The 202,149-nt window shown below is 44.3% G+C and overlaps 7 protein-coding genes and 4 long non-coding RNA genes across 15 annotated transcripts; 8 read left to right on the top strand and 3 right to left on the bottom strand.

Annotated features, from left to right (window-relative positions):
* Window positions 1-855: 855 nt before the first annotated feature.
* On the top strand, window positions 856-6,674 carry cfap90 (cilia and flagella associated protein 90). The gene is made up of 3 exons (XM_056418952.1): window positions 856-1,073; window positions 2,063-2,179; window positions 6,114-6,674. The coding sequence occupies exons 1-3, from the start codon at window positions 957-959 to the stop codon at window positions 6,291-6,293; spliced, it is 414 nt and encodes a 137-aa protein (XP_056274927.1). The 5' UTR covers window positions 856-956; the 3' UTR covers window positions 6,294-6,674.
* A 3,040-nt stretch (window positions 6,675-9,714) lies between these two features.
* LOC130194309 (adenylate cyclase type 2-like) lies at window positions 9,715-62,549 on the bottom strand. Of its 4 annotated transcripts, none has more exons than XM_056415264.1 (25): window positions 61,753-62,541; window positions 49,817-50,014; window positions 44,166-44,327; window positions 43,522-43,671; window positions 38,997-39,145; window positions 36,682-36,793; window positions 35,266-35,393; window positions 34,225-34,383; window positions 33,227-33,359; window positions 30,441-30,617; window positions 30,328-30,368; window positions 30,157-30,237; window positions 28,149-28,218; window positions 27,222-27,319; window positions 26,477-26,561; window positions 22,903-23,043; window positions 19,764-19,892; window positions 17,981-18,165; window positions 16,576-16,660; window positions 13,911-14,069; window positions 11,795-11,941; window positions 11,523-11,630; window positions 10,303-10,417; window positions 10,079-10,203; window positions 9,715-9,997 (listed from the first exon to the last, which is right to left on the bottom strand). In XM_056415264.1, the coding sequence occupies exons 1-25, from the start codon at window positions 62,023-62,025 to the stop codon at window positions 9,845-9,847; spliced, it is 3,363 nt and encodes a 1,120-aa protein (XP_056271239.1). In that variant the 5' UTR covers window positions 62,026-62,541; the 3' UTR covers window positions 9,715-9,844. The 4 variants fall into 4 exon arrangements, with proteins under 4 accessions (XP_056271239.1, XP_056271246.1, XP_056271254.1 ...); XM_056415271.1 differs by having other exon boundaries at window positions 22,903-23,040; XM_056415279.1 differs by lacking the exons at window positions 9,715-9,997; window positions 10,079-10,203; window positions 10,303-10,417; window positions 11,523-11,630 and having other exon boundaries at window positions 11,821-11,941; window positions 13,911-14,052; window positions 16,576-16,655; window positions 61,753-62,549.
* LOC130194331 (uncharacterized) lies at window positions 61,899-67,035 on the top strand. 2 transcript variants are annotated; one of them, XR_008831820.1, is made up of 3 exons: window positions 61,899-61,989; window positions 65,172-65,282; window positions 66,831-67,035. It is a non-coding gene; the product is annotated as an uncharacterized LOC130194331 (long non-coding RNA). The 2 variants fall into 2 exon arrangements; XR_008831818.1 differs by lacking the exon at window positions 61,899-61,989 and adding an exon at window positions 63,127-63,357.
* A 15,704-nt stretch (window positions 67,036-82,739) lies between these two features.
* On the bottom strand, window positions 82,740-88,127 carry LOC130194848 (uncharacterized). Its single transcript, XR_008831982.1, has 4 exons — window positions 87,798-88,127; window positions 84,509-84,623; window positions 84,235-84,408; window positions 82,740-84,121 (listed from the first exon to the last, which is right to left on the bottom strand). It is a non-coding gene; the product is annotated as an uncharacterized LOC130194848 (long non-coding RNA).
* A 10,033-nt stretch (window positions 88,128-98,160) lies between these two features.
* Window positions 98,161-102,981, top strand: rpl14 (ribosomal protein L14). Its single transcript, XM_056412925.1, has 6 exons — window positions 98,161-98,230; window positions 99,338-99,439; window positions 99,528-99,622; window positions 100,616-100,715; window positions 102,318-102,371; window positions 102,888-102,981. Exons 1-6 carry the CDS (start codon window positions 98,228-98,230, stop codon window positions 102,945-102,947), a joined length of 414 nt encoding a protein of 137 aa, XP_056268900.1. The 5' UTR covers window positions 98,161-98,227; the 3' UTR covers window positions 102,948-102,981.
* Window positions 102,982-103,839: 858 nt separating this feature from the next.
* Window positions 103,840-104,602, top strand: LOC130196364 (uncharacterized). The gene is made up of 2 exons (XR_008832235.1): window positions 103,840-104,164; window positions 104,255-104,602. It is a non-coding gene; the product is annotated as an uncharacterized LOC130196364 (long non-coding RNA).
* A 3,128-nt stretch (window positions 104,603-107,730) lies between these two features.
* Window positions 107,731-128,617, top strand: LOC130197213 (SNF-related serine/threonine-protein kinase-like). The gene is made up of 8 exons (XM_056419782.1): window positions 107,731-107,922; window positions 110,151-110,450; window positions 111,649-111,867; window positions 113,368-113,614; window positions 117,263-117,404; window positions 118,855-119,067; window positions 119,357-119,491; window positions 126,014-128,617. The coding sequence occupies exons 2-8, from the start codon at window positions 110,328-110,330 to the stop codon at window positions 127,311-127,313; spliced, it is 2,379 nt and encodes a 792-aa protein (XP_056275757.1). The 5' UTR covers window positions 107,731-107,922; window positions 110,151-110,327; the 3' UTR covers window positions 127,314-128,617.
* A 5,636-nt stretch (window positions 128,618-134,253) lies between these two features.
* On the bottom strand, window positions 134,254-138,349 carry LOC130192752 (1-acylglycerol-3-phosphate O-acyltransferase ABHD5-like). Its single transcript, XM_056412889.1, has 7 exons — window positions 138,267-138,349; window positions 137,573-137,655; window positions 136,986-137,382; window positions 136,450-136,601; window positions 136,041-136,152; window positions 135,308-135,488; window positions 134,254-134,609 (listed from the first exon to the last, which is right to left on the bottom strand). Exons 1-7 carry the CDS (start codon window positions 138,335-138,337, stop codon window positions 134,490-134,492), a joined length of 1,116 nt encoding a protein of 371 aa, XP_056268864.1. The 5' UTR covers window positions 138,338-138,349; the 3' UTR covers window positions 134,254-134,489.
* Window positions 138,350-152,973: 14,624 nt separating this feature from the next.
* LOC130196496 (uncharacterized) lies at window positions 152,974-158,798 on the top strand. Its single transcript, XR_008832260.1, has 3 exons — window positions 152,974-153,127; window positions 154,751-154,824; window positions 157,882-158,798. It is a non-coding gene; the product is annotated as an uncharacterized LOC130196496 (long non-coding RNA).
* A 9,237-nt stretch (window positions 158,799-168,035) lies between these two features.
* topaz1 (testis and ovary specific TOPAZ 1) lies at window positions 168,036-168,968 on the top strand. Its single transcript, XM_056421273.1, has 4 exons — window positions 168,036-168,051; window positions 168,113-168,319; window positions 168,427-168,613; window positions 168,714-168,968. Exons 1-4 carry the CDS (start codon window positions 168,036-168,038, stop codon window positions 168,910-168,912), a joined length of 609 nt encoding a protein of 202 aa, XP_056277248.1. The 3' UTR covers window positions 168,913-168,968.
* A 1,796-nt stretch (window positions 168,969-170,764) lies between these two features.
* Window positions 170,765-199,794, top strand: trim71 (tripartite motif containing 71, E3 ubiquitin protein ligase). Its single transcript, XM_056417368.1, has 7 exons — window positions 170,765-172,569; window positions 184,208-184,375; window positions 189,068-189,202; window positions 191,816-192,058; window positions 192,144-192,641; window positions 194,036-194,176; window positions 194,415-199,794. The coding sequence occupies exons 1-7, from the start codon at window positions 171,790-171,792 to the stop codon at window positions 194,985-194,987; spliced, it is 2,538 nt and encodes an 845-aa protein (XP_056273343.1). The 5' UTR covers window positions 170,765-171,789; the 3' UTR covers window positions 194,988-199,794.
* Window positions 199,795-202,149: the final 2,355 nt, after the last annotated feature.

The raw sequence follows: 202,149 nt of genomic DNA, 5'->3' as shown, positions 1-202,149 counted from the left end.
TTTGACCCGATTCAATATTTAACCCCATTTGACCCGATTCAATGTTTAATGTCGGTGTTCTTTCGGGAGTCAACAAACAAACATAAAGTACCTCACACTTAAACTTGGAAAACAATATTAATTCTAATAATTTTCTGGAGATTTTAATAGCTGGGGTCATATTGACCTCAAGGGTAAAATATGTTAGTAAATATAAAGGTAACAGGAGGGTTAAACATTGAATCGGGTCATATTGACCCGAAGGCGACAGGAGGGTGAAACATTGAATCGGGTCAAATTGACCCGAAGGCAACACAAGGGTTAATACATGCCCCCCCCCCCCCCGAATGCCAAACTGTCTAAAGTTATATTATTCACTATTACTGTACTGTAAAACTGTCTTTTAAAGAAATGTAGGAATCATCTTAGAAAGTGAAAAAAACAATGGTAGCATCATTAAATATTTATATTAAAATGCAGGCAGTTGCTTAATAAACTTAATAATCCCCACTGTGGCCTTTCTCCTGGTTATTTTCTACTATTTAACTCTCATTATTAACAAAGATAGCCCTGTGCCTCTACACAAAGGGGGCACAGCTTTCATTTCCCACCAGGTCTGCGGCCTCCAGCTCAATTAATTAAAAAAAGAGTGAGAAAAAAAACTCCAGAAATGCTAAATGTGGTTTAATGTCGCCTCATATATTATAGTTGTACGTAAACGTGTCACTGACGTGATGAAACGTGTTGCTATCTCCGACGTTCCTCCCCCACGCAGCCTGAGACAACTTCGTTTCACTTTGTTCACGTTAAGCAGGGCGAAGCTCTAAAATACAGACAAACAAAGAGGCCGTGAAGGCAGCACGTCAAACGGTCACCTCGCAACCGGACAACAGCGTCATCGAGCTGAGGATTCGGGTTTTCAGGTCGTTTTTATTTAGTATTTTTCTATTTGTTTGACTTTTTTTTAGCCGAAGACGATGGACGTGTCGCTCGAGGCTCAAACCAAACCGCTCGCGACCTTGTCGGCCTTCAGTTACATCCCGCCGCGACGGACGGACCCGAAGGAAAGCTCGTACTTTAACAAAGAATCCACGGTAAACTTCCGGCATTTCACTTTGTTGTCGCTTTTTAAATAAAAAGGGTAATTAACAGAGACTATACATAGTTAGCTGATTGTCATATAGCGAATGCACATATTAATTTAAGTTAGCATATCTAATTTATAAGGAAATAAATGCAAATATTTCACACATTTTGATTGTGAACTAATATATTCCACATTAAGATTTAACTAAATGTGTTAATTCAAAAACATTGGACACCATACATATAAATAATATATTAATAACGACTATTATCTCTACTATTAATAAAGGTTCACTAGCACAATATATCGCCTGAGCCACGTGGGCTGGACGATCACGTGATCTGGAAGCGACAGAGGTTGCAAGATGTTCACTGTGTGAAGCTCACTGCATAGCATCTTGATTACTCATAAGAAATAGGGGACTAAAAAATGGAGCAACACATATTTACAGTTTTGAATAAACCACAAGCTGATGCCTGGTTGCATTATTAAAAGTTAACTTTTAAACACTGATGAGGGGATATTATTGAAAAGTAGCTGAGATGCAACATCCCCACAACACACAAGTAGAGTAGAGCAGATTGTAACCCGTTGACTTTTCACTTCACTTGCATTAAATCCACAGAACCCATCCAAAAGGATCTTTTATGAGTTTAAGAAATAGGAAATGCCCTGGAAGCAATAACTGGGAATAGTCATAGAAAGACACGATGGGAAAACCCCACAACGTGTCCAACAATGATTTAACACGAATACCATGTGACGGTATGTAAAAGATCACTTTAAATACCCCTGGGGACCGATCCCCCGCGGTGACGTTGGTTTTCTTGAACCATGAAACCTTTTTTTTTTTTCAGGGGTTGTTGTGATTATTGTCCTCAGACCACCGCTATACTTCCTTGTTCTTTACCCCCAAAGTGGCATAACATGGTGTCCCCCACCCCTCTGTTTGAGCACCCGCTTTGAATGACACCCATTCGCTGTCCCCCCCCTCAGGCCCCAGAGGTCTCCACGTACGACCTCGTGTTCCACCAGGCGGAGGGCTACGACCCGAGGCTGCACCGAGACGACAGGAAACACCACAAAGGAATCGGCCTGGACATCGGGGGGGAGGTGAGGAAAGTTGTGGACCTGACATTACTTGTAGAAATGATGCCCCCGTCACTACGGCAACATCTTAAACCTACAAACAATCTTGATCACAGCTAAAGTTTATGAGGAATCAACTTCGCTGCACGGCATCACTATTAGAGAATATCTCCTCGTGATATCGGGGGCAACATTATATTTCTTAGGGGCAGTCTTGCCCTTCGCCCTCGTGTGTTTCCGCCGCTTACTGTTAACGTACGTATGACAGATAACCTGAAAGGGATGAGGTCATAGTCCCAGGTCAGGTAGGCCGCTCACTTACTTCGGTAATGGCTCCCAGGTGTTTATAAAAAACCTCTTAATGGCGCTTTTTGAGAGTGCATCTGATTTCCTCCAGTGCCACGTCTCTTACTCGCCGATTATGTGACGCGGAGGTTAAATCCTGCCATTTGAATAAAATGAGGTGTCTGGCTAATAGAGAGAAGAAGAAAAAAGGCAATTACATCGGAGTCGTCTTGAACTGAAAATACACTAAAGATATACGCCGTGAGAGCGTCATGCGACAGCCGCGAGTCTCGGGAATGATGAGGCGAGAGGAAGACGAGGAAGGGACAAGGTACGGGGCCAATGCTCGACGCACGGGAGCCGCTCTGTTTGCGCGGGTCACATGACGGGTCACATGACGGGTCACATGAAGGGTCACATGACGGGTCACATGAAGGGTCACATGATGGGTCACATGAAGGGTCACATGACGGGTCACATGATGGGTCACATGACGGGTCACATGAAGGGTCACATGACGGGTCACATGAAGGGTCACATGAAGGGTCACATGACGGGTCACATGAAGGGTCACATGACGGGTCACATGACGGGTCACATGATGGGTCACATGACGGGTCACATGAAGGGTCACATTACGGTCACATGAAGGGTCACATGACGGGTCACATGACGGGTCACATGAAGGGTCACATGAAGGGTCACATGACGGGTCACATGAAGGGTCACATGACGGGTCACATGACGGGTCACATGATGGTCACATGACGGGTCACATGGCGGGTCACATGGCAGGTCACATGACGGGTCACATGAAGGGTCACATGACGGGTCACATGACGGGTCACATGAAGGGTCACATGACGGGTCACATGACGGGTCACATGATGGGTCACATGATGGGTCACATGATGGGTCACATGACGGGTCACATGAAGGGTCACATGGCAGGTCACGTGACGGGTCACATGGCGGGTCACATGAAGGGTCACATGACGGGTCACATGAAGGGTCACATGATGGGTCACATGACGGGTCACATGACGGGTCACATGGCAGGTCACGTGATGGTCACATGACAGGTCACTTGACGGGTCACATGGCAGGTCACATGGCGGGTCACATGAAGGGTCACATGACGCGTCACATGATGGGTCACATGACGGGTCACATGATGGGTCACATGAAGGGTCACATGAAGGGTCACATGACGGGTCACATGACGGGTCACACGACGGGTCACATGCCGTGTCACATGATGGGTCACATAAAGGGTCACATGACGGGTCACATGACGGGTCACATGACGGGTCACATGAAGGGTCACATGAAGGGTCACATGACGGGTCACATGAAGGGTCACATTACGGTCACATGATGGGTCACATGACGGGTCACATGATGGGTCACATGACGGGTCACATTACGGTCACATGAAGGGTCACATGACGGGTCACATGATCACATGAAGGGTCACATGACGGGTCACATGACGGGCCGGAGGTGGAGAGATTATTTTAGAGTCCGAGGATTCAATCAAGTTTTAAACTGGTGAATTACAGTCCCGTGATGACGTCGGAGAACATCGCCTTGCAGCACCGGCCGCCGACGCACCTGGAACACAGATGAAGCATCAGCGCTCAGCCAGTGACGCCGGTGCTTCTCACTTTGATTTGATGCCTCGGTAAACGTTGTAAATGTTGTAAACGTTGTTAATGTTGTAAACATGACTTTATGGTTCTCCGTCACTGGCTTTACTTTGACTTCAATCAAAGCATCGTGTTCATTTAGTAGATGATGGACCCACGGAGACTGAGACAGACCATCGAGCAGGAACGGCTTCCTTGGGACACACACACACACAGACACGCACGCACACAGACACACACAGAGACACACACACACAAGCATGCACACACAGACACACAGACACCGACACACACACTGGCAGACATGCACACACACGCACACAGGCATGCACACACAAACACACACACACAGAGACACACACACAGGCATGCACACACACACACACACACACACACAGGCACGCACGCATACGCACACACAGAGAGACACACAGACACACATGCACGCACAGGCACCGGCACGCACACTCAGACACACACTGGCACAAACATGCACACGCACGCACGCACACACACACACACACACACACTAACAGACACACACACACGCACACACAGAGACACACACGGAGACGGACAGACACACACACACACACACACAGACACACGCACACAGACACACACAGAGAGACACACACACTTTAAGACTTTAAGAACTTGGATGTCTGTGTTGTTTGTAAAAGTTTCACATTATTAGTTCTACATTTATAAATGTTCCATCTACACACGACTAGCTATTATTTTTATGCGGCGACTGACAGGACATCTGAGTGGCATGACGCTGGTTTGTGGAACAAAGCCACACACACACACACACACTCTTGTAATTACAGGGAGTCGAGCGGCGGCTCTCAGCGCTGCTAAATTGGGACGTTTCCGTTCCGTGATTCTCACTTTGTGAATGCGAATCCCCAAAATTAAAACGTATTGTCTAAACCATTCAGACGCTAATGGCGGCGCGGTCGTCTCCTCCGCTCTCCGGCAGCCGATCTGCAGAGTCACTCCGACCCGACGCTCGCGGTCAGGCCCACCGGGTCACACCGTGCATCCGTTTTTCACGAGAGAACGTGATGGCGGCACAGGTGATGCTTTCAGGTGTCGGGGTCAATTCTCACTGCAGCCCATATGGAAGCTAAGAGGCACTAAAGAGGCTAAAAGAAGGTTAGGGGAGGAGTAATCATTCCCCCGACTCGGCACGAGTACGTCTGCACCGGTCGTGGCTTTATGAAATCACGTCTTAGGACATTTCTCCATGGCAACGCATCAGAGCAGGAGCCAGGTCAGTGAACGCACCACCTGAGCGCCATGCCACACGTCCCACCAAAGAACTTCAGCGTGTTTTTTGTGTGTTTTGTTGTTGTTATTTTGGCCCAAAGCACAGAATCACATGTAAACACCTCTTCGCAACACAAAGCGTGGCTATCATGACGACGTTGGGGCCTTCCCGAGCGGGAAGACGGGAAGAGGAGAAGGTTTTAACGTCTCAGTGCATGACTGTTACAGATGAAAATGTAAATGTATTTAATTGAAAGAGAAACCCAGTTTAAACCCCCCCCCCCATGTTTTTGCAAAGCAGCGTGTATCGGCATTTTTGATGGCTTATTGATCACGGGGCTAAGTACAAGTTAACCCCCCTCCCCCCTCATCTTAATTACCTTCGCATTGAAAATGCGGAAGGTTATGTTTTGAGCGCCGTGTATTTATTTATTTATTTGTATGCGTGTTACTCGCATAACTCAAAAAGTATTAAACCGAATCGCATGAAATTTGGTGGGATGATTGGTTATTATCCGGGGACCATTTGATGAGATTTTGGGATCGATCGGGTCAAAGGTCAAGGTCATGAAAAGGTCAACATCTTCTTTTTACCATCAATTATTATCCAATTGGCATGCAACTAATGCCAACATGTTCATAATTCAATGCCCAATCTTGTGATATGCGAAGGTATGCGCTCTACCGAGTGCCCATTCTAGTTACTATTTGTAATGTGTGTTCTGCCTTGTGGTCCCGCTCAACAACAGGAGGAGTCCAGAGTCGTACCGCTGCGCTCCTCTGCACAGTACGGCCATCGACCCGTTCCCGCCGTCTGCCGGGCGGGGGGGCGGCACGCCCGCGTGGCTTGCATAAACGCCGAGTTCTTCAGGAAGAACGGGATCATCTGGAACGTGGCGGAGGGATTCGGATCGGTGACCCCGTCCTGAGGGGATCACACAGGGGTCGGTCCCCCCGGAGAGAAACAATAAAGCAGTGTTCAGTTGATGGGTCCATTCACGTCAGATGTGTTCACGATGGATCGCTGAGCCGTTTCCTCGTCGTGAGCAATAGGAGTTTCAGATGAATAACTTTAAGATGTGAACATCTGCAGGAAGCTTGTGCTGCACTTTTGTAGTTTGAGGCTGAAATAACTTCCTTCAGTATGGGCGTGATTTAGAAGTTCAGATGGTGCAGACAGAAATACAGAAATGTCTTCCAGTTATTGCATTTTGATATTGCGCCTGATGTCAGAGATCAGCGCCGCTCCAGTACAATAGAGGCTGGGATTAAAAAGACTGAATGTTCTCGGTGACGAGAATATAAAGAATAATGTGAAATTCTTAAACAGACTCTTTTGAAACTGAGACTCACAAAAACTTCAACCAACACACAATCAGACATGTGCGTATATTTATATGTATATATCTGTCCGTTGTTCATAATCTGCCCGACAACACTCATATATATATATTTGTAAATGTATACATATATATACTATTTGTATATATATACTGTATATGTATGTATATATTTATATGTATGTATATATATATTTATATAAATTAGGGCTGTCAATCGATTTAAAAAAATTAACTAATTAATCGCACATTTTGAAATTCATTAATCGCGATTAAAAGGGTTTTTTCTTCTTTTTAAAGACCAAACTTCACAGAGCTGTGTTTTCAAAGAGGCTCCTACCTATAAAGTGCCAGCGAGGTATTTAATATCGTGGCTGATAAATTGTTTCTTCAGTGAAACATCCAGATTAGTAAAAAAAAAGAAGTATATTGAGACCCCATTGGTCCTGTCATCTTTAACATTGAACAGCAGAACCAGTGGCCTTGGTAACTGACTGACATTCACATATGTCACGTTAACCCTCTGGAGGCTGGGGGCATTTTATACATTTTACAAAAAAATTAAATTCACCTTTTAAAGGCGTTTTAATGTGACACATACCCACGTGTTCTACATCAAACATTCCAGAACAATCTCAGCTCTATTCAATGAGGCTCATTGTCCTCGCGCCGTGTTCTCTGCTCTCTGACTGACAGGCTGCTAATGAGCCTCACCTGTGAGGTGGGAGGTCCTTTGTGATTTACTGAGTGTTCATTGGTTGTTTTTCCCCCAAAATGTTGACAGACAAACGGATTGACAAATCACGTTGAAGGTTTCGTGTGACGAGTTCTTTCCGCGCCGCGTCCCCCGACACGTCGCCCCTCCGTTCCTCTGTGTGTCAGAGGGGGAGACGGGAGGAAGGAGGAGCAGGAGGAAACCCGACTGATTCATCCACGAGTTAAACTGATTTCTGCTTCTTATTTTCGCGGAGAAATATTTTTTAAAATAACGGAAACAGTGTTAAACCGTACTGCCGCGGTTTGAAACTCAGAGGAGTGTAAAAACTTCAAGGCACACCGGAAGTAAACAAAGTTGCGTTAAAATATTTTAATGCGTTAACGTGGCCAAATTAATCGCATAGATTAACGCGTTCACGCTGACAGCCCTAATATAAATACATATATAAATATATATATATATAAATATATACACACAAATATACACATAAATATATATATACATACATATACACATAAATATATATATTAATATACATATACAGTATATATATACAAATAGTATATATATGTATACATATGTATGTATATATATACACAGTATATACATATGTATATATATATATATACACAGTATATACATATGTATATACACATATGTATATATATATATATACACACATATATACACAGTATGTATGTATACAAATATATATACAAATATATACATGTTTATATATATGCACACTGTATATACATACATACACATATATATATACATACATATGTGTATGTATATATATATATACACACACATATATATAGATATATATATATACACATATATATGTTTGCATTTCTTTGCACTCCTCTCGGTTCTCTCGGTTCCTTCTCTCTTGCTCTCAGTACTCAGTTCTTTCTCTCCATCACTGGCGTTCTCGGGTTCTTTGCGTCCGTTAATCCGGAGCCCACGCGACCGAGGCCTCCTACAGAGGAGAAACCAGACAGCTCTCATTGGCTTCAGCCTTCGTGCTCTGGCAGGAATATACCATTTATTCTTAGAAATGATACAGTGTTCGAATCCGATTGGTGTTAGAACTGCAGTGTTTATTTAGGAGGATTTGGAGCTAATACACAAGGTGTTGTTTTCAGGAGGAGGAAGAAGAGGGAAAAATAACCGAGTAGAAATGTAAATGTGCATTAATTGGCGTGCGGTCACAAAATAAAACAATGGTTTCGCACCTCGATCGGCGTTCGTCCTCGGAGACTTCTGCGTCGTGAATGCTCATCGCGTCACGGACAGACTTCGATCGCAACTCCACGAATCGGCAGCACAATTCATTTCATACTTTATATCTCACAAGAAAAAAAGAGAGTTATCTACAACAAAGTGCCAACAAACAGTGACGACTGGCATCTGTGATATTGATGAATGTGAGTTACACAGAACATCACGATGTATCTAAAAGAACACTTTGACATCTTGAGAAATGTTCTTCATGGTGGAGAGTGAAGACGAGATGATCGTTCCATTTACTGTGGAGCTGCAGACTGCAGTAGATTAGTTTATTTTAGCGCCAAGACAGGAAACAGCTCTGTCCGTTGTTCGTAATCTGCCCGACAACACTCATTCATAACATGTTATATTGCGTTAGTTAAATCTTAAAAAACAAAAAAGGTAATATACAATTTTAGGCCAGCTATTTCAATGTTACAAATCTCTGTGCTCAGCTAACCGGCTCGTGGTCTCAATATAATATAATATAAATATAATAAAGCTGCCAAATGAAAACATAACCGTTCAAACCAACGATCTCACAAGCAGTTCGTCTCGCAAGCACAAACAAATCCACAAAATCGATTTATATACAAATGTTTAATGAATACCAAAAGATAGCCGTAGACATTTACACACATTGCTGTTTGTTTTGGTTCCAGATGGATGATATAAAATAAAAGCTATAAATACAGTTCACAGGTTTTTGGCAAACTACCCACCACGCCTGCTCTATATGACGAGAAGCTACTGTAACATCAACTCGGAATTAAATGGAACAAACCGGTTCACAGTGCCAACCGGGCAGATATACATACCATATATTATATATATATATAAATCCAGGGCTCAAGTATAAGGCTGTATAGCAGTGCAGAACACTGACATGGGTATTTACCTCCGCTCCTCGACTACTGTACGGACCGCAGTCCCTGAGACTCTCTCTCTCTCTCTCTCTCTCTCTCTCTCTCTCTCTCTCTCTCTCTCTCTCTCTCTCTCTCTCTCGTGTGTGTGTGTGTCTCTGTGTGTGTGTCTCTGTCTCTCTCTCTCTGTGTGTGTGTGTGTGTGTGTGTGTGTGTGTGTGTGTGTGTGTGTGTGTGTGTGTGCGACCGCGAGTCCCGTGTCCGTTGCGGTTGTTGCGGCGCCTTCAAGGCACCACGGTCCCCTGCGACAGAGAGCGAGTCATCTCCGTGTGGACAAAGTAGGTCTTCAGCTCCCCTTTGCCCTTCACGTTGATGATGCCGCGGCACGAACACACGTAGCCGAGCGCCGTCAGGATGCGACTCGTCTCCTCCGTCACCTGGGAGGAAAGACGACTCGGTGAGGGAGTTCACGTGCGCACGACACGACTGACGCACCTGTATTCGGTGAGGCGTCCCACCTGGATTTTCCCCAGCACCCCGGTGGTCTCCATCCTACTGGCCACGTTCACACTGTTTCCCCAGATGTCGTACTGTGGTTTCTGGGCCCCGATAACTCCTGCAATCACCGGCCCGTGGTTTATCCCTATCAACAACAACAAAATCACACGCGGCACGGCACATTTTTCAGATTGACCGCGCGTCGTCGTCGTCGACACTGAATTTATCGTGATTTTGTTCTCACCGATCCGGAGTCTGAAGTCGTTGAAGGAGTGCTTGTTGATGACGTCGAGCTTCCCCACGAGAGCGAAGGCGAACTCCACCATGGTGCCGATGTGCATGTACTGGCGGTCATGTTCCTGAGGGGGCGGGAACAAGTTAACGCCGTCATTGTCAAGGCGGTAACCAATGTGTTATTGATTTCTTTAGCGAGTAGCGATGTGATGAACGGGATAATATATCGGGAGCCGCTCATTATTACATAACAAACCCTCTTCCGAGTGATTTAACCCTCCTGTTACCTTCACATTTACTAACATTTTACCCTCGGGGTCAATTTGACCCCAGCAATTAAAACCTCCAGAAAATTATGAGAATTAATATTGTTTCCCAAGTTTAAGTGTGAGGTACTTTATGTTTGTTTGTTGACTCCCTAAATAGCCCTTTAAATAAATAAAAAAGTTGATATTTCTTATATGTTTGACACAGTGAAAAACAGCCTGGGGTCAAATTGACCCCAAAGAACACCGACATTAAACATTGAATGGGGTCAAATTGACCCTAAAGGTAACAGGAGGGTTAAGACCCCCTCCGCCGTGCCTTCATTAGAAAGATATGTGAGTAAAATATGAGCTCAAATTAAGTCTGGATAGAAGATGTTTTGGGTCTAACAACCTGCGTCACTCTTTAACAGTCACCTAAAAAGTTGTTTATTCATCTATTATTTGCCTTAAAAGGGTAACTTTGGTACTTTTAAAACTGGACTCCCAATTATTTTCTCAAGTGAAAGTAATGGGCACAATCATTTGTAAATTGGTCCAGTATTGAGCGCGGGCGCGTCACACAGCAGCCGTTACGTCCTCTGAATGTGCTTTTTGCCACCGACGGGCTCATATTGTTATTCTGAGTGTCTGTCGACAATATGAAAGGACCCTACTTGACACACTCTCAAATTACCCATTACGACGTTATCCAGGAGAATGGTGAGGGAGGCCGCCGGGGGATAGAGCAACGTTAACCTCAGGAGTTAAGATGGATGCTACTGTGGGATCGCTGTGTGGTTCCTCTCACACAAACAAGTCAAATATCAGCTAACCATAAAGAAACATTCACTTGAACGTGAGGCTTTGACACAAACGAGAACCGTGGAAGTTAGCAAATTCAATTCTAACTGGGTAGTGCAAATTCAAAATAATAATCAACGTGTGTGTGTGTGTGTGTGTGTGTGTGTGTGTAGAGGCGTGCCTGTGCGCACTCCGGTCCCGGCGTCACATTGAGTCCAGTTGCAGCCATGTAGGTGCTCCCGATGGTCTTTATCTTCTCCACTCCGCTGAACTTCGGCTTGGACAGCAGCTGAGGACCCACGAAGTACAAAGAACACAACATGAAATGCACAGGCGGAGGAAATGACACCAGCTCCCCTCAGAGCGTAATCAGCCAGGGTGACTGCTTCTCCAAATAATATATATAGATATATATTAATATGTACGATAATCAGCGTAAGAGAAAGAGTTTACCTCATCAAAGTCGGCTATGATCTCGTTGAGGAGACGGAGGCACTCCAGTCCTTCCTTATTGACGTCAGACTCGGTGTAGAACTCTTTGAAGTCTGGGATGGAGGCGAACATCATACACACCGACTCGTACGACTGATGATAAAGGTCCTGATAACGAGCGAGAAGAAGAGAACAGCTAGACGCGTTGTAACGACCGAGCCCGGGCGTGAGACAGTTGGAGGCGAGCGCAGAGAGAAGAGAGAAGGTCGGTGAGCTGAATGAATAAATGAGGTGAAGTTTTAATCATCTCAAGGCAGGGCGAGTTTATTTGCAGAGCACATTTCAACAACAAGGCATTTCAAAGTGCTTCACATAAAACCATTAAAAACAACAAAACATGATGCAAAAGAAAGGATTTTAAAACAGTAAAAATGTAATATAAGATGCCGTGCCGTTTAAGAAATAAAGTACAGCAGTGAAATGCAAAAAAATGTGTAATATCCTCGAGTCTGGTTCTCTTAACCCTCCTGTTACCTTAACATTTACTAACATATTTTACCCTCGGGGTCAATTTGACCCCGAGGGTAAAACCTCCAGAAAATTATTAGAATTAATATTGTTTCCCAAGTTTAAGTGTGAGGTACTTTAAGTTTGTTTGTTAACTACCTAAATAGCTCTTTAAATATATAAAAAGTTGATATTTCTTATATGTTTGACACAGTGAAAAACAGCCTGGGGTCAAATTGACCCCAAAGAACACCGACGTTAAACATTGAAGGGGTCAAATTGACCCGAAAGGTAACAGGAGGGTTAAAAAGACAAAATCAAACAGAAAAGTCTTAAATTTAGATTTAAAGGGTCTCAGAGGGTCTCCGAGGGTCTCTGCAGACCTGCAGCTTTCAGGGACCTTGTTCCAGATATGTGGACCAGAGGACCTGAACGCTGCTTCTCCACGTTGAGTTCTGGCTCTTGGACCAGGAAGTAGACCCGTCCCAGACGACCTGAGGGGTCGCGGTGGTTCATAAGGAAGCAAAAGATCACAAGTGTATGTTGGGCCCTAAACTATTCAGGGCTTTATAAACCAGCAGCAGGTTTTTAAAGTCGATTCTTTGTTGGACAGGAAGTCAGGACACCGGGTCCACACACCACTCAGAGGAAAGACAGAAGAACAGAGTACCGAGTGAAAGAAATGTGGGAATTTAAGTGTGTCAGGTAGGAAGGCCACATCCATGACAGCAGCAGAGCACCAAGAGAGGAACAAAGGGAACGAGAAGAAAACACGCAGATTCAATGATTCTGTGAATATGAAGGATGCAAACAACATGGAGGTGTTGAGAAAACAAAAGAATAAGCCGATAAACCACGTGAATCAATAGCTCTCGCTGATAATGGAGACGTATTCTCTCATGTTCAAATGAACAGTTTGAGAAATACACCGTTTTGCTTTCTTATAGATTGTGAAATGAGACGTTAAATGAGACGATGAATATACAGGCAGCAACGGCGGGGAAACAAAAGTAACACGATGGACCTGCCAGCACCTCTACAGTTTACAAAGGAAATCATTAAATCATGCAGAATACTTAAACTAAAGTGGAACAAACACAACTTAATTGCGATGTCGCCGGGGTCATGTGCTGCACCGACTTTATTTCAGTAGCTAACCGGCTTCTGGCATAACCTTGAGACTTCACAAAAAGGCTTTGTTTCCTGCAGTCGGATGAGGTTTAAAGAATGGAAATAACAACATAATAAGCACTGCGGCAGCATTTTTATGTTGATTGCTATTTACATTTATTCAGTATTTTCCTCCTGAGAATTGAAAGAACACAGATAATTCACCCATATGCCATGAATCTCTGGCTTAAATTATTCATCTGTTTTCATTTATTTTTAGGAGTCGTACGCCGTGCACAGAAACGGGTCGTGGGAACGAAAAAGGGGGTAAAAAAGGGGGAAAATCCGCCGTAAATCTCGAGATGCGGGAGAATTGTGCCGCAGAGGAAAATGAAAAACAGTCTGGGGAGAAAAGACGTGGACAGACTCGACCACCGTGGATTATTCCCCAAATCAAACTGCTTCTTCGAGTAAAGATATCAATAAAACATGAATGATTACTACAAAGACTCCTTTTCACCTCATTTTTCCAGTTGCGTCCCAGGAAGTGTTCGGCGACGTGGGCGGGCAGCACGTTCTCCAGCAGAACCCGGTTGAGGTTCTCCATGGTCTCGATCTCTTCGCACTCCCTCTTGAACTTGTCCCTCCACAGGAAGTCCAACCTACAGTAATATTCATTCTGTTACAGGAGGACACAGAGTAAAGAGACACTTGTGTCATTCACACCCAGCACGCGGCTGCAAAGCCACACACAGGAAATCAAGACAAGAACATGGAACATGGCATTTCCCCTGAGGTTGGTTCTGGTCCTCCATACTGAAGTCCTCCAGCCTCAGGTGAGCGAGCGCTTCTTAAAGACAGCCTGCCTGCATTAATCTCTAATAACGTCCTCAGAAATGGAAAGTGTAAAAGGATTTCAAAGAAAACCTGACCAACTGAAACTAAAGCGCTCGCTTTGTATTCATAGAAAATGAATGTCCCGATAAAGACGATCACTGTTTTGCATAAAAGGTAGCGGTCGCTTTCTCTTCTTCTTCTTCTTCTCGTGTTGTGTGTTTGGGGTTATTCATGCCTCAGGGAGTTTCCCATCTATTGGGTTTTAAAACATCCGAGGAGAGCACGGGCTTGTGGATCAGATGGGGTGCCCTGAACACACCATCAATATGAGCTGCAGGCTACCTGTGGACACAGTGTGTGTGTGTGGGGGGGGGGGGGAGATATATTTCATGTCTGTAGTTAGCAGTCTGGATGATGTATGTGTCCACAGAATATTTCTGAAAGCGGTGCCCAATTAAAAAGCTCCAATAGGTGGGGGGGGGGGGGGGGACCATTTGTGTAGGTTTGTAGAGTTTTAACACATCAGTGCCTCACGGAGTTGAGAAACACGGCCGTTTAGAAACCAGCGACTGAGCTTTTCGCCCCATCGTGCATCTGTTCTTCAGCGGTGAATTACCGACGCCTCCGTTCCCCTGGCCGGCTCCTCCCTCTCACGCCGCGCTACAGATGAGCTCATTAGGGTCGACGGTGATAATTTTACACGGCAAATTTGTGAACAGCGGGATAAAAAAAAAAGCATTCGGGACGGATGCGCCCTCGTATCCGGGAACCAATTGACATACTTCTGCGTCGAGGGCGTTGGATGACGGCGCTTCCGACACCTTCTGACCCGCTTCCAGAATTATTTCGAGGATAATTGATAAAGCATTTTACCGCACTAATTTATACCCAAACAGCACGAGGAAGGACAAAACCAATTAACCCCCGAAAGACCTCGATAAGATACGACGGCGACAGAGAGTTCCCCACAGTGAAGACGTGATGGAAGATGAATACTCTCCCTCTCTTCCGGCGCCGTGACCCAGAACAACGCACGGAGCGGGTTGGACTCAGCGGAGCTGCAGTTTTGGGAACAGAAGCTCCGGGGAGAGTCTTTCTGTCCAGAGCGTCTGTTTTGAGGTCAGAGACGACGGATGGTATCCCCGGGGGAAAAAAAAAAAATGCACACCAAATCTGTGTCAGCTGAGTTTAGCTCTCGTTTTAAGCGAGGACGGTGGGCACAGAGGAGATGGAGGCCGGGGGGGCCGGGCCACGGAAATAACCATCCGAACAAGTATTTTGATCCTCGAGCATCTTGAGCCGAATCCTCGAAGGCGAGGTTTACTTGGAGTGAAAATCATTTAAATTTCCTCTGGTTGAAAGTTTCTCCTCGTGCAGAAAAAGTTACGAATTTAACGTTTTGCGGCGGCGACGAATGGCCTCATAAGATCCACTCGGCTGTAGTAGAAACCTGTGCTGTGGACACGAGCGAGAGGCATCAACAGCACATCGTTCACACGTTGCATCGATCGTGCGACCGCGTAGTTCGGTGAGAAGTTGCCTTCTAAGTCGCCTGTAAACTGAGAAGCAGACGACTTCCCTTGGCTTTCCACCCGTGTGTCCGATGGGCCTATGAGACGTCATAGATCCTGTCTGCCTGATGGATCATCGAGGTCTGGATCGTGGAATATGCCGACTACCAACTATCCATACACTCTGTCATATTCATTGATTGTGTTGTTACAGTGTTTTAATTTGTGTGTAATGATTCCTTCTGTACACATGACATCTATTGCACCTGTCCATCCTGGAGAGGGATCCTCCCCTGAAGGTTTCTTTCCTTTTTCCCCCCGTGAAGGGTTGTTTGGGAGTTTTTCCTGATCCGATGTGAGGTCAAAGGTCAGGGATGTCTCTATGTACAGGTTGTAAAGCCCTCTGAGACAAATTAGTAATTTGTGAAAATGGGCTATACAAATAAACTGAATTGAATTGAATTGTGAAAAGGGGGAAATGCAATGTGTTGAAGCTCGACGCTGACCGCCATCTACGAAACGACAAGAAAAAAACGTAATTTTCAGCTTTTCTTTTGTGACAGCGCCTCATTTTTGAAGAACGAAGGGAGTCGTGGAAAAGGGAGCTGTGAGAGGAAGAGCTGCCAGCGGAGGCAACGAGCTGCTTTCTCTTTGGCTGACTCCTGTGCAGCGTGACATCATATCACGCTGAAAGGGACAATTATTATCCAACTTCCTTCTCACAAAGACACGAGTTTACGTGTGCTGCCGCCTGAAGTATTAAAGCACATTTGCTGTTAACGCCAGTGAAGATGACTCGAGATCTCGAGGCTTGTGCACTTGAAGAAGACGACTGACCTGCCTGGCCAACACCAGCAGGGTGACGAAGAAGATGAAAAGCGACACGGAGCCCATCGTCTTCAGATCCTTCAGAACTCCTGGTCTAGACAAAGAGAGAGAGGGAGAGAATATAATGATCAATTAATGCAATGTTGATCGTCTGGAGTCAAAAGTCTCGTAATATTTATATATATATATATATATATATATATTTTAAAAAAAAGTGCATTCAGACATGATTTCACCAGGACGGATGGTTGAACTGCGACGTTTCCCCAGATTTGAGGAAAACAATAATAAAAATCAATGGCACGGTGTGATGTTTTTAATTCTTTTGGAAGCAACCTGCGTCTGTTTATTGATGTGGATGGAAAATAAATGGAGCATTAAAAAACGATAAAGCATGCTCGAATTCAACAGGAAGTAATTGTCATCCTTTGTTTGTGTTAGTATTGCACTGTTTGAGTGACTGATTGCAGTTTATTACTCCTGCGCTTTGGCGCGACCTTCTCCTCGAGGCCTGTGCATCCGGGCAGGGGGACAGACAATGGAAATCAACCTGTGCATTTACATTTTAATTTAAAGTGTTCATCAATGTACATTGTCCCTCTCGAAGCCCAGTGGTCGTCACATATGCAATGAGCAACGTTAAGTACTTCACACGAGAGAGATGCCATGCGGTGCCAGCGTGTCTTCTGCACGTGTAAACTGCTGCTCGTTAAGACGCAGCATTGATTTATTAGGCCGTCCGGGTATTTGCGTTTTATTTAGCACTTCCTAACCAATCTAATTATAAGCCCCAGTGCTTTGGCAACAGCAGAACACTCTTCGTGCTTGTTAAGTCAAGGCGAGAAAGAGAGTTGGAATAAATAAATAAAAAAGAAAAGTATTTCTTCCCCATCCTTCCTGCTGCTGTGAAAAAAACTTTTTGCATAATGTGATTTCTTCAGCAGTGCGACTCCAGCTGGCAGTCAGATGAGAGGAATTAATTCAGCTCTCCATAAACAGCAACTCCTCCTCCTCCTCTGGAATATGTGCACCCGAGTGGTGCTTCGGCCCTCACGACCAGGGTCCAGCCTCATTAGTCGGTTTAATAGGATTCGCTCAATTGATATTCGCAGCCTGCAGGGTCAGAGCAGGGGGGTGGGGGGGGCACTGTATTTTTGGCATTTCTGGGCAAAATACCAAAATAACCTTTCAGCATAATGTAATTCAAGTGCTACCTCAGGACAGGCAGTTTTCTTGGAAAACCTCAAAATAGATACGATAGAATTTGAATGCGCCCTTTCTCCCACCTCTTCGTTTAAGCCCCTCCCACCAGACAAACCTGCAGGCCATAGGTATTTAATTATTACCTAGATTAGACAGTTTGTGTGTGTGTGTGTGTGTGTGTGTGTGTGTGTGTGTGTGTGTGTGCGGGTACCTATCGAGTGTGTCGGTTGTATACAGCGCTTTACTATATCCATCCAGCAGGGAGGCGTGTGTTTGAAGGATGATGATGTTGTAGATCACCACGGCAACCAGCATAACCACCATCTTCAGCTCGTAGTTGATCCTCAGGAACACCGAGCACGACACCAGGCCCAGTATACAGCAGTAGATGAAGTACTAGGCATAATAATAACACTCATTTCATTCATATAGCAGCTTTAAGAACGAGTTTAAAACAAAGCAAAGGCAATAAAACAGGAAGTCCAAAGCGAGCCAAATGTAACCGACTAACATTTAACATAAAACAAAACTAAATACTAAAAGAAATCTCATCTTGAAGCCCTTTAGTGTTGAGCCTGGACTCTGGAGCAGCCAGAAGGGCCACCGGAGGCTCAGCTGGCTCATGAGGGGTCGCCGTTTATTCTATATCTTTTGGTGCCTGACCCAGATGGGCTTTCAAAGTGATCAATACAATCTTGAAACCAATGGAAAGCCAACAGAAGTGGAGAGAGCGAAGCCCGGATTGGGGCGACGTCGTCCGCGTGAACAACGTGTGCACGTTTGATTACGGCTGCCGCACGACGTCATCAGGCTGGACACCCGGTGACTTCAACAGCCGCAACCTCACATTTGTTGATTGTGCAATACTGTTCTGATAATACTGTTCTGATTACGCAATACTCATTTTGATTGTGCAATACTGTTCTCACATTTCCGTGTCTTATTGTTTTTTTCTGATATTTTCTTACAGTAGTACCATTTTACCTCTTTTTGTATTTTTCACCGGGCTTTCAAGTTTCGCCAATGGAAACCCAACCTCGTGATTATAGTGAGAGCATGACAGACGTACTTATGTGAACAAGTCTTCGTGGGTGGCTGAGTATTTCACCATTTTGTGAATATGTGTGTATTTTCCATACCTGTGCGTATTTCAACTCGTAGTTACTATAGGACTCGTTCATTCATGTTCCGGAACCCCTCCTCGGTTATCCTTCCTACCCGTTCTACTCACACCCAGCACCTGGTCACAGGAGGCCTCTGGAACTGTCAGTCAGCCAACCGCAAGGCTGGTTTCATCTCTGGCTTTGCCATGGAGCAGTCGCTTGACTTCCTGGCTCTCACTGAGACCTGGATCACAGCAGACAACACGTCTACCCCGGCTGCTCTCTCCTCGGCCTTCTCCTTCAGCCACACACCCAGACCCTCTGGTCGGGGTGGAGGTACAGGTTTACTCATCTCACCCAAATGGTGTTTCTCTCCCTACCCGCTTCCACTCTTTATCCCACTGACTTTTGAGTTCCATGCTGTGACGGTTACTCATCCGGTTCAACTACACATTGTTGTTCTCTACCGTCCCCCTGGTTCTTTGGGAGATTTCTTGGAAGAGCTAGACGTCCTCCTGTCGAACTTCTCGGAACACGGCCCCCCGCTCCTCCTCCTGGGCGACTTCAACATCCAGACAGAGAAGTCATGTGATCTAGGAGGGTAAATGGACCTGTGCTTGTGTAGCACTTTTTTACTCTTGCGACCACTCGTAGCGCTTTAACACGACATGACATCATCATGGACCCGTTCACACGCCGATGGGAGGAGCTAAGGGTCCACCTGCACATCGGCAGTAACTACCAGCCACACGGGAGACATTTTGAGTTTATCGGAGCCGGGGATCGAACCAGCGGTCCTCTGACAAATGTTTTAGATGACCGTCAAGTCGCGTAAGTCGTCTCTTCGGCTGCCGGTTGACACGTTGCTGACGTCTCCCTCTAAGAACTCACCGGCAGGTAGAACTTGTTTTCTCCCGTGTTTTTTTCCAGGTAGTCCGGCAGGCTGTCGTTGGTTCGGTTGACAGGGGGAGACGTCGTCAGGACGTCCTCAACGGATCCTCCGGGCTCCTCCACGAAGAACTGGCCCAACAAAACAAATCAGTGACATCGGCACAGCAGCGAGAACTGATTTACTTTGCGTTTGCGACGGCTTCGCTCCAAACATATCGTCATCCTGGAAGTGCTTTTTCTCAATTCGGACCTGACATGTTTTTTTTGTTCTGTGTGCCATCTTTATTTACTCTTACCCAGTAACATATAGACTGATACGTACACATCTGAACAAAAGATTTTTTTTAAAAAAAGGTACACATTTTAAAATGATTAAAGTAGCCCTAGTGGTTGCAGAGATACAGCCTTTTTAGTTTGGGGATGCCATTTTTGGAGCAGAGGCCTACAAAAAGCTTGGTGCTTAACCCTCCTGTTGCCTTCGGGTCAATTTGATCCCATTCAATGTTTAACCCTCCTGGTACCTTTATATTTACTGACATATTTTACCCTTGGGGTCAATTTGACCCCAGCAATTAAAACCTCCAGAAAATTATTAGAATTAATATTGTTTTCCAAGTTTAAGTGTGAGGTACTTTATGTTTGTTTGTTGACTACCTAAATATCCCTTTAAATATATAAAAAAGTTGATATTTCTTATATGTTTGACAGTGAAAAACAGCCTGGGCTCAAATTGACCCCAAAGAACACCGACATTAAACATTGAATGGGGTCAAATTGACCCTAAATGTAACAGGAGGGTTAAAAGGTTAAAGGCTAAAACAAATTAATTATCTTTTGATTGTGTGGAGAGTGCAGGAACACTTTGCATGCATTAAGTCTGGACCTAGTCAAATGCATCATATGTATCCTTGTATGTTTTAATAATAAATACACTGTGTGAGCTGAGGGAATTAATTGTACTTTTGATAAAGTATAAAACTTGCAATAAAATGCCTGAACTGGTCCTGTATGAATGAAGTATGAACTGGTCCTGTATGAATGAAGTATGAACTGGTCCTGTATTAATGAAGTATGAACTGGTCCTGTATGAATGAAGTATGAACTGGTCCTGTATGAATGAAGTATGAACTGGTCCTGTATGAATGAAGTATGAACTGGTCCTGTATTAATGAAATATGAACTGGTCCTGTATGAATGAAGTATGAACTGGTCCTGTATGAATGAAGTATGAACTGGTCCTGTATTAATGAAGTATGAACTGGTCCTGTATGAATGAAGTATGAACTGGTCCTGTATGAATGAAGTATGAACTGGTCCTGTATTAATGAAGTGTGAACTGGTCCTGTATGAATGAAGAATGAACTGGTCCTGTATGAATGAAGTATGAACTGGTCCTGTATTAATGAAGTATGAACTGGTCCTGTGTGAATGAAGTATGAACTGGTCCTGTATGAATGAAGTATGAACTGGTCCTGTATTAATGAAGTATGAACTGGTCCTGTATTAATGAAGTATGAACTGGTCCTGTATGAATGAAGTATGAACTGGTCCTGTATTAATGAAGTATGAACTGGTCCTGTATTAATGAAGTATGAACTGGTCCTGTATGAATGAAGTATGAACTGGTCCTGTATTAATGAAGTATGAACTGGTCCTGTATGAATGAAGTATGAACTGGTCCTGTGTGAATGAAGTATGAACTGGTCCTGTATTAATGAACTATGAACTGGTCCTGTATGAATGAAGTATGAACTGGTCCTGTATGAATGAAGTATGAACTGGTCCTGTATTAATGAAGTATGAACTGGTCCTGTATTAATGAAGTATGAACTGGTCCTGTATGAATGAAGTATGAACTGGTCCTGTATTAATGAAGTATGAACTGGTCCTGTATTAATGAAGTATGAACTGGTCCTGTATTAATGAAGTATGAACTGGTCCTGTGTGAATGAAGTATGAACTGGTCCTGTATGAATGAAGTATGAACTGGTCCTGTATTAATGAAGTATGAACTGGTCCTGTATGAATGAAGTATGAACTGGTCCTGTATTAATGAAGTATGAACTGGTCCTGTATGAATGAAGTATGAACTGGTCCTGTATTAATGAACTATGAACTGGTCCTGTATGAATGAAGTATGAACTGGTCCTGTATGAATGAAGTATGAACTGGTCCTGTATGAATGAAGTATGAACTGGTCCTGTATGAATGAAGTATGAACTGGTCCTGTATGAATGAAGTATGAACTGGTCCTGTATGAATGAAGTATGAACTGGTCCTGTATTAATGAAGTATGAACTGGTCCTGTATGAATGAAGTATGAACTGGTCCTGTATTAATGAAGTATGAACTGGTCCTGTATTAATGAAGTATGAACTGGTCCTGTGTGAATGAAGTATGAACTGGTCCTGTATGAATGAAGTATGAACTGGTCCTGTATGAATGAAGTATGAACTGGTCCTGTGAATGAAGTATGAACTGGTCCTGTATTAATGAACTATGAACTGGTCCTGTATGAATGAAGTATGAACTGGTCCTGTATGAATGAAGTATGAACTGGTCCTGTATTAATGAAGTATGAACTGGTCCTGTATGAATGAAGTATGAACTGGTCCTGTATGAATGAAGTATGAACTGGTCCTGTATGAATGAAGTATGAACTGGTCCTGTATGAATGAAGTATGAACTGGTCCTGTATTAATGAAGTATGAACTGGTCCTGTATGAATGAAATATGAACTGGTCCTGTATTAATGAAGTATGAACTGGTCCTGTATGAATGAAGTATGAACTGGTCCTGTATGAATGAAGTATGAACTGGTCCTGTATTAATGAAGTATGAACTGGTCCTGTATGAATGAATTATGAACTGGTCCTGTATGAAGAAGTATGAACTGGTCCTGTATGAATGAAGTATGAACTGGTCCTGTATTAATGAAGTATGAACTGGTCCTGTATTAATGAAGTATGAACTGGTCCTGTATGAATGAATTATGAACTGGTCCTGTATGAAGAAGTATGAACTGGTCCTGTATGAATGAAGTATGAACTGGTCCTGTATTAATGAACTATGAAGGAGCGCCGTGACCCCAGAGGGTTGACGCACACGCAACATCTCCACCTGCGAACTCGCTTCTCACCATGTTGAAGACGGCCATCACGAGGATGAGAGCGGTGGTCATCATGGTGAGGACCAATCGCAGCCAGGGGTTATTGGTGACGATGATGCGGGAGGACTTGGGGAACCAGCTCAGGGAGCAGAAGGACCCCTTCCTCCCCTGCTGAGGGCGCAAAGAAACGGGGGGAAAAGGAACGGATGAGAGCGGGAAGGAAAGAGCTAACATACAAATCATGGTGAAACCATTTATTGTCCCTCATACTTGGAGCTGGTCATTTTCCTGTGTGGTCCGTCATGTGACTCCAATGAAGATAAAGACAGTAATAACTCCATTTATTATCGTTATTCTCGTAGCTCAGGGCAGTGCCGTCGATCTCACTACACGTTTCTGAAAGTGTTTTCTTTTTGACGAGTGTTTATTTTCCTATATATAAACTTAGTGTATTTGTGTCTGTATAGTCCTCAGAAACTCATCAAGAATTAGCATTAGATAATGACTAATTTGCACATATAATTATAAAACTGGTGATATATTTGAGCTGTGTTTGTTTACGCTATTCAAAATGTGTATTATCTTACAATACATATCTTTAAAGTCTGTTTTCTCGAAATGAGTTTGTTTCTCAATGAGCCAGAAGCCTCCACCTCACTCAAAACCTCCCCGTTTCATTCCCATCTATATCCTGAAGGCTTCCACCGAGGGGCTTCTTCAAACATCTTTCATAGCACGATTTATAAAACATTGTATTCCTAAACTTCTGGGGTTGTTAACAGTATTTCTGTTACAAAAATATATCAACATTCTCACTGTGACCCCTCCGGGATGGACTTTGCTGTGCCAGATTAAAAACACTGTAACCGATGCTAACTTGATTTGATGATGTAACCTTAAACATGTACTAAATTAGACTGGTGACGTGCGAATGTGTGATTTGCTGTGGTTTTTCTAATTATTTTAATCTATTTTTTGGTCTGTTTTTTGTTGTTCTTCACCCTTTTATTTCTCCTTTCTCATTGTATTGTATCCTTAAAGTCCTGTCTTGTTAATTTGTAAAATCAAAATAAATATATATAAAATTCTCTCTGTAAAAACCATGAATAATGAGAAGAAAAAAAGGGATTTTAATTCAACGTAAAGATTTCTGTTCTGGAAATGTTTGCAAACTAAAAACACAATTAACACATTATTGTTTACTTTTCATATTCAAACATACAATTTCAGAAGACTTGATTTTCTTAATGTGATTGGAACATTTTTATGCTGATATCTCGTAGTTATTGTTAGTTTCACTTTTCACCTGCAGTGTTGAAATAATGATTAGTTAGAAACATCTTCTGCTCTTACTCAAATCTTCCAACCCTGTTTCTATTACAAATAAACTTTAAAATATAACAATAAACCAGTGTGAACGTTTTCTCTCAAAACCTTTTTAAGACCAGATGTTGAATTGCGTTCTTGTGTTTGTGACTCGGATGTTGAATTTGATCCAGACGGGTTTTAATCACACGTCTGGATCAAATTAACACTTGTTTGACGAATTGATTCACAGAGACAATAAATTAAGTTTAATCACAATCGCTGAGTACTGCACTCTGTCACAGATACACAGAACACACACTTTCACGATGACATGTCCCATCAAAATTGGCGTCTCCTCATTCTGTTGGGGGGCTACAATCCTCCAATTAAACACAAGTTAAACCGCTGCCAATTTAGACAAATTTGAATTAATTAAGAGTCGTTCTACTGGCACACTTTGTTATTAACATGCTATGAAAACTATGAATGAAAACATTACGACAAACGGAAAATTCCTTTGTTCATAGTTATAAATATGAATATTATCTGCTTTCTTGCACTGTAGGTCACATACAATTGTGAATTAACCCATTTTAAGTAACTAATTGAACAAGAATCCTTACTTTAAGCTGATATCTCGCTGCTATTGATAACCCTCCACTGATTAGGGAGACACTACTCTCTTGAGAAGAACGATGGGAGGGAAATAGGCCGTTAGGGGAGAAGGTATGTATTGATTGTCCATGAAACACTCGTGACAGGTAGTCGCAGCAGCTTGTTAATAACAGCCATCTTGAGCTGGATGACGAGCAGTAGCAGCGTCCTGATGGATGAACTGTTGTGGAGTTATTTTAGTAGATACTGTCTTCTGATTATTTTGTTCATCGATTAATTCGCATGAGAAGCACTTTTCAAGTCGCCGGACGCCATTAGATTTGAAGGCTGCTGAATGGTGGACTTTACAAATGTTTGGATCGCAAACAACGCCACGCCCCATGCAGCTTGATGCACGGGCCGACGAGGAAGAGGTGGATATTGAAAGCTTAAAGGGCAACAAATATGGATTGAAGCGACATTTAGATACAAATATTTCTTTAGGAAACAATCCTACACAGCCACTGGAATCTAACTACAACAAGTATAATACGAAGAATATTAGTGTTCCTTTTTCGTTAGTTAGAAACGTCGTTCTACCCAAAAACAGACACAACTACAAATGTCTCTTCCAAGGAAAAGAGGAGAGAAGTTGTGTGGAGAAGACAGTTTGATAATCTTTGAACATTTTTTTTGAAAAAAAACTAGAAGTGACATCAAGAATGTTGAACGTATGACAAACTATGTCGCCATAAATGTTTTGTCCAATGAAAATAGCAAAAAGGAACGACAAAGACGAGCCGACCAATGAAGCTTAGGGGATTCAACCCTTCCTTCTTTTGCAAAGGAGCTTTAAAGTTTAAAGTAAATCTGGATCACGTACTGAACACCAGCGTAGTTGACTCTGTTCCTTACATCGGTCCCATCACAGCCATTAGAGCGTCTGCATGTTTTATTAAGATATTTACATTTGGCCTGATGATTACGTATCACAAGAAGAAGGAATGGACATTGACACACTATCGACACTTTTGCACTCGTCACTTACATACACTGTCACTTTCAAATCACTGCTTGTACTTACACTTACATACTGTCTCTTACACGACAAATACATATTTATCAGAATTATTGCACTACCTGCTACTCCCATTTGTCTGTAGATTAGTTTATTATATGTTACTATATGTGTATTATGTTATATGTATATATGTTAGTATTATATGTATAGGTTGGTATATGTTTTAGCATATTGTATTGTATATTTATCTTGGATATTTAGTAAGGTTATTATATGTTATTACATGTAAATTATGTTCAGAGTACTTGTACAGAGTGTATGTCATGTTATGTTATGTTATATTATGTTTGCTATGTTATGCTATGGTAGTTGTTGTGTGGTGCCTTGTCCTAAGAATTTCAGTGCCCAGTCTGATCCTGTGCCATTCTGTGCATCTGACAATAAAAGACTTGTAACTTGTAACGTAATATATTACTGTCTCAATATTTCACGCCACCCTTAATAAGCAATCTAATATATCGACCTGTTGGGGGATGATTCTGGCGTCAACGTATAGACAATTAGACTAATACGCTTAAATAGCATTTAAGCAAGTAAAATATCCTTTCCAAATTCATGATCTCAGGTGTGTGTGAGTATGTGTGTGTGTGTGTGTTGCAAGATGAATCCATGCAAACCCACCAGGATGTGACCGGCGAAGCAAAGGAGCAGAATCAAAGCCAGCAGCAGGAACGCGAGGCCAAAGGAGATCCCCAGCACAGCAGTTCTGCAACAACACAACAACACACATTACTCTCTCAACCCTCTTGGCTCGTCCCTACAGGACCATCCCACGTTACAAATGTATTGGAGGCTCTGATGTATTCTACCCCCAGACCAGCAATCCATTAGCGCTGAGTAAGCAGAACCGAGGGCGGTACAGTACAGCAAACTGTACGTGCTTCTTGATGCCGTTACGCTCAGGCCTCACGGCGTTCTACGGAGGCCGATTTAAGGATCCTCGTCGTAAAAACGGATGATGTCACGTCTGAACGTGAGGGCCCAAGGGGAAGAGAGCGAGAGGGTGGGAGGCGAATCACACAATCAATAGCCTCTCAGATGCCGAATTACACCTTTGGCACCCAGAGTCAGTAAATGAGCATGACCGTGAATTTCTCCCCTCGCCGTAAAAGACGACGCACTTTGATCCTCGTCTATAATCACCACCAGACACGGTGCACTTTCATCTCGATCGAATTTTAAACATTCGGCCTCTTGCTCCCCTGCCTCCTTTCATTTCAGCGAGGTCCTGTTGATGAGACAGCTGGCATCAAATTACTTTTTCATTCCTCCCCCCCTCCCCACTCCCGCTGCCACAGCTGGACTTTGCCGATGCTCCGGGGGACTGGGCATTGATTGTACATCCTGTGAGAGGGTGCAGACTTACTTGGGCAAGACGAGGATCTGCACTATGAATATACAGCTGAATATGAGGCAGGCGCAGGTGACGTAATACTTGAAGGCCGGTAGTGTTGTAGATCTGTACTGTTGAGAGAAGCGGAAAAAAATACTGAATTGGGTAGAACGTTGAGAAAGGTTGTGCGTCATAGCAGCAGTGACTCACGCTCAAGTAAAATAAACAACGGACCAGACTTGTGTGTGGAATTAAGTAAAAAAGGATAAATAGAATACGCAGCGTCGGAAATACACGAGGGCAAAGGGCAAAACTGCCCTTAAGAAATATAATGTTGCCCCTGATATCACGAGGAGAGGCAAAAGACGCCCACATATTTGATAAATTAATAGCGTTTTCTTTTTGTTCTTTGTTGTGTCTTATCTGTATTGCCTTTACTCGGTAGATACACACAGAACAAATCTATAAATATAATTTTTTATTTAAAAAACAAAGAAAAGAGTTATAATTGTTAATAGATGTTTCGAAAAATGTAATAACAATAAATAACCACACAAAAATAAGGATGAAATTGAATAGGATTGTCTGATTTATGTTTTCTGTTTGTTTTTTGTTAAATAAATCTAAGAAATCACTTTTAATCCGTAGACTTCTGCCTAACAGTCTTATTATTGCCATTTTTATAACAATTGCTCATATACTGTATGCCTAATTAACTGTATTTATTAGTTGGTACACAAGTTTGAGAAAGTGTGAAATAATTCCCCTTGATTTCAGTTATTCCATTACCTATCCTGATAATACAAGAATACAGGGATTTGAGGTCAAAGTGTCGACGGTATAGCAGACCATCTGTGTTCTATGTGCTTGTTCTCTCTGCCTCACTGACAACTACACAATTCCATCGATTGGTGTCCCTGGAGAACAATGCTGGCAGGTGTTTCGTATGCATTCGCTTACCTCTTTCTCCAGAGCTTTGTTGTGGAAGAACAATGAGATCCTCTGGATGTCCTCAGACTTCAGCCACTGTCTGCAGAGACAATCCAAACAGACGGATTCAGGCCGAACAGAAGCACCAGGCTGTGGGTTGTTATGTGGGAGCTGCACACTATTCTTCATGCTGCTGCAATGAGCCTAATACTAAGGTTTCCATTAAATATTTGTGAGCTTATTTCAATTTTAAAATAGCCACGATTTCATGACAAACACATCAGTGAAAAAGGCCAGAAATACTTCTTTTTTTTAATCCATGAATACAAAATAAATGGTAATATATTCATCGCAATTGTTTTGGGGTAAAAAAATGTTTAAAGAAACACTGCGTACAAAAATAAATCACAGTAGTTAGAAACTGTAATTTACAAACTAATTTAGTAGATAAGACATAACGTAGTCAAAGTTATTACATCGTGATTTCATGATGACGAATGTTGAGATGCCGGTCATGTTCTCTGCCCAGAGAATTTTTTTGCTGCTCATGTTTATATATTTCTTCTTGATGCAATAAAAATAAATAACAAAAAGACTCCAGGAATTCACGATGTTTTTGTTCCATTTAATTTGCCGCCTTGTTTATCTTAGCAAATGAGTTACAACTGCATCCCCGGTGCATCGCTGTGTTGCATAATGCCGATAAAAGATCATTGAAATGTACCCAGAGGGACATTTTGTTCGGGCGATAGCGGCTGCACAGCAGCTGCAATCAGCTTAAAATAATACGCAGCCAACGAGACAGTAGACTGGCACACCGAGACGCGGTAGAAAATAGATGTAAAAATATTGCACATGCCCCGAGAGATACACATTTAAATACATATTGTTATGGAAGAAACATAATGACTAAATTAGCAAAAAGACACAAGCAGGCAGTCTGTTGAAATCCATGTCTGATATCAGACAGAGCTGTTCCCACTCAAACGCAGTGTGTGTGTGTCTTTCCCAGTGGGAGGTTTTATTTTCAACAACCCACTTTACACACCATTAAGTTTACATTGCTTTGATGTGGAATATAACTTGTTATTACCTTTTATTGTCAATATCGCTCCCATAATATTATCAATTTAACTTTTGAATTTGATTTTCTATTCGGCACTGGTGTTACAATTACTTTAGACGCTTTTTATATTATTACTCTCTTTGTGTTCCATCATTTGTTCTCATCCCTCAGTTGTAAACTTTCAACACATTTTGGCAAGAGGATTTCCTTCGGAATTAATAAAGTTTGTATTATTGTATTTTTGCTCTGTTATATTTGCCAACTCCCTCCTCCTTGGCTCTATTCCCAATCACAGTTATTTTAGTCATATTGCTGCACTTTTATGAGCAGCCTTCCAAAAATAAACATCGTGTGGGTCACTTCTGGGGCAGAGACACTGACAGACCAAGATAACCACCTTCAGACCCTCACCGGAAAAACAACAATAAACAAATGAGGTTTAGGTGCAGGTACTTCCACCCTGAAAACACACTTTGAACAACAATACATTATTTCCTTGATTGACTGAGTTTTTTGTCAACAATAAGTTTCAGTACCAACATATACTCATACAATCTTTTTCTTAGTGCATTCTCCTACGTAAAGCCAGCAACACGGGTCAATTTCATAAACTCAGTAGTTTCAAAATAAACCTCGGTCTTCACTGGAAACTAATGTTTCTGAAGTACTCATTTATTCCCGTCTTCTATTGCTCATTTATAATACTTGTTTATTCTCTCGTGTGCGCTCTACCCTCTGCCGCCGTAACCCTGTAAATGTCCCCACTGTGGGGCCAATAACGGATTACCTCATCTTATCTGGGAAGTAAATCAATGAGGACTTCTCGCTCCACAGGGGGCCCCTCGTGAACAGGCTTCACCTGTGAGCGTCCACGCTGACTCGATGCTTCTACTACCGAGCACCGGGAGGATCTTTATCCGACGTGTCCTTTGACCGCGAGAGAGTGATGCAGAAAAAGGACGCGCGGCTTACTTCTGCGAGTTGATGCCGTCGATGGTGCGGATCATCCGCTCGTTGAGTTCCTCCTCAAACCTCCTCCTTTGAGATTTGGACCTGGGATTCGAAGGAAGGACACGTTCAAACACGGTGGCAGAGGAATGGAGTTTTGAGTGATGAGAGGCGATAAAAGACGGAGTGAGTCACCTTTCTCGTCTCTGGAAGTGGTACTGCCCCATCGGAACGTCCTGAAACCGGAATCGGACCTATTAATGACCGATATCTGCCTTTGAGAGTGCGCTGCATTGGCGCCCACTTACAGTTGTGTTGATCTTGCCATTGTCGGTGGTCATGCTGTCTCGATGGTGGAGGTTGGCGAAGGGTTTGGCTGCGCCCCAGGACTCCAGGTACCGGGTCATTCGGACAGACGCCCTCATCTTGCCGCCGTCCATCGAGGGACGAGAGCGCACGTCCAACAGAGGGCTGTGCCTCTCAGTCTGGGTACAGAAAGACACGGCTGGGTGTTGACATTTTGGATTTGTGTAGCTTGTTGACTGACCCAACAGAGTCAGAGCACGTCACATCTGCTTGAACGGTGGTCACTGTGCTCATGATGGACGATTACGAGTTGGCGAATTGACCCTGAGAAGTTTGCAATACCTAAATCTAAGAGCAAAACCCAGGAATATATTGAACGATTTTATTAGTTGTGAAATCCAATTTTCACTTCACAAAAGACGTTGCTATTTTTCAATCAACAGATGTATAACCTCCCTTTAACACTTCCATGTTGATGCCTGAACAATCTGAGTTTCAAAAGGTCCATTTCATGTCTTTTTTTATCATAAAGCAGAAATCTTTGACCTGTCTGTTAGCGTTTTGAGCTTCATGAAACAATTTAAGAGAACGATGCCGCTCGCCTTTTATTTAGGTCTGCTCTGGGTGCCGAGTGCTTCTGTCTGGCCAGCGCCACGCCACGTCAACGCTGGCGGAAACGTCGCAGTGAAAGACGGCGTTTTTTTGTTGCAAGAAGGTGGGTAGGGCCTAAACTGATGCTTTACCCGACTACTGTTGGGCTGCGATGGAGCGAGAGAATCCAGACCAACCAGAGGCCAGACAAACTTTTATATTTCAGCTCTAGAATACTTTGATACAGAGTTGGGAATCTGATCCCGGTGTTTAAAGTCATGTGATGACTTTAAGGGGGAAGCTACTGATTATTGGTCAAGCTCTCCGGAGAAGAGTCAGAGGACGGGAAAGGAGGAAACCAGATTCGGAGGAATCAATGCTGATAGGAAGCTGCAGCTTTCTGAGTCAGTTGATGCACAGGAAAGCATAAAGCTTAATTCTTCAGAGAGGAAATGCGGCTCAGAACCCCAGAGGCCTGTGGAAGCAACGCAGGATGCCCGAAGGAGAGGAAACGAGGCCCGAGTGGAGATATGTAAGGGGGTGGTTGCATCTCCGCCAAGTTGTGAAGGGATTAGAAAGGCAGAGGACTGTCGAGCACGATTTGCGTAAACACATTGAGCACAGCCTGGGTTGCCAGCACCAAGGTCTACACAGAGATCAGAGTTCACAGAGGAGGCAGATCTCTCAGATGTTCTCACGCAGCCCCGTTTTGTCCCGATTCGACTGCACGACGCCTCAAGCAGCGGAAAGAGACTTCACTTCAAACGTAATCTTCTCTCTCAGAGCGACTGACTACCTGCAGAGATGTTATTCATCCGATAACATACCTTCATCGTGTCACTGCGCTCTCCTTTTATTTCCCCACACTTGACAATGTCATATTGTTTAGCTGCTCGCTGCGTATTCGGCAGGACGAGGCGGTGGCGTGGGGACGTTGGTAAAGCAGTGTTGTGGAAGTTGAACCTCCTGTTTTTGCATTCTAGCTCATTATATCTACTATAAATTACATGAAAGCCCAAGTATTGTCTCAAAACACACACTTATTATAAAAAGGAGTGATTGCTGAGGCGAACTGACTGCAAACTGTACTAGATCATATATAAACTAGAACGGGCACTCGGTAGAGCGCATACCTTCGCATATCACAAGATTGGGCATTGGATTATGAACATTTTGGCATTAGTTGCATGCCAATTGGATAAAAATATACCGTGCTATGGTAAAAAGAAGATGTTGACCTTGTCATGACCTTGACCTTTGACCCGATCAATCCCAAAATCTAATCAAATGGTCCCCGGATAATAACCAATCATCCCACCAAATTTCATGCGATTCAAGAAGATGTTGACCTTGTCATGACCTTGACCATGACCTTTGACCCGATCAATCCCAAAATCTAATCAAATGGTCCCCGTATAATAACCAATCATCCCACCAAATTTCATGAGATTCGGTTTAATACTTTTTGAGTTATGCGAGTAACACGCATACAAATAAATAAATACACGCCGTTCAAAACATAACCTCCCGCATTTTCAATGCGAAGGTAAAAATGTGTATAAAATAATCTGGGAGTGAAGAGAATATCTTTGCTTCCCTACAGAAAACATAAACTTCTTTATGAGCGGAGAACAATATTCTTGATTACAGATTTCACCCCACTGGGGTTTTATAATCTTGGCCGAGGAGGTTCTGTTTTCAGACGTGCACGGGCCGAGGAGGAACCAGTAACTTTTTGGATCAGATCCGAATCACAGGGTGGACACACACATTATTTATTTATTACATCACTTACGTAAACAGCCTTGGCGGAGGTCTGTGCTCTCTGAGTGCCTGAGCTTAAAAAGTTGGGGGAATATTATCAATCGTCAAAAATAGTTTCATGAAAATCAAAATGTTCAACCACAGTTCCTGCATGAAACGGTGCGTTATCCGGAGTAAACGAGGTCTTGATTTACAAACCTTCGATAGAGCAAGTTAATTTAGTAAATCATAGTCCCATTTAGAGTAGGAGCTAAATATGGCGTCTCTACGTTACTCCCTTTCAATGGTTGCAAAAAAGAAAGATGGCGACAGACAAAATCCAAGACGGCAACGGCCGAAATGTTGAACTCGAGGCTTGAAAACCCGAGTCCCAAACCAATGGGTGATTATTCTGACTTCACGTGAAGGTTCCGCGTCGGTGATGGTGTCTGACCTTGGGGTTGATGACCAGGAAGGTGACCACTCCGTGTTCTTTCAGGTAGGAGTCTCGGCTCGGCCCGTCTCCGGGCTCCACCTCATACGAGCCCTTCAAGTGCTCCAACGTCACGGAAGAGATGTGGACCCTCCTGAGGTTGGGACGAGAAGGGACGAGAGGACGGGGGATGAGAGCGGCTGAGAGCGCGAGCCATTAAAAGAGCTTTCAGAGAACCTCGACTCGGCCTCTTCGGCTTTGTTTGTTGCCCTTGCAAACAGAGCGGGATGGACGTTTCAGCGTGAGAGGAGAGACGACCTTTAGACACCGTGGTGGTGGCACCGGAGAGAGCTCATTTTCTGTGGAGCTTACACATAACCACCGGCCAATTTGCCCATGCTAGTTATGGAGCTCGGAAGGCAGACAGTGGAGCCGACTTGTCAGAACGCGTTCCACGTCAGCCCTGAAACCTGCATCTCCTGATGTAAAGTTCATATAAATGCGTCCAGCTGATTGCTGATTGTGTCTTTTCTTCTGCTATGTTCTCTCCTCAGGTGTGCATTCATATCATGGGGGTGGTTTACTGGGGTTCAGGCAAAAGGAACGCTTCTTTTTTAAGGATGGCCTGACCGGACTTTAATATTTCATAACGATTCCTGATACATCCGAGTGAGTACCTTGTCCCTTTAAGGGAGAAACGGCCTCTTCGAGACACTCACACTCCACTGAAACTCAAGATAATGACACTATGACGCTGGGAGCCACTGGGAGAAGCTCACAAAGACTTAACGCCCCATGCGACCGCAGCTCAGCAGATGGGAATTCGCCGACTTGCTAAGTGCAACGCAGCGTTTATCACCGAGGGAGCGGGACGTGTCCGGCAAGTCCCAAAGCAAAAGCTTCCCGCCTGCATCACGGACAAATACTCGCGACTCTTTGCCAACCTCACAACAACGACAAGGATTTGAAAAAGCGGCAGATTGTTTGTGACATTATCTGAAGGGTGGGTTTCGTCTTACCCGGGCACACCTCCTGCCTCCATGTGATTGGCTAGCGTCACGTCGTGTGACCACACGTCGTATTGCCACTTGCGCAGGCCGATCACGCCGCACAGGACGTTCCCAGAATGAACCCCGACGCGCATGTTGATGTCGACTCCGGTGGCATCCCGGACCTTCCTGTAGGGTGCGGAGGAGAATTTAAAGGAGAGGTTGAGATGAGGACATGTACACCGATCGACGGCGCCGCGGTTAGCCTAGCTTAGCGTTACGACTGGGAGTAGCAGGAAACCACTAGCCTGGCTCTCTCTGAAGTTTAAAAGCGTCTACCTCTGAAGCTCAAATGTATTTCATCAGCATAAAACCCACGAGACGGAGCATCTCGTGTTCAAGAGGATCACATTCCAACTAAAGCACTCCAACGCATTGACGGAAACAGAGAGCGGCGCCACTTCAGAGCTTCAAAGCTTCGTTTGTCTCGTTGACACTTGGATACTTTTGGGTTTGAATGCTGCTCAGCTTTTCTTTTTTTTTGCCAGTCTATTCATTCTATTTGAACCCAGTCTTGCTGCACAGTTGCAGATAAATATTAGGCGACAACAACATCAGAATTATACCATTTGTGAAATTAAATTCCAGAGGTGGCTGTGTAGGATGCGTGGGTTTTTAAATGATATGACTAAAGACATTCAAAGCTCTATTTACCTCAATATACATATTACAGGCCTGGATGAAAGACAATTATATGTGCTGGAACTGTTTATTCACCCAAATGTTGAGCATTTGAGTCAGCTGCTCAAAGAGAATGACTTCATTTGTTTGTTTAGTGGGGGGGGGGGGGTTATCATATGAGTTCACATTGTGTTTACTGTGGAGTTCAAACAGAGATGAAATCAAGTCTGGCATTCCTTCTGCTCAATCTGTTTGACAGGCGTGTTTGTGTTTTCGCAAGCGTGTGTTTGTTTATTTGTGTGTCTGTGTGTGTGTGTGTGTGTGTGTGAGAGAAAGAGGGAGAGAAGCAGAGAGAGCGAGAGAGAAAAAGAGAAATATCTGGTATTTTACTTGATGGCCTCACACATATCCAAGCCCATCTTCACGCAGTTCCTGGCGTGGTGAGGCAGCGACTCAGGCAGACCAGACACACAGTAGTAGCAGTCTCCCAGGATCTTGATTCGCATGCACTCGTTTTCCTAAAAGAGAGAGAGAGAGAGAGAGAAATGAGGTAATGAGAGAATAATTGTACATTCATCATTAATCTCCATAATCTTTCTAAAATTACCAGATCACTATTTAATTTAGAAAATTACATTTTTCATGCTCCCTCTCACTTCTCTCCACACACACACACACACACACACAAAGACCAAAAGGCATACACCCACACACATGAGCTCTCCCTCCACATGTGGGATGTGGACAGCTCGTCTTAGGACCGGGTTTATATAACGGACGAGCTGCCGGACACAAAGCCGAGGGCGCGTGACTCAACTGTCGAGACCCGAATAAGGAGAGCGCCCGTGAGACCGCGAGATGCACTCGGACCAGCCCACACTGCTGCAACCGGCGGCGGGTAACACGCACGGCGCTCCGCTGAGGTACGGCGTGGTGGCCGACGCCGGCCGCAGGGAAAGAGAAAACATCTATTTCAAGGCTGCGCTCCGTCTGACGGCAGCAGACGGACGCCGCTCTCTCTTCTGGGTTGTTTTGTCAATTTGTGCACAAAGGAGTTTGGCTGCTATGGACGCCATGTTACATTAGCTAAAAGCACCATGTGTGAACCAAATCACATCAATCTAAACATCCTCAGTTTCTCCATTAAAGCTACAATGAGGAACTTTAATTGTGCGTCGATTTCTGACAAAGAAGGTGGTGTACCCGAGCACCCGGGCCCATTTAGAAAACCTCTAATTCAACTGCAGCAGAGTCTGACTGTCTCTTTCAGTCAGTCCTGGTTCTGGTTCTTCTGTGCCTCTCTTCTCTCCGGTGGGCACAGCAATACGACCAGAGCCTCCAGCAGCGTAGTGTCGGTGTTGGCCCGGTGGGGCAGAAAGACGGTCGCCCCACTTGAGTCTGAGCTGAAGGAGTTTCTGGGGAACCTGCATGATTTCGTCTGATTTTGCCAGAATTGGACCAGGTGGCAAGAATTAAGATGAACTATGAGTAAATAGTTGTCTTCGAGCTGACGGTCTTGTTTACTCATGAAGGTCATAAAGAGCAATCGGTGTTGCATTGAGACTGATTTATAACTTGTTAAATCCAAATAATGTATTGATTAAAAAAAGTAAGAGCGGATGGATATTGGCTTTGGATTCTTGAGAAGAACTATGAGTGGAATTAGTGGTTCACTGAATGGGAATGCAACAGATCCTTCTCCTTTCTTACGTCTCATCCATTTCTGCTGTTAATGTTTTCACACACACACACACACACACACACGAAGAATAATATATAAATGAAGAACGGTTTGTCTCGAGTTACCTTTGCAATCTGGTCAAACTTGCCAAAAAGTTCATTCAGCATATGCACAAGTTCCCCTGGGGAGCAGTCGCTGGCCAGCCTGGTGAAACCCACGATGTCGGCGTAAAGAATGCTGCACGGAATGAGAAGAGACACATCGCACACTTCATATCGCATTACACAACCATCAAATATCACTATTCATCTCATAGCTAGTACTTTGAATTACGGCGCCACGATTTTCTTCCTCGGGGGCCATTTTATTATGAAGAGCAACGAGGATACGGAGAACTTCAGCACAATCTGAGCTCTTCAACATTTTTAGAGGCAACAGATGAAACATTTTACTGCGGAAGACTCGTGACGAACTAGAAATGATGGACGACACAATCGTGTGTTCGGGTTTCAAATGTGCTAAAAAAATAAATAATGCAAAACAACTTTCTTTATGCTGGTTCCTAAATCCAGAGTGCCGCTAACTTATGTGGATCGTGCATTGAAAGCTCTGTGGTCTTTCAACCATGTTGGTACTGTGCACTGTATTACCTATTAAAATAAAGAAATGCATTTCCTACATTATGTCTCCAGCTCATTATAAATCTCACTCATCAGCACACATTAAACAAAAATATTTTATCAGCATCAAGATTTAAGTAGTTTTGTTAAGGAAGTCGTGGCCAAGAAGTCATCACAAACATTTCACATTAAAGCAGAAAGAACCGACTTAAAACTAAAAGTTATAAATAAAAAACTAAATGCATCTTCAAATTAATGATTCTTCTTGTTCATGCAAGAATACAAAGCAAACAAAGCAACACTCACACACACGCACATACACACATGTACACATGCATTTCTATTTATTTATTTATTCTTTTTCTCAATACTCTGACTTTATGTTGTTTTGTCGTCCGCACTGTTTCGTCGTCCTCTAAGTGTTATGTCTATGTATTGTCTTTTGTCTTATAAGACACTACCGTTCAAAAGTTTGGGGTCATCCAGACAATTTCGTGTCTTCCATGAAAACTCACTTTTATTTATCAAATGAATTGAAAATTGAATAGAAAATATAGTCAAGACATTGACAAGGTTAGAAATAATGATTAATATTTGAAGTATTAATTTTGTTCTTCAAACTTCAAGCTCAAAGGAAGGCCAGTTGTATAGCTTATATCACCAGCATAACTGTTTTCAGCTGTGCTAACATAATTGCACAAGGGTTTTCTAATCAGACATTAGTCTTCTAAGGCGATTAGCAAATACAATGTACCATTAGAACACTGGAGTGATAGTTGATGGAAATGGGCCTCTATACACCTATGGAGATATTTCATTAGAAACCAGACGTTTCCACCTAGAATAGTCATTTACCACATTAACAATGTATAGTGTGTATTTCTGATTAATGTTATCTTTATTGAAAAAACAGTGCTTTTCTTTGAAAAATAAAGACATTTCTAAGTGACCCCAAACTTTTGAACGGTAGTGTATATATATTTTGTTAAAGACAAAAAAAGAATACAAAGCAACACTCAATGGTTGTTTGAATGCCGTTTTTAAAAGCGTCCATACATATAAGAAATATTCTAGTTCAGAGTGAACGTACCTCACGCCCCGATGAGGCTGCAAATATTCTAAAAAGCACGTTCACCAAAGACAAGGACCGGTCTTTGGAAACACACGACCTAACCAACGAGCGAGTATCACGAGGCAGCCGCTCTCCACTAACTCGTGTGGGAGGGTCCTAGCAGAGCCTTGTGTCCTTGAGTGAGAGTTCTTTGTTCGGGGGAGATTGCCCTCTTGCCTGTGAGCCGGACCACGCAAGGATCTGTTATTACTGGAGGGATAATAGCCAGATGAACATGAGCGCACACACTCACCCACACAAACACACGGCCGAGGCCTACTTCAGAGGGACACGGTGATATTGGTTCCAGCTCGACAGAAAGCATCTCTGGGGGACATTCCACAGAGAGGCTCTTGTGGTTATCCCGGATTTGTTTCGAAGGACTTCCGCAATAGAGAGGAAGGTGTTGCCGAGAACAGAGTGACCTCAAGAGTGCGATGGAGGTGGATTAACTCCGAATTGAATTTGGCCATAGAAATGAGAGAAAAAATGATGGCGAGAAATGGAAAAGGAAGCGGGGGGGAATTTAAGTGGGACGAGAGGAGGAGCGCGGAGCGTGAGAGCGGTCCAAACGCGAGGGCGGCGAGAGAGACAAAAGTCAACGAGGGGGAGGACAGGAGGTGGGACGCCATCAAGCTCCGGGACGAGGACGCGCAAATGATGAGCGTCGATATGTCGGAGGCTCAGACGAAGGAGAAGGAGTCCTCACCTGACGTTGGTGTGCCGCTGCACGTAGAGGTTGTGGAAGTTGTTGGTGCTCTCCGTTCGACCGAAGTTGGGTCCCTGCAGCCTCTGGATGATCTCGTCCTTCATCACCCTGGCGATGTGAGCCGGCAGTAAGGATAACAGTAAGCGCTCCTGAGGACGGGGGGGGGGGGGGAGGTTCAGATGAAAGCCACGTGAGTCAAACAGCGACGGCGAAGCGAACTACGTTGAGAACATGTGGAAAATGAATTATTATTTGGCTTTAGATGCTTATATGACACCATGGCTATAGTGAGGGAATACACTTGTTAGATTTACACTCCGACTCTGATGAACCTGGATTTCGGGGCTGATGGCTGGAAATATTCATCTGCATTTTAGTTTTGGATTTCTAACTCACAGCAGGACTCGTCTAGTGTGAGTCAAAGAAGAAGACATGGGTGATAATTATATATAATGAAGATCTTGCTCATTCAGTTTATTGAATTACGTAGATGCAGGAGTCGTACAGGTGCTAAGCAAGAGGCTATTAAGGTGGCATGTCAAACAAAACAAATAAAAAAGGCGAAAAAAGGTGATTGTTGTGTTATTTTCTCTGAAATACAGTAAAACGGAACACAATAGAAATGAAAACATTAAAGTAGAACAAATAAAAATACCCCCCAGCACCTCATCCTCCACATTTAAACATAGAAATCTGTGTTTTTGTTTCTAGTGAGGCATAAATATTATACATCTGCTGTTTCTTTTCTAACCCTGTTGAATGAGAATCTTGAACCATGAAAGTAAAAACTGAGTGAAAAAACCACAACAGGAAGCAATAGAATGAAATTCAACGCATTGCCTAAACTCCCACAATGCAATGTGGTAATAACGGCAATGTTCATAACCGCGTTGCAATGTCAACTACGCTTTAATTGAAGTGCAACCATAAGATTAACCTTTGCTAAGCGCAATTCGTTTTTCTTTTCCTATTAATTAGTTCAGAAAACACAAATAATCTTTTAGTCCCCATGAGGTTGACTCCGGTTGCCATGGTTATCTGTATCCAACGAGGAGAGCGAGGACAGTTCAGTACGTCAGAAAACTTTTCCATTATGTTCTTTTCTCTCATACTGCACAAAGAAAATAACCCTCGTCGTCCACAGCTAATATTTAACCTCCTAAATAGATTTTCTCCGGGGGTAATCGTCAGCCGAGCGCAGACTGAGGCCGAGACGTGATCTCCAATAGACCAATAGATTCACTTTGATCCTCCAATAAACCAATAGATTCACTTTGATCCTCCAATAGACCAATAGATTCACTTTGATCCTACAATAGACCAATAGATTCACTTTGATCCTCCAATAGACCAATAGATTCACTTTGATCCTCCAATAAACCAATAGATTCACTTTGATCCTCCAATAGACCAATAGATTCACTTTGATCCTACAATAAACCAATAGATTCACTTTGATCCTCCAATAGACCAATAGATTCACTTTGATCCTCCAATAGACCAATAGATTCACTTTGATCCTCCAATAGACCAATAGATTCACTTTGATCCTACAATAGACCAATAGATTCACTTTGATCCTCCAATAGACCAATAGATTCACTTTGATCCTACAATAGACCAATAGATTCACTTTGATCCTCCAATAGACCAATAGATTCACTTTGATCCTCCAATAGACCAATAGATTCACTTTGATCCTACAATAGACCAATAGATTCACTTTGATCATCCAATAGACCAATAGATTCACTTTGATCCTACAATAGACCAATAGATTCACTTTGATCCTACAATAGACCAATAGATTCACTTTGATCCTACAATAGACCAATAGATTCACTTTGATCCTACAATAGACCAATAGATTCACTTTGATCCTCCAATAGACCAATAGATTCACTTTGATCCTACAATAGACCAATAGATTCACTTTGATCCTCCAATAGACCAATAGATTCACTTTGATCCTCCATAAGACCAATAGATTCACTTTGATGCTGCAGGTGAAATAATCCATTTATGACGTTGAGCACCTCTTAGTGCAGCGCATTTCCTCTTCGACACCGGTTCATATACTTCTATTGACTGTTGATGTTCTAGAAAATTGAAGTATTCTTAACTGCGAAGTTCAAGTTCTGAAGCACCAGCCACATCGGATGGACGGCTGTTTGAGGGAGATTTTGAGAATTTGCGTGTGTGCGTGTGCATAATAGAGAGAGCGAATAGCTGAGGGGGTGTGACTCATGAATGCGGCTCAAAACTGAGAGAGGGTCATTACATTGTTCACACACCACAGGCTCATTTCCTAAAACACAGCAGCAAATTAAGTGGAGAGAGGGGTTGGAGGGGGAGGGGAGGGGAGAGGGGGAGGGGAGAGGGGGGGGGTGAGCTAAAAATAGAAATCCACACCACCCGCACTTATTTACTTATGCAGCACTGAAGCAATATGAACCCTCGACTGTGAGCATGCTGAAAGGGTATAACAGCCGGAAGAGAAGGAGCTTTATTAATGATGTGTTTGATTAAAGAACCAAAGGGATCAGTGTTCAGCTATTGAACCAGATTAGTTTAGTTTTGCACTGGCATGCACACACACACACACACACACACACACACGTAAACAAAAACAAAATGAAGATAGTTTGCAAAAGCCAAATATTTCCTGTTATTCAAATACAATATATAAGCAAAACATGTGTAACTGAACAGTGGTAATACATCTTTTACTACTGAATTCAAATGAAAAATTCAAATAAAATATAGACATAATCAGAATCAGAAACAGTTTTATTGCCAGGAATGTTTATAATAATACGATAATAATAATATCATAATGATATAATAATACATTTCACATAAGATTTCTGCCCATAAATTGCTTATGTAACATGACATAAATAATATAAATGAGAAATGTCACATATAGTTGCACATGATGAGGTATTTGTAATATTTAGAGAGGTGCCTCTCCTCTTACTTCTATTTAAAATGCATATATTTATGATACATTTTGCATTTCTCCATTAGTAAGAAAATACTTAAAAATATAACTTTAGCTAGTCCCTGCCGAGTGGACCGGCACTTATTAATGTAGCATTTCATATGTCATTTCCCTGGTCGGAGAGGACGGATAATGTCAGGGCGAAGACGCTAAAGCAAATGTCACCGCATATTGCCTCTTTAGACACGACCGACTCACCAACTCCTCTTCCATGAAAAAACTCTGCAGTATTTTGGCGATAAACAAAATTAATTTGGGCTCTTATGCGTTTGTGTGGCTCCGAGAAAGAGACGAGAAGAACGAGGGGTCTACAGCTACGTGTGAGTCAGTATGCTGACAATAACAACCTGATGTTTAGCAGGTTTATAATGTTCCCTATATTAGTTTAAATCTTTTTTTAACCAGAGTGGGTCTCGTGAGATTATAAAACTCTTTGCTCAAAGTATAATAGAGACGTTAATAAGTTAAAGTTACTACAAGGAGGTTGTAAATGTCTCCAGTTAAAACTGATGCCTCGGTACGAGCTATAACACAAGGCCCCCGGGGAGAAGATTGTCTGCTTCTATATAGATATTAAAGGAGCAATAAACAATACTCATATTATTAATATAGCAGCAAACTACAATTAAGAACATAAAGATGTAGAGCAGTGACGTCGCTCTCCTGTCGGTGTCGTTACCCGAGCTTCTCCTTGTTTCGTTGACATAGTCGAGCGTGTGCTTATAGATGCGAGTGCATATTAATGTGCACCACCGGTTAGCGCACTGCACCGCTCTCATATGGCAAATATAGCTCGCAGAAAAGCACCCCCCCCCCCGCCTCAAGTAAACACCGTCACGAAAGGTGCAGTCGTTTGTGCCGTTAGCGCCCGTTAGCTACGAGCTGCTGGCTCAGGTGTCGCCGTGTCCAGAAGCAATAGAAATGCTCCCGATCTCGTTCACTGCACTTTTAATGCTCGGCATTTGCGGAAAATCAGACAAACGCTATTTAATTAAACATTAAAACATCTTCTTTTTTTTCACCATCCTGTTACCTTTCGGGTCAATTTGACCCCAGGCTGTTTTTCACTGTGTCAAACAAATAAGAAATATCAACTTTTTTATAAATTTAAAGGGCTATTTAGGTTGTCAACAAACAAACATAAAGTACCTCACACTTAAACTTGGGAAACAATATTAATTCTAATAATTTTCTGGAGGTTTTAATTGCTGGGGTCAAATTGACCCCGAGGGTAAAATATGTTAGTAAATGTAAAGGTAACAGGAGGGTTAAGGGGACTTTTAGTACTCGAAAACTGCTTTTGACCACAGGGACCGCCGAATGAACACAATGTAAAGTTCCTCGTCGTAGCTTCAACGTTTCCGTATAGTCGTCACTATTAGATTGTTATTCGTACAGTTTAGTAATCTTGAGTTAAAACATTTTATTCAACAGTGAAAGGTATAAAACCAACAGCGCCATCTTTAATGAATCGCATGCATACCCAGAAACACACACGTTAAATTCAAAGTGATTGTGTACCTGTTGGTGCTTCTCAAACTCCAGTTTAATGGGGGACTTGATGCAGTTGCAGGTGTCCTGGTAGGTCTGTTTGAGAGCCAGGTCCATCAGGTGTTTGTGGTACGCCCCGGCCAAGTTACCGCAGGTAAAGATGATCACATTGGCTAAGATCTGCCACAAACACCACATACACACACAAAGAATAAGGCATTAAAATATTGCTAGGAGGTGACGCACGTCCCAGATATGCCTGTAGGTGTAATTTCCCCATTATCTAACTCCTTCCACTTAAGTCCACATGATGACCTCGTAAAACCAGGCCAGATCACACACACTTTAACTGTGTCAACCTCAAGCTCTTTCAAATGTGGCCTTGCATATCAATATGTTGTCCTTGGTGCTGTATCCAGGGGAAATGAGCGTCTCTGAGCAGGTTTTATTGTTAGTGTGCTTTTCCACTCTGTGTGTGTGTGTGTGTGTGACCCGATCAATTCTGTTTTCAGAAACTAACCCTGCTGCTTCGCTGCAAACGTGAAGCAATAATTTGTAGGCTAACCAGAACAGGAAGCTCAAAGCAGAGACATATGGGCCACGTTGACCGCAGTAGCAGGAAGGTGTGCAGATTTCAAACGGTTGGGTTTAACATGAGCAATTATCTGTGTTACCTGCCAGACCAGCGGCTCCAGTTCAGTGGCGGTGGAGGCCAGACAGACGCTGAGGGTGACGGTGTGCGACAAGCAGGTGATGGCGCTGGCGATAATGGCCCCTCTCATGGAGAAGGGCAGCATGGTGTAGACAACGAACACGATGAACAGGAAGAAGGACACCTGGAAACAAGGAGAGGGGAAAGACTCGACTCAGTTGAGAGCTCTTTGACGTGTTTTTCGGACATTTTTTTTCCCAGCTTTGTAGCTTTTCCTTCTTTTTTTCCCCTAGAGCGTTAAATAATTCAGCCAGTGCTGGAGCGGAATGCACAGGGAGCAAACAACTTCCAACGCCATCATGCTTCAGCTTGGCTTTGTCTGATTTACTCTGTAAGCACAGTGGATCATGAACGCATTCACTGATATTATATATACCTACAAATATATTTATATATATAAACAAATATATATATATATATATTTAAATAAATAAATATATAAATAAATAAATAAAATAAAAATATATATAAATAAATATATATATAAATATATATATATATCCACACAGTGGGTACGGAGAGAATTCATATTATTTTCTTTGTTGTTAGATGATCCCCCCCCCTCCCCTTTACTTTAATTCATCAGGAATGTTTCGATGACAAAAACAAGAATACAAGGTAACATATAATTTATATTTTTGGGGCTGAAGTATTCCTTACTGAATCCCCAAAAAACTGTATTTTACAATATCTCAAATATTTCCTTCAAGATGGGAATTAATATAAGACTTACCTTTTGATAGAGCTTAATGCTTGTTTCCTTTATTTTGCTACTCTTCCACCTGTGTGCATGTTCCTGTTAGTGTTCGTACCATGACATGTGTGTTTCCTATTGTGCCATTCATTGATACCTTGTGCCCTTATGCATCTGCCCTGTCCCAGCCCACTTCCCCTGCCCCCCCCCCCCCCAGCCCCTCCCTTCCTGTTATGGCGACGACCAGCACAAACCAGCCTCACTTTTGACTGGGACACCAGATGAACTCCGACCTTCCTGCCTGTCTGTTTAATTCCTGTGTCTTTGAGGTTCAGAGAGTCAGTCTGCGAACAGGAAGTTAATGAGACGGTCAGCTTGGAGGGAATCGGACTCGTTAAAAAAAACAATAACTGACAGAAATTGATCTGGCTGGACCCCTCGAGGGCAAAAAAAACATCGTGCCGGTGCTACTTTTAGTATATTTTTGGAGGAAATAATCCACAGATGAATCCATAATGATTAGTTGCAGTCGGATAGAAAATAGATTAAAATGAGCTCCACCTCAACAAGAGTAACATCCTGCATCAATAATGTATGAGAAGTAATAATCTGAGGATGAAATATAGAGCAACACAAGAGACATTCAGTTACTTGGAACTGAATATTCTAGAGTGTAATATTAGTACTGTTGCCTAAATAAAAGATATGAATACTCCCTCTGCCACTGAGTGTTATGATACGTATACACAGTATTCATTTTCAAATGTGCCAACTGAGATACATTCGTCTCTCAGTCCTTTAAGCTCTCAATTCTCCTCACAGTGTTAACAGTGACCGGTGACCGAGTTCCTCACAAAAGAGGACCCGAAGTTCCCGAACTCGGAGCTGCGAGGGAAGCGTTTTGAGGCGTTCTGTTGCCACGGGTAACCAAGATGACGGGGCGCTGCCGTCGCGTTTCGAAAAGGCGTCGCCGTAACCTTCAACTCCTCAGCCTGACCTCCCACCTCTTGAAAAACAACGGAGGACAGAGGGCGGGTGGAGAGAGTCGTGCACTGCAGCCTGAATCCAAACACACCTCTGAAGATGTGAGCCGCAGACATCATCTCACTTCAGATGTCCCCCTCCCACACACACACACACACACACCTCCGAACACACAGCCCCCCTCTGTGGTTCACACCAGGGCAGCACATGCTCCTTTGCCTCCACACACACACGCTTGAATACTCATCCAAACAAATGTTTGCCCTTTGCTCACTTTGGCATTTATGAGCGTATTAACGCTCTGCGGCATTTGTTTTGGGGGAAGCAAGCGCCCACGTCTTTTGCGAGTCATCGTGCCAACACAGACACCCCCGCGGGTCAGTGAGAGTTGATTATCGGGCGCCAGTTGTGAACCGCCACGTTCAATCATGCCGCCAAGGTCTTTAGAAATGAAATAGAAGCAGAGACCGACCGGGCGGCGCAGCGAGACGGTGGAAGACGCCGCGGCGTGCGACAAGATGTCTATTCTAGAGTACAGCGAGAAGGTGAGCATGTTTGAGGTGGAGGGGTTGAAAGTGAATGACAGAGTCTCTCCCTCTCTCCCTCTCTCTCCCTCTCTCTCCCTCTCTCTCTCCCTTTCTCTCTCTCCCTCTCTCTCCCTCCCTCTCTCTCCCTCTCTCTCTCTCCCTTTCTCTCTCCCCCTCTCTCTCCCTCTCTCTCTCCTCTCTCTCCCTCTCTCTCTCTCTCTCTCTCTCTCTCCCTCTCTCTCCCTCCCTCTCCCTCTCTCCCTCTCTCCATCTCTCCCTCTCAATTGGCTTTATTGGCATGCATGTTGCAATAACAGTATTGCCAAAGCATCAAGATAAATTAAAATAAAAAAATACAATTCATATGGATAACACAAATAATAAAACACAATAACAATAATACAGAAACATCTCTCTCTCTCCCTCCCTCCCTCTCTCTCCCTCCCTCCCTCTCTCCCTCCCTCTCTATTTCAGGCCTGTTATGAGCTCCGTGTGTTCGGTAATCACAATCACTGCAACCCGCGGAGAGCAGGCAGCCAATACAGCTGTTCCCTTTTCACCGGAGTTCGGCGCTGCTTTGTGTCTTTATTTAATTATTTCTTCACATGAACTGAAACTGCAAGAGGGATGGAAGAATAGAAATAGAGGGGGAGAAAGATAAATTGCTGGAAAGAAAGAGAGCGAGAAACATTCAGAGAGACAGGTATAGAGATAGAGCAAGATATAGATGGAGAGAGAGATGATAGAAATAGAAATAAAGACATAAATAATGATTAGTGAATATGACATTTTGACATCAATTACTAAACAGAATATTTCAGGCTAATAAATTAATAAACTAAAATGTGTAATATGATTATCAACCATTTTACTTTGTCATTTGTCATCTTTAGAGGTGATTTCTTGTTCACAGTGTGGCGTTACCATCATAAAGTCAGCGACTAGAAGGCATTCATGTGGATCCACAGATTGTACATGTTTACTGAATCAAATATAATAAAATAATTCCCACTATGATGGTGAAACTGTGTAAATAATCCAAGGTCCACATGACTCCCGTGTCATTTTACATATTAAAAATGCTCCCTCGCTGCCACTTTAAGGCACTTTCTTGGCGGATATAAGTCAAAAGTGACATTTCTTTACATCTTTTCTTCTCAACGCTTCAGTCGAGTGGCACGACTCTCACTCGCAGAAAACAAACCGGCAATAACACGCGTCGCAAGACTTGAATAAGAGAAGATCGACCGCACACACACACACACACACACACACACACACACACGTCTCACAGGGAAACGATGCAGGAATCACAACACCGTGGATATCGCAACTTCTTCTTATCCCGACATCTCTCATAGATGAAGGTGTAGAGGACGGACTGACAGATGGATAACCGGATTGATGTGGATATAAGAGTCAGGGGAGCAGAAGAGAGTGATTAATAATGCAGAATGATGATGATCCCACAGGTGGCTGAAGATAAAAATATCTCCACCTGAGAGGAGAGAGGGAGGGAAACGGAGGAGAGAGGAAATGTGGGCATAGCGGGGTGGGTGGAGGAGGAGGGGGATGAGGGGGGGGTAGGGGGGGTCTTGACAGTAGAAGAGGAAGCAGGTGTAGAGGGAAGAAAAATGGGCTCTGATGAATACGGGGGGACAGGGAGCGAGATGAGAAAATAGGATTCGTGAGATGGAGAGAGGAGGAGTCTGGCGCTGAAAGCTAATGTGTCCGTCTGATGACCTCCTGACCTCCAGCTCTCATCAGGCTTTGTTAGCGCGTGACACACAAGGAATTAATTCCTCACTGCCGACACACACACACACACACATATACAATCATGCAATGCATGAATATAGATTACATTACATGACATTTAGCAGAAAGGTGCACAAAGGTGCGCCTGTACAAAAATAAATAATCTAATATATCATATGGATAACCGCTCATGAGCACATATGCGTGAGTCAAAATGCCAGACTTGACTTATTAAGTGTGATTATTCTTAGTCGTTACCCAATTATTTGCATCAATGGGTCAGTTCACCAAGCAGGGAGAGTTGAGAGTCTGAACATGTTTCTTCTCTGTTCATTTAAACCAATCATGTTTTATTCTCCCACTTCATGAGCGTGTAATGATAAATAGCTAAAGTGTGCATTTAAGTCAGTTGCCAACTGAGGTGAGTTGTCTTGGCTTTTCTTTGCAATTTGGTTGGTTTGCTATTTTTTTTCTTGCCTGTATTTTATTTGTCGTTTCCCTCGGCCCTACTGGTCATAACTTTTTTATTTTTGCTATTTCTTGACCATTTGCAGAATCCCTCCCTGAACAGTGAAGGTCGGATCAAAGCTTTCCAAACTTAAATCAGGAACTGATGCCTGTCAAGCATTAAATATCTCTAAAGAATATCTTTGGGGTCGTAGTAGAGTTTACATGGCGACATTTTTGTCGTCTTTAAAACCAAAAACACACGTAAACTATGGATTAAATATTGTGTTTGTTTCCATGTAAGCTGCAAACCAATCGCATGTCCAACTAACTATTTTACAACAGTAGATTAACTTACAGATATTCCTTTAGTATTATTTTTTATTTATTTATCGTTTTGTGGTTTTAAAGATTACACATAAAAAGCTGGGCTCAAGGCGAACATGTACCGGGTGGCGTTTCTCTGATCCTGATATATAACCACCTGGTCGTCTTCCTGTCATGTTGAAATGCTGCTATTTTTTTTGTCATATACATTTCTTCCATTTAAAATATTCAATTCAAGTTAGAATTCTTATTATTAGTTGATCACGTTGTAAATTGTGCATCTCCTAAGACTTGTGTTCATCTAGTCGGACCTGCTTTTGGTTCCTTTAAGTGCAGTGAAGGTTTTTAACCAGCTGCCACTACACTCGGGCTAACAAGCTCTAAAACGCACGCTGTACAGCGCCGTGTCCTGATGTACATGTTTTCTAAATGGACCGTCCACTGATGAGGATGCTGACTTTTCAGCTGAGCCTCGGCCCTTTAAAATATCATGTTATTATGTATATAGCCGTCGAGAGATTATTCACGAGCCCTTTACAGAGTCCTCATTTCAAAAAGCGACAGCCCTCAGAGACCAGCTCAAAAATTTATTATTGTTATTATAAAATGTGTTTCAGCCGGCGAAATAAACTATCAGCTAGAAATGAGAAGTCTGCCTCCGTGTTTCTGAATTACGAGTGGTAAAACTTGAAAGGTGTGGCAAAAGAAGGAGGGGGGTGGAGCTTAGCATACAGTCAATTAAATTAATTGCACCCCCAAATAAGTGCAACCAGAAATGCAGCTGTACTACAGACAGTAGGTAGAGCCAATGCTCGCAGATTCATCCGCATCCCGATACACAGACGTAAAAAAAAACACACAGATGCATTTATCTACCTGGTCCCAGGGGCTGAGAATCCCTCCGGTGAACATGAACAGGTAACCCATGGTGACCAGACAGGCCCATATAAGGAGAGAGAAGAGCCGGAGCATCCGCTTGAAGACCGACTCGATGCAGACCAGGATGAAGATGGACAGGAAGAGGAAGAGGGCAGCGGGAACCGTGATCAGGAAGGTCAAGTGGTCTTCTGTATTCTAGAGAGAGAGAGAAATAAATGTTTGTTCATACAGTTTCAGGTTTAGGGACTTTGTTGGGGTGGAACACACTGACTTGCATATTCAGTAGGCCACTCCCGAATATAAATGTTTAATTGATATACTACTGAAGACCCTCACCAGAAATAAATGATGTAGCCATTGTACGTTTCTGCAAACCAACGCATGCGGTGAATGTCGACATTTCTGAACCAAAGATCCCCATAACACACTTGCAGAAAGGCCCAATTATATGTAGAACTAGAACGGGCACTCGGTAGAGCGCATACCTTCGCATATCACAAGATTGGGCATTGGATTATGAACATTTTGGCATTAGTTGCATGCCAATTGGATAAAAATTGACCGTGCTATGGTAAAAAGAAGATGTTGACCTTTTCATGACCTTGACCTTTGACCCGATTGATCCCAAAATGTAATCAAATGGTCCCCGGATAATAAACAATCATCCCACCAAATTTCATGCGATTCGGTTTAAAACTTTTTTTGTTATGCGAATAACATGCATACAAATAAATAAATAAATACACGGCGATCAAAACATAACCTTCCGCATTTTCAATGCGAAGGTAATTAATATTAGGTTTAGGAAGCAAAACCTCTCGGTTAATATTGAAGAAAAAATAATCATGGTTGGTGTTGAAATAATAACTCAATGTGATGAAACTTGCAGAATTGATGTGACGTAACAGAGCGTCACTTTCTTTGTGCTTCGCGTCACTTTCTTTGCACCGATGCAAAAACATAACTCCGATCAGGTTTACCTTAAGACTTAGATGTAACCGTAAACCTAACAAACAAAGTCAAACTAAAACAAACTGTGCTTCCTTCAGGAGCAATTCTCCCTCGTTTAGAGTCCTAGCGAGGACAGAGTCCTTGTAAGAGTCGAGGTTCAACATGACACAGACATGCATGAACAGACTGCACATGTATGAGCAGACTGCACATGTATGAACAGACTGCACATGTATGAGCAGACTGCACATGTATGAACAGACTGCACATGCATGAACAGACTGCACATGTATGAACAAACTGCACATGTATGAACAGACTGCACATGTATGAGCAGACTGCACATGTATGAACAGACTGCACATGCATGAACAGACCGCACATGTATGAACAGACTGCACATGCATGAACAGACTGCACATGCATGAACAGACTGCACATGTATGAGCAGACTGCACATGTATGAGCAGACTGCCCACAGTTGGGCAGACTGACTGAGCCCAGAGAATGTGCTACAGCGTCACTTCTGCACTCAGTCAAAGTCAGCGCGCACACACACACACACACACACACACGCAAAAGCACACACACACTTTCTCTCTCTCTTTGACTCCGACCAGACCTTCCTCACCCGCCTCCTCGACAGCCTCCTTCTCATATTCCCTTCGTCGTACAGTTCAGTAGGATGTACACCAGAGACATTGTCCATCCAGCTGTGTGAAAAGAGGCACATCTGGCTGAAGGCACTTTCTGATGTCTTGGTGCCATAATCTGCTTTACTCTGTGATTGTTGCTATAAGAACACCTCCAAACAATCACATATCTGTCAGAGACATGTCATCAGACCCGCCATGACACTTTCCTCGTATATGTAAATATACATGGCAATAAAATGTTTCTGATTCTGATTCCTTTGTTTCAAGAAAAGATACTTCATATGACTAAATGTAACTTTAAAGTGCATTTCCTCAACCACTGTCACATATATTAACCAAACTGTCATGGTTGTTATGTTCTCAATACGTAGACCATTCAAAACTATAATAATCTCTTTTCCCACTTGGCAAAAAAGAAAACAAAATACCAACTAACATCTGGCTTTTGTCTTAAAAACAATCGGCGTTCATTCCCGGGACAGCGATCATATCCAGCTTCCGTCGACAGTAATAGAAACATGACGCTCGGCGGGATGCAAGGCGACGAATTAATAATACAAAACATGAAAATATATTAATATGCTCTTCTCAAAACTATCATTTTGACCTTGCTGATCTTTGTAAAAACACACTAAGACTCACTAAATCCGTCTCTGATAGTCTCTCATCGTCAACTCTGGTTTGAGAGTTGGAAAGAGAGACTGAATATGTAACGGATATTTTGAAGCAGAAACATTCGTGACTCACTATTTAATAACCGTTTCCCAGTGTGCTCGTGGGGATGAACATGAAACAGAAGAAAACCCCAAAACAGAAAAGCACAAAGGAGTCCATCGTCTATTTCCAGGGAGTTGTTCTGCGTTTGAAACACCAGCATACAAGTGTTAATTAAGGCGGAAAGAGGGGATCAGATTCATATGATTCATGTGATTAGTCGCGTTAACAGGAAGAGACTTCAGCAATTTTCAGTTCCCTTTCATACCAGAGGACTTTCATCCTTTTGACCGGGCCCTAACCACCCTGTGTGTGTGTGTGTGTGTGTGTGTGTGTGTGTGTGTGTGTGTGTGTGTGTGTGTCTGAAACATAATTGTACACTCTGTTGGGGAAGTACCTCTTCTGATTTTGATTTTAAATGACTTTACAGTCCAAAAAAATCCCCTTGCACCCAAATGCGGTCACTCGGGGTAAGAATAAAACACTCAGAGTCCTTTTGTCCTCTTCGGGTGGTGTGAGTTACAAAACAGCGGCAACACAATTTGCTCCAAAAGAGGAAAGAGCTTCCAAACACTCACTCATCCTTGCCGACACCCATGCAAACCATTTAAAGTTATTCCGCAGTCATGACGGCCCCGAGCGGTGCACGTTGCACGAGATTAGACGTCACCGCTTTCGCGGTAAAAAAAATTAACATCGGCGAGGCGACAGAAATGTGCTCGAGTCACGTAACGTGCAAATCCCTAGAGCGGCCTTTTATGCAACGGCACGAAGAAGATGTCACGGAGTCGACCTGGAGTTCAGGGCCGAGTCGACGGCTTATCGACGGCGGCCGCTTGCCGGAAATGGCAGGCGCTGTTTTGCCAGAACAAATGCAGGAAGAGAGCGTTCCGCTGAGGATTAGAGCGGCGAGGCGACGGCGGAGGTCGCGTGGGTCAGGGTCTGGCGAAGGGGATCCGACCGCCGGCTATACGGTCGAATCCCAACGAGGACGTGAGCGAGGACTCGAACGCCTGCGGTCCGACAAACCGACCGCAGGTTAGGAAGCGGGGTCAGCCGTCGTCTCGCCGCTTCAGTATTTTCACTTTGCACATTTTAGATTGTGGGACGTCTAATCCTGTTAAAGCCCCTTTGAAACCATTTAAAGCCATTTCCCTCGACACGGCATAGAGGGGGGGGGGGGATTGTGCCGGCCTGCCACAATATACTGCATTGTCATCCAGAACAATTGTTTCCTTTTTTTAGCCCAGTCTGGTTTATCCACTTATTATACTGGGAGGGGGGGGGGAAGGGGAGCTGGGGAGGCATTGCAGCAGCAGCCGAAAAAGAGAAATGCAGTAATCTAATTATTCTGCGGTGGAAGCACTCAAACACACCACATAATATTATGCCGGAGAGGCATATGGGAAGCTTGTGTTCCTTGAGATCAGGATGGCGTGCTATGCACTTTCCATGTATTGGTGCCTGTTGAGGAAGACTCCTTCAAGCTGCTCTCTGCGTGGTTATTAAAATCATCAATAATCAACAAACCTTTACTTTGAGTGCTCCGTGTGCAGAGAGGTCAAAGGTTGCAGAGCATCAAGCATTTGACCCAAATTATTAAACTAGTCTGGAGCATATGTAGCATTTATGGAGTCCTGATCATATTTATATATTTAAACGAAACTATCCCAAAAATATCCAATGTTTTTGTGTGTTTTTGTGTGCTTTGTGGTGTTGCTGCTCTAACATCTGCATCCCTGTCGCCGTTCATTCGCCTTCCTGCCCCTAAAGAACAGACCGTTGATCCATCACGACACATCACTGCCCCGCTCGACCAGAATATCGCTGAGACGGAACAAAATCAAATAACCATAAACTGAACTGGGCGCTGCAGACCAGTTTCTTCTTTACCATTGACAGATTCCCTTTGCTCCAGTCCCAGATACTATTGATCTCTATTAAACTGTCAAATGATGTCATTAATTTAAAATACTGTCTGGGTGTGCAAGCGTGTGGGCGTGAGAGGAAGCGCACACACACACACACACACGCGCATACTTGTACACATTCCAAGTTAATACAACAAGAAAGATAATGACTTTCTACCCCCCAAAAAACTAAAATAAATACAGATAAGCAACCAACAAGGAAATGAGATACTTCCTGAGAAACACACCCAAAACAACACAAAGAGAGTCTCTCCCTCCCTCCCTCTCTCTTTCTCTCTCCCTTCCTCTCTCCCTCTCTCTTTCTCTCTCCCTCCCTCTCTCTCCTCCCTCCCTCCCTCTCTCTCCTCTCTCTCCCTCTCTCTCCCTCCTCTCTCTCTCTCTCTCTCTCCCTCCCTCTCTCTCTCTCTCTCTCTCTCTCTCTCCCTCTCTCTCTCCCTCTCTCTCTCCCTCTCTCTCTCCCTCTCTCTCTCCCTCCACATTAAGGGTGGAGGAGTCTCACGAACACCACATTCACTCCAGTTTCTTCCGACTCGCTGATAAAGCCAGAACACTGACAACAACATCCTCCCCTCCCTCTAAACCTGCCCTCTCTATTTATTCCTGCCATTCTTTGTCCATCGCTAAACAACTACTCCATAACGACAGACTGTCTGTTACTTAACAGGAACTAATTGGAAAGGAGAAAAAAAAATGTTTTTGATTGACACCGTCGGATGACGGGGAAATTATGAGGGGACATCGTAAACCCCGAGACACACGGCGGCCCCAGAGGAAGAGAACGGGGAATCAAATCGACCAGCTGGGGGCAATAACCTCTATTGATTTGTCTTTAATAGAGGCGAAGGAATCGATTTGGGTGGAGGTCCGTCCGGAACGACCCTGTAACACAGAGTTCAATTGAATGTTAACAGGACTTTAGTGACGGCCTCGAGGGTCATCAAATGCCTCCAACGACTGCAAGAAAGCAGATTTTCTCCCCTCGCTATTCAGCGTTATCTCCAGAACACGCCCGCCGTGCACGCGCGGTGCGAGCGCGTGCCGAAGATGTTCGCCATTCTGGATCTTGAACGCACCGTGCGGCGCGTGGATCCCCCACAGGGCGAGCGCGCAGCTTTAACCCAGTCCGGTTATACCACAGCACCCGCCCATGTTAAATATAAACCAGGGTGCTACTAGGTGTTTGTTATTGTTACTGAAAGTATGATCTGGGTTTTACTCCGATGTATTTCGGAGGCTGCCACCTACTCCCGACCAGTGGCGGTGCGTCCATAGAGGGCGCTAGGTCGCCGCCCCTCTTAAAATTTTGAGATGAAAAAAAAAAGAAGAAAAAAACATTATATATCCTGTCAAAAAACATTATATACCAAATCATTTAAATAGTAAATATACCGTGTTGACGCGCTAAATGTGTGTGGGAGACCGTCAGCCTGTCAACAACCACTTCAGTTAAATGTGACATAAATAACATATCGCCACTCATCCTCACGGAGAGAAGCCCCTCCCCATTTTCGGGGCTCCGGCCCAACGTGTGTGCGCGGCAGCGAGCAAACATTTCACAGTCGTTTCGGCAAGGAAGGCTTCTCATTGGCGGATGAAACGTGACTTTAAAGAGAGGAGGTCTACTTGTCTTTACAGTAGTGGGTCTACTCTGTCAAACACCCAATGTAACATGTGATCTCTCTCTGACTCTATTCTGCTCTGAACCTCTTTCATGTGAGGGTGAAACTCTTATTCTGTAAACCTCTGAAACCCAACCCAATGTTCCTTAAAGCTGCTCTGAACCTCTCATGCCCAAAGTTACAGTGTGTTGATAGTTGTTATTGGACCGTGTTGAGCACGCTGTGTTCATGAAATAAAGCTTTGTTTTTTACAATATTCTACTCAAAACCTCTTTTCTTCTCATTGTTGAGTGCTATTTAAACCACGTCGCCCAACTGTGCCCCCCCCCCAAAAAAAATTTCACCAGCCGCCACTGCTCCCGACCCGGTCGGTCGATCCCCCCTCGGCCGCCGGGCGCTACTCAGAGAGCGCGTGACGCACGCGGAAGAGAAAAGACGACGTCTACGGATCACCTTGAACGTATAGAAGCAAAACACTCCTTTGGAAACAAACGTCGGCAGTCAAAGCATCGAGTGGGATTGCTTTTGTGCGGCGATTTCATCAAAACACCAAAAGCAGGACTCGAGAAACAATAGCTCGCGTTCGTGGTTTGTTGTTTGTGTCCAACGCAACACTTTTCACTCGACAAAAGGCACCACCACCTACACAGCTGCGGACTCAACTCTCATCCCGCTCTCGAGCCACTCTGCGAAACCGGCGTTGCAATTTAAAGTGCCGCTTGACACAAACATTCACACACACACACACACATGCATGCACTTAGGCCTCCCCGTCTCGTGCAACCCAAAACTCTTCTTTCATTCCGAGGGATCCGAACAGGAGGGCCTCTATCTGCTGCACGGCGATCGCATGTATAGCTTTCAGAATCGGTTATGCATTTAAAAACACCCACAGTGGCCTATATTCTGAACGTGTTTTAATGCATCCCATTCTTCTTTTTTTTAATCTGGTTAAAAAGAAATGTCACCGTCTTGCTCTCTGCCACTAACTGGTTATCACTACTACCGTCGTGCTGAGAGACGGATGTCGGTACAATAAACACAAATCATGGGGCAGCATCCAGATGGCGGAGCGAGGTGACTGTGCAGAAGGGAAACAGCTGGCCTGGAGGAGAAAAAAAACCTCTGGCACATAACGCCCCCGTGAAACGCCGTATTGACATTTTTACATTTCTCTGTGGTTTCAGCGCCGATTGAACAAAAGTGCATTTGCATAATGTGTGGCGGCGCGGCGCGATAATAGCGGCGCAGAGTCAAAGCACGCTTTCCCCTTGAGAGCACGCTCGTCTGTGATCCTCTTCAGCGCGGAAGTATTTTAGACAAGAGACCCAACCAATTGGGCGGGGGGGTGGGGATCTGTGAGCGCTGCAAATTGGAAATGGCGTATTGCAGCAGTGCACAAACACTTAGAAGAAAAGCATCCTGGAGGCAGCGGCCGCGGCGGGATGAACTGCATGGCCGGGTGGTCAACACGTGGAGTGCGCTTCTGGTCGGAGTCGTATGTTAAAATGGATTTTCTTCATGTTTCTTTCATCTTCGCTGCTGCTGTTTCGGTCGCGTGACACCATCAGTTGTGTTTCAGACGTTTCACATTCTCCGTTTCCTGTAATAGCAGAACGAGCACCATGTGAAGGGGAGGCTGATGAGCAGGTGCTGTGATTAACACCATGACTCAGTGGCACCGTGAGACACCGGACGAGTGCGAGACAATCTCAACTGCATATTACTCCAATGAAGAAATTAATCATCATTTTAAGTTTAAAGTAAAGAACAAACAAAAAATACACTAATTATTCAGTTCAGGAAAAAGGTAATTATAAGCGTTTCAATAAATCCTTTTGAATTTGAGGTCTAGTTTTTTTTTTTCAAATAGGGTCCATCATCTTATTACAATCGTTTGTTTTGAAGACAACATGATAGAATCAATTATTTAAGTATTAATTAGGGCTGTGAAACGATTAAAAATTTTAATCGGATTAATCACAGGTTTTTGTGGATTAATCATGATTAATCACATATTACCGATATTCTCGGTATATTTTGTGAGAACATAGAGATTTATGACAAAAGACGGATATATACATTTATACATTCTTCTATACAATGGTGCTGCAACTCAGCAGTTATTTAGCAGTTTTCTTCCATATGGAACATTAATACATCTTCATCCTAAACAGAATGTTTAACCCTCCTGTTACCTTTCGGGTCAATTTGACCCCATTCAATGTTTAATGTCGGTGTTCTTTGGGGTCAATTTGACCCCAGGCTGTTTTTCACTGTGTCAAACATATCAGAAATATCAACTTTTTTATTTATTTAAAGGGCTATTTAGGTAGTCAACAAACAAACATAAAGTACCTCACACTTAAACTTGGGAAGCAATATTAATTCTAATAATATTCTGGAGGTTTTAATTGCTGGGGTCAAATTAACCCCGAGGGTAAAATATGTTCGTAAATGTAAAGGTAACAGGAGGGTTAAACAGAACATTTTTCTCTTGTTTGTCAACCATTAACTCCACCATGATATAATCTAAAGGTGGACAGATTGACAAGTGACTTTTTTTTTGCTCGGTCCCGATGCGCGCGCACGGAGCTCTGTGGCGCGCCAGACGGAGATCGATAAATGAGACAGAAATGACATGCTGCTGTGGAGATACGATCAACAACAGACGTTTAGTTTAATAAAAGAACAAAGACGTGCTCTAGAGAACATGTCAGGGGGCGGGCCAATCTCTTTAATGTCATGCGATCTACCGACACTACGCCGCGATCGACTGGCAGGTCGCGATCGACGTGTTGAGACCCTGATCTACAGGAAGTAAAAGTCGTAACAAGGTTTCCGGAGGTGAACCTGCGGAAGGATCATTACCGATGAACAGACCGTCTGCATGAGAGCGGACAGAGTTCAGATTGAAGTGGTGTATTGGAAGCTCATTTTGCAAGTGACTTTTTTTTCGTCCCGACGACCAACAACAGACGGATTGGAAGCTCATTCTGCGCATGCGTTAAATGCGTTAAAAAAACAAAACTAGTTAAACCTGTAATTGGATTAACTGAGTTAACGCGTTATTTTTCACAGCACTAGTATTAATTAGACAAGTTTATTCAGATGATTTATTTTAACCAACCAGATGTTACATGTTCATGTGTGAGCTCTAGAAGTGCTTAGCTGAGCCGGGCTAGCTGTTTCCCTTTGTTTCCAGACTCTATGCTAAGCTAACTATCAGCCGGCTCTAGCTCCATAGATTGGTGTCCATCCTCTTATCCAATTCTCAAATTTCCCAAAAAGTTGAATTATTCCTTTAATTCTTAAGTTATTTTTTAAAACTCTGAAGAAGAAAAACATATTATGTCCATAAACCGGACATTGGTATGCATTGGGCTATTTCATCCTCATGTTAGACTTGTTTGATTTCCTAAAGATTGCTTTATAAATATAGTCAAGACATTGACAAGGTTAGAAATAATGATTTGTATTTGAAGTATTAATTTTTTTCTTCAAACTTTGCTTTCGTCAAAGAATGCTCCTTTTGCAGCAATTACAGCATTGCAGACCTTTGGCATTCTAGCTGTTAATTTGTTGAGGTAATCTGTTGAAATGTCACCCCACGCTTCCTGAAGCACCACAAGTTGGATTGGCTTGATGGGCACTTCTTGCGGACCATACGGTCAAGCTGCTCCCACAACAGCTCAATGGGGTTGAGATCTGGTGACTGTGCTGGCCACTCCATTACAGACAGCAGACCAGCTGCCTGCTTCTTCCCTCAATAGTTCTTGCACAATGTGGAGGTGTGCTTTGGGTCATTGTTCTGTTGGAGGAGGACATTGGCTCCAATCAAGCGCTGCCCACAGGGTATGGCATGGCGTTGCAAAATGGAGTGATAGCCTTCCTTATTTAAAATCCCTTTTACCTGGTACAAATCTCCCACTTTACCAGCACAAAGCAGCCCCAGACCATCACATTACCTCCACCATGCTTGACAGATGGTGTCAGGCACTCTTCCAGCATCTTTTCACCTGCTCTGCGTCTCACAAATGTTCTTCTGTGTGATCCAAACACCTCAAACTTGGATTCATCTGTCCAGAACACCTTTTTCCAATCTTCCTCTGTCCAATGCCTGTGTTCTTTTGCCCATACCAATCTTTTCTTTTATTGGCCAGTCTCAGATATGGCTTTTTCTTTGCCACTCTGCCTAGAAGGCCAGCATCCCGGAGTCGCCTCTTCACTGTCGACGTTGACACTGGCATTTTGCGGGTACCATTTAAAGAAGCTGCCAGTTGAGGACCTGTGAGGCGTCTATTTCTCAAACTAGAGACTCTAATGTACTTGTCTTCTTGCTGAGTTGTGCACCGGGGCCTCCCACTTCTCTTTCTGCTCTGGTTAGAGCCCGTTTGTGCTGTTCTCTTAAGGGAGTAGTACACACCGCTGTAGGAAATTTTCAGTTTCTTTGCAATTTCTCGCATGGAATAGCCTTCATTTCTAAGAACAAGAATAGACTGGCGAATTTCACATGAAAGTTCTTTTTTTCTGGCCATTTTGAGAGTCTTATCGAACCCACAAATGTGATGCTCCAGATAATCAACTAGCTCAAAGGAAGGCCAGTTGTATAGCTTCTCTCATCAGCAAAACAGTTTTCAGCTGTGCTAACATAATTGCACAAGGGTTTTCAAGGGTTTTCTAATCAGACATTAGTCTTCTAAGGCGATTAGCAAACACAATGTACCATTAGAACACTGGAGTGATCGTTGATGGAAATGGGCCTCTATACACCTATGGAGATATTTCATTAGGAACCAGACGTTTCCACCTAGAATAGTCATTTACCACATTAACAATGTATAGAGTGTATTTCTGATTGATTTAATGTTATCTGTGGCAGTGGGGGGTGTTTAGGCTCGGCTGCTGAGTGGGTGGAGCGGGGGTGTGGTTCAGGGAACGGTGTCTGATTGTCATCAGCTGGACTGATTGCTAAACAGAGTGGTAATCAGCCCAGCTGATGATATGTGTTTGTGTATCTGAGGCTGTCTCCATAAAGGAGCTGGCTGGACAGCAGATCGAGAGTCAGCGTGGAGAGCAGAGACACAGTCTGCGGTCGCAATAAAAGTGATTACCAAATATCCCTCGGGCTGCTCAGTCCTTATTGGTGCTGAGGGGGAACCTACTGGTGACGGCAACACGCCTGTCACAATCTTCATTGAAAAAAACAATGCTTTTCTTTGAAAAATAAGGACATTTCTAAGTGATCCCAAACTTTTGAACGGTAGTGTATACACACAAAATAATATATAAATTATATAATTGCGCTTTGCAGCTAAAGTTACCGGTGACCGATCGCATTTTTATGGTGATATGAGGCTAACACAACCGTGTAGAGTGAAGTGATCGGCGCTTCCTTGATGGAAAAACAACAACAACAAATGTTTGTTTTTTTTGTAATATAATAATCTTAGATTATCGGAAATTCTGAGTTTTAAATTGGACTATAACCCCCCCCCTCGCCTGGCTTGTCAGATATATTTCTCTTAACCCTCCTGTTACCTTTCGGGTCAATTTGACCCCATTCAATGTTTAATGTCGGTGTTCTTTGGGGTCAATTTGACCCCAGGCTGTTTTTCACTGTGTCAAACATATAAGAAATATCAACTTTTTTATATATTTAAAGGGCTATTTAGGTAGTCAACAAACAAACATAAAGTACCTCACACTTAAACTTGGAAAACAATATTAATTCTAATAATTTTCTGGAGGTTTTAATTGCTGGGGTCAAATTGACCCCAAGGGTAAAAAATGTCAGTAAATATAAAGGTAACAGGAGGGTTAAACATTGAATGGGGTCAAATTGACCCTAAGGCAACAGGAGGGTTAAAAAGCAAAACATGTAAATATGACCAAATTTAACAAGTCACAGATTAGGCTGTTTGTAACTATTGTTGTGAAATACAGAAATACCATTTCCTGTTTATTGCCCCTGATGCATTTATGTTCAACATAAACTAACCTTTATTTTCTGTCTGGATAGACTTACTCATACACCAAAACACACACACACACACACTTACCAATCCTGACGCGAAGAACACCGCCAGCAGCGCGAGGCAGGTTCCCATGACGATCAGCAACAGGAACACGATCAGCGGATGCTGCTGGCTCATTCTGTAGTAGGACTCGTACAGCCAGTCCTGGGGCTTCTCGACCTCCACGCACACCTCCCCCTGGAACCCCGGGCCCCCGTCTGCCAGGCTCTCGGGCCCCTCGCCGCCCTCGCCGCCCTCGCCGCCATCGCTCTTCTCCAGCAGGTAGCGTCCGCGGGTCCACAGAGCCTCCTGCCACATGGGTAGCTGCCTCTGGAAGGAGGGTCCTGCTCTCTTTTGCACGTGCACGCAAGAGTGAGCGGGGTGAGGGATGCTTTCGCTCCCCTTCGCCCCTCGCCTTCTCCTCCCGGGCGGTTAAAAAACAAAGTTTGGTCAGCTGCGAGGGGACGGACGGACAAGCGCAGGGAAATGGAGACAACTTTTCAGCTCCTCGGCTCTTGCTTGCATCCTCTGCTGCTCCTTCTGCTCGAGGAGACGAACTGAGTCAGGAAAGTGTGAAAACAGATCTTTCTCCTCCTCCTCCTCCTCTCAGAGAAGGTAGTCGGACATCGACGGCGAGAGATGAGACTCACGGTTCCCTTCCTCTTGCTTGCCCTTCTTGTTTGCTCTTTATGTTTGGTCAGTACGATGGGGAGGAGGCATCCTCTGCTCACGGCGCAGCGGAGGAGCTCAGACGAGGCAACATGTTACTCAGCTGAGGTACAGATGAGGAATGAGAGAGAGGGAGAGAGAGAGAGATACAGAGAGAGAGAGAATGTGTCTAACTGGGAGGGAGGAAAAGAGCGAGAGGAGAGAGGGTGTGTACCAATATGTGTGGTGGGAGAGCTAGTGGGTAAAAGTGTGTGTGTGTGTGTGTGTGTAAAAATGTGAGAATGGTGATGTGTGAGATTATGTGGAGAGAACTGGAATATGACTCAAGACTGCGGTGTGTGTGTTTGTAAGGTACAGAATAAAAAGAAGAGACTTTACATAAGAGAGGAAGGAGAAGCGCTGTGTGTGTGTGTGTGTGTGTGTGTCGGCAAAAAGTGAGCGAGCGAGGACGGTTGTAACAGCTTTGCTAAACCAAGAAGAGCAGCAGAGTGTCATCCAGCAGCCGGCGACGAGATGAAAAGACGGGCAAGAAAAGCACACACGGAAGGGGGGGGGAAGGTCGGGGAGGAAGAGGAAGAGGAAGAAGAAACAAAGTCAGGAAGGAAAAGCCTCACGAGACAGAGAGAGTGTGGGAGGAAGAGAGACTGGTGCTTGAAACAAAGGGGAAGGAGAGAGAGAGAGAGAGCTGGTAATGAGCGAAAGTTTGAAAGCGACAGCGACGGAGTGCGTTTGTTGACGGTGGGAGTGAAATAAGATTCGACGGAACCGAATTTCATCTCGCTTTTCACTCGTCTCTCTTTCCTTCCCACCCCTGTTCTGCCACGGCGAGCTTCCTCTGTCCCCGACATCACCGATGTGTCATGGGATTTGGGATTTGGTTGCAGATTCTCATGGGACTGAACAGACGCCATCTTGGAGTCCAAGCGGGGTCTCATCATGCAGCATTCGTAGCTCCTACGAATAAATGCTGAGCCACAGTTGGTATGATTTTGAAATATAAAGACTGAAAAAAAGACAGACAGGAATAAAGGGGGAGGAGTCAAAAAAAGAACAATAATTCAGCAAGAGGACGATGTTCGCTCCTCATGTGAAACAAGTCAACGTAGATTTATTCGTTGCGTAATTTGCGACACTTGTGTGGTTGATTTAACCCGAACAAAGAGCGTTTCCCTTAACTTAACTAAGCAGTTTTTCTACTGAGTAGTTTCCTGTGAAGAAGGATGTTTATTTTGAAAAGACAATATTCATGAAACGAGTGGAAATGGACATGCGTTGTTGGCTTTTCTTATGAAAATGCACGAAAATTAAGGAGTAACTTTTCGTGAGATGTTAAATGCAGTGCGAGGATACGCTGTGCGGGTTCAGGTATCCGGTTCTTATCATACATTCATGCAGGTGATGCTCTGTGAGGTGTGAAATTTGCTGTTGTGACACTTTCGTGCTTCTCCATCATGTCAATGTTTGCCTAAACGCAAAGAACGGTTGAGGATGGCGTCGTTAGTTTTGCAGCCATTTGGTCGTAAACTATCAATTTAAAAAAAATGGAAGATAAAAATGTCGGGGAACAAATTAAAGTTATACAACGTACCCTGAGGAGAACATAAATGTCTGTACTAAATTTCGTGAAAACTGAACCACAGCCTCCAACGAACTAAAAAGAAAAAGATGTTGACAACATCATCCCGCCAGAATAAGAAGTCAGGAGATCACTAAAGCGTTTGGATCCATCATCATTAGAGGATCTGTACCAACTTTCATGGCAATCTATCCAACACTGTCAGCTATGTAACACAGATGTAATTATGTCAGTCTATTTATAGTGTGTGTGTGTTTGTGTTGTCCTGTTGTGATTTATTGCACACATGATGCAGCCGGTACATAAACGAAAAGGGGCATTGATGCAGAATATTATAACAAGGACACCTGGGTTCACCAGACTTCATCTTCATCCAAGTCAGTTTCAACCCCTTCAGGCATTCATTGTACTTTTTGAAAGCCAAACACTGTGTTGCTGAGATGTGTTGTAAAAAAAATCTGATTATAATTATTTTATTTGATCAAATGTGATGGTGACGGACAAACACGAATGGACTTACCCATGATTAATGGATTCTTATTCCTGGTGTTTTTAGGGGGCATACTGAGCTTCAGTTCTTGGGCCAGAAATCCAAAGCGCAGGGCAGTTATGGCCGTTCAATGTTCCTTTGACTGTGGAAAGAAAGAGAATATGAAGTAAAGAAAGAGATGGTTTTTTTGTAGAGAGTGTAGACCGGGGAAATCAATCCCTGGAGAAAGAGACCTGATGAGAAGTTCATAGAGAATCCCCATCGAACCATCTTAATGACGGAAATAATGATGATTATACGTCATCATCATCATCATCATGTCCTGCTGCACATCAAGCTTCCAGCTCCCGAAACATCTTCAACTACACGCTTTTTGTCAGATAAGCGACTTCTAAAAAAAATGTATAGTTCTTGTGTTTTAGTCACATTGTAGAAAACAAAAAGAAAGCTCCTGCAGGTCAGTGATTAATGTTTGATGAACTGTCAGTGCTGTAAGTATTTGGGATTCTAAGGACATGTATTTAGAATTAATAATAAAAATCAATTCATTAACTATTTATAGCAAAAAAGAAAACGTCAGTGCTCCATGAGGGGAATATATGACCACTAGAGGGCGTTAGAGACACACGGTTTGTCCCAGTGCAATACTAATTAATATATTTGTACATAAAAGAAATGGCAAGCGTTTTATTAAATCATACCCTGCACCTGTGCTTCTCCTGCTTTTAGTGATTCTTCGAAAGTCTGCCATGAAAAAGGTCCGACGGAGCAACGCACACATGACCTCCCACAGGTGGAAGTAATTGCAACCAATTGTTGACAATGGTGAGAAGGCTCCAGGTAATAAATGCTTAAATACACAAATGGTAAAAATGAATAAAAAAGAAAAGTACCTTTGAACTCGGTGCTGGTCTCGACACATTTCTGGAGATACATATTCGTCTTTAGCTTGCTAGGTGTCCAACTGGCAGCGATACAGTTACTCCCCAAGGTCTCTTTTCTTTGTGTTGCAGGTGTTACGGTTTCAGGTGCGACCGTGTTAACTGGCGACATTGAACCGTAAGTTAGTTACAGAGAGCTGTTGAAAAAAAGAAGAGAACACGAAGCTGCCCTCGTGAATGCCACATTGTTTAATTTGTATAGTATACATTATTATATATATGAGAGGGCTTGACACTGTATTACAAAATTAAACCAAGCGGCATTCACGAGGACAGCTATAAGTGTTCGCTCTCCTATTTTTTTAACGGCCGTTGTAACTGCGACGACAACGGACGCGTTCGGTCGCCAGTTAACACGGTCGCTTCTCAAACCGTAACACCGGGCAGGAAGGCAAAAGGTCCGTTTGAAAAATGATGGCCGCCGTCCGTTTGAATCCAGGCCAGTAGTTTTCTTCCGTTTGAAAAAAAGATTTGAACCTATAAACTCAAGTTTTGGTCTTGAACTTTGAAAAATCCAACAATGTATTCGAAATAAAAATAAGTGTATGAAAAGTTGTGTTGGGTTCAATTTCAGCTCCAGTTCATTTTCTTTACTTTCAGTTATTTTGGCCGGGATCTGGCGTAGGGGGCGTGGTTTCAGCTACGGGGGCGTGGCATCATGATTGGCAGCGTATAACACAGAATGAGGACCTGCCTCAAGTATGTTGCATTCAGGAAGCGTAGGTACTGCGATAATTATGATGCAATAGTTTATATACAGATTCACGTGATTTGCAGTAAACTAAATTGGCGCTAAGTGATTAAGTTATGTTAGTTCGCTGTTCCAGACAATACTTGGAACGAATCGCACTATAAGAGCCAAGAAGCTGACTGGATATAATATTCACATTACAAAATGCGTCACAATAATACAATGTGAAGCTTTTAGTCTTGCATCATATACCCAAATAAAATATGTTCTTGCATTGAACACTCGCTATGGTGAGCTACGTGCATTAACGTTGTTTATAAGTAAGAAGAGTGGCAGACGTGTTAACTCATCTCATATTGACGTTCTTCAGGCTTTTGAGCTACTAGACAAGATATTGCAAAGATTACATGAACTGCACACTTGCAAACATATATTGCATGTGGATTTTGTCAGAAGTCCATATAAAATATAGGTGATAATTAATATTCAAGAGGGAAATGTCCTAAAATCTTTCTATCCAGAACACAAAACATACCTGGAATTGGCAACACACATGACACACTTACACTAATAAAATGATTGAAAACGTGATACCATTGCGATGAGGTTTTCACTGCAAGGCATGGAGTATGTTGTATGAAGCATACCTCAGTGTGTTGTTGCAGCTTTGAGTAATTTAAATGATGTTTGTAAATCATTTTATTGCAAAAAAATCATAAAAAATGTACATCTTACATTTGTATCCTAATCTTTTAGATGGACGTTTAAGCCGTGGACAGGAATCCATATTTGGCCCATTTCTGCCTGTTTTTTATCTAGATGTACTCCTATAACATTTTACGTCATGCACTGCATTAGATTTTAAAAGTATAGCATTTATTTGAATTAAATGAAAGAGTAGCAGATACAGAAACACTTTTCTTAATCTGCGGAAAAAGCAATAAACAACTGAAATATGTAATTACTGTTTTTTTTCTATCTTGGCTAGAAACACAGATTTTCTTGCAATGTAACCGATTGAAAACTGCACATTTACTACTGTTTGGCCTTTCTGTACACGGTCCACAATCAAAAAAAAGTTCAGCCACCCTTAAACTGCAGTCTCACTCACAGCAGAATATCCAAAGAGGATCAAGTTCTCAGTGTCAACAACCTCCTGGATGTTAAGCAGGGCGCTGCGGTGAGATAAAAGAGACCTTCTGGAACAGCAGACGCCTACATATTTATTTTAGGAACAGGAAAGACAGCAGAAAGATGAGGGGCACGATGACTGACGCCGGGAGTGACGCAGTAACCCAGATTTCCCCCCGACCAGCTGAAAGCTGCCCTACATGAAGTGTGATGTCTTCACAGCCGTTCAGTCAGTCAGTGTTGCTCATCCTGTGAAGCTCGTTGACCCCGTGGACACTTTGGATCTGTGTCTCACTGTCGCATCAAATCTGCTGCTAACAGATGTTATAAATCTGCAGTATTGATACTGTATTTATGTCTACATGATAATAAAAAAAGGGCGAGAGGAGAGAGAGTGTGGTGAGGAGAGCTAGTGGGTAAAAGTGTGTGTGTGTGTGTGTGTGTGTGTGTGTATGTGTGTGGCAATATATCATATGCTTCCTGCTTGGTTGACTTGACTAAGCGGGCTTTTGTAATCTAATTAGCTCGGCCTTGACACAACAAATACAAGATTAATGAGTCGAGCTTCTTGCACACAAACCAACCACACACACCCAATGACAGTTAAGGAGTGTGTGTGTGTGTGTGTGTGTGTGCCCGCGCATGGATTTGTGCAAGTGAGTCAGCTTGAACTTTGAGACGTTTCCTTTTCTCAGCATCTCCTTTGCTCAGTGTGATAAATGTTGTTTTGCTTGAGCAATGTCACTCAAATTAGGGAAATCCCATTCTTCACACACACACACACACACACACACACACGTTCTCTCTCTCTCTCTCTTTTCGCTCTCTCTCACACACAAGGTGGTGACAGAATGAGAGCACATTGAGGAAGAGTGGCCTTAATTAACACACCTAATTTGCATCAACACCCTCCCGGTGTCAGGATAGAGGACGAGGCAACACAGGCAGAAGGACGGAGGACCGCAGCGCAATGCTGCCTTCAAAGGAAATAGTGTAACTGTGAGATGAGCGTGCATGGATAAATGGTATTGAGGAGGTTGAGACCTAAGGATTTATTTTTTGGGAAAGCTGCATTTAATAATTTATTTGACAATTGGGGGCAGTTTAACGTTCTCCAGTTTCCTCCCACTGCTAAAAAGTGCAAATATTTAAAATAAATGATAATCATACCCAAATACATATTCATTAAAATAAGTAATCAAAGATAACGACAATAAAGTTTAAATGTTTTTTCTCCCAAAATGACGTAGGCCAAGATTTAAGGAAGGTGATGACGTTCGTCTGTGACCATGCAGCTTTGATGCATTCAGGGTCCCAGACATTTCCTCTGTTTAAGAATCTGATTTGTTGTGGGTTTTTTCTTCTCTTTTTTCTCTCACTTGTCTCGTGTAATTAAATAATAATTAGGACGCATGACGCTGGCAGGCCTGCTGAGAGAAATCCGCAGCTTGTCACTTTTATTTAAATTTTTTTTTTAAAGACGGAGCAGCATAAGCTCAGGAAGAACCCAGGAAAATACAACTGGATTCTGGTATGGTTTCCTCCGTCTGTCCCAGTAACAGTAAATACAATATCACACAGTCATGCACCCACCAGGTGCATGACTGTGTGATATTGTATTTATCAGATTTATCAGATTTATCAGAAATCACACGTCCACCTGCACACTTTAGGGAAATCAATGAGGGAGATCAATCCGGTTCTACGGATTCACTGAAGTGCGCGAAGGTCAACACAGAATGGGCTCCTCTGTATCTCATGCTATAAAGTCTTTGAAGAAATTGAGCGCTTATTACAATCTAGGTTTAAAAAGACCCACCTTCTATATCTTGAGTAATTGAGCAATGATAATTACAGCAGGACTGACGATATACTCGAAATTGATCTGATTTCCCCTTCTGATGAGAGAAAAGTGGGCTTGATCCCCTCTCCAGGTCTCACTCAGCCCAACGGTGATTAAATCACAGAGATGACCTAGATAAGTAGCAATCAAGGTGGGATGGTGCGGAGAGAGAGAGTCCTGATTCCTCATTAACACCAACACTGTGGGATTCATTAGGTACCAAGAGAAATGTTTTCCTCACTCAAACCCACTCAAGCCTGTTTTGCATGCAACCCCTTGAAGAAAATGCAATTTTTGAGAAATACAAAGTATCTGTAAGTTGACAAAATGCTGAACTAATCAGGCTTTTAATTGCCTTTGATTGCTACTGTTCAGCGGTTTTCTTCTGTGACTTGTTGAAATGCTCTTCAACAGCTCGAAATCTCCAGAAGTGGATGATTGTTGAGTTTAAAGACTCGCTGGGACACCATTAAACACCCCCAGGATGATCTGGAGAGCTGTAAGATAAGTAAGTCACAGTAAAGTAAAGACGGAAAAATATATTTTACAAATATATTTAAACACAGAGAGGAGAAAAAACCCTTTGGTTAAACCGGCGTTGGCTGATATTTTTGGGCCACTTGGGAGCAGCAGAAACAAACAAACGCACTGAAAGCGTATCCCTGTTGAGGTGGACGTGGTGAACATTAACACCATGGTTCTCAACTTTTTTTCAGCAATGCCCCCCCCCCCCCATTACAGACAAGTACCCCCTAACCAACGCATTTTCGATTTAAAAAATGTATGTAATACACAGCGCTAAGCCATCAGTGTCATGAATTGAATATTTATTTAATTACTACAAATTTTCAAAGGATTTTTTAATAGATACTCATTTAAAATATATTTAGAAAAGTCTCACGTACCCCCTGGAGTGCCTTCATGTACCCCCAGGGGTACAGTACCCCTATTTGAGAACCACTGCATTAACACGTGGAGCGAACAAGGGACACAATCATGTTTTAAGTGGCCAAATGTGCCACTCAGATCCCCAGCTAGTTACCTTCGCATTGAAAATGCCGGAAGGTTATGTTTTGATCGCCGTGTATTTATTTATTTATTTATTTATTTGTATGCGTGTTATTCGCAAAACTCAAAAAGTATGGAACCGAATCGTATGAAATTTGGTGGGATGATTGTTTATTATCCGGGGACCAGTTGATTAGATTTTGGGATCGATCGGGTCAAAGGTCAAGGTCAAAGGTCATGAACAGGTCAAAATATTTCGCAGAACTCAAAAAGTATTGAACCGAATCGCATGAAATTTGGTGGGATGATTGTTTATTATCCGGGGACCAGTTGATTAGATTTTGGGATCGATCGGGTCAAAGGTCAAAGGTCATGAACAGGTCAAAATCTTTCGCAGAACTCAAAAAGTATTGAACCGAATCGCATGAAATTTGGTGGGATGATTGTTTATTATCCGGGGACCAGTTGATTAGATTTTGGGATCGATCGGGTCAAAGGTCAAGGTCAAAGGTCATAAACAGGTCAAATCTTCTTGAATCACATGGAATTTGGTGGGATGATTGGTTATTATCCGGGGACCATTTGATTAGATTTTGGGATCAATCGGGTCAAAGGTCAAGGTCAAGATCATGGAAAGGTCAACATCTTTTTTTTACCATAGCGCAGTCAATTTTTATCCAATTGGCATGCAACTAATGCCAACATGTTCATAATTCAATGCCCAATCTTGTGATATGCAAAGGTATGCGCTCTACCGAGTGCCCGTTCTAGTTGCTAACTGTGTTCAGTGAGTTTTTTCAAGATAAAAAATAAAAAAACATTAAAGCTGGAGGCCTTAAAACCCCAAATGATGAGTTCAAAGACGCTCTTGTAGAGTTGAGAGGAGCTACATAATCCTATTTTAGTGTGACAGTGAAGAAACATTCACATTTACACCCCGCTCTGTACACCAGGTCAGCGGCGGCTTTGCGCACGCGCGTTAACTGTTCTGTCTGGAGTCGGACGAACAGGCCTCATGTCTGCTTCTCTGAGATAAGAATGGCAGCACCAGTCGTACGAAAGCTGCGACTGCCCCCTAGTGGCAAAGATTAGTATCACCATGCAACCACTTGAGGTGAATGCAGATGAGTTTAAAAGTCACACAAAGCGTTTTAAATTATAAAGAAACATACATTAAAGTGGGTGGTAGGTAATAACATAAACTAATAGAACAATACAACAATAATTCTGCAATTAAAGTTAGATGACTTGGTGTGTCTGACTGTTTTCAGTCAACTCAACAGGGATGCAGAAGAGATTTCAGATGTAGCCAGCACCAATAATAAGGACATTATTCTTAAAAGGAACAAGTGGTGGTGTGTTGCTTCTCTTAGATAAGAATTGCAGAACCAGTCGTAACAAAGCGGCTACTGCCCCCTAGTGGCAAATATTATTATCACCATGCAACCACTTTCTGTGAATGCAGATCAGTTTAAAAGTCACAGTGTAGTGATATCAGGGAGTTTATGTGAATTATCCCCTCAAAGTCTCTCGATTCAAGTGTGTCTACGCGTTTCTATATCTACATTACAGAATGAAATGATGACTTTACATTTAGAGCTTGTTTTGAACTGAACATGGTTGGGCTGCCATCTAGTGGGGAGTTTCTGCCACTGAGACAAACTAACCCACTAACACTAAACTTATAAAGCAATCATTAGAGCCACAACTGAAATCACAAGTTCACTGTCAGCCAACACACTGACAGCCAGCTCCTCTCCCGATCATGTGAGCTTTAGGTGATTCTCATGTTGCCTTGTTTTCCAGTATACCAGCACAAAAACAAAACAAACAAAGATGGTTGGTGACATCTTCAATTTGCAGCATGCAAAAATGAAGAGAAGATTTTCAGTCAGACAAGCTCTGGATCATATTTTTGGTGAAAATAAGGAAGAGGACATAGAGCACCATAGCGATACGGATGAGCTGGTTTCTGATGAGGAAGACAATGTGGAGTATTATCCAGAAGACACCGACGCATCTGATGAGTCTGATGAGGAAATCACCGGTGGTGAAGCTGCTCCCGCTGAAAGATTCAAGTCCATAAATGGTAAGATCCTTCCACTGATGTTCAACCCAGGGTCAGAGGTGACAGTGGATGAACGAGTTGTCCCTCTAAGAGGAAACTGACCCTTCCAGCAATACATCCCCAGTAAGCCAGCGAAGTACGGCAAACAAATTTGGGCAGCCTGCGATGCAAAAACCAGCAAGGCCTGGAATCTACACAGATTTACACAGGCAAAGCTGCGAGTGGCATCCCAGAGAAAACCGAAGGAAAACGTGTGGTCCTCGATAGGACTACTGGACTGAAGGGTCACAATATCACTTGTGACAATTTATTTACCAGTTATGACCTTGGACGTGTTTGCATTAAAGTTTTATTGCCTTTTTTGTGTGCCTTTTTCTTGAAGTAAATATATATGGGTTGAAATTGACCCATAACACCATAGATGTTACTATAGCTGATAATATTAAAATGAAAAAAAGTTAAAACAAATTTATTTAAGAGAGGTGTTCTAACACCTCTCAGTAATAGTCAGGTAACACAACAACCTTTTATTTATTTATATGATTCTCTTGAGGTTCATTTTACCTTTAAAAAAAAAATCGAAATCGAGGTTTACTGATAAAGAAAAGACCCAGAGTGTTAGGATCTGTGTGTTTCCTGTTTTATGTTGAAGTCCCTGTCTCGTTTCCTGTTTCCCTGCTCTTCCCTCCCTGTGCTTGTCTGTTTCTTTCCTGATTGTTTCCAGCCACGCCCTGATTGTTTCCACCTGTGTCTCCACCTGTGTCTCGTTCCCCTGTGTATCTAATCTGTGTCCTTCTGTTTGTCTAGTGTCGGATCGTCCTTTTTGTTCAGTGTGGTGTTCGTCCGTGTTCCTGTAATGGAAATAAAGCTGATTTCTCGTGAAAACTCCGGCTGCGTTTGGGTCCTCCACACTGCACCATAACAGAATGATCCGACCAAGGAGAATGGACCCAGCACTGGAGAGTGTTGCACATTTGTTCCGTCCGATGTACCCATCGGTCTGCCTTCCCGGCTTTCCGCCCGTCTACCAGCCCAAGCCCCTGCAGCCCGTCTGCCAGCCGTCGAGCCATCGGCCCTGGCAGCCCCCAACGGTTCCTGCGGCTGTCGCTTGGTCGGTGGATGATGACCCTCTTCGCCAGGAGGCGCGGAAGCTCCTCCGGGACCTGGTTGCTGCGTTTCAGTCGAGGTTTGGTCCTGTCGCCGGTTCCAGTCCCCGGTGTTCCAGTCCCCGATGTCCCGTCCCGCCCAGCTCCGGTTCCCCGTCCCGGTTCCCCGTGTCAGTCCCGTCCAGCCCAGCCCCGGTCTCATCGCCTGGTCCCGGTCCCCTAGCTCCCCGTTCCTGTCCTCCGGCCCGCCCCCCGGAGTGCGTCCCTCGGCCCGGTGGTCGTCCTCCGGCCCGCCCCCCGGACTCCGTCTGCCAGACCCTCGGCTCCCCTCCACCCACCCGTGGTGAACACTTTGGGACGTCTGGAAGCTGTCTTTTAAGGGGGGGGGGGGTACTGTTAGGATCTGTGTGTTTCCTGTTTTATATTCAAGTCCCTGTCTCGTTTCCTGTTTCCCTGCTCTTCCCTCCCTGTGCTTGTCTGTTTCTTTCCTGATTGTTTCCAGCCACGCCCTGATTGTCTCCACCTGTGTATTTAATCTGTGTCCTTCTGTTTGTCTGGTGTCGGATCGCCCTTTTGTTTCTGTGTGGTGTTCGTCCGTGTTCCTGTCCTGGAAATAAAACTGATTTCTCGTGAAAACTCCGGCTGCGTTTGGGTCCTCCACACTGCACCATAACACAGAGGCCCACACGAAAAATATTAAAACTAATATGTTCATGGATAAGGAAGCCTAACAAGGTAACCAAGAGATAAGAAACAAATTGGATGATAGAAAATTGTTTTTAGTGTATTTTACAGCTGATTTAGGACATTAACACAAGAGATGGTACTAGAAAGCTAAGACAAGAGGAAGGTTCAAAACAAGAGAAACAATTGTAGTGGCCATAACAGGTGGAACTTAGACCTTGTGTAAAGTGTATTGTCATTCGAGCTAAACTCTAGTCTCACTCCATAAGAATTAACAACGTCACCGTATACTTCTTTTGTATTGCTACTTTGGTATGTGTATTTTAAACGTGTACACTTTAGATACATGTGTATGCTTATTTTTAACTCGGCTATGTACACTATCTGATTTATACTCAAATATTTCAGTCCAAACAGGTTTTGTTTACATGTCTTTCAACAGGACGTCCAGTGAGCTCTTGTTTGAATAAATAAATATATTTACATTCAAAGCTCACTTGGCTATATTTGAGTCGCACACCTTACATGTAAAGTGTGCCAAGACTAGAACGAGAGGGCACATGCCATGTGCTTTTCATAGGCCTATACTCCATGGATATTCCAACTGGAACATTTTAGGGTTATGGTGGTGTGTTTGAAAATGTGAAAGTAGTTATAATAGTGTCCCGGTTCAGTTAAATACACACTGTTGCTTACACCTCTGCAGAACCCTCACAAGGTTTACCTTCAATGTGATAATATTGTTCAGGCCGGAAGAGACTCGAGTCATTTTCAAGCCAGAGGCCTGAGCCAGAGGCCGAGGGTTTGCAGAGGTCAGCAACCTTTCCTCTCCAAAGAGCCTTTTGGCCCTATTTTCCACCAAATAAAATGTGTCCGGAGCCGCAAAAGCTATTTGCTATCACAGCTTATAGAGTTTTATATATAATCATATTATATATACAAAAACTATAGTTTGTTGTATTTATGAAATCATACAACCAGAATAAAGACAATTGTTGACGTATTGCTTTTTTACCGGTTATAATTAAATCAATCTCTCATGAGGAGTACACAGTAAAATTAGCAGTATCAATTTAACACAAATAGTATATTTTAACACTCAGTCACTATGGTCCCTTATCTTTCGAATGTTAAGGTAACACTGAACATAGTGTTAACATTTCAGAGTTAACGCAACTCTGGTAAGAGTTATTATTTTACTCTACACTACACTGTGACTGTTGGGTGCAGCTCCTTCCACTGATGTTCAACCCAGGGTCAGAGGTGACAGTGGATGAACGTCTTGTCCCTCGAAGAGGAAACTGACCCTTCCAGCAATACATCCCCAGTAAGCCAGCGAAGTACGGCAAACAAATTTGGGCAGCCTGTGATGCAAAAACCAGCAAGGCCTGGAATCTACAGATTTACACAGGCAAAGCTGCGAGTGGCATCCCAGAGAAAACCGAAGGAAAACGTGTGGTCCTCGATAGGACTACTGGACTGAAGGGTCACAATATCACTTGTGACAATTTATTTACCAGTTATGACCTTGGACGTGTTTGCATTAAAGTTTTATTGCCTTTTTTTTGTGCCTTTTTCTTGAAGTAAATATATATGGGTTGAAATTGACCCGTAACACCATAGATGTTACTATAGCTGATAATATTAAAATGAAAAAAATAGTTAAAACAAATTTATTTAAGAGAGGTGTTCTAACACCTCTCAGTAATAGTCAGGTAACACAACAACCTTTTATTTATTTATATGATTCTCTTGAGGTTCATTTTACCTTTTTAAAAAAAATCGAAATCGAGGTTTACTGATAAAGAAAAGACCCAGAGTGTTAGGATCTGTGTGTTTCCTGTTTTATGTTGAAGTCCCTGTCTCGTTTCCTGTTTCCCTGCTCTTCCCTCCCTGTGCTTGTCTGTTTCTTTCCTGATTGTTTCCAGCCACGCCCTGATTGTTTCCACCTGTGTCTCCACCTGTGTCTCGTTCCCCTGTGTATCTAATCAGTGTCCTTCTGTTTGTCTTGTGTCGGATCGTCCTTTTTGTTCAGTGTGGTGTTCTTCCGTGTTCCTGTAATGGAAATAAAGCTGATTTCTCGTGAAAACTCCGGCTGCGTTTGGGTCCTCCACACTGCACCATAACAGAATGATCCGACCAAGGAGAATGGACCCAGCACTGGAGAGTGTTGCACATTTGTTCCGTCCGATGTACCCATCGGTCTGCCTTCCCGGCTTTCCGCCCGTCTACCAGCCCAAGCCCCTGCAGCCCGTCTGCCAGCCGTCGAGCCATCGGCCCTGGCAGCTCCCAACGGTTCCTGCGGCTGTCGCTTGGTCGGTGGATGATGACCCTCTTCGCCAGGAGGCGCGGAAGCTCCTCCGGGACCTGGTTGCTGCGTTTCAGTCGAGGTTTGGTCCTGTCGCCGGTTCCAGTCCCCCGTGTTCCAGTCCTCGATGTACCAGTCCCCAGTGTTCCGTCCTCAGTGTTCCGCGGTTCCAGTCCCGGTGTTCCGTCGCGTTCCAGTCCCCGTGTTCCATCGCCGGTTCCAGTCCCTGTGTTCCATCGCGTCCTGTCTGATGTTCCAGTCCCCGGTGTCCCGTCCCGCTTTGCTCCGGTTCCCCGTCCCGGTTCCCCGTGTCAGTCCCGCCCAGCCCCGGTCTCATCGCCTGGTCCCGGTCCCCTAGCTCCCCGTTCCTGTCCTCCGGCCCGCCCGGAGTCGTCCCTCGCCCGGGTGGTCGTCCTCCGGCCCGCCCCCCGGACTCCATCTGCCAGACCCTTGGCCCCGGCTCCCCTCCACCCACCCGTGGTGAACACTTTGGGACGTCTGGAAGCCGTCTTTTAAGGGGGGGGGGGGGTACTGTTAGGATCTGTGTGTTTCCTGTTTTATATTCAAGTCCCTGTCTCGTTTCCTGTTTCCCTGCTCTTCCCTCCCTGTGCCTGTCTGTTTCTTTCCTGATTGTTTCCAGCCACGCCCTGATTGTCTCCACCTGTGTATTTAATCTGTGTCCTTCTGTTTGTCTGGTGTCGGATCGCCCTTTTGTTTCTGTGTGGTGTTCGTCCGTGTTCCTGTCCTGGAAATAAAACTGATTTCGTGAAAACTCCGGCTGCGTTTGGGTCCTCCACACTGCACCATAACACAGAGGCCCACACGAAAAATATTAAAACTAATATGTTCATGGATAAGGAAGCCTAACAAGGTAACCAAGAGATAAGAAACAAATTGGATGATAGAAAATTGTTTTTAGTGTATTTTACAGCTGATTTAGGACATTAACACAAGAGATGGTACTAGAAAGCTAAGACAAGAGGAAGGTTCAAAACAAGAGAAACAATTGTAGTGGCCATAACAGGTGGAACTTAGACCTTGTGTAAAGTGTATTGTCATTCGAGCTAAACTCTAGTCTCACTCCATAAGAATTAACAACGTCACCGTATACTTCTTTTGTATTGCTACTTTGGTATGTGTATTTTTAAACGTGTACACTTTAGATACATGTGTATGCTTATTTTTTTAACTCGGCTATGTACACTATCTGATTTATACTCAAATATTTCAGTCCAAACAGGTTTTGTTTACATGTCTTTCAACAGGACGTCCAGTGAGCTCTTGTTTGAATAAATAAATATATTTACATTCAAAGCTCACTTGGCTATATTTTGATTCGCACACCTTACATGTAAAGTGTGCCAAGACTAGAACGAGAGAGGGCACACATGCCATGTGCTTTTCATAGGCCTATACTCCATGGATATTCCAACTGGAACATTTTAGGGTTATGGTGGTGTGTTTGAAAATGTGAAAGTAGTTATAATAGTGTCCCGGTTCAGTTAAATACACACTGTTGCTTACACCTCTGCAGAACCCTCACAAGGTTTACCTTCAATGTGATAATATTGTTCAGGCCGGAAGAGACTCGAGTCATTTTCAAGCCAGAGGCCGAGGGTTTGCAGAGGTCAGCAACCTTTCCTCTCCAAAGAGCCTTTTGGCCCTATTTTCCACCAAATAAAATGTGTCCGGAGCAAAAAGCTATTTGCTATCACAGCTTATAGAGTTTTATATATAATCATATTATATATACAAAAACTATAGTTTGTTGTATTTATGAAATCATACAACCAGAATAAAGACAATTGTTGACGTATTGCTTTTTTACCGGTTATAATTAAATCAATCTCTCATGAGGAGTACACAGTAAAATTAGCAGTATCAATTTAACACTTAAATAGTATAAGAGTTATTATTTTACTCTACACTACACTGTGACTGATGGGTGCAGCTCCTTCCACTGATGTTCAACCCAGGGTCAGAGGTGACAGTGGATGAACGTCTTGTCCCTCGAAGAGGAAACTGACCCTTCCAGCAATACATCCCCAGTAAGCCAGCGAAGTACGGCAAACAAATTTGGGCAGCCTGCGATGCAAAAACCAGCAAGGCCTGGAATCTACAGATTTACACAGGCAAAGCTGCGAGTGGCATCCCAGAGAAAACCGAAGGAAAACATGTGGTCCTCGATAGGACTACTGGACTGAAGGGTCACAATATCACTTGTGACAATTTATTTACCAGTTATGACCTTGGACGTGTTTGCATTAAAGTTTTATTGCCTTTTTTTTGTGCCTTTTTCTTGAAGTAAATATATATGGGTTGAAATTGACCCGTAACACCATAGATGTTACTATAGCTGATAATATTAAAATGAAAAAAATAGTTAAAACAAATTTATTTAAGAGAGGTGTTCTAACACCTCTCAGTAATAGTCAGGTAACACAACAACCTTTTATTTATTTATATGATTCTCTTGAGGTTCATTTTACCTTTTTTTTAAAAATCGAAATCGAGGTTTACTGATAAAGAAAAGACCCAGAGTGTTAGGATCTGTGTGTTTCCTGTTTTATGTTGAAGTCCCTGTCTCGTTTCCTGTTTCCCTGCTCTTCCCTCCCTGTGCTTGTCTGTTTCTTTCCTGATTGTTTCCAGCCACGCCCTGATTGTTTCCACCTGTGTCTCCACCTGTGTCTCGTTCCCCTGTGTATCTAATCAGTGTCCTTCTGTTTGTCTTGTGTCGGATCGTCCTTTTTGTTCAGTGTGGTGTTCTTCCGTGTTCCTGTAATGGAAATAAAGCTGATTTCTCGTGAAAACTCCGGCTGCGTTTGGGTCCTCCACACTGCACCATAACAGAATGATCCGACCAAGGAGAATGGACCCAGCACTGGAGAGTGTTGCACATTTGTTCCGTCCGATGTACCCATCGGTCTGCCTTCCCGGCTTTCCGCCCGTCTACCAGCCCAAGCCCCTGCAGCCCGTCTGCCAGCCGTCGAGCCATCGGCCCTGGCAGCTCTCAACGGTTCCTGCGGCTGTCGCTTGGTCGGTGGATGATGACCCTCTTCGCCAGGAGGCGCGGAAGCTCCTCCGGGACCTGGTTGCTGCGTTTCAGTCGAGGTTTGGTCCTGTCGCCGGTTCCAGTCCTCGATGTACCAGTCCCCGGTGTTCCATCGCCGGGTCCTGTCCCCGATGTTCCAGTCCCCGGTGTCCCGTCCCGCTTTGCTCCGGTTCCCCGTCCCGGTTCCCCGTGTCAGTCCCGTCCAGCCCAGCCCCGGTCTCATCGCCTGGTCCCGGTCCCCTAGCTCCCCGTTCCTGTCCTCCGGCCCGCCCCCCGGAGTGCGTCCCTCGGCCCGGTGGTCGTCCTCCGGCCCGCCCCCCGGACTCCATCTGCCAGACCCTTGGCCCCGGCTCCCCTCCACCCACCCGTGGTGAACACTTTGGGACGTCTGGAAGCCGTCTTTTAAGGGGGGGGGGGGGGTACTGTTAGGATCTGTGTGTTTCCTGTTTTATATTCAAGTCCCTGTCTCGTTTCCTGTTTCCCTGCTCTTCCCTCCCTGTGCTTGTCTGTTTCTTTCCTGATTGTTTCCAGCCACGCCCTGATTGTCTCCACCTGTGTATTTAATCTGTGTCCTTCTGTTTGTCTGGTGTCGGATCGCCCTTTTGTTTCTGTGTGGTGTTCGTCCGTGTTCCTGTCCTGGAAATAAAACTGATTTCTCGTGAAAACTCCGGCTGCGTTTGGGTCCTCCACACTGCACCATAACACAGAGGCCCACACGAAAAATATTAAAACTAATATGTTCATGGATAAGGAAGCCTAACAAGGTAACCAAGAGATAAGAAACAAATTGGATGATAGAAAATTTTTTTTAGTGTATTTTACAGCTGATTTAGGACATTAACACAAGAGATGGTACTAGAAAGCTAAGACAAGAGGAAGGTTCAAAACAAGAGAAACAATTGTAGTGGCCATAACAGGTGGAACTTAGACCTTGTGTAAAGTGTATTGTCATTCGAGCTAAACTCTAGTCTCACTCCATAAGAATTAACAACGTCACCGTATACTTCTTTTGTATTGCTACTTTGGTATGTGTATTTTAAACGTGTACACTTTAGATACATGTGTATGCTTATTTTTTAACTCGCTATGTACACTATCTGATTTATACTCAAATATTTCAGTCCAAACAGGTTTTGTTTACATGTCTTTCAACAGGACGTCCAGTGAGCTCTTGTTTGAATAAATAAATATATTTACATTCAAAGCTCACTTGGCTATATTTTGATTCGCACACCTTACATGTAAAGTGTGCCAAGACTAGAACGAGAGAGGTCACACATGCCATGTGCTTTTCATAGGCCTATACTCAATGGATATTCCAACTGGAACATTTTAGGGTTATGGTGGTGTGTTTGAAAATGTGAAAGTAGTTATAATAGTGTCCCGGTTCAGTTAAATACACACTGTTGCTTACACCTCTGCAGAACCCTCACAAGGTTTACCTTCAATGTGATAATATTGTTCAGGCCGGAAGAGACTCGAGTCATTTTCAAGCCAGAGGCCTGAGCCAGAGGCCAAGGGTTTGCAGAGGTCAGCAACCTTTCCTCTCCAAAGAGCCTTTTGGCCCTATTTTCCACCAAATAAAATGTGTCCGGAGCCGCAAAAGCTATTTGCTATCACAGCTTATAGAGTTTTATATATAATCATATTATATATACAAAAACTATAGTTTGTTGTATTTATGAAATCATACAACCAGAATAAAGACAATTGTTGACGTATTGCTTTTTTACCGGTTATAATTAAATCAATCTCTCATGAGTACACAGTAAAATTAGCAGTATCAATTTAACACTTAAATAGTATAAGAGTTATTATTTTACTCTACACTACACTGTGACTGATGGGTGCAGCTCCTTCCACTGATGTTCAACCCAGGGTCAGAGGTGACAGTGGATGAACGTCTTGTCCCTCGAAGAGGAAACTGACCCTTCCAGCAATACATCCCCAGTAAGCCAGCGAAGTACGGCAAACAAATTTGGGCAGCCTGTGATGCAAAAACCAGCAAGGCCTGGAATCTACAGATTTACACAGGCAAAGCTGCGAGTGGCATCCCAGAGAAAACCGAAGGAAAACGTGTGGTCCTCGATAGGACTACTGGACTGAAGGGTCACAATATCACTTGTGACAATTTATTTACCAGTTATGACCTTGGACGTGTTTGCATTAAAGTTTTATTGCCTTTTTTGTGTGCCTTTTTCTTGAAGTAAATATACAGGACTGTCTCAGAAAATTAGAATATTGTGATGAAGTTCTTTATTTTCTGTAATGCAATTAAAAAAACAAAAATGTCATGCATTCTGGATTCATTACAAATCAACTGAAATATTGCAAGCCTTTTATTCTGATTTATTGCTGATTATGGCTTACAGCTTAAGAAAACTCAAATATCCTATCTCTAAATATTAGAATATCATGAAAAAGTATACTAGTAGGGTATTAAACAAATCACTTGAATTGTCTAATTAACTCGAAACACCTGCAAGGGTTTCCTGAGCCTTGACAAACACTCAGCTGTTATAAATCTTTTTTTTAACTTGGTCTGAGGAAATATTAAAATTTTATGAGATAGGATTTTAGAGTTTTCTTAAGCTGTAAGCCATAATCAGCAATATTAAAAGAATAAAAGGCTTGCAATATTTCAGTTGATTTGTAATGAATCCAGAATGCATGACATTTTTGTTTTTTTAATTGCATTACAGAAAATAAAGAACTTTATCACAATATTCTAATTTTCTGAGACAGTCCTGTATATGGGTTGAAATTGACCCGTAACACCATAGATGTTACTATAGCTGATAATATTTAAATGAAAAAAATAGTTAAAACAAATTTATTTAAGAGATGTGTTCTAACACCTCTCAGTAATAGTCAGGTAACACAACAACCTTTTATTTGGTGACTGGTGATTTTAATTATACTCTCTGTTGGAGCTATTTATTTTGACATTAGTATTTAGTTTTATTGTAAAGTAATATTGATTAATCATTGCCTATTTAGGTTATATTTTGATATGTTTTGAGTTTTTTCTTATGATAGTTGTAGTTTAGTTTAATACATTATAATTGTTGTTTAAATATATTTAGTTTTATTATTATTTATGATTGGTTCACTGATTGGGCACCTGTGGATATGTAGGTGTGAGTAGCTTCAGGACCGATGGTTTTTTACCAGCACACAGAAGGCAGTGTCAGCAATTTGTTTGTCCTTTTTGCTTAAGTTAATAAATTATAAGAATAATGACATACGGAAATGGACATTACTTTTTTTGGGCTGCGTCAACTAAAAAAAAAACACGGTGCGTCAGTGGCAATTTTATTTATGGTTTTATTTGATTTATTTGGACAAATGGCCACTACAGTCTTTTGGACTCTAACTCCCCAACAGGCTGCTATATATATATATGTTGTTGTCAAATAATCACTTCTTTAGATGAGGTCGCAGTAAATAAAAACAAAACAAATGAACAATCTTTGGATTTTATTGCCATTGACAGGATCAATACATGCACTTATATATCTTGGTAGCCATTAATGCATTCATGTTTTTATTGTTTGTAAGAAGCTGAATAATTAACAATAAGCGTTGTTAAAAACAATTCAATATAGAGACAGCTCTGGCGGTTTTATGACGCGCATAAAAGTTTAAATATTCCTCAAGTCTTCAGTGCTGCGTGCGCAGTCGCACCGCCGTCACTGGACCGAGGGAACCAATCAAATCAAGCAAGAGGCGGGCTTTACTACTTCACCTTTGACTTCCTGATTTTTAAGCTGGTAGATGTGGTTGGAACAGACATTGATATGAGTGATCGTTAATTACGAGGAAGATTAAGAAGTGATGGATGTCTGCGTTGAAACATCCCCCACGTGATTTAAGTTTGATCGCCTGGTTGCGCGCGCACCCCCTCTCCACAGGCTCATCAGCTGTTGCCAGGGAGCGTTTTTGAAGCGTCTGGTGTGATCGGCCCCACGTGGGAATTTCAGTGTCTATATGATCACAAGGATATAATCAACAATAATAGTTGTTCACGCCATAATGAACGATCACAGGAGTTGTGGGCCTGTGAGTGGACGGGAGTAGGACACTGAAGAAATTATTGTCCATATTGGATAACTGGACCCTCTCCATCACCTACTGCAGGGACAGTGGATGCCGTTCTCCAAAAGAGTGCTACAGGTCCGCTGTCACTAATCTAATCTAATTATCACTATGTAATAGGCTATTCAATCATGACATTTAGGGATGAAGAACTTTTTTTCGTCCCAAAAAAAGTCCCGATCTATAAGCCAATTGACGAGCTCTCTCCTAAAACGCCCTTCAAGGTCATCCATCGCCCCATCCGAGTACATCCTAGATGTTGGTCGTGCGCTCACTTTGACGTCATCCACATGTTTAAACAAGTTGCTCAAACTTTCAACTTCGGCACAGTTGCCATATACCCACTCCTTCTTCTCACATGGTTTCAAACCAAACAAATTGCCACATGATCCGCAAGGAAGCATGGGTTTGTTCCTCCAGAGGCTGAACGCCTGGCACCTGACACGCTCAGGAAGTTGGATAGTTCCGTCAAAATCGTTCTGCTCGGATGGAAAGTAGGTCATCACTGCACCTGCTACATACCTGTCCCAGGTGCCGAGACAGGACGCAACAATCATGATTTTCTTCGGAAGACGGCCACGAGCGGACATGGAGACTCCATAGTACTTGACTGGATCTTTAGTATCGGCTATGTGAGAGACACAGATGGTGGAGGACACCAGATGCTTACTGAGTTTCAGATCCCTGATGATCGCGCGCAGGCAATCTATGATTAACATTTCGTTGTCTCGTCCTTTCAGGTGGACAACCTGCAAGCAATCACACATGTTATCAATGCATGTTTCATCCACTAAGAGTCATGCTTAGTTTGTGGAATACAACGATGTGCATTCATTATAAACATATTTTACTATAATCCTACCATGTCTAGCAGGCATGAAAACGGACCCCGCTTTGGTAGCTGAGAGGAATAAAGGTCAAAGGGTCGAGGGAAGAGGTCCTCCAATACGTTCAACATCTCTCCATCAGTCACAATTTCCTCTGGAGAATATGGTGGATTGTTGATTTTTCCAAAAAAGAAGATGCTGTGAAGAATCTGTGGAGTCAAAACAAAATCAAAGAGAGATAATGTTCTTATTTGAGAGGTATTGGGTCAAAAAAGGCGTTGATTTAAAAAACACACATCAGACATATACCTCATCAGTTAAAGCTGTGACTTCACCAGAAACGTGGCTCATCAGATCCATCATTGTTTCGATGAGCACGAAGGCGTTCCTTCTGAAAGGGTCCTCATCTTTCAGAAATTCTTCTCTGAAATTATGAATATAACATGTTTTTAGAGGGTTTTAAAGCAGAATGCAACCATAAATATGTAGGTTACTCATCTGTTAGCGATAATGTACAACTGTTACTAAATTACACATTGTTGAGTTGTCCCCCCTGTCCCTGCCTGCTCACTCCTCCTTTGAATGCCTTGCATTTAAATGCAAATCGCCACTTTCCATTACAGTTCTCCTGATTTCCAGCCTTCATCTCCGAGATACATGACATCATAACCACACTCTGTATAACCCCAGGGAATATCATCATACTCGGTGATTTTAATATTCATGTTAACAACCCCTCTTCCTACTCTGTAGCTGAATTCCTCAATCTTCTAGACAGTCTCAACCTCACTCAACATGTCAATGTCCCAACACACTCCAGAGGCCACACTCTTGATTTGTTGATCACCAACTCCCACCCCAGCAATCTGTCAGTGCACGATCTGGGCGTGTCCGACCATAAAGCCATCTCAATGGAGCTACCTACCCTGTCCCCTCAATAAACCCAACAGACAAATCAGTTTCAGGAACCTTAAAAACATCAACCCAGTCACCCTGACTACTGACCTCCGCCATCTCTCCGCTGCCAACCTCCTTACAGTCACTGAACTCGTGGAGCTCTACAATCACTTAGCACTCTCCTGGATTGCCATGCCCCAGTCAAGACCAGAACTGTCAACTTCACATGTTCAGCTCCCTGGTACACCAGTGAGCTGCGGCTACTGAAGGACTCAGGACTTGCTGTTCACAAACAACATCAGAAGGCCTACAGCAAATCCCTCAGTGACACACGGTCCCGGTTCTACTCCCACATCATTAACAATAGCCCTGGTAACTCCAAGCAACTTTTCTCAACCATTAATCATCTCCTTAAACCTCGGACCCCTACACTCAGACAACACGCAGGAGCGATGCAACAGCTTCATCTCTTTCTTCAAAACAAAAGTAGGCATCATCCGCTCCTTCTTTCCAGCCTCCCGCCCCGCCTCCCTCTCTCCAGCCCCTGCCCCCAGCCCCTGCCCCTGCCTCACCGCCCCTTCTCCCAAGCCCCCCCCCTCCCTACCTCCCTGCCCCCCCCTCTCTCCCGCCACCCCCCTGTCCCTGCTCCCCTGCTCCCTCTTCTCTCCAGCCTCTCTGCCCCCCCTGCATCTCCAGTCACATCCGCTGACCCTCTGTCCGGAACTACTCAGCCCCTTTGCTGTTTCACGGACATCACACAGCATGAGGTTGAAGTCATCTTGAGGAAGATGAAGCCCTCGACCTGTGCCCTGGACCCATTTCCCTCAGCCCTGATAAAAAACCACTCCTCTGCAATAAGTCCCCTGATCACTAAAATCATCAACCACTCCCTCCGGTCTGGCCATGTCCCCACGTCTCTGAAAACTGCTGTCATCAACTCAAAAAGCCCAGCCTTGACCCCCAAGTACTTGCCAACTACAATCTCTAACCTCCCTTTCCTATCAAAGGTGTTGGAAAGGGTAGTTTAACTCCACAACCATCTCAAATCAAACAGTCTGTATGAGAAATTCCAGTCTGGTTTTCGCTCTGGCCACAGTACTGTAACTGCTCTGGTCAGGGTCACAAATGACCTGCTGATGACGGCTGATGCTGGCTCTCCATCACTACTTATCCGTCTTGACCTCACCACAGCATTTGACACCGTGGACCACTGCATTCTTCTACACCGCCTCCACTCCTCCATCGGACTCTCTGACTCTACCTTGGCCTGGTTCACATCATATCTCACGGACAGAACGGAGTATGTGTCCCTCGGAGGTGCTAAGTCAGAAATGCACCCTGTCAGCTGTGGTGTCCCTCAAGGATCAGTCCTTGGCCCCATCCTCTTCACTCTGTACATGCTCCCCCTTGGTCGTGTCATCAGCCGGCATGGAATATTTTTCCACTGTTACGCTGATGACACCCAACTCTACATCAAAACCAACCCAACCCCCTCTGCAGCCCTATCCACACTCTCCACCTGCCTGGAGGAGATAAAGGCATGGATGACGGCTAACTTTCTGCAACTTAACAGTTCAAAAACGGAAGCCATTCTCATTGGCACCCCACACCAGACCCGGTCATCCACTATCACCAGCATCAACTTCTCCGGCCACGACATCCACCTTTCATCCTCAGTCACTAACCTCGGTGTCAGAATGGACCCCACCTGACCTATGAGGCTCACATCAAACATCTTTGCAAGACCTCCTTTTTCCACCTCAGGAACATTGCAAACTCACTCTCTCTGATGCCGAAAAACTTGTCCATGCCTTTGTCTCCTCCAGGCTGGATTACTGCACTCCTCATCGGGATCCCCAGCAAGAACAACCCGCGGGTGCAGTACATCCAGAACTGTGCTGGTAGGGTCCTGATGAGGGATCACATCACACCCGCCTCAAATCCCTCCACTGGCTACCGGTCCAGTACAGGATTAAATTCAAAGTCTCCTGACCCACCAGTGCCTCCATGGCACTGCCCCTCTACCTTAAAGAACTCATCACCCCCCAATCCTCCCCACGCCATCTCCGCTCTGGACTGGCCAACCTCCTCCAGCCTCGGAGGACAAGGCTCCGAACCATGGGCGACCGCGCCTTCTGTACAGCTGCTCCCAGTCTGTGGAATGCTCTCCCGACCATTTAAGGGCACCGCAGACTGTGGATTCTTTTAAAAAAGGCCTGAAAACCTATCTTTTTAGAAAAGCGTTTGATTGACTACTTTTTAAACTCTAAAGTCATTTATGTTTGGTTTTATTTTATTTATTTTAATTCTTCTCCTTTGTTTGTTTTTAGTTTTGCAATGTAGCACTTTGAGATCCTTCGTTGGATGTAAAGTGCGTTATAAATTAAATTTATTATTATTATTATTACTCAATTAAAATCAGATTTCCAGTTGTTTTATGATTACTATACTGTAAAGTTTACATTGATCTATACATGAAAGTTTACATTCTTGAAAGTGATGACTTTGCTTACACGTTGGTTTACATTGTAAACAAAACGTGTGAACAAAGTCATCACTTTCAATTCGGTTAAAAACTTTTCCAACAATGTATTAACTGCCACCATTATTATCAAAAACTAATTTAATAATTTAAGAGTCCATTTTTTAACTACAACTAACTGGATACTGTTTGGTTGCAGGTATAATGACTGTTACTTACGTGCGTATTTGCTCTGGATCATCCTGAAATAACACACGACACAGAACAACAATTACTCACTGGCAAGGGAAAGTATCGATATACAGATTAATAATAATGATATAAAGTAGTCGCAGAGGAAAGCGCTTCAAAGCAGCGGTACTCACCATGGTTAGGTCGTCAGGAAATGAAACAGAGAAAGAAAGAAAGAAAACAGAAAGAAAGAAAAGAAGCCCCGCCCCCTTACTGTACCACTCCTTAGTTTTTTCGTATTTTAATTCTAAACTAAATCGCGTTTTAATAATGTATCCAATGAGTCTACTATGAAGTTTATTTGTTCTACTGGAATATCATACTCCTGGTAATAGTTTATTATTACCTTCGCATTGAAAATGCGGAAGGTTATGTTTTGATCGCTGTGTATTTATTTATTTGTATGCGTGTTATTCGCATAACAAAAAAAGTATTAAACCGAATCGCATGACATTTGGTGGGATGATTGGTTATTATCCGGGGACCATTTGATTAGATTTTGGGATAGATCGGGTCAAAGGTCAAGGTCAAGGTCATGAAAAGGTCAACATCCTCTTGAATCGCATGAAATTTGGTGGGATGATTGGTTATTATCCGGGGACCATTTGATTAGATTTTGGGATCGATCGGGTCAAAGGTCAATGTATAGGTCATGAAAAGGTCAATTTTTATCCAATTAGCATGCAACTAATGCCAACATGTTCATAATCCAATGCCCAATCTTGTGATATGCAAAGGTATGCGCTCTACCGAGTGCCCATTCTAGTTTATGTATGAAACTGTATAGGAAACACACTAAAAGAAACAGGAAACAGGATATATATATATATATATATATCCAGAATTCCCTCCTCTCCTCAGCCAATGACGAAGAGGACAAAGCCCTCTCCCAAAACGTTTCCCATGAAGCCCCTCTTAAAGGCCCGCAGTTCAAACTTTGACTTCTGCTTTATTGGAAATGTTTAATGATGACTCAGCATGGTGGCTAACATGTCATGAAAAACCTGTTTGTTGGGCTCTGGAAACAATCCCAACTCTTGAGATGTGACACATGATGGTTCTTTCAGCTTTTAAAGGAGCTTGTTGGTATTGTGTGTGTTGTCTGCATCTTTTGCAGGTGTAGTTTGTAATAGGGATTTTGATACATGTCAACTAATGCAGTGAAGTTTGTTAAAGAGTGAAACTATTAAGGACTGTTGTGAGACTCGTGGTTTATGCAGCAGCTGCCTAAATAACACGCCCCTTTAATGAATAAAGGACTTGTGCTTTTACACTACCGTTTAAAGGTTTGGGGTCACTTAGAAATGTGCTTATTTTTCAAAGAAAAGCAGTTTATTCCATGAAGATGACATTAAATTAATCAGAAATACCCTCTCTACATTAATGTGGTAAATTACTATTGTCTGGTTTTTAATGAAATCTCTACACAGGTGTGTAGAGGCCCATCTCCAGTGTTCTAATGGTATATTGTATTATCGCTTTAGAAGACTAATGGAGGGGTAGAAAACCCTTTTCATGTTAGCACAGCTGAAAACAGTTACACTGGTGAGAGAAGCTATAAAACTGGCCTTCCTTGTCAATGTCTTGACTATATTATATATCCATTTTGCAATTCATTTGGTAATAAAACTGTGAGTTTTCATGGAAAACACAAAATTGTCTGGATGACCCCAAACTTTTATACTTGAGTGTATGTGTGTGTGTGTGTGCCAATAGGTGTGACATACACACACATGCCAATAGGTGTGACATACACCCATTGGCATGTGTGTGTGTGTGTGCCAATAGGTGTGACAGACACACACATGCCAATAGGTGTGACATATACCTATTGGCATGTGTGTGTGTGCGCTGACCTTTGTTCACTAATTACCAGCATTTTCCAAGGAGTTCTTTGCCATGAGGTCCGTCAACAAAATGTAATGTTCCAGTTACGATAAAATATTATTTAAAACAAAATTACAGATTGAATCACATGAATAATTATACAAACTATATCCCATGGAACAGACGTTTATTTGGCAAAGAAAACATAAACATAAAATTGCTCATATAAGACAAATGGGTATTATTCTCACTGAATGTGTGACAATAAAGCACTATTCCTTCCATATTCTATATGGGCGACGATGGGTCAGTGGGCAGCAGGTCCGTCTTTCAATCAGGGGTTTGGAGGTTTAATCCCCGCCCTAGTCGGTGTGTCCTTGAGCAAGACACTTAACCCTGAGTCGCTCCCTGTAGTTGCGTCTACGGTGTATGAATGTAACAGAATTGTAAGTCGCTTTGGATAAAAGCGTCAGCTAAATGACTTGTAATGTAATATTCAATTATTGGAAATCATCATCATTACATCATCACCTAAATTCACATTATTATTCACAAAATCTACAATAGATCACAAAATGATCTGAGAAATAAAAAATAAAAGGAATAAAAAGGTTGTCTCTCAATTGTTTTGTTTTGGGGAGGTAGACGAGCTGGCACCAACATCTCCAATAGATTCAATTTGATTAAGATCCGGTGAATTTGGAGGCCATAGCGCCCCCCCCCCTCACAAACATCTGACTTGCGCTTGTCCATCTCGGAAGCTTGAGCAGGATTCTGAAGGCATCATTAAAAGCCACCTAGATTCAATTTGATTAAGATCCTGAAGGAATCAGATTGTTAAACCTCTTAACCATTAGTTGATTCAAATCAATTCAATTTTTTATTGACAAAAATATATATAATCAGAAAAAATGCTGCTTACTTATAACAGCAGCGGTAGATACAGTCCACTAAACATTGGGAACATTCATTTAAAAGAAAATTAATTGTGTAAATGTTTCCAAATATTAAACACCAGCAACCAGGGTTCCTGCCGAGTGGGCTGGACCTGAGAGAGAAGAGAAAAGAAACCAATTAAAAGACTCAACACCAAACAGCGTGAAACAGAAATGAACATCGTCACAAATGATGTAACAAGCGACCAGATATCAGTGACGTGTTACAAAGGTGAACCAAAGGGTCAAAGGTCAAGGTGACTTGGAGGAGTTGATTTCATAGCCTGGCTATAAACTTCAACAGGCCAAAGGTTTTGGAGTTCAACACCTCCAGTGATCGAGACCTCAGGGTTACTTAGAGACAGCAGAACATCCAGAGCATTAAGGGTTTGTTACGCTTGATGGAGGACATCAAGACATCCAGAGAAGAGTAGAAGTCGACAAAACACCAACCTGCGTTGCGCCTGATGGACTTGAGGTTCTCCAGGAATCCGGACTTCTCTTGCGTCACCAGTTTGTGATGCTTTTGGTTCAACTGTTGCCCCACAGCACCCGCCTTCACTGCATTCCAGTCCTTGGTGCTCTACACACAAAAGACACCGTAACACACATTAGACACCGTCAGTTCCGACAGGCGATCATCAGGTTCCACAACCACAAACTCCTGCTTGTTCACAGCAGCTAAACTGTGACTTCGTACCATTTTCTGGAAGGCATCCCCTTTGTCGAAGGACTCGGCCGCCGGATACTGGAGCCCCTCGTCACTCAGCTGCTCGATGCTCGACGCCACCAAGTGCAGCTCCTCTCCATCGTAGCCGTACACCTTGGTGTCCTCACAGGTCATCAGAACCAGCTGCTCACACGGACACGAGGTCCCCTTCACCACACCCAGAACCTGCATGGTGACCATTTCTGGGAGGTAGAATTTGTTCCACCCGTTGACCACGTTGTGCTCGTATCTGTAGATGGTGTTCTTTAGGTCTCCAATCGTCCACTTGGCACCAGGCGGATTCCTTAAGGCCATTGTTTGTTTTTTATATGTGGACACAAGCATTGACATCCTGGACCGGTGATCTGAACCTGCAACACACGCAATGTTGATTCAATACGGAGAATAAATATCATAGCAAGCTTGTACAATGTGTGAGGTAAAGGTGTGTGTCGTCTACCTGGAAGTCTGTTTTTCTGCAGGAAATTAAGCAGCCTGAAAGGCAGAAAAGTGAAAGAGTTTACACAAACAGAACTACAATAAGAGCTTTGTCATTTATTCTTTTGGCGACTCTAGTGCTCCTGGAATGCTGCCATTAACCCTGTAATGTCCTATGTAAGGGAAAAATGAAAGGGCACATTATTTTAAGAAAACAGTTCTGGAAACACAGGCCTCTAACAAACGGTTGAGATGTCACGATGGAAAAAGTACTGAAATACATACAAATACCAAAAAAGTGGAATTAGTGGAATATTCCAATTTATTGCACTAATAAACAGCATACATTTTCGATACACTGCACATTTCCGATTACTAGTGATAGAGATTTTTCACATCCATATCCGTCAGGCTCTCACCCTACCATTATTTAAGCAAGCCCTCAAAACACACCTCTTCCAACTCGCTTTCACCTGCTAACCCCTGCTCCGATATGACCCTGTGACAACTCCATGGCCGTCACCCGTGGGTTTCCCCCCCCCAAAACACCAGAGATTAGCAGACAACGAGGTATTCAGGAACATGCTTTATTCACTCCAGCAGACCGCACAACGGCGCCTCTGCTCACTCTCCACTCCTTCCACTCTCTGCTCCGCTCAGCTGGCTACCAACCAGCCAGCAGCCAAGGCCAATTACAGACCCCACCTCCACAGCTGCCGCAGACCCATACAGCTTTTCCAGTTTGCTTTCCATTCTTATTGTTCCCATTTGTCTTGATTGTTTGTTTTGTCTGCTTTCCATTTTTGTTTTGTTCTGTTTGTCTCTTGTCCCCATGTAAAGCGTCTTTGTGTATTTAGAAAAGCGCTATATAAGTTTGAATTATTATTATTATTATTATCAACACACCTCTTCCTCAGTCCTGGTTGTGAGGGTCTTGGGGTGGGGCATTTCTTCAGAGTTGCTGGAGAGCAGGACGATGGTTTGTCCGACTTTGGGTCCTGGCTTGAGACATTACATTACATCACATGTCATTTAGCAGACACTTTTATCCAAAGTGACTTACAATAAGTGCATCAACCATGAGTACAAACTCAGAACAACAAGAATAAAGAAAGTAACATTTCTTCAAGAAAGCCAAACAACAAAAGTGCCATAAGTAATACCATGAGTAATACCAGTTAAGGTCAATACATTTTTGATAAGATACAGTGACTCAAAATGTGCTCTCCCAAAATAAAGAGCATGTCAGTTAAAGGGTTAAGGGGTGTTCTACAAGGTTTCTGAAATTGTTCAAATATGCAAATGTGTAATAAGAATTTGGATACATTTCCAGACCAGAAATCTCAACGTTATTCCAAGTCCTAGTCTTTGGAATTAACCTCTTCTTATATCCACGTTCACACTCCGTCTGAAACTTCTCATTCCAGTTTATTCAACAGGATTCGTCAATATGTGAAATTCCATCAGTAAGTATCACTTAATACACCTGCCTTTCCTAATTCCAAGCTTAAATTACACATAACAAAACTTAAGAAAACTGGTTCTTACTGGTAGCTCACTGTAGCAGCTGCCATTCTTGCCCTCTGGTCACCTAGAGAACAAAATGTGTATTGTTAAAAGCAGTGGTTTTAAAATACTAAAATCATTTACTCGAGTCATGAAAGTAATACTACAGTATAATATATACTTATATTACCATCTTAAAAAGACAAAACACTAAGGGAACAGCACAAGGACAAAAACAGTGACGCTGGTTCTTTTTAAGAAGCAGTAGGTAATAGATTGCATCCCTAAGAAGCAACTATACATGTTGATAGAAACACAACATATTACACTTTGGTCAAGCGAGTCCAATGTAATGCTCGTCTATTCATGGTGTTACGGTACGGGTGCTAGGATAGCCCAAAAAGCACGGATAGACCCATGTTCATGCAATAATTGATACAATTTTATAAATTAAGTCCAAAACACTGTTTTGCTATACAATATATTAAATCCAGCTATAATAACAATCAGAAGTTACACCTTTGTGCTATTTTTAATTAAAAGGGGGGTTCTAAAGTTAAGATATGATCAAATAATACATTTGTGTTCAGGATGATCAAAGTCCACTCAAATGGCAATCACATTTAGACTTTGATGAAAGAAATTACTTAAGAAGTTAAAGTCAACTTTATAAATATGAATGACATTTAGGCTGACTTTGGCTCACATGAGAGATGGATATAGTCTGGGTCCTCTTGAATAGGAATCTAGTAGAAAGTTTAGCTAACCAATGAAGGAAATGGTTTAATTACAGATCAAAGATTATTATTTGATAATATATTTACTTTCAAACCCCTTTAAAAAAAATTAAAAACAGAACAGAAGTTTAACTTCAGATTGTATTATATTTTGATTTCATATAAATGTTCAACATAATATTGTTTTTGACTTGTTATATAAAATTGGACAACATATTGCTTAATGGGTCGATCTCCGTGCTTTTTGGGCTCTCAAAGCCGCCGTACAACAACACGGACTTTAAATAGTCACACAAGCGAACTCTTCAGCCATACGATATTTAAAACTATATATTTCTGGAGTTGGCTGAAATACATTTTTCACAAATAAAATAAAACCGGTATAAATCGGAAGTTATTTCTAATTTTTAAGGCAATTTCACAACAATGGATTATTCAGCCGGAAAATATTCTCCTTTCTGAATCATCTAAAACGTGAAAACTACAAACACATTTAAGGAATGTTTACAAAACTTAAAGTGTTCTTTTGTTTTCACCGATCATGTTAAGAAGTTATTTCAACAGACAGGGAAACATGAAACAAATTAATCGAAAGCGTGAAGAAAGAACTTAAATGTTAAAGTTAACCTTATAGGAGTAGGCTGGTTACTGCAGTTGAAGAGAAAAAGGAGTCCGTGGCTGTCTTTACGGAAATATGACTCATGTCAGCAGGCCCGGGGTGGGTAATCGGGAGAATCGGGAGAGTTCCCGGTGGGCCGCTTCACTTCTGGGCGGTCGAGAATTGTATTTGTTGACATTTGTCACGTTAGTCCATCTTCTCTTAAAGTGGGCTGCACATGTTCCGCATTCTGACACCGCAGCCTCTGCATGGGTTGTACCATGCGAGGAAGTTCACCCCTCCCAAATAATAGAGTTGGTTCAGTCCATTATGGAACCAACCAACTCAATTTGGGAGAGGAGCACTTCCTAATCGAGTTGGTTCGGCCCTTCGCCGTCTTTTCCAAAAAGTTTTCTCAGCTCCTGATAGCTGGGCCGGCCCGACCGCAACGATACGCGTCAGGGAGGATGGACGGGAGGAAGAAGGCAGGAGGGGCTGAAAAAGCCAGGTTGAAAAAAAGAAAGGCATTGGAGGAGGATGCTGCCAAATGTGCCAAGCTTACAGATTTATTTTCTAGAGGACAAACACAAGTGGCAACTGGTAAAGAGAGACACAGGCCTAATGATTAGCAACATAACTATTCGGCTAACGTTGTAGCCTTGATTAATATCATTGTAGCATTGTCAACCTATTCCCAAGCAAAATATTAAATTGAATTAAAATATTTGCCTTTTTATCTCACCCAAAATATGGTGATCCATAGACTTTGCAAATATTATGGAAATATTGATATATACTATTGATATTGATATTGAAGTATGCAGTAATATGACTCTTAATTTTTCTTTGTAGCTTCGGAGCAGCAGATCACCACCCAGCCTCTGGTGCCAAGGCTGGGCAGGTTTGAACCCACATGCTGGGCTCGAACCCATGTGCTCATGCACAGAGGTTTGGGGGTGGTTGTAGCTCAGTGGGGTAAGAGGGCTGTCCCTCAACCGCAAGGTTGTGGGTTCGATCCCCGCTCTCCCCATTAGTTGCAAGTCGAAGTGTCCTTGAGCAAGGCACTGAACCCCCAGTTGCTTCCCGGGCGCTTCACTGCAGCCCACTGCTCCTTAATAACTAAGGATGGGTTAAATGCAGAGAACTAATTTCCCCTTGGGGATTAATAAAAGTGTATATTTTATTTTTATTTATTTATAAGACAGTCTCCTGCTGAAAATGATGAGCCCGACATTTGCAATGAGGAGGCCATGACTACAGGGACAGGTAGAGAGGATAACAGAGGAAACTAGAATGGTCACTCGGTAGAGCGCATACCTTCGCATATTCCAAGATTGGGCATTGCATTATGAACATTTTGGCATTAGTTGCATGCCAATTGGATACAAATTGACCGTGCTATGGTAAAAAGAAGATGTTGACCTTTTCATGACCTTGACCTTTGACCCGATCGATCCCAAAATCTAATCAAATGGTCCCCGGATAATAACCAATCATCCCATCGAATTTCATGCGATTCGGTTTAATACTTTTTGTGTTATGCGAATAACACGCATACAAATAAATAAATAAATACACGGCGATCAAAACATTACCTTCCGCATTTTTAATGCGAAGGTAACAATATGAATTAAAGTTATATATTCTAAGAAAGAGCAGTATATGACAGTACTTGATGAACCAATATGCATTGTTTGCTCAGAAGTGGGTGTAGTAAAGGAGTAAATCACCACTAAATAATACACATGCAGAAAAATGATAATGACCATGACCATGACCATGACGGCCCCCATGAGGTCTCACTCCAACAAATCTGGCCTACTGCCTCATCTGAGTCTGACACCCCTGCTATGCCCTTCTGCCTTTTTTAATGTTATGCATATTTTTCTTCTCATCTTAAGTGGATTATTATTGTTGTATTTAACCTTTACATTATTTGTTGGACCATGGTATTAATAAAAGAACTACAGGATAGTAAGAGCTGAACTGTTGCTTCATTTATCCAATTTCCACTATCATAAAAAAAGTGGGCTGGTCTTGAGCCTGAAATTCCCGGGCTGAAAAGTGGCCCCACTCTGGCCCTGCATGTCAGTCTTATTTGAAGTCTCATGAGAAATTCCTTAGCACGTGACGCATGTTTTCCTTGTGTTTGCGTGTCAAATTGACTCTGGTCACGTGAGCTGGCGCTTTAAATTTAATGCACCTCTATTGATGGTGTTCCGGGACGAGGGCTTGTACGGCCCAAAAGCACATAGATAGACCCATTTGCCAGCAATAATGTCCGATCTGTTTTTTTTTCTAAATCAAATATTGGAAAATTCTGAATATCATTATTTCTTTTAAGGTGACTTTAACTTTAATTGTAAGTATAATATTATTTCATATGACGTCCAAACCTAATATATACGTGTTACATGAAAGTGGAGTAATTATGGAGTAAAATAAAGGAATAACAAGCACTTCCGTTTTCTTGTTTTTGTCATCAGAATCTTAAGAAAAAAATATGACAAAACACACACATGACACATCTCTGCCATGTGCAATAAACATTGTTGATGTCCTCAGAGGCCATCTGCTGTTCATAAATAACATTACAGCGAGACTCCTCCATCTGACCTCAGTCTGTCTGCTATACCACTGATAACTGATGAGTGAATGTGGCTCTTGGTATTATGGGTCCCTTTTCCTGCCGTACAGTCAAACGTTGATACGGCTTACAGTCACAAGGGCCCCTTTCCTCTGCAGCCTGATAATACTTTATGAGTTCAAGACATAGGGAATGGACTTGTTGAAATGATGGGGCACCATAATATTTATTGTGAATCCTCATATATGTTGTCATTTTGTGTAGAATCATAAATCCTAATTTTTTTGGGCTAAATAAATAAAAGTGACTTGAACCGACGAAACATCGATATGTCAAATGTAATATTTAAAGTTGGTGTCAGTGAAGTAACTTTGCGCAAGAGACATCTTTACATGTCTTTACATTATCATCCAGTCCATCCATTCTGTATTAATTTATGTATATTGTCTACAACGTACAGACCACTTGACTTGTATGATAAGCCTTATTATTTCCATTTTATTGTTGGTCATTGGTGCTTTTAAAATATCTTTATTTATTATTTATACACACCTAAATAATAGGAACAACTTTTAATAATTCAATATAGGCCTCTATGATTTTTGTTTTGTGAAAAGAAAAATTGAACACATCATTTTGGATGTCTTTAACGGATTAAAAAAAATGTTTTGCTTGATGGGTCTAATACCCTGGGTGTTCATCGGGATCGCCCTTTCCTCTGTAACTCTCTCCCCCATCGCCTCAGACATTCTCCATCACTCGCCACTTTCAAAACTGCACTTCAAACCCATTTATCTAAATCTGCGTTTAGCCTGTGATACTAGTTGTTTAAAAAAAAAAATGTTCTTCTTACTATTTTCCTCTTTCTTATTTTTGTGTGGCTTCTATTGTTTGTCTTTACCATGTACCGTGCCTTGAGTACATTTTAAAGCGCTATACAAATGAAATGTATTATTATTATTATTATTATTATAATAATAACATACAACCAGGGCAGTCTGCGCATGCGTACCATATAAGCGGAAGCTGTATTTGCGCCGGGCGGAAGCTGCTACGGCCTTTTCTCTCCCGGACTGCCATCATGGTGAGTTCGCCGCGAGAGTTTGATCGTTTCTATGTCGAATTTCTCTCCTTATTACTCGTTTTTTCTGGAGAAAAAACAGCCGTGTGCGTCGTTAACGCCAACATAAGCATGTTTGTGATGCGTCCGAGGCTAGCGCGAAGGATTATATCTTCATTTTGAACACTCGTGTGTAAAATGTCGGCTGCTGCCTGCGTTATAACAACGTGGTCTGTCGGGCGGAGAGATTACGGCTGAAAGAACACGTTAAACTCTGGTCGAATATATTAATAATAATTCGCTTACCACGGTTTTTAGTTTAATTACACATTATCATGTTTAATATGATCACATTTTTGAGAACGACACTAGTCGTTGGCCAAAGTGAGTTTAACGTAAAGTAAGCTCGTTGTCGTTGGATACATGTTAGCCTAACCGTAAAGTAAGCTTGCTGTTGATTTGACTATTTAAATTTATTTTACCGTCATTTACAATTTATGCAATTTTAAATGTGCAATTATTGAACATTTACATAATACTAAAGCTGGCTGTCGTTGTATAACTTAAGCTTAAACGTAAAGTAAATTAGTTGTTGAAAGATACATTTAGCTTAAACGTAAAGTAAACTAGTTGTCGTTAGATACATTTAGCCTAAACGTAAAGTAAACTCGTTGTCGTTAGATACCTTTAGCTTAAACGTAAAGTAAACGTAAAGTAAACTCGTTGTCGTTAGATACCTTTAGCTTAAACGTAAAGTAAGTTAGTTCTCGTAAAGTTGGCTTGTTGACGTTAAAACAGGCACGTCTAAACGTAAAGGCGGTAAGTGACTTGAGCCTAACTGTAAAGTTGACTTGTTACCGGTGAATAATTGAAGCCTTAATGTAAAGTTGGCTTAAGTCTACATATAATGCTTCATCTGGTTATGTTCCTCAGTCACTAAACCCAACTGCTAGCTTGTCCCATAAAAAGACACGATATCGTCTGTTGTGTCTCTGCTCTTATGTTTCATACCAACGATGTTAACCCCCCAGTGTTTGTTTGTAACCGACATGGCAGCGTGCTGCAGCTGTTCATGTGACGTCATGCGTAAAATATGTAATTTTCTGATGCGCTTCTCTCTGGTGTCCTCAGGTGTTCAAACGCTTCGTTGAGATCGGCCGCGTCGCCTACATCTCCTTCGGACCCCATAACGGCAAGCTGGTCGCCATCGTTGATGTCATCGACCAAAACAGGGTGAGCGCCCTGAAGGATGGCGGATAAAATGGCCGTTAACCCCCATCTTCTGACTTTTTTTAATATGAATTTGTTTCTTGTGCTTCAGGCTCTTGTCGATGGTCCCTGCACAGGCGTGAAAAGGCAATCCATGCCCTTTAAGTGCATGCAGCTCACAGACTACGTCATCAAAGTACCTCACAGGTGAGTGGGAGCAGGCTGTGGTTTCTTTAACACAAACCATCCCGTGTACAGGTGTGATCTCCTCATTCAAGCCTTGATTAACTCAACTGTATTAAAACGGCGTAACTTTTTTCAAAATGGCAGTTTCCAAAACAGCAGCATAATTATATTATGTCTCTTTATCCAGTTATATGCTGACTACTCCAACATTTACAATTTTCAAAATTGTGCAGTTTAAAACATTTTAACTCGTACATACTCCCACGAACATATCTCACTAGTGTAAGTGAGTTTTTAAATTATGCAGGCGAGACTTTGATTATAGTGCACGAGTTGTGCACCAGAGTTTGCACACAGATGTTTTGCTCATTGTGGTCAAGGACAGATTTGTGTAAACGCTGTACTGCAAACACGTTGTCTATTAAGAACCGTCCACCATACTGTCGTCTCATCGCCGGGATAAGAGACTTTAAACAGGGTTCGTACGGTCATGGAAAAGCTGGAAAAGTCATGTAAAAAACTTAGATCACGAAAGTCATGGAAATTTGTTATATTCACATGTTGATTTACGTCGAGTTTAAAACGATTCATATGTTTTTGAAAGGAAGACTCAAATTATAAGCTGGCATAGGCCAAATCCAAACAGATTTGCACATAAAGAATAATAGTTTGATTAAAAGAATAAACATTTATATAAGTGTTTCTAAGAATAAACATGTATAGTAATGTTTATTCTTGTCTCATTTATTGGTTTCATTTAAGGTATATTGTATGCTTTTAATTCTCATTGTTTGAATACGACATTTTCAAAAAGTTTTCATGTACACACCGAGATTTCAGTTTGGTCGTGGACATTTGGTTTAAAGTCCTGGTATTCCATTGGTCAACATGTGTACGAACCCTGTTTAAAGTATTAACATGAATCTGGTGTCTTATTATTGTAAAGTGTTTACGTGTGATTAAACCCGAATGATGCCTCCATTGTTAGTACTGACTGTATTTAATGGTTTCCAGTGCCCGCCAGAAGTTTGTGAGGAGAGCCTGGGAGAAGGCAGAGGTCAACCAGAAGTGGGAACAGAGCAGCTGGGCCAAGAAGATCGATGCGAGAAAAAGGGTAAAGACTACGCCTCGTCGTAATCAACAGTCAGTATGAAGCGTTTTGGGATACTTGAGACGCGTTGCAGTCATTAGTGGACATCTCTAAAATGTGTCTTCCTTGGGTCTCGATACACCGTCTACGACGTACTGTAGTTGAGTCACACGCCAAACTCGTGTTCCTCGTGGTTAGAAACACCAATGAAATGCACTCTGAAAGAAACACCAGTGACATATTTGATTGTTAGGTAACCTAACCTCTGCTATAGATTCATTATGTTTCGATATGGACGATATTTACCACTAAATAAATATCTAAAGGCTCCAAAGTACTTAAAATATTTGGGCTAATCTATACTACTTGTGTACTGCTACTTCAGAGTGTTTCCCTATATTATAAGGGGGAAATCTCCCCACCGCTCACTCTAATTTTCGTCTACCCCCCGCGACAACATTCACGCGTGATCTGCGCGTTGGCGCCGACATCAAAGTTAGTAGTTTTTTTAACGAACTTTTTTTGCTTAGGCGCCGGGGGATTTCATATAGGCTCGAAAAGCTTTACAGGCGGCCCAATTTTTCTCTGCAGGAAAAACACACACTATATAAATCGACTTAAAGTTTTCCCATCATTTTTATTACTGATAAATAATTTGACAACAATACATCTTGCCTTGCCTTCTTTCAAACTGCAAAAAATTCACAACAGAGAACTCTTCAGAAGTTACTGTATTGAGTTTAAACATATTTTAGAAAACATACCTTACCTTGATGTGCATTGCACTTCGATGTGGCCAATGATGCAGGTTTTGGTTTTTTCACCGATCACTGAAATCAGAAATCTCAGTATCTGCCGATCATAATATGAAATCCGATCACATCAATCTAAAAATCCGATATACCGATCCGATCCCATCACCGGTGTTGATGTTGAAGCATTCTATTTATTGTAGCATTATATTGCTGAGGACTATGAGGAAAATATATATAAAAGCAACAAAACATTAAGAAATTACCCGATTTTTAAACATTAGACTTTACTTTGAAAATGTCGATTGCTATTGTAGATTTCAGATATGTATGGAACATCTGCATTATTCATTTCCTGGAACTCTTGGGAAATTCAGAGTACAACATCGCATGAATAAGTTTAACACGAGTTGTTACTTTGCAGTTCATTATCTATCATATTTAAATTAAATGGTAACAAACTGCATTTAAATAACGGTTAAACATTTGGCACGGCATCATTCCTCTTGTAAAGAGCAATATTGTGCCAATCCGTCTCACCTTGGTTTGGACCTAGTTATTAAAACGCTAAAAGCAACATAATTGTCTATTTGATATAAGTTGCACTACTTATTTGGCTTAAACCCCAAATGTTCCCACACCAGAGCTGCGGACATGAATTTATCACATTTGTTGTAATTTTTTATAGTGTACGATATCCGATCTTGTGTCTCGTCTATTTGTATTTACCTGATAACTCGGATGAATAGATTCAGTGTTCCTGTTTGTTTTTGCCACTGTTCATGCCAACGTGAATATCGATAAGTCCGTTCTTCCTCCAACTGGACGACTCGGGCGATGTTCCTGACTTGTCGTTCTCTGGTTCTCTTTGCAGAGGGCAGCCATGTCTGACTTCGACCGCTTCAAGGTGATGAAGGCCAAGAGAATGGTGAGTGCAACAGAGTCTAGATCGCTTTTTATTTGTAGCTTTAGTTAACAATGATCATTCCTCTTCCCTATTGATTCAATAATCATTTACGTAAAAATAAATAAAGTGTAATCGTTTTCACCTGATGCAACATTGTGTTCCTCTTTTGGCAAATTTGTATGTTTCTCGAGATTTAATTAAATGGAGAACCCTTAATTTGAATGAGTCGTTGAACATGAATTTAATTATAACGTTTCCAGTGAGATTTGTTTTAGTGACGAACGATTGTCTTTTTCTGTGAGGCCTTTTTATCGGCATCATGAACAGCTCGCGCATGTATTCTGGTTCTGTTTGAGGGAGTGTTGACGCGTGCTCAGTCGCTGCTCATTTGGCCGACATGATCAGATTATTTTAGAATAATTAATGAACAAGAATGCAGCTTGGATTTAACACCTGATTTCAAGTCGGCTAAAAGAGTAAATTAGTGTAATGATCCTTATTGTTAATTAACGCACTTTGTTCTTTTCGTTTCCGCAGAGGAACAAGATCATCAAGCACGAGGTGAAGAAGCTCCAGAAGGAGGCGGCAAAGAAGTGAACAGTGCTCTAAATAAATCTCCTGTTCAATTGTTCATCTGTGTCTTCTCATCTGTTCTTGTAGTGTTTCCACCTCTAGTGCCTTCAGTGCAAGTAAACCTTTGGTTGGACGGGTAAATGTCACCGTTGATATGTTAACGTATCAAACAACATTTTCTTTGTCCTGAACTGGTGCAGCTGAATGCTGCGTGTACTAATTATTATTCTTAACGGGGTTCTCTCTTTGAACATGTTTATTTTGAAGCTTGCCTCACATGATGATCATTTATGATTATCATTTAATTATGATTAATCCAAAGGATTTCTTTAAAATCATTAACTTATCATTTAGTGACTAAATTCAAAACAAACTGAGTTTATAATCTTAACAAAAAGCACTCAACTATCAAGTATGTTTGTATATGTGAGATATATCCAAGGCATACAATGTTATTTCAAGCTAGACAGTTCATTAGATATGAGACCATGTTTAATCATTTAATGTCAAGGAACCAACCAGGAACGTTTGAGTCTTTTGGGACAGTTTTTTTTTTTTATGCTGAATGAGTTAATCTTTTGGTGCCGATCAATCTCCGCTGGGAGTCACAAAGAAACAAATGGTCTAATTTATTTACATTAAACGGAACATATTTATTTAAATTTAGCACAGAGTGCAGAACTTTTACGGTTGTTTATTCCCCTTCATCCTGATCTGGTTCTGGATGTTAAATGATTTAGGATTGACACCGAATATTATATATTGGTATTTATTTTGGTCGAATTATTAGTGTGAATTGGATATGGAATTCATACAAAGGAAAAAGTTGGACCTGTTCCTAAAACGTCCACTAGATGGCAGCCTCCGCTAAAAGTGGTTGATGACCCCATGGCAGACATGGGCAAACTATGGCCCGCGGGCCACATCCGGCCCGTTAGGCTTTTTAATCCGGCCCGCCGAACTTGTCCAAATCGCGACTTTGTTTACTTCCGGTGTGCGTTGGCGCGGAAAGAACTCGTCACACAAAACCCTTCACCGTGATTTGTCAATCCGTTTGTCTGTCAACATTTTGCGAAAAAACAACAACCAATGAACACTCAGTAAATCACAAAGGACCCGCCCACCACACAGGTGAGACTCATTTAGAAACAGCCGCAGTGATTTTGGCGAGCAGCGCGGAGCCTGGAGGAGGAGGAGCCACGAGGAGAAACACGCAGCCAGAAGAGGTCCACTTTGACCGGGTAAGAGTCTTTACTACACGTTACGTGTCACGGTGTCCGTCCCGGTGTCGGTAACGTGCGTGCGGTGCTGACTAGTCTTGTATTTTACAGAGAGGATTCACCAGCGCCTGCAGCTCCACCTGCAGCTCCACCTGCCCGGCCAGCAGAGAGCTCTCGTGACACGATGACATGATGTTATTATAGTGAAGCCATATTGTAGATAGTCAATAGTTGTGTTCTGTTTTCTATTTCACAACATGTATATAATGTAGATTTATTTTTATTTTTATGTACAATACATATTTATTAAAAAAAAAATGTAATGGTCATTTTTTATTTGCACACACCCCATGAAACTTTATCTGCAATATGAAGTAATTTCTCAGTCCCATCTTTATCATTTTGGTGAATGTGTGACAGACCACATCATTTTTACTAAAAAAACGTTAATACAAAATTTGGTTTTCCTCATTTATTCAATTCAGTTTATTTGTAGAGCCCGTTTTCACAAATTACAAATTTGTCTCGGAGTGCTTTACAATCTGTGCATATAGACATCCCTGACCTTTGACCTCACATCGGATCAGGAACAACAGGAGGATCCCTCTCCAGGATGGACAGGTGCAATTACATGTATCTAGCATTGTATTCAGATATTTCACTGCTTTTTTGAACCTATGACCTTTGGTAAACCAATTTCAAACACCAAAACAGTTCGTCCACATGAGTAAAAGGAAGGGGACCCAATTGCACGCACCGGGAGACAGAGATAAACAAGTGTGCTCACACACCGCGCTGGAAACCATTGACACAATGGAATGGGTGGTCTGGTCGGGAGGCGAGACAACGAAGCGTAGTCTCTAGTTCTTGGTTCAGACCTCCGACTGTCCATTTGACATGAAGTGAGCCATCTTTGAGTGAGCCCAGTGGATGACCTAACAAACAGCAGATTGTTGGGACACTGCTAGGCGCTGGATTCATGACATTTGCCAGCCAGTGTCTCCATTCCATCCAGATACACAAACACTGAAATATTCAATTCATCCATTGCTGTTCTCTCAGGTCTAATGGGGGCCCTGCACGAGATCAATGGTGAGGAGGTAGCGACAAGGCTTTAGACTTGTTAAAAGCTTCTTTAAATCATGGTAACAGGAAGGTACCTTCTGTAGATCAGGATAGTCAGGGTGATCTATAATGATCCTACTAGAGTCTGTTGGTGCATTAACAGGTGTATGGTCCTTATTTATAGTAATCACAGTTTTATCTTTAGCTGTTTGACTAGGCCCCAGTCTATAAGGCTTGGTCAATGGTCTGATTGTTAATACAAATGTCTACCTGAGTAACAGGTAAGCCTGGTTCTTCCAAGCTGCATGGGTTCACGGTCATCGGAAGTGTAGTCCTCTGATGGTCATTCCAGATCCGGGTGTGTCCTGTCATGAAGGCGCAATAAGAGCCGGAACATTCCATCCGCTGTCCGCTGCTGCTCATAATCAACCACGAAACAGTCTTCTGCTGGCCTCCTGTCTCTAGACCATTCTGCAGTAGCCCAGGCTGCAGCTCTGAAGAGCCAGCCGTGACGGGGAGGTCTGTTGATGAGTGAAAAATTATTCATTTGGGCAACCAGTTGTTGCATCTGGACCAATCAGGGCGGGGCTGACACTGATGAGCATAGGAGACAGGTGTGATGACAGGTGAAAACAATCAGGAAGCCTGGAATGAGATGCACAACAGTAAAGGTGTGTTTTCAGTAGAGATATGAATAATTTTTAAAAATCGAACTTCAATTGTCAGCTTTAGGGTCATATTTTCTCAAGTAAAGCGCTGTCAGTCTGTGACTGGTTCATACACATGCTGACCAGATGACGCCGCACATCGCCCTCACTTTAAAGACCCTTTTCTAGTTTCTGCTGCAGGCAGGATATTTAATTCAGTCTATCTCTCAGGACAATCCGTCCATTATTTTGCGGGGTTTAAAACAATTAGAAATTATTGAGCTTGAGTATTTCGTTGGGTAATACTTTGTTTTGAATGTTGAAAGTGATTCCATTGATCTCTTTCCAGTAAATGTTGATTACTTTAACTTTGCACCTGAAATTGAAATGTATAAAAAACAGATGCAATCTCCAGGTTTAATAAATTACATTGCGTGTCCAAATGCTCCTGGCCCGGCCCCTCTGTCACATTTTAGAACCGAATGTGGCCCGCGAGTCAAAAAGTTTGCCCACCCCTGCCCCATGGTCTTTATTTTTTACTTAAAAGAAGCGCACAGGTAAAGTTACACGTTTCAGAGGAGGTAGTTGATTTGAAAACTGCGTCCGAAGTGGATTGATGGCGTGATGGTGGCAGGAAGTTATTATTGATCTAATTGAGCGGGTGTCACTTAAACAGACTGCTTTAAATCACTGGCTTTGTCTGGTAACATGATCAATAAAATAATCTTATTTTAATTGTATGGAGCACATGCATCCTGCAGCCCAGTCCTGATATGAGATCCTGTCACCAGTCAAACAGGCTCGACTTGAAAATCCTAGAGAGGAGCTTGTCAATATTACATAACACAATTGAACGTTGCCCAGCTGGTTGAGTGCAGAGAACAGACAGACACACACACACACACACACACACAGCCACCAACGGACCCACCCACTTAACAGTAGGAAGCACACAAGCTGATAATGACCTATTGTTCTTTTATATCCTGGCCATAAGCTAAATAAAATATGTATATTTCACTCCCGCATATCTTTTTACATTAAATGCTTTAAAACATGAGCCGAACGTGAACTCCGTTCAGAAAGAGGAAGATAAAGTACATTCTCCTGGTTTATTATCATAAACACGTTTCTTTTTTCTTTTTTTAAATATCTGAGCGTGGCTCTGACGTCAGAGATGAACGGTACGGATGCGCAGTGATGATAGAGCTGTCATTTAGGAGCACGAGCACCGGAAAACAAGCCAAGTGGCCTTCAAAATAAAAGTCTAATAAATACAGAGGTTTAACTTTGTTAATAATAAATATAAAAAATAATATATGTATATTTTAGCCTACATTTACTCTATTGACATGCATGGTTTGTTATTTACTATTCTGACGTTATTTCTTAGTTTCTGCTGTTCTTAGACAGTGAAATAAAAACTATTTAAAAAATGAAATTTATATTTAAACCTTTAGTGTGGACTTAAATTAATTCAGTTTGATCTCGTTGCAACTCTGTTTATTCATCATATTAACACAGTTGTAATAGTTGGAAATTAGAAATAGTCACATGCAACGACACAGACTTTCCAGTAAAGGTATATTTAGGGTGGAAAGAAGTTAAATTATTATACATCCATGACATGTATTCATAATGTAATAATGATTTGCTTGTGGAATAAATGAAATCAATAATCACTTTGTACAGCTGAACATATTCCTGATTTATTCAATAGCTGAAGCTAGATCTAATTAAACACCGTGCTTTTATTTTTGAAAGCCACACTTCCTGTATGTACCTGCTACCTGTGTTTGGGTTTCTTTACGCAGCTGAGAGAGCGAGTGGGGGGGGGGGGGGGGGGGGTAGCGCGAGAGAGAGAGGGAGGTTGAATTGTCAGTGTGACAGACTCACGCAGGTACTCATTGGACTTAATCGTCGGGTCGGTTCTCCGTCAGTCGGTACCGAGAGTTCAAGTGACCGAGCCCCCGTCCACGCGCGCAGCTCCACGCGCGCAGCTCCCGCAGCCTCAGGAGGAGGGAGCCGATACAGGACGGCGGCCGCTGCTTCGGATGCCTCTCCGCGGTAAGTAGGTCTGGTGGAGCGCATATGCATGCGCGCGGCGGTGGTGGTGGTGGTGGTGGTGGTGCGGGCCCCGCGTAGTAATACGTGTCAAGTTAGCCGCGGGCTCCGCTGGACGTGTTTTTATTGCGCATCTTTTTGGCGCGCGGCTCGAGTCTCCTGGAGGAGGCTGGTCTGTGTTATTGTGGATGCAGCCAGCAGGCATGTTGACAGTGGGGGTGGGCGGGGGGTGTGTGTGTGTGTGTGTGTGTGTGTGTGTGCGTGTGTGTGTGTGTATGTGTGAATGTGTATGTGTACGTGTACGTGTATGTGTGTGTATGTGTGTGTGTGTGTGTGTGTGTGTGGAGGGGGATAAGTGATGCACCTTCTACAGGCATAAGTGATGCTGTGTGGGATGGTCAGCACATTTTGATCAATGCTTTGATCCTTCACAATAGTGAATATATATATGTATATATGTATACATATATATGTATATGAATGTATATATACTATAAATCATATATTATAGTATACATCAAATGCATGATGCATATATATATATATTATAGTATAAACATATATTATAATATACCATATGCATGATGAATTTATATTCAACATATATATATATATATATATATTCATCATGCATATGATTTTTCTATTAATCTATTATAATTTATATATTTGTATTTATATTTTCCTCTATGGACGTAAAGTGATCCTGTGGTACGTTGTAGAGTGAATTAAACGCCTCTCAACGTTGTCTACTTATTATAGTCCTACAATAACCGACACACAGACTAGATGGTGTGTGTTACATAACTGAAGGATATGCAGTTATTTACTGAACATATTCAGCATGCAACAATGCACAGACGCTTCCCCGTAGAGTTCCTGTATTGTTTCTATAGGGACTTATTGCATCTGTAAAAGCACTCTGTGTAACAATCATAACTCCTGTGGTGTCACTGGTATCCTGTGCTGATGCGTGGAGTACTTTCTGTTATATATTTGTATTATATTCACGTATAGTTGTGGTTCCTGAGCTGGGTGTTGGGATCCCTGGAGGAGGTTGCTAGTATATTCTGGTGGAGTCGTCAGAGTATTCGGATAGGACAGCAACAACAAAAAACATAATACAATTATATATATTTTCCGATATTCTTTTAACCTTTACTGTGAAATGGTATTAACTAGACTGATATTTGCTGATTCTTAAGTGATGGTTGGAAACCACCATGTTATCCTATCAGATCTTCGTAGCTGAATATTAGATCCTGACTTGCTTATCATCTGCGGTGCACTTAAAAAAATAAAAAAATAAACTCTTATCTTGAACACATTGATATCTTCAGCGAATGTAAACTGATTAAACTTGTTCTAGAGTCGGCTGTGAGAGCGGAGCGGCTCTTGTGGCGCGGGTCCTTGACCCCGCGTGTGAGTGACAGCTACACAATGGAGCCCTTTAAAGCGGCTGGACTGGACATGCTCTCAACTTGTAATTTCAAGTGAACACACACACACACACACACACACACACACACACAGTTGAGGTAAATAAGAGGTCTAGATTTAGACTTGCAGATCCTGGCTCGCCACCACACGTTGCAGCCCACGTTGATCTCACCTATATCGCACATGAGCGCAGACAGAGTGAGTATGTGTGAGTGTGTGTGTGTGTGTGTCTTTTTTCATGGCCTCAGTTCCTGAAGCATCAACAGCTACATGTGTGTGTGTGTGTGTGACATATATGGATGTCATCTTCCTATTGTGAGAAAAGTGACTCCCTCTTTTCTCACAATCCTCCAACTGAGGATCACATAAAAGCCCCAAAGGGCCTTCGAGGCTCTCAGAGTTCCATCCGAGCGACCCCAGGGTCGAAGACTCGTTTCCATTTTGTTCATCTCGCTCTCATCTCGATGGGCTTGTTCCCTGTAGCAACAGTTATTTGTTTTTTTTGGTTGTGTGTGTGTGTGTGAATCCAGGTGAGTCGGGGCACACCTTCGAGAGGAGGATCGCCCCGCAGGAATGTTCTTTTGTGTGGACACCGTGTGTCTCTTCGCCGCCCTCTCTGCTCTTGGCACGCAGGTGGATTCCTGGATTCATTCATAGAAACTCTGAAGTAATTGAATCGTTAGACGACACACTGCTATGCAAGAGTTCATCAGGCCGGTTCGGGGTTCAGCAGGATCTCCTCCCGAAGCGCTGACCCCCCCCCCCGCCTCTCTCTCTCTTCTCGCCCTCAGATGCGGAGACGATGGGATTGAATTGAGGTGGACATCGCTCTGGGACTAGTCGCCGTTACCGTCCAGCAAACAACCCCAAATCTTAACGAAACCACACCGAACTGCCCGGGGAGGCGATGGAGAACTGACCCCATCGTCCAGAAAGGAAGCTCCTCCCCCTTCCCCCCCCCTGCAGCCATGGCGGGGCTAAAACGCCACCGTGACGGGAAGATCGCCGGCCTGTACGACCTGGACAAGACGCTGGGACGCGGACACTTTGCCGTGGTGAAGCTGGCCCGCCACGTCTTCACCGGGGAGAAGGTATGCGCCGCACGTCCGTACACGCACATTGGAACGCTCCGATCGAAGATCCCGATATATTTAAATGGCTTTAAGTAAGATTACTCGCCCTGAGAGACAGACATTCCAAAAGAAAGGTGACATCTGAGTCATGTGCCTTGAGTGAGACGGGTGGATTGATCCGCCGACGGGTTGTGTGTCTCGGAGTGAATGTCGGAGCGCCGCGTCGTAATGCTGTTGCCCCGAGGCGTCTCCATCCCGACAAGACTCGACATGAAATACTTGTAATGCTTCTGTTGGAGGCGGCTGTTGCTCAGAGGAAGAGCGAGGTGTGTGTGTGTGTGTGTGTGTGTGTGTGAATTACGTCAGAGTGGCACCTTGTGGGTGTGTGTGTGTGTTGAGGAATAAAACTAGAAGCTGCAGTACAAATACAAATCGGTAAACCATGCATATCATAATTGTATCATTTGAATAGAAGTGCGTACAAAATCAACATCAGTTTCACGACGCGTATGTCAGCCAATCAAAATCGTTCTAAATGAAAACAATGGAACCCAAAAGTGTTATATTTAAATATGGATATCCTCATATAACACAATGTGTGATTGGCACAATTTGAAGAGAAGAATATTTTAATTATTGAGGATGAAAGGGCGTCGATTTCACAGTTTTTTAATCATTTTGTTTTAAATATTGTTATCTATTAAAAACGTTCCTAATAAATGCGGTTTTAAGAGGCATGTGGCTAAAAGGTGTCCTGCAGACCTTCATCACTACACATGCTCTAAACCAGGGGTTCTCAAATAGGGGTACGTGTACCCCTGGGGGTTCATGAAGGCACTCCAGGGGGTACGTGAGATTTTTCTAAATATATTTAAAATGAGTATCCATTAAAAAAAATCCTTTTAAAAATAGTAGTGATTAAATAAATATTCAATTAAATTTGATATATTCTATATTAAATCAGACACGGATGGCTCAGCGCTCAAATTTAGGGAAGGAAATGTTGATGAATCCTGGATTTCTGGGTTAAATGTTTGTACGCTGAGATTTAATTCATACTTTGTGATGATGAATGAGGCCCAAATATCTGTCGTATCGACACGATACATCAGCAATCAGCTGCTCGAGTCCCGCGACCTCTACAGGGAGCAAAAAGCTGCTGCTGATAGTTGCCGATCGGGGCCGATGCCAATCGTCCTCACGTTTGCTCCTCCAGGTGGCGGTGAAGGTGATAGATAAGACCAAGCTGGACCCGGTGGCGCGGGCGCACCTTTTCCAGGAGGTGCGATGCATGAAGATGGTGCAGCACCCCAACGTGGTGCGCCTCTACGAGGTCATCGACACGGCCACCAAGCTCTACCTCATCCTGGAGCTGGGAGACGGAGGAGACATGTACGACTGCATCATGAAGCACGACGGAGGCCTCACCGAGGAGGTGGGTGGCATTAGCCAATCGGGTGGCTCGGACCCCGTCTGAGTCTCGGGTCACCCCCTTTCCAGGGGTCGCTCAAGACGATGGAGATCAATAAAGTGTCATTTTTAATATGAATTATCCTGCGAACGGATGAAAATCGACTCTAGGGAGCAAAATGTTTTTTATTTTATTTTCTTCCGTGGGAATGCAGTGAAGGACACTTCAAAGGGAGTTAGATGCTCACCAGTGCATTGCGCATACCGATTCTTTAAAGTTAATCAATTCCAGACACCAGGAGGCAACTGTTTGACATTGAAAGCTGTAACATTGCACGCCGAGCAGAGAAAAGGACACGTTCTCAAAATCTGCAACGCTTTTTATTCATCTTTTACTTACTGGTACAAAATGAGGTGCAAAAAATAAGTCGAAATCACGTTTGCATGTTTTTTCTCGCTCTGCGGAAAATTACTTGAGAAATATTTCATATTTTTCTTCTGTAAAGGAAGATAACGGTTAGAGTTAGTGAGTAATCAGATTTGCTTTATTTAACTGAGTTAGATGGGAACGTTAATATCATTAATACTAATGCGGTTGTGCCGTAAACTTGAAATTCTCATGGCCATCAGGGGGCGACTCCTCTGGATAATTCAGATTGTATGGAAGTCTATGAGAACATAACTTTACTTCTCACTTGATTTATTCCCTCGGTAAACATTGTGGACCTGAGTTCATGGTCTCGATCTCTAGTTTCAAGTACAGAGCGATACAGCAGGATGTCCAGTTAGTAATTTTGGACCCATTTAGATTAGGTTATAAATAGGTGATACCACTGTATGCTTGAGGGCGGGGCTACCTTGTGATTGACAGGTTGCTGCCAGTCTTCGAGTCTCTTTCTCCGTGTGTGAAAGTCACATTTTTATCACCTAAAAGTGTCTAGTTGTTCTTAATTCTAGAAAATGTTGTCACATCTGGTCACATAAAAACAAAAAACAAGATGGCTTCAAAACCAAAACAAACCAAAACTAGAATGGGCACTCTGTAGAGCGCATACCTTCGCATATCACAAGATTGGGCATTGAATTATGAACATTTTGGCATTAGTTGCATTCCAATTGGATAAAAATTGACCGTGCTATGGTAAAAAGAAGATTTTGACCTTTCCATGACCTTGACCTTTGACCCGATTGATCCCAAAATCTAATCAAATGGTCCCCGGATAATAACCAATCATCCCACCAAATTCCATGCGATTCGGTTTAATACTTTTTGATTGATGCGAGTAACACGCATACAAATAAATAAATAAATACACGGAAATCAAAACATTACCTTCCGCATTTTCAATGCGAAGGTAATAAGTGGCGTCAAGTTGACTACGTCCACTTCTAAGGCGTAGTCGTAACTCCTCCCACAAGCCAAACGCATGTAATTCAGATGGATTAGAGAATCTAAATGATCTGCCTTGTACTTTTCTGCCACTTTAACATCCTGGTATTCCCATCTCCCTCCTCTCTCTTCAAGGTGGCCAAGTGTTTCTTCGCCCAGATCGTCCACGCCATCTCCTACTGCCACCGGCTGCACGTGGTGCACCGGGACCTGAAGCCGGAGAACGTGGTGTTCTTCGAGAAGCAGGGCGTCGTCAAGCTCACCGACTTCGGCTTCAGCAACCGGTTCCAGCCCGGGAAGACGCTCAACACCTCCTGCGGCTCGCTGGCCTACTCCGCCCCTGAGATACTGCTGGGGGACGAGTACGACGCGCCCGCCGTGGGTGAGTCACGCCGCCGGTCGGCCGCCGGGCGTTGGGAGGAGGAGAGGACGGCTCAAAAGTCCAAATTGTGTTTGCGAACGAGGCGGTTTTTGGGAAATGAGACGTATAACTTAACCTGCAGAACCCCCCCCCCCCCCCCAAAACCTGGGGTTCATGTTTGTCTGCGGGCGTCCGTTCCTTGACAGTCATGGCCTTTCTGTGTGTAATAAAATCAGATATCTGATCAGGCTGAAATTGGTTTCTCTCTCCCCCCCCCCCCCTTCGCCTCCGTCTCTCCCATCGATAGTGGGGGAACAATTCTTTCGCGGAGCCACAGCTTAGATATTCAATAAAAAATTTAATGGGGAAAGAAATGAAACGGAGGCGTTCAGATTTGTAGAGAGAGAGAGAGAGAGAGAGAGAGAGAGAGAGAGAGAGAGAGAGATGGTGGACGGAGAGAAACACGGGACAAGAGGCAGAGCGAGAGAAAGCATCAGTCGTCCCTCCTGTCTACCCAGAGGCCACTGCGCCAGAGAGAAAAGCATTTTCTATTGTTCCTGCCTGCAGATGTGCTGCTCCCGAGAAATGTGAAGTGAAGCGATGGTAGTTATTTTACTGCATGCGTGTATTTTGGATGATGGTGCGAAGATCTGGCTGTGTGAGGTCAGCCGGCCTGTAATTGACCCGGATGACAAGTCAGGTGTGTGTGTGTGTGTGTGTGTGTTAACCATTGTTCATTCAGCCGAGACGATGATGTTTTGATTGCGGGGGGATTATCCACCCGGGTGGGGTGAAATATAACGCGTGACTCTTATCGGCGGTGCAGTTTGACGTGGAGCGGGCCGGAGCGGAGGCCAGGAGCGCCGGCTTTCGGGGCTTTGAGGTAACCTGGCACCGGGATTACATCGATGCCGAAGTGCCGGCTGCTGACAGCCGGTTTAGTGCTGAGGTTGGCTGGTGACGTGCCAGGTGGCGGCGAGCCCGGGTTTGTTGCAGAGGTAAAGAGGCTGTCCTCGCTCGGCCCGTCTCCAGGCGGACCCGTTTGGAGTTTGTTGCTCGTTTGAGAAAGAGCTGAGAAATAAATTGAGACGAAAAAAGTAAACCAAAGTCGAGAAAGAGGGAGGGGTGTTGCACAGAAGGAGCCAATTAGCAACAGCAAACTGCAGAAAAAAGCAGAGAAAAAGCTACACGTATGTGTTAATCCAACATGTCAAGTGTTCTTACCTGCAGAAAAATCAGGCTATCAGGATCAGGGCTGCAAATAATCTTCATTTTGGATTTAATCTGCTTCCTCAATTGATGGTTGGGTCTATAAATTGTCCTCCCAGCTCACAATGTGTGAACATGTGAGTGAATACAAGGACTTTTGTGGAGAGAAATGTTAAAATTAGAAGGAAATGGCAATGCAAGTGAACGACTAATAAGTGCGATGGAAAGATGCCTCCTTTGGCCTTCTGATGCTGTGCAGTGCGTGGGCTCCTTTTTGTCTCCACTCAATGGAAAAGTTAAACGTAGATTTATGCTTCGTCTTGAAGAAGCACAAGCTGCACTTAAGTTACCGAACAGCAATTACTAAAAACATATCCTGGGCGCTTGCATAATTCAGAGCCTATCTGTGATTATTTAACACGCACAACTGGGAAGGAATGTTGTGCGATCATCAGCGGGGGCAGGATGCTGAACTCGGCCCGCTCGGCCTCGGGGAGAACAATGTCGAGACGCGAGGAAGTGTTGGTTGGCTGTCTCAGGGAAGCCATTGGGGCGGCACAAAAGGGATGTTTACACTCCCGGCCGTCGGCAGTAAAGGAGCCGGCGTCGTTTTTTGCTCGAGCGAGGCTGATGTGAAGCGACGCAAACTGCGTTACCCGGTGATGTGTCGGTCGTCTGGTTTATTAATAAAGTTAGTGAGTCGGCTAAAAGGAAGTGTGGCCGTCCTCTGACGCAAGTAGTGAGGGAGCAGGGTCACGGTTGCTAGGATACGTTGGCTAGGGTTAAGATGGGGACTGCAGCAGCTCCCTCCGTCAGCAGTATGAGGCGCTCCTCCAGCGCCCGAGAGGAGGAAATACTCGCCACCCACGGTAAACGGGCACGTCCACTTTGCCAGATGCTAATCTCTAGCGAACTCCTTTAAGGGGTGCTCGGGAGGATGAACTCGTTTTTAATTTTGTATTGAAGATTTGTTGACTTGTGTCATTTTCACGCGCTCACTCATGGTGACAAACCTTTGGCGACGTCACACAACCTTCCAGTTCACCTCACGCTTTTAGCTTTTTAGCATCTTTGAGCTCAATGTTTTGGTTTTCCCTGCAACCTCAGTAGGTGGCTTGTAGCTTTTAGCTTGTAGCTTGTAGCTTTATGCTTTTAGCTTGTAGTTTTTAATTTGTAGCGTTAAACTTTTAGCTTGTAGTTGTAGCTTGTAGCTATTATCTTTTATCTTGTAGCTTTTAGCTTGTAGTTTTTAATTTGTAGCGTTAAGCCTTTAGCTTGTAGCTTTTAGCTATTAGCTTGTAGCTTTATGCTTTTAGCTTGTAGTTTTTAATTTGTAGCGTTAAGCTTTTAGCTTGTAGCTTTTAGTTGTAGCTATTATCTTTTATCTTTTAGCTTGTAGCTTTTAGTTGTAGCTTGTAGCTATTATCTTTTATCTTTTAGCTTGTAGCTTTTAGCTTGTAGATTTTAGCTTGTAGCTTTAAGCTTTTAGCTTCTAGTTTTTTAATTTGTAGCTTTACGCTTTTAGCTTTAAGCTTTTATCATTTAGCTTGTAGCTTTTAACTTGTAGCTTTTAGCATTGTTTCTATGAACAGGCGCTAAACACGAACCAAATATTTAGCTGCTAATGCTGGAGAACATGAGGGTTAGATTGCTTTTTTGCAAGATTGTAATTTTAGTGCAAGTCAATTTGTTTAATCTTAGACTCCAAAAGAAACCAGTCAAAACACGACGAAAATCGGTCGTACTTTACAAGCCAAGAACCAAATAAATGCTAATGTTGCTGTGTTGCCGCCGATGTATCATCGTTGTGTTGACAGCTTGTCCCAAAGTAGCCGGAACTAATCAATGAATGCATCTTATATATATCGTAAATCAACCGGCTTTAGCCGCTTTAACTGCTGCTTCATCTCCCCACTCCAGTACTTCGCATCACTCTACGCTCCAAATCGTGCAAATATCTTTCCAAACAGAGGTCATCACACTGACCATGAAACTGTGTTTTTACGTCGCCGTCTCTCTGCTCGGCGCCGTCGTCTGTCTGCAGAATGTGTGTCAGTGGACCAGAGCGCCAGCAGACGCCCCCGAGCACGAAGCTGCTCGTTTTAAAACGGATAATCGGACCAAGAGAGTGTTTTCATGAAGCTTTGAGGGGCGGGGGGGGGGGATGGACACGTTAACCCACTTTCCTAGGACCGCCTGTGCGTGTGTGCATATGTGTGTGTGGGTGTGTGTACTAAGCCAGTGCATATTTATGGAAATGATCGAATATGATTCATGCTTCATTGGAACTGGTGGTGCAGCTCTTGTTTTGTTATATCTCGGTCACTAAGCAGGAATGTTCCTCACTTTGTTGGGAGGGAGGGTTTCTGAGGCCATCTTCCTTCACAGTCATATATTTGTACACACACACACACACACAGGATGCTTGGTATGAACAGCCTTCTCTCTGTGTCTCTGCAGATATCTGGAGTCTGGGGGTGATCCTGTTCATGCTGGTCTGCGGCCAGCCCCCCTTCCAGGAGACCAACGACAGCGAGACGCTCACGATGATCATGGACTGTAAATACACGGTGCCGGAACACATCTCCCATGCATGCAGCGAGTGAGTAACACACTCACATACCCCACACACACACATACACACACACACACACACACGGATGGACGCAGTACTCTGCAGATGCTGCATATTTCATGTTCATAGAGGCTCGAAAAAAAGCGAGAGGTGAAGAGAGAGGAGCGGCCCGTTGTCCTGCTCTTTCACTCGCTGCTGCAGTCACCTGCTCCACCGGAGATGCTGCGTTAAGTGGATCTAATGCACCCTTTAAAATCGGCCCTCTATTTTTAACACGGGGTGGGATCAGCTATGCAACATGGATGCTGAACACAGTTTGTGAAGGACTGGCAAACACTGATAACAGTGCTCTTGAATATCAGCTGCAGAAGTGGTCATTTTGGGGCATGTTTGCATTTTAAGGGAATGTGGGACAGACAATATGCAACAATATCTATGTTAAAGGAATTCTGTTTTATTATGACATGATTGGCAAAGTTTGGGCATCAGCTGTCTCTCCGGGCGTCACAATCACCGGCTCAATCATCAGCTATCCGGCTACAACATAGTCAGTTGCAACCTGTGGCTCTATTTTTGTTAATCATTTTAACCAAAGTCTATGGACTTGTCACCAGTTCGGCCACGGAGCTCAATTCTTGTGGGAAAAACACCAAATGAAATAGTTCAGTTTTCAGGGTTTTTACTGATATTTCAACATAAATCAAGTAACGCACACAATTATATTTATAATGAAAAAGAAACTTGGTTAAAGTGGATAAAATGTGGGTAGCTCGCCATCTGATACCAAGCGGTGGTCATCTGCGTTGACCACCTCAAAAACCGCTGTCGCCAATCAAAACAGGAAGTGACCTTCCTTGACCCGGATATTTATCAAGACTCTGGTCCTGGATTGGCCAATGAAATGTGTTGCCTCCATGAGCCAATCAGTGGGTTACACAGTCATATAGTCATATATGAACGTCATATAAATGTTGTGTACAGCACGGGAATTGTAATAATTTCTGGTTCGTTGGAACTTGGGTCTTACTTCCTATTCGTGGGCATTTTTGTGGCTATTTCTCCCAGTAGTGATATTAATGTATTGAACTTTGGGGTGAGAAACATGAGCATTCAGACGATTAGATTGTGACGTTTTAAACAAGCCAACCGTTTATTCTAAAGCACTTTATTCTGAAGTAAAACTGAAAGTGAGAACATCACAATCGCGTAAATTGCTTACACTCATACGGTGAAGTTCAGATGGTCAAAGTTCAACCAGAGGTCAACGTGTGATCTGTGATGGATCTTTAAAGCTACAACACAATCATTTTACCATTTGAGATTAGGCTAACCTGAGAAAAAAACCCGTCTAAGCTCATGAACTAATTATTCTCATCCCAACTGCTTTGTGAATATGACTGTGTATCCAATCACACAGCCACACCAGATGTTTCTGCAGCTCCCCCACGATGCTGATCCCTTCTGTGTCTCCCGACAGCCTCATAGCCCGGATGCTGCAGAGGGAGCCCAAGAAGCGAGCGACCCTCGAGGAGATCGGGGCCCACGGATGGCTTCAAGGCGTCGACCCCTCCCCGGCCACCAAGCTGTCCACCCCTCTGGTGTCCCATCGCAGCCTGTCGGAGGAGGAGCACGGCTCCATCATCCAGCGCATGGTGCTGGGCGCCATCGCAGACCGAGACACCATCACCGAGTACGTGTCCCTCCCATCCCGCATTAAATTCGCCGTGGTTCACTAGTCCGGCTCAAACTGAATTGAGTGTCGTCGACAGTTTAATTTCCATTAGCGACCAGCTGGCAGTCGGTCCTGAGCCATCGGCATGTCAAATCAAATCTCCACCCTCCGTCACTTCCTTTTGACTCACGGTCAGGGTTTGGTGCAGCTCAGCGGGCTATTCAGGGCGTGTGTGTGTGTGTGTGTGTGTGAGTTTTGTTTGTGTGTGTTTTGGAATCTAAATCGATTTCTCTCTCCATCACCTCAGGGCTCTGGAGTCGAATCAGTACAACCACATCACGGCGACATACTTCCTGCTGGCGGAGAGGATGCTGAGGGAGAAGCAAGAGAAGGAGCAGCACAGCCAGACGCGATCCCCCAGCCCCAGCAAGGCCCAGTTCAGGTACACACACACACACACACACACACACACACACTCCTCGAGATGGACAGAGTGCTGCCTCCGCAGGGCCGTGAGCTGTCAGTTTCCAAAAGACAAGTTTGACAGCAGAATGGCCACACGGAGACTTTTTTTCTTCTTTTTTTTTATAGCATCAATTGAAAGACGGACTGAGAATAGAAGAGAGGTTTCAGATCAGCAACATTATCAAGGATGTACCGCCAGAAATATCTTTAAATAACTAAAGACTAGAGATGCTCCGATCAGCATTTTTGGGGCCGATCACCGATTACCGATCACCAAAATCATGATCGGCCGATTGCCGATCACTGCCGATCACAGAATGTCAGGGGAACGGTAATCTTTTATCTATAATCTAGCAGAGTTCGCTTTGTTTAAAAGGCTGCCGCTATCAACCAGCGCTTAGTCTGTTTCATGTCAACACTCAACAGTATAAAGTATAGATATTAGTTCAGGGTTTTAATCATTCACTGGTTCATTATTATTATTGTTTACATCATTTAATCATTCCGCTATTTCAAATGGTTACCGTAATATATATGTACACATATAGATGCATATATACATCTATATACAGGGGTGCACATAACTGGTACGCATGCGCGGAAATAATCAACAATGCGTAATGCCACTTGTGTTACGCGCTTTATGCATTGACCGATCTGATATTGATCGTCTCTAACCAGCAGCATGTCACTCTGTCTCTCCGTGTCGCGTTAACACAACTCGCAGAGCTCCGATGCCGGCGCACGCATCGGTGAGCACACTCTCACTAGCACCCCCCCCCCCATAGGTGGACGTCACAAAAGCTGACGCTACATGTGGAGTGAGTACCAAACACCATCTCCCGGTACTCACCTGAGTAACTCACTGAAAAAGTTATGTGCACTCCTGTCTATATATACAGGACTGTTTCAGAAAATTAGAATATTGTGATAAAGTTCTTTATTTTCTGTAATGCAATTAAAAAAACAAAAATGTCATGCATTCTGGATTCATTACAAATCAACTGAAATATTGCAAGCCTTTTATTCTTTTAATATTGCTGATTATGGCTTACAGCTTAAGAAAACTCTAAAATCCTATCTCATAAAATTAGAATATTTCCTCAGACCAAGTAAAAAAAAAGATTTATAACAGCAAAACAAAATCAAACATTTGAAAATGTCCATTAATGCACTCAGTACTTGGTTGGGAATCCTTTTGCACGGATTACTGCATCAATGCGGCGTGGCATGGAGGCAATCAGCCTGTGGCATTGCTGAGGGTTTATGGATGCCCAGGATGCTTCAATAGCGGCCTTTAGCTCATTTGCATTGTTGGGTCTGGTGTCTTTCAGCTTCTTCTTCATAATACCCCACAAATTCTCTATGGGGTTCAGGTCAGGGGAATTGGCAGGCCAATCGAGGACAGTAATGCCATGGTCAGTACACCAGTTACTGGTGGTTTTGGCACTGTGGGCAGGTGCCAGATCATGCTGGAAAATGAAATCCTCATCTCCATAGAGCTTTTCAGCAGACGGAAGCATGTAGTGCTCTAAAATCTCTTGGTACACAGCTGCATTTACTCTGGACTTGATGAAACAGTGGACCAACACCTTCCAACAGACTTTTTGTGGATGTGCTTTGAAACTGCACTCTGTGAACAGCTTGCTCTTTGAGAAACTTCTTTTTGTGTCTTACCCTCCTGATGGAGGGTGTCAATGATGGTCCTCTGGACAGCAGTCAGATCAGCAGTCTTCCCCATACTTGTGATTTAGTTTACTGAACCAAGCTGAGTGTTTTTCAAGGCTCAGGAAACCCTTGCAGGTGTTTCGAGTTAATTAGACGATTCAAGTGATTTGTTTAATACCCTACTAGTATACTTTTTCATGATATTCTAATATTTAGAGATAGGATATTTGAGTTTTCTTAAGCTGTAAGCCATAATCAGCAATATTAAAAGAATAAAAGGCTTGCAATATTTCAGTTGATTTGTAATGAATCCAGAATGCATGACATTTTTGTTTTTTTAATTGCATTACAGAAAATAAAGAACTTTATCACAATATTCTAATTTTCTGAGACAGTCCTGTATATATAGATGTATAACATTGTATATATACATATATATCTGGATATGACCACCTTTTCTACTTCTGCACTCACACTAAGTCTTAAGAACACTTTGACATCATTTACATTTTTTAACTGCCTTAGAAGTACAGAAGTATGATACACGTTTTCAAAATCATTTATTTATTGTCATTGGTTGCTGGATTAAATCTTACCCAGATACAACAGATACGTTTTTTTTCTTCTGATTGGCTATTGTGTAGCCCATTTCTTCTTTCTGATTGGCTGATAAGTGGCACCTCACAGCAGAACTCCAGGGGAGCGCTTGATTCCTCCACGGTGAGGCAGCGCGGCTCATGTTGGCGCGCTGCGGCACATTAAAACATTAAATAGCCGAGAGTTTATTCAGCGTGAGAAATACGATGTGTGGCGGGAGTGCGTGACGTAAGACCGAAATGCGTGACACTTGAAAGCCCTGCATTAACACACCGTAGTCTCTGCTCGTTGTGTCTGTTTGAAAATCTTCTTCTGTTGCTGACTCCGGGACTCTTTGGGGTAAATAGGATGTGTATGCAGCGAATAGGTTTACAGATAAGCTCCTTTAGCGCCATCTATCGTCGCGGAGTTTGAAAAGGAACCATCTCTCTTTTGCCGTGAGAAATTGGTTGTGTGGTGTGAGAGCGTGTGAAAACATGCAAAAGCGTGTGTCACACGGCGAACCCGTGAGAGTTGGTAGCTCTGCTGACGTATGTCTTTGTTCTGGTTCCGTGACGTCGCTAGTGACGTCACGGAGCAGCGAACCAGAGTCTATAACTAGAAGTGATTTCCAGCAGGCTGCAGCGCCCCTTCTGTAAACAGAAGGGATGCTGGGTACGAAACGGCTGACACCGTGCGCTAGCAGTATCACTAGCAGTCATGATGGAGAGACGTCTCCCGGTGTCATGTCAGGGTGGGTTTCCTCCGAGCACTTTGGTTTCCCTCCCTGATGGGGGAAACCCATTCTCTATGTTTGAAATAAGATAAAAAAGAATATATACTTTACTTCTTGTTAAATATTGTATATATTATTATTTTTTTAAGAATATTAAAATGAAGTATAAACAGGTTTCCTGCTGGAAGTCACTTCTTGTCAGTGCCTTTGATTTTCGTGACGTCACTGACAAGGTCACCATGGAAACATTGTCACTGACATATTGTGGGAACGAGTAACTGTCACTCGCTCACTGATAAAAAAAAACACTGTATATATATATATACAGGACTGTCTCAGAAAATTAGAATATTGTGATGAAGTTCTTTATTTTCTGCAATGCAATTAAAAAAACAAAAATGTCATGCATTCTGGATTCATTACAAATCAACTGAAATATTGCAAGCATTTTATTCTTATAATATTGCTGATTATGGCTTACAGCTTAAGAAAACTAAAATATCCTATCTCTAAATATTAGAATATCATGAAAAAGTATACTAGTAGGGTATTAAACAAATCACTTGAATTGTCTAATTAACTCGAAACACCTGCAAGGGTTTCCTGAGCCTTGACAAACACTCAGCTGTTATAAATCTTTTTTTTAACTTGGTCTGAGGAAATATTAAAATTTTATGAGATAGGATTTTAGAGTTTTCTTAAGCTGTAAGCCATAATCAGCAATATTATAAGAATAAAAGGCTTGCAATATTTCAGTTGATTTGTAATGAATCCAGAATGCATGACATTTTTGTTTTTTTAATTGCATTACAGAAAATAAAGAACTTTATCACAATATTCTAATTTTCTGAGACAGTCCTGTATATACAGTGTTTAAAAAAATATATATATATATATATACAGTGTTATAGGGAAGTTCAAAGGTTAACGCCAATATTGCTCAATTATTGTGTTTCTTACTATGATATTCATATATTGTCTTGTTTTTTAACATATCAGGAATGATACATTTAGTATATATACATATATATGTACATATATACGTGTATACAGGACTGTCTCAGAAAATTAGAATATTGTGATGAAGGTCTTTATTTTCTGTCATGCAATTAAAAAAACAAAAATGTCATGCATTCTGGATTCATTACAAATCAACTGAAATATTTGAAGCCTTTTTTTCTTTTAATATTGCTGATTATGCAGCTTACAGCTTGAAAACCTATCATTCTATCTCTTAATATTAGAATATCATGAAAAGTATACTTGTAGGGTGTTAAACACTCTTCCAGCATCCACCTGAAATGTTCTTCTGAGTGACAAACACTCAGCTGTTATAAACCTTTTTCTTCCTCTGCAATGCCTGTGTCTGAAGGAAATTTTCAGTTTTTATGGAATAACAAGAATAGATGAGAGGATTTTGAGAGTTTTTGTGAATAATCAAGCAATATTTTCAGCTGTGTAACATAATTGCACAAGGGTTTTCAAGGGTTTTCTAATCATCCATTTGTCTTCTAAATTAGCAAACACAATGTACCATTAGAACCATTCACCACATTAACAATGTATATGTATTTCTGATTGATTTAATGTTATCTTCATTGAGTGCTTTTCTTTGAAAAACATTTCTAAGTGATCCCAAACTTTTGAACGGTAGTGTATATATATACATATGTATATATATACAGGACTGTCTCAGAAAATTAGAATATTGTGATGAAGTTCTTTATTTTCTGTAATGCAATTAAAAAAACAAAAATGTCATGCATTCTGGATTCATTACAAATCAACTGAAATATTGCAAGCCTTTTATTCTGATTTATTGCTGATTATGGCTTACAGCTTAAGAAAACTCAAATATCCTATCTCTAAATATTAGAATATCATGAAAAAGTATACTAGTAGGGTATTAAACAAATCACTTGAATTGTCTAATTAACTCGAAACACCTGCAAGGGTTTCCTGAGCCTTGACAAACACTCAGCTGTTATAAATCTTTTTTTACTTGGTCTGAGGAAATATTAAAATTTTATGAGATAGGATTTTAGAGTTTTCTTAAGCTGTAAGCCATAATCAGCAATATTAAAAGAATAAAAGGCTTGCAATATTTCAGTTGATTTGTAATGAATCCAGAATGCATGACATTTTTGTTTTTTTAATTGCATTACAGAAAATAAAGAACTTTATCACAATATTCTAATTTTCTGAGACAGTCCTGTATACATCTATAAATGTATGTATATATATATATATACTAAATGTATCATTCCTGATATGTTAAAAAACAAGACAATATATGAATATCATAGTAAGAAACACAATAATTGAGCAATATTGGCGTTAACCTTTGAACTTCCCTAAAATGTGAACGAACTAAACAAGACATTTGAAGACGAGTTTTATTATTTTATGACATTTGAGGCAAAACAAATGAACGGTAAAAATAATTGACACGTTAATCGACAGTAAAAATAACTGATTAGTTGCAGCCCAAATATTTTGGGTCAAAACTATAAGAGTGCAGAAATAGAAAAGGTGGTCCTTTCCATAAATATATGGACATATCCATATATATGGATATATCCATATATATGGATATATCCGGCGTTGTTAACGGGTAAATGGAATGTTCACCGTAATTTGTCAGACACTTCGAAAACATTCCAGACGGGTGAAGTTATTTGGCTCTGCCAAGCTCCGCTCTGCTGTTGAGGCCCGTTTGCCACGCATGCAGGTGGAAAAAGTCGCGCAGTTAATTCACGTCACGCGATCGGCTTTTTTGATCGACGATCAAGCCATTTTTACCAATATCGGCCGATCAATCGGAGCATCGCTACTAAATACCTAAATAACTGGGGGCGGTAGTCCATGAGGTCTTTGCTCTGGGAACGCTGGTTAAAGTCCCCAAACGGACCAAGTAGGGAGTCTGGACTGGTATCTGGGGACATCTCTGTGTGTCATCACTGAATGTGCATATATATTCCCATTTGTGTGTGTTTCTGGCCTGTATGTGTAATATGAGTAAAAAAAAAAATATCCTCAGGAATGAATCAAATATCTCTTCTGATTTGAGAAATTGGAATTCAAGAGATTCAAAAATATTTGGCTTGTGCTAAAATCTTGCAAAAAAAGCAATCAGTCTTTTTTTACTCCTCAGCATTAGCAGCTCGCTATCTGGAACTAATGCCGAGATACGGGCCATTAAACAACATAATAATAGCGGATCACGATCTTTTCTCTGTCGCTGCTTCACGTTCGCTTCGTGTCTCCACCGCCCGTCTGTAATCTATAATTAGCCGCGCGGTCGCTATGGCGTCGATTATCTCAGCTGTGTTTGCATCATGCAAATCCGCCGGTCAGCGTTCCAGCTTTCAGACAGCGGATGCAGATATACCGTTTGGACGTGAAATGATATTTAACGCGACCGTTCCATTCATCTGGATCTGGGATGCGATGTATAAAAAAACGCCGTTTTGCTAATTCCGTTCGAGCCCCACTGAACCTTCTTTGAACCCTTCACAGGCAGTCCTGGCCCACCAGAGTGGACGTTCACCAGGATGTCAGCGACGGCTTGGGGGGTCCGACTATCTCCCACCCCGGGGGGCCGCAGTCACCGGCCCGCAGTGCCGAGAGCCTCCTCAAAGGCCCCAGGCCCAAAACGGCTCTGCTGGACCTCGGCCACACGCGGAGCCAGGAGAGGGGGGGGCTCAGGCCTCCGGTGAAGCCCCACGCCAACCCCCTCCGGCTGGGCTCTCTGACCTCACTGGGCCCTTGCAAAACTCGTAGTCCCAGTCTTTTCAGCGTGGAGGAGGACGAGGAAGAGGAAGGGGAAGATAAGTGCTTCTCCTCGTCCTCGGCGCTTCCTGCTCAGGTGGTGCTTCGTTGCAAAGCCTCTTCCTCTTCCTCCGCGTCTTCTTCGGCTAATCGCCTGACGTCCCGTATGAGCGCTCCGGTTCTCAACCAGATCCACGAGGAGGATAAAGAAGAGGAGGAGGAGGAGGAGGAGGAAGAGGAGGAAGAGGAGGAAGAGAGGAGGGAGCTGCATGGATTCGGCCCGCCCAAACCCATCCTCAGCCTCAGCCTCAGCCTCAATCTGAACTCTAGAGCACCGTCACCGCCCGCGCTCACGGCATCGCCCCAAACCGCCGCCGCGACGCCACCGGTCGCCGCGTTCACCCCCGGCTCGGAGTCCGGTGACGACGAGACGGAAAGCCACCATAAACCAGACACGGCGACTGTGGGCGACGGACAGGGGGATGAGAGAGGAGGGAGGGAGGAGGATGGAGAGAAGAGGGGATCGGGGCAGGGCAGTGCGTCCAACTGCGCCAGTCCCGGATCGGGTTCTGGCCAAAGCAAGGGCGCCCCGAAAGCTGCCAGCGGCCTGGTGGAGAGCTTGAAGCTGATGAGCTTGTGCCTGAGCTCTCAGTTCCACAACCTGACGGGTGGAGGAGGAGGAGGAGGAGGAGGAGGCAGCGGGGGCGTCATTGGCGGGGAGGCCCAGGACCGCCCCGTGTGGCGGATGTGCATGGGCGGCTCCACCGGCAGCCTGGATAAGGTGTCGCTCCTCGGCGGGCCCTCCCCCAGGGGGAACCTGTACCAGCACCGGCCCCCGCTGGGAGACGCCCCCGCAGACCCGCGGCCGGAGGGCTCCACCCTGAGGCCGGGGGAGCTGGACCTGGCCCGGGAGAACCACAGGAACACCAAGAACCGCGCGCTGCAGAGGCCCGTGAGCGACAAGACTCTGTCCGTCAACATCCACCGGAGCACCAAGGAGGGTCTGCTCTGTGCTCCCACCCCCCACAGCTGCTGCCAGGTCATCTAGGCTGCCCCCCCCCCCCCTCACGCTCACCCACCGTACATCCGCTTGTCATCTCGCTTTCCACGACTTCATTTTTACGCTTTTTCCCTATTATTCAACACTGACGGACGGTGGACAACAGTCCAAAATGCCTACTTTGCACATTTAGAGACGCAAAAAATCTAAAAAAGAGTCTCCGTAGAGGACGCCGGGTGCCGTGCCATGTATGTGAAGCACTTTAAACGGGCAACGAGGGACATTTTAACCCGCTGGTGTGTTTTTAAAGGAGAGACATTAAGTACACCGGGAGGTGCTTGCATCCCCTGCTCCTACACACCTGTACATATACTGTACGTACACACACACACACACACACACTGATAAGCTGGGGAAAAAAAGCGGGATACACGATGAGTTTTTAGTGTCACGTTACATACCGTGTTTTTTTTCTTCTGTTGTACTTGATGCTGTTGGGGTTTTTTTACCATTTATTTTTAAAATATATATTTTTTTCTCGAGACAATCATTTTATGCGTTCTTTTTTTTAACGGAAAATTCTGACTGAAACTGTTAAGTGACGCCCCCCCCCCTCGTGTGTGTGTGTGTTTTTTTTCTCTCTCATTCAAATGAGGAACAAAGAACGGGGTGCAAATGGACCGGCGGTGTATTTTCTAGTCTTATCACTGTTTTATTTTTCTATCTCCAAAAGAACAAAAGGCTCGCTCACCTGTCAGGGTTTGTACATATGTGGATAACCTTCCTTAGCGGCGCCCTGTGCTCGTAGTACTGACGGTCAAAGTTGTATCGTGGTCGTAGACCTGAACACTCGATCATTACTCACCGGTATCCTCCGCTACGACCGGATAGACACGGGTTTTTTTGGTAGAAGTGGGAAAAAAAGACGTTAAACTGAATTATTCCACAACAGGCAGCTCTTCACTCTGAGAAAAGGACTTTCCAGGATCACGGTTGCCACAGTTGTAGCATATTCCAAGGACTCAAAACAACAACAACAACAATGGGGGTTTTCAATACATAACAACTTCCTTCTAGTATCGGTCCGTGTAACTGGATGTGTGACCCCCCCCTCCCCTCCCCCCACCGAGTGGAATATATAACTTGATATCGGTGCATGTGCTTTTTTGCCCCCCCCCCAACGGTCACTTCTACCTGTAGCCTCACAACTAAACCAGCGACTGCAAAAATGTACAACAAAAAATGGATGTGCCATATAATATCTGTCTTGAGCATATTATACTTGTATGTACTGTATATGATAGAGATCTATGAAAATGAAATGATGTGAATAAACTTTTGTTGGAGGGAGAGTTGTCATGCACTTTTTTTTCTTCTTTTCTTTTTTCTTTTACACCAATCCACCTTTTTCATAGATACGAGAAAAAAGACGTCCGTCGTGCCGCCATACAGAGGAAAAAATGAAGACAAATAATATTTTTGCTGGGCGAATTAACACGATTGTCTGACTAGGGGTCGAATTTATACGACAGGATCCACACATGCAAACAAATGAAATAACGTGCGTACGGAAAAAAACATTCTCATATTCTGATTTATAAAACCGTGCCGGGGTTCAATTTCCTCCTCATGAATCCCAAATGATAAAACATCCTGCCCTAACCATGTGTTTTTGTTCATCATCTGTAATATCTCGGGTAGAGCAAGATGGTCAAATTCTTGTCATAGTGTTTATTTTCCTCTCAATGGTCTCAAATCCTAGCCCCTCCCCCTCCCCCCAAACACTGCAGAGAGATGTAATCTCTGCAACATCTGGACCACTGCTGCACATCAGCCAGCTGGGAGGAAATCAGATCAGACCAGATGAGCTCTGGGGTTGACAGATGAACCCGTGTGACACACACACACAAACACATGCACACACAAACAAACACACACGCACACACACACACATCAGATCCAATCAACTCTACCCACGAGCCACCTATACTGCAGCGATGAAAACACCACCTGCCCTCCGTAATGATCTTCAATACAGGTTGTGGAAGGTTTCTTTCTGTTGAGGTTGATGTAGATCAAAGAGGCTTCCTGAAGGTCAAAGGTCACGGACGGTACAACGGGACAACAGCTGTAACCGACATGTGAGAGAGAGAATGGAGAAGCACTGATTACAACACACACACACACACACACACACACACACACACGCCCAGTCAGGAAGCCAGAAGGATCCCACGCCCCTGAGACTAAATACAGCCTGCGGAGACACTACACTCCTCTGTTATTTTAAAACTTCCTTTCTTTGTGACTCTGCCCAAACAGCACAACACACACACACACACACACAGTTGGTCTCAGAGTACACAGACCGTGTTTGGCCATCTGATGGAGCCTTTTTAAAAAAATGATCTGACAGTCAGAAGGGTGTGCACGATGATGCACTCCTTGTGCGTGTGTGTGTGTGTGTGTTTAATTCCGCTGTATGCTGGCTCAGTGTGTTTGCCCATCGTACACAATGTGAATCTAAGGACTGCCAGGGAGAGAAAGGGACAGCAAGTCAATTAGAGGGACGTTTTCATTAGCCGTGACAGGAGGGCATGAATAAAACACAAACACACGGCAGTTTAATTTAACAACAAATTATCCTCAACGGAACTCAAATGTCGGTGAAAGGAGCAAACGGCAGGAACAGGATGTGCACAAAAAATAAAGTGTTGCTCTGCGATGAAGGCCGGACACATCTGGAGAACGTTTAGCACCGCGGAGATATAGACCAGGACATCCTGGGGCAGCTCAGTGTGTGTGTGTGTGTGTGTGTGTGTGTGTTTTTCCTCATTTGTGATTACATGGATCATAAAAACAGTTATTTTGTGTGATATTTATATATTGTGGCGTATTATTTAATTATTATTATTATTAACTACACGTTAAGAACAGCCTGATACTGGCAACGCTGTGTTGCACAACCAGACTCTGGAGCTTGGTGGCCTTTAAAAAAAAAATGTTATATAACAACTGATGACTATATTTAGATTGTTTTATCCCAGTGGAGGAGAAACCCATCCATCCATTATCTCAGCCAGCGGCCAGACGTTACACACAGTCAATAGAGACGGTTTGCGACGGAGCTCCTCCCACATCCTGAGGCTCTGAAGGACGCTTAAAAAACACGAGTTGCCTGTTGGATGTTCAACAAGCGTGTTTTCATCCAGGCGCCTCAACGGGACAGACATACCGGGTATAGAAGGCTCTTTGTTTCCAAAGTAATTCATTCATTTTTAGCCTGTGAACTTTTGCCAAATGAGGTCAAATTATTTTACAATAACTCTGTTATCACTGAGTACTGTAAATGAGTAAATGTATGACTCAATGACTAAAACAGTCCTCTGATATGTATATATAGCCAAGTCCAATATTTATTTTCTTTTAGCTCTGGTTTGGTTCTAAATGCTATTATATATAAATATATTTCAGATTTACAAAATGTTTCTGAATGGCATTTAAAACAAATAATTTAAAAGTTTCCATTTGTTTCTGACCTTTTCTTTTAGAAAAAGATTAACTGAACGGGTCATGTTTTTATTGTTATAAGTTATAAAATGTGTCTATTTAGTTAAATATGAGAGTGAAACAACATGGGCTGAAGGAGTTTACTTTCTTTAAATCAAAGACTAAAATGTAACCAAAAAGGAACTTAATAACTAAGAGTTACTTCCTTTTATCTAAAACCAAACTAATATATATATAATTATATTAAATAAAGACCTTTTGGCCCGACAATAAGTACAAAGAAACAGCGCCGAGGGTTTTCAGTGTTTTCCTAAAATGTTTGTGTGAAATCAGAGTTGTGCAACCACTTGGCTCCGCCCCTTTTCATATACAATGTTTTACCAAACAATGCTTGTTTTTTAGACTTAAATGATGCCATTAAACCAAAACAATGAGCTTAAAAAGATGATTAAATGCACCTTAGAGGTAACCATTTGTTATTTCTCTGTACCGTCATCACTACCAGACACTTTGTCCACATTCGAGTTGTCATGTGATCCATTGTAATGTAAAAATATGGATTATAAGCGCTTTAAAATATCGATATTTTGACCTTTTCTGCACCAAATAACCACCGGAGAGACGAAGTCCTATTTTTTCAAGTTTAATCTTACAGCCTCTTTATATTTAAATTAGCCCTCCTAACACGGGATACTAATGATGATGAAATATCATGCATGAATACAGGGGAGAGGAAGGCCCAGCTGTACTTTTTTCCCCTCTTTTATATCGATGTAAACAAACGAGAACCAGATCCCGTTGAATAGTTCCAGTGAAGAGAGATAAATGTGCCAATCGGCAGCACTTCAGAGGCTCGATGTGAAAGTCTTCAATGCCTGTTTGGATCCGTCTCGCTCCGTCTGCGAGGTGAAGAGAAGCCTGTCGAGAAAAACCAAGCAGCTGGCGAACCGCAGCGCCGCTTCTGCTGCTTCTTCATCCTGATGCACAGGATTGAAACGCTGTGATTATTATTAGTTCCCCCGACGCCTTCGCCGCTGTGAAGTGCTCTCGCTGCATAAAAGGCGAAGGATTTCTGGGAGTTCTTTGCAAAATAACTCTACCGTTGAGATCATTGGGGGGAGGGAGGGGGGGTATTTTTTTAGGTAGATAGATATTCCTTTCATTCCACAGCATCAGCTGTGTTTTACTGTGCAAATGTCAGGCTGGCTGAATAAATATATCTCGGGCCTGTAAATATCATCAGTCACTCATAGTCAGGCTGTAATTGTTTGGCTTAGACAAGAGGGGAGAGTGTGTGTGTGTGTGTGTGTCATTACACCAGTGGATTTCTCACATGAAAAATGAACACATTTTTATGGGTCTTTTTGGCCCCGAGGTGATCGATACCCACAGTGTGAGGCAGAAATAGAGTGGAGCTGGTGCAGGACGGCCTTCTGGAAGACCGACTGCGTCTATAAGTATTACGTATTCACACGTTGACTCTAAAACTATGAGTTACAACCCAAAACGAGCGAGAATAATCAGTGAAATATCAGTTTGGCTGCACCAACCTGCATGTGGTGGTTCTGAGGAAAGATAAACAGAGATCTGATAGGCGGCCAGCAGCCACGGTGTGTGTGTGTGTGTGTGTGTGTGTGTGTGCGTGTGCGTGTGCGTGCACCTTTTCACGTGCATGTTATTTTAGGCTTTCAAGCTTTCAATTAAATCCAAACCCGGTGTGAAAGCTCCTGTCACTTTTCTCGCCTGTTTCGCTTTTCCTAATGAAATGATTTTCGAGCCCATGTGACTGAGTGGGTGAGAGACAGAGAGAGAGAGAGAGAGAGAGAGAGAGACATGACGACTAAGCAGCCAATCTTATTAAGTGACTATACTGTGGACAGAGGCCTGGACACCTTGTGTGCACACCGTCCCAGAGAGGCGTGCATGTGCAGCTCAGCTGGAGGCTCCGCCCCCGGGTTGACGAGCCGCCAGGCATCTTTAAGAAGAACAAGCAAACCCATAATTACCCCCCCGCCCCCCCTCCCTGTTCAAGCAGCGGCGTCACTTCCTGCAGGTTTCGGAGATCCAAAATAAACGGTCTCCGTGGCTACCCTGTTGCCTAGGAGACCGTCGGGGTGGGCCAGGTCACCGGCAGAGGTGTAACAGGCCAGGGTACTCAAAGATAACACCGCCTGTGATACCGTCGTCACTGGAGATGCAAAGTCAGCGTGCTGAAGGTCAACAAATAAATACAAAGTGAAAGGGAAAAATTGCTTTCTTGTTCCAGATATTTTTTTGCTCACTCATATTCACAAGATGTGTGTTGGTTGAGAAGGGCGACGTTGTTTAAAGATCCTTTAAATGTCTGACCCTATTCTGTCACTGCAGTTGAGACTTAGCAGAGAGTGTCCTGCTGCTCTTAAAGCACATCTGTCCTGGTCTCCTGAGCGTTGGCCAATCGAGGGCCACGGGGGCCTGGCCCCTCCCACCTTGAACCACAAACAAAAAAACCAAAAAGTAGACAAAAAGTATTAAATACTAAATAACTTTAATAAAACATGGATAAATCCTCAAGCAGCTATCTTGGGCAAAGTGAACGTCACTGCTGGACGACGGAGACAGGATGGAGGTGAAGAAACACAATGAGGATAAAAGCAGACTCACTGTAACCCGAAGATCTTGCCACACTCAGCACTTTATAACACAATAACCTGCTGGAAATTCACTTTGGTCACTGCCTTGTGTATGTATTTTGTTTTCTTTGTATATTTAGTACTTAGTATTGTTATTGTGTTTTATTTTTTATCTTTCATTAATGCTCTAATGTGCACCCGGTGCTGTAATCCTGTAATTTACCCACTGTGGGACTAATAAAGGAATATCTAATCTAATCTAACAAGGTTCATAGGTCCATCTTAATATATATATATAACAATATATATATATATTTACACACATATATAAATAAGATGTTCTTACTATGTCAGTGTTGTAATAAATGTTAAAAGTTTAACTTGTTTGCATTGACTCATTCTGGGAAGTTTGTTGAAATTGATTGGATGGCCATAGCCTACCAACAAAAAAAACCATGCCACCAGCCACCCCCGTAGGTCACTCAGTTCGATGCATTGAGACTCTTTTACGTTCACGCTGGACTGTGGCGGTCACGCGCAGCGGGCCGTTACCGTGCTGCCCTCTGCTGGCCGCTCCGAGTCACAGCGGCTCCTGAGGCCGCGAGGACGTTTCCTAGAAAACACACACACACCCAGTACCTTTGCCCTACACAGCTCCTCCCTCATATCTCTCTCAGAGTGGGTGAGGGGTCATAAAAAAAGACAAAATAACATCCTGTGCACTTTGCCCGGACCTCAACGCAAAACAAGATTGTTTTTTGTCCCCCCCCCCCCCTTGAGAAGTGATTTCTCTTTTTGCACAGAAAAGAGTTGCCCAACAGTTTCTCCGAATTTCCGAGCGGAAGCCATAAAAAAACACTACGGGGCAGCATTTCAGATTTATTCACAAAAACTTGGATAAAGAAATGTGTGGCCTTGTTTTACCTTTGACCCCTCAAGAAATGAGGGAAGCGTCCTTTGTCAGTGATAGTTTTCTCTCAGGAGTAAAGTGCATGATAAAGAGGCTCACAGTAAAGGCTGTGGGTTCGACAAGCCCATTGCCCTCCTGTGTGTTTGTGTGTGTGTGTGTGTGTGTGTGTGTGTCGTCTGAATGAGGGAGCGCTCACTGCTTCACTCCCTCCTCGTGGCCTTGCTCCTCCATCCCTGCGAGGATCCGATTGACCGTCTGGTTGAAGTCATCGGGCTGGTCGGCGAAAACATAATGGCCAGCTCCTCTGATCACCTGACACACACACACACGCACACACACACACACACACAGTTGGGCAGAGTAGTTAAGGCAGGTACACGCTGAGATGGATGTTTCTCTTGACGTCTCAAAACATTTACGTGTTTATTTTAACACTTTGAATATTTGGGTCTGTTGATTTCTCTATCGCTTAATTTATATATTTAAACGTAACAGTTGTTGTAATACAAAAAAAAGAAGAAAATATCGCCTCAATGTAAGAAATCAATTGGGGGAAGTTTGATGGAAATATCCGTTAGTTAATGTTGTATGCGTGCATATCATTTTAAGATACTAAACTTTAAAAGATGTTTTCTCAAAACTAGTTGCATATCAGTTAGAAATCTACACACACACACACACACACACACACACGAGTGTGCGTCATTCATAGCTTGAACTATGTTCTTTTTAAAAACATAAATTATTTTGTTTATTATTAGTTTTTTATTTTATTTTCAGATTTATGTCCAAAATCCTCTCAGTAAAAAGCTGTTTCCTCTAATACGCCAACAAAATAACAACGAATGCCTCATTTGCTTCTTCAAACAAACAATTTGAGAAAACTTGTAATATAAATAATAATCATCCTGGGGGGAGTTTCATCTGTTAGCTACACTTTCACCAATCATGTCTCTTAAGAGACTCCACATGAAAACTGAAGAGAAAGAAAGAAGAACCGAAGCCCCTACATTGATTTGCACATCGGGTCGGATTTTCTTGAACGCGTATCCAGAGTCGCTGTCGATTCTGGAGCGCGAGCCGTAGATGAAGGACACGGGGATGTCGGCCTGGACCTGGCCGATCCGCTCCAGCATGGGCCTCTTCGCCCAGCCGTAGGGGATGGTCATGTACGTGAAGGCGCTTTCTCCACTGAAGCAGAGAGGAATAAACTCAGCATATATACATATATATATATATATATATAATATATATATATTATATATATGTATCCCTGCCTTCGCCCAATGTCAGCTGGGATCGGCTCCAGCGCCCCGCGACCCTAATGAGGATAAGCGGTATTGATAATGGATGGATGGATATATATGTAAATATATATATTGATTATATATAGATTGATATATATACATAATATATATGTATATATATTATATATAATCTATATATATAGATATATATTGATTATATATATATATATATATATAGATTAGATATAATATATATATATAGATTAAATATATATATATATATATTATTATTACTTTATTACAAGTAATCCAAAGCGACTTACAATCCTGTTACATTCATACACCGTAGACACAGCTACAGGGAGCAATTCAGGGTTAAGTGTCTTGCTCAAAGACACATCGACTAGGGCGGGTATTGAACCTCCAACCCACTGATTGAAAGCTACCCACTGACCCATAGTCTCCCATACATATATATATATGAAAAGGCTCTCACCTCGGCGTCTGGGCATTCAGGTGGTAGATGTAGTCGGGTACAGTGTTGTCGTCGAACACGGAAGAGTATTTCTGCTTGAAGTCAGACCTGATGGTCTGGAGCAGCATTGGACCTGAAGGATGAGAGGATATTTACTTACTCTTAATATTACAGTAGGACATCTGTAAACAACCCGGAGCATCGACAAGAAAAGCGTCCACCTCTTCTGACATCAAGAAGAAATAAAAACTTCCTGGTGTTCATCTTTCTGACTCAAGTGAAAACAACCAAAGTGAGGACAACGAGGAGCGCCATCCTTTGTGTGTGTGTGTGTGTGTGTGTGTCACCAAGCAAAACAAAAATGGGGCTCATAGGAATGAAAAAACACCTCAAAACAATCGCTTGAGTGTGTGTGTGTGTGTGTGCTGACCTAGAGGCCCGGCCAGTCTGAGTCCAGCCAAAGGGTTGAAGGGGCTCATAATGGCCCCCATGGCTCTGATCCACACCGGGATGGAGTTGTGGTTGGGGTTCTCTGGACGCGCCGGGAAACCCCACGGCTCCACCAGCAGCAGATGTTTTACCCTGGAGGAAATATAATCATGAAGTAAACGTCGTAGTATCTGTAGAATAATGACGGATATCGAATATCGGGACGACACCAACACCAACCAATCTGTGACGATGGGCTCCATCTATTAAAATGTGTATATTTTAAACTGTAATTTGAATTCCTGGGTACATTTTGACCAAATTGCCGTTGCATTTGACGCCATGTTTAAAGTTTAAAGCGAGTTGAGAATTAATTTCAATGTCTAATATTAATGTTATGTATTATTGAATGAGTAAAGGTTCTGAGAGACATGGAAAGTGACACTAATACCACTTTCCAAGTCCTGTGGGGGATAGTTGTCACTGCCACTTTAAATTAAAACCATTTGAAGACGATATAAAGTAGGTATAGAGCACCTGTGTGGGTATTTGAGTGTGTAGGCGGCAGACAGGTATCCTCCCAGGTTGTGTCCCAGCAGCACCATGTCCTCCAGTCCCACCTTCTCCCTCCACTCCTCCAGCGCGTCCACAAACTGCTCCTCGGCGCCCTGCGGGTCGGTGCTGAACTGGGGCCGGCTGCTCCTGCCGAAGCCCAGCAGGTCCAGAGTGTAGACGGGTCTGCCGCTGGAGAGAGAGTCCAGGTTCTGGACCCAAAGGGCGACCCCGCCTCCGAAGCCGTGCAGCAGGACCAGAGGGGATCTGGTCCGGGCGGGGGGGTCGGGGGGCGAGCGTGGCTGGCTAAAGAACGCTAAGGTCCACAGATAGTTTCTGTTGGATATGCGGACGTGTTGCCGGGAGAACGGCTGCTTCACATCTGGGAGAATTATGGGACGATGGAGACGGGGGGGGGGGGGGGGGGGGGGAAATGGGACCAGGTGTATTTAGACTGATACTTTTGAGAAAAGACAAAATACCAACATCCTCTCTGCGTTTAAGACAACAACACAACTTGTGACTGTAAACCACTCAAGTTCTCAAGCAGCGGTTACAACATGCACACTTACTCTTGAGCATTTTTTCCTCTGCATCTTTCAGCTGAGAGGGAGAAGTGGGGCACCAGGAGGGGAGCCAACTTAAAATCCAGGAGCTGTGGTTCAGACAACAGACATGCACAGGCAGACAGGCAGACAGGCAACATGTAAAGTGCATGCAAACACAGACAAAAGACAGACTCTGATTTGAACTTTGACCACGTGACGTTGTCTACTATCAGCACTGTTGGAATGCAATCTATATTTCCCTGAATCTCTCTTCGAGACAAACTTGACGTCATGCAAACAAAAAATGGAGTGAATCCCAGATACTTAGTTTGTATTTTGAGACCAGATGGCATTCAAAATATGTGAATTTAATGCTGACTGGTTTTAATATTCGGAACAGAAAGAGGTAGGTGAAGATTTCACCAACGAGTTGACTAGAGTTGTTTTTCTCATAGATCTGCCTAATGGAACTTTAAGATAGATTTTAACTGATGTTCGACGTCATTTGGATATTTGACATTAACTGAGAAATAACACAACTTTAACGGAGGTTTATTTTTGTAATGAAGGAGAATAATACGATTCAGTTGAGTCATAACAAAACGGACGGCGGTCGTTCTATTGGGACACAACTGTCAAACTTACATAACGAAACACGGGAAGAAGACTATATATATATATATAAATAAAAGAGTGTCTTTAGGGGATGAAAGCTCACCTCTGCTCATTGGTAGGTTGTATCTCCTCTGCCATCCTTCGCATGGTGTTTTGTGATGGTCCCGCGACCATGTGAAACGCTACTGTCAGAATTCATTGTGATGCGTTCATGTACATTCCGTAAATAATTAAATCTGAACTTTTCTATAAAAAATATATAAAAACTACAGTAATCGCAAAATTGCCTGTTTTCTTCTTATTTATTTTACCAAGTATGTGGCTATGCAGCACACGGATGGTTAAGAACATATAACAAATGAATGAAAAACTAAGTTATCCTGATGTTTTTTTCACTAGAAGGGCTTTCAGCGAGCTGGAAGAGAATATGTCCGACTACACCTGAAGGCCTCAGCGTGGTCTGAAGCGCTAACCACAAACAACACCGAGCTCAGGTGGGTCGTCTTCGCTCTTTAGCTCGGAGAAATTTCCCTCAGACGATTTGTGCTGACTCGAAGAAATAATATGGATTCGTTAAGAGGCGTTTAGGCTCCTAGCCAAACTATAATGAAGCCCTAAAGCTACACAGCTGGCCTCCAATGGCTTCATTTAAAAGAGTTATAAATACTATACGTGACCCTGAATTAGCATAACGGTTACAACGGCATTCAGCCAATCAGAGGCCCTGCGGCTAATTTAAAGTGTAATTAATTTGAAAGTTCGAAGTTTACGGTGTTCAGGGTAATTTGGCATTAACCTTAACGTAATACTAAAATGTTTACTTGAAAGGCCCTCGGGTAAATGCAGTTTTCACACGAGCATTTAACATTTAAACACAAGTGTGATAAAGACAAGATAAAGTGGGGTTTTGTTGGGGTCCGACGTTAGCCGACAATTAGCATAGCAACCCCGTCATCCGCGACTCGACCAATCAGAAGCCAGATAGTAGATTGAACCGTTAAAAGTTGAGGTTTTTAAAGTCACGTTTTTCCAAAATATGTTTTAAAAAAGAGGTAATTCATAACTATTCGGCTAGTTTTTGTATCTTTAAGCATAATGTATTGTGAAATACTGTTATACTCTGGATTTTTTGTCTTGATCAACTGGTGAAGCTTCTTTCTTATGTTGCTGTGAAAAGAAAAACAAGTTAATTATAATTAAAAATAAATACACCAGTAGACATTTCTTTAACACTGCCTGGAAGAGCTGAGCAATCTGTTTGCGTATTGTGCAATGACAAACCAAGAAATATGACTGGCTTTCCTCAAACTATTATTATCCAGGAAAACACAATTGCTGGCATAGAGATTAAACCGTTGCTTATCTGCATACATTTCCTATTATAATTTCAGATAAGGTAAGAGAATAAAAGGCAGAGTTAATTTAATTCAGTATCCTCAAGGATGTTGAGTGGTACAGTGTTCTGCTGATGCTGGAATAGCACTTTTTCTATCTCCCTCTTTTCAACTGTCACTGTGAATCTCATTAAATCTTAAAAGGAGGGTTATCTTTCAGATTTACAGGAGGTATTACCCTTGAAATGGTCAAAAGCACCCTTCAAGAAACTATTCCGTCGTCGGCGTTCGCTTGAATAGAGTTCTAAGAGTTATTCGCGTCTGTCGGAGACCTCTGGAACGAGGAGCCGCCGAACAAACTTGAATTAAATCAGCCAGCAAACAACATGTACATGATGTTTGAAAGGAAAAAAATTGAAATTAAAAAAGCTTTCCTCATGTATTCGTTTCTTCAACATGGTGGCAAGTCACTGTATATAACCACTTTTCAAACGCAGCAATGAGTTCTTTCATATGATTTGTGATTTTCTCTCGCAGGTCAAGGGCAGTTTGAGGGGAGCCCAACCAGTCCTGATCCACAAGGTGGCGAACTTGCACACAAGCACTACTTTGTCCTTCACTCCTCAAACGCATCTTTCCTCTCATACCACCCACTTCTGGTAGCTCTGACTGTGGGCTTACTGAGTGGTTTCTGAGTGGTTCATTTCCTTGGCTCTCCTCTCCGTGTGTTACTGTCCGTTCACTTTGCTGAGCACTCAAAATTTCACAAACCAGTAGACAATGAGGCTGAAGCTGTCTGGAGACCAGTCGCTGCGTGAGGCTTTTAGTGGGAAGACGGCATAAAGCTGCGGCACGGAGGCGGCCTGCTCGGTGACTCTCACAACCACATGCTAGTCATGCTAGTTTAGTTTATTAAGGATCCCCATTAGTCCACACCGTAGTGGAGACTATTCTTCCTGGGTCCAGGCAAAAAAACCATTACAATACAAATACATATAATGCAGTACAGCATGATCGATTATCACAAAAACACTTAGACTTTGAAAACAACATTTACATTAAAAGTAAAATAATAATACCCAAATACCTTAAATACCTAAAATAATAACCTAATCTACCATAATTTCCTTTCTGATTATTGCTGCCTTAAGATAGTGAGATGTTTCACAGTAGATCTACCTCCTCTTGTCTTATCAGAGGCTCAACATCTGTAAAAAGTAAATGTACAGGTCTGTTCAGTCTCATCGGTCCTCGCATAATTGGGAGGAAATTCCGCAAAACAGGAAAAGCCATTACGATCTGGCCTAAATTCTAACAGATTATTCTTGGAGGTGTGTTGTTAAATTAAATGGCACTACTGTCGTGGGGGTGAGCGTCCTTGTGGAGGTCCTTGCGTGTGGAAAAATGTGACACACATACGCCATTCAGTGCCTAATTAGGATTTTATCCAGTGATGATGATACTCAAGAATCTTAAAAGATGTCTTAAAGTCAAAGCATCGGTGGTTGAAGAAAAACTGGTTGGATTTTGGGTGAATACTGGAATTGATTTAAACTGTGTGTCCCAATTCAATACAGATTCATTTTAAGGCTTTTTACAAGTTTAGTATTTTCATAAAAGCCAGTATGCATACTGAAAAGGTTACATATCTGTGCGTGCTGTTGATGCATGAAGAGAATTTAAATAAATACTGGATAGTGTTTAGGACGCTCAAAATAAATTCTCTAAATCCTTTTGATTTCGCTTTTACGGTCCATGTATGTAGGATTTCTGAGAAATCTATTAGCATAAATGGAATATATAGTGTTTAATCCCCTGAAATAAAACATTGTTGTGCTTTTCCTCTGCTTAGAATGAGCTCTACGTGTCTTGGAGCAGGTCATCTCACGCACGCCGCCGAAGTTCTCCGACGCGCATTCACAAGGATGGGTGAGCGGGGGTGGAGGGGGGGAGGGGTATTCAGTTAATTGCAATATGCAACCCCGTGGCTAGATGCCACTTAATCCTACACACTGTTCCTTTAAGCTTGATTGGCAGTGACATCCCAATGTTCGGGTTCGCTCGACGTCCGTCGCATCATTTCTTCACAAAACCCTCTCTCACGGCGGACGTGTTGACTTGTCACAATAAGAGAAAAGGAGCGCTAACATTACCGAACGCTACGTTCTATTCAAGTGTCTCCAGAACGCCGTGCCGGCGTGCACAAGAGACCCCTTTCAGCGCAGCTATTGACATGTAATTGCAGAGTAAACTCGGGTGTAATTGATCAAATGAGTTATAGTCCTGTTCTTCACAGCACAATAGCAGGGCCCTGGCCCACCTCAATGGAACGGGGCCATAATTAATGTTATTAGTTACAACTGTGTACCCTGCAACGTCAAAGTACTTGCTGTGTATGGGCCGATGGAAAGGCAGTTTGATGCAAATCAGGCATCATTGTTTTCCTACTGCGACATCAAAATGTTTTTAAGTGAAAAATGGCCTCTGGATTTGTTGTATTCTCAGTAAAAATCAACATATCGTAAGAATTAGCAGCATTAACTGAATACATTTAGTATGCAGCAATAGGGAACCCACACAGGTGTTTTCACTTACGCCTAATTGGAAATAATTAAGTCTGTGTGCATGCACAGACTCTCTCACTCTGTTTGGTTGCACTTGTTGAGGTGGGGCTGCTGCAACCTTCATCATTCTGATTATTACAGGAAGTTTGGTGACCTCGCCGATTCCCAGTATAGCTCCACCCAACCTCGACCGAACAGCAGGATTCAAAAACGCCCGCAAATGAGTGCATGACCCGAATTAATCGTAATACATATCGTAAAAGTAATGCTATATTATATATATGGTACTTGTCTTATTGTATTGGAGCTCAGGACAATATGGATATTCTCTTCTGGCATGTGAGTGACATTGTGGCTTTCTCTGAACACATCACTGGTGTATTTTCTCTCTCTCTCTCTGTGTGTGTGTGTGTGTGTGTGTGTGTGTGTGTGTGTGTGTGTGTGTGTGTGTGTGTGTGTGTGTGTGTGTGTGTGTGTGTGTGTGTGTGTGAGTGTGAGTGTGTGTGTGTGTGTGAGTGAGAGAGACCTGGTCTGTCCATTTGTCTGCTCCCAGAGCACTGTTCTGGGGTCAGCTGCTTTTAGATCTGATTAGCACAAGGTTCACGCTGTAGATTAGTCATTCAGCTGGAAGCACAAACTGCACTCGTGCCCATGAGTTTTTGGGGCAAGGCCCCAGTGCAGTGTGGGTTATAAAAGTGGCCGAGCTGTTTGCGTAAGATGAAAAAGGGGATGGAGGAGAGGCGTATGGGTCTGTCTGGTTGCTAGGATACGTGGCCGGCGCCAACAGCGGATATGATTTATAATGGCCAGCCTCACCGTCTCGCTTTCTCCACTAGTTTCCTCCTTCCTCTTCTCCCTTTCACTTTTCCACTGATTCTCTCCATCCCCTACCCTCCTTTCTATCCTCAGCATCCGTACCGGTCTATTAACTCGCCCATTCTGACTGATCCGAGTACTGACTGCTGGCATTAGTAAAGGCTGTTATTTAGACGGGTGCTCCTGGTATTCTCTCCTGCGTCCATCATGAGCACTGACAGGAGCAACTTCAGTTTATTTGGAAATAACGACTCATTTTGAATCTATTTCTCTCTCTCTAGCTTTCTCTCTCTCTCTCTCTCTCTCATTCAGGATGTAATTATATGGGTGCAGCAACTTCCACGCGTGCATGTGCGTACGAGCGTTCATGTTCACATGATCATGCACGAGCAGCACGCATACATGAACGGATGATATTGATTTGCAGAGACTTGATCCACCTCGGGATGTGAAAACGCTCGGGGGACAAATCCAGTGAAGGGGAGGAGGCACGAGGCCACGTGAGGAGAGAGATGGACGGTAAAATGGAAGGCTATAATGAAAGGATGTCATTCAAGAATATACAGTGTAGTTTTTGAGGGTTGAATTCATCTGCGCGAAAAGTAAGAAAAAACAGTGAGAATTTGTCTCTACTCTGATATTTTTGATCAGAACAGTATCCAGACTATCATGAGACTTTAAACATTCTACTACAAGACACTCTTACAAAATCCCATTTGTGTGAGTGGCTCCTTAGGCAGAGTGACGGTGCAGATTGTACAAATGGGTGGACTTTACTGACTGCTATCTGATTTCCATTCAAATAGTTTTGGTTTCATCAGAAGAAAACATAAATATGAATATTCAATCGCAACCTTGCTTTTCCAGAAACAGCGTCCCGGTTAATTAAATTATCTCCCTGTTATAACAGCTTTCAAACTAACTTATTTTTGCTGAAGACATGCTCACTTAGAAAAATACAGTTTGTTTTTAGTGATCAGGTACACTACTGATTATGCCATCAATAAAACAAGTGAACGGATAAGAAGTGATTACTTAAGCATTAAACCTAAAGGCATTAATTAAGATATTAATACATAAACATTGCCTTAAAATTACGCCGTTGAACTTCCAATTTAAATGTCAACCCAACTACTCTTTTACTTTCTTAACTAGCCATAATGTACATTCTTTACTCGCCTTTAACTCAATCAACTAGTCGTATTCATTTACGTTAACATGACCCTGTTTAACACGGGTAGGTCCACGCATTCCCATTGTACGACTTTAATAATCCTCCTATGAAACACAGTGCGCTATATTTTGCTAAATTATATCTATTAGGTTACTAAAATAATTCTTTCAGCCCTTGAACAATATCTACATTGAGGTTTGGGGATTATTTACAGATCTCAAATCTGCACAGCCAGATACCTCTAGAGAATATATGTTCTGTGTGTGTTTACATGACTCCTGGATGCCAGTGAGAGTCCTCTGTGTCTACACACCAATATGATTTATGTGGTGCCACCTAAACGGGATTTATAGTCGACACAAGTGGCGAATGGGAGGACGGCTACAGTGTGGGTTTTAATGTATTGCTCGACGATGGATTCCCCCTCATCTCCATACAGATGTTTTCTTCATCAGCAATAGTATTTAAATCCTTTCATTTACTTTGTACACACATAACTAAAGTTACATCTGTAAGAGCCAAATGCATGATTCCATTTGTTATAATTATTTAGTTTAAAAAGATTTTAAAAAGTAACTGAAGATAAATCCTTTTCATTATGATTTGAAAGAATTTCTAGGTTAACATTTATAATTACCTTCGCATTGAAAATGCGGAAGGTTATGTTTTGATCGCCGTGTATTTATTTATTTATTTGTATGCGTGTTACTCGCATAACTCAAAAAGTATTAAACCGAATCGCATGAAATCTGGTGGGATGATTGGTTATTATCCGGGGACCATTTGATTAGATTTTGGGGTCAATCGGGTCAAAGGTCAAGGTCAAGGTCATGAAAAGGTCAAACATCTTCTTTTTAACCATATATGCAACTAATGCCAAAATGTTCATAATTCAATGCCCAATCTTGTGATATGCGAAGGTATGCGCTCTACCGAGTGCCCGTTCTAGTTTCATTTGTTATAATAATTTAGTTTAAAAAGATTTTAAAAGGTAAATAAGGATAAATCTTTTTCATTATGACTTGAAAGAATTTTTAGGTTAACATATATCATTCAGTATTGTATTCAAAAGCTGAATAACTTGTCAGAATATAAGCTTCCAATCAGATGATGTCACGTCAGGATAACGTTTTTTGACCGTGTGAACATGTAATTCTACGTTGTCTCACTCGCGTGTCAATTAATAGTCTCTAAGACTGAACTAAACATTGTGGTACAGAAGACCCAGAACTATACAGAATGCCGCGACAACATCCTCGTAACTTCTATTTCAAAAGGTCTCATTACCCCTGAACATATTTACTTTATTTCACCCACTGTGATGGCTAGTGGGGTCCAGGGTGAGCCCGGTGTTTGCAGTGCAACGAGGAACTCCAGAGACCGACATGTGGGCCTGTCGGGGTTTTGAGCGCTAATAATGTCGCATGAGCATCCCAGAGGCGTTCTAAATCTAAATGTCTGGTTGGCCGAGGCCTCATCTGTCTTGCTTTATCCATCAGACTTCTTAACGTATCCAAACTTATTAAATTAGATTATTTAGAGGAAGCAAGTAGTCTGTAGTCTTCGTAGTTCTGCATCCATAAGTGATCCAGGAAGGCAGTCGATCCAGAGTGTCCATATTTCTCTTTCCCTCTGAGTCGGTCCAGTGTCTTCCAGTAAATGGAGGATAATTTTAGAGCGATAAAAAGCCCAGAGGATTTCGAGGGGAGGGAACACACACACACACACACACGCACACGCACACGCACACACACACACACAATAAGATGGTCCCTCATTCCCTGTTGCACCTGATGACCTCACAGGATCCACTGAGATCGGCTACTGCTGAGTGTGCGGCTTCTACACACACTCAAACGCGCACACGCACACACACGCACAGAAATGCGTACGCACTTTGACTAATAGGCCTAATGCTTCCTGAAGAGGGCCCAGCACTGCATTAGCTACGGATGTGGGATTGATTTAGAAACTGAAAGCCTTCTAGTGTTCATGTGTGCGTATGAATATGTTGGTGTGTGTGTGTGTGTAGTTCCACTCCAACATTATCTGCTTACTCACAAATGACACACACACACAAAGACACATATGAAGGAAGTTCAACCGACTTATAGGATTTTATATTTAATATGTCTTTACATTTGGATATTTTAATTGCAAAAAGAGTCGCATCAGAGATTTCATTTTATTTTTCTCGGCTTCACACACCTTCGAATGAACATTTACACCTTCACCAGACACAAAAACTCTTTACTAATTATAGTCAACAGAAGGCTAATTAAGGCAGTTTGACCCGTCACACCAATTAAACAGAAGTGAAACTCTGTAAAACACGAGTCTTTCTAATGCCGGATTAATTCCTGACATCGGTATTAGGAGATTAATGGACTAAATGGACTAATGAAATAAGGGCTGCGTTGGTCCATCTTTGCTACGACACAATTTGCTTAACCGACTTTTTGGCCGCCGTGGCGGAGCGCTATGCTGCAACAGCGGCGTCACGATTGCCTCGGCAGTCGCTCCGCTGGGCAACAGCCATCGCTTCATATTTTTTCCGCTATTGCAATTGTGGTAAAAGCTGGAAATGTTTGCATCAATAATGCAATGCAGCAAGTTTACCTATGGATCAAACCTGCTGACCCGCAATTATTTGTTTGAGTTCATTTATCCTTTGTCTTACATGTTAACTTAGCTAACGCTACTTTTTACCTTCGCATTGAAAATGCGGAAGGTTATGTTTTGATCGCCGTGTATTTATTTATTTATTTGTATGCGTGTTCCTCGCATAACAAAAAAAGTATTAAACCGAATCGCATGAAATTTGGTGGGATGATTGGTTATTATCCGGGGACCATTTGATTAGATTTTGGGATCTATCGGGTCAAAGGTCAAGGTCACAAAAAGGTCAACATCTTCTTTTACCATAGCACGGTAAATTTGTATCCAATTGGCATGCGACTAATGCCAAAATGTTCATAATTCAATGCCCAATCTTGTGATATGTGAAGGTATGCGCTCTACCGAGTGCCCGTTCTCGTTTTACTATGCTAGAGTAACGTTAGCCAGCTGAGAACATCAAACTCAAAGGCGATGTTGCAACGTCACACAAAAAGTCAAACGAAATAAAAGAAAATGTTCCACTTTTTAAGGATGGCTTGTGTTCAAACGTTCACAGAGACTGCCTCACTAATGGCGACTTCCTCATTTCCGGGATTACCTTTGGATTTGCGCGTAGCGACACTGAAAATATGTTTTCGGCTTTAAAATGGTTCAGGCGCTCATGTGACCTCGCCGGCAGCACACTGACGCCTCAGTGAGAAACGGGGGGCAGAATGCTGGAAAAGTGCATTCACAAGTTGAGCTGAAGCTAATTACAGGGTTCGTACGGTCATGGAAAACCTGGAAAAGTCATGGAATTTTAAAATGGTCATTTCCAGGCCTGAAAAAGTCATGGAAAATACTTAAATCATAAAAGTTTTGGAAAAGTCATGGAAATTTGTTAAAATCACATGTTCATTTACGCCGAGTTTTAAATAATTAATATGTTTTTTAAAGAAAGAGGCTCAAAATATAAGCCAGCGATAGCTCTCAATACGCTACATTTTCTACAGTTTTCGTGTTTATACCGAGATTTCAGTTTGGTCATGGAAATTTGGTTTAAAGTCCTGGAAAAGTCCTGGAAATCCATTGGTCAAAATGTGTAAGAACCCTGTAATAAGAGGCTGAGTTTTTTTAAATGAAGCGGTTATCTTTATCTTCCACCATCTTTGTTTTCATAATTCCCTCTTTGTGTTTCCAGTAGCGTCGGAGGGATTCTCCAGTCGGGTTTGTTACGCCGACAGCACGGCCGTTATCCGACGGGATTTCCACGGTGAAGATACTTTTTAAAGAGGTCGACCCTCCTCGATTATAGTCTCGCTATTAACGTATCTTTACAGCGTCCGTGTTAAACTCGGCCACCTCCGGCAGATTTAGATATGACCTCAGCGTGAAGCGGCGTGGAGAAACAAAGAGGCCACGGTGCGTGGGGGAGAATATTTTTAGAGGAACCAGGTGACTGGCAGAGGATGCCGGTAGAAAGAACGAGGGCAGAAGAGGAGGAACGGGTTAAAGCGTCGAGAGCGGAGGAGAGGGTGAGGTGGCCTGGGGGGAGGAAAAGAGAGAGAGAGCAGAGAAACCGAAGAGCAGACGCGGAGGAGGTGGGGAATTGATGAAGCAGAGAGCTGGGTTACTCCTGCTGTGAAGCCACTGTGTGTGTCTTTGCCGTGTGTGTGTGAGAGCGCGGGTATGAATGGCGTGGCTGCAAATGAAACTGTTTATCAGATCGATACGGCCATCATCCCCCAGATGACTGTGGCCTCTACTGAAGAGCAATCATAAATCACAACCAAATACGGAGGCCACCGATCCAGTGTGTGTGTGTGTGTGATCTTCTCTCTCCTGATGCACGGAGGTTTGAGATGAAAATGGAGACACGAGAAAGACGGACCAGACCTCGTCGATCTACACAGCTTCACGGAGTTTAAAATAAGGCCGTAGGCGGACACACACACACACACACACACGCACACACACACGGACGCAGTCGGGCGTATGGCGAGTGTGACGTATCCCCCGTCCTCCTCCATAGGGTTAACAACAGCTCCTGTTCCGGGTCTGACGGCCCCCGGTGCTCTCGCTCTGAATAATGTAGCCCTCCCGATATCAGTGACAAAGAGTCTCGAAAACCAAAATAGCATCTCGAGCTTGATAAATATAGAAGGTAATTAAATCGGCAGCAGGAGAGAGCGAGACGGTGGAAAGACCAGGGGGAAAAGGGACGGTGTGTTTCATGTGCTGCGAACGACAAGGGGAGCAAATGGACGAGGAAGAAACACTGTTTGTTTCCTGGGCTCCCCCTCGCCCCTACATTGATATTAACATTAACAATGTGTGTGTTTGTCATAACGTCGAGTGAACACATTGGAGTTGGAATTGACCGTTGTGTGTTTTAGGGCCTGCCAGAGTGCAGTGAGTCAGCACGATTTCACCGGCGAGTCCTCGGGAGACTCGGCCGCCGCCGTCCGCCTCTCGCCACTCTCTCGCCTTTTTTAGAATATTTTTTTCCCGTGCCTCTCTGTGTATTTGGGATTCTTTCCCCGACTTCGTCCGCGTTTTTAGCGAAGCGGAGGAATCGGGGATTGATCCCGCGTGTGTCAGGAGACGGGTGAAAGGTTGTGGTGGGGAAGGAGGGGGGGGGGGGTGATCAGCTTGTCAGGAGCAAACAGCCCCCGTCTTGACATGATCTCCTCTGGGAGTGTGTGCGTGTGCGTGTGTGTGTGTGTGTGTGTGGGTGGGTCCGTTCAGTGTGACATGTTGTGACAGAAACTGAGTGACAAGCCCCTTCGCAGCCCAACACCAGCCACTGCAGAGAGACTAATGATGACAGCTCTCCGGCCGTACACACACTGCTCTCTTTTTCTAGTCCTCGTACACACACACAGACACACACACACACACACACACACCGTGTCTTCCTATCACCCGCTCTCTTTGTCTTGTGTCTCTCCCTCGGCTACCTCTTCCTCTAACCACACGCCCACACAGACAATGGCATCCTGTATATCGTCTCCCTGACACAAAGGCGCAAACACACACATTAATATGAACACCCGGGCGCACACACACACACACACACGCACCAGCACACATTCACGTTCCCGCATACAGTCATGCATGACAAATATGTCTCAAATAGACACGCAAAGATACACACATTTTTATATACACATTTTTTTTCTGTCGCATCGTCTGTCTTTTTCACACACACACACACACACACACACACACTCTTGTTTTTCCACACACGCACACACACGCACACGCTGCACTACTCTCTGTCATGGAATTTTACATTTTGATGAAGGAGGAAGCACGTTGGCCAATCAGAGCAGCGGCAGCAGGGAGAGACCATGTCGGCGCAGACAGCGGGGTGGTTCGGAAGCGGTTCGACCGATCGTCGTCAGGGTCGGCCCGACCGGCCCCGGCCCGCGGCGTCCCCTCGTCTGCGGGCGTCTGGTGGTACGACCCGCCAGGCTCGATAAGAACCCCTCCTCTCCGTCTCCCCCTCTCCTGTCAGTGCTGGGGTGTAGCTGCTGATCCTACAGCAGAGAGAGGGAGAGGGAGGAGGGACATCAGGTGTCACCGCTCTGCAACCCCAGTTGAGGCTGCATTACCACGACAACCAGGGGTAGCTGCCAGGTGAGTCTGAGGACATGCATGTACTCTCCCACACAGACACTTTGACACACACGCGATGCAACAAAGTGATTCCACGTTGTTTTCACACGGGGATGCGTTGAGTTGGACAGATCTCCATGTACAGGTGTGCGGCCGCTGATGTGCTCCAGGATGTGTGTCGTGTCACTCCATCCCATGTCTCAACTCTGCTCGTAGTGCGGTGTGTGAGCATGTGCGTAGTGTGTGTGCGTGTGCGTTTCATGCCAGAATGTACAGTATGTGTGTGTGTGTGTACGTACGCCGTCCCTCCCAGTGTGATGGTGGGAGACAAAGGGTCCCCTCTGTCTGGCGCCGTGGCAGCGCTCACACCGCCGCCGATGGGTGGGAAAGTTCTCTCCGTCGGCAATCGTGTCTGATCGGGAAAATAAGTCAAATAGGGTGCCCCCCCCCCCACCACCCCACCACCCCTACCCATCGCTGTCGAACACTCCTGACTCACGGTGATAGGAGGACACGGTCACAGCAGATGATCAGCCGGTGGGGGGGGGGGGGGGTCGGGGTGTGTTCTGAGGACACGGAGGCTGAGAGGGGGGGGGGTCATGACACTACAGTGATGTGTGATGGACATGCCATAAAGAATGAGGTGAAAACACATGTGGGGTCATCTGCCATTCACATGACTGCGTGTGTGTGTGTCTGCGTGTGTGCGTGTGTGTGTGTGTGCGCGTGTGTAAGAAGAGAGGAAAAACTGGAGCAGCAGCATAATGTGCAGAACTGCCGGCCATTACTGACCGATAAACCCAGACAAAGGGCGGCGGATCATACGTGCCGAGTATGTGTGTCATACTCCGAGTGAGCGTGGATGGGGGGGGGGGGGGAGAGGGGGGGAGGGGGGGTCGTATGTTGTACGGTCACGTATACGCAGGGCATGTGCGTACAGTATGTCTGGCCGTCACGTCTGAGCTCTTAACGTGTCAGTCGCCTCCGAGACGATCACATGTGCGCATTGCGCTGCCGTGCCCTCGGTCTCTCCCCCTCCCCTGACGCCCTTATTCAACCCGTCCCCGTATGACAGCCGGCCGTCATCCCACGCCGACCCCCCACCGCCACGCAGCATCCAGCATCCGTCTCAATCTGCTCTTTGTGTCGACTCGTGTAACGGACGCTTCATCCTCACGCGGACTTTATTAAATCCTGTGATTGCGGATCTTTGTCGCGGGGGTGCAGTCTCGTGTCGTTTGTAGTGTGTGGACCAGTCGGAGCTTTGTCGGTTCAACATACGCCATGTCCGACGGGTCGAGTCCTCAGTAGACGGCATTCTGCATTCAAAAAGACCCCAAAAAATATCTGGTATTCGGTTTCCAATCTTTTTCAGCTATTTTTTTTGGTGTGGCGTCTATAAGCTCGCCACGCGGCGGCCGGGCGGACAGACGGCCTCCAACTCTGCACAGCTCTCACATTCACCTGCAGTGACGCCGGGCCATTCGGTGGGCAACAACCCGGAAAAGCAGAATTCAACATTTGACGGCGACGGCGTCCCTGAAACATGCGTGTGTTCATACGACGAAGGAGAGCGGGACGTTTGTGGGCCGGCGTTCTCCTATATTTGCGCACGTCACGAGAGCGCGGCGCTTTATAACCCGAGCCCGCGGCTTCTCTCCGAAAACGAATTAACGGCGACCGACCGGCGCGGTCTTTGTGTGGAAACGGTGGCGACGAGAACAAGCTGTACATTTCTCTCTCTCTCTCTCTCTCGGTGCCCTTCGCTTCTCTCTCTACTCCCCCCCCCCCTTTCTCCATTTCTCACCCTTTCCCATTTCCTCTCTTCTCTTTTTCCCTTCTGTGCTCACGCACACCCTCATCCCTTCCTTCACATGTGAGCACTGACGAGCTGTAGGGCGTGCCCCCCCCCCCTCGGCACATACGTTAAACGAGCCGCGCGGCGTGCATACATCCGCGTGGAGTTCACACGCGGCCGCACAGCGACCGACGCGGGGGGGGGGGGGGGCCGTCGACGTACGTCCCGGTTTCCACCGTGGGGCCTCGGATTCGGAGGCACGAAATGAGAATTTGTTTTTTCTGTAATTTTCCGGAGGCGAGCGCGGCGACGTGTTCGCCGTACTTTGTCGCGCGACGTCCGCAACGCGGAGAAATGTCGGCGTAAGCGACAATTACCCTAATTGAGCATTCCAGAGCAGCCCTGCAAAATGGCTGCCGAGCCGGCACGCCGTCTGTGATGGCCGACAAGTGTGTAGGTCTAGGGTGTGTGTGTGTGTGTGTGTAGCTGCCCTGTGTGTGCGTGCCTGTTTGTCTAGGTGTGTGTTTGTGCTAACTCCGTACGAGAGCAATCCTGCTTCTGCTTTTTTTTTCTTTTTACCGACTGCTTCGTGTCGGGGGAAGTCTCCGCTCGCCGGAGATCTCTAATCCATAATTACCAAGTCCAATAGACCTCGAGTGTGTGAGCCCCGATGGCAAACCGCCGTACTGTAGCAGTCCATGATTGTGTTTGCTGAAACCTGTAAGAGGCTTTTCAGCTCTTGAAAATAAAACGTGTCTCTCGACGTGTCGCCCTTTCAGCTTCACGTCCTCCGTCTTCAGAACGAGCCGGATGTGTTTTACCAAAGAGCTGACCGTGTCGTTTCTTTACAGCTCTCCGCCTCGCCGGCATCCGGCATCCAGCTGTCCGCCCAGTCACCGGCCCGGCCCACCTGGCCCAGAACTGGCAACCTGCGGGAGTCATCGGGGTTAGTGCGCCCTTGGCACGCCGCCGTGCCAGAATCATCAGCAAGAATCAGGCAGGAACTTGTAAATTTAAAAGATCTGGACTTAAACCAAAGGCCAGACCATCAAGTCTGATGTAAGTAATATACTTGCGTCAGGGAAAGGGAGAGAAAGGGGGGGGGGGGGGGGGCGATCTCGAGCATCCATAAAACACTGCTGCCGGTCCTGATTTATAATACTCGATACAACAAGTTCAGAGACCAGCAGAGGTTTTATCATAGCACAAAAAGCAAGGTTTCATTTATTGGAATCTTTGCAAAGATACATAGGGAGTGACTTTGTTTTGTTTGATTCACGCATATTTAATTAGGCTTCGACATAAAGAGAGCAATGACTCCTCGAGGTAAAGTCTTCTACGCACACAAAGCAGCCACACACGCACCTGTGTACCGAGATAAGCTGCATTCTCTCATTTACATAGGCACTTTTTACACACACACACACACACACACACACACACACACTGAGCACATATTATAAACATCGCTGGATTAAGTTAAAGCTGTGCCGTTTTGCTAATAATTAAAATACTGCACGTGCATCAGAGAGACGCTGTAAGAAGACAAAGCTGAACTAAATGACTACCGGCTCTCACGCCTTATCTCTCGCGTGCGTGCGCGTGCGTGTGTGTGTGTGTGTGTGTGTGTGTGTGTGTGTGTGTGTGTGTGTGTGTGTGTGTGCGCGCGCGTGCGCCAGGCAGCAGCGTGGTCACAGCGCTCAGTGGAAGTCTCATATTAAAAAGCCTTTTAGTCATTTTGTGTGTTATTTTTTTTCCTCCTCGCACATTTTTAAACACCTTTTTAAAGGTATATAATATATTAGTCATATCATCATATGAGCTGTTGGAGCGACCAGGAGGCCTTTTAGTGTCATCGGAGCTTCTGGTGACGACAATTTAAGAATAAGACCATTAAAGAGATCAAGTTAGAACAACCGGGGTCGAGGAATAATCTTGTTTTGTTAACCTATTTAATTGGAAAGATATTGATGTCCACCCTCTTGAGTAAAGGGAACATGAGGACAGCAGCAGAGGAAATGGACGCTCCGGCAGCATCCTCCGTATCACCGCCGCTCTCGGCTGACCGCCGCGGCGGCTCCTCGATAACGCACACACACAAAAAGACACAAACGGTTTCCATTTGCTCGCCCGCTCAGCCCCCCAGTGTGGCGCCGCTGATAACGCTAATGCACAAAATAATGTGTCCTAATCCAGGAGGCTCGTTCATTTCTGTTAACGCAGTCATTCATCATCTTATTAAAAGACGGAGAGAGAGAGCGAGAGAGAGAGAGAGAGACCACATGTGAAGAGAGAACAAGCCAAGCTAAATAGCGTTGTACGTTTTGTGTCTTTTTCAGCGTGATGTGAATGAAATAAAAGACCAAGTGGAGGTCTGGAGCTCAGCGATGGGGAGGATGCGCTCCACACAAAAAGCTTTTTTGCCTCCCTGGCTTCAGACAACAGGCGTCTTCATTTTCCAACTCGATTTACGGGCACATTAGGAGACGCTGAGGCGCGCCCGACTCCCTCAAATGCAATCAGTCTGCTTGTGTGTTTTTTTAAGAGGGAATCGGAGGGTGCCATGTTTATCGACTTTCTTTCCAACTCCTCTCTTGTAGAGTCCTTCTCCTCTTCTTTTTTTTATCCTTTTCCTTTTTTTTCATGGCAACGTCGTGCTAATTCCTGTCTCCCACTTTTTAGGCTGCGTGAGGAAAGACGGAGGACGCCCGTGAGGATTAAACTCATCGCATGAAGATTTAGATAGATTTCCTGAGGTAAGTTCAACATCTATCTGGCACATGACATTTCATGTTGCACATCTATGTCCACCTGGTCGATACGCAACGTCTCGAGGTTTAATTAATTACATTTAAGGCCCGATATCTCATATGTTCAACCCACGATGAACGCTGTACAGATGATTCGTGTTCTATCAAAGTGACTGATGGCGTAATTTGAAAGGAGACATTGGCAAAATCAATTGAAATATAAGATGAAATAAAGCCACTAAAAATAAATCGTTTGCACAATGAGGATGACAGCAGTGCCCGTTATATTTCTTTTGTTTCATATTTTCTTTAGATCAAATGGTTTAAAATCGACAGGATTGATACAGTACTTCCTTTTTTACATTTAATAACCTCACTGTTTATTTTGACAGAAATAAATAACATAGTTTTGACTGCTTTTTGTTTCTTAATTTTAGTTTTTAAATTGATCTTCAATTTGGTTCCAGTGATGAAATGGGAAACCTCTCTCTCTCTCTCTTTCTTTCTTTCTCCCCGTAATTGAGTTCACACTTTTCGAGCCTCGCGATAGTTTCCTGAGTGCACTTAGAGGTTGAGGACAAAGTCAGAGAGGAACGTCCATGCAGCAACAACAGCTGCCGACAGTCCTGCTCCGCTAATGTCCTGTTTGACCCTCAGCTCCACGTATGTCTAATTGACAACACGGGGTAAGAACTGACGGGAGAGGAAGGACAAAGGAGGGGGGGGGGGGGGTGGGGGAGAGAAAAGAAGAGGAGAGCTAGATATTAAGAAAAGAGAAGAGGGCATTTTCTATTATTCTCTCCTATCTTTTCGCTTTCGTTCAATTCCTTCATTCGCTCAGACAATGTCACGGATCATTCAGCCTCTTTTCCACCCTTCATTTATCTCCCTACCACTCTATTTCTTGTACCAGCTGTTCACTCATCTGTTTCACTTTTGATCTCGATTTAAATTGGTCTTTTTCTCCATCATATTCCTTCTCTACCTGCTTCACATTTTATTCGACCTCCCCCATATCCATCAAACACTCGTCATTATTTTAAATTTTTTAAATAAGCGCTTTAAAAAAAAAGACCCTCTTAAGAGAAGCTGCGATGACAGCGGATTGATCTCACACACACACACACACACACACACACACACACACACACAGATGTGGCGCTCCAGTATTGATTGTTCTCCACACCGAGGACGCAGAACATTATTCATATGCATCACTTCTGCAAATCTTTTTTTTTTTTTCCAAGCGGAGTTCTATAGCGTTCAGGTGGAGGAGGTCTCTCCAAGTATGTGGACGTTATCTTGAAACCAAGGGCTGGCTGCCATAGCAACCATATGATGAGGCGGGCAGGGCTATTTAAAGGAATTCAGCTGCTGCTCGCAGCTTCACACCGATCCGGGGAAAGACAAAGAAGTAGATGTGAACGCACGGAGATGTGGATCCTTTCGAGTTCCTCTCCTGCAGTCTGACGTCTGGAATAAAGACTCGGTCGCTGAGGAGTCAAAACATTTATTTAATGTGCCTGAACCCTTAATTTACAATCTCCTACGCATGAAATTCAGGTTTTGTATTTTTCTTTCCGCCGCTCATTAGTATTCGTGCCGGCGCCGGTTAAATAAATCCCATTTGAATGCAGCGTTTGCGTTTAACAACACGAAGAAACACGCGAACGTCTTCTTTTAAGTTCGGTGAAAACATCTCAAATGTTATTCGTAAAATCGTACACTGTAGCCAAGGCTCTTGCACAATAGTGGAATTTATTTTAACGGCGATGTGCTTACGCTCGAATTATCTGCAGAAGGGGCCACTGCCATGTAACGTCTCGCATCATTCATAATGAAAGAGGAGGAGGGGGGGAGGGGAGAGCATACCTTTCCTCTAGAGAGGCATTTCTCAGTGGACAGCAACACATGTGAGGAAGAGCCACTGCTGTGCACCTCGCATGCCAAACGGAGGCAGAGCAAACAAAGGAGCGCAGAATTTCTCCCGCGCATCTTTGATCCACGTATCTCTGTCAGATTGAGGGATTTGACATTTATTTCCCATCACCTGCTGAGTGTTGTCCCCGTGAACGTTTAACTGTGAGGCAGCGCTTCATTTCTATTCTTCTCACCACCTCAGGTTATAGAGGTTAGCTACCCCCCCCTCCCCTCAACTGAAGGGGTATTAATCAGCTGTTCACTATCTCGATCATCGACTCATCCTCTTTTATTAGTTTGTCGAGCAAGTTCGAGCTGCTCAAATTTGAGAATTTGATGCTCCGCTTTGCCTCTTTCTTTTGTGATATCTTCTCTATTTTTCGACATTTTAAAGACTAAATGTGGTCATACATATTTATTTGAGAAAAATACTATAAAAGAATAACAACTAACATTAATAGCTCATGTGGGGCCATTAGCAGACTTCTGGCTGTTGTCCCAAAACAAGACACCGACCCCCGAACCAAAACCCTGACATCAAAAGACTTCATAATTTGTAGGAATCCGCCTCACTGGGCTGACAGATTTCTTTTTTAAGTCTGTATTATAATTTTTTTCCATCCCGCTGATACTCTCCAACATTTTTAATTTGAAGTGCTCGGCTACTGGTGAAGCAGCCGGTGTTCTTTTCTCACTCGGTCGAGCCCAGCGTGCGATTCCAGGCCTGGGAGATTTAAAGTGCTCCGTGGAAGCCAAATCACGAGTGACCTCTCCCGTAACGCTCCCTCTGCTCTTCACTCCACGCTTTATCTCATTCTAATCCCAACTCATTTCATATACTAAGTACAAGCTTATATTCCTCTTCACTGTAGGTGCACACACACTCAGGCCTCGTTGCTGGGGTGTGATTATTAAATTTGCATAGAGAATATTGTCGAAGATGAAGCCGGGGCTTTTTTGCGGCTGGTCTAATGCCTGTCGGGTGGAGAGAGGTGGAGCAGAGGCTCCCAGAAGCTCTCGCATCTGGGTTTTTATGACGAGAGCTCAGCGAGAGGAGCCCAGAGAAAGTTCCCCCGTGTCTCGCCTCTGATGGTTTCCTCTGAATCTAATTAGCATGTTCTGTTTTCCTCCCCGTTGTCACAGACGTACTGAAGATTAGGAGAGCGAGATATGACTCTCCCACCCTTCCCCCGGGGGGAGGAGGATGCACCGAGATGGAACCGCTCCTCTGCTCGCCAACAGAGAAGACCTTTTCCCCATCGTCGGAGCGCCATCTGCAGGCTCGGTAGGGCGGGGCAGCTGGTGTTGTGAATCAGGCCGCCGCAATCCAGGGAACGGCTACTTCCCAACACCAGGGTCTCACCTCACCCCTCTCACCTCGGCGCCTCCAATTGGTGCTTTATGCTATTTTGCCGGGTCTAATGGTGATGAATTACTTGGAATACGAGGACTTTGTCTAAATCTGTGGGGAGTATATTGCCTCTGCAACATTTCCACTCAGATTAGGAATCAGGAAAAAGTACAACAAACAGCAAATGTCAGAAATAAAAATGTAAAACTATATCACACACCGAAGAACACACAGGAATAATGAAATGTTTTACAATTAAAATGATTCCCCCCCCCAAAGAAATGACCTAAATGTGCATTTAAAGAAATATATGGTTTTGTCTTTTTAATAAAAAGTACTGTAGCGGCTAAAAGCTGATGTTGAGTCTGATGAAGTCTATATTGTGTATGTTTTTGTCTCTGAACACAAAGCAGAATGTAAAAGGTTATCTTGTTTCATGTGTTAGGCATCTACTTTATTTGATGCCGTGCTCCACCAGAAGATTACCTCAATGTGTATATATACATGTGTTCATGTTGGCGCTCTGATTGAACAGCTGTGTGCACACAGCGAGCTGCTGAAGCTAAAGCAGATCACCTCCAGTCACTTCAGGATGTATTATTCACTTTGTCCAGTCGATCTCAATCCCAGGACCACTCCTTTGATAATTACATTTTGTGTGCCTACAGAAAGTACTTTTACATCTAATAAAGAAGTATGTATAATATAGGCTGCCCTGTGTGTGCGATGGTCAGTATTCACATCTGTAACAGTCCAATTGTGTTCTACATAAAATACCTATGCCAAATATAACATAGGCAGAATTATAGTCATCCCACATAAATGCATCAAACGGAGGTAAATTAACCATGATATATATATATATTTTCCTTTCTCAGTAAAACATTTTTCTGTACATGCCACTGCATATACTATTTTTACTTCCATTTTATTCGTCAATTTATGGTTATAGTTTACACATATTTGGATCTTCTTGCTTTTTAAATCTAATAATTCAGTTATTTAAAAAAAAAATATATATATTTATATATATTCTATTATCAACGTCAAGAAATTAATATATTTATATATATATATTCTATTATCAACATCAAGAAATTAATTTTTGTTGTAAATAAATGAATTACGAGATTAAAAAAACAAGAATTGTTATTCCTGGCCAATATGTTAAAAGGCCGTTAATAGCTTAACGTGAGAGGGAAGTATGCGTAATTGTTGCTTAATACTTAGCGCATGCGCAGAGTGGCCCGCACACCTTCGCTCCAGACCAACTTGCCGTTCATCAACCTGAGCCCTCGGGACGCGGGTTAGTTTAGACCTCGTTCCGCAGTGTGACTTAGCATTTTTATTTTAAATAGTAACCAGTTTAAGATAGTATTAGTTAATTGCACTCCTTCGCCATTCGTTTTAATTGTGAACATGCTGCCGTCTTCTAGCAGGGTCAAACTAAACCGAGTCGCGTTAAAAGAGGTTGGTGGGCTGAACGCCGAGCCGCGGCGAAGACGCCTCCCGATGTCCGTGAACCTCGAGTCCAAAACACGGGCAGAAGCCCAACCGGCGTCGGCCTCCGCTCCGGGCGGCGGTCCCAGCGAACCGTTGCCACCAACGTGTCTGACGGGCCCCGGATGTGCGGCCGCCACCACCGCAGAAGGAGAGCCGTTGGAGAGTCGCGTAGGTACGCAGAAGCAACAGGTCGGGTCGCGGGGGGGTGGTGGTCGTTTATAACGGATACGGGTTCAACGGCCGTGAGGGGGGGGGGGTGACGCCAACGCGAAGGCCAGGTTCGCCATTTTTTCCTCCAGGTCCGGCAGCTGCGGACGCGGGACGAGCGAAAGCGTCACACGGTGGAGACCCGCCGGCGGCCGAGGAAGGCGCACTTTAGCCGTGTTGTGTGCTCGCGAGTTAGCGTCACCGACCCACGGGGGAAAGAAGTTACTGGTATTCAACTCTAACTGAAGTGTGTTTTAAATGAGGATGTATTGTTTGGTTAAAGTTTTTAACTATCTTTTGGTTAATTGTTGTTTTTTAAGCTAGCTAAACGTGGGTTAAGATGCTTAAGCTAGCTAACTGCGCGGCTAATACTTCACAACAACGTCCCTTTCTGTGTAGCGGATGAGTAAAGGGGGTCGTTTTTGTTAGGCAGAACATATAATGTCGGTTGGTAGAACATAAAATGGCAGTGACCGACCGTAGATGTGTATTCGTTAAATAAGTTGTTAAAAGTAGCTAAAGCTGTGAGCTTTTCATCTCATTTTACACTTGAAATGGGTGGGAATCCATTTCTGTTTTAATACGCACACACACACAAAACACACGCCTAACTGTGGTAATGAAATGTTGTAATGTCATCGATGAATCCAGATGCTGATTCCACTTTTGCACCATTTGACAATATTTTGTTTCCACTTGCAGACGGTGATAGAAACGCTCACCCAAGCTCCACTGGACTCTTGGGCTCAGGAGGCTCTCTGAGAAAAGCTGTCGGAGCCTCCGGCTGTGGTCTCTGTGGGGACTGTAAATATATTTACCCCCAGCGGAAGACATTGGGCAAACAGGGTGGGGGGGGCTGTCGTGCAGGGCGAGAGCATCCCCCGGTTGGGGTTAAGGGGAAGAAGGGAATCGCAGTCTCTGAGACCCCTAAAAAGATTATCATATGGATAGACCCGTATCCGATGGTGACGCTTTGCGACGTAGCTAAAAAACTTGATTCTCTTAGTCACGCACGTGGCTACGTGTTGCCGGAACTTCTCAAGACCACGGTCGTGCATTGCTTCAATCGGGAGATGAGAACTGGAGTTCGTTGTTTCGAGCGCCGCCGCCGCAAAAGCGAGGAAAGTCCTCCGCCTTGTAACGGCGAGTTTTCTTCTCCCGCCGTTCAGTTGGAGAAAACCGTCCGTCGGCCGCGAAGTCCGGCCGAACGCCGAGGGCGCTCGAGAGAGAGCGCCGATGTGCTGGCGTCGTCCGGTCGTTTCCTGAAGGGTTGGACAAGTGAAAGCTCTGCAACCTGTTCTGCTTCTCTCTCACTAGGTGAACGTACAAAAAAGGGGGTGGAGTGCAGGGCTGGCATGTGGGACAAGGGTGTTGAGGAGGAGGAGGAGGCGACACATCGCAAACACAAGAGGATGAAGCTCGGGGATCGTGTCAAAGACGTGATTTTGCCCTCCGCTCCAGGTTTCGAAAGCAACGGCTGCAAAGACCCGGCAAGATCGGACTCTAAAGGCAAAGGGAAACCGCGCCGCCTGACGGCCGCCGACGGCCCATCGTGCGCGGAGCGGGCCTGGGCGGGCGGCGACTCGCTCGGCGGTGCCGCGAAAAAAAAACGCGTTTCCAAGAAAGCCCGTCGGGAAATTGAGAACGTCGCAGAATCCGATGCTGCGACGCCACCGGCGGCGAAAGCGTCTCGCGCGAGGGGCGAGACGGACGCCGAGGAACTGGAGTCGTGCACGTGTCAGAGGGTGAGGGCCTATTCCCGAAAAATCAAAATCACGTGCGCTCGCACGTACATGTCCTGGCCCTTCTCCAACATCGGCGTGACCCGTCGAGTGCATGCCGGCACCGCGGGCTCTCCGGAACGGCCTCCGGATCCATCGACCGGGGAGATCGGCGACTCGCCGTCGGCTCGGACTCAGCCGGGCTCATCCAGCGAACGATCGGACGACCAGATGCTCCCGGCGGCGCCTTCGGCCCGCCAGCGCCCTCGTCGTATCGAAGAGAGGCGAGACCAGGACGGAGAAGGCGTTTCAGGAGAGAGAAACGGGAAAAGCCCCGCACACGCAAAGTTTGCATCTCACTTTGAGGAGGCGCCGGCCGATCTTCACTCGGATGCGTCGCCCGCCCTTTCCGTCCCAAGTCGGTGTGGAATAAGTCGCGTCGCATCCTCACGTCGGCGGGTTAACGGATATGGAGCCGACAGCTACGCGTTTAGCACCCCTTCCCCCTCGGCTCTCGGCCTGAGCGACTGCGAAACCGCCGCGAATTCGTCCCCCGTGTCGTCGCCGTTCGGGCGCGACGGTCCGAGCGGCCTCCTGGCCACGCCGTCCTCTCTCCCGCCTTCGTCGTTCCCACCGAGGAGAGTCGGAGGCGTCGAGTCGGCTCGTTCCGCGAGCTCGCCACTAACGTCCTTTGCAGCCACGTCGGCCGGCGACGCTGCAGACGAAGCTTTGTTCCGCTGTGAAGAAGCGCAGAGGACTTCATGGGCTTCATCCTCTGACTCCGATTCATGCGACTTCTCCCTCCTCCTCCCTCAACACGATCACAGATCTGCACCCTCTGACACGAGGCCCTTTAATCATGCAGAGGGACTGTTGCACAGCATCCCCACAGAAAGGGGCGTCCAAAAGGACTCAAATGAGTTTTTGCTGCCTCTAATGCTGTCTCCCGTCACTTCACCACAAGGGCCCCCGGGGACACGCCCCCTGCCCCATAGACCACACTGTTCAGGGAAAGGAGAAGAAGAAGAAGAGGAGGAGGACGAGAAAGAAATGAACAAAGACGCCAGAGAACACCAGGTGTTGCCTGGAAGGGATGTGCAACACATTGACGGTGATCATGAACATGGTAGTGAAGAGCAAGGCGTCTGTGAAAGTTCTCTATGGGAACCTCGGTCCTCTTCTTCAGGCAGTGATGAAGATGATGTGGAACAGGGTAACGCAATATCTGACCAAGTTTTCCCCGACCCTCAAACGGAGTCTCCCCGTACTTCGGGCGCACTGGCCGAACCCTGCTCTTCTCCCAGCAGTGACGAACACGACTTCGGCGCCGAGGGAACGGGTCCGTCTGACACGGCGTGCGGCGACGGGGATGAAACCCGGCCAGAAGCCGCTGCCGATCCTCAGCGAAGCTTTCTGGACGAGTTCACCGCTTACAATCAGGACATCCTGCTCGTGGACGTGGTCCAGGACGATCCGGAGCTGTATGTGAACCCACCCCGGGGGAAACTGTTGGAACTACGCCGAGCCAGGGTCCCCGAGGCCTCCGAAGCCCGACATGTCGGAGCGGTGAAAACGCCGTCGTCGCCGAGGACGGACGGAGCGTCGCTGGCGTTGAGACGGAGGTGGGGCTCTGTAGATTTGATGGCGTCGCCACAGAACGGTTGCGTCGCTTATTGTAAATGAAATCTCTTGTTTGTTTTTCAGTGTGACACAAGCGAGCGGTGATCTCCCCAGTCCTGAGAACACGGGTATGAAGCCGCAACACAACATGCCAAAGAGGAAGGCTTCTTTTTGTGAATATTTCTAATGCTAAAATCTGCCTGCTTGCAATTTCACCACTGATGGTTAATCTTGTGTAAAAACAACGAGTGGAATGAGGTGCATTTCTTTCCAACGATCATCCTCTTATTTCCTTCAGAGGACAGAAGCGGCCGTTCGTGGAGACCTCGTGGAGGGGTCGGCAGTCCTCCCAAAACACAGAGCATCGCATGGCCTGCTGCCGAAATGCAAACCAAAAACCTGGTAACGTCGTGGCTCCGCCCCTTCTTTCAGCGCCTTACCGCAACGGCAAACAGAACGTTGACTCGCTGTTCCTCCCCCAATAAAAGTCCAGGGTGAAAAGAAACTGGGCCGTCGTCATGGATGATGTAGTGGTTCCCAACCTTTTTCTGAAAGACTCCTTTTCTACCATCACATATATTTTATGGACATATATTTTCATATTCAATGCATAGCAATAACGGGACAGAACAACTGATGTAGTGGACAATTAGCAAAGCAAAAACGTTTGTGTAAAAGGAGCTTAGAGGAGTTTTGAGCTGATTATTTCCTGGTTACATCACAGATGACTTGTTTTTTTTCTCTCTGTGGTTTTAATGACATTTTTAATCCAACTGTCTATTATGGATTAAAAAAAACAATTTTACATACTTAATGGAGGGTGGAGCAGAGAGGGGAGGGGGGCTCTGTGACGGACACTATGTCCTTATCCTGTTTATAGTTTAAATGGTAAACCAAACTTTAGAAATGAGAGGTACAGACCAGCTGTTTTCTTTCATAAAATATGTCGTTGCACCTCCTGAAATCAAAAAGGCCTCGCGATCTCAACGGGTTTAGTTACGATAATCCTAACTTCATGTTCAATCTGTTTTGTGTCTTTTTGAACAGGGTCAGCCCGATGTCAACAACAATCATGTGAACGAGGCCCCGGAGAGGTGCAGATGGTCGCGCTCGTCACACGATGAAACGCGTCTTCAACTTTCTTGATCTTTCGTTGTTTTGATGACCCGTGTGTTTGGTACAGGGCCGAGCCCGTCCCGACCGCGACCTCCGCGACCCCTCTCCACAATCACAGCCGGCCGCTCATGGCTGTAAGAAAAGGTATTTGGAAATGTGAACTCCGAATTTTTTCCGGGTCATCAAATTTAATGACCGTCAAGTGTGCCGCTTTAGCTTCTGAACTCTGGCTGCTGTATGTGTGTGTGTGTGTGTGTGTGTGTGTGTGTGTGTGTGTGTGTGTTCCTCTCTACGCAGGGCCTGTGATCACAACCCCAGCAAACATGATGGCGTCCAGGTGCAAGAAGGCAAAAACTGTAAGTTGTTGTGTAAAATATTAATGCATTAAGTTAACGGTCCCTGCCTTCCTGCAAAAAAAAGAAAATCTTAATTTCATAGATTAAAGTCTTGAATTTGAAAGAAAAAATCACAGAAATTGTGAACAACAATTTTAGCCGCTGTCCGAATTTCAGCTTAATTCTCTGTAAATTATTGTGTTAAAATTATTGAGCACAACTAATATCAAAGTACATAGTGCTGCATGGCTGAGTATAGTTCATCTGGTATCATCTCTGTATATTATTTTTCAGTTTGGGAAAGCACAACAACTCTAAACTGATTATTCAGCTTCAGAATGAATTGCGAACAGTCGGGGTGCATTAGAACGATGCTCAGCTTGTTATATTTGAATCTCTCCTGCCACCAACTATATGTTTTTAATTCAACTCGTAATGATATCCACCCTCTCTCTCCTCTGACCCCGTCAGTATTGCAGACTATACTTCAGCGAGTCGCCCTCCTGTTGGTACGAGAACTGTCGCTTCCAGCATGTGCCCATGGCGGGGGACGAGAAGGTACCGCTCGGAGCCGAAGGGATACTTTCGTAGCTTGCCGGCATCGAATTCTTTAAGTAGATGATTAACTTCTGATTGTATAGTTCTGTTTTATATAACCGATGTTCAACGCCTCTAGTGGGGGGTCATTCTTCATACTGACCCCCCCAAAGCTGTAACGCGACACTCAAGTCTGTCACTTCCCTTTTCCTCGTCTTTCAGTTCTGTGTCGATACTTTGATACGCTTCACCAAAAAGTCAACGTGCCTTCCAAAAGCAGGTGAGGAGCTTTTAAAGAGTTTAAACCCTCCTACTCCTGTTTGCCATATTTTATTTTACTTATCAAATAGCTTCTCTATTGACGCGAGTAAAGCCGTCTCCTTTGGTCTCCAGGAGCCGTGTTTACAGGCTACTACCAGAACAACCCACCGGGGGACTACTTCTCCGTGCCGGTGCTCCTGACGCTCCTCTGGGCTCTCCTCAAATCTGGCATGGTGTCCGACATCTTGTCAGTCCTCCGCGTCAGCTTGGCCCACAAGATCGTGGTCAGTGTTGTTGTTTTTTCGCCATTCCGACTGTTCGCAAACATGTCCCACTGCAGTACACCGTGTCGTCCAGTAGAGGGCAGGGCACGAAGCGCTCTTGATGCTGAATGTTATTCCTCCCCTGCTAGCCCAGCGATGAGTTCCTGTTGGCCCTCTTCAACATTGTGAGAGAAAAGGGTCTCATGGATGTTGAACCTGAACTCATGCAGCTCACGTTCAAGGTATCTCGACGCCCACGAGCTCGACTCACCGCAGGGTAGAAGGATCTGTATGTCATGTGTCTGTGGAAGGATTATTCATGCTTAATGTACATATGTATGTTGGCAGATGGCCAGTGCAGGTCTGGTGTCTGGACTGAGTCTGGAACTGCTCGACTCTGTTAAAAACACTCCAGAGTTCCAGCAGCCTGTCGATATGAACTCCCTGGTTTCAGTGTCTAGTAACCACAAGTAAGTGGAACTTCATCTCTTTTGGAGCCTGCACTTTACCCGAGTGCATAAAAAAAAAAAAACAATTTATTTGAAAAGCAGATAGAAGCGTCTACAATCTGTGAAAACGAGAATGATAGTGATCGCTCTGACTGGCAAAGGGTCTCTCTATTCTGAAATGTTTTTTGGGCTCACTGTATCTTTTTTGTATTCGTTGTAAAAGGTTGTCCACCAATGCACCTCTCCCAGAGTACCTGAATTTGTCCCATTCCATCGTAGAAATCGAGGTCAGTCCGCCGGAAGGTTCCTTCTCGCCCAAAGGATGACGTGGTCTTTTGCGTTCCGTCTTTCATTGCCCGGTGTTTTCCGTCCGTCAGCTTTGCACCAAGCAGGAGGACTGGAGGCGGATGGGCACGGTGTTCAGGACCTTCTGCCAGTTCGGCCAACATCCCAACCAGGTGGGGCGGATCGGCGGACAGATCGTCGTCGCGCTGCTGTCCGAGGGCAAAGACAAGCTGTCGCTGCCCTTCGCCGCCTTCGCCGAGACGAGTAAGAGCCGTTACCGAGGGCGGGAAACCAAACGACTGGTTGCTCGTCTCCCGTACCTGATGGTTCTTTGACTGTTCTGATTTTCAGTGTGTGCGAGCGAAGGAGTCAACGGTCTGATCGGGAGTTTTTTAGGCAGAATCGGAGTCTCTCTCATGCTGAGATACCACAAAACACATCAGTGGGACAAGGTAAATAAACTTGTGTTTCTTTTGCTTTCTTTTTTCCTGTCTCTCTCTCACTCTCTCTTAACCACTAATCTGATCCCTCTGATACTTTAGATTTTCGAAGATTAACTTTGTGATAATAGTACATCGTCTTTTAATATGCAGTCTTCTCTCTGTGTGTGTGTGTGTGTGTGTGTGTGTGCAGGGTCGGCGGGTGGTGGAGGTGCTCTCCTTTCTAAAAGTCGACTACTCGACGCTGAAGGGCTTGATTGGGAACGAGGATGGAGCGTCGCGCTGCTACCTGGTCACCGTGGCGACGGAGCTCTTCCTCCTGAGTGGGAGCCTGGAGGGCGCTCTGAACACACTGCGAGGTAACGGCGCCGACCCTGGACTAAATATAAATAGGTTCCTTAATCTGACCCCCGGAGCGCATCATAACGTGACCTGTCCTTCTACGTGGTGAGGTTTGCCTTGCAGTAAAACTATTGAGCTCTTTTAAGAGGATTCTGACTCTGAAATGGAGTTGGGCTGTGATTTTTATTTTATTTTGAGTGACGTAGAAACAACACAACAAACTGTTTCTGTTCTATAAATGACGTTAGGGTGTTTTATTGTGAAAGACGAGAGCTTAAAGGAGGGTATTTGGTCTTGCGTGTGTTTGTCACGGTCAAAAAGATCGTTAATCTTATGTCTTTAATAATAATGCATACAATTTCTATTGCGCTTTTCATAGTACTCAAAGGACGCTTTACAACACATCATTTAAAAAAATCTTTGAACCCGAGGACCATTACGTCACTTTCTGTTACCACGTAATATTCAGTCTGAGAGTTTGTGTGTGTGTGAAGGCCTTTTTGTCCATCATGAACATTACAATGAATCCAGATGTCCCTGCACTGGCGTGCTACAGCCCTGTACTTTGCTTTTGGAGGTCACCTTTTGCCATTTGTTTGTGTCTGTTGATTCAAAAAAAGAAAACAACTGGTTCCTGGGTTCGTGCTCGTGGCCGTGTGAGCCGGCTGATCTGGAGAGTCGGACTCGTGTGTTGTTGCGTCTGGCTGAGAAAACGTCTCTCAGAGACACGCTGGAGGTCCTCTGTAACCTCCCTGGACTCAAGGAGCCCAACGGTGAGATTGCTTTGAATCCAATACGCCATTTTATATGCATTGTACCTGCATGTTCTGAGAAACTTAAGTCACTCATGTTTCTGTGAATTCCCTGATGACGGAAGTCAAACGTGCAGACGGGATTGCTCCTGACGGTTTGTACTTTGTTGTTGTTGTTTTTGTTTCCCTCAGACGGGATCGACGCCTCCTCCAGGCACGGCTCCCTGTTTGACTCTCACCTGCGAGTGTGTGTGGACCGCCAGCTGCTGACCGTGGCGTCGAACGCCGTGGACTTCATGCTCTACAAAAAGCTGCCGGTGGACCACGCTCTGCTGCAGACGCTCCTGAACAAGCTGAGCAAGCAGAACCACTGGGCCCGGGCCCGGGAACTCTTCAGGCGTGAGTACGGCGCTCCGCTGCCCCGCTCGCGTTGAAGAGATCGGCGAAGGCACCTGGATTTGACGTCGAATTAAACGGCTGCACCGTTGTGTGTGTGTGTCCTTCAGACTCTCTGAGTACGGGGTACTACCCGGACGTGTCGGCCCCTCGTGGCTTCATGACGCTGGTCGTCCCCTGTCGGCTGAGGGAGGAGGAGCTGGCGCTCAGCTTGGAGATGTTCATCGCCGCCAATGCAACCGACATCTTCCGCCATTCAGAGGCCTCCGCGGCCCGTCTCAGCATCACCCTCAAAAGGTACCGCAGTGTGTGTGTGTGTGTGTGTGTGTGTTGCGATCCGTTTCGTGCACGATTGTCCTGCTTCCTCTCCTCCTCTTCCTCTTCCTCCTTCTTCCAGGACCCAAAGCTGCGAGAGCGAATACCTCGCCGCCGCCTGCCGCGTCCTCTCCGCCGCTCGCATCCCTCAGCCCAATCTCGACGTTCAATACACGGCGGTCAACTTGTCCCAGGATCAGGTGTTCACGCTCGCCGTTCCCTCGGCCCGCCTCTGGCTCCACCAGAATCACCTGTGGGTCAATGAGGTGTGGGCGCACTGATCCCCTGGAAGTACGTGCCTTTACTTTCTCTAGAAACTGCTCATGTTCCAGAGACGTATGTTTACTCTGGGGAGGATGAGGGTGGACGAAAACAACAACTAATAAAATCAACACGTGCATTTCATATTTCAATTCAGCCTTTGACCAGGAAGCAAAGCATCACAACCAAAGACTGACGTCAGAACTTTTTACAGTGTTTATTTTATTTATACAAGAATAATAAATTCTTTTTGTCTTGTTTTTGTTAGTCATTGTTTACTGAAGAGTTCTTTTAGCTAATCGATTAATGTCACTCACTAATGCGTGATTTACTATTTGAAAGAAAATAAGTGTTCGTTAAAATCGTGGTCATAATTTCGTACGGTTGTTGTTGCGAGTATTAGTTAATCACAATGTAATTACATCCGAGTGTATATGTGTAATGGTGTCAAGTCCTTGACAGGATTATGTTGCTGTATTATCTTACCGATTGTCAAAAAACTAAATTGTTGCTTGTTCAAGAGCTGTGATTTAAATTTTCTTTGTGACGTTTTTATAAAAAAAAGACATTGTTCTGCTCCCAAAGAAGTTTGACTCGTTTCTTCTTATAAAATAGAAATGTAAAAGCTTTGGTAGGTTCTATTAAAGTCTGGCGTCAGCGGCCACTCTAACTTCTCACCTGTTGGTTTCCTATGTCTTCACAGCGTGTTGTGGCTGGGAGGTTACAGCGCAGCCCAGCCACCAGGGGGCAGTACTGCTCTGCAGGAGGTCAACACGATGGATTATTTAATGTTGAGAATAAAAGAGGTGGCTGAAACTGACGAAAAGGGAGAGAAAGGAGATGTTATTTCAATCTGGACCGCTTTGTAGTCCCAATGCATGCTGGCCGCTACATTTAGAGTTATAATTTATACCGGGAAAGTTTTAGCTTAGAAACCCATAACCCGACTTTATATTATCTCGGGGGTTGTTCACTTAAATGAGCATTTAAGAGAAAGAAAACAACACATCACTCGACACTTTCTCATCTTAAATTAAGCAAAAAAGCATTCAACATTCATATCTATAATACTGTGTGATTATGTATTATAGTTGTTTCCATCTTGTTGATGTCTCTTGTTTCCACTCTGCTGCTGTGGGACTAATAAAGGATTCTCTTATTTTATCTTACTTTTACACGACTTCTGCTGCTACCTTCTACTTTACGAGGTTTTTGAGGTGAGTCCTCCCAGTTTTACGGCCCTCTCTTGTTTTTCCTGCTCGCACCTGTTTGTTCCAGAAGGTGGGAGGAAGAGAAAGACAGCAGATCAATATAGATATAGTTATATCTATATATATGTTTATATATACATATATATATATAACCCTCCAGATCTAAATGTGGAGCAATCTAAGTTTACATCTCAGAGGAGATTTTAAAGCCCTCTGAGGCAAATTTGGGATTTTGGGGCTATACAAAAATAAATGTCATTGAATGTTTTACAAGATAATAATCAAGGTGGTAATAATCATGTTTATTTAACAATGTTGGTTTTGTAAATATAACTTTAGCACTTACAGAAAGCTCAACATCCCAAAGCCTAATAGTTAGTTCCTATTGTAAAGCTACTTGTTTAAGCTGGGGGCTGATCTGCGCCGACGCCAGTGAGCTCGCACGCGCAGCTGACCGCCACGCCCCCTTTTCGCGATCGGGAGCGAGCCTTCAACCGCTCCCCCCGCCCCCCTCCCCTCTCTCTCCTCCCTTGTGCGGAAGTGGGTCCATTTTTTCTCTCCTCAGTTGGATAAGAGCGGCTCGAGGAGCTGCAGCACGAGAGCGACACGCAGCCACCCCCCCCCCCGAGAGCGCACGCCTTATGTTTACGTTACCGTTGATTCGCCCCGGGAGTAAACAGCGGCGACGACGACAACGACGTAAAAAAGGAGGGCACGCGCTTCAGGTCCAGTTGGGTGGTTCTGGACTGCACCGGGTTTTTCTTCCTCCTCCCGGACCCGTTTTTTCGCGCTGCCAGAAGGGGAAGGGAAAAAAACCCTGCGCATTCCTCCACGCAGAGAGCCACAGAGAGGGGGGACCGACGCCGACTCAACGGGGGAACGGAGCGCTGTGACGCGGCCTCTTTCGCAAGGTCGGACCGCTGAATTCAACCCCACGGAGGATCTCGATAGACGTGCCGCCGGAGACACTCCCTCCGCCGGCCCGTGTTGTATGCGTGACGACCCGAGGCTCGCGATGGGATCGCTTTGATGAATAATTCACGGTCTCGCGGTCCGAGGCTCGCCAACCGGCTCACCGACCGACCGTTGGCTGCGCCCGACGCCGCCTGAATGGACCCCGATGGTGGACTAGAGAGCGGAGCCACACGGGCCTGAATTAAAAAGAGAAGGAGAGAGAAAGAAAAGGAAGAAGAAAACGAATTATTTAGAGGCTGTTTTGAAGTCATGTTGCCGAGTCGGTGGGGGAGGAGAGACGGAGCCCCGAGTACTTCGATCCAGTGTCACTCCAGTTTCGGGTTTATTTTACGAGCCTGAACGGAGCACCATCGGACACTTTTTTTTGTTTTGCCCACCGTGATCTGGTCTTATTCGAAAAAGTGACGTGGATACCTCTCTCACACACACACACACACGCACACGCCTTACAGCAACTGAATTGATATGCTTGAGTATTTTTTTTATTTGTTAGTGACTCCCAGAAATACCCTTTTTGAAGAACTGCCTACCTCGCCTGGTCAGAGTTGTATAACACACAGTTTTCACTGTTGACGTGACTTTAATACCTCATGAATCTACCTCAAATCCAACTTTATTTTCTACGCGACTCAACGGGCCGATGCGTGCCCCAATAGATACCTCGACCACATCGCTGCGCCCGCTGTAAGCCGAGCCTGTGTGACGGTGCAGATGGCTTCCTTCCCGGACTCGGACCTGCAGACCTGCCCGCTCTGCAAGGAGCTGTGCGGCTCCTCCGCTCCCATTTCCTCCAGCTCCTCTACCTCGTCGTCTTCCTCGCACACCTCCTCCTCCTCCAGCCAGACCACCAGGAGGCTCCACGTCCTGCCCTGCCTCCACGCCTTCTGCAGGCAGTGCCTCGAGGGCCAGCGCAGCCCCGGGGACCCGCTGAAGCTGCGGTGCCCCACCTGCGACCAGAAGGTGTGCATCTCCGAGGCCGGAGTGGAGTCCCTGCCTTCCTCCAACTTCCTCTTCAGCAACCTGCTGGACGTGGTGGTGAGCTCCGAGGAGCAGATCCAGAACAAGAATGGCCACCATCACCACAACAACCATCACAACCACCACCAGCAGCAACACCTCCACCACCGGGGGGGCTTAGGCGGAGGCTCCTCTGGCTTCCATCACCCTCACGGGGGCCTCCTGCATCCCGGCCACCTGGGAGAGCCCCAGTGCAGCTCCTGCGATGAGGAGAACCCGGCCACCTCCCACTGCCTGGACTGCCAGGAGTACCTGTGTGACAACTGCGTGCGGGCCCACCAGAGGGTGCGGCTGACCAAGGACCACTTCATCGAGCGCCTGGGGGAGAACCTCCACCTGGGCCGGGTCAACGTCAACAGCAACCCGGGTCAGCCGGGGGTCTCGGTGTCCCTCGCCCAGTCCCTGCAGAACAACTTCGCCCTGCTGTCCCTGTTCCAGGACCAAATGAGCTTCTGCCAACACCATGACAACGAGGTGAGTGGGAGCGGGAATCGAACGTGCGGCCCCCGGGAACCCAGAGGAAGCTCCCTCCAGATATGGGCCAGCACCTTTTTAGTAGAAGGGGATGGGGACGTATTTGAGTGTCGCACAGAAATTCTCAGTATTATTTGTTCTCATTTACAGGGTTACTTGACACACACACACACACAAACTTATGTGTGTAGTATAGAACCATACTGGGGGCCATATGGCCTTAGGTTCAAAGGGAGCTGAGTGGCTCTTCACCTAGTTCCCCGGAGACAAACTGGCACGTGTGCTGAGCTGGATTTACACAAACACACACACACACACACACACACACAGAGACCCTACGTGCACACACACACACACACACACACACACTCATAAGCATAGACACATGCAGAGTCTGGTTAATCTGTACCACACCATCCATTCGGGGCAGAGAGAGGCCCCCAGTTGTAACTGCCCACATGTTTCTCCGACTGTTGGAAGTCCTGTCCGTGGACATATTATGGAGATCGAGGTTCTCTCTGATAATGAGAAAGTCAAGTTGGAACTCGGGACCAAAAAGGCTGCTTTTTTTTCTCTGCTCTTTTTTTTGTGTGGCACCATGTGATCGGGGCACGGTAAACTACAAAGGCCTGTGAAACAGGAAACCGGCTTTTTCGCGACTTCAGTCATATGGCCAGGAAGAATAACAAATAGCATCGGTAGGCGGTCTCGGGAGATATCGGCTCGTACCGCTTCTGGTTTTCTGTTGAGGGTCTCGAGGAAGTTTCTCCCCGCTGCCGGAGAACCCACCTCCACGAGCGTCGGCGTCGCATCGTTTAACCGAAATAGATCACGCGGTGCGTAAACGGGCGCACTGAGGATTCAATTAATCGAATCATGTCTCGCAAAGAGTTAAACCATCTTAACCTTCTCGCGTGACTTGACCTTTTTGAATTAACGGCATTCACGCGCCTTCCTGCTTGTCCCACAACAAAACACTTGATATCATTATTAATATTAGCTAAACCGTGACTATATGGAAAATGTCCTCCGTTGCGTGACCTGCTATCTCTACGATATCAGTCCGATAAGTCGGGTTCTGAGTCTCTTGGCCTTCGTTTAAATATGCTGAATGCAAACGCAGTTTTCAAACCATTTAAAGGCCCGGTCACGAGAGCCCAGTTCACATTTCCAATTAACTTTCTGCCCCCCCCCCCTCTCCCTTCCCATTGCCAGTAAATGGGTGAGCACAGTTTTCCAGTCAGGGCTTCACTCCCCAGTCGTGCCTCACTCACTGGGGGAGGGAGTCACACAGGAGAAGGCGAGTCTTTCTTTACCTACCGGACCACCGAGCAAGCGGCAGTCATTGTCAGCCGACTCCACATCCGTCACGCAATGAAACGGTTCCTCGTCTCCTTCCGTCGCTCCGTTTTCAAACTTCTCTCGTTCGCCGCTTTATTTCCCGCCTTCCGTCAAAATCCGGCTTTTCTTCTCCCGTTCAGATCGACTCGAGTCTCAGTTTGCGTTGGAGCCGGTTTGCTCTCGCCCGACTTCCTTTATTCTTTCCTCCGACTCTCGGAAACGGATCATCCGTCAATCGCGCCGCACCCACTTGGGAGCCAAGGTTTTTTGTTTTTTTTGCTTCTCTCGTGAAACAACAGAGGGCAACATTATGACTTCACGAGAGGGGAAGAAACACACACTCTAATTCCCCGTATTCAAACAATATTGCGTTTCCTCCCCCTCCTATGAAGGCCATCTTTTCATTCCGCCTTTTTTTGATGGACGCTCTCGAGAACGGCGACCAACACGTTGTGATTTTGATAACGCGTTCCAGTCGAAGGCCCAGACCAACTGTCAGAGCCTCAAAGCTCCCATTTTCTCAAACTCTAAAAAAAACCCACCTACGATCAAACCAAAAGGGCTCAATGAGCGATCCGATGTCGCGTTATCGCACAGGTACTCGGTATCGGCCGCTACGCAAGTTCAGGTATCGGCTTCCATCTCACGACTGGAACATCTCGCACTGAGTGTTAAAATCAAAGTCTTCGACTATTCTGAACGCCGTTTTCGATTAAAGCTCCAAACCAGATATTTCTGTCGTCTAGTTTTACGGATTGTGATCGCTGGAGACGACACCTGGGGCCTCTTCTGATACAGGAAGTAGTTTCTTCCGTGCCTCAAACGTTGTTTCTCTTCGACCGTTACAGTGCCTTTCGTCCCATTTTAAAAGAAAATCCGTTTACCAGTCTCGTTTAAAAGCCGTCGGTTCCCTGTTGCTTTTGGTCTCTGGACGTGTCGTTTTCTGACAAACCCAGAACCAACACACACACACACACACACACAACCGTAAAAAAATGTTTAATTCAACGACCGACCCGCTCTTTACGAGGTCTTTTATCGGTCAGATGACCAGTTAGTGTCCGACGCCGCTGAAGCTAATGACATCCGACCGCTGACACCTAAGCGGTACAGCTGTGGCGTTGTGTCAGTGATATTTTACTTAAAGGGTTGTGTTAATCTAGGTGTGTGTGTGTGTGTCGAAATGGAAAATCGGATTACCTCAAATTGGATTACCTCTGCTCGCTGTGATGTCAGCCCTCCCATGTACGAATACATACGCGGCTCAATCTGCGCGGTCTGCCAATGACATGATAATCCCACATAATCCATCCGCGCTTCGGATGAAATGTGGGGTCGCCATGGCTACGCGCCTGGCTGTGCACGTGCGTAGGCTTCTCTGCCACACACACACACAAAAGAAAGACAGCGAGTCTTTTGACAAAGTGGGGTGTGGTCTGAAGCGGACAGAGTGGGCACAAAGTGGTTGCCGGGCAATGAGCACCCACAATGCATCGTGTTTTATTAAGAATGAGGTGAAGTTGAACTAATCACTTTGACAGCCTGCCGCTGCTCGCGGATTCTCCTCCGTGGTCGTTTTTTTTGGTCCAGCGTTGAAGACTTCTGGATGCTCTCACCCCCACACACACACACACACTCAAAATTCAACTTTTTGCTACGCAAGTTGTTTTTTTCCGCTCTTCTGTCTCGCGGAAGACAAACGTGGAGCACACACACACACACACACAGAAAAGGCTTGGCTATGTGAATGCCAGCTTTACTCCCCCTCTCTCTCCCGAGCTGAGAATGTTTGTAAGGAAACCTAACCCAACGCCGAAGCTGATACAAGGCCAGAGGAATTCCTGTAATTTGAGTTTATACCTCCTGGGTTCTCGTTTCCCCTTCTCTCTCTCTCTCTGGGTATTTCCTCTGTCGACTCCTGCCTTTCTCACCAACGCGCTCCGCCCGCCCTTTGTCGCAGACAATGGCCATTGTCGATGCAGAGGGTCTCCTCCAGCTGCCGGCCGCCTCGTCATCACGTCTCACCGCTCCTGGAAGTCTCCGCGTGAACGCAGCGAGCGGCGGCGGCGCTTTCCTTTTTCTCAGAGCATCTCCCATCTGTAGGTCATTATCCTCCGAAGATGATTTTAGTGTGTGTGTGCGCGTCTTTCCACACAGCTAATAGAGTTGGATTATATAAAGTTGTACTTCGAGGGTTTTAATGCGCAACATGTGCCCTGTAATTAGAGCGCGTTCCCTGTTTCCTGTGTGTTGTGTATGTGTTTAATGTAGGCTAAGGGGGGAGTGTGTGTGTGTGTGTGTGTCCTGGCTTTGATGTCCATTTGAGGACTTTGGGCCATATAAATTTAATGGATAGAAGGGGAGGCATTTATCACGTTCCCTTCGACAACAGGATTTAAAGCCCATTCAGGAGCTGCAACCCGCTACTTCCTCCTCAGTGGTCGGCTACAAATGGGCTTTTAATTGGCCGTTGTTTGACCTCGCTCAACGGGATTGCGCAGTTAACACGTTTGACGTTAAAACTTTCGACCCTCTTTGGGGGACATTGCACAGCTTCCAGCCACATTGTGTCCACTTTTTTTTAATTGTTTAACCCTCCTGTTACCTTCAAATGTACTAACATCTTTTACCCTCGGGGTCAAGTTGACCCCAGCAATTAAAACCTCCAGAAAATGACCCCAAAGGTTTTAATGTTAATACGCCCGTTTGCTGTAGTTAAAGAAGCCGATAAGTTTGCGCCGCTTTTTTCTCATCAAATTGGACCAGCGGGACCGCAGCGCCCGGTTGGTTTAGTTAATTACACGCGAGGCCGCCAACGAGAGGCTGTGAGACCCGAGCGCTTAGTCGGGGCGGGCGCCGGCAGGAGGATCGCGGCGTCGTCGTGCAGAAGAGCGGTCGAGCGTGGCTTCGGTGCGACGCGCCGTGCCGTCGGCACTCGAGTGAGAGCGAGCGTGAAGGACGCTAGCCTCGTCGGCTTTTATTTGTTTTCTTCCCCCTGACTGTCAGTCGACCTCGGTTAGCCAATCATTAACCGTTAACCAACAAGATTAGGGCCACTCCCTCGCGTGCATGGAGGGCCGTGGTTGAAGTAGCTAATAAGCCGCCCTGCTACAACGATAACCCCCCAATGGGTTGTGTGTGTGTTTGTGTCACCACCAGCTGATGTAAACTAAACACGGAGCCAGAACACCACCCAGATGGAGGATAACATGTTCTAGAAACCAGTGTTTTGATGAGCTGCAACCAAAACTGACCTCGGCCCCTCCCCCTACTAATGTTTTTCTTGTTGACGTCCTGAAAACCTAGACGCGTGTCCGTTCAGCCGCCTGTTCATTTAAAGATCCACAGCGGATCGTTACGCGACTCTTTCCACGTAATTTTAGACGCCGCAGGAATTTGCTCGCGTTGACGTTTCCGCTTCCTTGTAACCGGGCCGCTTCCTGCAAGAGGTCACGCTCTTTAGGCGGCACGGTCGGTACGCCGTGTGTGTGTGTTGCAAACAAAACGTCTTTTTAAAATCCAGTTTTTGGACTAAACTGTTTTGTTGACATAACTTGGCAGTCAAGACCACATTGGGAGTGTGGTGGGGGGGGGGGGGGGGTATGCTCACTCATGTCTCAGTAACCAAGAATAGCTGACTGTATACAGGTGCACATTTTTGGCATCTCAGCTGTTTCGCACCCCCCCCCCCCCCCCTGCATTTCTCCCTTTTTCCTCCCCTCGTTCTCTCCCGTTGTCTCCCCCATATCTCTCCTACCCGTTCACATCCTTTTCGCTCTTATTTTTTTGTTTTCCCCTTTTTTTGTTTTACTCCTCGTCTGAAGCACACAATACAGTCACACACTCGCCAGCTGACTGGTTTGTTTTCGCTCCGGGGCCGTCCAATCGGATCGCCGGCTTGATGAAATTGCACGTATTTAAGTGAGTGGGGATAAAACTGCTGGATAAAAATACGTAGGTCTGATAACCTTTATTTTAAACGTGAATCTATCAGTTTGTCCGTTTCTCAATGGGGAAACACCTTTTTTATTGGATGTTTGTCTAATACTCACAACACACTGGCTCCGTCAACAGCTTCAGGAAAGCCTCCCTTTTGGTGTTTGTGTTCGTTTGTTTTCCCACCTGTTCAATAGTAAAACTCAGAGCACACAGAACTACGGCTTTAAGGATTATGAAAACAGTTTACGGTCAACACTGTTAATCCCCATGCTGCAAATCCTAAAATGTAACCGGTTGGTGACTGTTTTGAACTTTAGATGACATAGTTTTCTTTTGAAGAGATGTTTTAATAGATGCACCGCCCCTCCCAGTTGGTTTGAACTGGTGGCTGTTTTGTTTCTCTGGGTTAAGATAGTATTGTTTTTAACAGTTCATCATCGGATCAAATCCACACTAAACTTTACTGCTCACTGCTGCTGGGAAATCCCAGAGGAAACTGTCTGCTCAAAGAAAAGAAAAGAAAGAAAAAGAAAGCTCACACCGTTCCTGCGTACTGTTTAAAAATTAAAAATAAATGCCTCTGCAGTTAATATAATAATGAATGTGAAATTCATCAGTCATCCACTGCTATTAACCCTGATAATATATTACTTTCAGTAATTCATTTTCAGTTGAACATTTGCAAAACATTCTATTATATTTTCATATATATAAATAAATAAGAAAATCTATATAATAATATAGTTTTTAACAGTTTATATATATTTTTAAAATGTTATATATATATAGACATAATAAGAAAAAGATATATGTATATATATACACTCAAAAATCTCTTATATATATAGATATACATATCTATAATAATGTTTTTATATACATTTTAATTAAATATATTTATTTTTATTATTGATATATACACATATATATATATACACTACCGTTCAAAAGTTTGGGGTCACTTAGAAATGTCTATTTTTCAAAGAAAAGCACCGTTTCTTCCATAAAGATAACATTAATCAAAACTACACACTATACATTGTTAATGTGGTAAATGACTATTCTAGGTGGAAACGTCTGGTTTCTAATGAAATATCTCCAGAGGTGTATAGAGGCCCTTTTCCATCAACAATCACTCCAGTGTTCTAATGGTACATTGTGTTTGCTAATCGCCTTAGAAGACTAATGTCTGATTAGAAAACCCTTGTGCAATTATGTTAGCACAGCTGAAAACAGTTATGCTGGTGATATAAGCTATACAACTGGCCTTCCTTTGAGCTTGAAGAACAAAATTAATACTTCAAATATTAATCATTATTTCTAACCTTGTCAATGTCTTGACTATATTTTCTATTCAATTTTCAATTCATTTGATAAATAAAAGTGAGTTTTCATGGAAGACACGAAATTGTCTGGATGACCCCAAACTTTTGAACGGTAGTGTGTGTATATATAAGTATTTTTTTATATATAATTAATAAAAATACATGTCTGTGGAATTTACCACTTGCATACATGACCATTGCAGATGGTCCTGCAGATACATTTATATATTTTGAGCTGGTCTTGCAGATATATATATATATTTTGCAGATGGTCTGGAGCATCTTGCTGTCGGTGCTCTCTCAGTCTCCAGAGCAGCGCTGGTGTTTTCTGGTGTTTTCTGGTGTGACATTACACGGCCCGTGTCCCTTCCCCCCACTCTGCACGCGCTGCATGGAGGGATTTTACTGGTTAGTGGAGCTCGTGCCCTCTCCCCCAGTTCCCAGTGCCTACCGGGGTGGGAGCAAAAAGGGAGGGGGGGGGGGGTCAACAGACTCACAGCCATCATGCATTTATTCTATTGCCGTTTTCCTCCTCCGATTAGAATGCAAGTGTTCATTATGTTACTGAGTGAGTGCGAGTGTGTCTTTCTCGGTCTCTGCTACTTTAGTTTAAAATTACCCGCGAAATAATTGTACCAGAGTGGCACTTCCCATTAATTATGAACCATTAAACTTCTCAAATCACTGGAATTACTAATCCAGGACTGGTTTTTATCGGAAACTAGCAGCATAAGTCGATATTGCGATCTTTGGCAAAGTATTTTAATTATTGATTTTGATTTGTCATTTAACAAAAGAAATCGGACCAACACTCCAAAAACCCAAACATGTCAAACATGCGATGAAATAAAACGAAGCAAATGGATGATCAAAATGTTTGATCTCTGTTCTAATTGACTCGTGGTTTACACGCGACGTCACAGCGCGTACATATTTACTCTGGAGACGTCGCTTCGGTTTATGACTAAACATTTTCACGCAAGCGCAACCCTAAATTCATAACGGAGAAGTGTCATGGACGGACAGAGAGAGAATTGGAAGCATCCGGTGCACTAATGAAATGCAATAACTCACTTCCCACAGCGTGGCTGCGAGGAGCTTTTATAGCCGATGATGACATGTTTGTTCCCCCCCCCCCTCCCCTCCAGGCCCTTCTCTGTGGAATTTACAATTTAGTCAGCACGACACCACGCCCATCCCTCCCCCTTTCTTCTTCTTCTTCTTCTTTCTTTCTGGTGCGTCCTGGCATGCGTGAGGTGATCCGGCGTGTCCAGTGCACGGCATTGCCGTGAAATTCCTGTTTGTGTGTGTGAGGTAGCGCAGCTGTATATTTGGCTCGTGTGCGTTCGCCTCTCGTGAGTGTCGAGTGTGTGTTTGTCGTGAGTCACTCAAAGCTCAGGCGTGATGGGTGCTTAGAGGGAGTCGGATGAAGGCGACGAGTCGGGTGGGAGGAGGAGGAGGGGGGGGGGGAGCATCCTTCCATGAAGTCCTCTGGGAAGAGCTAGTATCCTGTGAGTCAATATTGACTGGCGTTCCAAGAGGCTGGGGGGGGGGGGGTTATGTAATCCACAAGCGTGTGTATGTGTGTGTGTTTTGAGTGAGTTGAGCTGGCGGCGGCGGCGGCAGATGTATAACCTCCAGGATATCAGACGCCTGTTGCAGCCCTTTTGTCGTATGATCTCGTTCTGTGTAATACGACTTCGGTGTTTTCAATAACGGGCGTCTGCTATTTTTTATTTTATTTTATCGTGCCACGTTTCCAGACGTGGACTGTAAACCGGAAATGCCATTCATAAGATGGCATTGATTTTCTGGACGATCCATACACAATCTAATCGGTCGTATTGATGTTCAAATTAACCGTTAATATGTTATCGTGTTTGCGTACTGTGGTGATATTTCAGCGTGAGAAACAAATAAAAGGAAGGTAGAAAAAACCTGCACCCCCCCCCCCCCCCCCCCGTAATCGGTTGACACAGTTTGTCGTTTGTGTTTATAGATCGGCAAACATCGTGATTGATCAATATGTTACAGTATGAAAGTTAGGATAACAAGTCCACACAGATGGGAAAACGTCTCCAAACCAAGCACACACACACAAATGAATGCGCACACGTACACAAATCTCACTGAAATCTCGTCTTCGACACGGCGCTGAAAAACAAAAACAAAATTTGCACAGCTTGTGAGAATCAGCCGCCGGAGAGACTTTTAGAGTTGATGGCGAGCTGTTTTTAAAGGTCGCGTCGAAGGTAACCCGCAAGTGGTGAAACCCTCGCCAGACGGCCGATGTTAGTTATTGTTACGGTTGTCGGGCGGCGGTGTTTTTGTATGTTTTCGCAACTTGTGGGTAACCATCCAGACGAGACCCCTTTGGGAATGTTAAAAAGGATAAAGGTTAAAGAAGGACGTCCAATAATTCTCATTCACAGAGGAGGGAGATTGTCCCCCAACGGGGGGGGGGGGGGGGTGGAGAGGACTTTTGAATTCGTCAATATTGGCAACCAGATTGCATGAGTAGTTCCTGCAACGCCCATTTTACTACCGCCACAACAATGGGCAGGTTGTGTGGTGGAAAACGACTGATTAACATTTCCCATTAGCGTTGCCCGAGGCTCGAGTCGAGGCAATTATGTTTAGTAGCCCAATATCAGTCGTCGCGTATGTGCCTGAAGGGCAATAAAATGAAATCAAAGACATCCTCTGTCCTTCACGGCTCGGTTCGGATGAAGGAGGAACTCCCCTAACGCATTTAAATGATGAGATTAGATTAAAGAACCCCCGTCCAGGAAGTGAGGGGGATCCGATCTCCAGGGCCCGGCAGACGCGGACGAGATCCGGCGATGCTTTTAAAATACGAGAGCCCGCCTCGTTCCGTAGCTCGGGCAGCGTGAGCGTCGGGCGAGGGGGCTCCCTTTTAATGTCACATCTGGCCGCGTTTCACGTGCACCGAATCCTACCCGGACTTTGCCGAAGAATCCGATCGATCGGTGACGCCGGTGAGATTGTGAGCCGGCCGTCGGGGTCTCGTCGGGGGCCGCGGCCGCCATTTAAAAGGCCGATCTGTCATCGTAACGAGATGGCTTTTTGGGATCGGCAGAATCGGGCTCCTCCTAATGAACAGGAGGTGCTCGACCTATCGGAGAGCAAGTCAATTTTTCTGTTTTTTTCCAATATCCGAACGGCTTCGTTTGATGAACCCCGGGAGGGGGGGGGGGGGGCTGCAGACCTCCGTCCTGGAACTAGGAGGGCAATCCATCCTGTCTTTGCCCCATCAATCTGCCTGTCCCTCGCCCTGGTGTCCATCATCGTCCGTCTCCACCTTCCTCCTCCTCCTCCACTCGAGCCCAGCAGCATTCCTTGCTTTTGTGTGTCGCGTCCCTCTGGAATTTAGGAGACCTCGATGGTGGGTGGGGGTCGGGGGGGGGGGGATGGGAGGAGTGGAAAGCATTGAGTGACGGAGGCGGGTGTAGCGGACGGGGTTCGGCAGAGAGAGAGAGAGACGCCAAGGAAAGAGCAAGAAGAAACAGGATGCTAGGGGAGTTTGAGGAGGAGGAAGTCCGATAAAGGGGGGGAGGAGGAGGTGTGTGTGTGTGTGTCTCATTAGATTATGCCGCTCCCTGGGGGGGGGGAACAGCCATTATTGATTGATTGCAGGCCCCTCCCCGACCACTCGGGTCTCCTGCTCTCGGAGGCCAATAATCTGGTGTCTCTTTGGGAGTTGATGGCTAGTGCATATTTCATTAGCCTTCCATTACAAACAATCGGCATCGGACAAGCGGTTTGAAGCTCGGTTTAGAGGAACAAAGGTTAAATTACATTTCTTTCCTTCCTATCCCGAGGGACTTAACATTTTTTTTTAAAAACTTGATCGGAGCTTCTTTTACTTTTCTTTATCAAATGAATATATACACACACACACACCTCTGCAAAGATAAGAGTGTACAATGTCGTTCCAGTAATAAAGTGGTTTGAGAGATGTGACCCCCCCCCCCCAGATGTTCAGGAGGAGTAGGGATCTAGTGTTTGTGGCCCTTCTGGTTCCTCCTCCTTCCTCAGAGAACCTCACATACCCTGAACAACCTGTTTATCATTCATGGTCTGTTCTCATTAATTAGAGAGAGAGAGTAATTAATGCTTTCATCCCGCTGGTTCATTTCAGGGTGAAACGCATTAGCGTTCTCTTTCCACGGAGGGGAGTGACCTTCATCTTTGTTTCCGCTTCATAAAAACCGCCGGCCGGCCACATTATCGCGAGGCCACAGGTCAATATCGGAACGCCGGGTAGGAGCGGCAGCCTGTCGGCGATCACGTTGTCGACGAGTAAACACATCCGCTGATAACGTGAGGTCAACATAAACAACGCTCGGGTCCCGGCGGGAAGTTGCGCCGCGTTCATGTGGCGTCGGGATAATCGGAAACTTTTTCTTTTTTTAAGTGGGGGGGAAATTCACACACGAATCCGAGCGACGACTCAGTGAAAAAAGATAGACGTTTTCCCAAATCAGGAAATGGGACGCTTCCCAAAACTGTAGCTGAATGTCGGATAGCGGGTCAAATTGTTATGATTTTAAAAGTTAAATTATTATTATTATTTTTATTTTCAACGTTCAATTTATTCTGTCGCTCTGACAAAATGTTTCTGATTTCTTTCTTCGGCATGAAGGGAAAAATAAAAATACAGCTGTTTGTTTTAGGGCTGCATGAAGCTGGTGTCACACACTTTAATGTACAACGTTTACACGTCCTTAGTCACTTAATTAATTTAATTATATAGCTATTCCAATTGCATTAAAGTCTAAATGGAAACTCATTTAAATACTTGAGTTAAAATGTCACGTGTAAAATATGAAGGCCTTCACATATCTTGTATAGGGTTCTTAAGTAATATAAAATAAAAAACATTTAACTACACACACACACAAGTGTGGCGGCTCAGAACGTTTTAGTTTCTGAAGTGTCGGAGAGATGATGATGATTTAAAAATGATTGACACAACTGATCCTTCCCTCGTTTGTTTTTTTCCTCCTCAGGTGTTCCTCTTCTTCTGTGAATCCTGCTCGGTGCCGATCTGTCGGGAGTGCAGCGTCGGCCGCCACGTGGGCCACACCTTCGTCTACCTGCAGGACGCCGTGCAGGACTGCAGGGCCATCACCATCCAGCTGCTGGCGGACGCTCAACAGGGACGTCAGGCCGTGCAGGTGAGACGGGGGCGGGACGGTGAAACGGCCTCGAGCGGTTTGTGCTTTAGTGCCGCAGCCGTGAGGCTAACCTATACCTGCGTTAAAATGCCACTTATTCTGGTGTATATATATATATTAATTTATATATATATATATTATGAGCCGTAGTCTCTGGTCCTATGACTGGACAATTGGGAATTATTCAATTTCCACTGAGCTTTTTTTTTAGCCTAGAAAACACAGATTTCCCTTTTTAGAAGATAAGAAGAATATTATATCTTAACCTCTTTTAATTGACATAATTTCACACCTGAATAAACTGAATTTAAAGCTGCAGGACAATTCGGTCACATTAAAACAAAAAATTCTTTTTTTATTCCCAGCCTTTATTTTACTTAAAATGAGAGAAAACTATGTGTGTGTGTAAAATCTCATTAATCCAGTTCAAATTGAAACTTGTAATAATAAATGTAGTTTAGATATTATTTAATTCAACTTCCTTTCTTTAATTCAACAGCTGTTGATGCGCAGCGCAAATGAGACATTATTCTAATGATCCGGAACATTTGCACGAGGAAATGCTCCCTAACTGGACCTCGTTGAATTTAAATTGAATGCCTGTCTCCTAGCGAGGAGAGCAGCTGTGTCCTCGCTAGGAGACGATCAGCTTGAACGTGTTTGAGAGTGACCAGTCCGGGGCTGCTGGGAAGCCCGAGGTTAAAGGTGTCCAGCTGGCCCTGAAGGGGTGTTTGTGTGTGTGTGTGTGTGTGTGGGTGGGTCACATGGGGTGAGGTCTGCCGGGGGCAGGGCTGAAGGTCAAAGGGGAGGAGTATGGTGGGGGGGAGGGGGGGGGAGGTATTTAAAGGATTTTCAGAGAATGGAAAACTACCCTCTTCTTTTTTTTTTTTTTTTTAAGAAGTAGAACACTCCTCCTCTTTTTCTGGCACTTACCCATCCAATCACTCAGTACCCCCACCTCTTACTCTCACTCCGACCCACCCACACACACACACACACACACACACTGTCTTCAATTACATAAGTATAGATTGGATGGCAGCTCCCTCTAACCCCTGTAGATTCCAGTCCACACAATGACGCATGAAGGAAGGATGTTTGATAACAACACACCACCGGCTAGTTGTGACGTCGTGCTCCATTTGAGCTGACGGTTTCAATTCATGAACAAAAGGGAGTCAACATTTAGTTTTTTATTCCAGCGAGTTATTTATCAAACAGGCCAGATAGTCGACGTCCACACTGAGCATCTGGGAGGTAAATATGATGTTCAGCACGATGCTGACGTGGAGCAGGAAATGTTCCCCACCCACAGAAGTGTTTCTCACAGGAACTCTGGGAAACACGCAGACCTGATCCTCCACCCTTTGTCCAGAGTTTTCCTTTTTTTCCTTCTTTTTTAACCTTTATTTAAACGGGTGCAACCCATTGAGATTAAAAATCTCTATTTTCCAGTGTGACCTGGACGAGACGGGCAACACGTGAAACGCAAACCGTAGTCGTAAACAAAAAACACAGAACAAGACGAGTTAAAAGAAACTACGCAGAGACGGTGACGTAACCGAGTTAATTTAAGAAACATTTACATTTTTGGGGACCTGCCTCCATCACGATCAGTTCTTTACATTTTTAAATGACTCTGCAACATATTCCAGGATGACGGTGCAGACAACACAAAAGCCCTTTTTACCCATTTCCGTTCTGGCAAACATCCCCCCCCCCTCCAAAAAAAAGGAGATTTCCCGTGTCGGACATGTTCTCTCCGACTTGGAATACGCCGTAGCGCACGTGGGAGGCGGGGCTTGAGGCCGGGCTACGCCGAGGTCACGTGCACCGGGTTTGTCATTTGCTCGTTTACAGCGGCGTCTCTCGCTCTTCCTCGAGCTCCTCGGACGTCCAGATGAGTCCAGGCTTGTTTTAGGACATCCGAAATGCAAAGAACCTGCGGTCGTTTCGCTAAAATCCAATGTTGACCTGATGCTCTGCAGTTTCACACAGAGGGGAGCGCCATGGAGGCACGTCGGCCCCTCACGCGCCGTGCGCTATCTCCTCGGCAGCGCTTGACCTTCTGCGTGTCACACTCTGTCTGCCGATGGTCGGGTACTTGTGTCGCTCTGGGTGTTCTTCACGTCCCGAGATATCTCTCCAAACGCAGATCTGCTCCGATTAACGCCAGATCGGGCCATATGTTGTTGTTTTTTAATGGCCGCCACAGAATCTACATATTCTTGACCGGTGTGAGTCCAAAACAACTCCAATCATTTATTTAAATGAATGATAAGCACCCGGGATCAGTGCCGCTGAGTCATGAGCAACACCACCGACCATCTGGCAGGACATCACAGGTTTGTCCATTTTGTCCCAGGTCACCACGGGGGATAAATGCTGAAGCCAGATAATGTGTTCACACACACACACACACACACACGCGCTCACACACACACACACATGCACACACACACACGCGCTCACACACACACACACACGCGCACGCTCGTCCCCTGAGGTAGGAAATTTCCGCCCACTCCACACACATTATCTCCCCTGACCTCCGACCCCGGGCTTGTGACCTCCCGGGTTGGCCGGAGCGCCTGCTCTCTGCGGCCTGATTGGTCAGTTTGACCCTCTTTGTGTCCCAAGCTGTGCTCTTCTGGGAATGTTTAGGGGACGGACGTGAAAGAGATCAGACGGAGACACAGAGAGATGGAGGGGGGAGATTGTGAGACCGAGAGGCCGGGGACACGACATTTAAAGTGTGAAAAAAAAAAGAAGAGGGACCGAGCTGGAGAGGGAGGCAAAGAAGACAAAGTAGAACAATAATGGAGAAAAAAGAACAACATAAAGACCACTGGAGAAAGGCGGTGGCTTTTAGATTTTACCCGGCCTCCTTCCTCCCGATGTATTGATAACTCCCCCGATTCTTCCAGCATCGCTGTACCCTTTGGGGGCCTGATTTTTTTTTTACTCTTTAGCTGCCCACCTCAAATGGCCAGACGAAAGAGAAAAGAGTCCTGCTGCCAGGCTTTGTTCTTGCAGGGGTGTAGTGTGTGTGTGTGTGTGTGTGGGGGGTGGTGGTCGGCGTCTCAAGACGGGGGTTGCAGATCATGACCTGTAGAGGTTTAGGTGACCTTTGATCTCGGCGGCTGATATCACAAAGAAGGCCTTATCCCACCTCCCCGTCGTCCCTGTGAGGTCCGGTTCACTCCGTGACCTCCCCGGAAAATGCCAGAGGAAAAGCCAGATAAAACGCAGCGGGGGAAGGGAGGGAGACAAAGGGCGAAACGGGCATTTAGCCCAAATTGTGGGTTGTAAAAGCTCAAACCCTTAAGTAAGCCATACAGTCGCCTCTCAGTGCCTGTAGTTATCACGGCAATTAAGAGACTTTGTGTCCTCATTGAATGTACGGAAGTCCCGCTGATTCAATTCTGCATAGTTAAGAGGTTCCGGGTGTCTTGCTCAGATCATATATCTTCACTATTTTATTTTTAAAATATATATATTATAATATATATATACTATTATTATTATATATGTATGTAACTATGTGTGTGTATATATATATATATATATTATATAGTATTTTATAAAATATATATATATACAAGTGTGTGTATATACACTACCGTTCAAAAGTTTGTGGTCATCCAGACAATTTTGTGTCTTCCATGAAAACTCACTTTTATTTATCAAATGAATTGAAAATTTAATAGAAAATATAGTCAAGACATTGACAAGGTTAGAAATAATGATTAATATTTGAAGTATTAATTTTGTTCTTCAAGCTCAAAGGAAGGCCAGTTGTATAGCTTATATCGCCAGCATAACTGTTTTCAGCTGTGCTAACATAATTGCACAAGGGTTTTCTAATCAGACATTAGTCTTCTAAGGCGATTAGCAAACACAATGTACCATTAGAACACTGGAGTGATAGTTGATGGAAATGGGCCTCTATACACCTCTGGAGATATTTCATTAGAAACCAGACGTTTCCACCTAGAATAGTCATTTACCACATTAACAATGTATAGTGTGTATTTTTGATTAATGTTATCTTAATTGAAAAAACAGTGCTTTTCTTTGAAAAATAAAGACATTTCTAAGTGACCCCAAACTTTTGAACGGTAGTGTATATATATATATATAAAACATCTTTTACAATAATTTTTTTTGAAATAACAATATATCTTTTATTTTATTTTAGGAAATCTAAACATTCCTTTTCTTTTTTTTTCGTATCAAATGTACCAAACAACTTGGTGTTCGATAAAGAACTTTGAAATGCAGTGCCGGCTTCAAACATCAGGGCTGAGTCCAGCAGGAAGTAGCTCCGTTCTGTGGAGGAACTTCCTGTTCCTGACCCGGGTTTCCTTTCCCCTCTCAATGAACCGCCCGGCGTGAGAGGAACGGTTCACAAAAACTGAGCAGGTGTTGGTGCACTCACTTGCCAGGAAGATGTTACTGCCGGTTTCCTCTTCTTTTGTTTTTGGTGTGTGTGTTTCCTGGCCCTCTGCATCCTGCTTCTGCATCCCATCCCCAGTAATAAAACCAGACTAGGCGACTGCCCGTGTGTGTGTGTGTGTGTTGTGTGTGTTGAGCATTTAGACATTCCTGTCCGGTCACTTTTCATCCTCCCCTTCTTTCTTTCTTTCTTCGATCTCGCCGTGATCACGTGGTCGTGTTCTGTTTCCTCAGCTCAGCATGGAGAAGGTCCAGGCCATGGCGGAGCAGGTGGAGATCAAAGCCAAGGTGGTGCAGACGGAGGTGAAGGCCCTGGTGCTCCGACACAAGAAGGCGCTGGAGGAGAGGGAGTGTGAACTACTGTGGAAGGTGAGCTCTCCCAGAACAACGTGGTGCTTTTCTTGTCCGTAACAATAAAAGCTATTGTCACGTAACAAAAGAAAGACAAGAAAGCATGCTTATTGTCCCATAAGCATGCTTTCTTTGCTTTCTTTTTTTACAGAGCACGTATGCGTCTTGTCAGGGCTGATTAATTTGAATAGTTAAAGCTAAACAAATCCAAGGGGCCAGTTGTTAACCCGGCAGTTTGGCCCCTGCAGCCTGTCCTACGCGGGGCCCCTCAGGGCCTCCCTGGTTTACGGTTAGCCAGATAACCAGTGAAAGAACAGAGGCCCCTCACCCCACACGGCTAAACATGTTGCCAAACCCAAAACCCGCTGGTGATAAATGATTAACCACGTGAGGAGGAGACTGTACTGGATGCACAGGGCTCTAATATACACACACACACACACACACACACACACAACGCACAAAATCAAACGGCCGAAACCAGAGAGTAAGATCCGGACTTTGGCTCGACTCGAAACATTCTCATTTTTACAGCGAACCACCACTAAACCCCATTTCAATGCAGTGACATCACAGATTAATATTTGATCGGCGTCCCGCTCCGTGGCTGACGGCCGCGTTGGAGACGCCTCGGCTCTGATTGATGGTTTTTTTCTAATTTTTTTTTTGTTCCTCGGGGCGCGCCGTGGAATCTTGCAAATGCAATTCGAAGCAGTAAAAGTCGGAGGCAGCGGAGCCAGATCTGTGTCTGCCTCACGCACGACTCTCAGGATCTGGAGACGGTTTGAGCAAAATTTGCTAAAATAAATACTGCAGCTTCAAGTCATTTGCACGGTTGTTTAAACAAAGGGAGTGATGTGAGGAAGGCGTGTTTGAAAGGGTTAATGAATGAATGAATGGAGCGTAATCTGTCGGGCCCTTTGCCCAATATAATGGCTCGAGGTCATTTCTGGCCCATAAATGTGCGATAGCCGTCCTCGGCTGCAGAACGTCTTACAAGCCGAAGCCGCTCAACGACCTCCTGGATCGTAACGTTTGGAAGTTCTCTCATCGAAGTCCCTCCGGATCCTTTTTTTTCTGCTCCGTGAAAGACGTCCGGACGCCTCCAGAGAGTCGTACTCTCAACCCGAGGGAGGAACCCAAAAACGTAGATATCATCAGGAAGCCCGAGCGCTGGCTCTTTGTCCCCCGCCGACTAAAAAGCGGAACTCGAGTCTCTCAGATGCAAATTGCAGTTCCACTTGCGGCGGGGGGGGTCAACAAAAGACCCTCCTCACTTTGGGGCTCTTTGTTTCTCCCGCGGTGCCTCCCTTCTATCACAAGAGCAGAGAGGCGGTCGGGCTATTGTGTCGCACTCTTTTTGTTTAGCTGCCGGTAAGTAAGAGCCCGATCGTAGCTCCTCCCACTCTGACACCCTCCTTTTTTTCGGAACCTCATCCGGCGTCTCGCGCCAACCGGAAATGATTCGTGGTTTAAGTGACGCTCACGTTCGTTTGGTTTTTTTCCCTCCACAATTACATGTCATTTAGCTGACGCTTTTATCCAAAGAGACTTACAATCATACACCGTAGACGCGGCTACAGGGAACAATTCAGGGTTAAGTGTCTTGCTCAAGGACACATCGACTAGGGCGGGGATTGAACCTCCAACCCCCTGATTGAAAGACGGACCTGCTACCCACTGACCCACATGACGCCACAATGAGCCGAAAGAATCCGTAGCGCCGTCGTCTCTCCTCCAGCTGTACAGGTGTCTCTGTCGTCTTATTTACTTCTGTTGCGTTGTTCACGAAGAAAGAAACTCGTTGACGGGTTAACAAATGTTATGTGATGCACTAAAAACAACTTTTTCATAGTTTAAGAATTACAACGAAGGAAATGATAATAATGATGACGATAGTAAATATTTGTATGGCACAGAATAAGTGTCAGAAACTAATTCATTGTAAAATAAAGACAGGAAATGGAAGACAGGATGGACAATAAAACTTCAAAATCATATTTCAATCTGTACCCATGTCTGCAGCATCAGAAGGTTTCATTCTCTCCTATCTTTCCCACACAGTGGTGCAGCTTTGTGTATTTAAGGTTTAATCTCTCAATATTTCACCTCCAGTGCGTTAGAATTAAAATAAGTTTGTTTTTAACGGCAATTCGTTCACTCGGGTTGAATTTCTTCTGATTCTCGTAGAGACGAAAATAATCTGGAGCAATGCAGATAATATTCATATTCACTGCTAGTCATGGAGTCCTGTTTATTATACAGGAATAAACATCTCTTCCTTGCTCTTTAATATCTTCTTCTCTTGGCTTTTCAGCCCTTGGCTGCCATCTTGTGGGCTGACTTGCAAACATAAATACAGTAAAACTCAAAAGAATGATTTAACTCTGGGTAGCCTTAATTTGGAGCCCTAACGTTGTATTAAAACCACCAGCAGAGTGCTCTTTGAAACGTTGTTGTCATGTAATTGTTGTTCTATATTGTTTATAGAGGTGAAGTTACTTCCGGTTTCCCCCATGAGACTTTATTTTATATCATATGTAGGAGTAGTCAGTGGTGAGATGAATATTCCCACGAATAACAAATCTGATGTATTCGTCAATGTTAAAAAGCTCATCTCCTCCCTTCCAGGTGGAGAAGATCCGTAAGGTGAAGGCCAAGTCTCTGTACCTGCAGGTGGAGAAGCTCCACCAGAGTCTGACCAAGCTGGACAGCACCATCGCGGCCGTCAGCCAGGTGCTGGACGAGGGCCGCCACCTGGACGTGCTGCTGGCCCGGGAGCGCATGCTCACCCAGATCCACGAGCTCAAGGCCCTGAGAGGCCTGCTGCAGGCGCAGGAGGACGACCGCTTCATGTTCACGCCGCCGGACCAGGTGGGTTGGGCCCCCCGGGGTCAGAAACACACACGCGTGACATCGTGACACCGTGAATTCACAGTTCACATGTGTTGCATCACAGGCTCTGTGCGTCGCCGTCCAGTCCATGGGCCTCATCAGCAGCGGCGCCTTCGCCCCGGTCACCAAAGCCCACGGCGAGGGTCTGAAGGTGGCGCTCCGCGGCAAGCCCGCCTCCTTCACCGTGATCGGCTACGACCACGACGGCGAGCCGCGCCTCTCCGGCGGCGACGCGGTGTCGGCGGTCGTCATGTCGGTGACGGACGGGAACCTGTCGGTCGCCGAGGTCACGGACCACCAGAACGGCTCGTACACCGTCGGCTACCTGCCCAAGTGCGAGGGGGAGCACCTGGTGTCGGCGCTGGTGTGCAACCAGCACATCCAGGGCAGCCCCTTCAAGGTCATGGTGAAGTCGAGGCGGAGCTACGGCGCCCTGGGCAACCAGGTGTCGTCCTTCGGCAGCGAGGGCGAGGGCGACGGCCAGCTGTGTCGGCCCTGGGGCGTCAGCGTGGACAAGGAGGGCTACGTGGTCGTGGCCGACCGCAGCAACAACCGCATACAGGTAGGGCGCCGCCTCCCTCCCGCTCGCCACCCCGGGACTCTCGTAAACGCAGCTGCCGGTTACTGATGTCAGAACGAGTCTTCGTGCGTCTCGATGATGTCGCTTCGCTGCGTGTTTATGACCGCGTGTGTTTCCGAGTGAACTGTAAAATGTAAAAAAAATGAGAAGAGGCTGGTGGGCGTGGCTTGGGTTTGCTTCGATTTCTTTCAAAATGGCGGCGAGGTCTTAAAAAAACGAAACTTCTCGCCTCTGATTGGTACATTTTTTTTGTGGGTTTATTCCAGCAAATACCATTTAGCCATCGAGTAAACTGCATTTCTGTTGGTGTTTAACGGTTTGAGCAAATGTGATGGGAAAATACGTTATCTTTTGTAAAAGTTTCCAATTGCAGACAATCCAGACTCGCTCTCGCTCTCGCTCTCTCTCTCTCTCTCTCTCTCTCTCTCTGTTTTTCTCTCTGTGTGTCTGTCTCTCTCTCTCTCTCTCTCTCTCTGTGTCTCTCTCTCTCTCTCTCTGTGTCTCTCGCTCTCTGTGTCTCTCTCTCTCTCTCTCTCTGTGTCTCTCGCTCTCTATGTCTCTCTCTCTCTCTGTGTCTCTCTCTGTGTCTCTCTCTCTCTCTCTCTCTGTGTCTGTCTCTGTTTCTCTCTCTGTCTCTCTCAATCTCTCTCTGTGTCTGTCTCTCTCTCTCTGTCTCTCTCTCTGTGTGTCTCTCTCTCTCAATCTCTCTCTGTGTCTGTCTCTCTCTCTCTGTGTCTGTCTCTCTCTCTCTGTGTCTGTCTCTCTCTCTCTCTCTCTCTGTGTGTGTCTCTCTCTCTGTGTCTCTCTCTCTCTCTCTCTGTGTCTGTCTCTCTCTCTCTCGCTCTCTGTGTCTCTCTCTCTCTCTCTCTGTGTCTCTCTCTCTCTCTCTCTGTGTGTCTGTCTGTCTCTCTATGTCTCTCTCTCTCTCTCCCCCCCCCCCCCCCCCCGTCGTCTCCACTGAACACACATCTGAAGTTGCATTTAGAGTGGTTGTACGTCGTTTATCATCCACTCATCGGCCACTCGCCAACTTCACACTGTTGATTTCCGTGTCGACATGTTTACGTAGCGGAGAGTCTGCTTAGCTAACTTTCTGTTCAAATGGTGAAACACACACACACACACACACACTTTCATACACCATCATTACTGTGACGTCTCGTCACTAAAAGGTTGTTTTAGTGACGAAACGCTGGAAATGGAAAACCAGCGACGTGTCATTAGAAAAGAATGGACGACATTTTGTGCTGAAGTGATTCTCGCGTGTGTCTCTGCACGGTGAAGCGAATCGCTGTGTGTGTGTGTGACTGTGTGTGTGCGGGTGAACTAAAGGCGAGAGCTTCACAGGACTGTGGGTTGTTGTTCTCCCTCGTTAGATATTCAAGCCCTGCGGCGCCTTCCACCACAAGTTCGGCTCTCTGGGTTCTCGGCCGGGTCAGTTCGACCGTCCGGCGGGGGTCGCCTGCGACGGCCAGAGACGAGTCATCGTGGCCGATAAGGACAACCACCGCGTGCAGGTAGGAAAACCAACGCGTCGCCACGGAGTACGTACTCTCTGTGCAGGACTGTTTTCCACAGGAGGAGGAGGAGAAGAAGAAGAAGAAAGAAAGTACTCTTAGTTTTAGCTCACACGCGCACACACACACACGCACACACACACACACGCGCGTATGTAAACGCTCAGCTCCTCGTGCTTACTCTCTCCGCTGCAGATGTAAACACGGCGGGCCCTGAGCCATTTGCTTTGTCTGACAGGTGTTTACCTTCGAGGGCCAGTTCCTGCTGAAGTTCGGGGAGAAGGGAACCAAGAACGGTCAGTTCAACTACCCGTGGGACGTGGCCGTCAACTCCGAGGGCAAGATCCTGGTGTCGGACACCCGGAACCACCGCGTGCAGCTCTTCGGCCCCGACGGCGCCTTCCTCAACAAGTACGGCTTCGAGGGCGCCCTGTGGAAACACTTTGACTCCCCGAGGGGCGTGGCCTTCAACCACGAGGACCACCTGGTGGTGACCGACTTCAACAACCACCGGCTGCTGGTCATCCGGCCCGACTGCCAGTCGGCCCGCTTCCTGGGCTCCGAGGGCACCGGCGACGGGCAGTTCCTGCGGCCCCAGGGCGTCGCCGTGGACCAGGAGAACCGCATCGTCGTGGCCGACTCGCGCAACCACCGCGTCCAGGTGTTCGAGCCCAACGGGAACTTCTTATGCAAATTCGGCACGCAGGGGAACGGCTTCGGGCAGATGGACCGCCCCTCCGGCGTCGCCGTGACGCCCGACGGCGTCATCGTGGTCGTCGACTTTGGGAATAATCGCATCCTCAAGTTCTAAAAAAAAAAAAAGAAAAATGTTGTTTTTCTTTTTGTTGTTGCATTCCCCCCCGTTTGCCCTTTTGCAGTTTTCTCGAAGGAAACGGGGGCGAGAGAATATGAATCGACAGACGCGACGCGAGGCGAGTTCGGAGAGGGTTGAGAGCGCGTCGAAGAGAAGGGAAATTAAAAGTATAGATTTTTAGTTTTCATCTTCCATCGCCGTATTCCCAATCAGATATCTGAGCGTAACCACGGGGACCTCGACACACCGATAATCAATAACGAAGCCATGTTTCCCTTCCTCGGTCTCAGCTGCTCTGAATCCTCTCTGCAAACTCTCCTCCGTTATCCATCTCAGGGATTTTTTCACTTTTTCTTCTCTCACGCCCCTCTGCTCCACACCTACCTCATTTCGCTCTTTTATGAATGTACTCGCAGCCGCCGAGCAGAGGTTTAGTCCGTGAAGTTTGACGAAGAAGAAAAAAAAAAGTCTACCTCCTATACTTTTTGTTATTTAAAAAAGAGACGCAAAAAAAAAAGACCAAAAAGAAAGTAATAATAGACCTGTCGGTTGATATTTGCACAGGATGAAAAGAAATTCTTGCTGTGCATTTAAATATTTTTTGTAATTTTTTTTTTTTAAATATGAGTTGAAACCTCCTGAATGTTGTTGCTGAGACGATGCTCAGATCATGTGTCCTTCGCTAGGAGAGGAAACTAGGAGACTCGGGTACAGCCGTGTCCCCTCGTCCACGTCTTTGTGCGTCGGCCTGTTGTCTCGGGGTCGTGGTTAAAAGAAGAGCGCCACGCCAAACCAGATGGAATCGAGACGCCGCTCTAGCTTTACTGGCGAACGCTGATTTGACGAAGAAATATCCAAAAATTATCCCTAAAATAAGTTGCCCTCTAAGAAACTATCATCCATAATGAGACGGCCTGTGTCGAAGAATGCAAGGAGAGCAGCGCCGCTGCCTCTGAAAAAAGGGGAGGAGCCACCCACCAGAGGATTTTGGTGATGGAATTTTTCCACGAGCGATCCTCACGTAGAGATGTAATCATTTAATGGAATGACGCCCCTTTGTTGACGAGGCATGCTGTGTGACAAAAGCCTCACGAGTAGACCCCCGACCCCAATGTGGCCGTCCAGAGGACATTAACGACATCGAATTGAAGGCCTGACATTACAATCCTCTTTGGATTTTAGATGGGTGGTTGAAAGCCACGCCCCCTCGGCTCCCAGGGCCTGGGGGGGGGGGGTTAGTCCAATGAGAGAGGGGGTGTGATCACTAAGCCCCGCCCTATTTATTGACTGAGCGCTAGGCTAGGAGACCGCTTCCTCTAAAGATGGAGGTCTGTAGACCGACTTCTGGAGTCCAACCAAAGTTAGAATCTCTGCACAAACTGTGGATTTGGAGATTTTTTTAAAGAAACTTAAATAAAAATGAAATTTAGAAAAAGCAACAACAAAAATTAAAAATTCAGAAATAATCATTGTTGCTGGGAGTTGAGTTCCCGTGTCCGTGTGGCCCGGGTCCTCTCGCATCCCACGACCTGTTGCAGAGATGTTCTTGTGTAGAGAAGCTCCACACACACACACACACACACACATTTCGCTGTTAGGCTCCACGTAGCATCTGGCTTTCGCCTTCGCATCCCAATCTAATTAATTTACCGTGGACACTACTAACTCTTTGTGGTGGACGCATGGCGGGGGTTTTGAACCCCCCCCCCCTTTTTTCCCGTTTGCCCCTTTTTTGTTGTTGTTGTTCATTCCGCGTTCCACCGGAAGCACTCGACGACGACGCGTTTCCCTCGGCCGAGAGCAACGAATCTCCTCCCGGGACCTAAGAAACGTCTCACCGACGGGCCCTTCACCTGTGAGGGGGGGGCCCGTCTGCACACGACCCGGATCCACGCGGTCACGTCTCAGACTCGGTCTCGCTTTTTTTTTTTTTTTTTTTTTTTTATGACCTTTTTTCCTCGTATATATATACCTCGTCTCCTGAATACCTCAAGTGTGTCACTCACAGCTACTGTGCAGATAGAAACTCAAATACCTCGACTTGTTACACATTCTGAATACCTCATTTTTACTCTTTAAAAAAAAAAAACATTTTATTTAAGCATATACCTCGTTGGATATTTATGCATTCACGGATATACCTCATTCTTTGAATCGTCTCGTGTTACAGTGCAGTACGTGTCCCCCGCAGCTCGAGGACCAAAGATCATGGTACTGTCCGGAAGGGAAGTAACATTTTTATTTTGTTTTTGGGAGTCACCCCTCCATCTTGCAGCCCCCCCCCCCCCCTCTTCTGGTTGGTTGAATCTACTGTAAAGTGTCCGGTGAACTCTGCCTTTTATCGTCAAGAAACCAAATATTTCAGATGAAAGCATTGTGCCAAAAAATAAAAAAAGAAGATCCGCGAGAGGTTCTGTGCCAATTGGGGGTCGGCGCCACCGGACCCTCGGACCACGGATGCAAAAACGTGAAATCGGAGCCGCCGAGGACGACTCCTCTCTCGCTCTCTCTCTTTCCGATTGATGCACTCAAGAGGGCTGGGCCCGATGTATCTTTACCTCATAACGACGGAACGAACGAGCAGCTTCCACTTGTACTTTCCAGCCGTGCACAAAGGGTGAGGGCGAGGGGGCGTGGCCTCTCTTAAAGAGACGAGAACTTCACGAATCCGCCTTAACGCTACACGTATTACCTCCGGGATTTTTTTCAGCACAAGTTACCGATTTATATATCTCCGTGTGGGTTTTTGTCGGCGTGGGACCTCGAGACGAGTCTAAACTCAATCATTCTGCGGCGGCTTGAGCGGCAAAGAAAACGGCGTGCGGCGTCGGATCGACGGCGCGGTTCCTTATTATTCTTTCGGCGGAGCCGTCGGCACATTGACGGCGAGCCGGTTTGATTCCACGGACCCAGCGGGCTTTTTGAACTCGGCGCCTAGTTTTAACCGATGAGATTGTCGATTTTTTTTGGTGCTCTTTTTTGTCGCTTTTCAGTATTACTCTGAAACGTTTCATTCATCTGTTTTTTTCGTCTTTTTTAAAATGTTCATTTATTAAAGTTGCAGAATTCTATCTTTAAGATCCTTAGATCTTCGCTCTTAAAGAGGGAAAAGAAATGTATTTTAAACTTCTTTTTGGGGTTTTTTTTTCTTCATTTTGTTGCATGCTTTAAAAAGTCTGTTATATCGACGTCTCTCAGATAGGTGTTGAAAAAAAAACTCAGATGGGGTAGGGGACGATTGGGATGGGATGGTTTTTTTACCAAAATATATACCCAAAGGTGTGTGTGTGTTAGGATTGCGTTGGATGGGCTTAACCTTTGACCTTTGCGATTGTATTTCCTGTTCTTGAGTCTCTGCAGAGCACAACCTGCTCAGCCAGCGCAGGAACCAGTGAGGGCAGATTTTTCTTCCTGGCGTGCCCCTCCACCGTTAGTGCTGACTCGACTTAAATCTCCCTCCTCGTCCACGTGGCTCGACGTCTTAACGCATCGTCCGCTCACGCTCGAGCTCGAGGTACCTCCTCACCTGTCGTGAGTCTGTGAGGAGCAGCACACGCACGCAAGCAACCGGCTTCCTCCCTCTTCTTCTCATAGGAAACGGGGGGGAGTGCGGCGATGGCTGCTGAGCACGTTATCGGTCGACTGCACTCCTGTTCGCTGTTTTTTTTTTTTTTTTGGGGCCCCTTTGGTTTTTTTTCCTCTTATTTTTTGGTTCACCATTTTTATTGCTGGCCTCTCGCAGCTTTAAGAGAATAAGCAAAGCTGCACCAGGTGACGTGTGCAAAGGTCGTAGACCTCCTTTTTAAAATGATTGTGTACTCTAAAGACGGACGGAAAAAAAAAAGTTGGAAAATTTAGAAAGGAAAAAAATATATAAAACTCAGGTAGTTCTCAGCAGCCCTGCCCTGCAGGTGTCTCATTGAAACGTGTCCCGTAGTGATGTAGTAGTGCCCCCCCCCTCTCTTCTTCTTGTTATGAACTCTCAGTACTAGTCTAATTCTTTTTGTGTGCTCATTTACATATTATAAAACAATTTATTTCTAAATCTGAAATGATGCTTTCGATTAGTTTCTCCTCTGATTTAAAATTATTTTTTTTGGTGCCAATTTTTTTCTTTTTTCTTTTACAAAATAAAAAAAAGTACAAATGCTTACACACAAGCGCCACTTGATGCTCATCGGCCCTTTTAGAATGTATTTTGTGAAGAAAAAGGTCACATGGGGATCATGTTGACGCTCGACCGCTACACAACCAGCTGCTGGGACGACGCACAACACACGCATTCGGGGTTAAATGTTCCACGCCGGCGACACCGCGGCCGTTTCTCTAAGCCAGCTCCAACATGGCGTCCAAAGCTCTATTGTTGTTGTGTCCAGTTCTCCCGGCAGCCGGTTGTGTGCGGACGTGTTGTGTTTGTGCGCTGCATCTGTGTTTGTTGAGCAGAGATCCACTGAATGTATCCTCCTGACAGTCCAAGAGGCAGATGGCGACCAGGGTGGCCTGCTGAGTTTAGATGGTTGCTGCTGGCGCTTCCTCATCCAGGCTGTGTGTGTGTGTGTGTGTGTGTGTGTCTGTGTGTGTGTGTGTGATTGAGTCCAACCTTGTCTCCCTCTGAACACACACTCACACTTCCTGCTGAGTTCAAGTGCAGATGTCAGGTCTTTAGTCTAAATAAGGCGGAGGAGACTGTAATATATTGGCCCCCTGCTGCTCTCTGTGCTCTGTGGACTTTAAACATTTCCTATGCAGTTTTTTTTTTTTTTTTTTTGTTTACACTTAAATAAAGTTGTATTTCTTTTTGACTTCAAAACCCGTGACTCGTTCTTCGCGTTCAAATTGCATCGATGGTGACACAACGATAAAGTACACAACGATAAAGTACACATTGAAGTACACAACTTCTTCACAGGACACAAGGACCGTCTAACAATAAATGGTAAATAGTTGATTAAACTTTAGTTACCTTTTTTTACTGTTATTAAATTAATATTTTTTAAATCATTATCTTGTGTAGCATTAAATAATTAGTTTATGAATTATATTTTGCATCATATCCATTAGGATACAATAATATTCTGATTAAATTAGTGATCTAGTTAACAGTTTGTTATAGATAAGTCATTTTTAAAATCTCTACAAACATTACATAGTTAAAATTGATAATTAAGTTGTGGCTCTAAATTAGTTATGCATGATTTATTTCAACCTTTTTTTTAACCAGGTAAATCCCATTGAGATTAAAAATCTCTTTTTCGAGGGAGACATGGACAAAAATATTATAACTACAGTTTAGTTAACTATCATTTAATCTTAATAGCGGTTATTGTAAAACATATTCTCTCTGGCACAGTGTTGTTCACATGAACACAGGTGCTGGCTTCACCTGCTCAGAGCAGGGAAACAAACGCCTCGTGTGACGTCAAAGTGGCACTCACATCATAAAGGACTGACACATCTCATGAGTATTAAAAATCTTCCACTCATTCACAATAATGTCAAAATATGAGCACATTGAAGGCTGAGGCCACAAGAAAGAAAACTATGGTGGAAATACTTTCTTTAGTATTTTTGCTTTCCATTTAAACGAATTGAAGTCTCAACCCTCAGTGATATGGAGGACTTAAAATGACTTGTATAAATGAATTAATAAATGCATGAATAAATACAAGAATAAATGCTTAAATAAATGTTTAAATAAATAAATACAGGAATAAATGAAGTGCTTGAATAAATGTATAAATAAATACAGAAATGAATAAATATAAGTTCTAACTCAACTGGACATCATTAAATAAATGTATTTCAACATTTCTGTATTTATTATTTATTTATACATTTATTATTGTATTTATTTATACATTTATTTAAGCATTTATGTATTTATTCCTGTATTTATTTATACATTTATTTATTTATTTACTCTTGTATTTATTCATGCATTTATTTAATTATTCATACTTAAGTCATTTTAAGTCCTCCATACAGTGATGGGAACACTGGGAAGAGAATAAGAACAAAGAGGAAAAACATTAAACGGTGTGACGTCACAGGACACTCCGGGGTGATCTGGAATGCGGGGCTGTAAATCTAATAAACCATTCTCGATTTGGGTTCCTCCTGTTTCAACAGGGCTTTAATATGGCTTCAAAAAGGGAATGAACAGAAAAACACACGACCTCATCACACGTGGAGCCGGTGCCGCCTCTCGGGCCGCCACCGCCCCCTGGTGGACAGGACGGGAAGTTCCACCAACACACGTCTCGTGTCTCATCAAATGCAAAAATGAGAGAAATAAAACCGAGATTAAAAAATTATGAACTATTACCTGCAACTGGAGACCCTTTTTATAGCAGAACTGTTGGCTTTTTCGAAGGAGGGAAAGCACAGGTGTAAATAATCACATTAACGATGACTCCCTTCTCTCAAGGGTCACATTGAGTCACGTCAGCAGCTACCAATATTAATATTAAATGAATATGATTGATTAGAGAATCAAATTAGAGTATATGTAGATTGTAGAGATGTAGTTATTTTCTGTTTTTACTAATTAACCTGAGCATGGTGTGTGTGACTGTGCCACACCAGCCACACCCGTAATAATAAGTGTAGCTTCACATTGTCGTCCCTTGGATTGTTGATCAAATCAACTTCCCCCAGAGCAGCTGCAGGTGCTTTAATAACACTGACGAGAAGAGGACTCGGTTGTAGTTCCTCGCCTCCACAACTTGATGTCAGCAGCGCTGCGTTTCAGAGGCACCCTGTGAGCCACACAGTGGGTGGGTGGGGGGAGGGAGGGGGGGCACCACAGAAGACCTGTGGTTCATCAATGAATGATGTGACATGGGGAGAATGTGAGCCGGTGTACAGAGGAGCGTCCGTAGAGGAGGTTTAGAGGCACTGGGTGTCTGCTTCGAGTCGTGAACTGCAAGAATTACAATGACGAGACACGACTCGGGCGTCTCTGATGAACCTGAAAGCCCCCCCCCCCCCCCATAAACCCCCAAACCCTCCAAGCAGTGAGCTGAGAAAGCAGGAGCAGAGTAGCACCTGTATGTGAAGGCCCCCAACATATGGCTGGGAGGTCCTGTGTGCGTGTGCGTGTGTGTGTGTGTGTCTGTGTGTTTGTGTGTTTGTGTGTGTGCTCTCAGAGGAGCCAATT

The sequence above is a fragment of the Pseudoliparis swirei genome, chromosome 1, assembly GCF_029220125.1.
Source record: "Pseudoliparis swirei isolate HS2019 ecotype Mariana Trench chromosome 1, NWPU_hadal_v1, whole genome shotgun sequence".
Taxonomy (NCBI): Eukaryota; Metazoa; Chordata; class Actinopteri; order Perciformes; family Liparidae; genus Pseudoliparis; species Pseudoliparis swirei.
This window is presented reverse-complemented; position numbering and strand designations above follow the sequence as displayed.

What these genes read in the sequence shown, in the direction of transcription:
- rpl14 (XM_056412925.1), top strand. An exon ending in ATGTCATCGACCAAAACAGG is followed by an intron (nt 99,440 to 99,527) that starts GTGAGCGCCCTG and finishes CTTGTGCTTCAG; the next exon opens with GCTCTTGTCGATGGTCCCTG. An exon ending in AGATCGATGCGAGAAAAAGG is followed by an intron (nt 100,716 to 102,317) that starts GTAAAGACTACG and finishes TTCTCTTTGCAG; the next exon opens with AGGGCAGCCATGTCTGACTT.
- trim71 (XM_056417368.1), top strand. Translation starts at nt 171,790, where the DNA reads ATGGCTTCCTTCCCGGACTCGGACCTGCAGACCTGCCCGCTCTGCAAG. An exon ending in TGTTCACGCCGCCGGACCAG is followed by an intron (nt 192,059 to 192,143) that starts GTGGGTTGGGCC and finishes GTTGCATCACAG; the next exon opens with GCTCTGTGCGTCGCCGTCCA. An exon ending in AGGACAACCACCGCGTGCAG is followed by an intron (nt 194,177 to 194,414) that starts GTAGGAAAACCA and finishes TTTGTCTGACAG; the next exon opens with GTGTTTACCTTCGAGGGCCA.
- LOC130192752 (XM_056412889.1), bottom strand. Translation starts at nt 138,337, where the DNA reads ATGGTCGCGGGACCATCACAAAACACCATGCGAAGGATGGCAGAGGAG. An exon ending in CTGAATGCCCAGACGCCGAG is followed by an intron (nt 135,489 to 136,040) that starts GTGAGAGCCTTT and finishes TCTCTGCTTCAG; the next exon opens with TGGAGAAAGCGCCTTCACGT. An exon ending in GACCCGATGTGCAAATCAAT is followed by an intron (nt 134,610 to 135,307) that starts GTAGGGGCTTCG and finishes TGTGTGTGTCAG; the next exon opens with GTGATCAGAGGAGCTGGCCA.
- LOC130194309 (XM_056415264.1), bottom strand. Translation starts at nt 62,025, where the DNA reads ATGTGGCAGGAGGCTCTGTGGACCCGCGGACGCTACCTGCTGGAGAAG. An exon ending in CGGGACCGGAGTGCGCACAG is followed by an intron (nt 10,418 to 11,522) that starts GCACGCCTCTAC and finishes CCGCCCCCTCAG; the next exon opens with GAACATGACCGCCAGTACAT. An exon ending in GGGTGCTGGGGAAAATCCAG is followed by an intron (nt 9,998 to 10,078) that starts GTGGGACGCCTC and finishes CTTTCCTCCCAG; the next exon opens with GTGACGGAGGAGACGAGTCG.
- LOC130197213 (XM_056419782.1), top strand. Translation starts at nt 110,328, where the DNA reads ATGGCGGGGCTAAAACGCCACCGTGACGGGAAGATCGCCGGCCTGTAC. An exon ending in ACGTCTTCACCGGGGAGAAG is followed by an intron (nt 110,451 to 111,648) that starts GTATGCGCCGCA and finishes TTGCTCCTCCAG; the next exon opens with GTGGCGGTGAAGGTGATAGA. An exon ending in CCCAGCAAGGCCCAGTTCAG is followed by an intron (nt 119,492 to 126,013) that starts GTACACACACAC and finishes AACCCTTCACAG; the next exon opens with GCAGTCCTGGCCCACCAGAG.
- cfap90 (XM_056418952.1), top strand. Translation starts at nt 957, where the DNA reads ATGGACGTGTCGCTCGAGGCTCAAACCAAACCGCTCGCGACCTTGTCG. An exon ending in ACTTTAACAAAGAATCCACG is followed by an intron (nt 1,074 to 2,062) that starts GTAAACTTCCGG and finishes CCCCCCCCTCAG; the next exon opens with GCCCCAGAGGTCTCCACGTA. An exon ending in GCCTGGACATCGGGGGGGAG is followed by an intron (nt 2,180 to 6,113) that starts GTGAGGAAAGTT and finishes GCTCAACAACAG; the next exon opens with GAGGAGTCCAGAGTCGTACC.
- topaz1 (XM_056421273.1), top strand. An exon ending in GGCCCGGGAACTCTTCAGGC is followed by an intron (nt 168,320 to 168,426) that starts GTGAGTACGGCG and finishes TGTGTCCTTCAG; the next exon opens with ACTCTCTGAGTACGGGGTAC. An exon ending in CTCAGCATCACCCTCAAAAG is followed by an intron (nt 168,614 to 168,713) that starts GTACCGCAGTGT and finishes TCCTTCTTCCAG; the next exon opens with GACCCAAAGCTGCGAGAGCG.